General features: G+C 39.6%; 1 protein-coding gene across 7 annotated transcripts; it reads left to right on the top strand.

Moving 5' to 3' along the window:
- The first annotated feature begins 74,585 nt into the window (after window positions 1-74,585).
- Window positions 74,586-253,745, top strand: MPDZ (multiple PDZ domain crumbs cell polarity complex component). 7 transcript variants are annotated; one of them, XM_079790089.1, is made up of 47 exons: window positions 74,586-74,900; window positions 106,492-106,558; window positions 108,747-108,913; window positions 140,029-140,238; window positions 140,638-140,777; window positions 141,427-141,640; window positions 142,399-142,527; window positions 144,096-144,305; window positions 147,623-147,737; window positions 148,094-148,182; window positions 159,417-159,600; window positions 160,399-160,470; window positions 162,980-163,089; window positions 165,852-165,998; window positions 167,099-167,263; window positions 169,847-170,032; window positions 171,186-171,395; window positions 173,538-173,654; window positions 177,791-177,958; window positions 185,229-185,498; window positions 185,748-185,871; window positions 192,291-192,489; window positions 199,625-199,729; window positions 204,456-204,548; window positions 210,021-210,198; window positions 212,910-213,020; window positions 217,964-218,062; window positions 221,067-221,229; window positions 223,613-223,809; window positions 225,456-225,547; window positions 225,765-225,855; window positions 228,597-228,677; window positions 234,341-234,433; window positions 234,522-234,596; window positions 235,817-235,991; window positions 238,326-238,471; window positions 239,425-239,508; window positions 239,721-239,914; window positions 241,940-242,087; window positions 244,292-244,378; window positions 245,262-245,352; window positions 246,226-246,269; window positions 247,066-247,188; window positions 248,591-248,695; window positions 249,249-249,361; window positions 250,755-250,878; window positions 252,724-253,745. In XM_079790089.1, exons 2-47 carry the CDS (start codon window positions 106,543-106,545, stop codon window positions 252,868-252,870), a joined length of 6,201 nt encoding a protein of 2,066 aa, XP_079646215.1. In that variant the 5' UTR covers window positions 74,586-74,900; window positions 106,492-106,542; the 3' UTR covers window positions 252,871-253,745. The 7 variants fall into 7 exon arrangements, with proteins under 7 accessions (XP_079646215.1, XP_079646219.1, XP_079646218.1 ...); XM_079790090.1 differs by lacking the exon at window positions 74,586-74,900 and adding an exon at window positions 75,061-75,140; XM_079790091.1 differs by lacking the exon at window positions 74,586-74,900 and adding an exon at window positions 75,332-75,352.
- The last annotated feature ends 34,613 nt before the right edge of the window (window positions 253,746-288,358 follow it).

Genomic DNA, 288,358 nt, shown 5'->3' with positions numbered 1-288,358 from the left:
TAACTGCTCCCCTGCTGGCCTGATCACCCCAACTGCCCTCCCCTGAAGGCCTGGTCACCCCCAACTCCCCTCCTGTGCAGGCCTGGTCCCCCCCAATTACCCTCCCCTGCCAGCCATCTTGTGACAATGTGGGGACAGCCATCTTGTGATGACATGAGGGCAGCCATCTTGTGACAACATGGGGGTGGCCATCTTGTGATGATGTGGGGGTGGCCATCTTGTGGTGGCCATCATGTGATGACATGGGAGCAGCCATCTTGTAGCAGCCATCTAGTGATGACGTGGGGGCAGCCATCATGTGGCGGCCATCTTGTGATGACATGGGAGTGGCCATCTTGTGGTAGCCATCTTGTGATGATGTGGAGGTGACCATTTTGTGGTGGCCATCCTGTGATGACGTGGGAGTGGCCATCTTGTGATGACATGGGAGCAGCCATCTTGTGACGACGTGGGGGCGGCCATCATGTGGCAGCCATCTTGTGACAACATGGGTGTGGCCATCTTGTGGTAGCCATCTTGTGATGATGTGGAGGTGGCCATCTTGTGACAACGTGGGGGCGGCCATCTTGTGATGCGAGGGTGTGAGGGTCAATTTACATATTGCCTCTTTATTATATAGGATATTGCCTCTTTATTATATAGGATGGCAGTCTACTTGTGTGTATGTGTTTGTCCAAATTTCCCCTATTTATAAGGACGCTAGTCATATTGGATTTGGGCCCACCCTAATAACCTCATCTTTACTAATTATATCTGCAACAAATAAAGTTGCATTCTGAAGTACTGGTGGTTAGGACTTCAACATGCATATTGGGAAGATACAATTTAATGCATAATAGTCAATACCAACCATTCCCAAGTCACCAGCCCCTACCAAGCTCTTGCCTCTATTATAATTCAGGAAATTAGGGAAGCATGGGATGGGCCCTCCCACTGACTCATGCCTCTTTACACTTGTGTTTCTGGCAGGAATTCAGTATCTAGGTTCTATACTGCCCCCATCCACCCCATTAAAGGAGGTGCTGTGTAGACACCCACCTTGAGCTCATCTGCTTTATGATTCTAAGTGACTGAGCCTGTCATGCCTTGAAGTAGATATTCGGAAGTCTACTGGAGTCCCAAAACCCTAACTTTTCATAATTATTAACACCTTTTTCAAATCTGGTTGCTCCAAAATGATTTTCATGAAGTAAATATTTTACTGCCTCTCTCTAGAGATCATGTCTGTCTGAAAGGTAGGAGACGTGCACAGAAAGAGAACCAAAAACAACGAGGTAACTCAGTGATGCCTTGGTTAATTTCATCAAAGGCAAGTGCAGGCCTTCGTCTGCATGGTGACATACGGGACTTCTATGATTCATTCTGTGCAGACCCTACTGTGTTTGTTCATTTCTTCATTCTAAAATAAGTCTTCTTTTCCATAGATAGTCCCAGTATTCTTATCACTTAGAAAATTTGTCCAAGTATAATTAGTTGGCCAGCAAAGCACTGTGACAGGTTTGGGGGCAGAGGCTTGAGAGCCAGACTCACAACTCCACACCTCATAGGCCTGCCCAAAAGAATTGCTATCTTCAGGGAAAGGCACGACTGAGCATATAAGTTACATGTTTTAACTCAAAGAAGGCTAGAGAAGAACAAAGCCAATGGAAGTTGTGGGTTTTTTTTTCCCCCTCAGATCCTAGCAGAAATGATATGATAATCCTGGCTAACTTCAACTTTTCTCCAAAGCAGTGGTTCTCAAAACATATTCCCTAGATCACCTGGGAATTATTAGAAATGTATATTCCAGGCCCCACTCCAGACCTGCAGAATCAGAAACTCTGGGAGGGGGCCCGCCAGCTGTGCCCTGAGGCTCCCAGGTGATTGCCATGCACACTCAGGTTTGAAAAGCACTGCTCTAAAGCAGAGTTCTTAACCACGGCCGCACATTCAAACATCTGGGGCCCTGAACACACACACACACACACACACACACACACACACACACACACACACCAACGATTGTTCGGGCCCTAACCCCTCGCAGTTAGGTCACAATAGCCGGGGAGAGTTCCGAGCAGGGGTATTTTTATAAAGTTCCTCAGATGATCCTAGTGAATGACCGGAATTGAGAGCCACTGCTCTAAATCAACGACTGCACACCGCTCCGAAGAGCTCTTCTGGGCGGCTGTCAGGTGGGAATGGGCCCAGCTGCCGGGACGTTGGGTCCCCGCCCTCGTTCACCTGGAGCAACTGGACATTTAATCTGCTTTCCACTCTTGGCGTCCGTGTAATGTTTTGTTTGAACAAAGGTTTCTGCGGCTAAAAAGTACAAACATTAATTCTCTAAAGGATAATGAATTGTAAAAGCCAAGAGCCCCTTATTTCCTTCTCGTTCCACTTGATGGAAAAGGTGAGACAGTAAAATAAATATATGTGGAGCTTATCAGGGAAGACTAGCAGGGGGCTCCTCGTGAGGTTAGAGGAAATCGGAGGTTTTGGAACGGGCTAAAGTGCATGGAAACATTTGTGTGGGGAGGTCAGGAATGCGGTGTGCTGTTCCAACTGCTCAGGGCTGCTCTAGTCTGACCCTCTGAAACTCCTCGCTCATTAGAACATAAATTATACTATTGCAGATTGAAAACATGTCCACCTTTTGAAAAATAATTCATGGTATGACAGAAAGTAGAGATATTTTTCTCCCGATTTTAGTTATCCAGCATCACATCTATGGGCCAAAAATTGCTCTGGCCGGTGTGACTCAATTGGTTGGAGCATCATCTCCTACAGTAAAAGGCGGTGGGTTCGATTTCCAGTCAGATCACATACCCAGGTTGAGGGTTCCATCCCTGGTTGGGGTGCATATGGTAGGCAACTGATCTCTCTTTCTCTCTCTCTCTCTCTTTTTCCCTCTTTCCCTCCCTTCCTTCCATTCTCTCTAAATCAATTTTAAAAAAATACATAAGCAAACAATGAAATACAAAATACAGAGATGCTTAAAATAAGATGGCCAAAGAGGGCTACATAGGCACACACAGCCCACATTGGGATTTGTTGAGGGCAAATAAGATGCTGCCATTGAAACTATTTTAGAATTTTGGAATACCTATTTTAAGTATATTTATTTTAATTGAAACAGTTTTTGTATATAAAGACACCAAGAAGGAATAACTATAAATATAAAAGGTGAATAGCTTCATTGATCAAGGTAGATAGATATTTTAGAAGGCAATTTGACTCTTTCTCTCTCTCACACACACACAAACACACACACACACACACAACCAATTAAAGTCTTTGCCAACTTTCGTGATTAGGGACTTTCAAATATCCACTAGGTCCCTGGAAAAGGAAACCTAAATAAAGAAAAAGTCTAGCATGTTACACGCAGTGACGGTGCTGATGATGGACAAGAGTTCTGAGTAAGCACAAAAACAATGAACAATATTTAAATCTGGAGAGGTATGAACAGAAATGCCTGATGAGTGTCAGAGGTGGCAATTGAACAGATGGAGAGAAGAATAGGCCTGCAGGGTGGGGAGGCAGAGGTAGCTGTCAAAGGTGGCAAAAACAGGAAACTCCAGTTGGTAGGATGCATGGTAGAAGTATAATAATAACAGTGATCATCACAGGCACCTCCTTCCTCCTCTCCCCCCGCCCCATTGTATAAATAAGGAATTAGAGTCTGACAAACACTCCATAAAACACTCATAAAATCACTTTGTCCTTCCAGCTCTCTTTATGTGAAACCCTGGTCTAGAAGCTCAAAAAAAGGGGGCGGGGGGCAGAAATTCTCCTGGCCGAGAGGAGAGCTCAAGCAAGACTTCCTTTATCAGGGAATGGGGAGTCAAGACTGACAAACGGAAAAAGTGCAATACTTCTTTCATCCTGAATCTTTAATATTGGGAGGTCAGACACACTGTGGCTCGATTTGTGGGCCTTTTTTCATGGCCTTTAAACTATGTGAGGACAGGAACTTGATTCATTCGTGTACACAATATCCCACAACAAGCACAGGACCTTTCGTTTGAAGAGGAAAATAAACATGCATGGAATATGCCATTAATTCTTCAGTGGAAATTCCCAGGGACCCTATGTGTTGTTGTTTCCTAATGAAGCTTTAGGTCACACGTCATCTATGTATATCTTCCCACCATATTTTCAAACATTGTGAGCAGCGGAATGTGTTTACATATTAACTCTTGTGACCGAACCACAATTTATAAAGCAGATGGAAGTAGAACTGCAGTGGCCAATGCAGAGCAGGGAGCTCAGGCTGCTGGGCCCACATCCCTTCACCCCACACAGTGACGTGGGCACCCTGCGTGAGGCATTGGAGCTTAGCAGAGCATTTGAAAACCATTGTTCTAACCTTTATATGTCATATAGCATGAGTATACGTGGACTATATTTGTAAAATCATTACCAATTGATGGGTAGTTCATAATAGTAACTATTTACTATGTAAAGCAGTTCACATGTCTATGTACCCACTGTGAGACAATCCACTCCATTTACCTGTCTCTCACTGACCCAGGTAGCATCTACCAGAAATATTGTCCTCCCTAAACTTCCAGAACCTTCCCATTTTATTGTAGCTTTAGCATTTTTTTTTCCTCTGGATCTGTTTTCTCTATTTGTTCCCTCTGATGTTTGGTTCCTAATTTATTAAATGGCGAAATTATAAATATATGACAGCATCCACAGCCCAGGGTGAAGGACCACAAACAAACATAATCATGGTAAACATTTACATAGCATGATTCTAAGTGTTTTACTCATTTACTTATACCAATGCCCCTCTACTGTAGCTACTGTCATTGAGGACCCTATTTAACAGATGAGGAAACTGAGGCCCCAAAAAACTATCTCACCTGAGATCATACAGCTGGTTTGAATTTGAATTCATGGGTTCTGGCTATAGAGTCATTTGACCTTAACTGCCTCCCAAATATGAAGATGGTCTAGATTCAGAATGTGGGCAAAAATTAAAAGAAGACAACGTAAGACGTTTGAGATAAATTTTCAGGAAAAATTTGGAGAGGCTTTCAGGATGGACAACAACATAGCACACCTGGGAATGTAATGTGGCAAAACCACCTGGAAGGAAATGACAGCTGGGTAAAACGGAGAAGATTCCAAGGGACCGGAAATAGCTGTCTTCATGTAAAGACGGGAATAAATGAAACTGAGCATTCAAACCAGTGTGACAAGGGCAGATTGCTGATGAACATCATGGCTCAACTAAAGAAAGGCATAAAGTTTGGGGTTAGTCCAGAACAATTACTTACACCAAGTTGATTTTTATAGATTATGTAATGATGGCCTAAGTATTTTAAAAAATGAAAATGTTAGATCATTGCTTTCTATAATATTTCATCAAACTGAATGAACTAAATGAGCAAAATAATTGAATTGGGAGAAATTGAACCACATGTAGTTTCTTTAAGAACATAGACAGTGCTTAATTATTTCCATATCATCCATGGTGCCGAGAAAAGCATTTTCACATTTCCCATACCAGAATTTCTGTGTTCATATGGAATATATAGTGGGATTAATATAGTGATGGACAGTTGTACTCTATTAGGACAATAATAAATATGCAATATATATTCAATCCTTACTATGTGTTTGGCCTTGTTCTAAGTTCTCTATGCCATTCATCCTCAAAAATGTTTAATGGAAAGTACTATTTCTATTAGAAAATAAGGAAATTGTGACCAGAGAAAGTACTAGGTATACCAGTTAATAATGACGGATTTTGTAATCAAAGAAAACACGATAATTTCAAGAGAAACATCAAAAGTGCTTTATTCAAAATTACTTTGCCATACCTTCTGGAACATTCTGGTCATTTCACGATCAAAGCGTGGTTCAAATTGATTATTTGTTGTCAGTAGCGATCAGTATTAATAGTTTCACCTGGTTTTAGAAGCTCATAATACACCACACCTTCCTGATCCCACCAAACGCAGAGCATTGTCTTCTTTCCGAAGCAATTTGGCCTTGCAGTCGATGTTGATGGTTGACCTGGATCAACCCATGATTTTGTGCATTTGGGATTCTCAAAATAAATCCACTTTTCATCGCCAGTCACAATTCCATGCAAAAAAAGACTTTCTCTCCTGCTGTTGAAGCAACATTTTACTGATGACTTTTCGGTTTTCCATTTGTCTTTCGTTCAGTTGATGTGGCACCCATTTTCCTTCCTTTAAAATCTTTCCCATTGCATGTAAATGATTAGAAATTGTTTGCTGAGCAACGTTTAAATTTCCTGCAAGTTGTTTTTGAGTTTGACCACATATTCATCTAATAATGCTTGTAATTGTTGGTCTTCAAACTTTTTCAGTTGACCTGGAAGTTCTTTGTCTTTCACATCGAAATCATCACTTTTAAAGCATTTAAACCAGCATTCACAAGTATCTTGAGATGGAGCATGTTCACCATAAGCTACCCGAAGTATTCAGCAGCACTTTTCTTCAAAATAAAATAAGGAATTAAAACTTTCCGCAAATGCTCTTTTTTTGGCATGAAATTCGACATTTTTAAGCGTAAAAATATATATGTTGTTAACACCTTCAGCAAATTTGACAAATGAAATTTTGAAGCTTGTTGTCAATATAACAAAATAACATACATATCAAATCGCATATATATCAACATATGTGTAACTCCATCTATTGAAAAAAATCCACATTATTAACTGGTACAACTAGTATGTAATAGGCTCATGGTAGCACAATTAAGTGGTGAAGCTGGGACTCAAACTCAACCTGTTTGCCTCTAGAATTGAAGATAATATATTATCCATCATGCTTCAGCAATAGAAAATATGTGCCTATATATAGAAGCAATACTAATTTAATTGATGCAAATGAAGTGACAATACAGAGCTATGATACATTTCATTTGAGAATCTCAGAGCCTAATTCTGCTTTGTCACACACACACCTTCCCTTGTGAGGCTCAGGGTCTGCATGAATGGATCTTTGGTCAATGATTATGCTTATAACAAGTCCACTAGAAATGAATAATGCCAACTATAACTATTGTCATTTGTGCTTTGCAAACTACTTTATCTCATTTTATATTCACAATCATGAGATGTAGGACAGAGATCATTATTCAGAAACCTAGTAACAGGAGGGATTCATATCTTCTCTCTCACAGGTTCCTGAAGTAGAACCAAGATCTGCTGATCCTCAATCTCCAGCCAACGCTTGCTCCTCAGTTTCATTTAAATTGAATTCCATTTCTCATTGCATGCCAATATTTATTCAGCTCTGTGCCTGACCCAAGGAAGGTCAGCAGCAAATATAAATTGAAGGAACACAGCTGTTCTGCCTGAATATGCTGATGCTTTGCAGAATCATATATGAGTCTACCACCTAATGATGCCATCATTAATCTAAGTTTATAATTCTGAGAGTGCCATCTAGAAATTACAATACTTTCTAAATGCAGGCTTTTGCACAAAAGTGGACATGGATTGTTGTTTTTTTAAGTTGGTTCATTGTAACATTCTTAAAAGGATACCTGAATCCAAATGCTAACTTCCACACTTACAGTCGGTGGCATGGTCACATTAGACACAAAGTCACTATGTCTTAGTTTCCTCATCTGTAAATATTATCTAACAAATGTCTGGTTGGGGGGGGGGTATTTGTAACTATTTCATAAAGTATGTAACATGCTTCAAGCAGTACCTAAGATAGTGTAAACAGTAAGTAGTAGATATTATGTCATCATCATTATTCTATATTTTCTCTAAGATAGCATTGGTTGTAAAACTCCACATTATTTTTTTACTACAAAGAAAGAAAAACACCACAGAGTCAAGTATATCTTGCCATTGTTTATCATGTGCATCATATCTTAATTATATAAAATACAGTATACATGCATGTGTGTATATTCAAGTAGTTAAATTGCAGTCTCAATCAAGTTTAAGAGTGGAAAGTTTTAGCTAAATTTCCCCAAGGAAAGTTTAAAAGCAATTCTCTGTTTAACTAAGAAAAATTCTTTCAACAGTGCAATGAAAATGTTCTGAGGTGGAGAGAACTATGTATGCTTCTCTAGTTAGTATATTTTTTAACTTATGAATGTTTTTTTTAAATAATGTGCATGTATTCACAGATTTTTAAATAGGCTAGTAATATATATTGCAAATACAAATATATACTTCTACTGTTTCACTTGAAAAAGTAAAATGTATTTTTGTTCATAACCAGATAAATACACTTGCAGATGTTTTTCTGTGAGAAAAAGTGATATCTAGTGAATTTCAGGAACTTGATGGGAATGACAAAGTTCAAACTACTGCCAAAGCCAGCACATAGACAGAAGAGATTTCACTATGTTGGTGAGACTTTCATTTCTTGTTTCCCATTTTCCATTATCGCTTGGTCAATAGCCATGTACAATTCAGAGCGTTTTTGCTCAATACGTGTCTCAAGTCTTCCATCCTTCACTCCCAACTTTATTCAAAACCAAGCACACATCTTAGCAAAAATTAAATATCTAGAGAACCTAGGGAATCACTTGTGAGCTATACTAATATCTCTGTGTATATTTGAGGATAACCTAATGCTATCTTGGAGCAATGGCTTTAAGGATTAAGAATATCATGACTCCAGAATAACTAAATCAGTCGTGACAGTTGGTTCAGAATTTCAAACGCTTTCGTTCGTGCAGTAATTGATCAGATCGAATACATTGATCCAATTCAGGATGTGCTGTTTTGTTGGAAGTGGAGATTAATGATACATCAGCAGTTATGTGACTACTGTGGCTTACCATTTGCAAATGGAAAACTCATTTATTATGGGCACTTGAAGTGGGTTTAAACGAAATGGAGCTCTTAGAATAACAGCTCACAGTAAATGACAATACATTGAAATGTTTTATAAATATTTGTGCTTTTTATTAATTTGTTGTATTTTAAATTTTACTTCCAAATGTTCTTGCTTTGGAGAATAGAATACAGAGAGACCAGAGTTGTGATTCCTATTGCAATTCAGATTTGAAAGTCAGGAGCTTTTCAAAGGTACACTTAAAAAGGTGTATTGTAACTCATTGAATCTAAGTTGACTTTATAAAATACAATATTAATTTTATGTACCACTAAGAACAAAAAAACAATACTGGCAATCAAACTATGAGGCACCATTAACTTTAAGACACATTCCAATATCAGAGAAGTTGAAATGTGAAAATATGGATGACTTAGAAATGATAACATATGGTAGTTCCCCTGATAAAATATAACTATGTTATCTCAGGAGCTATTCAAAGAAAATCACATATTATGCTGCAGAGAAAACCAGGGAACTTGATAACTGAGGAGACATAATGGAGCCCCTCCATTACTCTGGATGCTTTGGAATTATCCAATGGAATAGATCCTTAATTCCATACTCCAGAAACCCAAGGGATCTTCACTCCCCATCCTCCCCTGACCTGCCAGTGCAAATCCCAGAGCAGAGAAATGAGAAATGCCACAGCTTGCAAGAGAGCTATTTTAATGTTCCTTGCCAGTTTTGTGCAAAGGAGAAGGTTCAGGATAGAATTCTAATCCTCCTTTAAAGTTAATTGCTGATAGAGGTATTGCAATGGGAGCCCTGAGGATGGAAAAATTGCTGGACAGTCAGAATGACCACCAGCCTATAGGCTCACATATTGTGAGACAGTGTGAGAGGTTTATTCCTCCAAGGCAACTTCACATCTCCCCTCTGCATACCAGCCCCATTTTAATTCATGAAGCGACGTTGTGACAAATATAGTGTATTACTGGGGACAGGGAGATGGAGGACAAATACCAGAAGCCATGTTCCAAGGGGGTGACTGAGGTAAAATCTGGACAGTTAGTCCCAATATTCCAGGGCTAGATTGACAACAGTGAAAAGCCTCCCAACAAACACAACAAACACGTCATATATATTTATTTATATATATATATATATATATATATATATATATATATATATATATATATATATATGATGTAATGGATACAGAAGAGTTAACAAGGAGTGGTAAAGGAAGCACGTTCAGTTATTTGAATGCATTTTAAAGATGCAGTGTGCATATCTGAGCTCCTCTCGGGTGCTTCTAGGGCATTTGGCAGGGGGTTGGCTCTGCTCTTTTACAGGGTGAGACAGGAAGCAATTCACATGATTGTCTTCTAGACTAGATTCTTCTTCTTCACTCCCATTTGTAAATGTGGTTTCCCAAGGCAAGGAAATCCCCAGGAGATACAAGAAAATAAATTATTCTACATTTTATAGACATTGGAGATGTGCTGTTTATGCCTAAACATTTTCATATCTGAATATCAAGAAGAAAAATACTAAAAAATGTAATCTAGTCTTTTATTTACACAGTCTGCTAAGCCTCCATAAGTCTGATTTTAGCAGGAAATCAAAAGGTTGTCCCACACTGTGCAGAATTCTTTGCTATTTATTTTTCTTTTTTTTAAACACTGTTCTTTCTCTTAAAAAAAAAAAAAGGAATCAATAGAAAAGGTGCAGGAATGGTGTGCCTAATTGTCGTGCACATAGCAGCAAATTATAATGAAACCCAACCATGAGTGTGCCAAACTACACCAAACTGTGAAACAACTGAAGCCAAACTGTGAGGCAAAAAAAGATTTAGGTTGCTGGTAAATTTAATCTTTAAGGAGTATGTGAATAGAGGAACAGGACAGAAGAAAGTTGCATGCAATTTACTTATTTTTTTTTCAATGTGCCTTTAAACTATTTTTTATTCCAAAACATATATATGTAGTTTATATGCATGGCTCTGCTATTTTTTGATAGATGTCAGAAAATTAATTAGGCTTTGGAGTGCGAGGATATCACATGGAAGTGGAGTGTCTGTCCTTTAACTCAGTGGGTGCTCCATAGAGCAGAACAGCTGCAACAACTTGAAAGGCATGTCTATTGTGCGGTGCTCACTGTGGTCCTGAGAACCGGAACTGAGGGAGGGGTACCAGTGCCCTCCCCGGCCTTTATGCTATGCGGGTGCACCTGCCTTTAAGGAAGGAGCATGCTCCATAAAAAAATAGAAAGCAGATTTCTGCTCATTGCCTTCAATTTCTTTTCATGAAATTAGTGCTACGCATTCATATAAAAATGTTTAGCGCTGGTATAAAAATTCCTCTTAAGATGGGAGCAATTCCTTTTTTTTTTTTAATCACCTGATGAAAGGGACAAGATTTCTTACAAGTCACTAGTGGTAATCCCCCTAAGAAACATTTGTACAGTCTAACATGAAACCGATGATTCTCTCTAAGAAATCGAGCCCTCCTGGGGCTTGTTCCACATAAAAGCAATTGCCTTGGCCTTTGCGTATAGAAAATATTCCTTTAAATACTTTGAACTCATTGCATTCCATGAGTGGCAGCGACTGTCTTCCCACCTTTAAATGTAACGGGTCTTCTGTGCAAGTTTCCTTAAGTTTGAAAGGAAACTTCCTGTCTTGGTTCAGGGTTTATTTGTTTGTTTCCTTGTCTTAAATTTATTGAGCACCTATTATGTGCCAGGTGCTTTTTCATAACTTGATTTTATTTGATCCTCTCAACCTGGAGATATATTTATTAATATCACCATTTTTAAAGACAATAATAAATAAATAAATGAATGAATGAATGAATGAATAAATAAATAAATAAATACAAGAAAACAAAGTTTCAGGCAGGTTCAATAATTGTTTAGAGACTCCACATGTAAGTGAGATCATATGGTAGTTGTCTTCCTCTTGCTGGCTTATTTTGCTTAACACAATCCTAGTACTCTCCAGGTCCATCCATACTGTTACGAGAGGTAAGAGTTCCTTCTTTTTTATAGCTGCGTAGTATTCCATTGTGTAATTGTAGCACAGCATTTTTATACACTGCTCTACTGATGGACACTTGGGCTATTTCCAGATTTTGGCTATTTTAAATAATGCTGCTATGAACATAGGGGTGCATATATTCTTTCTGATTGGTGTGTTGGGTTTCTTAGGATATACTCCTTAAAGTGAGATAGTTGAGAATTTAATGAACAAAATAAACTGATGAACAAAATTAGAACCAGAGGCATAGATACATGAAACAGACTGAGAGAGGTTAGAGGGGAGGGGTGTGGGAATGGGAGTGGATGAAAGAAGGTGGAGAGCTTAGCCAAAGAACGTATATGTGTAGCCCAAGGACACAGATAACAGTGTGATGCTAGCCAGAGGGAGAGGGGGTGGGGACTGGGTGGAAGTGGGTAAAAGGGGGGTGGGTAGTTGGGGACATCTGTAACAGCGTCAACAATAAATTTTTAAAAATTAAGTGAAAGAATTAGCATTTGGACCCAGTTTTTGTCCAATTTCATAACCTATTCTATTTTCACAAACTACTATCTTTATCAAGAAATGATTGAGTGTCATTTTGTTCCGAACCATAGGGCACAACCATCCTTGGGCAGTCCCGATTAAATTTTTCAGTGTACAAAATTAGGAATAAAAAATGAGAGTGAGAGAGGTATACAGAGAAAAATAGCAGGAAGATGGGGAGGGAGGGAGGGAGGGAGGGAGGGAGAGAGAGAGAGAGAGAGAGAGAGAGAGAGAGAGAGAGAGAGAGAGACCAAGGAGAGGAGAAAGGGAAAGAAAAAGGGAGAGGGAAAGATAGATCATGAATAGTAGTGATTGGTTCATTCTAGAGACAAACTAACAGCCAGCCCTGAGAGTTAGCCCCTAGCCAGTACATTTAACAAAGAAAGGCAGAGCCTAAAGTATTGAAGATCAACCTCACAGCACCCTGGGATACTTGAGGTCTCTAAAGCAATAAATGTCAGGCAAATGATTCTCTGCTGTTCTTTCACTTAGCAGAGGTTTCATTGGCTAGTAATGTGTTCTGCATCCCTTCTCAACTTTAATGTTCCTAAGAATCACCTAGGGTTCTTGTTCAACTGTTGATTCTGTCTCTATAAATCACCCCCAAGATTCTGCATTTCTAACAAGCTCCCAAGTGATACTGATGCTGCCGATTCAGGGACCACGTTTTGAGTAGCAGTGGTGTAGAGGAAACCATTAGCCAGGGCTTCCAACAGACCAGTCCTAGAAACCCAGCTCCACCAGTTAAGCATATGAATTAAGGCGGGTGTCTTTTCCCCTGAGCTTCCGTTTCCTCATCAGTAATGTAAAAATCATAGTGATATTTCATTAGTACTATATGCCAGGCACTGGCTGTAAATGCAATATATAAATTAATTTATTTTATGTTTACAACAATTTTATTGTACTACTAATGATGTTGAAAGCGTTAGCAAGGAAAGCTTAAATAATTCGCACCAAAGCCAGGTGTCTAGTAAGTGGCCAAGAGTGAATTTATATCCTCGGCAGCTTAGCTGAGGGGCCCACTCATTACAGCTACAGCACAGAGGAACACACTGCAGAAGTCTTACTATCATGCCTGTGAAATACCATAGTTAGCACACAAAGAATCTGAGTTCCACTTTGCTTCCTTCCCTACCTTCACCAAGGTTGATGGTCCTTAAGCAGAATCTACTGATAAAATTTAGAAATTGATACCACTTTCTGTGATGGGTTTTTCACAATAATCCTCTCATGCAGAATTTTCTTGAGCTGGAGAAAGCCTTTAGTGCTTAGAGATTTGCATGAATTGCTACTATTGACAAAAGGAATTGCTTTGATCTCTCTTGCATTATTACTTGATCCTTTTGTTTGTTTCCTTTCTAGAGGTGCCAAGAAGTCTTCAATAGATAGAAAACAGCATTTGCTACAACTATACCTTGCCTTTAGGAAAATAAAAATCTAGATTTATCCAATATAAAATAGTGGTAGTTCCATTAACCAAGAGATTTACCAAGGTCTCTTTTAAATAGTAAGCTCCCCTGATGTTTTTAAATTGTTTCATTAAAATTTTGTAATTAAAAGCAACCTTTTAAAAAAGTATAACTATTGAGTTAAAAATTGGAAGCAGAAAAGGCAAATCTATAGAGACAGAAAAACACATTAGTGGTTGCCCAGGGGGATTGGACATTGCCTGTAAATTGAGATGAGGAATCTTTCTGAGGTGATGGAAATACTCTAAATTTGGATAAATTACAATTCTGTAATTTACTAAAAATCTTTGACTTGTACACTTAAAACAGGTGAATTTTACTTATTTTGTAGAATGTTAAATATACTTCAGTTAAGATGTTTTAAAATGGAGTAAAACTGGCAGCAATAGAAAAAATACTTTATATACTCTGGTTTGCAGATAAACTATCATATGAGAAGAATTATATAGGAAAGATGAGTGAATGAAAACTATTTTGTATAGTTTCAAGAAGTAGCTTCACATATTTCATATTTAAACTTAATGATTAAGCCATGTCTAAGCATGAAATTTGTTTCTCTTTGTAATGCCTATGCTGAAGAATGATGAAGTACTTCTTATAGAGGGGACTTTCTAGAATCCAGACTTATATTTCTGGATATGCTTCTCTCATATGCTAGAATTGCTTTTCTTTTTTTTTCCACAATAGCTTTGTCTCCTGTCAGAGAAATTCCCATTTTTTAAAAATACATTTTTACTGATTTCAGAGAGAAAGGAGGAGGGAGATAGAGATAGAAACAATGATGAGAGAGTATCATTAATCGGCTGCCTCCTGCATGTTCCCTACTGGGGATTGAGCTTGCAACCCAGGCATGTGCCCTGATGGGAATCCAACCATGACTTCCTGGTTCATAGGTTGATGTTCAACCACTGAGCAACACCAGCTGGGCCCCATTTTTTACAGTTAATCCTGATATGGATGAGTTGGGCTATTGTATCATCTAATTGGCCCTATGGAAAAGATAAAAAATCATGAAGAATTTGTCTTAAGAGTATGGTATATGAGGATGAGCAAAGGACTAGCAATATCAGATTTTTAAAAATTAAATTGTTAGTGATCAAAACAGTGTGGTATTGGTAAATGGGTCAATAGACAAGTCAAGTATATACAATAAAGAATCCAGAAATAAATTTAAATACATAAAAGAATTTAGACTATAAAAGGGGGGAATCTCAATCCATTTGAGAAAATACATATTAGTCAATAAATGATATTAAGATAAATGAGTAGTCAAATGAAAAACATAAGTTGAACCTACCTTAATCAAGTGTAAATTTCCAATAAATCATAGACTTAACTGAAAAGATAAGCCATAAAAGTTAAGGAAAAAGCAAAAGTTAAGGAGAAATCACTAGAAACTTAGTATACATATAAGGTGTAGCAGCCTTGGAGATTTGTGAGAAAGGAGGAGATTACTCCTCTGTACACTCCCAGCCTCATCCCCACCAATGAGCCTATCTTATAGACTCTGAAGTCTTTTACTTCAATTGCAACTTTCCCTGCTTTTGGCCCACTCTTAACTAAGACAGAAGGCATGTTAACAATGCCTGCCCTTGCCCTGGCTGGTGTGGCCTAGATGGTTGGAGCAGTCACCCCATGCACCAGCACCAAAGGATCCTGGGTTTAATTCCAGTCAGGGCACATGCCATGTTGCAGGTTCAGTCTTTGGTTGGGTGTGTGTGGGAGGCAACTGATTGATGTTTCTCTCACTCCCTCTCTCTCTAAAAATCAATTAAAACACATCCTTTGGTGAGGATAAAAAAAAAAATTAAATGCCTGTCCCTGACTTAGTCTTCTGTTCTGTTCATATTTGGGGTAAATACTGATGCCCCTGTGCTCACCAGAACTTAGCAGTTCTTTTAATTTTGTTGTGTTTGATGACCTTGTATATTTCTTCTTCCACTCTTCCAAGGAAGAGTCTTTCCTTCGATTTTCGAAAATAAATGTAACCTAACATTCATCATCACCATCATTAGTACATGGAAACAAAATATGAATTTGAATACTGAGCTGATTTTCTAGGTCAATATCATTCTTATTCATCTTTGTTTCCAGAGAATTACCTTCTTACAACAACAACAAAATAATTGTCTATCGTAATAAATTGAATCAGAAGACCAGAAAGTGCATCTGGTTGTTCATGTGTTCATGCAAATAATATTTGTGCAACTATCTGGTTGATGACAACATAGCCTATTTGGTGATAAGATGTGAACAACTATAAGATGAGGTTGTACATAGAATTTTTCTACCTTTTTTATCTTCTGGAAAATAAAATCCCTGCCGGAATGAACACTGGTTCCCTTAATGAGTTCACTGAGAGTCACTCTGGCCTGCTGTTGTTTGATTAAAAGAGCATAAATTGGGATGTTTGAAGGTTCAGAGGCATTTCCTATTGTAATTTTAATGAAGCCGTCCTAGGGTAGTAGCCATTACTGATCAGTGCTTATAATGGGATTAGAAAGGTTTCATGAGTGAACCCAAATTGACCAAATTTCCGAAGTTTTTAAATATCGCTAAAACCACTGATAAAAAGGTACATTTTCAAAGAATAAACATATAGGAACTAGAGAGAGTTTGAAAATAAGAAAAGCAGGTGCAAAAATCAAAATTTTGCACATGGAGTAAAAGAAGTTATTGGCTTCAAAAGAAATTACCACACACATTAAAAAGCCCTACAGTTCACGGTAAATCTAAATTACAGTTGGAAGAGCGCCAGCTAGTTACAGAGCACAGAAAAGGTGAAAATCCCCCAAACTAGAGAACAATTATTGCTGCCTGAGCTCTCTGCAATCCTTTCCAAATGTATTTCCAAATAAAAGTACTCTGGTTCTCTATTGGATGCCAATAAATGGTAAAACTTAAACTTGGGAACTTACTGCCCAGCAATAGCCCAGAGCTCATTTACAAAGTGCCACAGAAGGGTACTTTTCTCATGTGACATGAGGGAGAAAGGTTCTCTTTCTTAAAAAAAAATGTCCTGCTTATTGGACATTCTGCCCTTTACTATCAACATTTTGTCTTTGCTCTGTTGGAAAGGAATAGTAATGACTAGTAGACAAGTTCGGTTATGAAACTACGTAACGAAGTTTCCACATTCCCTTATGACACCAGGTTTCTTCTTTGGTGGGTTGTGGGGTTTTTGTTCTCTCTCCAAACCACTGCCCTGTGCCCACTGGTCAGTGATAAGCAAGGCCAGAAATCACTGTTCTTTAAAGCTGTAAGGGAGCTTATAGATCCTAGCCCACCTCCCTCCTTCAACAGATGTGGGAAATGAAATTTTAGTGTCTTAGCCAGAAACACACAGCTAGCTAGTGGAAAGAAAGAAGGCTTTAATTTCCAATTAAGTTCTTAATAATAGCTAGCATTGTTAATTCGGTTCTTAATAATAACTCCCATTTATTGGACACTTTCTTTGAATAACACTGCCGTAAAATTCTCCACACAAATCTCCACATTTTATTTGTGCGCACACACACATGTACAACACTCGAGGCAATTATTAGCACGAGCCTTCCTAGACCAAGGAGGTAAAGGAGAGCAAGTAGCAGGCCCACGGTCACCCTAGTCCTGAGTAATGGATCAAGGATTTGAATCCAGGCCCTGTGAGAGACAGAGCAATCAAATGGGCAACATCCCAGGCATCAAGGAGAAATCTAGATAAAAATCCAAGATATGCTTACTAATAATTCTAGCATAAGTATGCAGGACTACATAGAGGACTATCCCCAATTGGGACTGTACCCACGACTTTCGCTTCATTAATATTATGCATACAATTCCAGAATCATACAGGTATGCTCTGTAGGCAAATGTAAAACCACACAGAATGCAAACTATTTTGCTGTATTGCCTGCCACAGCCAGATCATTCTTCAGTTAATATTTGAAAATTAGCTTCAGTGTCAATTATCTATAACTGAGAATCAGTTATCTTTGATGTAAAAGAGCAATAAGAATTTCTTCAAGCCTGAGTTACCTATGGAAGGTTTGGCGAACAACAGAAAGAATTTGGACTACCTAGAATTTACCTGAGAAATATTAAGTAGTACATAGAACTCATCTAAAATCACTTTCTTAAGAAACATTAAAAATTTTTCCATCATATCATTATGACGGTCTGTTCTTTTGAAGAAAAAATGTTTCTTACTTGGTTTTTAAAACTATGTATGGGTCCCCAACACTGTTGGTTACCTAACCAACAGTCACTTTCTTCCCCCCTCATTCCATATAAACATACAGTAGAATCTGAAAAGGCCAGTTATTCATTTTCCCAATCTTTGTAGCCAAGAGAAGCCATATGATTTCCGGATAATAATCTAGGTCAGACAACAAAGGACTGGTCAGTGTTAAAAGAATGGTGAGAATAATGATTTGAACTTGGTTCAAGGTTGTTTTCATTTTGGTTTACAACTGATCTAGCAAATAAGTGGTGTAAATGGCTTGCACCACTAAGTATACAGGAATGTGTGTGTGCAGCTTCCTGGAGCCTATCTGAAGTTCAGTGCTGTGTGAAACCCACATAGAATGAAAACCACCAGGTCTTAGAAGCCAAGACACCGAAGTTTCAAGTCCTTTAACAGGAACAGACAGGGAATAAGGATATGCTGGTTATAGAGGGTCTTCATACTACTTGATAAGGCACTTTCCTGTTGTGGTAAATCACGCTGCACTGAATATTGCATATATGTTTTTACATTAGAGTTTATATTTTCTTCACATAAATCCCTAGAAATGGAATTGCTGGGTTGTATGGTAGTTTTATTTTTTTGAAAAACTGCATACTGTATTCCATGATAGTTGCACCAATTTATACTTCCACCAACAGTGCACAAGGGTTCTCGTTTGTCTACATCCTTGGCCAATCCTTGTTATTTGTTGTCTTTGATAACAACCATTCTGACAGGATATCATTTGCAAATGTCATCTCCAATTCAGTACATTGCCTTTTCATTTTGTTGATGATTTCCTTTGAGTTTATTCTTCTGTAAAAAAAGTGGTCCAGTTTTATGTTTGTATTTCTCTGTAAAATTTTCCCAACATCATTTATTGAAGAGACTGTCTTTACCCCATTGTACATTCTTGACTTACTTGTAGTAGATTAATTGACCACTTACACATGGATTTATTTCTGGGCTCTCTATTCTGTTGTATTGATCTATGTGTATGTTTTTGTGATGGTACTATATTGTTTTGATTACTATAGTTTTCGAGTATATTTTGAAATCAGGGACCATGATACCTACAACTTTGTTCTTCTTAAGATTTCTTGCATTATTTCAGGTCTTTTTTGTTTTATATAAATTTCAAGATTATTTGTTTTAGTTCTGTGAAAAATGCAATTGGTATTTTGATAGGGATTGCATTAAGTCTGTAGATTGCTTTGGGTAGTATGGACATTTTAATGATAAATTCTCCCAATCTATGAACATGGTATATCCTTCCATTTATTTGTATCATCTTCAATTCCTTTCATCAATGTCTTATAGTTTTCAGAGTACAGAATTTTCTCCTACTTGGTTAAATTTATTGCTATGTACACTTGCCCATTTACCAACACAGAAGTTAGGGGCATTGTCCCCTGCTAAATCAAAATCTGCACATAGTTTTTGACACTGCCCCCAAACTTAACTAACCTCAGTATCTGCTTGATTTCAGGCATTTGTGTTTTTTCCAGTTTTATTCTTGTAAATTATTTCTAGTTTTATACTGTTACATTCAGAAAAGATGCTTGATATAACTTTAATCTTCTTGAATTTATTGAGACTTATTTTGTGATCTAATATATGATTTGTCCTGGAAAATGTTCCATGTACACTTAAAAAGAATGTGAATTCTGTAGTTTTTGTATTAAATATTCTATATATATGATATTCAGTCTTCTAATGTGTTGTTTAAAGCCCATGTTTCCTTATTGATTTTCTGTCTGGATAATATATCCATTGAAGTAAGTGGGGCCTTAAAATCCCCTACCATTGTCATAATACTGTCAATTTATCTCTTTATGTCTGTTAATGTTTGCATATATATATATATATATATATATATATATATATATGGACAAAAGTAGGTTTATAGTTATTATCAGTTTATTCATGCATTCTATTCTTATTTATTATTTTATTGTTTTCCAGAAAACAACTGTAAACCTACTGTTTCCCACCCCTGTATACTCAGGTGCTCCTATGTTAGATGCATAAATATTTATTAAAATTTTATCATCTACTTGAATTGTCCCTTTTATCATCATTTAATCCCCTTCTTTGTCCTTTGTCACAGTCTTTGTTTTAAAGTCTAGTTTGTCTGATATAAATGTTGCCAACCCAGTTTTATTTTTATTTCCACTTGAATGAGGTATCTTTTTTATACCTTCACTTATAGTCATATTTTTTAAATCCATTCAGCCACCCTCTATATTTTCATTGGAGCATTTAGTCCATTTACATTTAAAGTAATTATTGATAGGTATGTATTCATTGTTATTTTGCTTATTGTTTTCTATGGGCTTTTTTGTGTATGAGTGTGTGTGTGTGTGTGTGTGTGTGTGTGTGTGTGTGTGTGTGTGTGTTTTGTAGTTTTCTGTTCCTTTCTTCTTCTCTTAATATCTTCCATTGATGTTTGCTTATTTTCTTTGGTGTTATGTTTTGGTTCCTTTCTCTCCATTTTTTGTATACCTATTGTAGGATTTGGCTTGTGGTTGCAAATGTATATTGGCCCATATTAAGTGGATAGGCATTTAATTTTAAATATGTTCTGAAAATGCTACGTTTTTACTAACTCCGCCATGTTTTAGTTTTTGATCTTATATTTTAGATCTGTTTGTTTTGTGTATTCCCTAACTATATTTTTAGTTATAGTTGATTTTATTATTTTGTCTTTTAATTTTCATACTAGCTTTTTAGGTGGACCATCTATTGCATTTACTATGTATTTGTCTTTACCAGTAAGGATTTTACTTTCATATATTTTCTTATGTCTGGTTATTGTTGGTTTTTTCTACTTCTAAAAAAAAGGCTTTAACCTGTTTTTGTAAATGGTTTAGTAGTGATAAACTCCTTTAGTATTTGCTTGTCTAGGAATCTCTATCTCTTCTTCAATTCTACGTAAAACCTTGCCTGGTACAGTATTCTAGGTTTTATGTCTCTTCTTTATGGAGTAAATATATCCTGACAGTCCCTTCTGGCCTGCCAAGTTTCTGCTGAGGAATCAGCTGATGGGCTCATGGGGTTTCCCTTGTATGTGACTAGCTAGCTGTCTTTTTCTTGCTGTTTACAAGGTCCTCTCTCTAACTTTTGCCATTTCAATTGTATTGTTGCTTTGTACAGATCACCTTGGGTTCCTCTTAACTGAGACTCAGTATTTCCTGTAACTGGATGTCTTTCCTTTCACAAGTTAAAATATTTTTCAATTTTTATTTCTTCAAATCTGTTTTCTCCCTTTCTGTTTCTTCTCCTCATGGGGCAAATGTTAGTAAGCTTTATGTTTTCCCAGAGGTGCCATAAACTGTCCTCACTATTTTTTATTGTTTTTGCTTTTTGCTGTCTTGAATGTGTGATTTACACTATTCTGTCTTCCAGATTACTAATTTGTTCTTTTCTATCATCTTATCTACTGTTGATTTCCTCTAGTTTTTTTTTTAATTTCCATTATTATATTCCATTATTATGTAACTCGTTTTTGAAGTTCTCCTTGTGTTTTTCTAATCTCCAGAGTTCAGTGAGCACTTTATGACCATTACTTTGAATTCTTTATTGGACAAATTACATATTTCCATGTCCTTGGGGTTTTGTTCTTGGGTTTTATCTTGTTCTTTCATTTGGAACATGTTTCTTTGTCTTCTCATTTTGTTTGACTTTCTGGGTTTGTTTCTATGAAGTAGGCAAAGCAGTCAACTCTCCTGATGTTTAAAGAGCAGCCTTTTGTAGGAGCAACTCCTGTGCACACCGAGTGTTCTAGCAGCTTTGCCAGGCCGGTTCAAGCTGGAGCAGCATAGCTGAGGTGTCTCTGGCATGCAGCACTAAGGTCTCCATGGCAGAGTGGCTGGCCTGGAGCTGGTGTGGGCCAGATACTCTGGGGTGGCCTTGAAGACTGGCTAGAATGCTTGGACTGAGCTCCCTCTTATTATTCAGGTTGAGAGGAAATATTAAAAAAAATGGTGCTTGATGGTGCCTCTGAATCAAGAGAGTTTCAGCACTTCTCCATCCTTTTGGCAGATACTTTAGGGTAAGTGGATTTTCTTTACATATAACCTCAGTGGTCTTCTTTTGTTTTCTTTTGCTATGCCCCATGGCAGGCAAGTCTGCATGTCAGCCCTCAGTGATTTCCCTCAGTACTGTAAGTCACCACATTGGAGGTGGGTCTCCTTGGTATGATATCTGTGTCTCTTCTACTCTACTCTATGTGGTCCCTCTATTTTTGTGTGGATGTGTTCAATCAGCCTCAGTTCTTATTCAGGAGGAATTGCTCTATATGTAAGTGGATATTTGGTATGTCCATTGGAGGAGGTGAATTCAGGTACTTCCTACACTGCCATCTCGGTTCTGGCCCTTAAATGTAACATTTCTTAGAAAATCTATAATTTTTTTTTCTTTTTTATTATATTCATGACCTCATGAATAATTTTCATTTTGGGTTCCTGTGCAAAATGACTGGAGAATTGAGTTCCACCTAAGTAAAAATAAGAAATGAAGCCTTAGCAAGCATGTCAAACTCGCGGCCACTGGGCTGCAAGTTTGACATGCTTGTGAGGTATATCAATGTTAAGATTTTGCTGGAAGGCATATCAGGAGAGCTTTGAGAGTGAGGTGGGTGGGTGGTATAGGATATGGGGTAAATATATATAAAGAAAATATGTAATATATATATAAAGAAAAGAAGATGAAGTATCGGTAAACTGGCTAAGCAAGCACAATTCCAATTTCTAAAATTTAAGAGAAACATTAAATTTTAAGATTGTTCTTAAAAGCAATCTACATGTCGAGTAACGAAGCCCATATTAAAGATGTCTCTGCTGAAAAAAAGGTCACATGAATTAGATTTAGTTTACAAAAAATTAGTTTAACAAAGATGGAGGCCACTATGGCACCCCTTCTGTCTGGGACCATAGAATATGATATATCTTAGACTTCAGCTCTCTGGAATCTATTTATTCTGACATCCTGTGTCTTTCCTGACCTGATACTTCAGGGTTAACTTATCCAAAGTAAAGCTGGCCCAAGTCCTCTTTGTGAGCCTTGGCAAGTTTGTAGTCTGTTGGTGGTATGGCTGTAGGCCCAATTCTCTTATAGTGGATGTAGTCGATGACTCTATGTTTTTGGTATGCAGTCTTGTTTATGTGTACCAGAGAAAGAACTTCTGCATAAAGGAAAAAGCCTTGAAGGTATCTGAGCCTTGCACCTACTGTTAAGTGTGAGGTGGACTACCTTCTTATTACTGCCCAGGTTTCTCTCATTTTGTTAATAAAAGCCAGACTCCCATTTCTATAGTTACTTATGGCAATGATGAGTAAGAGGTAGAGAGAACAGATGTGCAGAACTATAACACCGAATAATAATACTTATCCTTTGGTAATAGTTTTAAATGTTTGCTATTAAAAGATAATGAAAAAAGGGCTGGAATCTTTTCTGAGGTGTTAATTCTTTGTGGCTCAGGTAAGGTGTTTTCCTTAGAGAGCAGTTTAACACTACCATTCTACCATTCTGGAATTAAATCAGAAACTCAGATGCAGAGATTATCTTCTAAAAATTAAACACGTTTAACAACTGAAAAATTGAGTCCCATATCCAGATGTTTGACCATATGGTGTCAAACATCTGCATATTCATTCTACATTGATTCAGCAAGTTTTTATTGAAGTTTTTGGAAAACTATGTATAAGTGAACTAACACATTGAGAATATCAGACATGGAAGGAGACCTAGAGATCATCTAGTTGGTATATTTTAGAGCTGACAGTAGAGCGAAGATAGCACTGTCCAGGGGTGGATGGATATAAAGATAAAGTTGGGGACAATGATTAGGGCCCCAAGAGATAAAGTAACTTATTGAATTTCATTCTAGTCATGTTTGTTTTTAAGTAGATATAGCCATGATGTTTTTAATTTTTAGTAGTTTATTGGCTAAGTCTTTGGGGGTGAAAAATAAAATACCCTGACCTAAGTTCTCAGAGTCATTAGTTTGCCTCAAAAGGAAGAAATGAAGACCTTTTTTATTTACCACTAAAACTCTACCACTTTCCAAGGACTAACATTCATTCTTGTGGTATACATATGAAAACGATTTAGAGTGCCTAGCCATGGAAAATGTATTAGCTCAGTTCCTTGGACTTGAATTAATGGGAGAACTTTAAGATTAATGGGACTAGAAATATTGTTGCTTCCCTTGGCATGATCTTTGCAGCATCTTCATATTCTTAAAATATAATATGTTGCTATGAATGCACTGTGTCTTATCCCTTCAAATGATTTTGCAAATTCTTAAGATGATTAAAACAACAAAAAATAAGGAATGATCCTTTTCCTGTGCCACACAAATCAAATGATATCTAATGTTGTTCATGTAGATTCTCTTAGAGACTTGTAGTGCACAGTATATGGAAGTTATATATAGTGATGTTCTTTAAAATTCCAAGACTGAATCAAATAATCTAGGGAAATGGAGTCTACTGTTCTGAAAATACTATCAGCTATAATGCTATTCTTTCAATAGTAAGATCTTAATTATTAATGTTTTCATACAATCAGTCATCAAGTATATATTGAGGATAAAACTGTAAGTCTAGGAATGTAGACCTCTTTGAAGCATGTTACTTTTTCTAACTTAACAGTTTAGAGACAGTAAATTCATATTAAAATGATGGAAAGCAATAAAAAGCCGAATAAGTTCTAAAGTGTACATTTTGAACTTCAAATTTTTAGATTTTGAAGTAAATTAAAACCCATGTTGGCAGATTTTTAGATTCCAAGTTTATGTGTGCGTCTCTTAACGTAGAGTGCTGTTTATACACAGTATGAAGAATGGCAACGTAGCCGTCTAGGTTAGACTGCTAACGCTTCTACCTGCATCAATATAATTTTACGTAAATGATGAGTCTCAAGTAAAAAGGGTAGGGTTTGTTGTGGCAACTGTAATTGGCAAAGGAACAAGAAAGGGATTGCCATGTGTTTAGCATTGAAAATTGCCAGACATTTCCCGTAAGTTTTCTCATTTGGTTTTCATAATACACTTATTGAGACATTACTAAAATTCATAGAAATAAAGTAATTTTCCCAAGATTACATATCTAGTAATTGGAGGGTTAAAATTCAAATCCAGATCCAATTACAGTTTCAGTATTTTATTACAGCTAACTCATAGTAAATTTTCACGTATTATGCTGTTTACACATGAGTATTTAAAAACATAATTATCCCATAGTTGAAATGATATTGTGGGACCAAAAGAGATGAGATGAACACAAGCTTAACTTTGCCATTGAATCAGGGATAATTGTCTCTCGGTCACTTAAATAGAGTGGTCCCTGCTTTGGCATTTATGAAAACAGCTAAGCAGAAAATTTAAGTTGGTCATTTGGAAAATGCATAGCTTCCAAATCAAATGATTGCTTACTTCTCTTCTGAGATGACAAATTGTAATGTCTAAACCTATCCATATGCCAAAGGGCTAAAACATATTTTAAGCCAAAACCCAAATTCAAAATAATATATTTCTCCTGTATCCATTTGATCATATATAAGTCTGAATAACAAATATGTGCTTTTTGTCCCATTTTGTATCACATTTACAAAGTTAGAGAAGTAGGGACATATTGTTTCAGAAGAAATTCTCAAATCTTCACATATGATACTCTTCTTCTTACTATTTTAGACGTTAAAATTTTTAAGGTGCCATTTTAAAAAAAAGTTTTAGTTCTTTAATTCTAACGAAACCTATGTAAGTTGGGTTGAAAAAAACTTCAGGAATTTGTAAAATAAAGACAAGAAGAATAAAAATTGATCATATAAGGTTAAGATTGAGAGAATAAGATCTTTAAATGTAGCTATCCTTTCCTAGATGAATGCCCCGTCAACCAGTTGTTCAATGTGTCAATATAACAATAAATATTTACTAGAGAATTCATTATCAAGAGTGCTTATCCACCCCTCATTCTTAGTACTCATTCTATTATTAAAGTAAAATATTTACTTCTGTTTTGACAATATCTTTCCCATTTTCAAAACCATTTAAATGCTTTATAAATGAATACTAATTTCCTGTCTCCGCTTTAGCAAATTTTACCAGAATACCTTGAGTCTAAAATCAAGTAACAAAATCATTATGCAAAAAGGGACCTTAATGAGTCACTTTCCCTTACCTTAGCCTATATCTCCTCATTTTCCTTCACCCAGACCAGCCTTCATCTCCTTTATTCAGCTGGTTATCCTATTCCTCCAAGCCATATTCTGAGCCTAGAAAGGCAATGCATTTCTGACTCAATACAGTTGTTTGCTTTGCTAATTCAAAGATGCCTCAAATTTCAGTCTTACACATTCTTTCTGCTCATTGGTCTTAAAATAATATAAGATATCTATGCCTACATCTTAAACGCCAACAATGGACTACTATTTCTAATCTCAAGAGCTCCCTTTCTAGTTTAACAGATATTTTTGCTTTGAATCGAGGAAAGTCCTAACACTGTACTTTCAAAACTACCTGGAAACATAATTACTATGTGAGTTCTACCCTAACACAGACCTACAGACTCAATTCTTGCAATGTTATGCAGCATAAAGAATTGAGTATTGTGGTAGGCTCCCAGGGTTGTTTCCATCTCCTTCTAGCTGTGGGTGGTAGTCCCTCATACTTTCATTGTGAAATCTAGTGGGTAGGGTATGGTTACCTATGTGAATTTTAAATGTAATATAGGTCCATTCTGAAGACACGTTCTATTTATTTTGATGCATTTTATTTATACTCTACCTCACTTACTCCCCAGAGTGCCAGAGCCTACAAGGATATATATCCTATAGCAATACAAGAGTAAAAGTTAGTACGAAAGGTGAAAACAAACCAAGAGTGCTTAGGAGTGAAGTTATGATAAAAATGTAAACCATAATAACTATTATACTTGCTCCAGGACCATAATTTTGGTTCCATGCTTTTTTATGAGCCAAATTTGGGGGAGAGAGAGGAATCTGGTTATTTTAAAAAGAATATATTGTGTTAAAAATTAAATTAAAAGTATTATAAAGAGCTTAAAAGAAGCAAGCCATCACTGACACAAAGATTAAAAGTGGGAACCCCATGAAACATAACAATCAGCGTTCTCAACAACATCCTTACTCCTAACACATTAAGTTGCAAAAAAAACCTGTTTCCGATGCTGGCCCTCAATAAAAGCCAAAGGCATCCCAGCAGAATGAATTAAAGTAAAAAGAATGACAGTAGGTGCCACAGTAGTATGATTGAAGTATATTGAACTCTGAAGTCCATTTTATACCGGTGTACTTTTTAGACTACATAAGGCAGATTGGCCTTTGACTGCAACAGGCTTCACATCAGAGTGCTTCTCCAAACACTAGAAGCTCAGTGATTTGTGTGTCCTGCAGTTGATTGACATGATTTTGTCTCTTTGTTTTGTCCCCCATATAAGATCTATAATGTAGGTTCAGAATGTAGGCTTCGTAGAGAGCAGTGTCTACATCTTCTATGGAACACAGTTATATTATGTGTTAAGAAGACACGTCCTTGACATTGTTAAGTGTTTTCCAAAGGTCTAGCTTTTTAGTCCATAATGTTATGTCTTTCAGAGACGGTCTAGTATTCTAATGGGTCAAAAATATTGTCATCTGACAGGCAAAGGCAAGAGGCTCCCAAAGTTCTTATTAGTATACACAGAGAAAAAGGCAATGTGATGTTCCTAAAATACTTTAGATGTTACTAGGACATGTTAAAACACAGGGTGTCTGGGAATGTCTCATTTTTCCTGATGAAATCAACAGAGGTAGGCCAGGATAGGAGAATCCTTATGGCCTGCAGATATGTAATTTGCACAGTTTCTAATTTGAAAACTAGAATAGATTTTTAATTTATGATTGAAAAGATTGCGTTCACCTTTGAACAGTTTAGGTAAATTAGATTGCCCCCAAGTCACACTTGAAAAGCACCACAACCACCACCATCAGTTTCAATTTGTAAAATGGAGCCAGTGAAATAGACGCTAGGGGCACATTCACACACCTAGCCCTTAAATTATGCATAAATAAGAACCACCAACACCTCCAGCAGGCAAATTAATTTCAAAGTGTGAGGATTTCTATTGAGAATACCGTGTTCAAAAGTTCAACTCAGCAATACCAGCAGGGCTGTACTAATGAATCGACTCTAAAGCCACGACAGAAATGGAAGAGAGATCAGTGTTTTGTTATGGCCAATATTTCTCTGTGTCAGATGCCTGGAATCCACTAAAGTATGCTTGTCTAAAAAAGCTTGGTGAATTTAACTTCCTAATATTAGAAACTATATGTTTAAAGGGTCAAAGAAACCCAAAAGAAGGTAACTAATATAATTTAAATTCTTAATTTCCTCTCCTTCTCTAAGAAAACGTATAAGAACGTTATAAGGGTGAAAATGTCAATTGCACAAAGATTTAGAAGGCAGCAATGGGTCTATGAATTCTCATTAAGTTAGTTCTATAAATCAGACTCTATAGAATAACTGTAAAAAGCAAACCTTGTCTTATCCAGGAACCCCACGGTATGTATTTAAGACCTCATAAGATTCTATTACTGATGCTGTATATTGTGCTAAGTAAGCCCATTTAAAGTATACACTTTAGCTTCCTTAAGCCAATGATTTTACAAGTTCATGACCATGACAAAATATATTGCTTTTTAGAATAAATATCCTTTATGCCTATCATAAGTACATTCTACCAATTTAATTACACCAACATTTGTGGGACAAAGTTCTCAGAAACAAAGATTGTGTTTAATGCCTTCAGTGACACCTACTGGTTATGAAGTACACCAAATTCTTGAAGATATTTGAAAATAATAATATCATAGGTCTTGATATAATATCACCCCCAGGTCTTGAAATCACCATCCACCACAAATTCTTTCTTTTCATCAGCTAACTCATTTCAGTAGCTTTTTGGTAATATAAAATATATACAAATAACCTTTTCTTTTTGAGATGAAGGATTTGGCACGCAGTAGTTCCTGTTATCTTTGCTGAGTATGACGAATAAATGCCCTTTTTGTGGATAACAGATTGTCACAAATCATTTCATTTATGCTTATGCAAAACCAGATGTCTGTTCTTAGCCAAGATGTTCAAGAGAGATGGTGCTTCTGACAAACTGAGGAGAATATGAAGGGCAAGGAAGGCTTCTGCATGAATTGCAGAGTTACAGGATGGTCCAACCACTGCTTTCCCTGCTTTTAAGTTCTCATTATTCTCTAGTCTATGTTATACCATTAAGACGTTGTTCACATGCTCTTCTTTAGTCACTGCTAATATTATATATAATAGAATCCATTTGGGGATCATCCTCAAAAAGCTGGAAATATGGCAAACTGGATGTAATGACTTTAATCCTCATAATGACCCTTCAAGTTAGGTACTATTTTTTTTATATATATATATTTTATTGATTTTTTACAGAGAGGAAAAGAGAGGGATAGAGAGTTAGAAACATCGATCAGCTGCCTCTTGCACACCCCCTAATGGGGATGTGCCCGCAACCAAGGTACATGCCCTTGACCGGAATCGAAACCGGGACCTTTCAGTCCGCAGGCCGACGCTCTATCCACTGAGCCAAACCGGTTTCGGCAAGTTAGGTACTATTATCTCCATTCCTCAGATAAAGAAACTGACACTCAGAGAAGTCAGATGCCTTGTTCAAAGTAATACATCTTGACAATGTTAGGATTCTAATTTCAATCTGTCTTGAGTCCAAACATCTTCTTCCATGATGACACGTGAATTTGTTATCAGAAATTTCTTTCTATCTAAACTCTAGCCTTAGTGGCTGTTGGGAATATTCTGTCCTCTGTAGGCTGCTCCCATCCCTTCCCACAAACTGACAACTCTAGCAAGTGATGCTCCTTCTACTTGTCAGCACAGTTTCAGAAACATTGTTCTGCATTTTGCCTAAAGGTTAAAGCTACTGGAAGGTGATGGGCCTATTGTAATGTTGTTGACAGTATCATACTGCCTGGACATCAAGCCTGTCTTTGTGGCTCCTTACTGCTAGAGCAGTGGTTTACCAAGAGAGCCTTTAAAAACTGCCAGTCTGTAAGATCCTCCAGTGATAGACACATGTCACCATATGTCTGTCAAATCCCAGTGCAACACCAGGAATGAGCCCTACCCTAAGGACTTGAGAGATAATGACCTGTCAGTGTGTTCGTCATCGATTATAAGGAACGTAAAGAAATGTATCTGTGTGGTGTGAGATCTTGCTGAAGGGGGAAAATGTGCCTGTGTGGGGGCAGGAGGTATATGAGAAATTGCTGTACTTTATGCTCAATTTTGCTGTGAACCCAAAACTGCTAAAAAAAAAAAAAGTTTATTAATCAGAATTAAAAAACTGGCAATACCTGGCCCCATCCCAGGCAATTAACTCAGAATCTCTGGGAGTGGACCCTTAAAGTTCCCCAGGTGATTGTAATGCGCAGCCAGGTTTGAAAACTGCTGTGCTGTGTCTCCTGTGTGTCTGGAGGGTCTCTGCCCTCAGGGTCTGAGTTTGTCCTATTCACCAACACTCTGGAGTCATTGCCATGGAGATTCCTCAGCTTCCGTCTCCCTTGAATTATGATGATACCTAGGTTGGTTATATTGTTACTTATAATATATGTAACAATAAATTCATGTCACTGGTAAGTAACCAGGTGTGCAGCTAACATAGCATATAACCACCCATCTCACTTCTGAGTCACTGCCCCAGAGCCCCAGACCCCCTAACACAGGACATTCTTGTGTGCCTTCTGAGACTTAGATTAGAGTTGCCAGCCACTCCACTGTGGCTCCAGATTTGGCACTGGATGCCTCTAGCTCTTGCCATCATCCTTCTTCAAGTCTATATCCACCTTTGTTTATAGAGATCGAGCACTTCCTCCAGTGTTTCTGTCCTGACCATTGGAGTCCTAGCTATGCTGCTTCCTCTACTGTTAACCTGGTAAAGGTTAATTCCAGCTTTAGCTTTCATGAAAATGTCCATAGAACTCAGTACTAGAGGCATCCCATGACCTCTAAGCACACTCACCATCCATGTACACCAGCTCCTACGTATGAGTGAGCATACTTAAGTTCCACTTCATTTTACTGGACTACAAGCCATCTGAGGGCAGAAAACACACCTATTCATCTTTACCACCTGGTACTGTGCCTGATAAACCTAGCTAGATATTTACATATTGTAAATGAATGAATTAGTCTTTCCTTTCTGAGATTCTTGAAATAAGTTTAGAAAATTAACACTACCTACTGCCATCTCTATCATGGGTTTGGGCTGCTTTTTCAATTGTGCCAGTAAAAGTTTCTACTAAGTCAGTCCACTGCTTCACTTAAACACTCTTTTGACCATGTCAAATTATGGAAAGTTCCACTAGCTATTTAGTTGCATAAATTATTTGATGTTGTCTAAGCAATCAAACGATTCACCAGAGGGCCATAATATGTCATTTTATTAAGCACTTCATTTAATTTTGGAATAAGGGATAAACTAATCCCAAATAGGAAAAGAGATTCTTAAGGCAGAACATGGCATCTGCCATTAAGGCCCAACTCTACCATTACTTAGCTATCTGAACACCTCCACGTTACTTAATGATCTCAACTACTTTATGGGGTTTATTATTATGTGTTTCTTGTAATAAGATTTATGTGCCACTTACATGTCACATCACAATAATGGCAATTATTTTGGTCATTATTATCATTGGCATTTTCTTTACTTCTCCATAAAAAAAAATTAAATCATTATTTTTCCTACAATTCATCCATCTACATTGTTTTTGGAAAGGTTTGCAACTTGCTGAATTAGCCAATAGTCTTAAAATATAGTTTTTCATTCCCAAGAATACATTGTTTAAAAGTAAGTTGGCCACTAAAGCTCAGAAAATATATTGGCAATGTAAGGAAAGCTTTCATAAAGCAAATTGTGTATATTTATCATCTGTGTCAATCAACTAGTATCCAAAAAGCACCGTTATGTTCTACAGATGTTTTATGAGGAATGGACGATCTTAGGTTAGCTTAACCACCAGGTCTCTATAATTTACTCCGACATCCTAATTCTCAGAGAATTTTGCCTCAGCAGTAGAAAAGAAAGATCAAGTCAGCTCTATGTGATATACAAGAGTTAGACATTGGGCCAGATACTCGCCAATTTAATCTGCCTGCGATTGTTTTGCTGCCCTGTAAGTAGAAGATGGATATGTTGGAATAGGAATGCTGCAGCCAGACAGACTAGATGTTTGTTTCTGTCTGTTTGGGCTGCAATTGTTTAAATACAATAAGACAAGGTCTAATGAATACTTGCTGTGGTGATGATAGTCCCTGCAGTGCTTCCAAGGTTGCATTATTTCATCTGAATTTCAGCCTGATGTCAGGGTGCTGGTCCCATTATGCCATTTTATAAAACATTTTTTTGTTGCCTAATTTGGTATACATTTAAATGTATATATGTACACACATAAATGTTTGTGCTTGTTATTTGAGGTATTTCAAGTAAGCTTTAAAACATTGAAACCATCTGATTTGCATTTTTCAACAAGAACCAACATTTGTATTTATTTATGGAAACATTTTTGGCATAAGACTTTCTATTAAATTATAATAAGAAGCTTTCTCTATCACCCTGGGGTATCTGGCAACCAGCCTACCTCCTACCCAGATCAGTCTTCCCTACCTACCCCTGCTTTCGCACCCAAAATATGCATAACTTGTAGCTGTAGCCTTGCCTAAAGCTGGTGTTGAGGAGAAATGGAAAGTTGAATAAGGCAATTATGTATGAACATGGCTGTAATTCCCATGATTTCCCAGGTCCCACAGGAATGGACAGATTGACCATCTGTAATTTTCTGTAAAATGGACACAAAAGTATTTTATATTTTAAATCTTAAAATGTATATTTTATATCTTAAAATAACAGCCAAGAAAATAATTGAGTACAATTATTCATATGCCCTAAGGCTTGGACAGCCACACTCCCTGTCAATCTTTAAATTTCCTAATTTTATCTAATTTATTTTACCAGTCTAAACTGGATCCATTACTGGTCCCCCAAATAAAAACTATTATTTGAAAATTGTAATTATCATTAATTACTACCACTAAGGCAATAATAATAATAATAATAATAATAATAAGTGCTTATTTTCTTTCAAGCAATACCATCTACACACTCTGTACTTTCATGATTTCATTAATTACCAAAATTCTACTAGTAAGTTATGATAATGCCCATTTTGTAGATGGTGAAGCTGCAAATTCAAGAGATTAAAGTTACTTGTTCAAGATTATACAATTAAGAAGTGGCAAAATAGGATATCTCTTTGAATTGTCATATATGTATTTTAGTATAGGCATAAATGAGTCAAATATTTTATATTTATCAATGGCTAGTAAAGGTGAAAAACAAATTCCCCATGACCCAGCAATTTGGCTTTTACATAAATATGCTCCAGAAGCAATAAAATACATCCAGGAATGTTTATCGCAACATTTATGTTTTTAATTGCATTTATTGAGTTGACATTGGTTAATAAAATTATATAGGTTTCAATGTACAATTCTATGGTACATCATCTGTATGTTGCATTGTGTACCCACCACCCAAAGTCAAATCTTCCATCACTATATGCTTGACCCCCCTCTACCCTTCACTACCTCAACCCCCTTTCTTTCTAATAACCACCATACTGGTGTCTCTGTCTAAAAAACTCATAGCATTTCTTATAATAGTAAATTTGGAAATCACTCAAATTTCTAATATTATAAGCCAGGATATAGAAATTTAATCTCAAATAAAAGGAATAAGCAATTAAAGATATATTTTAAAATGTATATTTAATTAAAAGAACAAGTTGCATGCCCTAACCGATTTGGCTCAGTGGAGAGAGCATCGGCCTGCAGACTGAAGGGTCCCAGGTTCGATTCTGGTCAAGGGCATGTACCTTGGTTGTGGGCACATCCCCAGTAGGGGGTGTGCAGGAGGCAGCTGATCGATGTTTCTCTCTCATCAATGTTTCTAACTCTCTATCCCTCTCCCTTCCTCTCTGTAAAAACTCAATAAAATATACTTTAAAAAATAAAAGAACAAGTTGCAGAATGAAATATATGTGAATATATGCAAACAGAGCCTGTATGCTCTAAATTCATGGCAGGGTTACCTTGGAGCAGGACAAGCGTTTTCTCCACAGATGGGTGAAAAATGATTTCACCTTTATAATGTTGAATCACTTAGGCATGTAAAAAGTTGCCAAAACAAATATGACAAAACTATCATCCTTTGTTAATTCTGGATACAGAAGTACTAGACTACACCCTTTAAAAATAAGGATAAAAGTATCTTCCTGTGAATTTCATATTTAAATTTTTATTTTCTTTTGCAGTAGGTTCTGCTACTCCTGATGAATGATTTTAGCTTTTTTTTTAATCAATAAATTTAACTTAATTTTGTTGAGACTCAGTAGCTAAACCTAGAGATAGCTGTAGAACTAGTGAAAACTCATCAGCTTAGAAATTAATACTAATCTTTTTATTCTAGTTTTTGGAAGTTTAATACAATAGGAAAATGAAACATTCTAAACTTATTTTTAGGATCTGTTCTTTTATATTTATAGTGATAAAGTTTTTCCTGTCTCCTTGTTCATAAAACAATAATAATGTATACTGAATTATGATTAAACATTGTGCTAATTTTTTACATGCAGTTTATCATTTAATTCCCATAACAATTTATAAAAAGGCACTTTCATCTCAATCTAAGAGATGAGGAAATTATTTGTCACCTCTGTGAAAGAAGGTGCTAATAGCTACTTTATAGATTGGTTGTAAAGGCTGAATTGATGTATATAACGTACTTACCCATAATAAGCTACTATTATTGATTTGAAAACAAGGAGAGTGAAGCTTAGAGAGGTAAAATAACTGGACTGGAAGCATAGAGCCAATAGGGATGGCTGTCCCAGGAATCAGGAGGACATAGTGACCGTGCTTAGCTGCTGTCAGGAAGATCAGTTTACCTGTTTGCTCTCTTAGTGCATAACAACGAAATAGCAGTTATCATGTATTTGTTTCACAAAGATCCAAATATTTTATTTAAAAGTACATGGAATTGGTGAGCTTGAGAGAAGCTAGGCACTCATGGTTGTAAGGAGTTTACATAAATTGTTATGATTTGTTAAGGGGGAAGTTTAACAATCTCTATCAAAATTTATGCCACAACTCTTCTAGTGGCATCACTTCTACTTCTCTGCTGTTATCGTATAGACAAGTACACAAGGAGACTCACTTCATCATTGCTGCAGCAAAAAGACTGAACAGCATCAGTGATCATCAATGGGGATTGTCTTTAAAATAGGATGCGCTCGTATAACAAAATGCTCTGTAACCATTAAAAAGAATAAGGCAGACCTGTGACACTGTATTAAATTATCTCTATTATATTTCACTAACTTTAAAAAGAAGGATGAAAAAGAGAACATATAGCATGCTAGCATTTGTATAAAAACAATCATAAATATGTATGCTTATCTGACTCTAGAAATATACATGGCAAGCTAAGAACAGGGGTTTCCTCTGAGGTGAAGAGCCACATAAATAGGAATCATGGGTTGGTGGGAAATGTATATTTAATTCTACTGGCTTGGCACTTTCGATTTTTACTGTGTGTATGCATTAGTTTTGTAAAATATTTTTAAACTAAAAAACAAACAAAACAAAAAACCCACAAAAGTGTTTATACATAGCATCACCTATTTAAATGCAACATAGAAATACTCTGTATTTAAAGTGAGCCTGACTCGAATACTTCCTTTCCCAGAATAAGGTACAGACTGGGGAAACCTTGGCAAGGAAAGCAGTTTGTCTAGAAGGAGGCTGGGGGAAGCTGGGGGAATCTGGAGCTCGGGTGACAGAGGAAGGAGGAGCAAAAGGGGACTTAGCTTTTCCTGGGCAAGAGAAGATATCAGTGGGGGGGAACATGAACTCTCCCAGAAGTTCAATCTCAATCCCAGCCCAGAGTCTGGATCCTAAAAATGGCAACACATACAACAACGTTGCAACTTACACCTGGAGAGGCAGGGGGCATGGAAGCAGCCTCTGGGGGAAGGGAAGGCAGCGGAAGTGCCCTCCTGGAGAGCTGCCTCTCACAGGTTTGAAGCAGGTCATGGCATTTAGTTTTACAGGTGGTTTCCACAAAAATACCAGACATACTTGATAAGCCTGTCGCTGGGGGCTCACAAATCAGATGGCTTGCAAGTGGGCAGCACAGAGCCTTCTTTGCAGCATCGGATACCCTGGAGAACAAATAAAAGGTCAGTGAGCATTTTGTGAGCGTCCCTCCATCCTTGAAGTGGAAGTACAGTGACGGGGGTGCAGTGGGTGTGGCGCTGATGCTTCAGGATCCCAGATGGTGTGGGCCAGCCCTGCAGGTGCACTTGATGCCATGGACACCCAGGCTGCAGGGCTTAGGGAAGCTATGGTTTCAGTGGTGAAATAGTCCCTAACATAAAGCATGCAAGACCGATCAGGACTTTTTTTTTTCTTACTGCTTTTACATTTCTGACGATATGGAAAAGTTTAAGAATTTCTGGGGTAGAGGCAGAATAAATCACACCTTAATTTGGAAGCTATAGAGAGAACAGTGTTACATAATTATGGTAGGAGCAATAGGAATTTGGCTATTCCTGGATAGGAGGGGTCCAATGTGCTGTTTACAGCAGCACTGGAATATGCAGTGCTTTGTGCATGTGCATGATGTGCAGTCTACAGAAGCCTGTGTGATAAATCCTACAAACATTTCATTTTGCCACTGTGAGAACAAGCCAATTCTAAACATACTGAGAGAGAGAGAGAGAGAGACACAGAGAGACAGAGACAGAGACAGAGACCGAGAGAGAAACTGAATAATGTCTATACTTAGTATGTGTAGGCACTTTGTAAAAAAAAAGTGAGCTTAAGTAAATAACTTTAACTTTCCTAATAACAAAGTATTTGCTGATGAAATACATGTCAGTTGACTCTTCTTTCTTTTCTTTACAAATAATCTAGTTGTTCTTATAGTCATTTGCCATCCATTCTTGCACTTTTGGTAAATGCAATTCCTCAGTTTCACTTTATTGTTACTTGGGAATTTTGTTGATTTATATTATGTCTCAACTGATGAAAACTTCCCAAGAATTATCCCACATTCTAGCTTATTGAACCACTTGCCAAATTAATTTTACTTATCAAGCTTCTTTGTTTATTCTTTTAAGAAGCTATAATGAGAGTCGATCAGATTTAGTCTTTTTCTCAAAGAAATACAGATTGAGTTTTAACAGATGTTCAGATGTTTTAATTTCCAGAGTTTGCAATTCCCACTTGGCTTTAATGAGTTCATTCAGCAATACTGGCTTTTACTAGACACTGTATGTTCTCACGCTTGGTATTTCAGCTCTAAACCACAATGGAGTACTAGAAAGGAGAGGCAGTGCGACAAGTTTATGGTGAGAATGGAATTCTCACATGCCTGTGGGTTCAGATGCAGGAATAGCCTTAGCTGAGGTGTGGGAGATGAGGTGCAATGATAAATAAGAAAACACCTCAAAAGGTGAACTCTCCACTATGAAATTTAGCAACTTGCCTCTTATCAAACAAATGCTAAATCTTCTTAGATATTTGTAACTCTTTTTTATTACAAATAACTATAGGCCTGGTGCACGAAATTCGTGCAAGGGGGTGTGTGTCCCTCAGCCCAGCCTGCACCCTCTCCAATCTGGGACCCCTCGAGGGATATCCGACTGCCCAGTGGGATGGCGCCTAAATGGGCAGTTGGACATCCTTCTCACAATACAGGACTGCTGGCTCCCAACCGCTCACCTACCTGCCTGCCTGATTGCCCCAACTGCTTCTGCCTGCCAGGCTGATCACCCCTAGCCACTCCCCTGCCAGACTGATCGACGCCTAACTGCTCCCCTGCAAGACAATTGCCCCTAACTGCCCTCCCCTGCAGGCGTGGTCACCCCCAACTGCCCTCCCCTCCTGACCCGGTCACCCCTAACTGCCCTCCCTTGCCAGCCTGGTTGCCCCCAACTGCCCTCCCCTGCAGGCCAGGTCATCCCTCACTGCCCTCCCCTGCAGGCCTGGTCCCCCCAAACTACCCTCCCCTGCCGGCCTGGTTGCCCCCAACTGCCCTCCTGTACAGGCCTGGTCCCCCACAACTGCCCTCCCCTGCAGTCCTGGGTCCCCCCCAACTGCCCTCCCCTGCAGGCCTGGTCCCTCCCAACTGCCCTCCCCTGCTGGCCTCATCACCCACAACTGCCCTCCCCTGCTGGCCATCTTGTGGTGGCCATCTTGTGTCCACATGGTAATGGCCATCTTTGACCTCATGGGGGCAGCCATCTTCTGTTGGAGTGACGGTCAATTTTCATATTACTCTTTTATTAGATAGGATGACAGTTTTTCTTTACTAGGTATTTGCCTGACAAAATTTTAAATGAAAATAAATGGTTCAATATTTGTAGATTCTATTCTTAGACTTAAGTCAGATCAGATCAATTAGAATCTAATTTAAAAGTTCGATACAATCTTTGTAGTTGTCTATTTCCAAAGCTAAGCTCTCCAGGAATAGAATTAATAGTGTTGGCTTCCATATGTCAATGACTCAGCAATTATATCAGTTACTCTAATGTTTCAAGTGCTTGGCACCAAATACATAATCATTCATACAAATCCTATCTAATAAAAGAGTAATATGCAAATTAACCATCACTCCACTACACCCACAAGCCATACCCACCATCCAATCAGGAGCAAGTATGCAAATTAACCAAACCAAGATGGCTGCAGCCACAGAGTGAGCAGGAGGCTTGGGTTTCCCCAGCAATGGAGGAAGCCAAGTTTTCTGCACACCCTGGCAGGCCCAGGCCTCCACTCAAGGCTACAAAGTTTCAATTATAGAAGATAAATAAATCCCAACAAAAATGGCTGCAGCCACGGAGCAAGCAGGAGGCTTGGCTCCACTCAAGGCTACAAAGTTTCAATTATAGAAGATAAATAAACCCCAGATACCAGGGCCTCTGCTTGGGTCACCAGGGGGCATGGCCGGCCTGAAAACCACCACAGGCCCTTCGCCCAGGCTGCCCCATGCCCCAAGGGAACCCCCATCCTGATCCGGGACACCCTTAAGGGCAAACCAGCTGGCCCCCACCCATGCACCAGGCCTCTATCCTATCTAATAAAAGAGTAATATGCAAATTGACCATCACTCCAACACACAAGATGGCTGCCCCCATGTGGACACAAGATGGCCGCCACAAGATGGCCAGCAGGAGAGGGCAGTTGGGAGGGACCAGGTCTGCAAGGGAGGGCAGTTGTGGGCGATCAGGCCAGCAGGGGAGGGCAGTTGGCTGGTCTGGACTGAGCAAGAAGGGCCAGACAAGCCCTGGAGCCCTCCTGTGGTCCCTCCCTGGCTGGCCTACCTCCCACGTCTCTCCCCAGGCCCAGTTGTACACTGGTGGGATTCCTGGGCCTGGCCTGTGCCCTCTCACAATCCAGGACCCCTCAGGGGATGTTGGAGAGCCGGTTTCGGCCCCATCCCACAGGCCAGGCTGAGGGACCCAACTGGTGCACAACTTCGTGCACTGGGCCCTCTAGTATAGACATAAAATTGGGATTCCAATAAATTTTTATGAGAACAGCCTTAATATGATACAAAGTTAGAATACAGGCTACAGCACTGGTGACCCCTTTTGTCTACATATGTATGCTCATGTGACTGAAAAAATTGAAGCTACTAGTCCTTGAGCACATAGTATTAGATTCCAGGCACTGTTCTAAGTGTCTGACAAGATCTGCCAATTACTAATTTACTGTCTCTCAGCTCCAACTTCACCCTTTTTGTCTGCTCTAAGAAAATGGAACTAGGCCCTGTAAGTATCTTTCTTTTCCCACCTGGAGCACTGTTAAACTTTGTCAGTAGAGGCTGCTGGAGAGACACTGCAGGAGAAAAGGGTTTTACTTGCTGTTTTCCAGCTTTCCCCAGCACTGGTTCCTGCAATGCGTGGTGAGCAGTTGCTTCCCTTGGCACCTGTCCTTCCCCCACAGACAGATTTGTAGCAAAGGCTCCAATGAGACAATTCCCTATGAAAATCTCTTATGATCACAGGGCATCTTGGTTTTTCATTCCTTTATTTTTTTTTAATTTATCTTTATTGTTGAAAGTATTACAGATGTCTTTTTTGTTCTTTTTTTCCTTCACCCCATACCTGCCTCTCCCATGAATTCCCCACACTATTGTCTGTGTCCATGGGTTATGCATATATGCATGTAAGTTCCCTGGTTAATCTCTCCTCACCCAACCACCCCACCTTCCCTCTGGAATTAGTCAGTCTGTTTCATGCTTCTGTGTCTCTGAATCTATTTTGTTCATCGGATTCCACATATGAGTGAGATCATGTGATACATGTCTTTCTCTGACTGGCTGATTTTGCTCAGCATAATACTCTCCAGGTCCTTATTAATATTCCCCTGGTAACCTAGAGGGCAGTTTCCTGCCAAGTTCTGCCAATGTGTCCATGTGTCACCATAGCAAATACCCTTCCATTCGGTGCGCCGCAACCTGGCTCTTCTTAATAAAGTTTGGATGAAAAGAAAGGAAGGGTGCTCTATTGAGAATTATGTCATTGAGTGCCCATAAGAACTCTAGGTAATCGATTATCATCTCTATGTTATAAGTGAGAAAAGTGAGGCATCATATAAGAACATACAGATAAAAATCGATGAAAGCAGAATTTATTAATCCAAGCACTTTTGTTCCAAAGCATTTACTGGCAACCACGATGCTATACTGACATCTGAAATATTGAGGGTATTCACACAGATACACAGAAGATATTGGAAGGAAAAGCAGGTACATGTATATGGCAACTATCTCAAAGTGGGGACCATTGCAAGTGTCTTATTTTACTCTGTGCACTTTCCAAATTTCCTTCAATATACAAATATTAATTTTATCATCAGAACCGCATATGTAGGTTAAAAATGAAATTCTGAGGAACCCTCTCTGGAACAAAGATATTTCAGTCTTTACATGAAGCCATACCACCAATACTAGTACAAAAAGTACAAATTCTGAAAGTATTCAGACAACCAAACCCACTCTTATTTCTACAGCCTTTACCCTTTCCTGATGTACAGGTGCAATCAGTATCACTAAAACACAATTCCAAGCTTCCATGAGATCCATGCTTACAGTCCATTCAGCACCAAGGCAAGAATAACTATAGATAAGTTTTAATTTCATAACTACAATCCCACACAAATTAAAAAAAAATTCATTATGGTTATGCCTGGCCTGGCTCCAGTATGTATCATTCCCTATACTATACAGCTAATATTATTAACAGTGCAGAACAAATTTATAATAAGTTTTCAGGAAACTAAGCTATGAACATTATTTACCAATTTCACATTATGTACAGTTATCCATCATTTCCCAAGGAAGCTCCTTTTTAACAACAACAACAACAACAACAAATATATATATATATATATATATATATATATATATATATATATATATATATATATATATATTATTTGTCCTGAATTCTTTATATCACATGTGATAACTTACTCTCTACTTTTCCATTGACTGTACTACAATCTGTGACATTTTCCCCTTCTTATTCCTGAAATACACTTTCCTCATGGGGGTGCCTGCCATTCTGGGAGACTCAATCTCCTGATGTGCCTGATATTCTTACCCTGAAATGATTCAGTGTCCAACATCAAAGCAATTATTTTTTTTACTTATAAGAAAAAATGGAATCTATACTTTTCCTGTATGCTTCTACATACATTCTGGCAACATAGTTGAAATCAGTATCCCTATGTTAAAAACAAAATATAAGCAGACGTTTTAAGGAAATTTGTAATCACTTAAGAGAACTTCAGGTCAAAGCTCATTGTCTTAAAACAGTGGGGATTATTAAAGTTGTATATTAAGGATGTAAACACTGGGATTTTAGTTTTTTCTACTCACATTTAGAATACTGTTTTCAACTGTCCCATAGATTATAAAGTTTATTAGAATCTCATATGATCATAAAGAATCTTAATTATTCATTTTTATTAATTTTTTATTTTACTTTCATCATAAATTCAATTATTCAACAAATAAGTATTTATTGAGTCATAAATAATGTCTGTAGAAGAGAAATACATATTCAGTTACTAGATAGTTAATATAAGCATAATATGTATATATAACAAATATGAAGACAGCATAATATAACTTTTATAGTAATATTTTTATCCTCCATGCTAATAAAATGCTCAAATCACTTATTCATCTTGGGCTGAAAGGATTGGCTTATTTCTTGCTCTATCTGTATTTATTTTATTTTTTCATTGTTCAGGTTCTGCATCTTGTGTATTCCTTATTGCTCTTCTTTTTCACAATCTAAACTAGGAAGGATTTCATATGTAATGACCTTACTACTATTTGCAGGAAATTCTTATTCATTACATTTGCAATTACTTTATTTTATTTTTTTAGAATAAAAACTTTATTTCCAATAGATTTGGTGGTATGTGTGCTACAGCAAAAGCTGGTTATTGTAAATAGTTTCATTTCAAACCTGCATTAATATATAAATTAGGCATTATTGGGGAATGATTCATTTCTGGTAGATTCAATCTAACACTATGCCAATTCTTTTCATTTATTGTAGACTCTATTTTAGTACTAGAGGTTACATTTTCATCACCAGAAAAATGAAAATAACAGCTACTACTAAGACAATGAGCTGTGAAATTCATTCCTCAGTGTTGCTTTGAAGACATACGGATAGGTTGTTAAGAGAAAATCTGGCTTCATCCAAATGTACTATTTAACTGGAATCCTTCAGTCATCATCTATTGTTGCCTTGATTATTTCTCCTCTTTTTATTTGACCTCAACCGATTAAACACCAGCGTTTCTCAATTCTTCCACTAAGGGCGATTTTATTTCCTACTTCTGTGCACACAGGGTTAGTCAAAATGAGTTTGCCCAAATCGGCCTTGACTGCGCTGCCTCTTCCTCCAGTCGACAGGGGTCCCATGCTCTCTGCCCTCTTAGACAACTTTTGCACCTTTGCTGCTTTCTTGTCTCCTGCAGTGTGTGCACCTAGGAGCCTTCCAAGCAGGAAACAGGAGATTTCCAATTCTGTGAAGATCTCAGATAAATCTCCAACTGCACCAAGGACCTGCCCCAGCATTCTGGCAGCCCAGCACAAAGTAGGGTCAATTTTTGTTTCAACTCCCATAAGACCTGGGAGCAGCATACTAAAGATCATTATACTCAGTAAACAGTGAAACAATTACTTTTATAAGAAAAAAAAATTTAATCCTCACCCAAGGATATGTTTCTTTTATTGATTTTTTTAGGGAGTAGGGGATGGATAGAAACATCGATGTGAGAGAAAAACATAGATCAGTTGCACCCTGACCGGGAATCAAACTTACCACCTAAATATGTGCCCTGCCTGGGAATCAAACCCACTACTTTTAATATATTAAACAATACTCCAACCAACTGAGGCACCCGGCCAGGGTAACAGTGAAGCAATTTTGTAAAAGACTGAGTTTTCCTTCACTATCTTTGGAAACAAAATCAGGTCTAACGTCTATCTCCTGGCCCACCTTTAAAACTCCTTTTAGAATAATGCACCAGCTATACCCCCTAAGGTCATCGACTTCACAGCCAGCTTTGTTGACATCAATGCGATTACTTATTTTTAATGTATTTTTCAATCATATTAATACAGAGGTTTTGCTTCCTGTGATATGTTTTGTAAATGACTATACCAGGTCCTTGTGACCAATAAAGGCTTTGTTTTTTAATCGTTGAAGTTGTCTCTATTATAGGTGTCTGTGTATTTTGCTTTGCCTTCTTGATTGTTCTCTCTTCTAAGGATCTGAGTGTCATATTAGAAGAGTAACTTCTAGGTTGGTCCTCAGTAAGAAGGGATTTCTCAAACTCAGAAACACGAGTGTCATGATACTTTCTGGGGTAAAGGTGGCCCCAATTTGCATCTTCAGCCAGGTCTCCTGAAACATTCCTTCTTGGGAGCCCTGGACATTCAGGTTAAAAGCCCAGCTACCCTGAGATCATCATCCTGGCTGGTGAGTCCACAGGTATATGCTCTGGTCAATAGTCCCAGCCACGCTCAGCCTTCCAGTCATCCCTGCCAAGGTGCCAGGGCTTCATTTGAAGCCACCTTGGATCCGCCAGACCAGCTTACTCATTGGCTGAACTATACCATGTGACTTCCGTTCATGCCCTGTAGAACAGAATAATCACCCAGACCAGCTTGAATTCCTTACCTGCAAAATCATGAGATGTTAGAAAATGGTTGTTCTTTCAGCACATATGTTTTTGGATAGTTTGTTAGGCAGTAATTGGTAACTAAAACTTTCTTCCCCGAGTACAGCACTTTGGTGGTTTTATTCTTTAGACATTTCATACCCATTTCCATGTCAGCAACACTAATATGGTAGAGATTATAAAATATTATGCTTTTGCCCAGCCAATGTGGCTTAGTGGTTGAAGGTCAACCTATGAACCAGGAGGTCATGGTTTGACTCCAGGTCAGGGCACATGCCTGGATTGTGGGCTCAATCCTCAGTGAGGGGTCATGCAGGAGACAGCCAATCAATGATTCTCTCTCATCATTGATGTTTCTATCTCCCTCTTCCACTCCTTTCCTCTCTGACATCAATAAATATACATATTTAAAAATAATTATGCTTTCTACAGAATAAATTGGGATGCAGAATCATGTATTCATCAGGTGAAATAGGATTTAAAATGTCCAGTTGGCCATTTAATTAAGTGAGTTCACAGATTCAGTTCAACTAGAAAAATATTTCCTGGCCGAAGAATCAGATTCTTCATAGAATGGCATATGAAGGTGCTACCCTTGCTCAGCATTATTTATAAAGAATAAAACACTAAAACTTTTCTTCAGGGTTAGGGCAGGGGAGGTGAAAAACATTAGGGAGGCAGAAAAGCTCAAAGTACATTAGGCAATTTATGAGTTTATCAGATAACAAAATTCCTGATTTTTTCAAATCCTTTGTTTTTTGTGTGTTTTTCCCTAAGTAAGCAATGTGTTTCTTGCCACTGCCATCATCACTATTTCATACTTGCATATGTAAGATACAATCTTACCTCCTAAACTGAAGATAAGAAGAAATGTGAAGGGGTGTACTAGATCGTGAGCTATCATTTCTATCTGAATTTGAAAGATGAGAATCCTTATCAAAGAACACAGCTCACAAAGATCTTTGTTCTTCAAAGTAGTGATGCCCAAACCAGGCTATGCATCAGAATCGCTTAGAAAGTTTTTCAAAATGCTTTTCTCCAAAAATTATGATGTGGAATCTGTGAATATGTATGTCTGTATTGGACAAGACTCTAAGTGTTAAAAAAAAAAAGTAATTTAAAAAGATTAACTGAAACTGACAAGCAAAAGAGATAGTTTTATTAATTGACATTACTGAATAGTCGACTCTGTTAGATGTTTCTATTGGGGTATAGTTGCTACTTCTGAATAACCTGAGTAGTTTCAATTCTTTGTTTTTCAGTTATCTACTGATTGCCCACAGTGGAAGATGAGAGTATTACCAATCTGTCCCTTGAATGCCTCCCAACACCTCTTCTATACTTTCAAATATTGTTCAAAATTCAGGATTGTAAATTCTACAGTCATGTCGATGCTTATATATGAGCCATGTAAGTACATTTTAAAATTTATATGTAAACTCTCACTGCCTCTTAGAAGTATGAATCTTCTCTCAGTTTGTTCAAAGACATTGTCTTGAATGAATTTCATCGTCTTTCACCTGGCTGGCTGTTCGTGCTCTAAGGGATTTCCTTTTGCCTCTCTCTTCTAATCAAGTTCTTGCTTTCTGGCTCTCATATCTTGCTCTTTCTTGATTTACTCCCTTATTTTTGTAAATGGAAGATAATATTTTGAGACACAGTACAGTTGAAAAGTATTATTAGATACCCTTAGTTGTGATAGCTAACTGAATTTAGAATTATAAATTGAAAATCTTCTCTTGGAATTTGAAGGCAAATTGCCTTTGTCTTCTAGCTCCCAGAAGAGCTATTACTCAAGTTCAGTGCCATTGTGATCCTTGATCTTTTATATGAAACATGCTTTTCTCTTTAGAACCTTGTAGTCTCTTATCTTTTCTCCCAAATATATGAAATTTCAAAATGATGTGCCTTGGTTGGTTTAGATCTATTTTGATCCATTTTGCTGTCAGGGGACTTCATAATCTGAAAACTCATGACCTTTAGTTCTGGGAAATTTTCTTGAATTATTTGTTTGGTGATCTCTTCCCTCTGTTGCTTTTGTTCTCTATCTCTGCATCTCTGATTGATAAAAATTTGGACTTCCCAGACTGATCGTCTGATTTTTCTTATCTTTTCTCTATTATTTCCACTCTTTTTTTATTGTTGACAATATTACAGATGTCCCCCTATTTTCCACTTTTTGTCTTATGCCTTATCTCCTGGCAGATTTCAACTTAATCCAAAATTTTTAATGCAGTTTTTCATTTCCACCATTGTTTTTAAACTCCAAGACTCTTCTTTATTTTCCCCTTTTTAAAATGTTATTTTTTATGAATGAAATCTTTTATTTTTTTGTCTGAACTTTAACCGGGAGGGTGGGGGGGTAGGGGGAGGCTTTTTTGTTCTGTTTTTATTTTACATTTCCCTCTCCCTACATGGTTTCTACAAAGTTATCCTATGTATTTAGGTTTCTCTCTTTCATGTTTGAAGCTTTCCTCAAACTCCTGAGGTTCTTTAAGTCTCCAGTGGTAGATATCATCACCAACCACCAAAATCTTGTTTTCCCTCTCCATTAGAGTACAGCTGCCTACATCACTCCATCCCTGTCTACTTCCCCTCCCTTAAATATGAGATTAACAGAGTACAGCAGAAGTGGTACCAATCACAGGCATAGGCCTTACTTAATAAGCCTGACAACTTTCACTTTAATTCTCTTGTATGGTTCTCACTACCATATAAGGAAGCCCACCAGGATTACTGAATAATGAATTAGCCTATGAAGGAGAAACAAGGTGCTCTGATCAATAGCTGACATCAATGGTCATTTTGGGAAATAGATGATGTCTTGGCTATTTCAGCCCCTGATGATTTCTCGGTTGAATGCAGCTATCTTAGTGATTCTGGCTGACACCACAGAGAGCCAAAGAATCACCATATCAAGCTTAGCCCATCTTTAGAATCATGAAAAGGAATACTTTAATACATATTGTATTAGGTCACTAAGCTTGGGGGTGTAATAGATAATGGATGGAGGGGATATTATATATTCCCACTTTATGACATTAGGCTTAGCCTTATGACATGCTTTAGCCAATGACATGTTAGCAGAAGTGATGTCTGTCACGTCTGAACTTTAAAGTCAGTACATGGTTTGCCATGCTCCTTCCTTTCTGCAAAAAGCCAGCGATAGAGGCTGTTCTCCAGAAGCCTAGATCTCCAATTGAAGCTGACTTTGAGCAGAACGCGGCATTTCTATAAGCCACTGAGATTGGGAGGTCGTTTGTTATTCCAGCACAACCTGCAAGATAATCTCCCTTTCAGACTCTATTTCCTGGGGAAACTAACTTACAATAGTTTTTAAAATTTTTATTATTAAAAAATATTTTAGGGAGGACCTAATATCAATATCTTTAGGAATTTCTCTTGGATTGGTTGAATTCCTCAATAAAGAATTTTCTATTGTCATGCTCACGAGTATAAGTCAGGCTGTTAGAGCTCTGGGAGCAGAAATGAGAAGAAAACTGTTGGATATTGACAATTACTTTCTCAGCTTTCCCTTTAGCATCCCTGTTTTCAGTAGAGTATCCTGGCCCTCAACTGCACCCAATATTCTCCAGGCCAAAGACCTTTGGTTTTACTGTCCACAAAGAATAAACTGTCTTCTGCTGTGATGGGGAACCTATTTCTACTTAAAGGTACTTTTAGTCACTACAATTTTTTCACTATTCCTAAGTCTACAATGCAAATCAAGTAGTTTTTCAGCTTTCCACCTCTTTTCAACTTCCAGATTTTTGTTATTGTGATCTCTTGTCTTTGTGTATTCATGCTTCCAAAGATGGTGACAAACATCCCCTCCCACATCATCTGACCTTATGCCATGTGACTGCCACTCTTCACCAATGCCTATGCTATACCAGTTGTTAAACATTTTGAAAGACACTGACTCAATTTAGTCAACCTCAAGCAGTTGCTGATTCTGGACCATGGTGCTATGTCATTTTCCCTCACTGGAAGGAAATGGAGCCATTTGGAATGGTTCACAAAGGCATCCTTTCTGGTGGCGTCTAGATAAGAAATGACATTATTGCTACTGAAGGATTTACTAGACCAGCTTTTAGAAACACCACTGTGATTCTGAAAAACTTCTATTAACCAAAAGATACCTTGGTGCTTTCAACTCAAGACTAGCTGGTATATTGTGTAACTGCTTTTCACCTCTGATCATTGCATATTAGATCTGAATACAAAGGATATAGAGACGTGACTGAAAATAAAGTAGAACCAAATCATATTCCACATCAGATAGCTAGCATCTAAAAAATATTTTGTGTTTATTTGGCCCCCAATTTATTGTATCAGACGTTTTGCTGCGTTTACTGTGGTAAAGCTGGAGCAGTTGTAAGATTATTTTAGCACAATAGTAAAAGTATTTTAATGTGTTGTAATTGCAAAGTCCTCTTAGGGATTGTTTTAAAAAAAATCTCCAAAATGATAACATTATAATCCCCAGTTCTACATTAAGGACCATATTCTTCCCAAGATGCTAATGCATAAAGTAGAAGAGTAATAATAGGTACTTGAAAATGTGTACTCAGGGAAGAATAGAACCTTTTAAAATTACTTACAAATGGAAATCCATGTGCAAGGATTGCCAAAATACATTTCATCACAACTAAAACTAATTTTCTATTTTTGCAAATATAATTACACTAATGTCGAATGAATTCCAAGTGGTAAACTTAAGATAAACTTTCCTAATTCCACATTCACATAATACCGTGGATGGTGCTTCATGAACTATTTCTTTAACTCAGTAGTTTTCAAACTTTCTGAGAGAGGTGGAGCCTGTCTTCAAATAAAATCTTAGCCAAAAGACTAATTGATACAAAACCAATAAAAATTAAGCTTTCTCTAGTTGAAGTGATGAGGGAAGGGCCCAGAGTACTACCCAACAGATTCTCTGACTCCTAATTCTGCTAATCAGTTTTCTCAGAGAGGTTCATGAAGCACTTCTGAGAAATTACTAACACTTTTGAGATGCTTAATACCACTGATATCTCATTTATTAGGTGTTTATAATATATAGAGATGGGCACAATTAGGTTTAAAGTTGTGAGTACACAAAACACAGGGTTTATTTTGTATTATTATTTAATTATTGTATTATTATTATTATTATTATTATTAATCTACTTTTGCCCACCCCTGTATAAAATTATTTAATAATTCTGAAAGAAGGAGAGCCCTAAACCTTGTAATACAGACAAACAGTTTATTCTCTCACTTTGTATAACCATCTAGAGGCAGGCAAGCAGACCAAAATAAAAATGAGAACTCCACAAAGTTCAACAGCGACCTAAGCCTCTTCTATCTTTCTTCTCTGCCATCCTTGGTATAGGCTACCATCCTCGAGGTAACCACATGGTCCAAGATGGCTGCTACATATCCATCTATCTTACCTTTATTCCAACAATAGAAAGGAGGAATTGGGGGTGGGGGGGGAGTTCACACTGGCCACCTATCACCCTCTAAGAAGCCTTCCCACACATTCCTCCCAATAATTATAGATCCTTGGCCAGAATTTAGACACCTGGTCACAGTTAGCTGCAATATACTTTCCACATGTCAAGTATGGAGTTTGATTTTACCTAACTTTCACACTATTAAGTCATGCTGCCACTGTCTCATGGATGCTGACCAAAGAAAAGAGACTCCTGGGTCTTTCTTAATCATGGTACAGAATATTTGTGTTGATTGCCTTGCCCCTTAAGTTCCATGGAAATGATGCTCTGGACTGGATAAAAGCCTGCACATACAATGGGCTGCATTGCAAGAGAAGACCACTGAGTTTGAGGTAACCCAATATTTTATAGCAAGCAGTTAGCAAACCTGCTCTTGATCCTGATTGATGCAAAAAACAAAACAAAAAACAAACAACAACAAAAAAACAACCCTGACAAATGACCTGATTCAGGAGCATTCTTGGAATACCCAGCAAGGACATGTAGGCATGCTTAGGGCCCATGGTGGATTGCCTTTCCCAACATGCATAGTCACCCTGAAAAATTCAGGGTTCTGTCACTAAGGAAGAAGGAACGAATGAAATTGTATATAAAATAGTAGTATCTGTCACATAAGCTTTCTGTGAGTTCTGATATTTCTATTTTATATATTCATTTTAACAAAGCTTTAAATAACCCAGTATATGCTAAAGTGTTAAAATAGGTGCGTGATTGTAATCTAGCAATCTGGTTAGGTTGCAACTGGAACTTGGATACTTAGAGTAGGTATGTGGAAAATACTCCTTCCCTAAAGAGCATTTATTTGATTCATGAGGTCTATGATTTGGAGCAAGAAGAAGAAAATTTTGTTTGCTTATTTTTTTCTTTCTTTGTGGGAATGTATTTTTTTATTATGTGTTTGAGGTGAGCAGAGAATAAATGAGCATCCTTGAGAATTGGGATAGTACATCTTTCTGTACTCAGCCTCACTACTTGGTTGAAAATCGCTATTAGGGAGATAAAAGTAACCTTAAGGATTTGTGTTCCTCAAAGGTTTTCTTAGACAGTGGTAACCACCATACTTTACATCGTTGTTACACAGAATGGGATAATATTCTAACACTCTTGGAAAAGTGGATGAAACTGCTTATGACTAAGAAAACCAAACCAGGACCTCTTTAATGCCCCCAACCCTGCCCAGCCACCCAGAGTGCTGAAGCGATAAATCTCTCATCATATATGGTATAGCTTCAGGTGGGACGCTCCCTCTTAGGCCAAGTGCATTAACAGTACTGGGAAGAGGACCTAGGATGAAGACCATCTTTCCTTCCCACACAATGCAGCCAGGCAAGGCACCCTGAGTGCCACAGCAGAGACTGTGCCCAGCAGATCAGCATTCCCACAGACAGCACCAGGAGCCTGAGGTGTGCCTAGGAGCACTAAAAGAAGTACTAAATAAAGACTGTAATGATTGTGCTTCTGTACACAGAAAACTCACCAACAGACTGGCAACAATCCAAAATTATGAGAGGCTGCAGTCCTGCATAGGTAGATGGGTTCTAAGAGGCATTATAAATCTGATATTGCTGATTGTGTGGTAACATGCACTTGAAGACTGGTGAAGTATCAGAAACCTGTCACAGATCCATTACTTGGGTCACTGCAAGGACTGAATCAATAATATTTTACATTATATGTTAGAATTATGTGTGCTTAGGTTTTCATATGTCTGTGAAAACTGTGCAAGTTCTACTTACTTGCACTAACAGACATATATATGTGTGTACGTTCTAGGGGGAGTATTTTAGACTTCAAACCTAGCTCTTATTTAGACATCTTAGTAGGACTTTCTAATGAGAACTGAAGTACCTTGATAACCTGCCATAACTTGCAAAAGCTTAACTTAGAAGAACCATAGATTCAAACTCAATTTGCCTTTCACGTGAAATTTCTATAGAAACATTGGCTATGAAACAGATTTAAGACGTTGCAAAATGAAGAGTATGAACTTTATAAATGTCACTTTAGGGCTTATAATATTAAGTTGATCATTAAGAGTGAAATATGGTTATTCTATTCAACAAAGTGTGCTGCAAAGAACAATCTCTGATTTGCAAATTATTAAGTTGCCCATAAATACAACATACTATGCCCCCCAAATCATCAATGGTAGAGATTAGAAATTATACAAAGTCCTCTGAGAAAACATAAAGTCCACTTTTGCACATTGCAATTATACATTTTCATAAAGAAAATTATCTAGATTATTCCCATTATTTTAAATCAGTTTCTCAGCATTACTCAGTTTAAATGTATGTGAACTAAGAGGAGCAATTCCATTTCTTCAAATAGTTTTTTTTTAAATACATGATGTAGGTAATAATAAGTACATGTTAGATTTGTTGAAGAATTATAGATATCATCTATGATCTTCTGACTCCTTATTTTCTCAATAAGATTGGCTCAAATCCCCAATTTCATAATATATGAACGTGCAAAGCTCTCCTGAGAATTTCTGCAAATTCCTGAGTGGCATTTGATCCTGGGGTCACCCATTTTCCAGTTCCTGCTTATACTGTATGTACTTGTGACTCTTCCACTTCATGACAGTCCATCTGTAAAAACTGCCCTCTTTCACAGTCTGTAGACACACACAGAGCACACAACGTTCGTGGCTGTAGATGCACTAAAGTTCTGTAGTTAGGTGAGGATGGAGACGAAGATGTTATCACTGTAAGGCAAAAAAGCCAACAGGAACATTAGCCATCCTTGGAAATCCTACAACAGGGAAATTTCTGCTCTTTGCTACCCTGTATTTTCTTCTCATTTAATACCGTCAGATTGATTCTTTTTTTTCCCTTCTCTATTCTGACCTCTTCCCTTCCCCTCCCTCCCTGAAGTAATGGGGAGCTCTCAGAAAAGGAGGTCTTCGTGTCCTCTTGAAAACCTCAGTTGCTATCAGTCATCCCATCCCACACAGGCCTCTCTCTGTCCAAGTTCTGGAAACTTCTCCCTTCTCTCTCCTCTTCAGATCTAGGAGTTATGAAAGCTCCGTCGTTACTAACCCTTGAGTACTACACTCTCACCCAAGGCATCCCTACTCTTTGCCTACTGTTTCTTTTTTAATGCCATCTGCTTCCTGCTGGAACCATGACTGATACATATGTCAAACACATTGCAGTTCCAGGCCTTCCCTTTGGCTGGTCTCTCAACCTGGATATCCTTATGGTAGTCAGGCCTCTGCTCAATGTGACTTCATCCAGAATGTCTACCAGGCCACGCTATCAAAACGGAAACCTCTCGCACCCCTACATTTCCTGTCTTCTTGTTTTTCTTCAATCCACTTACTACCAACTGACTTTTTAAAAAATTATTTTCCTTTATCTATTTCCCCACACAACCATCCCAAACACCTCAATTTGCCTGGGATTTCTCCAGTGTTAAAATGGAAATTCCTGTGTCCAGAGAAACCTCCCATCCCCTTCAAAGGGGGCAGTTGCTTATCCTACCTAATAGTAGGATGAAAACTCTGTGAGAGTGAGGCTGATTTTTGGTTTCACTGCTGTATGTATCCTCAGCAGTTAGAACAGTGTCTAGCACTCGGAAGTAGCAAAATAAATATCTGTTGAATGAATGAATGTGTGTGCAAGATCACAGGAAAAGTGTGGTGGGGAGTAATCACCAATAGAAGAGGTGAAAAGCCCTTAGAAGCCAGCACAATCCTCATTTTGTACAAAGGGACACAAGTTAGTGGGTGTATCAGGGTCCAGGCAGAAAAACAGAACCTATGCCATCTAGTTTAGTGAAAGCAATTTAGTATGAGGAATGAGCTACAAAGGCATTAGAAAAGCATTAAAACCAAAGAGGGAATGGTGAGACTTTCATATATTAACTACATCCGTCTGCCTCTAGTGCCTTAAAATGAAGGGACAAAGGGTAAGGGCAGGTTCACCAGAGCTCAAGAGCAGTATGAATGGAGGTCTCTGTATTCATCCAGAGGGAGCAGGAATCTCCAAGGAGACAGGCACTGCCAGAGGCTGCCCAAAGCAAAGAGAAAGAGGGCAAAACTGGTTTCTTCCTGTCCTTCCATTGAGGAATTGAGCTGGACGCCAGCTGACCAAGGATCCTGGAAAATGTTGTTTGCAAAGATAGGTAAGAGATACATCTCTTGTGGTTCCATACAAATGTTAGGATTGTGTGTTCTATGTTCATGAAAAATTCCATTGTAATTTCAATAGGAATTAATTGCACTGAATGGGTAGGTTGCTCTGGATGGTCAGATATTTGAACAATATTAATTCTTCCAATCCATAAGCAAGGAATATCTTCCCACTTATGTTTGTCTGTCTTTCTTTCATTTATTTATTTATTTATTTATTTATTTATTTATTTATTTATTTATTTTGGTATAGGTCTTTTATCTCCTTGGTTAAATTTATTTCTATGTATTTTCTTCTTTTGCAATTATTGCAATTGCAGTTGGGTTTATTTTCTTAATTTCTTTTTCTGATAGTTCATATTTGTGCATAGAACCACAACTGATTTTTATATATGGATTTTTGTATCCTGAAACTTTACTAAGTTGATTAGTTCTAACAGATTTTTTGTGTGTGAAGTCTTTAGGGTTTTCTAAATATCATATCTTGTCATCTACAAATAGTGACAGTGTTACTTCTTCCTTTCTGATGTAGATGTCTTTTCTTATTCTTAACTAGTTGCTCTGGCTAAGACTTCCAATACCATGTTGAAAAAAGTGGTGAGAGCAGGTATCCTTGCCTTGTGTCTGATCTTAGAGGAAAAGCTTTCAGCTTTTCAACATCGAGTATTATGTTAACTATGGGCTTGTCATATATGGCCTTTATTATGTTGAGGTATTTTCCATTTATACCCACTTCAACGAGAGTTTTTATCATAAATAGATATTGAATTTTATTAAATGCTTTTTCTGCATGATCAGATGATTTTGATTTTTATGCTTCATTTTGTTAATGTGGTGTATCACACTGATTGACTTATAGATGTTGAACCAGTTTTAAATCACTGGATTAAATTACACTTGATCAAGGTATATGATCCTTTTGAGGTGTTGTTGAATTTGGTTTGCAAATATGTGTGTGTGTGTGTGTGTGTGTGTGTGTGTGTGTGTGTGTGTACACATATATATTAATCCTCACCCAAGGATATTTTTCCCATTGATTTTCAGACAGAGTGGAAAAGAGGAAGGTGGTGGTGGGCAGGGATGGAGGGAGAGAAACTTAGTCGTAAGAGAGACACATCAATTGGTTGCCTTCTGCATGGGATCGAATTCAGGACCCTTTGGTCAGCTGGCAACGCTCTAGCCATTGAGCAAAACTGGCAAGGGCTGGTTTGCTAAAATTTTGTTGAGGATTTTTTTGCATCTGTGTTCATCAGGGATATTGGTTTGCAGTTTTCTTTTCTTGTGGTGTCCTTTTCTGGTTTTGGTATCAGAGCAATACTGGCCTTGTAAAATGAGTTTAAAAATGCTGCCCCCTCTTCTATGTTTTGGAAGAGTTTGAGAAGGATTGGTATTAAGTCTTCTTTAAATGGTCAATAGAATTCACCAGAAAAGCCATCTGGTCCTGGGCTTTTGCTTATTGGGAGTTGTTATTTTGTTTTGTTTTCCTTACTATGTTACTGAATTATTATAAAAGGATGTAACTCAGGAACTGTTGGGAGGTTTTTTATTATTAATGTAATGTTCTTACTGGTAGTTAATCTGTTCATAATTTCTATTTCTTCATGACACAATCTTAGTCTATTTCTCTTTAAATAAACCCAAATATAAAAATGTCTCCTCTCTTTGTGTCATTTTAAGCTAGGGTAACAATTCCATTCACCACACATTCAGGACTAACTGACAGATAAATGCAAATTGTGGTCACTGGGTGCTATTTGTAGCCATTGGCTTTGTCTCTGACCTGCTCTTGCTCTGCTCCAGTTTCTTCGCCACTCCAATTTCTGTACTGATCCTGATACCCAACTATCTATCCTGTTTGTTACTTTGCTTCTGACTTTGGACTTGCTTTTCCAGGTTCGACTCAGTCACGCCTTCATTTCCTTCCACGTGGATGAGCTGACTGTGCCCTAATCTTGCTGTACTCTACTCAGCACTGAACTTTTTGCACTGCGTCATTTTATATGGAGAGAAGGGACAGTACACAAAACCTACTCAAAATATTTCAGTTTTACTTGAAAAAGAACTATAGAATTAAGAACATATCTGGAAAATTAATTTGTTTAAGCAAAGTCCACAAAGATATAGGCAAGGATGATGATGTTGGAACAGTCTTTTGAAAATTATGTCTAGAAAGTTAGGCAATTTTCATCCTATCTAATAATAGAGTAATATGCAAATCATCACTCTGCTACACTCACAAGCCACGCCCACCAGCCACGCCCACCAGCCAATCAGAAAGCGAATATGCAAATACACCCAACCAAGATGGCTGCAGCCTTGGAGAGTGGCCATGGTCGGAACTGGGCGATCAGAGCCAGTTGGGGTCCCCTGCAGGCAATTGGAGCCAGTTGGGGTCCCCTGCAGGCGACCAGAGCCAGCTGGGGGTCCATGCCCAGGGCCTGAGCCTCAAACAGAGGCTTGCGGCATTGGCTGGGGGAGGAGCTGGGCCATTGGAACCAGCTGGGGTCTCCTGCAGTGATCGGAGCCAGCTGGGGGTCCCTGACCAGAGCCCGAGCCTTGGCCAGAGGCTTGAGGCCTTGGCCAGGGGTGAGCCAGCTGGGGGATCCTGCCAAGGACTGGAGGCTTTAGGCCTTGGCAGGGGCGGAGCCGGAGATCTGAGGAGATAGGTGTGAACTACAGAGGAAACACCTTTTCTGACCGCTCATTGGCTAAGCTCCCTGTATGCCACTGGTAATATTCTTAGTAACTTGGGTATAAGAATCCAAAAAGGTGATCTAGGGCTTTTCCACCACATTCCTGGGGAAAAAAACGAAGGTCCGTGCTGGAGGGCTAAGAAATGTCATAACCTGCCCTACACGGTTTGGCTCAGTGGATAATGCCTAGGTTTGCCAACCGCAGAGTCCAGGTTAGATTCTGATCAAGGGCATGTACCTAAGTTGCAGGCTCCTTCCTGGCTGGGGCCCAGGTCAGGGCTCATGCAGGAGGCAACCAATCAAAGTATTCCTCTCACTTTGATGTTTCTCTCTGTCTTTCCCTTTCTCTTTCACATTCTCTAAAAGTCAATGGAAACATATACTCAGGTGAGGATAAAAAAAAAAGAAAGAAAGAAATGTCATATTCTATGAAAGACACATCTTGAAAATGCCTAAAGAAAGTTGTCATTTTTTCTTGGTGAAGGGACTGGAGTCCGTGTTGATGAAAACACCTTGGTGGCTGCGATGACTGGCAGTGGCTCCAGCAGCGGGGTGATGGGGCTGGTGCCTTTCCCTGATCAGCCCGGTTGTCTCTCACAAAGGGAGGCCAGACTGCGGCTTAGGCCCGCGCCCCATGGGGCGCGGGCCTAAGCCATCAGTAGGACATCCCCTGAGGGCTCCCAGTATGTGAGAGGGGGCAGGCTGGGCTGAGGAGCCCCCCGCTTCCCCAGTGCACGAATTTCGTGCACCGGGCCCCTAGTAGATCTATAAAAGGCCAGAACCATTTTTTTTTTTTTTTCTGGGACAGCTCTAAAGAGTCACCTTAGTTCCAGAGCACCCTGTAGGATCTGCAGAGGGCTTTGTCAAAGTACTGTAACATTCAACAACTTCCTTTGCCTAGTTATTCTTTCACAATCCCCTCACCCAGGTATTGACCCCAAGAGCATTCCCCAATAAACCTCAAACTTCCCAGGGAATCTGAGTGATGAAAAGTGTTGATAAAGTAAGTACAACAAAAAGTCAAGATATGAAGATACAATTATTTTTATAAAAGAAATAGCTTATTTCTGTGTGTAGGTTTTGACGAAACCTTCCTCTAAAAGAAAAAAAATAATCAATATCAAAGCAGAGAATAATAAAAAATTTTACCAAAAAAATTTTTTTACAGAAAGAAGGTTGGGAAGAAATAATCAGAGAAGAAGAATTACTTTAAGAGCAAATAAAATTTCAGGAAGAAAACATCTGAAACTGTTCATTGGATCGAATCTAGAGCAAAAGTTGGTTGGGTAAAATGGCCACAGAGCAATTAAATAAATGTAATTTTGATGGGTGGGTCAGGGTTAGGATTTTTCTATGATCACATATTACTCTGCTGAGAAGTTGGATGTGGAAGAAAAACACTGCATGCAAGATGTGAAAAAGAAGCAAAAAGATATCTAGAGAAACAAATCAATAGTACATCAAGTTGGAGGAATTAAGCAAAAGAAAAGAAACTACAGCCAATTTTACTAGTTCTCTCTGTTTTCAATGAGGGGGAAAATTGTTCCAGAATTTAATTCTGGGAGTGGATACAACAAGTTCACACCAAAATGTATGTATGCACAGAATGGTCTAGACCCATGGTCGGCAAACTGCGGCTCGTGGGTCACATGTGGCTCTTTGGCCCCTTGAGTGTGGCTCTTCCACAAAATACCATGGCCTGGGCGAGTCTATTTTGAAGAAGTGGCATTAGAAGAAGTTTAAGTTTAAAAAATTTGGCTCTCAAAAGAAATTTCAATCGTTGTACTGTTGATATTTGGCTCTGTTGACTAGACAATATTTAAATACTCCACGAAGGCACGTAGGATGCTGGTGATGGTTGGAGTGGCGTTGATGTGGGTCGTGGAGTAGTTGAGGTGATGGTGGAAATGCAGTTGTGGTGTTGGAAATATAGGAGCTGTAATGGGAAAGTCTTTACAGTCCTCTTTGAAAGTAGCAGTTATAGGCATTGAGAGATATGTCAGTGGGGACCCTATGAAGCCCTGAAATCAGAGATAATAGGGGATTGGAACTGGACAGTTTTATAAACTATATAGATTCCGAACACATGATAAGGGAAAACCAGACTTTGGGTTAAAACTGTTAGGAACATGGCCATAGAAAAGGGAATTATATTCCTGAACATTTTTATATTACCCCCATGTTTGTAATCAACTCTCTGTAGCATGCTCACTCCTTCCCCTTTTTGCCCCCAGATTCTAAGTTTTGGCCTGGATAAAGTCTTAAAACACATAGCCCTTGACCAAGGGAGAACGAAGACCTTGTCCTGAACACATCATTCCATCTGCCTTTTTGGTCCTTAAGATTTGTGAAATTGATCATTTTCTTCCCCACCTTAAAATTCCTCAGTAGCTCCTTAATGCCCTTAGAAAAACGTTACCGAGGGTCCTGTAATCACGGATTATCGCAGCAAATCCCCGTGGCTGTCATCATGCACGCCTGCCTCTCTTTGGAATGTGATTGCCCTGGGAGCAGGAGCTGCCTAGTCTTGTCTCAGTGAGGATCTCATACCAGGTACTTAATTATCCTTTATTAAAGAATGAGTGGCAGTCATTCTCTTATCCCTGCTGTGTTTAAGGTTATTAATTACATAGTAAAAGTGAAACACCAGAGTAGAGGGTGCAAATGTGCCTTAAATAAAATAAGGCACAGGACACTCCTTTTGATTTTAGTCACCTGGTAGCAGACTTTTCTGGGCTCTAAATTCGACTGGTCTTTGGAATGAATACAGAAAAGATCTTCCTCAGGATTGTTCCTCTTTCTCCCCTCCCATGTTTACCTGATGCGTCTATGTAAAAAAAATACTTAGCATTAATTCAGTGAATCTGCATGCTACATATATATAATTATCATATGGCATAAACCTTTTATACATCACTACATATACATCAAGTTAATCCCTTTTTAAATTTTATCTTATATTAAATATTATACTGAATATTATTTATGTAAGGTCAGTCTTCACATGTCATGTATATGTGATCTAACTGCAACATAGATAAAAGGAAAAAAAATCTCAAAATTTAATTAATATTAAATACAAACAAGCTCATACTTGTTGAATAAACCATAGCACGTTTTTTCAATAATTGAACTATTTCATAAAGACCAGGGCATGTATCACTGAGATAAAGAGCCAAAATTCAGAGAATATTATTGAGGCAAAGCCCTCTAAAGTAGAAACTCAAATATTCCCTTGAAATAATGTTACTGATTATGTAAGTTTGCTCTTGTCAAATTTTTTACTGTCCTTTTCAATTCTGCAATCTCATTATTGAACTAAGATTATTAATAATGTACCATGTTCATTCATTTTATATACTTTTAAAATAAAACATGTCTATGTTCACCTCATCCTCTTGCAGCAAAGATAAGACCTTTCAGAGGGTAATTATTCAATCTATGGATAATTTGAATCTTTCACTTTGAATATATATATATTCAATTTCAGCAATCATTATCACAATGGGAAGATTAATAACTAATAATAGGAAGGCATAGACTTTAAAAGGTTTGGATAATAACATAAAGCAGCATAAACTTTTGAAGTGTTTTATTTGCCTATTCTCTTCACTACTCCTTTTCATCCAGTCTCCAGCTTCCTCTAAGTAAGCAGCATTTTAAAAGTATAACTGGTAAAGCAGATCTGAGAATTCACGTAACACCCAATTATGACTTAACTTGCTAAGTGACCTCTGGCTGACTGATTATAATTTTAAAGAGAACTTTGGGAAAGAAACACATCTCAAAACCACTACTCTTAAGTATTCACTTCGAAATGATAGATTCCATAAAATCTGCAATTGTTGCTATGTGTAAGAAAAGATGCAAATAAATTCAGATTCTATTAAAAGAAAAACAACCTAAATATTCTGTTTGGATTATGTTTTGGATTATCTAATATTCTGGATTTTCATAAGTGAAAGTATATAATTAAGGAATTATTCTATTAGGTGACAAAAAAATAGTAGTGAGTGGGCATATTTATTTATTTTTACTTTTTACTTTTTTATTACAATTTGCATTCAGTAATATTTTATATTAGTTTCAGGTGTACTGTATAAAGTGTTCCTTCTGATATTTCAAGTGCTCACCTGGCACCATACATAGTTATTACAATCTTATTGACTATATTCCCTATGCTGTACTTTATAACCCTGTGATTATTTTGTAACTGTTAATCTGTTAATCCTGTCACCCTTTTCACCCAGACCCCAAGCCTATTCCCTCTGGTAACTAACAGTCTGTTCTTGCAACTATGAGTCTGTTTCTATTTTGTTTGCTCATTTATTTTGTTCTTTAAATTCCACATATAGGTGAAATACATATAGTATTTGTCTTTCTCAGTCTGACTTATTTCTCTTAGCACAATACTCTGTAGGTCCATTCATGCTCTCACAAATGGTAAGATGTCATTCTTTTTTATGGCCAAGTAATATACCATTGTATATATTACCACCACTCTTTTACCCACCTGTCTATTAATGGGTACTTGCGCTCTTCCACATCTTCACTATCTACACTAATAAAAGAGAAACATGCAAATTGACCGTACCTTCACTACACCCATAGCCAATCAGAGTGAATATGCATATTAATCCAAACAAAGATGGTGGTTAATTTGCATATGCAGGTGCTGAGCGGCCTGGGTCCCAGAAACATCCTCCGGACCCAGGCCGCTCCTAGCCTGTAGGCTCGTGCTTAGGTCCTGAGTGGCAGGGGTCCCAGAACGCCCCTTGGCCACTCAGAGCCTATGGGTGCAGGCGCCAAGTGGCCTGGCGGGGCAGGAACATCCCCACATCGCCATAGTGATGCGTGGATGTTCCCGCCCCACCCCCAGCCGCTTGGGAATGCTCAAGCACCAAGCGGCGGTTTGGGTCCATGCCCCAGCCTGGCGCCCTCGATGGAGGGCTGGCTGCTGGCCTCTGGGGTGTGTGGAGACCCCGGTGGCCACCACTGCATGCGGCCCAGGGGTCCCTGCAGGCCCCCCAGCCTGGCGCCCATGGTCAGGGCTCACGCAGGAGGCAACCAATCAAAGTGTCCCTCTCACATTGATGTTTCTCTCTGTCTCTCCCTCTCTCTTCCACACTCTCTAAAAATTAATGGAAACATATCCTCAGGTGAGGATAAAAAAAAAAAGAAATGTCATATCCTATGAAAGATACATCTTGAAAATGCCTAAAGAAAGTTGTCATTTTTTTCAGAGTGAAGGGATTAGAGTCCGTGTTGATGAAAATACCTTGGTGGCTGCAGTGGCTGGCAGTGGCTGCAGCAGCGGGGTAATGGGGCTGGTGACTTCCCTTGATCAGCCACGTCACCTGAAATCCTTCGAGGGGTCCCAGATTGGAGAGGGTGCAGGCTGGGCTGAGGGAATTTCGTGCACCGGGCCTCTAGTTATAAATAATGTTGCAATGAACATAGGGGTGCATATATTCTTTTGAACTTCTTTTCATGTGTTTATTGGCTATCTCTATGTCTTCTTTTGACAAGTGTCTAATCAGATTATCTGCCTACATTTTGATTGGATTGTTTGCTTTTTTATATTGAGTTGTATAAGTTCTTTTTAAAGTTTGGATATTAACCCTTATTGGATGTATCATTGGCAAATATATGTTTCTATTCAATAGGTTGTCTTTTCATTTTGTTGATGTTTTCCTTTATGCAACAACTTTTTAGTTTGATGTAGTCCCATTTGTTTATTTTTTATTTATTTATTGTTTTATCCCAGGAGATATATATCAGAAAAAAAATATTGCTGAGAAATATATCAAAAACCACTGCCTATGGTTTCTTCTAGAAGTTTTATAATTTCTAGTCTTACATTTAAGTTTTTAATGCATTTTGAGTTTATTCTTATATATGGTGTAGAGAGTTGGTTTAGTTCCCTTTTTTTTGCATATATCTGTCCAATTTTCCCAACACCATTTATTGGTGTTAGGAAAACACCATTTTCTCTGATGTATGTTCTTGCCTTCTTTGTAAAATATTGTTTGAACATTTTAGTGTGGGTTAATTTCTGGATTCTCTTTTCTGTTCCATTGATCTATGAGTCTGTTTTATGCCAGTAGTATGCTGTTTTGATTAGTCTAGCTTTGTAGTATAGTTTGACATCAGGTAGTGTGATACCTTAAACTTTGTTCTTCTTTCTTAAGATTGCTGTAGCTATTCAGGTTCTTTGTGGTTCCATAGAAATTTTGGATTATTAGTTCTACTTCTCATTTGACATTTGGATGTGAAATACTCATTTGACATTTTGATAGGACTTTTGTTGAATCCATAGGTTGCTTTGGGTAGTATGGACATTTTAATAATGTTAATTCTTCCTAGTACAGTATGTGCTTCCATTTATTTCTATTTTTTTTCAATTTCTTTCTTCAATCTATAATAATAAAAGCATAATATGCAAATCAGCCGAACACCAGGACCACCATCGGGACGCCCTTCCCTCCTCTGTGCGGCGATCAATCGTGGAGCCCCGGCCGGTGGGCAGGGCCTACCTCTTTGGGGCGATCGATCATGGGGCTCCTGGACTGTGAGAGGGCACAGGCTGGGCTGAAGGACCTCCCCCTGTGCACAAATTTCATGCACCAGGCCTCTAGTATCTTATAATTTTTCAGGTCTTTTACCTCATTGGTTAAATGTATTCCTAGGTGTTATTTTATGCAATTGTAAATGAGATTGTTTTCTTAGTTTCTCTTTCTGATAGTTTATTATTGGTGCATAAAAATGCAACTGATTTCTGAATATTTTTGTATTCTGCTACTTTGATGAATTCATTGATCTGTTTTAGTAGTTAATTTTTGGTGTGTGTTTGTGTGTGTGTAATATTTAGTGTTCTCTCTATATAGTATCATGTCATCTGCAAATAATGAGAGTTTTACTTCTTCCTTTCCAATTTTCACATCTTTTAATTCTTCTTCTTATCTGATTGCTGTGGCTAGGTCTTCCAATACTAAGCTGAATACGAGTAGTGAAAGTGCACATCCCTGTCTTGTTCCTGATCTTAAGGAAAGTGTTTTAGTTATAAAGCTATAATAATTATAACATGATACGGATGTAAGAGATGTAGGCACTATAATATGTGCTTTAATATAAGATAACAGAATCATTATCAGTGTCAATTTATTGTCCTGAAGCTTTGGTGAAATCCTACATCTCTGAACTCAGGGATATTTGATCCACATATTCTAAATAGGAGTACTAACCACATCCCCATGGCACTTACTAAGAAATGCAATGTTTATCCTCACCCCCATCACCTATCATCAACTTCCAGGCTACAATAAAAAAGAGTAGGAAATCAAAGAAGAGCTTTCAGAGTGAGGCTTTCTTTAAAGAAAACTACACACTTGGTAGAGAGTGTTTCTCCTTCACTCCTCAGCGTGGGCAGAGTCTTTCTCTTCACCATCTCCTCAGACAAGTGAGGGGAGCTTTTAAGAGAATCACTTACCAAATCTGATTTGTCTAACAGTGGATCAGCATTTCACTTCTCAGGCAGTGTGCTTGCTGAACTGTATGTAAAATCAAGCTCTTGCCTGGTGCCACTATTGAAACAGTGTGGTGAGAAAATCTTTATGGAAACTTGATCTGGGTCTTCTGGAGTTTAGGGAGCACAGAGATTACTGTCTGATGCTCCCCTTGAGAAGTTTGAATGTGAGGGCTGTTATAATACCTGTGACCACAGGTCCCAGACCATGCTGCAGATTTGGGAGGAGCTAAATGGCTGAGTTTCTCTGTAGTGCCATATAGGCAACTTGGAATGTAGTGAGTCTAGACTATTACCATTTTGAAAGGGATTCCCAAAAGAACTTACTGTCTGGATGAGTGAATGCTAGGAAGAGGTAATGTGGGGAACTCAGGAGTTGAAGTGGAATTTAGCAAGACTAGTAGGAATGAATCTTATCCCTATAATGGGCAGATGTCCAAGGAGCCAGCGTGGAGAAGATCTCCAAGCACACACTGAATTACCCCATGAGAGAAGGAGTTAGCCTTTGGCTATCTGCCATGGAAAACAGTTTTCAACATCCAGCCAAGTGAAAAGATAATTTTGTTCCTTTTCATCTCATTCCCAACTTCTTACCCTTAACTTGGTTGATCCAGAAAGAGCAGTGAGTGAATAGAGAGGAGGTAGTGAATAAATCCTACAATATCCAGCCAAGCCTGTGAGCAAACAGGAGCTCATTTAAATGGAATCCCAATTAAATTTTTAAAGTTTTGTTTGGATAGGAATTTTTCATACTTGAAAATGAGAGCTATTTGTACTCCAAATTCGCTATAAAAGCATTGGGGGCCATGGTAGCTTTAAAATACATCTGTGCCCTGGCCAGTGTGGCTCAGTTGGTTGAGCATTGTCCTGTGTACCACAAGGTTAGCATTACAATTCCAGATCAGGGCACATGCCCAGGTTGCAGGCTTGATCTCCAGTAGGTGGCGTGCAGGAGGCAGTTGATGATGTTTCACTCTCACATCCATGTTTCTCTCCCTCTCCCTCCATATCTTTCTCTAAAATAAATAAAATACATCTGCAAATTCTTCGATACTCCTTGAGTCAAGAGATAAACTCCTTGTATGTGGCGAGCATTTGTGATTGCCGTGATGAATGAAGTATAGCAGAAGTTGCACAAAGTGACTTCTAAGGTTGAGTCAGATGAGGAATGCAGCGGGCCTGCTGGCTTCTCTGGGGCACTTGGTCTGGGAACTATGTAAGAAGTTCAGCTAATCTGAGTCTGTCATGTGCAGAGACCACGGGCAGGATTCATTCTGAGAAACAGACAAAGAGACAGAGAGAGAGGGGCTCATGGACTATATGGCTGCAATGAGGGAGAGGCAAGTAAGGGGATTGTGGCATTCACCTTGGGTGTAAAATTTAAGGTGGGGGGGGGCACACAAAAAACACCCAATAATCAAGATAAATAATATTTTGGTGCAATGTTTTTAAAAAGATCTAAACAAATATAAATAATGAATAAAGCATTAGCATTGTAAATAAAGGCAGGATCAGTATTCCTGATTGTTCCTTTTGTTGCTAACTCCAGTATGGGTTGGCAAGACACTGTTACTCATCCGATTGACTGGAATGGATACAAGGCAACTTTCCGGGGTGATGGACATATTCTACACCTTGGTTTGTTTGATGTCTACCTGAACATATGTAATTGTCAAAAGTCATCGAACATTGAACTGTATACTTAAGATCTGTACACTTTATTGTTTGTAATTATACAATTCTCTATATGCGTATATGTTTTTAGAACAGACATGCGATCCAATTCAGTCTAAGGAATGTTGGAGGAATGTTGCAAGAGGTTCAGGGGATGGAAATTTACTTTTTAAAGGAGAGCAACTGCAAAGTTTGGTCTCTGGAAGAGCATTCTGTGTGGATGCCAGAGCTGGGACTCCCGTGGGTATCTATCTGTTTGCTGTCCTGAAAAGGAAGTTAACGCATGGAGATGGGCTGAGCTGAGAGATATGGGCAGAGCGGAGCCCTACCTGAACTATGCGTGATTCCCTGCGCTTACTCTGCGCCGTTTTAGTTACATACACCGGCATCCTTTTTTATGTTATAACTCAATTTGGGTTGATTTTTAATAACAAATTCAGAGAGACACACCGAGAAAGCAATAAGCAGAATCGGTGAGGCAATAGGACCTAGGAGTGAGCAGAAGCCATGAGATGAACAAATGGAGTGTAGACAGCCTTGCAGGCAGTTCCTCCCACCTACCAGGCAGGCATTTACAGGGTGAAGGACAGGAAATGACATCAGACAAGATCTCTGCTCTCCTGGAGCTCACCTTCTAGCTGGGGGTGGGGACAGGGAGAAGGACAGTACTCATTTTAGAAAGTGATAAATACAAGGTAAGGTGATGTGGAAGGGGCTACCGCTTTTGCTGGAGAGCCAGAGAAGCCTTCTCTACAGAGGTGACATTTGGGCGGTGACCCGGAGGAGGAGACGCTAACCATCTGAAGCTCTGAAGAAAAACTTTCTAGGTAGAGATATAGCAGCACAGTCCTGGAAGACAGGAAACAGAAGAAAGTGTGGAAACTCCCCAAAAACTTCACTGTGCATATAAATCATCTGGAGATCTGTTTAAAATGCAGATCCTGATTCAGGAGTCCAGGGTAAGGTCTGAAATTCTGCATTTCTAACAAGCTCCCAGCCAATGCTCATGCGTCTGGTTTGTGCACCATACTTGAGAACAAGGCATTGGAGACCTGCTCTTCCAAGTGTCGTCTCCAGCCTGGCCCACAAAGGAATTAAAAGTTACCGTAAAGATCTTTATAGCCATTTAACATTGATGCAACATCCAAACATGTAATTATCCTTCTAGTCATTCATTTTAAGTTCATTGGTCAGTGATACCTTGGAAATTAAAAACAAAAAAACCCTGACCCTCCTCAGTGTGAGAAGCACTGTCCTGGGTCCTAGAGTACCGCGGCTGGAGGGAGCTAATCTACCTACTAAAACTGCAAAGAAGCTGGGAACATTGGAATACCAGGTGCAATGGAGAGTGGAAATAAAAAACGTTAGGCACAAAACCTGGGGATTGGAACAATCGATATTACCATAGCAACCACTGTCACATACACCCATTCAGACAGACATATACATACATACACTCACACTCACACACACACACACACACACACACACACACACACACACAAAGAGGGAGAGGGAGGGAGAAAAAGAAGGGAGGGAGAGAGAGAGAGATTCTATTCAGAACTCCTAGAAACCAGGCATCTGTTTCTCAGACAAACACCCAAATATGTCCTCTCTAACTACATAAAATAGAAGTGAGCAAAGCCTTCCTCATTCTGAACTTTAGAGACTCCTGAGTGTAATGCTGCCCTCTCCACAGTAAAGCACATGAGTCAACAAGCCTTTCAGTGTGGACAGTCTAGAGCTGCTTATTTCCTCATTATTAAGAAGAAGAAAACATTAAGGATCATCAGACTTTCAAGGAACCAATGAAAACAAACACTGTTAGAGGCAGAAGGAAAGCGAGACAAATAGGGACAGGGCCGCACTGAGTCAGAGTTGTGGTAGAGTTTCAAAGACTCCAAGAAAGCCTGGCCTCTAGAGGTGCGTCCTCTGGAATGACCTTCCATTGCTCTCCGAGCGCTTGTGATAGAACAGATTTCTCTCTGTGTTTCACCTATGGAAACCATTGCTAACTGTTCTTTCACAAACTCCCGCTAACTGAGGTCATCTCAGTGTGTTCCTTGGAATTTAAAAGCACCTGTCTAGCTAGCTCACTGTGGATGGCTTAACATGTATATTGTATGAGTTTGAATTATTTTAGTTGCATATAACAGAAAACCCAATTCAATCTAGTTTAAGAACTAAAGGAGATTTATTGGCTCATGGAAATGGAAATACAAGGGGTGGGGTGGACTTCAGGTAATCTGTGATCCAGTGACACAGAGGTGATCTCAAACACTCAGTTTTTTCCCTCTATTATCTTTCTCATCTCAAAGTAGGGGTATTACCAAAAAGATACTATACAACTGGAGCAAGTTTATATATATTTCAAAGAGGAAGGGAGAGGGAGAGAGAGATAGAAACATCAATGATGAGAATCATTGATTGGCAGCTTCCTGCACGCCCCCTAATGGGGATCAAGCCCACAACCCAGGCATGTTCCCTGACTGGAAATTGAACTGGGACCTCCTGGTTCATAGGTAGATGCTCAACCACTGAGCCATGTTGGCCGGGCTAGAGCAAGTTCTTTCCATTATCATCACTGCTGATTTTTCTTGACTTTTGTTTGGACAACTGACTTATACCTTCATAGCATGAATGACCCCAAAGAAAAATTTTGTAGGAGAGAGATTCCAAAATGTCATTCTAGCTAGCTTACATTAACTTGAGCCAGAGAGTCTGGAACAGTGTTTGGATGTGTTCCAGCCAAAAGGTAACCTGGTCCCAATGCACTCTCCCACGATTTCCTCACTGCACTAGAATTCTGTGTGTACAAAAGCTAAGGAATTCAAGGTCAGATGGTCATGACCTCCCAGTGCCTTATCTTTCTCCCTTAGAGAGATGAGACCCAATCAGACACAAGGAAGGTTTCAGTGCTTCTATTCTTCTATAAACAGTTTGTTATATGAATAGAGACAGATAGCTCTACATGTTCTCAAGTGAGATATAATTTTGCATTTTTCTCATGCCTGAGATTTTTTTTAGCCATTCCCTCCTCCTAATAGCTTTCTGCTAGACACACATATTCATTATCCTAACGTTCTACTCTTTATTCTTCATCTTCTTTTTTTAAATCTTGTCTGTTTTCAGTAGAGAAAAAAACAAAGTTAAAGATTGTTTAAAATGGTCCATTTTCCTAACATTGAACAAACTGAAAAAAAGAAAAACTATCCTAACTCCTTTCTTTAATTTGATAAACTAGAGGCCAATTGGAACAAGCAGGCAGAATATAAAAATATTTTTGCAAATTATAATAAAGTAGACTGCATGTTTGTTATAAATATGCAGTTTATAACAAACATGCCGTCTAGCTTGCACTTAAAAGAAGCATTCATAAGAAGAGTCAGGGCTGGTGAAATGTATGGAGATAGACCATTGCCCCATAATTAGAATCCCCCAAAGTCACTTAGTCCTTGGGAAAGGATTTGGCTTGTACTTTGCTGACCCTGGAGCCCTGCAGTGACATGACCCATGAGGGACTGCCTGTTGCCCACCTCTACGTCAGCCATTGTTAGAACAGAACAAAGGCTGTGTGCTTGTGGGGCAACTTAGAAGGGTTCTCTGTATCTTGATGGATCAAAATGGAATTTCCAGGATCTATCTTTCCAGCAGACATTAAAGTTTTGAGTAGACAACTTGGGCCTTTCACCAGTTTCAAAGCTGAAGAGGAGCTACAAATGCAAAGTAATATTATGTACTTGATTTATGTTTGTACTTGTTAAATCATAAAAAAAAAAATTTAAACCAATCCTGGAACTCCCCTCTACTCCCTCCCCCGACCTTTTTTTCCTTACAAAAATGGTCTGAGCATTATTCCAATTTAAGAAGGGGGAAAAAAAAAGAATTTTTATGGAGGACGCCTCACTAGAGATAAAGATGGAATGCAGACAACATTCCTAGTTCCTTCATCTTCAGATCCAGAGGCTATGATTGACACTTAATAGAAAGAATTGTTAATCTATATAAATGGGGTGAGTGTCAACAGAAAATAGCAGCCCTGCTTTATGTGCTTTAGACTCTGGCTTTCTCTATAAAATTTTACTTCTAGGAAATCTGAGACCCTCAGGGTTAGAACAAGCACAGGAGGACAGAGCACTAACTCTATGGGTTAACTTCAAAAGAGGAAGCTGATGCTTGGATGCATCCTCCAGGGCAGGATAATTTTATGGAGGAACTAATGTAAACAGAGTAGTTTATTGTCCTCCAATTCACTACTCTTCAAAGTAGGATTCCCTTTGCTAAAGGAGACCAAAACAATAATCTCATTTGTATACTTGCAGTAAACCAGGGGATTTCCTTAAACTTGCCTCTAATTCAACATTATGAGCACTTCCATGTGTCATTTTCCAAATCTGGTCCTTCTCAAATGCAAAAGAAAAAGGTGCATGAAGTGCTAGCTGCTAGGAGAAATATAGGGGGACAATTGCTTCAATGGCTATTAAAGGTATTCTCAGGGTCCTCAAAAGTAAAATGACATATATTTCTTCTAGCAGCTAGGACTTCATACTATTTCCTTTGCGTTTGAGAATGACCAGATTTGGAAAATGGACAAATGGAAGCGCTTTGCTATTCAAAGAATAGGAATGCATTGGAATTTCTAAGAATTAAGAGGATCCTCTCCAATGGGATGCCTTGAGATAACAACTGTATGGCAAGAACACAAAAGTTACACATAGACAAATTGTTTGTTATTGCAGGCATATATTCATCCCATGCCATTTAAAAACTAACTGGGTGTTAAATTGTCGAGTTTATGGTCTAGGGGGGAAAGAATTTATTGCATAAGTAATTATAACACTAAATACACAATTACAAAGGATGATGAATACTGTGAAGCAAAAGTATAGGATAAATGAGAATGTATCACAATGGGTCTAAGCTAGTTTGTGGGAGACATGGAGTAATGTCCATGGTAGTGCCATTCACTGAGACACTGAACTGTGAAAGATGAGAAGAAACATCTTGGTTCCTGAGATGGTTCCATTTTGGATAATCTAGGTTTGAGATAGGCAAATGGGGATGTCAAATAAACACTCAAATATGTGGTGAAGTCTTGATTGAAGATAAAAATTTTGGAATCTTTGACCAAGAGATGATAAGCTAGAGGTGAAAATAAAAAAGAGGGTTTATCACATAAGGAATTCCAGAACTTAAAGGTTAAGGAGCCCTGGCTGATGTGGCTCAATTGGTTGGAGGGTCTTCCCATGCACCAAAAGGTTGTGGGTTCGATTCCCCGTTGGGTGCCTACGGGATGTAATTTATCAATGTTTCTCTCTCACATCAGTGTTGTTTACCCCCCCCCCCCCACCTCACTCTCCCTTCCTCTCTCTCAAAAATCAATGAAAATAAACACATATCCTCAGGTGAGGACTAAAAAATAGTTATGTAGAGGAGGTTAGTTGGCAAAGAAGATTGAAGAGTGAATGACCTGATGACAGAGGCAGCTCTGCTGTGAAGCTAAGGAAGCTTAAGATCCTGGGTCCTTCTCTGGCCTCAGAGGAGCCCTACGCACATGTTTACATGGTCATATATTTTTGTAACATTTTCAAAAGAAAGATATCTTTCTTTCTTTTTTTCTCAAAGCAAAGCCCCAAATTTTATAAGCTTCAGGTCCCACACATCTGCTCCTGAGTAACAGGAAAGAGCAAAAATAAAAATGTGATTGCTTGGAACTGGGCTGGGGTCAGGACCTCTGAGGAGGATGTTCAACTAACCATTATGAGTACTTCTGAGAGGACAAGACATATGAGCAGAGACACATATCCATTGGATCTAGGTAGTGGGTGTTCATCACTGCAGTGATTTGGGTAGGAAGCCAGATGGAGTTAGGCGATTTCAAGAAACTGAACCATAAAGAAGAGGGGGGAAAGGCAGGTAGCAGGAGAGAAGTGGACTGGGGAGGAAGGCGCGCTCTCTCTCTCTCTCTCTCTCTCAAAATTTGATCTTAAGTGCTTTGCTATTTGAAGAGGAGGAATCATTTGGAATTTCTAAGCAAAACTGAACCCTCTCCAAATGCTCTGAGATAACTCCATGGCAAAAACACAAAAGTTATGTAGAGGAAAAGTGTTTAACATGGCAGGGGGAGCTTGGGAATTCTGATGGAAAGGATAGAGATGTGTTGAAGATACAAGGGAAGAGATAAGCTCAGATGAGTTTTCCCTTCATCCGAACATCACTTTCATTTGCAAAGGACCCAGAGGAGATGACTATCCATAGAGTATGAAGAAATCTAGTCAGTGTCTTATTTCCTCAGTGGGCGAATCTACACTGACCATGTTTGTTAAAGCACAAGGGGCTTTGGGCTGATGGCAGTCTCCACCCAGGGTACTGAGCTCACATTACTCAACTCTCAATCATTTGCAGGCAAACAACCTGTTTTGCAGCTTTCAGAAAATATCCAGTCAAAAGCCCAAAATCACCCTGGCCAGCATGGCTCAGTGGTTGAGTGTCGACCTATGAACCAGGAGGTTACGGTTCGATTCCTCATCAGGGCACATGCCTGGGTTGCTGGCTCAGTTCCCAGTAGGGGGCTTGCAGAAGGCAGCTGATCAATGATTCTCTCTCATCATTGATGTTTCTCTCTCTCTCCCTCTCCCTCCTTCTCTGAAATCAATATATATATATGTATATGTATATATATATATATATATATATATATATATACATATATATATATATATGTATATGTATATATATATACATGTATATATATTCTATTTAATAAATTTAATAAATATATATATATATCCTATTTAATAAAAGGGTAATATGCAAATTAACCATCACTCCGTCACAAAGATGGTGGCACCCAGTCCTCTCAGCCCCTCTGGAGTCCCCCAGTCCCGGGGTTGTGGCCACTGAGAGTGGGCAGCATGAGTGCCCTGGCGGAATGCTTGCTTCATCGCCACGGCGACGAGGCAAGCATTCCGCACCCAGTCACAGATGGGCCTCTGGGCCGCGGAGAGCCTCTGGGCAGTGGGCGCGGAGTAGCCAGGCCCCGCAGAGAGCTACTGGCTTTTTGTAGACAAACAACACATTTATATGTCTGCCAAGGAAAACAGAACTTTTATTCAGGATATTAAAGGGAATTCTTTTGTTGTTGTTGTTGTTTGTTTTTTAGAGAGAGAGAGGAAGGGAGAGAAATAGAAACGTGAATGAGACAGAAACATCATCACATTTTCCATTGATGCCTTCTGCACACTCCCTACTAGGGATCAAGCTCCCAACCCAGGCATGTGCCCTGACAGGGAATGGAATGTGGACCTCTTGGTGCATGGGTTGAGGCTTAACCACTCAACCACACCAGCTAGGCTAAAAGAATATTTAAATATTTTAAACTAGAATTCATGCACTGGGGAGGGGGGGGTCCCTCAGCTCTGCCTGTGCCCTTTCGCAGTCCAGGGGCTCTCAGGGGATGTCTGACTGATGGCTTAGGCCCGCTCCCTGCAGGATCCTTAGCGCTGCCGCGGAGGCGGGCTGCTGTGCTTGTCAGCTTACAGCCTGGCTTCTGGCTGAGTGGTGCTCCCCCTATGGGAGTGCACTAACCACCAGGGGGCAGCTCCTGCATTGAGCGTCTGCCCCCGGTGGTTAGTGCACATCATAGCGACTGGTTGTTCCTCTGTTTGGTTGATTTGCATATTACCCTTTTATTATATAGGATTGGACTTCTGAGTATTCGTTGATGTATACTCTAATATCAGGTTTATGTATTGAGAAAGGGAGCAATTTTCTTCCACAGAAAAGATTACTGGGATTCAGGAACAGAGGGTATTAAAAAAGACAATCTTTTTTTTTTATGCCTTTTAAAGAATTTACTTATTTATATAAATTTACTGGGGCCACATTGGTTAATAAAATTATATAGGTTTCAGGTGTACAATTCTATAATACATCATCTATACACCGTATTGTGTGTTCACCACCCCAAGTCACATCTCCCTCCATGAGCATTTATTCCCTCTTTAAGGAAAGACAAATCTCAAGTGGCACAAAATGGAAATAAATGCTTTTCCTAGCACCATGCAATTCTGAACTCTCCCTCCATGTTTATTGTTTCTGTCTTTTAATAGGAACATATGCCTAAGAATTCACATTGATTTGCTAAAAGGAACTTATAAAGTGAAATTATTAGCGCCCCTTCGCCCCATGCCTCCTCATTAAAGCGCTTCTCATCCCAGCCTACCGCTTTAATAAGCTTCCCATGCAGAGAGCATCCACAGGACAGTCCACATAGTAAAACTTTTTTTTAAGTCCCTAGAACTAGAAATAGAGGTTGCCAGTTCCGACAGATTGCGAGACTTACAAATGAAAATACAGGACTCCAGTTAAATTCGCATTTCGGTTAATCAACGAAAAATATGTTTTCTCTAAGTATGTCCCAAACGTTACGTGGGCCATACGTGTCTAAAATAACGATCCCTCTCTATCTGACACTCCCATTTCACCGTCTCCCCGGGCCACCTCGCAGGGCCCGTTCCCCACCTTCCAGGCCCAGTGCCCTGGAGGGAGCTGCTTTAAAACTCGGGACCGCGGGCCGGGCCGCGCCCCCTGATTGGCCGCGGCGCGCCCGCCCCGCCGCCCGCGGGCGTCACGCAGCCCGAGCCGCCGGGGCCCCGCCGCCACCGCAGTCGCCGCCGCCGCCGCCTCCGCAGCCTCGCTCGGCGCAAGTGCGGCGCGCGCTGGGGGAGGGGAGGGGGCGCGGCGCGGTTGGCGCGGGGCCCGGCGGGCGGCGGGATTAAGTTTCCCGGTCGCGCGTGACTGTGTCTGCGCGTTTCTCGAAGCTCCTCCCCGGGCCGTTACTTCGGAAGAGGGAGGACGTGGGCGAGGCGAGGCACTCGGCGTCCTCGGCGACCCGGCTCCCCAGCCCCTCCGCCCCTCTGCTTCCCCGCCGGGGGCGGCCGCCGCCAGCCGGGTAAGCGGCGCCGGGATGGGGCCGCGAGGGCGGAGCGCGCGCCCGCGCCTGGTGCGCGCGCGCCGGTCGGGGGTGCGCGGGTTCCGCGGGCTCCGGGCGCGGGGCGGGCGGGGCGGGCGGCGGGGGCTGCGCTAGCCCCACCCCGCGAGGCCCGGGAAGCCGCTGCTCCCGTGGCCCTTTAAAAGGATGAGGTCTGGAAGTTTCTTTCCTCTGCTCCTGGCCCCCGAACCACAGCCCCAGGTCCTCCATTCCTCCCTCCCCCACCCGCTGGTTTGGGTTACTTGAAGTGGTTTGGAAGTTTTTTCTTTTCCTGCGCCTGGAGGGGCACAGTGCCAAGAAGGGGGGCCCGGGCCTGGCGCGCGGGCCGGTCGCAGGAGCCTGTTGCTCTCCGCTGCTGTTGCTCTCCAGGCTGAACGCCCTGTCCGCCGTTCTGCGGTGCCGGGCCGTGCGGGGTGGGTAGAGGGGGGGGGGGAAATGTCCCCGCCCTGGGGTCTCACGGGGGACCCAGACCGCGCCTCTCATTGGTACCCCCTCCCCTTGGCGTCTGTGCCTTTTCGTCTGCTGCCCATGTTGGTACCAGCGTTTTGCTTCACATCTTCCTCTCCCCCACCCCCCTACCCCGTCCCCGGCGTGTTGGGTGTGTGGGGGGGTGCTGCTGCTGTTATCTGGGATGCCGGATGCTCCCTGGGAAGCGCTGTTAGGGAGCCGCTTTGTGTCTTCGGGAGTTGCGTGAGTGTAGGCGGTGGTGATGGTGTAAGTTGTGGCTGGCGTTCTTTGCAGAGGCACAAAGGCCAGTTGATTTCCTGCAGATCACTTGGAAATGGAAGCTGGGACTGCAGAGAAGAGGGGGGAATGCAGAGAAGAGGCGGGGGGCGGGGGGGGGGGCGGGCTGCGAAGGCGGGAGGTAGAGGCGGGTTGGGACCAGGAGACAGCTCGGTCCATCCCCGCGGGTGGGGCTGCTGAAGCTGCTCTGCTTGGGAGGAACCCGGGCGGGGCGCTGTGTGTGCCTCGGGTGGGGAGGGTTCGGGTGGCGACTAGGGTTTCACGGGTGTCATCAGGTAAGATGACCATGGCTTTGCCAGGCCAGAAGGAAACCCCTCCTTGTTGTTTTGATGGGAGAGGGGAAGGATGTGAAAAGTGGCCTATCATCCAGCTTTGATGGACAGCTGTGGTATAAACATCCTTCTGTGTTTGGGTAGACATTACTCATTTAGGATACATTTTACAGAATACAGAACACCTGATCTGAGCAACTAACCAGGTGATGGTTTGGGGCTTGGGAGTTTTTACATGTAGAACTTGGGTGCAGGTGTTTATAATGAACTTTTTTTTTTTAGGATTGAATCATCTACGTTTATAATAGATGCATTTAGTGCCTGGTAGAATTTAAGTAAACACTTGTATTTAAAAACCCAACAAAACTTTAAGTTCCTTGGCTTGAACTTCTAATACAGTGCAGAGCTCTGGATGGATGCACCTGTGCCTTGCCTGAGGGAGGGGTGGAGAGGGCTTAAGCTTGTCTGGGATGCCTAGATATGCTACTCCTAATGGAGTACTTAACAAATGCGCGTTTCTGTCTAAAGTGGGCTCTGTCCCTGCCCAGACTTCACATTAGGTTCAAACAAAAAAAAAGCAGAGGGTCTGTAGATTTAAGGGCCATAGGCCAAATTGGCCCGCTGCAGTGGTTTTTGTCCCTAAGGTTTAGGAGCTAGGGATGGTTTGTACACTTTTAAATGGTTGAAAGACAAAAATCAAAAGACTATTTCTCATGAGAAAATTATATGAAAATCAAATTTGTGTCCATATTTAAGTTTGGTTGGAGCACAGCCACACTTGATCCTATTGTCGGTGTCTCCTTCTTGCTCTGCATGGCTGCTTTCACAGCTAGTGGCAGAGTTGAGTGGTTGCATAGCAGAGACAGAGGTGTATAGCCTTCAGAGTCTGAAATATGTACTGTTACTCTGTAAGGAAAAGTACTGTTGAAATACTCCCTTTTGTGATAGGTGCGTTGTTTAATTTTATTGCCGCTCAGGCCCTGTTTCTGGTGCCCCTTGAACTGGCAGACTCCCCCCCCCCCCCCCCCCCAAAATAGACTAATTATAAATCATTGTGTTGGATTTTCTCATTTCCAAGTTTCATTCTCAACTTTTTGGTATCTTTCGCTGTTGGAATCTAGGATAAACTGGAGTTTCTGATGAGCAGAAATTGTGTATTTACATATTTTAACTTTAATATAGATGGCCATATTTCAAGGCATTCTGCAATGAGTTCTAGTAACTTCTAACTGTTCTGTTACCTGCGTAGGTTTGAGGACTATCGTTGTGTTTCTTTAGGTAAAGAGAGCAAGGGCTTCCAGCATGTCATGGGTTCTTTTCACAGGGCAAGGCAAAGCTAGTGTGAACTCTTCCCTACTCCTCTTTTCTACCTCACTTGCTAAAACTAACAAAAAACTGATGAAAAAACTGATGAAATTTATCTCCAACATATTAATAGGTCAATCAGATGGGTGCCATACCTCTTAGTTGTGTTCCTTTTCTTTCCTTGGCAGTATTTCTTCTCCTCTCTTTTGTTTCTGTTTTTTCTTCTCTCCTTTACACATCTCTTCCTTTTATCTCCTAGGCCTGACTGTTGTGGCTTGGGAAAAGAGAGATGTCAGTCAATTTTTATTGTGCTCCAAATTCCTATCATGTAGACCAGGGGTCCTCAAACTTTTTAAACAGGGGCCAGTTCACTGTCCCTCAGACCGTTGGAGGGCCGGACTATAGTTTAAAAAAAAACTATGAACAAATTCCTATGCACACTGCACATATCTTACCTTGAAGTAAAAAAACAAAACGGCAAAAACACCCGCACGTGGCCCGCGGGCCGTAGTTTGAGGACGCCTGATGTAGACATTGCTCTGTTTGGCCCGTAAAGATGTCTTTCCATTTTAGATACCTTTTTATTGCACATGTACTGTGAGGGCGTAGAGGCTTTTTCCAGAGTTTATTATATCTCAGCAAGGTGGGTGTGCTCAGGACACATTCATGGAAATCCTTGAAGTGTAATTTTGTCTTGATGCAGGACTTTAGTCTTGAGCTGCTGGCGGGGAGGCTGTGCTTTACAAATAAAGAAGGGAACCCATTGTCTGGAGCCGTCCGTGGTCGGCAAACTGCGGCTCGCGAGCCACATGCGGCTCTTTGGCCCCATGAGTGTGGCTCTTCCACACAATACCACGGCCTGGGCGAGTCTATTTTGAAGAAGTGGCGTTAGAAGAAGTTTAAGTTTAAAAAAATTTGGCTCTCAAAAGAAATTTCAATCGCTGTACTGTTGATATTTGGCTCTGTTGACTAATGAGTTTGCCGACCACTGGTCTAGAGTTAAGATGAAGGGATTTAGAAGCTGGCATGTGAAAATGAATTTACCTGGAAGATAACTGTCTGAGTTAAAGGCAGATTATTCTCTCCAGATTACCTCCCAAGTCTGACATCATAGACTTGACTCTTTTAGGTTGACTTGCAGATTGGCCCCATTTTGTATGTTGATAACATGCACAAAGAACTCTGTGACTTTCTCAAAACAGCCGATAACAGAGTTCCTAAAGTTGATGTGTTGGACTGGAAATGTCCCCATATATGCTAGAGCAAACAACACACCTGCCAGTGACAGATCCTGTACTTCACAGTAAAGAAGCAGAGAGCTTCCATAGATTCAGAACTGCTTGATGGTGCCTGTGGATGACTGTATCTTATATCATGATTGTATTTCCCAATCAGTTATATCTGCTCGAAAACCACATTTTGCCTAAAGTAGGCATTAGTTTGATAGAGTTACATTGTTACATACATTATTAACCCCATACTTGCGGAGAAGAAAGGTATTATTTTTTCTCTTGTAAATTAGTGTCATTCATAGGAGAGCATCCATATAAATACAGTTGGGAAATTATATTTAGTATGGTAAAGTTGGTATACTGAGATTGAATAACTATAGTGAAGTTCCATATGGGCAAGTAAGAATGAGATGAAAAACTACTTCTAGATAAAGGAAACTGATGTTGAGTAATCCATTGCCTTCCTGTGAAATATTTCCCATGAAGGTCTGAGGTAGTTACTCATTTAGTAGATCATAATAGATGGATTCGGAGGCATATTGTATTGGGCTAGAAATCAATATACTGCTATAGTTTATTATCTTAATCAGAAAAATACACAGAGAGAAGAGTAAAATGTTTTACATTTAATAAAAGTTACAGGGATTCAAATAAATTAGACATCAGCATGGGATTGCTTGCTGACTACTTGTAGATGGCCGCCTTCTCCCCTGTCTTCACACGGGCTCCCATCTGTGTATGCCTCTGTCCTAATCTCTTAAGAGGACACCAGTCATAGTGGGTTAGGGACCACCCCAGTGACCTCATCTAACCTTACTTCTTTAAAGACCCTATCTCCAAATACAGTCATATTCTGAGGTACTGGTTAGGATTTCAACATACAAGTTTGGGGACATAAGTCAGCCCAGGAAAGAGTTCTTAAAGAGATGGCAAGGCTCTCATAGACTGTAGGCTGTACACCGGTGAGACCTTGAAGAATGGACTGGTCCAGGGGAAGGGAGGGAGGTCATGTAGGGGCTGTTATGGTAGTATAACTAAGTATTATTGTGTAATTTGATGTTTGTGAATAAAGGGAAACTGCTATTTGAGGACAAGGTATTTTAGCTTTGGCCTGAGGCCACTTGTTTTCTTTATCCTGGTGTTTACTGGGAAATTGGCATTCATTTTTGTACATAGAGCCTTAATTTTCCTTTTAAATGTATCATAAAATATTTTCATGATAGTTTTGGAGTCTGATTAAACAGCATTTTTTATTCTTTAAATTACATTAATCTAAAAACTATGTATATATCCTGTGCATATTTTGTGGGAAAATATTTGGCATAATCTTTTTTCCCCAGAAATCTTCCCATTTTTGGAAAGATAAAAGATTTTAAAAGTAATAATATGTTTTCTATATCACAAAATAATGAAAATGTTTTTAAGTGTTGAAATTATAATTATTTATAATGTTAAAGCAATTCTTTAGACTAAAACTGTTAAAAACAATTCCTCCAAATTTGGCCAGCTGAGTTAAAAAAAAAAAAAAAGTAAAAGGAAACTTAAGTTCTTGCTCTTTTTTTTTTTTTTTTTTTTTGCCTGTGGTGGTGAAATTTGTTTGGTCTAGGGAATACATATTTTTATCCTCCTTTTAGTTTGATTTATATCTGTGAAAACAGCATTCATTGTAATTTCCTTGTAAACAACTCCACCTCCAGATCTAAGGTGATATAAATAAATGCATGAGGGGAACATGAAAAAGGAAACACTTGTAAGAAAGGAAAAAACAGAAATATTAGCAACACACACACCAAAGAGAGAGTGAGAGAGATAGATAGATCTTAAGGAAAAGTGTATTTAGATTGTGTTGATGACTTTATGTTGATCATTTGAATATGTTTTGATATAGTTTACTCATTAGTGCTTATATCTTAAAACTAGAATAAAATATGTAGGATAATTATTTCTTCTGGTAACTTTTTTTATGATAAAAAAGCATATTAAAAAACATGTATGTGGAAGTCATAGACTAGCTTAAAGAAGGAAAAAATTTACCTGTAATTCTATCACCTAGGTGCAACCTCCTTTCCCCCAAAGAAAACACATATTTGTGAACTGAGGATGCTAAATTATTTTGATATAACGAATGGGTAACTAGAGATGGTGATCAACAGATTTCATTGATTGCTCATTTTCTCAGTGAGGAAATGGGGCCTGAGATTATTAAACACCCGTATCTTCTTTAATAGCATCTATTTGAACCAATGTCTCTTGACTCTGAGGAGGTTAACTACCATGTGGCACACAGGACACCAGTGGAGAACACATGTTTAAATCTTGATTTCTGCTCAAAATCATTCGTTACCTGGACCTATAGTTAATCTTAGAATAGCTTTATCTTATGGAGTTGAGTGGGCCCCTGGCATGCCTTGCATCAGGGAACTGGATGTAGAAATGGTCAGGAAATCTGTCATTCTGTGCTCTCAGAACATCAGTGACCTAAGAAAACCGCGAGGATAGAATCATGAAGTTAAAATTTTTTTCCACGACTTAAAAGATGCTATCTGATCTATACCAGGTATGCCCAGCTTTTCTTAAATGTTGCTAGGCCTCCTTAGCAGGTCCTGTTTGTCTAAGCTATTACTGGATAAAGTTCACACAGCTTTAGGTTAGGTGCTCCCTCGCTGTGTCCCACCTCTCCCAGCCTCCCATGAGTATTTAATTTTAATTAGTCAAAGTGTGAAGTCTGCCTCTGGGAGACATTTATTTCCCACTGTAGGACCCAGGGAGGCCTCAACTCTAGGATTCAGTGGGGTTGGAATTCTGCCTTTCCTCCCACCCCACCCGCTTCCTTCCACATGCACGGTTTTGCTGTGAATTAGTTAACTAGATATTCTATTCCCACTTAGAAAAGTACAGCACAGAATGCCTCTTTGTTCTGATAGAATCTGCTGACTATATATGTTGGGTCAGGCTAAGTCACAGAGTACTTTTAGATCTGTTCTGAGGTAGGAAAACAAAAGAAGAAACACCCCTGGGCCTGGATTACTGGTCCCTAGCCAGCTCCATTAAGTTCAGGGGACATTAGTTGGGGCTGAACCAGGACATTCAGGCTCGACCCTTTCTCAAGTCAGAGGAAGGATTGTTTAATTGCTGCATACTTTACAATTGACATGGTGAACTGCATAAATTGAAAGTGTACCATCTGTTGAATTTTGGTCTATGAGAAACCATCCCCACAGTCAAGACAGTGGACATAAACTCTGCTCCTGCCCCCGAGTAATCCTTCCCAGCCTCCCCTTCTGCCTATCTCCCATCACCAAGTAAACACTGACTTGCTTTCTGTCCCTATAGATTAGTTCACATTCTCTAGAGCTTTATATAATTGGGATCTCACAGTATGTTCTTTTTGTTTGACTTCTTTTACTCTGTATTTTGGGATTTATCCAGGTTGCCTGTCTTAATAACTTATTATTATTTATTGCTGAGTACTAGGTCATTGTATAGATATACCAATCAGGAATATTAAAATAGTTTAGGATTCTTTTATGCTTTGTACGTTGTCTTGTAGAGTATTTGTTCTTGGTTTCAACTGTGTGTGTCAGACTTTTGTGTTTGACAGTATTTATAAACATAAAATTTAAGTGCCCTTATTTAATGTTACTTGAAGTTTGAAACTATGTAAGTCATACTTTTAAAAAAAATCTACCAGTAATTGTAAAATGAAGAGATTTAAAGGTTTCTAATTTTTAAAGATACCAAGTGATTTTTTTTTAAAGTCACATGAGTATTGAGACTTTCCACAGCTTTTGCATCCTATCTTGTAAAGAGTAGAAGCACAGCATGGTCAGTTTCCTAAGCGAGCCAAAGCTTTGCTGTCCAGACTGCTTGCCTAATGCTCTGACTTGCTAATTTTTGGCACTTCTTTATTTTTTATTGATTTATCTGTCACTGCTTGTGACAAATTTATGTGACAACCAGATAGTGAATTGGTTAACAAAGGAGTAATTTGGTGCCTAAATTATCCAAATAATTGTCATGCAGTATATGTTACAACTAAGACCATCAAACATAGTAAGAATTGAAGTGGGGGTAATCATTATAGTGTGCAAACACAGTATTCTGGAAGAAATTATTCAGACTTTTTGGGTCACTTTAAGCATTTATAGGTCTGTCTGTACTTTCTGATCAATTAATTGAAATTAAGTGGCAAAACCCAAAAACAACACCATTTTAGGCAGATGTGCTCTCTAGATTATCAAAAAAGTAAAAATTGATTTATAATCTTATTAACATTTAGTCTTTGGAGTAGCATAGTAAAATACAGTTAATGAATGTTGTTAAGTAGTGGATGAGTGAGAAGCAAATAGTCATGTTTATTGAAAGAGAATAAAACCTTTTAAAATGTTTTTAGAGGGAAAATACCAGTTTCCAGGATGGCTCTAGTGAGTCCTATAGAATTACATATGGTAACTAAATAGTGTAGCCTATTATATTTATCTGTGAATCAGTAATTAGGGAATTGAATTGGGCCATGCTAATTTATCTTTTATGACTAGGATGCTAGGGCTCATGTTCAGGTAGGTTCATATTAATTTGTTTTTTTTAATATGTATTTTTTGTATCTGAACTATTTGGAATCTTGCCAGCATGCTGTAAACTGTGTAAACTGTCATTCCTTTTGCTGACTATTTTTTCTTTGCCTTTGCACCAAAGGTGGTCCAGGCTTTATTATATTGTTTCCTGTTTGTGAATGTGTGCTCTTCGTTCCAATCTTTCAGGTGAATTCATTCTTGTCACAAACACAAATGGAATATCAGGCAAAAACAGACAAAGAAGGATTTTAATTTCAATAAATTTCTCATGTTATTGCAGCAAAATAGCTATACATCAGTTCCTCTTCTCCTCTCCTCCCCTTCTATCATCTCCTCAGTTACAAGAATAATCAACCACAGAAATACAGAATCACCAGTCAAATATGTAATGCATTGCATAACATTAAGAGACAGATATTGTCATTGCAAGTATAATAAGCCATCAAGTTCTTCCTAAAAATAACAACTTAGAAGTTTGCCTAGACCAGTGGTTGGCAAACTCATTAGTCAACAGAGCCAAATATCAACAGTACAATGATTGAAATTTCTTTTGAGAGCCAAGTTTTTTAAACTTAAACTTCTTTTAACGCCACTTCTTCAAAATAGACTCGCCCGGGCCTTGGTATTTTGTGGAAGAGCCACACTCAAGGGGCCAAAGAGCCACATGTGGCTCGCGAGTCGCAGTTTGCCGACCACGGGCCTAGACTCTGGATTCATCAGTTTGCATATGGTTGGACCTGGCCTGTAATTTCTCATGTATATTTCACATTTTATTTATTTATTTTTACTGTTGGCTATTACAGATGTCCCCATTCCCTCCTCTTTTGCCTCAGTTGTATTCTCAGCAATGTAGACTCTCACTGACTAACAAGATTATCAGTTGATTCAGACAGTGACACCTCTTCACTGACAGAGGAATACAAGGTTTTTTCTCGTAATTCTTTAGTACAGATTATGGAAAACTAATTTTATTACTGTGGACATTTTTTTTTAGTATATGCGTATTATCCAAAGATTCTGATAGAGTATGGAAGTGAGAGAGGATTATGTACAGTTTTATATTTTTTATAGTATTCCCCTCCATATACAGAGAGAGACTTTATTTTATCTTTAAACTTGCTGGTATGTTTTTTTATTCTACTATGATTTTTAACTTACCTTACAGATAATTGTGTGAAGTCTGTTTAAGATATTTTATCTTCTCTTATATTTAATTTGACCTTATTAAGGTTATTTTCCATAAGTAATTTGTTTTCATGTTGGTATAGGAAGCAAAGTGATGTCAAGTAAGCCTTATTTAGTATCAGCTAAATTAACATGATTCCTGGCCTAGTATTTTGAGTGCTTGTGAGTGTGATATTTAGTGTGATCAAGCATGAAGGGTCTTTATTTCTTATTGATTCTACCACTGAGATAATTCTAAAATATAATATATATTTTTAATGTTCATGTTGACCAGTGTTCCATCCTCCCTCCGTTCTCCCCTCTTGTTCATCTCTACGACTTCTTACTGATAAATCTGCTTTAACTTCAGCAATACCTGGAGGCTAGTGATTTCCTTCTTTTCTATTTCTGAATTATTTTTGCCTTAGATTCACAGATATAATTGATTCACTTACTCTTTCAACAAATATTTATCAAGTGTCTACTCTGGGCCAGCCAATATTACTGGTTCTGGGGATATAACCTTGTGAGGGAAAAAAAAAAGAACCACCACCAACAAAACAACAAAAATCACTGTCCTCGTGGCACTTAAATTCTGGTAATTCCTATTTTACAGAGGTATTTCTAGATCAATATGTCGGAAAGGAAATACATTTCCACTCCTTCCTCTAAAAACAGATGACATTCCTATTTCTGCAGTTTTTCTTTAACCTAAGGATGTCTCAATGTTTCTAGTTTCCCAGATTAAAAACTTTGAGAGTTGATCTCTGTTGCTGTCTCTCACTCATTCCACTTGCCCCCAATATACTTCTAGTGGTCCTTGAATCTTTTTATTCCCTCTAATGAGTTTATCTCCTTTCTTTTTCCTTGCCACTGCCTTATGCTAAGCTTGCCTTATCTTTGATAGGGCTGTTTTAACAGTCTAACATGTGGTTGTATTATCACCTAGTTCTTTTCTCTCTTAGGTGAACTATTTGTCCTTTGGCCAGAATTGTTTTTCCAGAAAATAAATTTTAGTAATCTCTCCTCCACTCCCCATTGTACCTACTCGCTGTGCCTGCCTGCAGGGCAAAGTCCTAAGGAGACTATGGAAACATTGCTTTTCTAGCTCCTGTCTAGTTTGGTGGCCTCGTACCGTGGTCGGCAAACTGCGGCTCGCGAGCCACATGCGGCTCTTTGGCCCCTGGAGTGTGGCTCTTCCACAAAATACCACGGCCTGGGCAAGTCTATTTTGAAAAAGTGGCATTAGAAGAAGTTTAAGTTTAAAAAACTTGGCTCTCAAAAGAAATTTCAATCGTTGTACTGTTGATATTTGGCTCTGTTGACTAATGAGTTTGCCGACCACTGGCCTAGTACTATAGAACCACGGTCATTAAATTCTCTGTGTTCGTTATGGTTTCATCGCCTTCGCAGACAGCCTTCCCTTAGCAAGAGATGCTTTTACTATTCATCGTTCTGATTGTTCATCCGTCAGGATGATTCACATGTCACATTTCCTCCAAATTCTTTCTGCCTCATGGTGCCAGCATCGGATTCCTCTGTCCTCGCACAGAATTTAGTGCTCATGTTGCAGTGTAATTACTGTTTTCCACTAAGTCGAGAACTCAGAAGTTAGGTGCTGTCCTTATTCTGCTTTTGCCATATGCTTCAGATATAGATACAGCTTTGGAGCGGGTGGAGTTTATAGAATTTGGGATGGTCCTCTTACATAAAAAGTAACAAAATTGTGAATTCAAAATTAGATTAAAAGTGCATGTTTATTAAAATGAGTGTGGAAGGATCCTGTGCCCCAATGCCTAGGGAAATGTAAGTGCTTAGTTAAAACTTGCGGAAGTAACACAGTGGGGTTTTTTAATATGTTATAGAAATAGCATATTTATGTCATTTTTTTGGCTGTTGGTTTTCTTTTTAAAAAAAATGTTTTTCATTGATTATTAGAGAGGAAGGGAGAAGGATAGAGAAATAGAAACATCCATGAGAGAGGAACATCATCAATCAGCTCCTCCTGAACACCCCCCACTGGTGATCAGGCCTGGAACCTAGGCATGTGACCTCTTGGTTCCTGAGTTTAAGCTCACCCACTGAGCCACAGGGGCAGGGCGGCTATTGATTTTTTTAAAGTTAGGAAACAATGGTTAGCCATTCTGTTGCTAATACTGTTGTTAATAATAATGCCCAGAGCTTCAACAGCATTTCTCATTTTCTGAGCAGATCAGATTTTACTTGGGTGGGAAATGATTCAGTCCTTCCTGTGCCTCTAACCTCAGCTGACACCCTGCTCCAGCGCCCGTTAGCCTGGTGAATGCTAAGGAATTTTCTGAGTGCTTTCTAAGTTATCTTGCTGCCACTCCATCTTTCTATCTCTTCTCTCTCTTTGCTTCCTCACCTCATTATTTCTTTTTCCTTTCCTCCCCTATATGTTTATCTGGGTCTTGCTGTACAGCAAACTTATTCCCTCCCCATCTGTCTTTTCTGGTAGATAACACTTTTAAATAAGTGTCAGTTCTTTGGCAAACTGAGTTTTGGAGTTTGCAGTTATTGACTTCATTTCTACCTCTTTGAAGTATTGTAGGGGGTGATTTTGAAGTTCCTCAGTAGAACAAAAAGTGTGTATGGTTTTCAGCAATGGGAAAGGAGATGTCCTAAAGCCACATGCTTTATTTACAGCATAGGGAAAACATGGTGCAATTTACAAGTAAGTCCCAGTCCAGAAATGATTGGATTTTATGTGTTTTAAGGGGTTACTTATTTAATAAACATGGTTAATCTGATAGCAAATTGGAAATGGCAAAACAGAGATATTAGTGTCCAGAGATTAATAGAAGTCAAAATGATGATAGCAATGGCTTTTGTATGCTCTCCTCCCTGGAAGCACTTAGTTCTTTACTTGATTCTGAATTACCTTATAATTGACTATTGTAGTATAATAAACCTTTATTTTTTTGTCATAAAGTCTTTAAAAATTGAAAACTATATAATGCACTTCACTTCATAGATGAGTGATAAATTGATAATATTGAATGTATGAATTTAATATTTTTAAAACTATCAAAGTCATACATACATTATAAAAATTTTAGACATCACCTCAAAGAGACGATAAGAGATTTGCAAGTCCCACCACAGAGGTGACCATAATAAGTGGCTTGATGGCTATCTCTCAGGCTCTGCCTCTCTCATTCTGTTTGTTTCTGTCACAGGCAGACTCATTCTCACATATGCGATTTTGCCTGTTGACATCACATCTATGGGGTCTAACAGGTAGGATTCTGGATGCAGACAGTGGGTCCACGTGTCTCACATGAGAGGACCCATGAGGTCTTTATCTCCAGGTACATAGAGACCCCTGCACCCACTTTAGCAGCTGCTCAGCTTCCCTCATCCATGTGGACCAGGATTGGTGGATCCCATCCCCTTCCCATGGACATTAGTGTTTTTTCCAATTCCCAGCTATTTCATCAGTGCTCTGATGGGTAGTCTCAAAAATACATCTTTGAACAATTGTGCAAGAGTTTCTGTGGGGTAACCTCCTGGGGGAGCCCTGCCAGTTGCAGGTGTGCCCCTGTGGGACGTTGGCAGGTCCTGCACACTTTTCTCCCAGAGGAGGGGCCTTTCCCCTTGTCCCCAGGGGATCTGCTGGGGCCCCTGCTGCCTCACATTGTCCCCAGGGCTGGTCCCCACCAGACCAGAAGCCTGCCAGTCTGAAGGTGACAGTGCCCTCCCCCCAGTGTTGACAGTGGGTGTGTCCCCATCGGGGAGGGGGGCATCTCTGACATGTACTGGTGGGTGCACTGCCTCTCATTGGAAGTGCATGTGTTTGCCCTTTGTCCCTTTAGAAAACGACTTTCCAGCGTTTTCTGCACCACAGGGCTGTGACACCTCTCTCTGCCCTGGGTTGTGAGGAATATTTTCCAGCCGGCCCTGATGCATTTTCCACAGGCTGCTCCTCCTCGGCAGGTTCCGGAGAGCATTCTTCAGCCGGGATGGTGGGTCCTCAGTTAGGTCAGGTGCTGCTGCACAGGCCGGCTCCAGCTCCAGAGCTGCAGCTGGAGGGGCTGCTGGAGGTGGCAGGACCACTGAGGTGACACCCCTCCAGGTCTGCCCCTGCATCAGGCTCCTGGGACTGGACAGCAAGTGTTACACAGGAGTCTGCTCTGCCTCCTGGGCTCTGACGAGGAGAAACATTTCGAGAAGAGAAAAGATCACCCATATGCCTGCATTTCCATGTGCCTCCTAAACACAGTACAGCCACAGCCCACAGCCCGGGACCCACCACAGGACGTCCTCCCCGCCCGCAGTCCAGCAGATGGGTGATCTGAGGCTGGTCTTTGCTCCTGGCCAGTCTCTGGGGTGCTCCCTGTATGTCTGGCACCAATGCTTCCCCATAAGCTCGCATGGACCTCCATCCCCCATCCCACCCCAACCTTCTCACCATTGGTCTCTCCCTCCTTGGACTCTAGGTCATCTTGCCTGGTTTGATTAACATGGGCACAGGTCTCTAGGTTGGATTTGGAAATCGTGAGCTGCCTTGGGAAACTGGATGGCTTCATGGAAGGAGTCCTCGAGCCATCCATGGGCACTGGTTCCCAAGATGATCCCTCCCTTACCCCCCGCCCCACCAGTGGCCACACTCACTTTGGGCCTGCTCTGGCTCTTGGTTGTGTGGCTCACTTGCCTCTCACTGGTGGAGACAGGATGGGGGTCTTCATAGACCAGTTGATGCTCCTCCATGTCCTAGGCTGAGCTCTGCAATGACAGTGATCAGCAGTGGGTCAGGAGGCCTCAAGCCCTACTCAGTGCTGCTTCTGCCCACTGGACCCTCTGCTCCTAGGTCAGGCCTAGCCCTGTGTCTGTACAGACCTCCTCCCAGGGCAAATGAGATTCATCTCCAGGGCTTAGGATAGACAACCGGCAAAGGGCACTGCCCACACTTCCTATCCACCCAGCCAGCCTTGACCTGGGGTGTGGACATGACTGGTCCACCCGCATCTGACCTGCCCTCAACCTGTTCCTGCTCTGGGTAGACCCTTCCCACATGAATCTCCCTTTTACACCCCCTTCCCCAACCTTCCCCCACTCCATGCACACATGCAGGGGGGGACATAGGGTTGTTCAGGTGGGATCAGAGTGGTAGCCTGGCCCGAACAAAATCTCCCTGGGTCTCTGTGTTACCTCTGGGTCCCACCTTGAAAAGGGCCACAGGCGTCTGGGCTGAGTTAGAACCCGTGCTGGTCATTGCTGCCTCTTTTGAGACCTAGGCCTCAGGACACTGGCAGACAACATGAAAACATGGTGTCCTCTCCAGTGTCTCTGGGTAGGGATGTTATAGACTGTGGCTGCCTGGTTACCAGGGTTCCAAGTTCTATTGGGGTCCATCGCCAGGAAGTGAGGTCACTGCTAGTGTCTGAGGTGACGCTTGGGATAGAGGACCCAGGCAGTGACCTCATTTTTTTTTTAATAGAAGTTATTGGGGTTTCATTGGTTTGCAAAGCCATACTGGTTTCAAGTGTACAACTCAGACATCATCTGCACACTGCATCGTATGCCTCTGGTCCCAAGCAAAGTTACTTTCCTCCCCCATTTTCCCTCCCTTTGCCCACCTCCACCTACCCCGCCCTCCTTTCCCTTTGACTATCACCACACTGTTGTCTATGTCTGTGTGTTATGTATATGTCTTTGGCTTATCTCTTCACTTCCTTTCATCAAGTTCCCACACCACCCTCCCCTCTTACAGTTGTCAGTCTGTTCCATGCATCCATGCCTTTGTGTCTATTTTGTTCATCAGTTTATTGTGTTCATTAGATTCCACATATAAGTGAGATCATATGATATTTGTCTTTCTCTGATCGGCTTATTTCACTTAGCATAATAATCTCCAGGTCCATCCATGCTGTTGCAAAATATAAGATTTCCTTTCTTATGACTGAATAGTATTCCATTTATTAAATGTACCACAACTTTTCCATCCACTCACATACTGATGGGCATTTAGGCTGTTTCCGGATCTTGGCTATTGTAAGTAACATTGTAGTGAGTAGGGGTGCATATATTTTTTTTCACATCAGTGTTTCGAGATTCTTAGGATATATTCCCAGAAGTGGGATCGCTGGATCAAAATGCAGTTCCATTTTTAATTTTTTAGAAACTCCATATGTTCTCCACAGTGGCTGCACCAGTCTGCATTCCCACCAGCAGTGCACGAGGGTTTCCTTTTCTCCACATCCTCGCTAGCACTTGCTTATTGATTTATTGATGATAATCATTCTGTCAGGAGTGAGATGGTACCTAATTTGCATCTCTCTGATGATTAGTGAAGTTGAGTATCTTTTCATATATCTGTGGCCATCTGTGTGTCCTCTTTGGAGAAGTGTCTCTTCAGATCCTTTGCCCATTTTTTAATTGGACTGTTTGTCTTCTTGGTGTTGACTTCTTTATATATTTTGGAACTTAACCCCTTATCAGATGTATCATTGGCAAATATGTTCCCCCATTCAGTGGGCTCCCTTTTTATTTTGTTGGTGGTTTCTTTTGCTGTGCAAAAGCTTTTTAGTTTGATGTAGTCCCATTTGTTAATTTTTTCTTTTGTTTCCCTTGCCCGAGGAGATATATCAGCAAAAATATTGCTAAGAGAGATGTCTGAGATTTTACTGCCTATATTTCCTTTTAGAATGATTATGGTTTCAAGACTTACATTTACGTCTTTTATCCATTTTGAGTTTATTCTTGTGTATGGTGTAAGTTGGTGGTCTAGTTTCTTTTCTTGCCTGTACCTGTCCAATTCTTACCACAGCATTTATTGAAGAAACTGTCTATACTCCGTTGTATGCTCTTGCCTCCTTTGTCAAATATTGATTGACCATAAAGGCGTGGGCTTATTTCTAGGCTCTCTGTTCTGTTTTATTGATCTACGTGCCGTTCTTATGCAGAACCAGACTATTTTGAATATAATGGCTTTGTGGTATAGTTTGATATTCGATATTGTGATACCTCCAACTTCGTTGTTCTTTCTTAAACTTGCTGAGGCTATTTGGTGTTGTTAGGTGTGTGGTTTTTTTTATTTTACATAAGTTTTTGGAATTTTTTTTTTCTAAATCTGTGAAATATGTTATTGGTATTTTAGAAGGAATTGCATTAAATCTATAGATTGCTTTGGGTAGTATGAATATTTTAATGATATTAATTTTTTCACTCCATGAACACAGTATATGCTTTCCTTCATTTGTGTCTTCCTTAATTTCTTCCCTCAGTGTCCTATAATATTTTGAGTACAGACCTTTTACCTTCTTGGTTAAATTTATTCCAAGGTACCTTATTTTTTATTGCAGTAGTAAATGGGATTGTTTTCTTAATTTCTCTTTCTGATAGTTCATTTTTGGTTTATGAAAATTCCACTAATTTCTGAATATTAATTTTGTATCCTGCTAATTTTAGGTAATGACTGAATTTCTTTTTTTTAAAAAATGTTTTTATTGATTTCAGAGAGGAGGGGAGAAGGGAGAGAGATAGAAACATAAGTTATGAGAGAGAATCATTAATTGCCTGGCTCCTGCACTGGAGATCAAGCCTGAAACTGGGGCATATGCCCGGACCGAGAATGGCACCATGACCTCCTGTTTCATGGGTCGATGCTCAACCAGTGAGCCACACCGGTCAGGCGTGACCTCATTTCTTAATATTGTTTCACTCAGGTCGGTATAGAGAATTGAAGTTACATTTTGGTGGACAGTTAAATTTCATTGGTGGAAAGAGGAGTTTCAAGGACAGGTGCTAAATGTTAGAGATGTTCAGAATAGAGAAAATGGAGAAAGGGAATTTTTAAATTAAAAAAAATTAAATACTCATTTGAGGATATGTTTTTATTGATTTTAGAGAGAGAGAAAGGGAGAAGGAGAGTGAGGGAGAGAAACATAAATTGGTTGCCTCCCATACACACCCCAACGGGGTATTGAACACGAAACCTGGGTATGTGCCCTGACCAAGAATCAAACCCGTGACCTTTTGGTGCATAGAACAATGCTCAACCAACTGAGTTACACCGGCCAGAGCAGAAAGGGAATTTTTAAAAGTATCACTTGAGGTTATAATTTGGATCTCTATCACCCCACTTGGACTGCTATACTGCAGTGTCAATCTCCAAATCTTCGTGGCTTGAAGCAACATTGCTTTTCAGTCACATGACATGTTAACTGTGGGCCACCTCTGTCTCAGCTCTGCATCCTCTTCCTGGCTGAGCCCAGGCCGAAGGGCCCGTCCTAAGTGCTCTGTGACAGGCAGAGGGAAGACAAAGAGGGTAGAAGCACTACTTGAGGGCGCTTAAAGCTTCTGCTGGCAAGTGGCATTTGTCACTTTCTCACCTTGCTGTGCTAAAGTGACATGGCCTAGCCTGACATCAGCAGGTATGGAGATGTAATGCTCCCTCAGTGGGAAAGCCATGCATTTGCAAATAATTTATCATGCCATAGTCAGTCCTTTAGGAAACAGGTTCTTTGAAGGAGATATGCTTGCAGGAATTTTATTGAGGGTGCTCTTAGAATATAGCACCTGTGAGGGAGTGAGGGAAATGGGTTGGAGCAGAGGGGAAGGGTGAACTATGAGGATTGACCCAAACACAGTGTATGACAGGCTCTGTGAGGCTGACCCCATTAAGTGGAATTTGCTCCAGCAGGGTTTGGTGCTTGCCAAAATCTGGTGGTGTGCTCTTTTAAGAGCATTTCATAAAGCAGTCTGGGAACTGTGAAAGCATAGCTGCCTAGGACTAGTTAATCTGAAGGTAGTAAATACCTTTTTGCTCTTCTGGTGTGGTGTTTTTTTAAAATCCTCACAGGAAGATATTTTTTTCCATTGATTTCTAGAGAAAGTGGAAGGGAGGGAGGAGACTGAGAAAGAGAGAGGGAGGGAGAGAGAAAAAGAAAGAGAGAAACATCGATGTGAGAGAGATACATCAATTGCAGGCCTTCTGCACAACACATGCTTGGTCTTGACTGGGAATTGAACCCTTGACCCTTCGTCCCATTGGCTGATGCTCTAACCACTTAGCAAACCAACCAGAGCTTGCTTTTCTTTAATATTATTATTAGAGCCTAGAGCTATTTGGTGGAAGGGACTTGCTTTGATGTCCGTCAGAATTGGGTAGGCTTTAAACGTTCGCTCTGTTACAGGCTTCTTGAATGTAAGGGAAAACACTTTATCTCTCTGAGCCTCAATATTCTCACTTGAAATTGGGTGTAGCTAATACAAAGCTGTTGTTAGGTTGCAGGGAAATGCATGTGTGCAAACCACATGCTCTGTTTAAGGAGATATGAAAGCTTTTTCAAACAATAAAATGAATGGTGGTTGATTGTCTAAAAATCTCACAGAAACTATTTTATACTCTGGAGAAGTCATTATTACAGTAGATGCAATAGCAATCAATTCTTAAATGCAGTGTTATCATTAATTGTTATTGAATAGCAGTTTGTAAAAGTGTCAAATAAATGACTGCTGCCATTTGTGTTCCAACCAGGCCTACATTTTAGACATCCAAGGGTGCATATATATTTGAAAACTGTTACCTCTTGAAGGGAGTATTTGGTGATAAATTTGTAACTGAGGAATAAAATTGTTGTTGGTTCTTATTTGTTTGTTTTTAATCAGCGAAGTGGCATGGAAATTTAAACAGTTTATTACTTAGGGAATCTACTCAGGATACACACCCAATCTGATTGAGTAAGGCTTTTAAGTGTATAATTTTTTCTTTATTCTCTGCCTGCAAATTTTCTTGGAGCTGAATTAGATTATTTTTGGCTGAAACGTTCAGATACTTGTTGATGTTTTATTACATAGACTTTCAGTACCCCCACATAATAATGGCTGCAGAAATATGGTTGCTTAATAAAATGCCCAAATTACGTGACCTTGAGAAAGTTAGTCATCTCTTCGACCTTGTATTTCCACATCTGTGAAATGTCGTGTTAGCAAGTTATGCTTTAAAATGAGTAAAAGCTCACAAAATTTTATGTCTTCAGATAAGAAGTTTGAAATTATTAAGCATTAACAATTTGTTAAGCATTAATACTTTATTAAGCATTAATAATTTCAGATAAATTTGAAATGACTTCTTCTGGATGAATTTAAGAGTTCTAAATTTCTCCATGAAAATTATTGGGTGCGGGGAAGAGAGAGAGAGAGAGAGAGAGAGATCATTCATGAGCCCTTCTCAGTACACGTGTGGTGCTTCTCAGAGCAAAGAGCTAACTAAACCCACTGGGGGTGCAGACCACTGGTCCCCACAGGCATGGTACAGGAAAGAAAGAGCCACGTTAGATGTCACTCCAATATGCTGTTTTCTTCCCAGAGGATTTCCTGTCAGAAATTTGAGCCTGTCTTTTTCGAAGTAAGGTTTGAAACTTGATCTTTTTTCCTGTCCAAATTCAGCAAAGGGAAATTATGAAAGGCACAAACTGAATTTAGGAGGCACTGATTGATGGGGAAGGATAAAAATATCTAATTATGTGTGGTTCTTACAGCTCGGTTGATACTAAGTAGGCGACATGACAGACGGCTCTCTTCATAATTTTTGTAGAAAAGATTCCAGAATGGGAGAAACAATTTGGAGCAGTATTAGGGAAATGGGGAGGGGGGTAGTAGAGTTACTTTAAAAGCTATGGGGAAAAGCCCCAGGAAGTGATCTTTGGTGAAGGGCATGAATGTGAGGTAGTTGGGTGGGGAAATAAGTTGAAGCAACAAGGTTATAATATTTTGTTCTACCTTCCCACCTCCCATTTCCACAGGTTTGTCTGGATTAGAAAAGTGGTTCCTGTTCAGTACACTTTAGGAGAGTGATTTTCATCCGGTGTGATGCAAGAATTTTAGAAACACTCAATACTGACTATTTAGTCATGGCACTGAGCTCTTTTCCCTTAGATTGTAAAAAAAAAAAAAAAAATGACAACAGCCAACACAACAATAGTTGTTTGGTATGAATGAATCAAAATTATACCTAGTTGTTGTTTTTGTTTTTGTCAGATCAGCAAAAAATATAAAATATTTTATTTTAGTGCTGTAGAATTTTAGTAATTAGTTTATGTGTGCCATGAGATAAAAAAAAAAAAGGTTGGAAATCGCTGTTTTAGGACTTAACCCTGAGGAATCATTCAGTCACAACTGACAAATCCACATATTGTTCTGCCCCACTGTCAACATTGAGACCTCACAAATTGGGTGAGAATCCTGTCCCTGGGAGGGGGCTGAGAAATGACAGGCCTTCTGTACTGTTACCTCCTTCAGCAACTGACAAGCCCTACCACAGGGCAGCTGCCCGCCTTGTGGTCTCATGGGGACACTTGGAGTATCCCTGCTTTTTCTAAGCACCATGGGCATGGCCTCCCTGGGCCCACTGAAGAACTGCCTCATTCCAGGCGGCAAAAGGGCAGGAGGCAGGGACCCAAAGCAGTTTCTCCGGAGAATTTGTTGACAGTGGAGGAATTGCACCTGGGAATTCTGTGGCGCAGAGTTAATCCCTGTGCGCAGTTTTTGTTTCCTCAAGAATAGAATGTGACTGGAGTGAGTGCTTTAGCAGCCTCCTGTGGTTTGCCTGCAAGGACAGCCCTGGAAGGCATCCTCTGCATGATTCTGCCTAAGAAGCTTGCTGGCCTGTTGCACCTTGGTCTTTAGCACCGAAAACGGGGTAACAACAGGGGCAAACTGCCCCAAAACCCAAATTCCCTGAGTTTAACTCGGGAGTGAGAGAGCACAGGAGTCTAAATCTTCATCCCCAGAGGCATCTAAATCTTTTCTCTGAGTCATCATGTTTAGTGTGAATTAGCCATTGAGGTCCCCTGTCCTATAAAGCTGTATTAAGAGCGAACATTATAGATAGAAAATATGTAAAAGGGTGTCCAGAGAGAAAATACTGGAATCCATAGTTATCTAACATGTATCTATGTATTCATTTTGCTTATTTAAAAAAAAAAATCCTAGATGAGGGTGGAGGAAGAAGGAAATAAATACAATAGATCATAGAATAGATTTGTGTAATATATTAAAAAAATGAAAGTTCAGTCTTTCAAATAGGCAGCTGATTAATAATAGCAGCCAAGAGAGTACATACAACTAATTTGTCATCTAACCATACCTCAGTGAGCTTTAGCTTGTCTGTGAGCTACATGTTTTGGGGGACTAATTCTAAACTTGACTTCATAGTTGGGTGTGAGCAATAAATAAGGGAGCCTAACTCAAAAGCATCCCAAAATATAATTAGTTATCCCGGAAGTGACTGTGAATCTGGTAAAATGTCTTCATAAAGCTAGTTTGTGCTTTAAGGAATCTGCAATTAAGGTAAGAACATGTATACCTTTAAAAAGACAATGAACCTTTCATCTCAGGCCGACAATCTTAAAAATGAAAGGAAGTAACTTTCAAAACCGAAATAATATAGTGAACATGTTTGTTAGTATACATACATTTGTTGTGTAAGTATGGCTATAATGAAATATTTTCACTTCTGTGTTACATATATTTTTCTTTGCAACAGGTTTGTTTTTTCTTGTCCCTGTTAGGAAATTCCTAAGAAAGGAATGAGATAATATTATTTTTACCAAAATGTGGTTAGAGTATGTGGATTCTTGGTCAAAGTAATGATTTTGATTTATGTATGTCTGCATACTGTGCATTAATATGCCGCTTTTTCATATTAGAGCAGTGATTTTCAACCTATGTGTCTCAAGGGGCATACTCGTATGCCACAAGAATTTTTAAAACATGTAGTACCTGACTATTATAGTCAGGGGCACTGACCTCTTTTCTCTTAGATTGTGAAATAAAAAAATAAAAAAATGACAACAGCTAACACAGCAATAGCCATCCAGTGTCAATGAATCAAAAGTATACCATGTGTTGTTTTTTGTCAGATTGGTAAAAAATATATTTTTTGGTATGCTGCAGAATTTTAGTAATTAGTTTATATGTGCCATGAGATAAAAAAAGGTTGAAAATCTCTAATAATTTTCCTAATTTTTATTATGAAAAATGTCAAATGTAGATTTTAATATGTACATATTTATCTGTAGCATATATTTTATACACTTTGCAAATATATATAAATGATATCAAACTATACTTATTCTGCAAATCTCAGTTTCGTTTTTAAACAATTTTTTAAAAGATGGAGTCTTTTTTAAATATATTTTTATTGATTTCAGAGAGGAAGGGAGAGGAGAGAGAGAGATAGAAGGATCAATGATGAGAGAATCATTGATCTGCTGCCTCCTGCATGCTCCCCACTGGGGATTGAGCCTGCAACTCAAGCATGTGCCCTTAACCGGAATCGAACCAGGGACCCTTCAGTCCGCAGGCCAATGTTCTGTCCACTGAGCCAAACCAGCCGGGGCTCAGTTTCCTTTCTGACATCTGCATTATGAATCTGTTCTTTAATAAGTGAGTCTGGCCCATTAGTATTTATTATGAGTACAGAAATCTATATTTCAGTTGCCTTGTTTTTGTGTTTACTGTTTTTTTGTTTGTTTGTTTTGTTTTGTTTTTTTCTCTGTTCCCCACCTCTTGTAGATTGTTTTAGTCTTTATTTCATCTTTTTCCCTCCTGGTTTATAAATTACAGATTCCATATCTTTTTTTTTAGTGTTTTTTAAATTTTTGACATACATATTTGACTTCTATTTCTAGTGGAGCTTGCAGTGAAACTGTTACTTCTAGCCTCCCATGTCTGGAATATTGTTGCTAAAAATACCATTATTTAAAATATTGTTCTCAGTTACTGTGGTTTCATTTATAGAATGAAACCTTATCAATCGGATCTAGCCTTGCTATTTCAACAGTGGATGAATGCTTTGTTTAGTTGAAACCTGATGGCTTTTCTCAGGCACTGATCAAACGGAATACTTCATAGCATTTTATTCATCTGCCATAATAGCAGCAACCCCATCCCTTGTTTTTCTGATAAAATTAAGGATGCTTAATTATCTCAGTGGTCCTATCATAGTTATCTTTGCTGGTAGCTCCTTTTATTGGAAGTAGAGTGTTCACATGGAGGAATGGTACTTCTTAAGCGGGAATGCTTGAGGGGATTGCTTTGTTTGGGATGTGATGGTATGCTGGTGTACCAAAGCAGGTTGTTTGAATGGAAGAAAGAGCCTTACACTAATTACCTGTTGCCAGATGGAGTTCATTGTAAGAATGGGTGCCAGTGACTGCATCTTAGGGACCGTTCAGTCCGTTTCCATCCCATTGACTGTGTTGGGTCTCCCAAGCTGTGTTCTTCTGTCTCTTATCAACTGACTTGTTCTGTTCTCTCATAACTCAGGCTCGCATGTGCCTCTTCCTCCTTTGCTCATCCTCCTTCCATCTTTTCAACTCTGGCTCCACCACTAGTTAGTTTATTCTCTGAATGTTTCTCTTCTTAAGCTCTCAGTAGAGACTCTAGCCCATTCTACTTTTCAGATCAGCACTTAGATCGTCTTCCTTTGGGTAAGGAGCCCAAATCCTTGTTCCACTGGTTCTGGTTGGAGGAGAGGGGCATAGCATAGTGTGTAATAATGTATTTCTTGGAGCAGGAGCTGTGGGAAAGTTGAAATCTACAGGGTAGGGGCAAAAGCAGGTTTATAGTTGTCCACGGGACAATACAATAACTAATAATACAAGAATAAACTTTGTGTGTTGCATATTCACAATTGTAAACCTACTTTTGCCCCGACCTGTTCAATTTGGGTTGCCATAGCAAATACCATAGATTGGGTGGCTTAAATAACAGAAATTGATTTCCTCGTGGTTCTGGAGGTTGGGAAGTCTGCCATGCGATCTGGCAGGGTTTGGTTTCTGAGAGAACTGTCTTCCTGCCTTGTGGATGGTCACTGTGTCCTCACTTGGCCTATCTTTGGTGTTTGCATGTGGAGAGACAGGGGAGGCGGGAGGGAGGGAGCGGGAGGGGCTTATCTCTTTCTTTCCTTGTAAGGTCTTAGAAGTCTTATCTCCAAATACAATCACATGGAAGGTTACAGCTTCAACATGTGAGTTTTGGGGGCATACAGTTCAATTCATAGCAGCATTATAAGGTACAATAATTCAGCCTTTGAAACTCTTGATAAGGACAGATTTTATTTCTAGAACAGTCATGCCACTGACCTGCTAGTCTTTATATATTCTTTATCTAGGCGATTGGTATTACCATTCAATTAGCAACTCAAGCAGGAAAGCTGGAATTCATGTTGGACTCATCTTCATTACATCCACATTGCCAGGTCCTGTTACTTATAGCTCTTAATTAATTCTTAAATTTGTTTCCCATTATTATTTACTTTTCACTTTCATCTCCATTTAAAAAAATTATCTCTTCTCTAACTTTCTCTTTTGTCAGTTTCTCTTGCTTCTTACAAGTCTTCCACACCATTATCAGAGCAGCCTTCCTGAAACAAAATAACTTACTGTAACAAAAAAAAACTTCAAAATTAAATATTTGAGCTGGTAAAGCATGGTATGCAGGGCCCTCAGTGATTGAGTCTGTACCCACCTCTCCAGCCTCATCACCTCTGCCTCTGTCCTTCCTTTTCCTTCAGCCCCAATCCAGGTGTACGAAACTCCTTGCAGTTCTCAGAAGGTACAGTGCACCCTGGCCTACAGGAGGGAGCTCTTTCGTTATTCCTTCTGTCCCAAGTCCTGCCTGTCCTTCAGGACCCTGGGCAGGGGTCTCAGAAGCTTTTTCTTTCTGGGTTTGGTGTCCTTGTTTTCTTGTTTTGTAAGTGTCTGTTTACTAGTTTTTTCCTTTAGTCACTTGGCCTGTGAGTTCCCAGACTGTGTCCTCCTCATTTCTCTAATTCTGCCACCCACAACATGTCATTCATGTAGGTAGCCCATGTGTTGTTGAATCAGTAAGTAACAGAATTTGAGTTCTTTTTTAACCCTGGAACCCCTGTACCCCCTTCCGCATTTTCACTTTGGACAAGTGATTTATCTTTCCATTTTATAAAGGAGGGCAAGGCTATTAAACAGTATTTAAAGTGTGTTGTAAAGGTAAGGTTCCTTTATACCTGCTTGTCTTTGGTGAGAGTGTGGGGCGGGGGGTGGTAGTGTAACATAGAGTTAATAAATTCTGTTATTGAAGGAATTAAAAATTCATAAATGTCAACTTGAAAATAAAAATATTGTTCGTGAATGTTTTTCCAATCAAGCCTATAAGAACAAGGGAGAAGTTCAGAACAGATGCTAAATGGCTGAGTGTTTTCTGTTGGAGACTGCTTGATACTGGTGGGTAGTGGGTCATTTCCATGTTTTTGGAGCAATAGTTCATTCAGTCACATTATACTAGAATATGAATTTTGACTGAAAGTGTAAGTTTTGTTGTCATGGCCAATTGACTTTATGACAAACTGCCTGCAAATGACTACAGCCTTGCCTTTGCCTGCTAACTTCAGGTGGTACCCGTGCAGCTATGAATGGGACAAATGCTGGATTTAAATGCAGTAACAGGTGCTGAGCAACTTTGACAAGCTGCAAACCGTTGCAGCAAGCTTTGAATGTTGTGCTCCTTTTACAGTCAGAATTGTTTAAGAAAACTAGAAAATTGTATGCATTTGGGACAGTTTCTCTTAGTAGAGTTATTTTCAGCCTAAAACATATTTTCACTTGTTAGTTGCCATATAATCTGCATTGGGCAGAATGGTTTGTTTTATGTCTCAAGCACTGATTGTCTACTACATAAAAGCTGTGCCTACACATTACCAGTACAGTTTGTTGAAAAGTAAAATGATTAGTCAGTTATTAAGTTTCCGTTTATCAGTAAAACCAAATATCCTATTTGATTTTTATCCTCTGCTGAAACTGGTGTTACCGGCCCATCGTTGGAGAATCCTATGGTATCACAGCTAAAGTCTTTAGAGATTTCTAAAGGATTTGGCAACTCTGTCATTATGTTAAAGTTTTGCAGGAATCATAAAGGCCTTAAAAATGATTATGAAAATTTGAGGTTTATTCTAAGGTAATCTATATATATAAAAGGCTAAGCGACCTTCACATCCAAAACAACCGAACGGACAACCAAATAGGCTGTGTGGGGTGACCAGGCCAGCAGGGGAGTTAGTGAGGGGCGACCAAACAACTGAACAGCAGGCTGCGTGGGGCGACCAGGCCCGCAGGAGGGGCAGTTGGGGGCGACCAGGCTGGCAGAGGGGGTTCAGTGAGGGATGACCAGGCCGGCAGAGGGGGGCAGTGAGGGGCGACTAGGCTGGTGGGGGGGGGTTTGGGGGTGACCATGCTGGCATGGGGGGCATTAAGGGGTGACCAGGCCAGTGGGGGGCAGTTAGGGACAACCAGGCCAGTGGGGGGTCAGTTGGGGGTGACCAGGCCGGCAGGGGGGCACTAACGGGCAACCAGGCTGGCAGGGGGGGCAGTTAGGGGCAACCAGGCCTGTGGAGGGGGCAGTTGGGGGTGACCAGGCCAGCAGGGGGGGCAGTTAGGGGTGATCAGGCAGGCAGACAGGTGAACAGTTAGGAGCCAGTGGTCCCGGATTGGAGAGGGTGCAGCCTGGGCTGAGGGGACTACCCCCACCCCCCAGTGCACGAATTTTGTGAACCAGGCCTCTAGTATATAGATAAGTAGGGTTCTAGGTAAAATAATGGATGCCCAGTTAAATTTGCATTTTATTTTTTTAATTTATTTAAATTTGAGTCGTTTGTTTTTATTTTTTTTCAAATATATTTTATTGATTTCAGAGAGAAAGGGAGAAGGGGGGAGAGAGAGAGTTACAAACATCAATGATGAGAGAGAATCATTTATCAGCTGCCTCCTGCACGCAACCCAGGCATGTACCCTTGACTGGAATTGAACCCGGGACCCTTCAGTCTGCAGGCCAATGCTCTATCCACTGAGCCAAACAAGCTCGGGTTAAATTTGTATTTTAGATAATCAGTAACTTAGTGTTTAGTATAAATATGTCCCAAGTATTGCATGGGATATACTTATACTGCAGTTTTTTTAATGTATCTGAAATTCAAATTTAACTAGGAAAGAGGAATGAGAATGGTAAGGGGAATTTTCTTCCTGGCAAGAGGCAGGATATTGGGGAAGTTAAATTGTTAGTTAATTCTGGAGCCAAACTCCCTGGGCTGAAATCCTGGCTCCATCACTTACCAGTGGTATGAACTTGGGCAAGTTAATTAACCTTTCTGTGCTTCAGTTTCCTCAAAGTGGGTGGAAGAGGTGAGGGCTAAAGGACTTAATTGTGTAATGTGCTTTGAACAGGGCCCAGCTTGTGGTTGGTGCTGTGTTTGCTACTATTATTACTTCTTCTACTTTAGCATTAGTGTTAACTACTTTGTTATTGTATCCACTTCTCATTTCTTCTCTTTACTGCCCTTGATTCATCATCCTCACTGGTCACACGAATTGCCCTGAAAAAACCCCTCAGAACTTGGCATTCTTCTGACATGTATTGCATCTTTTTAAAGTCTTATCCACTGACTATGACCCACTGTTATCACTCAGATACCCTTCTACTTCCATAGAGTGCTGAGATGGGTAATGGGGGAAGGGCGATGGTGGGCTGGTGAAAGGGTGAGCAGGAGGAGTCCTGTCTGCAGTTTGATGGGAGTAGACTCCAGCTCTGCATCTCAAAAATTCTGTGATTACAAATGAGTTTTTTTTATATTTAGAACTGAATCATTGGGATAGGGGTATAGGACATAGAAAGGAACACATTTTTTAAAATCTCTTGTCTCTGCCATGGTTAAATAATGGTGAAATCTGGAAAACCACCAAAAAAAAAAAAAAAAAAAAAGTCACACATTTACTTTAGGGACACCAGAACAGATCAGACAAACTGAAATTAATTTTCTATCCCTGAAATCCAGAGGAGTGGCACTCTCATCTGAGCACTAATATCAGTGACTTGCAGCTTGAGCCTTTAAAAAAAGAACGATGAAAATAAAAATTTATCTGAAAAAGTAATTTATTTTTTCACATAACTGACTTGTAGATGAACTCTTGGATGGCAGTGCTTTTCTCAGTTGGGAGCTGACTACTCTTTCTCTGTAGACTCCTTCTAAATCAGTGGGCCTCTAAATTCATGGAGCGCCTCCCCCTACACCTGCCCATACTGCCTATCTTTCTGAAGTTAATATTTTATAAGGGAAATAGAACCAAATGTTATTGTGTATACTAAGATGTGGATATAATAATAAATTAATACCTATGCATATAATTTTACCCTTTCCAAACTTTATGAATACCATTCATGTGAATTAGAGATTTTCAAGTTCAGAAAAGATAGATAAGCAACTTAAACACATGTAGTAAGTGGTCAGGCTGAAATCATCAGACTCCCTAAGCCATGCTCTTTCATTGCTACCATGTTTCCTATGGGCAAGTTAATTAAATATACCTGTGTAGACCTGGGCTTCTTTATATTGAAATATCTGTATTTATACTTTTTTTAAAAATATATTTTATTGATTTTTTTACAGAGAGGAAGAGAGCTAGAAACATCGATGAGAGAGAAACATCGATCAGCTGCCTCCTGCACACCCCCCACCGGGGATGTGCCCGCAACCAAGGCACATGCCCTTGACCGGAATCGAACCCGGGACCCATGAGTCCGCAGGCCGACGCTCTATCCACTGAGCCAAACCGGTCTCGGCTGTATTTATACTTTTTAATTGTCAGACATTAATAACTTTTTTTGAGGGGTGGGGAACTTAATTGTATGCTACCGTATTTTCCGGCCTATAAGATGACTTTTTAACCCAGGAAAATCTTCTATACGCCCAGTAGTCTTATACGCCAGAAAATACGGTATTTTATGAAGGAATGTTATAGTCTCCTTGTCAGTAAGAATAAAAAATATGACTAGTGTGTTTTTAAGATCTTGATGCATTTTTCCATGAAATCATGTAATCGGAGCCTGATATTGTACTGCTCATCTATATGGGCTCAGCATTAATCCTGAATATATATTTCATAGTTACGATTTATGTAGTGATCTGGAAATTGGTATATTTTATTTATCTCATTTATCATAGTACTACAGGCCTGGCACACAAAATTCGTGCATGGGTACGGTCCCTAGGCCTGGCCTGCAATCAGGGCCATCTTCCCTGGCTGCCGAGAGCTAACCCCCCCCCCCCCCCCCCGCCCCACCGCCACCCACCCGCCAGTTCCCCATTCGCCATTGGGATATCGGAGCCTGCCGGCCAGGGGAGGGATCAAGAGGTTGGCCATTCCTGCCCGCCCGCTGTCCCTGTCCCCAATGCCAGTTGCCCTCTGTGTGGGGCCACCGGCGGGGCGGGGGCCTTCGCCTGGCATCACCCGCCATCCACCCCTGGTTCCCCGTTCCCCATCAGGCGATCAGAGCCTGCCCAATCAGGGCTGTGGGCTGGGGCAGCTCCTGCGTTGAGCATCTGCCCCTGGTGGTCAGGGCGTCATAGCGACTGGTCGTTCCACCGTTTGATCGATTTGCATATTACCTTTTTATTATATAGGATACCCAGTGAGTAAATGTGTTTTCTATGAAACTAAGGTTCGGATGCTAGGCTCCTTGCTCAAGGCCACACCACTATTCAATTCCAGGCTAGAGCTAATGCCCTCTTGTTGTGGCACTTTTTATTTTATTTTTGTCCTTGCCCAAGGATATTTTCTCCATTGATTTTTAGACAAAGTGAAATTAAATGAAAGGGAGGGAGGGAGGATGGAAGGAGAGAGAGAGAGAGAGAGAGAGAGAGAGAGAGAGAGAGAGAGAAACATTGATGTGAGAGAGACACATTGATTGGTTGCCTTCTGCACGTGCTCTGACTGGGGCCAGGGTTTGAACCTGCAACTGAGGTACATGCCCTAGACCAGGAATTGAACCCAAGACCCTTCAGTCTGCAGGCCAACACTCTAACCACTGAGAAAAACTTGCCAGGGTGAGGGCACGTTTTAAAACAGGTGGCAGTGGTTAGCTATTTGTTTGAAATGAAGTTGATGTTTTAAATAGTATATTCTAAATTGAGGTAAGGAAAGTAAGTATTGTTCTCTGTTATTACACAGCTAATTGCAGGCATTGATGGTCTATGCATGTGTTCATATACATCACATACTTCTATTCCTTCTAAATGCATTTTCTCTTAAAGAAATAATAAACTTGTTTCTTCTCAAGGAGATTCATTTTCTCCATTGAAGGAATTACTGACTCAGTTTCCTATAAGACAGAGGGTAGCTGTAACTATGGAGACATTGTGCAAGATTGTTGGACAGCAAAGATTAAAGATGGGTTAGTGATGTGGGCATTGTCAGTGGAGATATGCTTTAAACTGTCCAGATAAGTATTGTCAGAGAAAGATGAGATCTGTGTTAATTGAAGGAGTTGAGAAGTTTTTATCTTTTTTTAATGGGAAGGAAGAGAATATTATAGTCAGGAGGGTATTTTGAAAACCTTTGAAGAATCTTCTTTTATTTAACACTCTTGTACCCAGTTTTTCATCTCTGCTTTCATGTATTATATTCCAGTGACTCACATTCTGCTTGAGTATCACAGTTCATTTCTACTTGGGATATATCATATCCCAGGTTAAGTATTATATAATACTTGCCAGTTAAGACTGAGTATTCAAGGCCAGGGCCTCCTCTACTTTGTATGTTGTCATTTTTTTGCCCACAGAATTTCTCATGCAGAGTCTAGTAAGCTTACTCTGCAGGTAAGGATATTTAAAGGAATCCAAGATTTTAGTGCACTGTGTTGAGGAGCTCTTAAGGAAAGATTTGTATATGTCTGTCATCTTCTTTAAAAGATGCATTTTGCCTTATTTTGCAAGTATTACCTGCAAATAAAAGGTAATTTTGAATTAGTCCTAAAATGAATACTTTTTTGGCCTATTAGGAAACTGTCTTATAAGTCAACAAGATTTTAATGGTCAAAGGAATTAGAATAGCATCAAGTGCTTTTTATAATATACTAGAGGCCCGGTGCACGAGTTCATGCACGGGTGGGGTCCCTCGGCCTGACTGGCGATCAGGGCCGATTGGGGCTGTCTCACCCAGTCCCACTCAGGGCCAGCAAGGGGGGAGGGACCGCGGGAGGTTGGCCGGCTGGGGGAGGTTGGATGTGGGAGTGCACTGACCACCAGGGGGCAGCTCCTGCCTTGAGCATCTGCCCCCTGGTGGTCAGTGCGCGTCATAGCGACCGGTCAATTGGTTGACTGATCATAACGGTCACTTAGGCTTTTATATATATAGATAGTTTCAGACTATAACCTTAAAGTTTTGATAAAACATAACCATTTCATTCTATTTCTTTTTTTCCCTAGAGTTCTATTTTGGTTGCTGTGTAGAGAAGAACAGTGAACTTTGAAAAGAAAATGTTAGAAACTATAGGTAAGATCTATTCCTTTCTGACTATTTTTTATAAAAATTGAATCTCATTCCACTGAGATCTTTGAAAAACAGTATATTCTATATAACAGAATTATATCTATCATAACTTAGTTTTTAAAAGTCTATCTTCGAGCATTATAGTAGATGATGTGTTTTTACATTTGGACAATTTCATTTGAAGCGTTATAAAACACATAAGCAAAAGTTAAAAGCACATGAGATGTTTTACTGATTATGGGTTTTATGCTTAATGTAAACCCAATTCTCAATTGGCTCATGTTTATTTCTGAATAGCACCAGAAAGTTTAACAGTATTTTTAATAACTGAAAAAGGTAATTTCCAATGCCATATTTTTACTTTATAGCAGGTAAAATACTACTGAGTGCTTGCTTTTAAGTTGCTAAAGATAACAGTAACAAAATGTAGGCTGACAAGCTTCAGTGATGATGTAAGGCAGTTTAATTTCTACATGAGATCATTTAAGTTGAAATATTCAGATTTCCCCAGATCATGTGTTAATTTTTTTATCCTGTTGTTTAGCTTTAGAGAAACTGGTTTGTGGAACTAGTTTTGGGTGTGTCAGGTATGGTAAACTCAGTGGCTATTGTCCTTCATCTGACACCACAGTCCTCACCTACTGCAGGGAACCCCTCAGGTGTGAATGTGGAAAGGTATCCGGATTTCTGTCTGGCACCTTGATGCGTGCAGCTGGTGTCCTGGCAGCTGTGTGTGTTGAGGGGTAGGGTGGGAGTGGGTGGGAGGAAAAGGCGAAGGAACTGTTTTCTGATTATGGGAAACATTACTGTGACTTTTGTTCCTGGTGCTGTGCCAGTAATGAAAATGCATGGAGCACAGTGCACGGTACACATCCCTTATCATAAAAAAAGAAAATGCATGGTGGTACACTTCCTTCAGCACCCATTTGACACTAAAGTCCCACATGATAAGGACTGCTCTCCACATAGGAAACTTCCTCACAGGAAAATGGAAAGCAAAGGGGAAATTTTAAGTTATTTAAATTATTTCTTTCTAATTTTTATTCTGCAAGTTATTACTGAGTTGCACACCTTCCAAGAAGTGATGGGAATTAGTACTAGATTTTTATTCAGAGATACCATAGGAAATATGACCAAGAATGAAGTTCTCATGTGTCTCTTTTTTTTTTAAAACATTTTACTTATTTATTTATTTTAATATATTTTATTGATTTTTTACAGAGAGGAAGAGAGAGGGATAGAGAGCTAGAAACATCGATGAGAGAGAAACATCGATCAGCTGCCTCTTGCACACCCCCCACTGGGGATGTGCCCACAACCAAGGCACATGCCCTTGACCGGAATCGAACCCGGGACCCTTGAGTCCACAGGCCAACGCTCTATCCACTGAGCCAAACCGGTTTCGGCTCATGTGTCTCTTTTATCATTATTTGCTTTTAAAATTCTGCATCTGAATAAATATGGTTTGTTTAAATTTGTATATGTTTGTGAACTCACAGTCAATATTAATTCATGCTTTAATTTCCAGTTTCTGTATAATTCCACCTTTAATGTTATAAAAAGTGTCTCTGGTGATAATGTGCATATAATAATGCAATAATGTATATGTAAATTTGCTATTTAAATTTTTGAAAAAAAACAGTTGAAGTATTAAAAAGTGGTGCTCTTGAAGAGATATGCATTATTGTGATATATTTTCAAGTAAATTCTCAAGTATAGAATGCTTGGCTCTTAATATATGAAATTGTCATATTTTGGATGTTATAACATTATCCACATTCACTTATTTATGAGTTAGTTATATTTCTGTTTTTTTCTTATGTGTAAATAAAATTTTTAAAAGGTAAAAATATCAGCATTTGCAAGATCCCAGAGCATTTAGTCTTCAGTAGTTTTTATTAAAAAGTTCAAATAGCTGGCTTTAGAATGCAAATATACTTTATCTGACTTAGTTTCTGTACTTTACAATTAGCTGCTTGTAGCCTACACTCTTAACTTCTGCTTCCAAACAGACTCTTAGGAGAGACCTCAAGGTTTGAGGGACATGTTTATAGTGACACATTTCAGTCCCTCTTTTTTTTCAGAGTCACTTCTATGCTCTCCGAAGGAATAGTTTTAGGACGTCTATGAGCATGGGTTGTTGTGTGTGTGTTTGAATCCTGTTACTGACTGATGCTGCTCTTTGGTGCAGACAAAAACCGGGCCCTGCAGGCAGCGGAGCGCTTGCAAGCCAAGCTGCGAGAGCGTGGGGATGTGGCAAACGAAGACAAGCTGAACCTTCTGAAGTCAGTCTTGCAAAGCCCACTCTTCAGTCAGATTCTGAACCTCCAGACCTCTGTGCAGCAGCTGAAAGACCAGGTAGGACATCCTTCACCCAAAGCAGGCGTCCACGGTATGGCACAGATCTTGGGAAAGGCTGGTGTGGTTCCGAAAAGCTGATTTTTATATGTGTTAATGAATAGTTAATGAAGTCATTTAAACCTCCAAACGAGACACTCAGATTCACTGTGGCTTTTTCCCCCCTAGTTATTTTTGTAAAGGCTGTTGCTATATACTGTAGATGATATGACATTGTGTTGAAAGCTGTGTGAATGCTAAAGAATGAGCCCCTACAGGAGGAGGGGGTAATAGAATATGTTTAGGGCGGATGGCTGTAGACTTGGTTTCCATCATCACCACAGCTCATTGTTCCTGTGGTCTTGCTCTTTCAGATTCAGACATTCAGTACCCTCACAAGATTTCAGATAAGCCTGGATTTGCATGTGTAATCGTGTGTGAGGAAGGGAAATCACCTCTATTTTGACAGTAAAAGGAATAATTACATTGTCATCAGTTAGAGGAATTGCAGTTCTCACTTCTTAAAGAAGTGTAAGTAGCAATTCCTCCCGTGACAGCATCAGATGGTGACAAACACTAGAACTTCTAAATGTAATAACACAGTGTTTTTTCTGTAAAAATCGTGAGCATTAAAAAGTCCTAGCATTTATATTAAAACCGAAACATATCGCAATGACAGAATGAAAATTGAAGTCAGCTGTTCTTTGGATTTACTTATTTTAATCGCCATTTCTCAGGGTTTAAAGAATATATTTTTAAAATGGTTGTTATCCTCACAAGGCTTAAAGTCAGTCGATGCCTCCATTCCAAGCTAACTCCCATTCTAATATTTTTCACATCACTTTAATCATAATGGATGACTTGCTAGCAATCATTCTGCTTCTGCCTTAAAAGTTTAAAAATGAAACTTGGACTAGTTTTATAATTCAGTTGACAGTACAGCTCCAATGAAAAACACACACACACAAAAACCCCTAAAAAATGTGCCAAATGCAAAAAGAACCAATAGTAGCGATAGAGAAGGAATTTTTTTAATGTCATGAAACTTCTTAATCTATATATGTTGGTAACCAAAAAAATTATCAGGAAGAATCTTAAAATTTTTTTTCTCTAGTTAGTTTCTATGTAGTGATTTTTAAAGTCATCATCATGAATTAAGAAGATACGTTTTTGTTATATGCAGTCATGTTTGTCCCCTTTGCAAGTTATTGAAAAGATTGATTTTAAGGTACTCATTTTCCAAATGGATGGGCGAGGTTTTGGAGAACCAGTATCCTGAATGTAGGTGTGATTATGATGTGGAAAACTAGAGTGTGAGAAGTTGAGCAGATGTCTTCTCCCCTTATTGTAGTTGTGAAGATATGATTAGAATGAGAGGAAAAGTTGAAACAAAAAGTACTAGTAAGTATGTCAGGAAATACTACAAGTCCAATGAGATAACTGTCAAAATACCCCTTCTAGTCAGCCTCATGAAAGCGGAATAGTGTTTGTACTTCCCAGGTCTGCGGAAGGGAGGGAGAAAGAGGCCTCCGTGTTGTGGAGCTCGCTTTACCTTTTCCAGGTAGAAGTAGGATATGGGCCCCACATGATTCAGCTGCACCCTCCTTGGGAATGTATGTCGCACAATAATATCATCAAGTCTCCTCGTCTGTGACTATGTACAGGGTGATGTTATGTTAACGATAGACGCTGACATATTTCAGGACTAAGTCAGCTGTGAGGTTGGTGAATTCTACAGGCATGTCTTAAGTGCCTTTGGAGTTTTGGCTCTTGGGTCACCTGTCCAAGTTCTGTAAGGGACCAAGGAAACTATGTGGCCGACACCCTGCTTATCACAACAGCTTAGAGAGATTGAGTGACTAGAACTAGAACTCGGTTTCCTTGGCCTCCCAAGCCATAGCCCTTGTCCTTTTTTAACTCTGCAGCCTGTCTGGCATCATCCACCCTCCCCCAAACGCAGGTACTTAGCTGATAAAAGTTTAACTTCTGTTAAAACCACTGGTAGCTTCTTGGTTGTATTGAATTGTCACTTTAGTCTCCATTCTTTACTAATTCAATTTCATTTGTTTATTGAACCAGATTTATTTTTCTTGTATGACTAGAGTAACATTTCAAAAATTTGTATTTTTTGTTTCACAGTTTAAACAAAAATATTCTAAACTTTATGTTAGATTTAAATTTTCCATATAGTTTTCCAACTGGTAATTTGTTAATATTTGTAGCTTAATATTTAATCAGTGCATCAAAGGAATGAAGTTTTTTTGTGCTTTGAAACCAGTAGGTACACAGATCTGATCAATGGCTAGCTTTTGTTTAGGCTGTCCCTAAATTATCTTTTCAGGTGTATCATTTTATATGCACACTAGAAGCCCGGTGCACGAAATTCGTGCACGGCGGGGGGTTGTCCCTCAACCCAGCCTGTACCCTCTCCAATCTGGGACTCCTGGAGGGATGTCCGACTGCCCGTTTAGGCCCAATCCTGGTGGGATCGGGCCTAAACGGGCAGTCGGACATCCCTCTCACAATCCAGGACTGCTGGCTCCCAACTGCTTGCCTGCCTGCCTTCCTGATTGCCCCTAACCGCTTCTGCCTGCCAGCCTGATCACCCCCTAACCACTCCGCTGCCAGCCTGGTTGATGCTTAACTGCTCCCCTGCCAGCCTGTTTGCCCCCAACTTCCCTCCTCTGCCAGCCTGGTCACCCCTAACTGCCCTCTCCTGCAGGGTTGATCACCTCCAACTGCCCTCCCTTGCAAGCCTGGTCCCTCACAACTGCCCTCCCTTGCAGGCCGGGTGCCTCCCAACTGCCCTCTCCTGCTGGCCATCTTGTGGTGGCCATCTTGTGTCCACATGGGGGCAGGATCTTTGACCACATGGGGGCAGCTATATTGTGTGTTGCAGTGATGATCAATCTGTATATTACTCTTTTATTAGATAGGATAGAGGCCTGGTGCACGGGTGGGGACCAGCTGGTTTGCCCTGAAGGGTGTCACAGATAAGGGTGGGGGTTCCCTTGGGGTGTGGGGCGGCCTGAGCGAGGGGCCTGTGGTGGTTTGCAGGCCAGCCACGCCCCCTGGCAACCCAAGTGGAGGCCCTGGTATCTGGAATTTATTTTCCTTCTACAATTGAAACTTTGTAGCCTGCGGCGGCAGCCATTTCTGGGGCGGCAGCCATTTCTGTGGCAGTTAATTCACCTTCTACAATTGAAACTTTGTAGCCTTAAGCGGGTGAGCCCGGCCAGGGTGTTCAGAAAGCTTTGCTTCCCCTGTTGCCGGCGGCAACCCTGGCCTGCTCTCTCAAGCTCCATTCTGCAGCCATTTGTTTGAATTTGTTTACCTTCTATAATTGAAACGTTGTAGCTTGAGTGGAGGCTTAGGCCTGCAACGGCTATGGAAAGCTTGGCTTGCTCTGTTACCTGGGAAACCTTGCTCTCTGTGGCTGTAGCCATCTTGGATTGGGGTTAATTTGCATACTCGCCCTGATTGGCTGGTGGGCGTGGCTTGGCTGGTGGGCGTGGCTTATGTAGTGGAGTGATGGTTAATTTGCATATTACCATTTTATTAGAGAGGATTTTATAGGTGTAAGTGGCTATCACCATCTTTTTTAGTATTGGTATATTTGACCCCTCTGATTTTTCTCCACCATAATTCTCCTGTCTTTTCACAATCAAAGGGAGTGAATAATTCAAAAGCTTAAGGTAAATGCAGCATATTGGAGAACATGATCATATTGTTGCTTTACCGACAGATGCTGACATGCCATGTTGAATTAAGCCTACTATTTCTTCCCCTCAGATCCTCCTCATTACTTCTATTCAATAATGTTTAATTTTTCTAATTTGCTCTTCAGTATTAAGACTGCCCTTAGATATCAAACTGTTTCCCTTTGGCAAATTAAGCACTTGACAGGTGTGTAACTGAGAGGGCAAAGAAAGCCATGCCCTGAAGGGATGTGCTATTTAAATATTGTCAAAAATATTAACAGGTCTGAGAGTATAATTGATGCCTCTGTTTAACTCTGCCACATTGTGTATTGTTCTAACCGCCAGCTAAAAGGATGTGTGCTATTAAACCTGAATAATCGCTAATGGCTCCAGTTTATTTCCTACTGCATGATTCCTGTTAAGTGAAGAGAAGGAAAAAAGAGAAATGGGACTGTGTGTCAATGATCTGTCAAGTACAAATTCTCCAGTAGTGTCCTCCCTGTCACCTAGCCATCACAGCTAATAACTGCAGAGCTCAATGTGTATTCATGACAAAAATCCAGCCATTGAGGGGCAAATAAACACGTTAGCAGTTTGATAATAGGAACTTGTCAGCCATGAGAAAATTGGATTTGCATATTTATTCTTTGATGTTTCTCCAGTCTGGTATAGGTGCATGCTACTTTCCTGATGAATTAATTGCTTTGCCTTATGAATTGACCACAGGCACTAAATCAAACATCTTTTACCCTGAATTATTTGTAGGAAAACTGTGGATTAAAATTATTAATTTTTTAAAAAAATTATTAAATTGATTGGGATGACATTGGTCAACATGAACATATAGGTTTCAGGTGTGGGTTTCTGTGTTACAAGATCTGTATATAGCACCATGTGCCCACCACCCAAAGTCAGATCTTCTCCTGTCACCTCCTATTAGGACCCCTTCTCCCTCCACCCACTTCCCTCTGGCAACCACCACACTGCGGTGTGTGTTCATGAGTTTCAGTTTTATATCCCACATATGAGTGAAATATATGGTCTTAGCTTTTTTTGACCAACTCATTTCACTTAGCATAACGTTCTCAAGGTCCATCCATGTTAATAGAAATTTGGGACTAATTTTTAAAAATTTATATTGCTGAGTTTTTCTTTTTTAAGTTATGGCAACAGAGACCAATGGTGACATTGAAGAAATGATGTGGGTAATTCAGGTTACAAGAGCTGCTGATGTGGGAACCAAGCTCCGAGGCTCTGAATATTCTAGAGGACTCTCCTTGTAATGATTTCCAGGGTTTTTTTTTAGAATAACACTCTCTTATTTTGTTTTTGTTCTTGTTGTTTGATAGGCCTGGGCTCCTGGTTCATTCAGCTTTCTCCCAGAAAAGTCTTGGCTCCTATACATATCATCTACTAGTAGATGCATAATGTATATATACACAAAATTAAGCCAGATTTTTCTAAAATTTTCCTTGAAAATTTTGACATCACTTGAAAAAGCTGGAGAGATACTGACTTAACATAAAATCAAGTTGGAAATTACTCTTTTGTGTTAGTGAACATTATTATATTCTTTTTCATTTTTATGCCTTTAAAATATAATTTTATTTACTTCAGAGAGGAAGGGGGAGAGAGAGAGAGAGAGAGAGAGAGAGAGGCAGAGAGGCAGAGAGCGAGAGAGAAAGGGGGGGGAGAGAGAGAAAGAGAGAGAGAGAGAGAGAGAGAGAGAGAGAGAGAGAGAGAGACACACATCAATGATGAGAGAATTGGTTGGCTGCCTCCTGCATACCCCTACTGGGGATCAAGCTCACAACCCAGCCATGTGCCCTAACCAGGAATCGAACTGTGACCTCCTGGTTCATAGGTTGACACTCAACCACTGAACCACACCGGATAGGCTCATTTTTATTCTTGAAATATGGTCTTAATGGTATAAATTTTTGGTTTGTATTTCTATGTTTCTAAGTTTTCCCTTAGTTTGGTTTCTAAGTTTTACCTGCTTGGTTTATATTTCTTTGTTTCCAAGTTTTACTGTTCACATTCCAATAACAAATTTGACAAAACCTCTGATGGCAACACATGTTGCCTAACAGGTGATTCAAAGATAAATCTAAACAAAGATCAATTAAAAATATCAGAGAACTAGATATTTCCAGGACCTTGGGTTACTAAAATTGAGTATGTCATCTAATTTCCATTTCCCAGGGGCAAAGACAAAACAAAATAAAACAAAAAAAGCTGGAGAATTATATATTGCTTGGTGTGAGACCTCATTCAGTAAACCAAATTTTCCCTTGACAATGGGAGGGTTATCTCATAGATGCTTTTATAAAAGAAGGCTCATAATTATTTATTAATAAACCTTTACTGAACACCAAAAATAAATAAACTATAGTGAATAAATAAGGTGGAGGTTCTCATTATCTAGAAAGGAAAACAGAACATATATATTCTTATGGAATCAAATAGAAAAACAAGGAGGTAGGTGGAATGAGTGGAACGGGTTGCAACTTTGACTTGAAGTTCACACTGGAGATAGCATGTAGGATGGATTTTGAACAGAGAGGGAGTTTTCTGCAGAGATGGGGGAATTATTTCAGGTGGTGGGAACAATGTTTACATGGGTATAGAGCAGTTCTCAGCTGGGTGTGATTTTACATTCTCCCTTGCTAGGGGACATTTGGCCATGTCTGGAGACATATTTGATTGTCCTAATTTGGGGATGAGGATGGCATGCCGCTGGCATGTAATGGGCATGCTGAACACCCTCGCTGCACATAATAGCCCTCCTATGCAGAATGTTTGAGTCTATCAAGTGTGCAGGGCTGAGGTTGCCAAACTGTGGAATAGTCACATACAGACCTGTATTATCAGAAAAATAGAATATACGCAGGCTATTGCCAAGAGAGGAAACTTTCCAGCCAGATTGTGAAGGATTCTGCAATTTAAGGTTTTGTTTTTTAAACCATCTTTGCTCTTTTGCATTCAGCTTTCTGTGTCAAACTTCATTGTATCAAGTTGAAATTGTATTAATCCTATCTTCTGACCGTTCCATTAGATACAATATTTTAACAATCATTGTTTTTTTTTTATTTCTCCAAATTTTAAAAATTGTAGAAAAAGACACATAATATAAAGTTAAGGTCAGAGTTTTAATAACAGTTTGATAGATAAGAGTTTCAGTTATAATTGTAAAATACATCAATTGGTCTCCTAAGAGATGCTTCTTTCATCTTGCTAAGAATGAAATACTCTTAAGAACACACACTAAGATTACATCACATTCTAATTTATAAAAGCGATGGCTTTTCTGCCAGAGTGTGCATGAGGGAATGTATACCCTGTTTTATTTTCTCTGATACTTTGTCTTCAAACAGGAGCAACTTTTAGAGAACATAGAGAAATAGGTAGTCAGTGTGTATTTCGGAGAATCACTTTCAGATATGTGATACCAGCTGGGGTGCTGGATAGAACTCCACTATTCTGGGGCATGCCTGCAGGGCCACCATTCTGTAGGTAAATGTGTGTAAGACTTCTAAATCAAGCTCATGGCCAGAGTGTTGTGGAATATGCTACATTTAAGCAGTAGCATCTGTGATTCTGATATTTTCTTAAATTTAGATTTTTACAATTGATAGAAAGATGAGAATTTTGATAGCTGAGCCTTTTGTGGCTCTGTTTTGACTTTGGTAATCACAGCGATACTGTTTTTTGCCATTCATGCCTCCAAGAGCAGAAATGCCTGTTTCCTCAGCTTTATTTTACTCCTATGTAAATGACAAAAACATGACCCCTCTCTCTATGATTTCTAATTGGAGACTGAAATGAAGCTGATTCATCTGTAGGCTTGCAGTGATTCCTGTCTCTCAAAAATGTGTAAGTTAAATTATGACTTGGTGTCGGTAAGGGGAGGGGGACAGAAAGAAAATATGGCCCTAGCTCCTTTGGCTTAGTGGATAGAGCCGCCGGCCTTCGGACTGAAGGGTCCTGGGTTTGATTCTAGTAAAGGGCACATGCCTGGGTTGTGGGCCTGATCCCCAGTAGAGGGCGTGCAGGAGGCAGCCAATCAGTGATTCTCTCTCTCATCATTGACATTTCTATCTCTCTCCCTCTCCCTTCCTCTCTGAAATCAATAAAAATATATTTTTTTAAAAAGAAAGAAAATAAGCCTTGACCCCATTAACAGGAATTATCTAAAAACTGGTGTAGAATTCTTCCCAGTTCATATTGCTTGTGAGAATGAAAAGAGGTTTTTCTTAGCCCTGAAATGGTTTTATTTTTATGAGAGAGTATTGCAGCCAGGTACCAGAAAAGTGTCTGGGTCTTGAGATTCTGAAGTACATGGTCTAAGAGAAGTTTAAAGAAAAGAAGTGATTCTTATGTTTCTACATTTACCATAAAGTTTATTTACTGTAGGAATTTCAAATACTTTATTTTTGGTACAATAACAGCTTTTAAATGTTTGTTCCTTTAACTAAAAGTTTGTAAATATAGAGCCTTTGAGCGGACTGAAATTCTTGTTTTATCCTGGGCGAGAAGGCACTGTTCAAGCTTTTTATACAGTGCTGGATTAAAATGCAGCACCATCTTGCCATTGGGTATGCATGTGTGTCTAAAACAGCAAATGGTGTTAATTGTGTGGTGTTTTTGTGACAAAGTTAAATGCTCTTTGGAGGGAAAAAATGTGAAATTCACTGGGTATAACCTAAATGAGTTTTTTAACCCAAGAATTTAAGAACAGTCAGCTTACCTTTGAAGCTACTGCAACGACAACAATTACCTTTATGAAGACCTCATGTACTGTGGACTTGGTCTCATTTAACCAGTCCATCAGCTCAGCAGTAGGTGGGGGTTATCTCTATTTTGTCCAGTGAGGAAATGGGGTTTAAAGATGTTATGTATTACAGTCCCACGACTATTTGTAATGATCAGTTTGTACATCTTAATTCTTTCACTTTTTTCACCATCTCACCAACCACCCTCACATCTAGCAACCATTAAAATGTTCTCTGCATCAAAAAAAAAAAGAAAGAAAGAAAAGAAAAGAAAAGAAAAAAGAAGGAAGGAAGGAAGGAAGGAAGAAAGAAAGAAAGAAAAAGGAAAGAAAGAAAGAAAGATGTTATGTAACTTAATCTGGACCACAAAATTATTCATTGATTGATTTAGGAGAAGAATATAAGTCTGTCTGATCCTGAAGCCAATGCTTTTTACTTTTAATTACATTATTTCTAAACTCTTACTTCTCTAATATAAAGGAACGAATAAGTTGGGGGGAAAACAGTTAATAGCATTCCTAAAGAAAATTGCACTTAAGCGAAACATTTTATAAGCTCAAATTTATTAAGATTGTCATTTCTCTTAAATTCTGCCCCCACATTTTAACCAGAGGGCCTTTAAAATATAAACTAAAACTTTCATTCTGGTTTTATTTATAATTATGCTCAATTTTAAAGTAAATGAAGATAGTGGAATGGAGAGGCAAATGGCAAAGTAATATTAGTATTCATGTGTTCATTTTCATTTACAGGGGTTTACAATGGCAATTACACAAAACAGAATGAATGAAACTGTTGTAATTATCACAACGCGCGTGTCTTTTTCGATATGAACTGTAAACCTATTTTTGCCCACCCTTGTATTTATACTTGCCTGTAAGGTTTTGTTTTATTTTTATTTTTCTCTAAGCAGATTGTGAACAGTGAATCCATTTTGTCTTCTGAAAATGTGGAACTGGTAGGAAAAACACTGCAAAAATTCTAACATGTCGTTTGCCTAAATTTTCATTTTCTGAATTACTGTTTGTCTTGACATTTAAATTAGATTAACTTCATTTTGATATCTTCTCCCCTTTGATGTAGAAATTTTCTATGTCAGCATTTTTTGATAAGAACATTATTTTTGCTTAAGCTATGTTCTTTACATTTTTTTCCCTTGGCAGTTTTACTAAGAAAGCACAGAAGTGTTGAGATTTAAATAAAGAAAAGACATTCTGCAAATACCCGTCAACACACATGCCTAGGCTGGGTGTCTGTGCTGTGCTCCACTTGCCATTTGTTCTTCACAAGCATGCACAGCAGTGAGGAATGAATTGTAGTTCAGGTTTGTGTGGAGTCCACTTACTGGGAATGAAAACCATGCCATTTTCATCTTTGAATACCTTCTACCTAACATGATACTTGATTCACACTCAGCAAATGACTGCTTAATTAATGAATACATGAATATTTTTAAATATCCAGAACTGTTGTACATTAATAATTTATCTTTCCTTATTAGAGAACTAATTTTTAACATAAATAAATTAGCCAAATAAATGAAGTTGCATTGAAAATTCAGAGTTTTTTCTCATAGTAACCATATTGATAAGATGTTCCTCTTTCTCCTCCTCTTCCTCCTCCTCCTCATAGCAATTAGCAGGTATTAAGTTCTTATTGTGAACTATTCTGTGCAGTTACCTGTTTCATCATTACAAAAATATTATGAAGTATATAATGTTATTTTCCTCATTTTACAGATGGGGAAACAGGCACAGAGAAGTTTAAGTGGTCAAGCTAGTATTTGAAGGCAGGCAGGCTGGCTCAAGAACCCAGGTCTTAATCATGAAGCTGTGTCATGTTCTGTTTCGCTGTCCTCATAAACATCTCAATGAACATATTTTAATTATATCCTTGATAAGCAAGGGTTTATTTCTTAAAATGAAAATGCACATGTAGTGTGTGTGTGTGTGTGTGTGTGTGTGTGTGTGTGTGTGTCTGTCTTCATTGACCCTCTTTTTTTCCTTCTTTAGTTGTAAAATGGGAACTAAATAACATGGATCTAGCAACTAAGGACCACAATGCACTTTTATTTATGTGGTTTTTATACATAAGTATTTATGAGGTTAGAAACTAAAATTGAGAAATATTTAATAATTTTAAACTAGCTGTAATAAACCCATGATATTTAAAAACGAATGGCCTGGTGCATGGATTCGTGCACCCACGGCAGAAGGTGGAATTGCGTAGCCCGCGAGGATCGGGCTCTCCCCTCTCTGGTTCTGGGGTCCGTCACCTGAGAACTGCAGCTGCCAAGTCACCACAGCTCGGCAGCTCCTGCGTCAAGCGTCTGCCCCCTGGTTGTCAGTGTGTGTCATATGTACCGGCTAGTCAGGCAGTCGGATGGTCAGATGGTCACTTAGCCTTTTATATATATAGATTAGTGAGAAGGGTGGCATTGCTTTACATGTTTGCACATCTCTTTAATGTAACTTAATAGAAGACAACTGGATTCTCATATCTGCTTATACAGTTGATCTGTTTGGATTTGTGATATTACTTAGTTGATACATTTAGAGAAAATCTGATGTCACACAGATATTTAACTCAGAAAAGTTGTAATGTAGCCTTTTTAGATACTTGTGGATATTTTTCTTTGATAGGGCTACCAAGCTCTTCTTGGGAGTTTCTCGAAATTTTTTGTTTTTTTTTTCCCCCACTGATTTCCTTTTTTTTTCATTTTAATTTCTTTATTGATTGAGGTATTACATATTTGTCTTCATCCCCCCATTACCTTCACAACACCCCCCCACTCATGCCCTCACCCCCCTGTTGTCTTTGTCCACTGGTTAGGCTTATATGCATGCATACAAGTCCTTTGGTTGATTTCTCAAAGTTTAGTTACAATGTAGAATCTGAAACCAAATCAGTGAAAATTTTGTATTTTATTAAAGTCTGTTTCTCTTGCTCTTTGAATATTTTATTTGAAATATATTTTTATTGATTTCAGAGAGGAAGAGAGAGATAGAAACATCAATGCTGAGAGTCATTGATCAGCTGCCTCCTGCACGCCCCCCATGGGGATCAAGCTGGCAACCAGGGCATTTGCCCTGACCACGAATAGAACTGTGACCTCCTGGTTCATATGTCGATGCTCAGTCACTGAACAATACTGGCCGGGCTGAATATTTCAAACCTATGCATATTTTGTATCATATTGGTCATCTGGAAAATGCAAAAAGTGGAAAAATTATGTTTCATTGTATAATACAAAAAAATTACACTTGGAGCTTCTCATCTTATCAACAGAGTCTTTAAATTACGGAAAGTTGTCATGCTTAAGGTGGCAAATACAAGTTTTCCAAAATTCTAATTATTGCTTGAAAGATCAAATTTTATTATGGCAACAATTGCTGTCAGTTGTTTTCCTTGAAGTGACAGGCTTACTTCCTTCATTTTCAAGAAATTATCTGCCATATATCTAAGTAATCACTTTTTGATATTTAGTAATTTTTTTTTAAGTAATATGGTGCTCATGAAAAAAGTATAGCTAGTTCAGGTTGCAACTCAAACAATAGTGGTTTTCCTCTAGACAATAATTGTATTTTTTATGCAGCACAAGTACTTTAAAAAGACATACTGTACACCAAGCATGTCAAACTCGCGGCCTGCAGGCCGCATACCTCGTTTATTTGGCCTGGGTTAGCCTTTGAGTTTGACATGCTTGCTGTACACACTTGAGTCAAGATATTAAAAGATTAATAATTTCACTATTCCATCAAGAACTTTTTCTAGTGATTCGGTGGGTGGGGGAATAGACTGTTGCTCCTGATGAGAGGAGATGAGAAAAATTTGCTGTCATTTTCCTTTCTCATCCTACCACATATACCTCCCCCAACAGCGATGCAAATAAAAAAAAAGGTATTATTAAAATAATCAAATAGTGTGACAAAGAAACCACTGTTTTTGAAATTAGGGGAATCTAATTGGAATCTTAGTAGAAAGTCGGGATAGATTAAAGAATCTTGTTATATTTTACTTCGTTATTGGACCTAACTTTTTTTAAGTGGTAACAATGCATAATGAAAATAGTTTAAAACAAAACTGTGACTGTTTTAATTTCAAGTTATTTTCTAGTCTTTATCAAAGTGTTCATATATGTTTTAGAAAATTGGTGGTGGGGTGTCTGATCCTTTTATGTAGAGTATTTCTAAATAGTTTAGTTAAATTTAGACCTTCTTTAAAATTATTTTACAAAATATACATGGAGTACTCTGCATTATGCTGTCTGAGGCCAACACTTCAGTGAGTATGCATTTTAATCAATATGTTTTATGATCTAATTTTAAGAATGAATAAAGTCTTTATATATGCAGTTTTGTGTGAAAACTAAAACATAAAATAGCATAATCTGCTACTTGGCCTTTCATTTAAGTTGATGACATTGTATAAAAGTACAAAGTCTTGTACTTGATTTTGTCACTTAATAAGCTAATTCAATCAGCATTGGCTTTGGTAGGTTGGTAATCATCCATATATAGTTGTCTAAATACCGAAACAAAGAAGACAAGAATCTTACTTACTCTTTAATACATTTTCTTCCTGAGGTTTAAGTGTTCTTGGCTTTCCATCTTAAGTTTCATGGTTCATAGTTTATCCTTTTTAGCACAGGGAGGTTTTAAGACAAATATGGCACTAAAACTGTGTATTTTATACATAGGGACAGGAGCAGAAAATTTTCATTTTGATTACTTAGAATGACTCCTTAAATATTCATTTTAAAACAGTTTTTATTTAGCTAAACATTCTTGGGTTAAGGAATTATTCTCTAAATTCAATCTCCTTACCTTTTAAATTGATCAGCTAATGATGGTCAACAGCTACTTTAGAATATCTGCAAATTATAATGGCTAGTAAAAGAAAAGTGGGTGAATTGATTCTGGTGGAGTAATTTTATAGGGTATTTAACATATTAGTGATTATAGAAAGCATTTATTTGCCTCTTTCTCTTCAAAGTATTTAAATGAATGAAAGGAAGGTCTCATAGAAAATGTAAAATTATGCTTATTTCATTTGAAAATGTCCCTCACCCCTTTATAACTTGCTGCTACATTTTGTATCTTGTTTAGTTCAGGAGCTGTGAGCGACTTTATGTCCAAAATAGTCTCATCACATTAAGCTAATCCCCTTTGAACATGCAACTCAATTTCTTTGATTAGCTTTGAAAATAAAGATCATTAAATCAAAGTGCCACCATCAATTATTGTGCTAGAGTTTTTGCCTGTTCAATAATGCATCAGAGTTGTGCTCTAATCAGTATTTCACTGAAAGATTTATGTAAAAGGAGGACTCCTTTGGTTGCAAACTTGAAATGCAGTTCTATTATGTATAAAAAATATTTTTCCTGCGATTGCTACGATTTGAGGTGCTGTATTTCATTGAATACCCTCAACATCCTATCCATCTTTGCATTTTATATTTGGGATCAGTTCCAGAGAGTGTTTCATAGCATTTTTGTAAATTCACTTTTTTTTGGTTTGTTTTGCAAAAAAAAAAAAAAAGGACAAGGTGCAGATTTTAAAAAGTCTCCATTTCTGTGAGGTACATCTGTTTTGTCAGATTCCCCAGAGAGTGCCTATTTCTTATTTCTCATTATATTAAGGAATTACAAACAAAAAATGGGAAATCGAACTAGCAATATAAGTTTATAAATCTTTTTTGAAGTCTGTGAAATTAGGGTTGCAAAAGAAGTGGTCATTTTTCTTGCTTACTTCAAAATAATATACATTTGGCTTTCAAATGATAGAAATGTAATACCCATCAAATGTCCATAGTGCTTGTATCATTTTATTCTATTGCTATACTGAGCATTCAAAGTTGCAGTAACAGAACCACAAGTAAATTCTGTTTGATCCTAAGCAGTCATCTTTGTAGACAGTACTTTGGAGAGATTGATGTTAGCCATTAAAATAGAACTAAACACATTAACTTCCTTTTCAATTAACAACCCAGGAAGGATAGATGAAACTTAAGAAGACAATATTTCAATATTTTGTAGCAGATTTAGTTACGTGACTCTGCATATTTGAAGAATTTGGTTAAGCTTAAGTACTTCGATCATATTAATATAATCAAAATGTTTAAGTCATTGATTTTTGGAATGACATTAATTTTATAGAATAGGTATTATTATTGAAGAAAAAAAACATATAAAGCAGTTTATAATTTTGAAATATCTCAATTATGTCAGCCTAGTACCAGTGTGTACAAGTATAAGATAACATAATGGTTATTTTTTCTTCTTGTAATTTGATCTGCAGATAAATGATTACAAGTTTCAAAAATGTATAATTGTTGGGGGTAAAACGCATTTGCTGACAATTCATGTTGACTTGAGTACCTGTTAAAGGATTTATTCTGGGAATGGAAATCAGCCCCTTAAATTCATAAGCAGCCTGAGGAGGGTCATCCATCACAGTAATAGAGTAAGCTCCATCTTCAGATAGACATGTACTCTCTATTGCCCCCTTTACTTAGGGTGAATGCCTGGTAATTGAACTGTAAATTCAGTGTCATTAAAGGTTTAGCTTGATATGTAGAGGCTATTTCTACTTTTTTTTAAAAGGGAAGTAGTTTTATGTCATCCATTGTGGTGTCTAGGTTCTGTGTTCTGGTTGTATCAGTTATTTTACAAACTTTTAAAAAAATGTTTAAAAATAGTTTACAGTAAAGGGCAAAATTATACAGCTCAAGGATTTTTTACAAATCAAGTTTACACATATAACCCTTCACCGAAATCAAAATATAGACAGTTACCACCACTCCGTAAGACTCTCGGTGTTCCCTCAGTCAGTCCTAACCTTCTGCCTAAAAGGAATCACTATGTTTTGTGTATCCTATTTGAGATATAATGAATATATAACATCGTGTAAGTTTAAGATACAGAACATATTTGACATACGTACATATTGTGAAATGAATGCCACAATTGGGTAAGTTATCCATGAACTTACATAATTACCTTTGTGTGTGTGTGTGTGTGTGTGTGTGTGTGTGGTGAAAACATCTAAGATCTCCTCTCTTAGCAGTTTTCAAGTGTGCAATACCGTATCGTTAACTGTAGTCACCATGATGTATAGATCTCTGTAACTTATTCATCCTATAACTGGAGGTTTGTACCTTTGACCACCATCTCTCCATTTCTCCCTGCCCCAAACCTCTGGCAACCCCCAATCTTCTCTCTATTTCTATGAGTTTAGCTTTTTTAGATTCCACGTAAAAGTCAGATAATACACTGTTTTGACTTTTATCCCATAAATAAGTATTTGAATTTTATATAAATGCAGTCTGAGTGTGTGTGTGTGTATGTATATATATCTATATATATAAAGAGGTGATATGCAAATTAGCTGGGACACCTTAAGGCGTCAAGACCGGCTCAGGAGGAGGCTGCATCACAACTGGCTCAGGAGGAGCTGCACACGCAAATGGGCGGGAGGCGACTGTGTGCCGCCGCCAGCCACAGCGGCCGCAGGGAGGCGGGGGCTGGGGGCGGGCTGGAGCAGACACACAACACACAGGGGCGCCTGCTCTGAGCCATCGCAGCCAGACTGTGCAGGACATCCCCTGAGGGCTCCCGGACTGTAAGAGGGGGCAGGCTGTGCTGAGGGACCCCCCCCCCCATCCAGTGCACGAATTTCGTGCACCGGGCCTCTAGTCCTATCTAATAAAACAGTACTATGCAAATCATCACTCTGCTACACTCACAAGCCATGCCCACCACCCACGCCCACCAGCCAATCAGAAAGCAAATATGCAAATACACCTAACCAAGATGGCTGCAGCCTCGGAGATCGTTGGTTGTTAGAACAGGGCTATTAGAGCCGAAGATCAGAGGGGAAGATCGGAGCCAGCGGGAGTCCCCCACAGGTGATCAGAGCCAGCTGGGGTCCTACAGGCGATCAGAGCCACCTGGGGGTCTCTGCCCAGGGCCCGAGCCTCAGCCAGAGGCTTGCGGCATTGGCTGGGGGCGGAGTGGGGCTATCAGAACCAGCTGGGGTCCTGCCCAGAGCCCAAGCCTTGGCCAGAGACTTGCAGCCTTGGCCATTGGGGCGGAGCCTGGCGATCTGAGCCAGCTGGGGTCCCCTGAGGGCGATTGGAGCCAGCTGGGGTTCCCTGCCCAGAGCCCAAGCCTCGACCAGAGGCTTGCGGCCTTGGCCTTGGATGGAGCTGGGCGATAGAGCCAGCTGGGGGTCCCTGCTGGCGATCGGAGCCAGCTGGGGGTCCCTGCCCAGAGCCCAAGCCTCGACCAGAGGCTTGCGGCCTTGGCCTTGGATGGAGCTGGGCGATAGAGCCAGCTGGGGGTCCCTGCCCAGAGCCCAAGCCTCTGCCAGAGGCTTTAGGCCTTGGCGGGGGGTGGAGCCCGTGAGCGGAGCCAGCTAGGGGTCCCTGCAGGCGATTGGAGCCAGCTGGGGGAGCCAGCTAGGGGTCCCTGCAGGCGATTGGAGCCAGCTGGGGGTCCCTGCCCAGAGCCCAAGCCTCTGCCAGAGGCTTTAGGCCTTGGCGGGGGGTGGAGCCCGTGAGCGGAGCCAGCTAGGGGTCCCTGCAGGCGATTGGAGCCAGCTGGGGGAGCCAGCTAGGGGTCCCTGCAGGCGATTGGAGCCAGCTGGGGGTCCCTGCCCAGGGCCCAAGCCTCAGCCAGAGGCTTGCAGCCTTGGCTGGGGGTGAAGCCAGCTGGGGGTCCCTGCCCAGGGCCCGAGCCTCAAACAGAGGCTTGAGGCCTTGGCCAGGGGCAGAGCCTGGCAATTGAGCCAGCTGGGGGTCCCCTGCCAAGGGCTGGAGGCTTTAGGCCTTGGCAGGGGCGGAGCCAGAGATCACAGGAGATAGGTGTGAACTACAGAGGAAATACCTTTTCTGACCGCTCATTGGGTAAGCTCCCTGTATGCCACTGGTAATATTCTTAGTAACTTGGGTATAAGAATCCAAAAAGGTGATCTAGGGCTTTTCCACCACACTCCTGGAGAAAAAAATGAAGGTCTGCTGCTGGAGGGCTAAGAAATGTCATATCCTGCCCTAGCCGGTTTGGCTCAGTGGATAATGCCTAGGTTTGCCAATCGTGGAGTCCAGGTTAGATTCTGATCAAGGGCATGTACCTAAGTTGCAGGCTCCTCCCTGGCTGGGGCCCAGGTCAGGGCTCATGAAGGAGGCAAGCAATCTAAGTATTCCTCTCACTTTGATGTTTCTCTCTGTCTTTCCCTTTCACCTGCTCTAAAAGTCAAACTCAACATATACTCAGGTGAGGATAAAAAAAAAAAAAAAAGAAAGAAATGTCATATTCTATGAAAGACACATCTTGAAAATGCCTAAAGAAAGTTGTCATTTTTTCTTGGTGAAGGGACTGGAGTCCGTGTTGATGAAAACACCTTGGTGGCTGCAGTGGCTTCAGCAGCGGGGTGATGGGGCTGGTGCCTTTCCCTGATCAGCCTGGTTGTCTCTCACAAAGGGAGGCCAGACTGCGGCTTAGGCCCGCTCTTTATGGGGAGCGGGCCTAAGCCGTCAGTAGGACATCCCCTGAGGGCTCCCAGTCTGTGAGAGGGGGCAGGCTGGGCTGAGGAGACACCCCCCCCAGTGCACGAATTTCGTGCACCGGGCCCCTAGTGTATATATATTGTGCCTGGCTTACTTTTCTTACCTTTTTGTCTGTGACATTCACTTACATTGTATATAGCTGAAGTTCTTTTCCATTTTTCATTGTATGAATATAATAGAATATATTTGTCCTTTCTTTTGTTGATTGTAATTTTGTTTTCTCCAGTTTGGGGCTATTGTAAATGAAACTGCCATGCACATGTCATTTGATGCTCATAAGTGTTCATTTCTCTTGGGTATTTACGTAAGAGTAAAATTTCTATCTCCTAAGGCCGTGGTCGGCAAACTGCGGCTCACAAGCCACATGTGTCTCTTTGGCCCCTTGAGTGTGGCTCTTCCACAAAATACCACAGCCTGGGCAAGTCTATTTTGAAGAAGTGGCGTTAGAAGAAGTTTTCAATCGTACTGTTGATATTTGACTCTGTTGTCTGAGTTTGCCGACCACTATCCTAAGGTATACATTCAGCATTTGTAGATTCTGTCAAAACTGTTTTTCCAGGTTGTTGTAGGTCTATGCTCTCACTCTAATTATGAAAATCTCATTGTTGCACATCATTACTTACACTTGGCACACTGGTTTTAAATTCCTTTCCCCCCAATTTTAGCCACTCTGGACTTAAGTTGTAATATCATACTGTTTTAATTAGCATTTTCCTGAAAACTCATTATGTTGAGTACCTTTTCATATGCTTTTTGGTCATTTGGATATCCTTTGTGGAGTTCCTGGTTTTTTTTTGCCTACTTTTCTATTGGTTCTTTTTTTGTATTGATCTACCAGTTTTTACGTATAGGTTATCCCCAAAAGTATATATACACACTTTGAATGATTATAAAATCAGTATTTATTAACATACAGTTCATTTTCAAAATTTAAAAGAATCTACAGAAATGTTTTTTTGTGTGTTTTTTTGTCAACCCCTGTTTTCAAACTGATGACCATTCTGGTCCAGGCACTGCTAATAACATGAAGCGATGGAATTGCAAAAATCACGAATCATTTTATTCCGTTTTTTTGTGCCATCAATTTGTCAATTGTTCCCAGTTTTGTACCATAAACTTGATCTTTTATGTATACCAACAAAAAAGTCTAGTGGATAGCCCTGGTCGGTTTGGCTCAGTGAATGGAGCGTAGGCCTGCGGACTGAAGGGTCCCAGGTTCGATTCTGGTCAAGGGCGCATCCCCAGTGGGGGGTGTGCAGGAGGCAGCTGATCGATGTTTCTCTCTCATCGATGTTTCTGACTCTCTGTAAAAAATCAATAAAATATATATATTTTAAAAAAGTCTAGTGGATAAATTTTCTTTGTTCAAAGTTTAGTCTGGCTTCACCCATGATTTCAAATCAGTTAACCCTGAAAAGGAGTGAAAATTTAAGTGTGTTATCCACTGTTAAAGTGTGTATTTTTGGGGGGACACCTTACATTTCTGGCATTGCCCTTTTAGTTGTAATCATTGTCTTCTTAATGTATCTTGGATTTAGTGTGTTAACATTCTTGTTAACATTCTTGTTCAGTATTTTTGTATCTATAATTTTCCTGTCTAGTAATGTCCTTCTTAGGTTTTTGTCAAGGTTAAATTGGTCTCAAAAGTTTAGAGCAGTTACTTTTTCTTGCCAATGAAAGAGTTCAGAAAATTGGTGTTAATTTTTTAAGTATGTGTGGGAAGATTTTTAATAATGGCCTCAATTTTGTTAATAGATACAAAATTATTGACATTCTTTTAAAATATAATTTTATTGATTTCAGAGAAGGGAGAGGGGAAGAGAGGTTAGAAACATCAATGATGACAGTCATTGATTGGCTGCCTCCTGCAGGCCCCACAATGGGGATCGAGCTCATAACCCAGGCATGTGCCCTAACGGAATAAAACCCATGACCTCCTGGTTCATAGGTCGATGCTGAACCACTGAGCTAAGATGGCTGGGCAAAAATTATTGACATTTTGCTAAATTTGTTTTTTAAGGTATTAGTTTATTTCATATCTTTTTTTTTTTCCAGAAATTTTGCTATAGATTGTATCTTTGGTAAGCAGCATGTACTAGTATTTGGTTTTTATTGTGTATACCTATAGAGTCTAATTGGGTCCCTCTTTTTATTCCCAGTGTTGAAAATTTATGCCTTGTGCAGTTTTATTTTTTTTCTTTTGGATCAATGTTGCTAGGAATTGAACAATTTTATTAATCTTTTCTTCTTTCTAAAGACCAAATTTTGACTTTGTGGAATTTATTTAATGTACTCTCTATTTTCTTGAATTTTGGTCTAACATATGTTATTTTCTTTTTCGTGTTTGATATACTGTTTTGTTTTAGCTTTTTGATAAACATGCTCAGCTCACTGATTTTTTAAAATCTTTCATTTCTTCTAATAACCTATTTATTTTATAAGTCCATAAATTTCTTTCTAAGCATTTCTTTAACCGTACCCCATAATTTTGATGTGTTGTATCTTTATTATTATCATTCAGTTTCAAATGTTTAAATTTTTATTATAATTTCTTAAAATATATTATCCAATTGACTAAGATTTTTTTTCTTATTTGTTTTTTATTTCTAGCTTAATTCTCTGTAATCAGAGAACTTCTGTATGCTGTCAGTTCATTGAGATTTGATGATACGTACTTTAGAAATACCTATAGTCTACTTAGATAAATATTTATTTTGTATTTGAAAAGAATGTGTATTTAGCAGTTGTTGAGTGCAATGTTCTATATTGGTCAATAGGTCAATTTTATTTAGAATGTTGTTCATATCTTCTAGACCCTTACTAATTTTTTCTATTCCATTAGTTACTGAGAGAGATGTGTTTAACCTCTACTTTATGATTGTGATTTTGGCTATTTCTCATTTGGATTCTGAGTCCTTTTGACCTATGTGTTTTGAGGTTATATTTTTAGATTACTAAGGTTGTTTTATCATCTTACTGAATTGAACCTTTATCTCTATGATTTGTCCCTCTTAATTTCCATGCTTACTAGAGGCCTGGTGTACAAAATTCGTGCACGGGGAGGGGGTGTGTCCCTCAGCCCAGCCTGCACCCTCTCCAATCTGGGACCCCTCGAGCGATGTCCAACTGTCCATTTAGGCCCGATTCCAGTAGGATTGGGCCTAAACAGGCAGTTGGACATCCCTCTCACAATCCAGGACTGCTGGCTCCCAACTGCTCGCCTGCCTGCCTTCCTGATTGCCCCTAACCACTTCTGCCTGCCAGCCTGATCACCCCCTAACCACTCCCCTGCCAGCTGGATTGATGCCTAACTGCATTCCCTGCAGGCCTGGTCACCCCCAACTGCCCTCCCCTGCAGGCCTGGGTCCCCCCCAACTGCCCTTCCCTGCAGGCCCGGTCGCCCCCAACTTTCCTTCCCTGCAGGCTTGATCACCCCCAACTGCCCTCCCTTGCAGGCCTGGTCCTTCCCAAGTGCCCTTCCCTGCTGGCCATCTCGTGGCGGCCATCTTGTGTCCACATGGGGGCAGCCATCTTGTGTGTTGGAGTGACAGTCAATTTGAATATTACTCTTTTATTAGATAGGATGGCCTTAAACCAGTGATGGCGAACCTATGACACGCGTGTCAGCACTGACACGCGTAGCCATTTCTGATGACATGCGGTCGCATGCCGAGAATGAAACATTTGCTGCTCCTGAGGATGAAACATTTGCGACTAGAGTCTTGGAGTTAGTTTTTTCCTCAAAGTGACACACTACCTGAGTTATGCTCAGTTTTTTGGCGAAGTTTGACACACCAAGCTCAAAAGGTTGCCCATCACTGCCTTAAACTCTGCTTGTCTGATATTAGTTTAGCTTTACCAGACTTATTCTGGTTAATGTATGTATGGTATATCTTTTCTCTGTCTTTCTATTGTTCTCATCATCTTTTTTCTTTATTATTAACTTATATCTTTGGTAAGCAGCATGTATTTGGCTTTTATAGTATTCTATAATTTGACAGTTTGTCTTTTACTTTATAGTTAACCCCTTTACACTTAATATAATTATTGATAAATTTTTATTTTATTTGCCATTTTTTTGTTTTCTTTGTGTTTTATTCCTTCGGTTTTGTCTTCTTTTGTGTTACCTTTTTATTTCATCTTCTTTCTATATTGGTATGTTATTTTTCCTTAATTCTATTATTCTCTTAGTAGTTACTCTAAAGATTACAGTAAATATACTTGACCTATTTGAGTCAACTTTTAAAAAATATTTTTATTTTGCAATAATTCTATATTCACAGGAAGTTTTTAATATAGTATAGAGAGGTTCTGTATGTATGTCTCCACGTTTCTTCCAGTGGTTACATCTTAATAATTATAGTAAAGTATCAAAAGCAGGAAACTGATATTGGTATAATGTGCAGTAATGTTTTCCATTTGTGTCATTTTTATTACTTGCATAGGTTGGGTGGCCACCACCACAATCTAGGTATCAATCTATTCCGTCACCACAAAGATCTTCCTTATGCTACCCTGTGATAGTCATACCCAGCTCCCTCCCCACACCATCCCTATTCGTTGTAGAGCGTTTCTGTCCCTGTAATTTAATAATTTCAAGAATGTTATACAAATATTAAAGGCCCAATGCACGAAATTCGTGGAAGAGTACGCCTTCCATCCCCTGGCTGCTTGCACTGGCTTCCTTCTGGCACCGGGACCTGGGCTTCCCTCCGGCCGCAGTCAGGCACCCAGGACCGGGACCCAGGCTTCCCTCACAGCCCTGGCTTTTTCTGGAAGGTCGCCCGGAAGCCCATCTGCTCTAATTAGCATATTATGCTTTTATTATTATAGATAATCATAATGTATATGACCTTTTGAGATTACCCAAGTTGTTGTGTATATTAATAGTTTTTCTTTTTATTGCTGAGTATAATTCCATATTATTCAATAGTTTGGATGTACCTATGGAGGGACATTTTGTTTGTTTCCACTTTTTTACTATTATAGATAAAGCCTGTTTTTTCATGGACATAATTTTTTAATCTCTCTACAGTAAATGTCCAGGAGTATAATTACTATGCTACATGGTAAATGCATGTTTAGTACTTTTTTTAGAAACTGACAAACTGTTTTTCAGAGGGGCTCTAACATTTTACCTTTCTACCAGCAACATCTGAGCAATCCATTTTCTCCACATCCTCTTCAGCATTTGGTGTTGCCACTGTTTTTTATTTAATCATTTTGATAGGTATATAGAGATACTAGAGGCCCAGTACACAAATTTGTGCACAGGTGTGGGTCCCTCAGCCTGTCCGGCAATCAGGGCCGATCTGGGGGGCCAGCCAGCCGGGCGGAGGGACTGCGGGAGGTTGGCCAATAGCGGGGAGGGGCCACGGGAGGTTGGCTGGCCGAGGGATGTTGGCTGTGGGAGCGCACTGAACACCAGGGAGCAGCTCCTGCATTGAGCGTCTGCCCCCTGGTGGTCAGTGCACGTCAAAGCAACCAGTTGACAGGTCGACCTGTCTGGTTGTTTGGTGGCTTAGGCTTATATATATATAGATTCTTTATACTCTCATTTGCATTTATCTAACGCGTAATGATGCTGAACATTTTTTATATTCTTATTTGAAATCCATTTTTCCACATTGCTGAAAAGTTTTTATTGATTTTCTAATTGGAAATATGTACTTAACTATTAGGTTTTGAGTTTTCTTTATATAGGCCAGATATGAGTCGTTTGTCAGATACCTGTGCCCTTAATTTGTTTATTTTTTACTTTAATTAATACTTTCACTACTTCCTGGAAATTGCAATGAACTTAATGCACTTAAGCCCCATTGACACTACTCCTGTGTTTTGTGTGATTATCCTGCAGTACTTTAAGTCTACATATATTTAAACCTCAGCCCTAGCCAGTTTGGCTCAGTGGATAGAGCATTGGCCTGCAGACTGAAGGGTTTCAGGTTTGATTCTGCCCAAGGGTACATGCCTGGGTTGCAAGCTAGATCCCCAGTAGCGGGAGTGCAGGAGGCAGCCGATCAATGATTCTCTCTTAGCATTGATGCTTCTCTCTCTCTCTCCCTTTTCTTTCCTCTCTGAAATCAATAAAAAAATATATTTAAAAAATCTCAATAAGTTTAGATTGTTTATTGTTTTGAGCAATTTCTATTGATTTAGTCCCATTTTTAAATTCTTCTTTGTGCTCTTCAGTCTTTTCTGCATTAGAGAAATTGCACCAGGGATCATTTTCTTCCTGCCTAATCTTTTTTGTTGTTGTTTGTTTTTGATTTTGTACAAATATGAGACAACACAATACTTTGTTTGTGAGGTGTGGGGGGAGGAGGTGTTTTGAAAGCGCTAGGACAGTTGTCAAGTATTTTTGTTCTTATCCTTAATTGTTAAATTCTATTATCTTCTTCCATAGATTCACTTAACACATTGGGCACCAGTAGTTTTATTGCTAACTTTACCCAGTGGCAGATAAGTTTCTATTGAACCAGTACAAAAAACGTTTTACAAAGTATCATACTTTAAAGAGATATTAGCTTGTAAGAACATGTAATAAATAACTTCAAAATGCAGTGGGTATTTAATTTTAAGGCGTGCCTTTAACATTTTTGTAAAACACTGTGTAATATGAATACAAGAGAATGCTTGTGATCCGCCCGCAATGTGTTAAGTCAGTTGTCACTTTTACTTTTCTTGGAAGATAAAATGCTTTTTGCTGTGGTGGCTCTTAAGATTTTTCCTCTGTTTCGGCTTTCAGCTGTTTTGCTGTGATAGCTGTGTTAGCTTTTAAGATCATCTCTGCCTTGTGAGATCTCTTCATGCTCTTGTGTGATCTCTTCTCTGGAGTGTGGGCTGGGCTTATTGAGTTGCTTTTAATGCATAGAATATAGCAGGAGTGATGTATTCTTTTTTATATATTTAAAGCTTTTTAACATTTTTTTAAATCCTTACCTGAGGTTATGTTTAAGGAGAGAAAGGAAGAGAAAGAGACACCTCCATGTGAGAGAGAAACATCAATTCGTTACTTTCACCATTTGCGTGTCCCGACCAGGGATTGATCCTGCAAATTTTGATGTACAGGATGATGCTCTAACTAACAGAGCGACCTGGCCAGGGCTAAAACTAATTTTTAAAAAGAGAATTCTTTATATAAATCTTTTAATTGCTCATAGTGGAAGGGTTACTCTGGTAGAGCTATTCCCACAGGGTGAGCTTAAATGTATATAGAACTAAAGGTGATTTTTGTTTTCTTGGGATGCTACTAGAGCAGAAGGAAGTCTCTTAGCACACATGCTCCAAATAAGTGACAACGTGGGTGAAAGGATACGGTCCATTTCTTCTGTATGACATACTGACTTTTGTCCAGAGCATTGAACACTTGTTTATTCAGGTATTTTCTTGTTTGTGCTTCTGCAGCACTTATCAAGTAAGTGTATATTTATCAGAAACTATACCTTTTTATGTTAGTTATAAATATTTTTACAATCCTGTGGCTTTATTATCTATACTGGTGGCCCAGTGCATGAATTCGTGCACCTTGAAAGGAACTGTGGGCCACAGGGCTGTGGTGGGCACAGGGGCGGGTCTCAGCCCATCCTCCACGCCCTCCCCCCCGGCCCCTCCTGCCACGGCCCTCGGTCCCCTGTCTGCCAGCAGCCCCACTCCCGCTGCGGCCACCGCTCCCATGTGCTGACAGGCGCTGGCCCCGCTCGCACCCACAGATGGCACCGAGCGATTGGGACTGGCACCGGGCATTGGCAGTGGGTGTGAGCAGTGGCTCAGGTGCCGGCTCCAGGTGCAAGTGGAGCTGGCGCCGGCAGTGGATGCAAGCGGGGCTGGCGCTGGCAGCAGGTGTGAGCACTGGGTGGGACTGTGGCATGCGGGAGCAAAGAATTTTCAGTAACCACCAGAGGCTCGCCTGATGACAGCGGCTGGTGCCCCGCCTTGGTCTGGTGCCCCCACTCACCTGCTCCACCATTCTGTCGCTACCGACGCCCATCGTGTTCCACCCTCTGCTGCCTGCTGCCAATGCCTGCCATGTTCCATGAGTGCCCCTGGTGGTCAGCACACGTCATAGCAACTATTTGTTCAGTTGTTCTGATGTTCAATCAATTTGCATATTAGCCTTTTATTATATAGGATATATAAAAGCCTAAGCAACCGTTAGGACGGAACGACCAGTCGACCAGTCACTATGATGTGCTCTGACCACCAGGGGCAGATGCTCAATGCAGGAGCTTCCCCCTGATGGTCAGTGCACTCCCACAGCCAACCTCCCGCAGCCGGCCAACTTCCCGTGGTCCCTCCCTGATTGACCTGATCACAACCACCTGTGGCCCCTCCCCCCAGCCAGCCAACCTCCCTCAGCCCCTCCCCCTGACTGGCTGGCACCAATCGCCCCAATCAGAACCTCCTGTGGCCTCCCATCCCTTGTCAGCCCCGATTGGCTATGATCTGGACTAGATGAGACCAGCCCAATCGGCCCAGATCACCGGCCAGGCCGAGGGATCCCACCCGTGCATGGATTTGTGCACCAGGGCTCTAGTCTATATACCGAAAGCCTAAGCGACCGTTATGGAAGAACAACCAGAACGACTGGTTGCTATGATGCGCACTGATCACCAGGGGCAGATGCTTAATGCAGGAGCTGCCCCCTGGTGGTCAGTGAGCTCCCACAAGGGAAGTGCCGCTTAGCCAGAAGCCGGGTTCACTGCTGGCGAGCACAGAGGCAGTGGCTGGAGCCTCTCCCGCCTCTGTGGCAGTGCTAAGGAAGGAGCAGCAAGCCGAGTGGTAAGGAGCAGCACGCAGGCGAGTGGTAAGGAGTGAGAGGTCCCAGACTGCAAGAAGGGTGTCCGACTGCCGGCTTCTGGACATCCCCCGAAGGGTCCCGGCCTGCGAGAGGGTGCAGGCCAGGCTGAGGTACACGCACCTCTAGTACATGAATTTCATGCACCAGGCCTCTAGTATAATATATAAACTTATGAGAAAAGTTTATGAAAATTTATTTAAATTGTTTTGAAAAACTACATAGATTAATGGATAAAACTATTCCTGGTGAATTGGTTGTATTTGACTAAACTATAAAACATTGAGTAAAAGAGCTCATAAAAATTTAAGTTTCTTTAATGAAATTGTTTCCCAAGTGTTCAAATTCTTGCTCTGTGTTTAGAGGCTGAATTTGAAAATAATGCCTTATTATATGAATTTGATTTATGCAAGAAAGAAGGTGGAGCCCTCCCTTTATTAAGATATTTGTGAATGAATATACATATGTTTTAAGTTAAAATAAAGTGTTAAGTTATATATTTCTCCTTTGTTATTATTTCTGCTTTATCTCACCTTTTAGAATAACAACCAAGTACTGGTTTTAACTGCATCTTACAAGAGGGCTTCTCCTAGACTTCTAAATACTGAGAAGGTATTTCATTTAGGAAGAATTTGACAACTTTTTAATCAAATACTTTACATAATCTTTATTTGAATTATGTTTTAGTTATTTGAACTAATTAAAACCCATTAATTAATTTATATATTTATTTACTAAGAACATAAAAGGCCTTTTTAGATTGAAATATTCAGCCAGACGTTAAATATTGAACACATAGTTATTTGGTAACTATTGCTCATTTACTAGCAACTTCCATAAATTATACAGATTGTTTATCTATATGTAAAAACCACCATAGTTGTGTTTCCTTCTGTTTATTTAATATTCTAAAAAGCAAGATGTGAGTCAGGTTATTTTTATTAAACATTTCTACTGTCTGCTATGAACAAGCTTACCAAGGAAAATAAAGTTCATTCTCGTTTCTCAAGGAGAGTAGTTCAGAAAGCTGTTTTAATAGAGTCATAGCAAAATCTGAAGGGGACTTTGTGCTTTTTTTATGGACATAAACTTGAAAATTTAAAAACAAGCCTTTTGTATGATAACATAATTAAATTATAGTTTTTACATGTGTGATCCCTTTAATTTTTGCTTTTTTTTTTTTTATTCACAAGATTTATTATTTATTTTGTGTTAATCCTCACCCGAGGAAATTTTTCCATTGATTTTTCAAATTAACTCTTTATTATATTACATATGTCTCCTGCCCCCCAATTGAGCCCTTCTAGCCTACCCCTACTCCCCACCGCACCCTAATAGGGCCTTCACCCTATTATCTGTGTCCATGGGTTATGCATATATGCATACAAGGTATTTGGTAGATCTCTTCCCACCCACCCACCCACCTCTGCCTTCTCTCTGAGATTCCACAGTGTGTTCCATGCTTCTGTGTCTCTGGAACTGTTTTGTTCATCAGTTTATTTTGTTCATTAGATTCCATGAACATATGAGTGAGATCCTGTGATACTTGTCTTTCTCTGACTGGTTTATTTCACTTAGTGTAATACTCCATTTATGTGAACCTCAAGGGCCAGGAGGAGACAGGAGGAGTCATTGACATTGGCTAAACCGCTCTCATATTTGGAGAAAACACTGATATTTAACACTTTTATACATTTTTATATAATAATATACTTGCTCTGGTCCTATAGTTTTACCCTTGGGATGCCCTCCCATTTTATCTTACATGTATCAGAGCTTATACCTCATCAGTTAACTTCATATGGATACACTCTGTTCTTGGAATGTGATTTTTCATCTGGCTTACCATAGTAGAAATCCAAATATTTTTCCTATGAAATACCCCATAGGCCCTAGGTCCGTGTGTGTGGGATCTTCAGAATGTCAAAAACTTCATTATGCCATCTGCTTCAACCTGAGCAGTGTATCTTCTGCTGGCAGGCTTTATTGAAGTGCTGTGGCTCAGGATAAAAAAATAAGCAGGTTTGGCATAAGAAGCTTGCTTTTGAAAAAATAATAATTGATCATGTGCCTGCTCTAGATTTAAAATACCCATTTGAAAGGATTCCCTGAAGCCTCTTCTAAGCATATTGATCTCTTTTTCATCTGTGGTTGAAGATAGCAATTATTATGGTTGAATAATTGGTAACTTTGGTAAGTTGTTGAGTTTTCTGTTTTATTTTTAAGGATATGTAACTCTTAGGCACAGATTGGTGATACATTGTGAAATATTTTGATTACTTCTGTTAATGGAAGCTCTTTACCTAATATTTTATTTGCAGAAATGATATCTTAAATGACTTTTTTCTATATATAATACAAAGATGATAAGAATGCCATGATGAAAAAAAAAAGCTAGCTAACTTATACTGTGTCTGCTATATACTGTGTGTGACTTTGCTAATTATGTCACCTGTAAAATGAAAATAAAGTTATTTGGAAGCTTGTTGGGGAGATGATATCCGAGTAGGTCCTTACAAAATGAATAGACATTTATTCTGCAAATGTTTGTTGAATGTCAACTCTGTGCTAGGCACTCTTCTAGATAATGAGGATGTAATTCAGAATAAAGTAGTCAGATTCCTCCACTGGAGAATTCCGCAGTCTAGTCTGTCTTGACAGATCGGGATGAAAGCTCCATGGCCACAGGGTGCATGCTGGGTGGCAATAAGCACCATGAAGGAAAATGGGGCCGGGCAAGCTCCTGGAGTGCAGCGGTGCGATGCTTTCTTCAATGGGGGTGTCAGGGAGGACTTCCGTGGGGTGGCATTGAGCACACTTGAATGGAAGAAGTAAGCGTGTAGATACTTGGCGGAAGGATGTACCTGACTGGTAAAGGGGACAACTTGGCAGTTTGAGGAAAGGTGAAGTGGTCAGTATAGCTGGAGCTGTGGGGACACAGTGCAAAGGGATGAGTTCAGAGGGTGGTCCCGAAACACAATTGGTATCGCCTTGCTGATAAATAGTTATAGGTATAAAGTTAGATTCCGACACCCTATAGAAGGATTGGCTGTTTGCACTCTTCTGTCAGTTATTTAGCTTTAACTTGGGGCTCCATATAACAGGCACACAAAAGTAAGTATAGAACACTTTTCCAAAATGGAATTATTTTTTGTTGTTGTTTACTTTATATCATTGTATCTGGAATTTGCCAGTTTGTGAAGTTTGAAGGTACAGTCCTCCAGATTGGCAACGCTGTCCAAGACTTTTGAGAGCAACAGCAAAGGAGTTAAACTCCAAATACAGAGTTAGAGGGAAGAATCTCCACAAGACAGAACCAATTGCAAGTTTAGGAGGTTTGTTCCCAAAACCACCCTCCAACATTTAACTAGAAGGACCAAAGAACTTACTGAGCTATTAAATTCATGGGTGTGGTCTATTTTACGGAAAGGATACAGGTCAGATATTAGCTAAAGGAAGAGACACATAGCTCAGTCTGGTAGGATTTCAAATCAAAGCTTTTATTTTTCTTAGGAAGTATCTTCCCCCATATCTATGCATGGCAGTATGCATGGAGTATTGCCAACCAGCAAGCTCACCTGAGCTCTGTGTTCAGAGTTTTTATTTGAACATTATTTCATAAGTATGATTCATTGATTGATTGCCCAGGTGGCTGAACTTAGTCTCAGAGTTGGACCTCATATCTTGTGACCTTGAGGCCTACCATGAAAAACAAAGACACTCCTGTCGTCTGGGAAATCCCAAGGGTTTAGGATTTACTTCCCAGGAGCCACAGACAAAAGGCAGACTGCTCTTGGGGAAGACCAAATTCTTGCTAGATACATTGTTATAAAAATTCACACAATATGGAAAGGAAATGGCCCCCTGGAGTCCCATCTCTCTGGAATAACTAGTGTTAGTATTGCTTGTTTGTTTTATATTGTTCCAATGTTTAATAAAGTTCACTGAATTATACATATTGTTCTACAACTAGCTTTTTTTTACTTTAAAGTGTATACTGGTGTGTATGTTTTTGCATGTATTTTAACGAGTAACCTGAAGTTGAACACTGGATATAATTAGTTTAAAAATATTTTGTTATCTAATAAATAGTGATGCATTGCACATCTACACAGTTCCTTGCATGTTATTCTAATTTTTCTCATCAAAATAAATTTCTGAAATAGAATTGCTTAATTAAAAGGCATGGCCAGTTTGAAATTTGGTATGTACTTCATTATTACCCCTCTTGGGATGTTTTCTATTTAATAGTTTATGGAATGTTAAAATTGTTAATGATTTTCATATTACTCTTAGGTAAACATTGCAACTTCAGCAATTTCAAATGTTGAATGTACCCATATTCCACATCTCAGCCCGGCTGTAATTACTACTCTGCAAAATGAATCATTTTTATCGTCTCAAAACAATGGGAATCTGGAAATACTTACAGCTTCAGGTACTCCAACCATCAATGGGAAAACTACTTGTGATGAATTTGATCAACTGATCAAAAATATGGCCCAGGCAAGATCATTTTTATCTTATATAACATGTTAAATATACATTAAATATATGTATTAAATGTAGTGTTAAATATGTTATTTATTAAGACATTTATAAAATCTGAAAAAAAATTGGAATGAAAATGAAGTAGATTTTGTGTGTTTGGATGGCTCAGAGATTTTTTCTATTCCATTTCTTTAAATTATCACATTTTCAACTGAGTATTATATTTTATGTTCTAGAAATATTCTGCAGGATAAATAAAATGTCTCATTCTAGGTGATGAGGGAATCAAGGTTATTTTAGGGAAAAAAATTAATTTGTTGTGTGTTTTTTTAAACCAAGTAATGCCACTAATAAGATGACTATAAGTGCAAGGATTAACTTTTAGTTTTATTTCTTGTTTTGCTTCCTGGACAGGGTCGCCATGTAGAAGTTTTTGAGCTCCTCAAACCTCCCTGTGGGGGCCTCGGGTTCAGTGTTGTGGGACTGAGGAGTGACCACCGGGGAGAGCTGGGAATATTTGTGCAAGAGATCCAAGAGGGCAGTGTGGCTCACAGGTGAGACTGGCGGGCTGCTGGTCTGGGTTTGATACCACATTCGGGAGGTGTTGATCACCCTGGGGAATATAGAGAAGCAAAATGAATGAAAACAAACAAGAATCCAAAAATAATGATATTAACCAGTTTTTTTAGACATCATTGGCATTGCTATGATAAAAAGTAAGTCCTTTTGAAAGAAGAGTAGCTATTCAATGTAGTCATGACTTAATCACTTTTTAATAAGGAAAGAAAAATTTGATGAGGATATGTTCTCAATGTTAATAAATGGACTCTTCTGATTAGATTTTAAAATTACTTTTTAGAAAACTAGACATGTAACCCATGATAATTTAAAAGAAATTTTATTAATATACTCAAAGCAACAAGTAAATATATGCCTCCTTGCTTTTATTTGTAGAAGATAGGAACATCCAAGATATAATGCAAAGGTTGGGTAGCTGAAAGAAGAGGGCTCTAAAATGGGGGGAGTTCATTAGATCCAATGGAGCCAGAGTATATGCTTTTAAAAGTGGAAGTCCTAGAAAAAGCTACTTAATTGTGGACATTAGAACATAGAATTAAAATAATCTGATACTATATGCCAGGAAAGCTGTCATTGTCTTGGGAGCCATCAGATATCTTTTACCTCCTTTCTCATTCTTGATAGAGATGGAAGATTGAAGGAAACTGATCAAATCCTTGCTATCAATGGACAGGCACTTGATCAGACGATCACACATCAGCAGGCCATCAGCATCCTGCAGAAAGCCAAAGATACTGTGCAGCTCATTATTGCCAGAGGCTCGTTGCCTCAGATTATCAGTCCTATAGTTTCCCGCTCCCCATCCGCGGCCAGCACAATTTCTGCTCACTCTAATCCGGTGCGTATGTAAGATTTTCACAAGGAATAGAACCCATTTTTCTACTTCTTTTTTTATTTTTTTACAGGTTTCTAGATGACTATTTTACATTTTCCTTAGGTTCTTGATATTTCTTGAGTTTTTGCCTTTTTATTATTTTATCTCTCCCTCGCCCGGAATAGTTATTATTTAATTTTGATAAGTTTCTGGCTTCTAAAACAATTTTTACCATCTTTTGTATAGTTTCTTTTTTATTTGGTAACATCTCTCAAATGAAAAAAAAATTAGACCTTTTACAAAATTGACTCTATCTGCCGACAGATATTATCTTGAGTTTGCTTTGTAATTTGCCAATTATACTCTGTATTATTGTTACAGTTAGCTGTCTATGATGACTTTAAGAAGTAATCTAATTTGGAATCTTGCAAGGCAGGATTATGCAGAAAACATTTTTAATACGTAAAAGTTTTTTTTCTTGATCTTTCCTTTTTTAAAGAAAAAGTTCTACAAAGGATCTCCCAAACCAGTGCCTATCTTTACCTGGTTAAATGTGGTCACTATGACGATGAATTGATAATTTCAAGATTGATTATGCAGTAACAAACTTTTGAAAGGGAAGTGTAACTAAACAAAAGAGACATGTCTTATGACTCATTTTTATGTTTGAACTCAATTATTTAATACTACTCATAAAATAATTTTCACAAAAATCTCAACTGTAATGAAAATTTTAGTTTTTCCTAAATATGTGCAGATTCTTATAGGAGCTTTGTTTTCAGGTTCACTGGCAGCATGTGGAAACTATTGAATTGGTGAATGATGGATCTGGTCTGGGATTTGGCATTGTCGGAGGAAAAGCAACTGGCGTAATAGTAAAGACCATTCTGCCTGGAGGAGTGGCTGATCAAGTAAGCTACTCCCAACAGGTGTTCATGCTGTTTTATTAAATAAAATGGCTTCATCTTTTACATTATCTGCCAGAAATAAGAAGCTGTGGCCTTAGGTAATATCAAAGAATCGAGTTAGACTCTTCTGTTTTGCTGGGCTGTCCCTAAATTGTTTTTTTAGACTTGGGGAGAAATACCATTGAAAGGGGAAGATTGATCTTAAGTTAAAGGAATAGACCCCCAGACTATAAAGCCCAAGTTATGGTTTTGATCATTGTAGAGGTAGCAGTTCTTTATTTTATGATCGTAAATCAAATTTATAAACCTAGTCAACTGTTTTATGGCCACAAGATATTATTGAAAAAAGAATAGTTTGCTGTAGTAGGAAAAAACACAAGATTCATCTTGTCCTTTTAGTGCTGCGTCACTGGTGTCGTCTTTGTCCATGAGACCCGGTCTATTTTTGTCGCTGAGAGTTGTACATCAAAGAATTGCCATTTATGCTGGAAGTGCCATGTTGCATTATATGTGACAAAATTTTAGTTGCTTATTATAATTTATATTTTACTTAGACAAGTTCAGCTAATGTAAGTATTATTTGTGCTTTGATTATAACATTTCATAATGATGTTTGCTTTTACAGGTATATTTGAACTTAGGAGTCATGTTCATCAAATATTTGTCATATTCATACGTGAAAGTCAGGTTTATTGGCAGAGATACTGACAGTAACACAATAGTTTGACATTTTAAAAAAATATTAGCCAATATCTAGCAGTATCTGGTGAAATCCCCTTCATTGACAGACTTGTAATAAATAAGTTTTATCTTCAGTATAGAGCCACACTGTTCAATACTGTGGGTAATTGCCACATGTCACTTTTTAAATTCAAATTTAAATTAATTAAAATAAATAAAGTTACAAGTTTAGTTCCTCAGTTGGTCTGGCTACATTTCATGTGCTCTATAGATGCATGTTGCTTGTAGCTGCCGTATTGGACAATACAGAACATTTTCATCCTTGCACACAATCGTAGTAGCCACTGTAGAGAGGCTTATAAGACTGCTTGCCACTCCCCATCTATATGAATTTTTACCTCACCATGATATCATCTGAAGATGAATTCTTTAGAGATATTTATAATTTAAATGGCAAGGCAGAAAATTGTGGTGTTAATTCATTGCTTTCTTGTGGTTGATACTGTATTTTGTGTAATATATATTTGTATAGTGACTTATACTATATCTTTGTTTAATGGCATTTTCTTCCTCTGTCCCTCAAAAAATTCACAAAAAGGCTTAATATTTTCTTGTATCTAGTAGGTAGAAATCAAATTGAAAAGCTTATATCGACTATCAATTTAAGGAATATTTGTGAATTTTAGTTACTTATATCACATTGAGTGATATTAGGCTGCTTCAAAAATGTAGTTAAAAAAACACAACAGTTAAAACCACAGCCACATGTCTAGTGTCCTATGATTGATATTTCATATCACTGATTTTTTTTATTCCCTTTCCCTCATTTAGGACTTCTCTGAGGAAGGTAATAAAAACAAAGCCTGATAAACCAATCTCTCTTTATTCAGCATGGGCGATTGTGCAGTGGAGACCACATTCTAAAGATCGGAGACACAGATCTGGCAGGGATGAGCAGTGAGCAAGTAGCACAAGTCCTCAGGCAGTGTGGAAACAGAGTCAAACTGGTGATTGCAAGAGGTGCCCTAGAAGAACCGGCAGCACCCACCTCTCTGGGCATCACTGTGTCCTCATCGCCATCCTCTACACCAGAGATGCGGGTAAGTAGGTGAAAGTTAATGGGTAGGTCATAGACAATAGCACCTAAATGATAGGATGTTTGTTTTGAAACCAGATTTATTAATGTTCGTATATTAGTGATAGATGCACAACCGATTGACACAGACACTAGTGTGGTGAAGGCCTCAGGGTGGGGCGGCGGGTGTGGGCTAAAAGGGGTCAGTGGGGAGACAGAGGGGGACATTTTTATTTTTATTTTATTTATTTTTATTTTATTTATTTATTTTTTAAAATATATTTTATTGCTTTTTTTCCAGAGAGGAAGGGAGATGGATAGAGAGTTAGAAACATCGATGAGAGAGAAACATCAATCAGCTGCCTCCTGCACACCTCCTACTGGGGATGTGCCCGCAACCAAGGTACACGCCCTTGACCGGAATCGAACCCGGGACCTTTCAGTCCATAGGCCGATGCTCTATCCACTGAGCCAAACCAGTTAGGGCAGAGGGGGACATTTTTAATACTTTGAACAGTAAAGATACATTTTTTTTAAATGAAACAAAATTCAAATAGATGTTTTGGCACAATATGTTATTAATTAGGAATAATATGTAAAGATGAAAAATCGATTGCTTAAAAAATTCTAGATGACTGTTTTGCATTTTTCTCTAAGCAGTACATTTATGAGGATAATGTTATGTAGTACAGAAAAGTTTTAAGGAATTATTTGCTAATACCTAAAATGTTGGATACTTTCTCTTACATTGAAGGCCCTCAATAGGGTGTGGTAAATAAAGCTTACTAAAACCTTTTAATATTGTTTTATTGTATATCATACAACTGTTATCAGATTTATAATGAGAAGTCATTATCCTTCACCCAGTTATTATAAATTTTTAAATAAAAGTTATGTTTTTGAGATTGTAACAAAAGCTTTACCCATATGCATAGCCTCCCATCTATGTTTGTAACGATATAACAAGAACTAGAAAATTTCAGAATTATTCAAATGTGGTGGTTATCACAAATATTTCAGATCACAATATGACTGTAGTGCATAAAAAAATCAACAAAACCATTTTATCTAGAAATCATATATTTAAGGAGAGAATTACACTCAATTTTTAGATTAGCTTTATAGCAAATGTAAGTTCTACATTTTTCTCCAATAGTTCTAAAAACATCTGATTCTTTTCTATTGAAGTATTTTTCTAACCAGTTGCTTTGAATTCTTTTTTTAGTATCCTAACCTCCTCCACAAACCCTTTTAAACTTTATTAGAACACTTGAAATTTCCATGATTCTCTTGTTTTCAGGATTGAGTTTGGTTGCTATTTTTTGCAGAAAGAAAGAAAGCTTGTTTATGAAAGTATTTAAGTGGCATTCTTTTGTGGTAAACAAAAACATTTTATTCAGCATATATAAATGAATGCAATACCGAGACCCACTTGATGTAATTGAAAGCTTAGAAAAATATCTATTCTGTGCATATCATCATTTCTGAAGCTTGTGCCCCTTTTAAAACCATTCGATAGTCAAATTGCCACCCTCTAAAATAGCACTCGCATAAGTCTTATTAAAAATAGAAAACACATTTGTTTCCATTGAAGCAGATTTCATCCTGTCATTTTCATGTAATTATCTAAACTTTAAACTTTTTGCTAAGTTTGCACAGATAATTATGTGCAGTGAGAAAAACTAAATGAAACTTTACAATAAAATTATATCTCATTTAGGTGGATTATCAGTGAGATACAATCAGAGTTTACTTAAAAAAATCAGAAAACATTACCAGCTAGCCCCAACCAGCATGTCTATTCAAACCCATAGCCTGAATTCTGTCCTGATCTTCTTAGGGTTATCTGTAAAATGCTGACACCCCTTTAGTATATAATGCCAATAGCTTAACAAGAACTTATTGCACTAATCCACTAATGCTTAATTCAGGGACTCTTGCCCTTTAGGCCCATATAGAATTAATAGCAATGCTGCATGTTAGAGAAACTTGCTTTCATCTATCATTGCAGGAAGTAAGGAAGTCATAGCAGAAAGGCATACTTTCCTTACAAATAGCTTTTACAATTAAAGTATGAATTTACAAAACAAATACAGAGACCATTTTAAATGGTTCATGGGTGCATTTCACTGATTTTTTAAAGAAATAATCATCAGTCCTAGCCGGTTTGGCTCAGTGGATAAAGTGTTGGCCTGTGGACTGAAGGGTCCTGGGTTCCAGTCTGGTTAAGGGCACATGCCTGGGTTGCGGGCTCCATCACCAGTAGGGGGCGTGCAGGAGGCAGCCAATCAATGATTCTCTCTCATCATTGATGTTTCTATATCTCTCTCTCCCTCTCCCTTCCTCTCTGAAATCAATAAAAATATATTTTAAAAAATAATCAGTCTATTAAGAATATTTCTGAAGGATAGATGAAGTCATACTTAGAATCAACTATTGACTTGGGATAGTGACAGTAGCAAAGTGTCCCGAGAGAACACAGGGGCCCCTGCATTCCCCTGGGGCTTTACATTCTGCAGAGCATTCAAGAGCCGGGGTTCTGCAGCCAGCCTGTCTGCACTGAATTCTGCCTCTGCTAGGATGCTTCCTGTTTGTCCTTGGAAAGGTGTATGTTCCTCCGTTTCCCCAGAGAAAAGTGGACAGTAATTGTGCCCACCTCAGTAAATGTTAGCTGCACTTGTTATTCTTATTCCTGATAGACAGTTGAAAATTAGAAAAATTCAGTAGCAAAGCCAGATTTGAACTTGATCTGAATTCAAAATGTGAGTTCTTTCAACCTCCTAAATCCTTAACAAATGCAGATGAGCATCTTGGAGAATAGAATTTGATAATAAGAAACTATTTGATTTCTGAAGTTTTGTATACACAAACAGTATTGTATTCCTGTGATGGGGGTGTGTTTCCTGCTGACATTCCCTTGTAGCACAAAGGAACGATGCTCAGTGCACGTTAACAAGACTGAAGTAGTAATCTCACAGTGACCCTCCAGCAGAGTTCTCTGACACCTAATTACACCTTATTCCAAAATAAAGAGGTGGCTTTTTTTAAAAAATATTTTTTATTGATATTTTTTACAGAGAGGAAGGGAGAAGGATAGAGAGCTAGAAACATCGACGAGAGAGAAACATCGATCAGCTGCCTCCTGCACACGCCCCACTGGGTATGTGCCCGCAACCAAGGTACATGCCCTTCACTGGAATCGAACCTGGGACCCTTCAGTCCGCAGGCCGACGCTCCATCCACTGAGCCAAACCAGTTAGGGCTAAAGATGTGGCTTTTTGAGTTATCTTGTTTATTTACCTGTTTATTTTTCTGTGTATTTACTTATCTATTTTATTTTAGGTTGATGCTTCCACTCAGAAAAGTGAAGACAGTGAGACATTTGATGTAGAGCTCACTAAAAATGTCCAAGGATTAGGAATTACCATTGCTGGTTACATTGGAGATAAAAAACTAGGTAGTTTTAAACATTAATATTTTTTTAACTTGACAGTTGCCTCTAATGTAATTATCTTATGAGTTATTGAATCATATTTGTATATTTTTATATTATTAGATAAACAGATTGAAAACTTTTCTAGGAACAACTTAATGTATGTGAATGTATGTGATTGTGATTTTGTATTTATGAGACAAAACCAATGTCTCATCCTCTGGCCTGTTTCTACTACTGGTTTTATTTGTGTGGATTGCTGATTAAATTTCCTCAAAATTAGGACTTTATATCTGGATATTAGAGGATGGATATGATGGATATTATTTATTTGAGTGATTTTCATAAATAGTAAAAAAAAAAACTATTTCCAATCTTAGAACCTTCAGGAATCTTTGTAAAGAGTATTACAAAGAGCAGTGCTGTGGAACATGATGGCAGAATCCAAATCGGAGACCAAATTATAGCAGTAAGTAGCACATTTAATTTTGCTGTTAATTGTCATCATTGAGAAGTGCATTCTCTTCCTTTACTCAGTTTTGAGAACTACATTTAGCTTGATACTAATTTAAGCTTGCTTTGTTAATTTGACTCTCATTACATTGACCAGTTTTATTTTTATTTTTTTGGAATTAAGAGCATTCAATAGAAGCTTTACCGATTTCACTTCTAAAGGTGGGACTTCATTTGTGAATAATTTGTGATATATCTGATTTCTGATTATAACATGAATGTAATAGCTATACATTAGTTACATTCATGTCATAGTTAGACTTTAGTTGCAGACACCAAGGTAAAGACCAGTTGTCATAACCTCTGGTTTGCTTGAATCTGAATTTGGGAAGTGTGCGTTTTCTTCCTTAGGTTAGCAGAACGACACTGTTATTGTTGACTCCATCACCAAGGCTACTTTTAGCTGTAAGACTATACAAGAATAAAGAAAAGATCCAGCCTCTCTAATCAACCCATCATTCTTATTGTGGTAACATCACTAGGCTTTGAGCACATGGCTATTCAAGGCAGCGTACAAAAGAATCTAACTTCCAGTTCAGTGTTCACTGGAAATGGGACTACCTAACTCCTTCTTAGAACATAAACCCAAAAGACCCTGCAAAAGGGGCTTCCTGGTTAAAAACTTCAAGAAAAACTGTAGGTGATATATTCTCTTAGGGATTCAAAATACACATGGAAAAATCAAAGACTGAGAAGTTCTACAATAGAGAAACTTGTTTAAATCTTTTACATCAGTGTTTCCTAAACTTCTTTAATAATGGGTTCTTTCTATCTTCAAACACATGTTAATATCCTTTGGAAGACATTTTGAGGAATGCCAGTTTAGTTTAATACTAGAGGCCCGGTGCATGGATTTGTGCACATTGAAAGGAAATTAATTAGAAATGGCCGGTGGGGCGGGACTGGGAGAGACAACCTGGACACGCCCTGGAGCCAACCTCCTGTGGTCCCTTCCCGGCTGGCTGCACCTGGAGTGGCACTGGGGCTCGAACGGTGTCTGTGGAGTGAGCGGGGTCTCTCTGGCAGGTGGGGTCCCTCAGCCTGGCCTGCGGGGATCAGGCCAAACCTGGCAGTCTGACATCCCCTGGGGGGTCCCAGAGTGTGAGAGGGCACTCTGTAAAAATGCTGTTGCTGGGCAACTCCTGAGTTGAGCATCTGCCCCCTGGTGGTCAGTGCGTGTAAGACCTACCGGCAGTCCCTTAGCCTTTTATATATATATATATATAGACTAGAGGCCTGGTGCACAAAATTTGTGCACTTGGGGGGTGTCCCTCAGCCCGGCCTGCACCCTCTTGCAGTCTGGGACCCCTCGCTCCTTTCTGCCCGCCTGCTCGCTGCTCCTTTCCACTCTGCTCGAATGCTCCTTAGTGCTGCCTCGGAGGCGGGAGAGGCTCCCGCCACTGTGCTCACCAGCCATGAGCCTGGCTTCTGGCTGAGCAGCGCTCCGCCTGTGGGAGTGCACTGACCACCAGGGGATAGCTCATGCGTTGAGCAGCTGCCCCCTGATGGTCAGTGCGCATCATCGTGACTGGTCGTTCTGCTGGTTCCGCCGAACGGTCGCTTAGGCTTTTATTATATACAGTAGATTTGTTTGTTTAAGCTTAATTAAGTTTCTGTGGTTTCCTTGGGATTATAAGAAAGTAGAATGTTAGAATAGAAGAGTTCTTGGTCATAGCAGCATTATTCACAGTAGCTAAGATAAGGAAGTGTCATTGATGTCCATCGATGGATGAATGGATAAACAAAATGTGATGTATCTACAATGGAAAATTAATGATACAAAGAAGGAAATTCTGCCACATCCTACAACATGGATGAACTTTGAGGACATTATGCTAAGTAAAATAAGCCAGTCACAAAAGGGTAAGTACTATTTGATTCCACTTATAAGAAGTGCCTAGAGTCATCAAAGTCATAGAAGCAGAAGGCAGAATGGTTGTTCTGAGGGGGTGGGTGGAGGGGGAAATGGGGAGCTGCTGTTTAATGGGTACAGAGTTTCACCTTGCAGGATGAAAACATCTGGAGATCTATTGTATGACAGTGTGAATATCCTTAACACTCCTGAACTGTATGTATGGTTAGAAAAGGTTAATATGGTAAGTTTTATGTTACGTGTTTTCTACCATAATGTAACAGGAAAGGTAGAAATGTCCTTTATCTCTGACATTTGCTCCTGCATTCAACTCCCTGAGTTCTGGGGCTTAGTTCTGTACAGCTCCCAACTGCACCTGTTCACCTCTTAATCGACGATAAAGATCAGATTGTGCTTGCCCCTGAACTGACTGGTTCCTGTAAGGGGCCTTCCCGCTGTATCTCCACTTCAACGTACAATGAAAATTAACTACTTGAAGTTTTTTTATTTGGAGGAAAGGAAAGGAGAATGAATAGATACAGACTCTAAATACATATTTCATACTGAATTAAAAATTGAAAACACAGCTACGTATTTTTCCCTAAGCTGTATAATTTAACTCATTAGAAAGCTTTTTAAAATTCTCTTGAGATATAATTCACATGACATCCAGTTTAAAATTCAGTAGCTTTTGGGTACTCACAATTGTGTATCAATTATCACAATCAATTTTAGTGTATTTTCATTATCCTAAAAAGAACCCCCATATACATTAGCAGTTACTCCCTAATTCCCCCATCATCTCAATGCTAGACAACTGCTGATCTAATTTCTGTGTAGATTTTCCTGTTCTGGACATTTCATGTGAATGGAATCATACAGTAAGTGGTCATTTGTGATTGGCTTCTTTTGCTTAGCATAATGTTTTCAAGGTTCATCCGAGTTACAGCATATAAAGAAATCCGTCATTTCTGAATGATAATCCACTGTATGGGTAGATCACACTTTATTTATCCATTCATCAATTGATGAGCATTTAGGTTGCTTCCTCTTTTGGAGGGAAAATGCTTGTATGAACCTACATGTATGAATTTTGTGTAGATGTAAGTTTTCATTTCTTGGGTATATACTTAGTGCAGTGGTCGGCAAACCGCGGCTCGCGAGCCACATGCGGCTCTTTGGCCCCTTGAGTGTGGCTCTTCCCCAAAATACCACGTGTGGACGCGCACGTACAGTGCGATTGAAACTTCGTGGCCCGTGCACAGAAGTCAGTTTTCGGCCTGGGCAAATCTATTTTGAAGAAGTGGCGTTAGAGCACTCAAGGGGCCAAAGAGCCGCATGTGGCTCGCGAGCTGCAGTTTGCCGACCACTGATGTAGTGGAATTGCTGAATCATATACCTTTATGTTTAAGTTTTAGTAAGCTCCTTTCACCTACAAAATTGCAATAAGGAAACATCTCTTGTATAGTTTTTAGGAAAGCCATATGAGTCATTTATTTTAAATACCTAGTGTAATACTTTGCACCTAAGTGCAATTTGATAAATTAAGCAGATATTTATTAAGGGCCTGAAATGAGGCTCTTACACATTTGAAAGAGTCTCGTAGTAGCTTCCCTCCTTCTTGTCATTCTTTTCATTTTTATATAAGTGGAACATTAAATATCATTTTGCTTAGGCAAGGTCAGTGATAAAGGAAATTATTGACCCAAAAGTGGAAGCAGCCTTCTTGTGAAATTTTTTTCTTTCAATAAAATCACTTGTATTCATCATCATCAATGTTCTGATTTTTAACTTTTAGCAACATTTTTAGAAGCACCTTAAATGCTTAGGGAGCATCATGAAATGCTTTGATTATGCCTTAATTTAGTGCAAAATATCACCATCTTGTGGACTTTTGAGATACTGGTAGTCAAGTTCTTCACACCAGTTGTGTTTTCACAACTGCGTTTGTTTTTCTCAGTCTCTGTTTTGGTAACAGCTATTTTGAGCTATACATTATTTTCATTTTATAATTGTTGAGGTGGTGAGAAGATTAAGAAATTATTTCTTACTATTTTGAGGAATTATTATTTTATAACATTAAATTTTTTTTGTAGGATTCCTGTTTCACAGATTGTGCTCTGTGGACCCCTAGGGTTTCCTATAGACCTTACAGGGGAAAAGAATAGAATAAATGAACACAGTTTCCCCCACTTTATTAATCAGTATGTAAGAATTATATGATAAAAGGACTCTATTTTTAAAGTTGGCCAAACTTGTCATTAAATAAAAATACATACTCATCCTTTTTAGATGATATACAGAGAACTTGGCTAAAAGCAATATGAGGTTATGATTAATTAAAATATTATTAAACAAGCATGTGAATATGGAAAGATGTCAGATGTTGCCTATGATGTTCTGTGACTTTTTATACATACTAGAGGCCCGTTGCATGAAGATATTTGTGCAATAGGCCTTCCTTCCCTTGGCTTCCAGCACTGGTTTTCCTCCAGCACCCAGGACCCAGGCCTTCACTCCGGCCGGAGTCTGCCTTCTTCGTCTTTGCTGCAGACTCCAGCTGGAGTCTGCCATCTTCATCTTCGCTGCAAACTCAGGAGTCTGCAGTCTTGTCTTCGCTATGGCACTCCGCTCTTGTAGATCCCTTCTCCCCTGCCCTACCTCTCATAGCAGGCGTCCTGCCCCGCCTGGCCACTCCACCCCTGGAGCAGCTGGGTGGCCGCCATCTTTGGCCTTCTAATTGGCATACTCACTCTGATTGGCTGTAGGCATAGCGGAGGTACGGTCAATTTACATGTTTGTCTATTATTAGGTAAGATAGGTATAGGCTGTGTTGGAGGAGGGCTTGGCCAGCTAATTGAGTGTGCTAAGAAGCTGGGATTTTTGAATTGTTCCAGCTAGTTTTTCTCCCTATAACTGTTCCTGTTAATTGATACATCTGTACTGTGCACTGTGAGAATGTTAGATCTCTTCTTGAGATAGCACAAAGGCAATTTTCTGACACTGCAGTCTTGTCTGTGGCACCATTGGATGGGAAGCCACGGCTTAACTCTTCCTTCTATAATGAGGGAGCAGAGCTGGCCTGGGGCCTGGTTTAGGCTTTGGTGACCTTGTCTCCTAGGTATGATGGGTCTAATTATATGGAACAGAAACTGCTCCCATGAAAGCTTGAGATTTTCATGTATATTAATCACTTCTTCACTCTGTACTTATAATATCAGCTGATGAGTATCTTCCCGGTCCAAAGTGCCATGCACTGTAATTTTGGGAAGTACCATTATTCCCATATTACAGATGGAGATACTGAGTAATTTGAACTGAAGTCTGGAATTAAAAGTCCATGATTATTCCATTATAGCAATTTCTTTGGTGCTACTACCATCTCTGAAATTTGTTTTCTTGGGAGATCCTCGTAGAGATATTTGACTTAACTTTACATAGCAAATGGTGGATTTTTCATCCAACTTACTCTTCCCTTTGGCCCCTTGTTTCTCAGCAGTTTATCCATAGTTTCTTTCTTTTGGGTACCATTGTTCCCGAGGGGTACTGGGTGCTCTTAATGGGTTTCAACATGGCCCGAGCCTGGCTTTCCATGGCAGTGGCATTCCTCTGGTCTATTTTCCAACAAAGTCAGGTTGTTGAGCAGTTCCCAACATAACAGCAATTTTCTCTTGCTTCACAGTCAAAGCCTTTTTCTTATTCTTATACACAGTCCCCTGCCTCCTTCCCTCCTTGAGGTGACACAGCTCTCTGACTTGGGGTCAAGGAAGAACCATCTAAGTGGGTGTGGTGGGGACTCAGCACTCTTCTCTCTTTAAAACAAAAACAGGCCTCTTAAATTTTCCCTTACTGTAACAACCCAGCTCTTTCATGTCCCAAATGTACACAACGTTGAGTTCTTAACCACTTAATGTAAATTTCTTCTTGGTGGCCCCTCTCACAACTTAGTTTAGCACAGGATATAGGTAAGAGTAGCATCTCAACCATAATTTCATTTTCACATACATTACACTGAGTATAAAGCTCTCAGTTTATCATTTCTTCATCACAAATTCTATGGATAGCCTGCTTACTCTGACTCCTAGATGCTGGTGGATTCTTAATTTTCTTTTAATCTTTGAGATCCAAAAATTATACCAGGATATGTACAGATGTTAGGTGTTTTCATTTTTCATTTTGTTTTCTGGTTTTTCATGTACCTCTATGATTTGTAGACTCAGGTAAATTTCCCTACCTCCTAATCTGATTTTCCCCCCTCACTTATTCTCTTCTTGTGAATTCTTTTCATAATTATGTTGATTTATTAGGATTAGCCTATATTATTATTCTTATTCCTCTGATGATTTTTATTTATTTAATCTTTTCCTCTGAAATATGGGAAAATGTCTTCCATTTCCTGTCAATTCTATTGACTGCCATCACTATAAGAGTTACGTTTTTCATTTTAGGTAGATATATTTTTGTAACTATAATCCCTACTTCCATAAAAACAAGGAAATATGAATCTCTTTGAAGGGAAGTTTCAGGAAATATATTTTTTTCCTTTTCACTGCAATAATGATTTCATTGGAAGGCGCTTGCACTGATGCTTCAGTGCACACACCCTCTTTTGGACTGGGCCATCTAATTCCACATTTTGTGACCTTTAGTCATTGTCAGTAAGAAATATGCTTGTATAAATGGGAGCTGAGATGGGTCCTGGTGAAGACTGTGTAGGTTTTATCCAGATGGTTCAGGAATTGGCAAATCAAGAAGGAAGGGGAAAGTTTAGATTTACTGTTTCACTTAAGATTAATAAAATAGAGAGAAAGCCAGTGCTAGAGCATCATGATGGGGCCTTTGCCCTATGTCCTGGGCGATTGTCTTCTGTGTTTGTTGTGTGGCCAGGAGGTGGTTGGAATTGTGTATATACGCACATTGTGTATGATGTGATTTTATAACATATATGTAATTCTGTGCTGCTGCATGCTCCTAGCTTGGTGTGGCCTCCTGCATTTATTGTATATTTTGGAATTACTGGTTAGGGTCTTTTTATAAAAAAAAACCTTTATTATTTAAAGTATCACAGATACCTTCTCCCCCCAACCCCCATTGCTCCCTGCCTCCCCACTCCTGCTCCCTCCCCAGGCCTTCACTGCACTATTGTCTGTGTCCATGGGTTATGCATATATGCATGCAAGTTCTTAAGCTATTCCCTCACATAGGGAGATTCAGCTGGCCTGCCTTCAATTTGGTTATGTCCAGATTATTCCTAGAAGAAGTTTCTTCTCCAAGTTTCTGGTTTGGGACTTTTTGTTCTCCTTTGACTTCCAATTTTGTGGGAGTGTTTTCTGTTATTACATATATATAATGTATTACACATTATATGTTACATATTGCATAGTACATGTTACATATTGCATATTATATACTATACATATAATATACAATATATAGCCTATATAATAAAGAGGGAATATGCAAATTGACCATCACTACATCTTAAAGATGGTGGCGCCCACAATGGAGGCAGGGGTTTCCATAACACAAGATGGCTGCACCCACAGCAAAGTCCGAGTTCCCATAATGAGCCTTAAGGAGGAATCAGCAGGGCCCCCCGTAGGGCTTGACAGGGGACCTCAGGCAGTGCCCCCTGCCCTGGCGCCAGGCGGGGGAACCTCAGGCTGCTTCTCCTGCCCTGGGCCGGGGGACCTCAGGCCACGGCCCCCGCCTGGCGGGGCTTGACGGGGGACCTTAGGCCATGCCCCCAACCCGGCAGGGCTTGATGGGGGACCTCAAGGCGCGCCCCCCACCCGGCGCTGGGCCAGGGAACCCGAGGCTGCGCCCCCTGCCCGCCGGGGCTTGACAAGGGTGGGACCGGCCGGGTCTGGATATAGCCCAATGGGGGTGGGGCCGGCCAGGTCTGGGTCTTGTGCGATTTCAAGGCACACGTGGGTGGGTGGGGACTTGATTCTGGGTTTCGTGGTGTGCCTCAGACTCTGACAGGAGGAAGATTTTCATATACATTTTACTAATTTTCTTTCATCTCTGACACTTCTATTATAGAGAAAGGGCAAATAACAATATTAAAATATCTCCTCTAATTAATCCCCCTTTAATGTGCACGTATTTCATGCACCAGGCCACTAGTGTGTGTGTATATATATATATATATATATATATATATATATATATATATGAGGCTAATATGCTAAATGTCCCTCCGACTGTCCGGCTGGTTGCTATGATGTGCACTGACGACCAGGGGGCAGATGCTCAATGCAGGAGCTGCTGTGAAGGGCACTGGCCATGTACAAAGAAACTGCACTGTGGATCTGGCACTGACAAAGCAACATTCAGCTTCCCCCAGGTGGGACACAGGCCCTGCCACCACCCTGGAGCGACAGGCCACAAAATCGTAGCCAATGCTGCCAAGACCCCATGGCACAAAACATGGCCCACAGCCCAGCCCAGAAATGGTCACTGTGGGTGCTGGGTAATGATGTCATGTAGCAATGCCCGGCTTCCTCTCCCTAGCGACTAGCCTCCTTGGAGTTTATTTAGCCCAGGAACACAACTTGCCTTATAGCCAGGTGCAAACATTTCACAGTTTAACCAAATGTCTGTGAAGCATTTTCCTGTGCCTCATCTCATTTGATCCTCACAGATGTCCTGGAGTAGGTATATAGAAGACTTGGTAGAATCCTATTTTCTTTTTATTAGCTGGAAAATGGAGATTTAGAAACTTGACCCAACTGAAAAGAAGTAAGCAATGGTGGAACTTGAAAATGACTTCAGATTTTCTCCCTATGCAGAATATAGTCAAACACTGCTGCAGTTACATATTTTACCCTTTGTTCTCCCTGCATGATCTACAATAATAATGTGCTTCATGTTGATATATACTGCTGTGTTGCTGACAGTTATCTGAAGGAGAAGTTGGGATGCTTCACTGGGCTGGAAAAAGTTTAGCTAAGTCAGAAGCAGGTCTAATTAAACAAGTTTATTCTATATATATAAAAGGCTAAGTTGCACGATACATACAAAGCTCTCGCTGGCACCAATTGCTCGTGTGTGTTTCAATCTGTCCTTGTCGATCGTGAATTTGGTTGATACTTCTGTTATAGAGAAAGGGCGAATAGCAATATTAAAATATTTCTTCTAATTAATTTTCTTTCAATGTGCACGAATCCGTGCACCAGGCCACTAGTATATTATATATATACTAGAGGTCCGGTGCACGACATTCGTGCACTGGGCGGCGGGATCCCTCAGCCCAGCCTGCACCCTCTTGCAGTCCGGGAAACCTCGGGGGATGTCCGCCTGCTGGCTTAAGTGTAATAGAACTTAGGGGAGTGGGCCTAAGCCGGCAGGCGGACATCCCCCAAGGCGTTCTTAGCGCTGCCATGGAGGTGAGAAAGGCTCCCGCCACCACCACTGTGCTCACCAGCCGTGAGCCCAGCTTCTGGCTGAGCAGTGCTCCCCTTGTGGGAGTGCAATGACCACCAGGGGGCAGCTCCTGCATTGAGCGTCTGCCCCTGGTGGTCAGTGCGCGTCATAGCAACTAGTCATTCTGCCATTGGGTCAATTTGCATATTAGCCTTTTATTATATAGGATCTTTCTAAATGGGAATCAACAGGATGGAGGTAGGAGGAAAGAGGAGAGAGTTAGACATTTGTTCAAGTTTTCATGTAGCTCAAAAGTATCATACAAAGTTTAACTTGCAAGTATTAAAATTATGCCTTCCTTCTCTTTTCTCCCCTCTCTGTGTATATATGATATACATTGTTTTATATGTGTACTATTTATTGTTTTATATATAAATAATATGTACATTATATGTGTGTGTGTAAAACAAATGGGATTTTTAAATGTTTAATTAAAAGTTTTATTACCTTCTTCTTGGAACCTCTGCTGTAAGGGAACTTCATCTTGGAGACTGCTGATTTATGTCTTACTGTGATTCTCATTCGTTTAGTAAATATTTGAGTGTCGGATGTGACCAGCATTGTGCTTAGAAAAGCTTGACACCTACACAGCCATTTTATGTCCATTTCACAATTCAAAACAAGTGTCAGCGACTTCAAATTTCAACATCGAATGTATTGTTCCTCTTTTCCTAATTGTTTTCAATGTGACTGTACAAATATTTAGAAATAAGGTATTATAATCTGCTTTTATTTATTCCAAAAGGCAATTTGCTTTACAAATCAATATTTGACACCAGTCAGTGGCTCTGCCTGCCCAGGGGTGAATATCTGCTGCAGACGGCGCTGTGTTTGGTGACACACAGAGCCTGTCCTCTTGGAGCATGCAGTCAGAACCAAATAGTAACTGACATTTAAAATTAAAATTCTGTGCTATGAAGGAGAGATGCTGATGGGGGGCTTTAACTATGGTCTGGGACAACAAGATAGGTTAATTGTGGAATAACCATTGGATTGAGACCTAGGACATGGTAGGCGTTTTCTAAGTGAGCAGGTAAGAGAGACCATGCATGGAGCGGGCTGCCCAGAGAGCCTGGACTGAGGAGCAGAGCGTGCAGAGGCCTCGTGGCTGAGGGCAGCCCCGTGTGTCAGCGGAAAGGAAATGAGGTCTTGGTGGCTGGAGGGCAGAGCAGCAGGCACATCGTTCAGGATGAGGATAGGGGTGGGATGTGAGGACAGTGACACAGGCCATTCTGAGAGAGAGATGGGAGCACTGATTGTCCTAAGGAGTTTTCTGTGAAAGGCAAATAGGTTCATATGATTATATCTTCAGTTTGGAAAGCTCACAGGGGCCTCTTCAAATGTCTTGTCATTTGTGAACTAGAAAAAAATCACATACATTTTTGAAGAGGCAAAGAAATTAAAAGGAGTGCAGTTTTGCTTTTTCCTTTTTTAAAGGGTGTGTGTGTGTGTGTGTGTGTGTGTGTGTGTGTGTGTGTGTGTATGTGTGTATGTATGTAATGATTTTGGAAAACATTAGCACTCCAAGTGACCACTTTTGTCACTGTCTCCTCTGCTTTTCTATCCTGCATAAAGCTGGGTCCCAGACTTGACTGTGCATCCCGATCACCTGAGGAGTGGAAACAAAATATTTTAATGGTATAGAATCCTGGGGCCCATGCTAGAACTGTTAGCTCATAATTTCTAGAAATGAGACCCCATAATCTGTAGTAAGCAAAACAAACAAAACCCTACTGAGTGATTCTAGTGAATGTAAACTAGTACTGGTCCCCAAACAGGCATCAGCCCATTCCCTTCTAGGGGAATCCTCACTCCCCATTCTTCTCACACGAACAGGCAAGTAACTCCACATTTGGTGAACCGGTAATACAAATATCCATTCAACTTTTAACATGCCTCGTTCTTACCAGGTGGATGGTACCAACCTCCAAGGTTTTACCAACCAACAAGCAGTAGAGGTACTGCGGCACACGGGACAGACCGTGCACCTGACACTGATGCGTAGAGGAACGAAGCAGGAAGCTGAGCTCACGGCAAGGGAGGACGTCACAAAAGATGTGGTTTTGTCTCCTGCCAATGCCAGCATCAGCAAAGGTAATGCCGTGTTACCTGGTTTTCGGTTACACCCTTACAGCATCTCAATGTTTTTCCAATTCTAAAATCATTTAAAGAATAGTTTTTAGTCTTCACTATTTAGTATGAACCAAGTAAAAAGGAACTTTAATAACGTTGGGATGAACTGGAACAACGATGTGTTCATTAACTATAGAACCGACTTCAGAATAAAGCAGATTACTTCCCGTCCTATTTATTCAGTCACCATTTCCGAGTTGGAAACATACACAGTCATTGACCTTGCTGTCCCTGCCTTACTTTTTCGATGTCCTCATCATGTTTTCTCTTTAGGCGGAACCTGTCTGCCTGGATTATGCATTTGAGCCCCAGGATGTTTCTGACTCCTCAGCCTTTCCTTGAAGGAATGGATTTTAATTTCCCTTTTAGAAATGTCATTCATAACCTGCTTATACATGAGTATTTCTGGGAAACACTGACATCCCTATGTAGCTCACCGGGCTCAAGGTTTACTGGTAGAAGTCAGGCTGTTGATTGGAAAGTGCTGCTTCATTTCTCAAACTGCTAACCATTCTGGTACTTATGTCATAAACTGCCTATTACAGTACGAGGAGAAAGGGAGGCAAATCACAGGAGAAATTTATCACTTCTTTGTTCCATTAACATGAGAACATTCCTTTAAGAATAAGTATTTATTGAAGAGTTTCCTTACAAAAACAACTTCTCATTTAGGCATTCAAATATATACAGTAGAGTTTGAAAAATTCAAATGTGTGATTCTGTAACAGATATAACTACTAAAATATTCTTTTCTTTAAGAAAACTATGAAAAAGATGAAGATTCTTTATGTTTGAGGAGAAACACCAGCATATTACCCATTGAAGAAGAAGGTAAACACCTGGAGCCAGGTTGTTTTGTTCTTTATATACTTTATAGATAAATGACTTTTATAAATGTGCATAAGCCTCTATGGACATATTGTAAATTACAGAAAAACACTTTCAAAAAGATGTTTGTAAATCCTTATTTATATATGTAATTAATTGCTCTAGTAGATTAAAATAGTTTGTTTATAGCTGGCATATTTTCTTACTTGATCTTTTCTTCTACATTTTTTAAAACTAGAACCCTTTGGGACTCAATCAGTAAATACGTGGTTTTTATTTCAACCCCAGTGTTTCTGTACAGCCAAAATATGTCTATCTTAATGAACAAGCACACATAAAATTATAAAGCATATTTAAAATAAATACAACGGAATCTGTAAAGCATAAGCTACTAGTAAATAAACTTTCCAATTTGGGGAGGCTTTTTCATCTCCATTTTAAAAAAAGTTCTAAACTTTAATATTGGGAAATTGGTTCTGAAAGGAATATTAGAGAGAAATTAAGCCTTTCTGAGATTTCTTTCACTTATAAACCAGGTTTCCATGAAGCTGTTTAAACATTTTTTAGAGCAGCATTGTTTTAATATGTAATTATGCCAGAATGTTGTGGTGATCTTTTTAGACTGGGTGCTATGTGCCTCCCTTCTCTGTCAGGCTGCTCTCGGTAGTTTAGTAGCTTAAATCCACTGAACAAAGAACAAGACTACGAAATAATTTTATTGAAGCTTTGTAGTTCTTTAAAATATCTACTACTCCATTATTAAATTATTTTTTGCTGAAATTTTTATTTACCTTTATTATTTTAAAGGAGTATTTGTGTTTACAAAGATATACCTGGAGTGAGATGTGTAAGATCCACTGGTGTTAATTGCACTCTGCCATTTTTACACTAATAGGTGAAGAAATTATTTAGGCTAAAGTGTAAGTGAGTATCAGGAGTAGGGAGAAAGGATAAAAATGAGATAGTAAGTGGGGATGGGTGCGGGCATTGTCTGGCAGCTCAGACCACCTAGTTGGCTTTGTGTGCAAGGATAGACGGGTGAGACTCTAGACTGAGAATCAAGGCTCCCAAATTCCTTTGGAAAAACTTGTGTTCTAATGCATCCATCGACGCTAGTGCTTGGTCCCTAGACAAGGGAGTAAGTTGCCACCTCCACAGAAATTTGACTCTTTGTGTGAGCCCGGACAAGTCATTTGGCTTCTCAGTAAGATCAGAGGACTGGACTTCATGATTTTTAAAATCTGTCTGAAATTTTGACTTGGGGCAGTTGGGGAAGGAGGAGAATGGAGGATTGTGCATGTGGGTTGTATGAAGACAGATCTCAGATTTGTTAGCAGCAGCATACAGATTCCCCACTTTCTGCACTCAGAAGCCCACCTGTTTGAGTCACTGCCCGGCTCTGTATGGGCAGCAGAGTCAGAGAAAGAGGGTGAGTGAGGAGGTAGGGCTCTGAGCTGACTCCTCTTTCTAACCCCAATCAAGTTGAAAGAATCTGTGTTCACCCCTGCGGGCTGATGCCTCTCTGGACTGAATTTAATTTTGAAAAGAAAACACTCATTTGGGTGGGCTAGTCTCCAAATTAAAAAATATATATATATAGTTTATTGTTTTCAGTTTTTCAAAGAGAAACCAAATCGTTTTATTAATTTAAGGCATAGGATGTGCAGAATAGACCTAGAGTGAAAGCTCATTAATTCCATTAAATAGGAGGCAGTTAAGAAATCTGAATTTTACAACACTCTTTACATTTGAAATTTGAATGCTAAAAAAGGATATTAAAGTTTTAACTTAGAGTGTGCCTTGTAGAGATTTTTTAAAAGACAACCTTCATGAGGAAGAACTATGATGAAATATGGAAATATTTGAATATGACTTGCAAATGCTTTTCAACCAGTTTCTTACTTTAGCTAAATATTTTAACTCAATATTGTTTACATAATTTGTTTAGTGAATTTCTTTCCAATTTTTTTTCTTTTTTACCAATTAGTGCAATTCCAATTATGGGGTTTTATTTTAATGTGCATTCTGTTTCTCAAGTTTTTTCTTATTTTTATACTCATTGTACATGAGTTGCATATATTATTTGTTAATTTCTTCTGTCTGTTTTTGTTAAAGTGTGGCATGGTTCTTCTTTACTCTGTAGAACCAAATGAAAATGAAATAGATAAACTAACATAAAAGGTAGCATGGTTTTTTACTATAGAGACACCAAAAGACCACCAAGTGAAACCTGGAGGGACTCAGGGTCCTGGTTCTTTTAAATAAATGTCAGATAATATATGGATACTTTAATGGAAATGTGTTCAAGATTTAAAAGACTTCTCAGAAAAGAAAATAGTGTTTGAACATGCAGATGTTAGGGTTCTAAATATGTAGAGAAGTAGAGTACCTCATCTATTGGGTGATGAGTCAGACTTTGTATGATAGACAGGTTCTGATCTCCCCTGGTACAGAATGTTAAAATAATAATTTTTGTGGTTTGTCACTAACTTAATTGTGTTGACTGTTTCAGGGTATCCCTTACTGTTAGCTGAAATAGAAGAAATGGAAGATGCACAGCAACAGGAAGCTGCCCTGCTGAAAAAGTGGCAAAGGATTATGGGAATTAATTATGAGATAGTGGTATGTTACCTTACCCTCCCTAACTTCCTCATTTGTAACTGTATTTGATCAAGAAGTTCATGAGAGCAATAAAAGTGTTGGTCATAAAGAGTCTTTGAGAAGTAGCAAATGCCCAGCGTTTTTTTCAGATATCTAAATGTGCTGACTCAGGTATTTTAAAAGTTCAGTTTGGAGAAAGTTTGATAGTAACCAGGAAACTGAAATAAATGGCATTGAAGTTTTAGAACTCATAAGTCAATGTTTTAATATTCCTGGTGGTAGTATATCTTATATAAATACTAGGAAGGTTGTTTTTCTGATTATTAAACTTGGGATTCATAGAAAGAATCAGAAAAGAATGACAATATTTACTTAAAGATAAAACAAAAATGAATCATGACCTATATACAAAATTGTAAAAATACTTTTCCTCTTACCACTCTCATGTATTTATTTTACTTAAGAGGTATGTACTTCTATCTGCTTTTTTCATATCACTAATGCCATATTGAATGTTTTATGTTTATTAATAGTTTTCATAGCTAGGATAGCAATTGTTATTTGCTTCCTAAAAAAGAGGTTTAATAAAGATGACACACATTATCAGCCTTTAGATGTGCACCAGCAAATTTTAGGGATTTCAAAAGGAAAAATGTAATACTAGATTAGGTTGAATTTATGTTATTGCTAATAATATCCAAGTAACTCTAGATTAGAAGAGATAAAAGACAACAGATTTCATATATTATTAATAACTAACATTTATTGAGCACTGCGTGCCAAGCAGTATTCATTGAATACTCATGACAATGATCTTTTTTTTTTTTTAAACACTCAAGTTGTTTAACAGTCAGTTAAGAAATGAGTAAGTACAGCTGTTACTACCATTCTAAATTGCATTGAGGAAAAAATACAATAAAGCCCAGCTTCACTGTGGTTAATTTAACATGAAAAGAAAGTTGAGATGTTCCGTCTACGAGGAGGCTGGTTTGCATAACTGAGACTGCACCTCTTCTGCTGGTAACTGAATAGTGAAGGGAACCTTTTGACTAGCCAAGTGTTGACTAGTCAGATGTCAGACCTGAGACTGGGAACTTTTAATGGCCTTTGTGCACATGGCACTCCCAATCTGTCAAGGGCAGAAGTGTGCTGTAAGTAAAAAAGAATTAAGCTATTTACTGGCTCTCAACAAAAGTAAATTAGACATAGATCTGACTTTAAGTTGTTGGCTATGTAGTTATACAGCATACATGTAATCATAGGGGCGAGTGGTGCAGTAGAAAGGAGGGTTGATGGGCATTGTGATGGGGTACTGGAAGACTTCTCAGGGGAGGTGGTATATAAAATGGGATTTAACGAGTGAGAAGGATTTCATTCAGCATTAAATTTCAGAGTCAGGTGATGTAGCTTCTGATACTAACCCTGCATATGTTATCATTAGGATGTGAGAGCTTTGTAAATCAGTATTTTTCTCAGGCCGTCTGCCCCCCAGTTTCCTTAAGTATAAAACACATGGGATTAAGTAGATCATCTTTAGTATACCCTCCGATTTTAATATTATAGTGAATGGATTCTTTATGAAAGTGGGTGACTTTCTAATATTCTTCATTATTTTGTAAAATAGTATGAAATAGTAAGTTCATTTTCTTGTTTTAAGCTTTCATTCACTTTTAAAGACCACTGTTGTCCCTCAAAACAGCACAAGTGAGAGGTGTGGGCTCTAGGTTCAGACAGCTTAGGTTCAAAGCTCTTTTCTAGGTGTGTGACTGTGGTTAAGGTAACCTCTCTGGGAAACGAGGATAGAAACTATATCTATTCCTGAGAAGAAAATGAGATATTCTGTGTAGTGGAGTTAGCATAGTCCCTGGCACATAGTAAGCGCTAAGTGGGTATCTTTCCTATGCTGTTGTTTGAGCTCAGGTGTTTGTTTTATCTGTGGTAGTTTAGACTACCTTCCATCCTTATCAGTGTCTATAGGCACATCAAAGTATCTGAGGTTCTTGCATCTCGCTGCTTCCTTTTGGTTTCTGTTGGTTCATGAAACTGATAATCAGTACTCTTTCAAAGGCAAAGCTTTGCCACTTTACAATACGGTTTTTGAACTTCTGTGAGAAAGTTGACCTGCTTTGAGCAAACATCTATATATATAAAAGGCTGAGCGACCATCTGACCAGCTGGTAGGTATGACATGCACTGACCACCAGGGAGCAGACACTCAAAGCAGGAGCTGCTGAGCTGCGGTGACTTGGCAGCGGCGGTTCTGGGGTGATGCACCCCGGAACCAGAGGGAAGGGAGCCCAATTCTTCACAGGCCCACACGATTTTGCACCTTTGGCCGAAGGTTATATTGTTGCTGGGGCACTGTCAGCCCCGAATCTGGTTTACTGCACACTTGCATTTGCGTTCCACACCCTGTAGGACAGCAACTTTGCTGAGTGCCCTCTGGTACTCCAGGACCCCTCAGGGGATGTCGGAGAGCCGGTTTTGGCCCAATCCCCGCAGGCCAGGCCGAGGGACCCCACCTGCCAAAAGGACCCCGCTCACTCAGTAGAAGCCCTTCGAGCCCCAGCACCGCCTCAGGTGCGGCCTGCAGGGGAGGAACCGAGGAAGGTTGGCTCCAAGGCGTGTCTGGTCCATCTCGCCCAGTCCTGCCCTGCCAGCCACCTTCTAATGAATTTCCTTTCAATGTGCATGAATCCATGCACTGGGCCACTAGTAAAATACATATGTGAGAATTAAAAAATGAAAGAATATTAGAATTGTGATGATTTTTCTTTTTTTAGGTGGCCCATGTGAGCAAGTTCAGTGAGAACAGTGGTTTGGGGATAAGTCTGGAAGCAACAGTGGGACATCATTTTATCCGATCTGTTCTACCGGAAGGTCCTGTTGGACATAGTGGGAAGCTTTTCAGTGGAGATGAGCTATTGGAGGTAAGGAGCTATGCCATTTTACTCTCCCTCCCCAAATAGGATTCTTAAAAGACTGCAGGAGGTTTCATGGTGAATAAGTAAGTTCTTATTTAAATTTCCCCTCTAAAGGATACTCAAGAGAGATCTACACATAAAATTCTACCCAAAGCAGAAATTTCAAATCTAGATTTGAACTGATTTTCAGACCTAATTCCATGCTGAGTTTGTTTGTTTTCATTACAGAAAACTATAAAAACTTGTTTAAAATTTTTAAAACATTTATTCAATTTTTAGAATATGTAATACATTTACATATTTCAAAATCACAAAGAATGCAAAAGCTTTATAATAAAAAGCCTTTTTCCTATTCCAATTCACCCAGTTCCTATCTGCTTTCCTTAGGTAACTAATTACATTTGTTTCTATGCAACCTTCTGGATATTTTTAATTCATAAATACTAAAGTTTGAATGTATTATTTTGCCTCACTTTTTTTTAAAATATATATTTTATTGATTTTTTACAGAGAGGAAGAGAGAGGGATAGAGAGTTAGAAACATCGATGAGAGAGAAACATCGATCAGCTGCCTCTTGCACACCCCCTAGTGGGGATGTGCCCGCAACCAAGGTACATGCCCTTGACCGAATCGAACCTGGGACCCTTGAGTCCGCAGGCCGATGCTCTATCCACTGAGCCAAACCGGTTTCGGCTATTTTGCCTCACTTTTATAAAAAGCATGCTAGTGCATAATATGTGCCATTTTCCATTTTGACATTTTCACTTAATAATAATATAAAATTAAATTTTAAAAATAATCCATTTTCCCATTCATCCTTTGCGGAAGTTTTTATTAACTCTTCCTTCCAAACTACTACTGTGGGAGATCATACATGGATGCAAGCTAGTGATCTTTCTGAGTGCTGTAGAAGGTCCAATTCCAACAGACTCTAACCTTGTGTGTAAAACGTTTTCCATAGTATTGTTACAAGTCTAACTACAGTTCTGAGCACAGGAGAACTGTGGTAATAGTAAAATTTATATTTACTTAATGAAAAATTGTTCTCTAAAGAATATTCATGCTATGAAAAGTTCTTTGTTGGACAACTTCTCTTTTTCCTCAGGTGAATGGCATAACATTGCTTGGGGAAAATCACCAAGATGTGGTGAACATTTTAAAAGAGCTGCCTATAGAAGTGACCATGGTGTGCTGTCGTCGCACTGTGCCACCCACCACCCAGTCAGAATTGGATGGCCTGGACCTATGTGACATTGAACTAACAGAAAAGGTATTGGATAACTGATATGAGACTAATCTGAATATACTGTATAATGGAAAGGATAAATGGTGTTTGAAATTGTTTTTAGGCCTCTTTTCTTTTATTTGGTGTTTGGTTTCCTTATATTGTGCCATGGCTTATAAAGGTAGACCTCGGAGTCAGACAGACCTGGGTTTGAATCAGGCTTGGCACTTCCTAGCTCTGGGACCTTGGGCAAGTCACTTCACTTTTCTGAATCTCCGTTTTTTCCTCTGTGCAATGTAAGTCATGTTGCCTGTCTTGGAGCACTACTCTGCAACTAAAATAAGGTCATGTAGGGATATTTTATTTCATTGCCCACTTCATGCTTATATAATTTATTCATACTACCAGTATGAAGTCAATACTTATATTGTCCCCATTCATGGAGCAGAAAATCGAAATATGTAAATAGTGAGTATGTACTATCTTTGTGGTGAGTGATATTTTTATGTAACCTACTGAGCTCAGGGCCTAGCACACATTACTGCTCAGGGAATGGTTAAAATATGGATGGACACATCATTTTTGCATATATTGGTCTTATTTGCACACTATCGATACTTTAAAAAATGAGAAATTTGAGCTCGTAACATTACATGTCAGATAATACTCTGTGACATTCAGAAACTCCCCCTTTTCTGTTTGCTCATTCTTTTCCATTCAGATCAAAATGTCAAGGAATGGAGCTCATTAGTTTTTCTGAAGACTCACAGTAGATATCTGAAGTTATGATTTGGACTTTGTATATTTGCAATCTAAGTGAAATCCCATTTAAGATACAGTGAGAGATGATGTTAGGATTTGATTTACATTATACTGAAGGAATCAGTAAAATGAGATAATTTTGAAAACTTTGAAGAATAAAGTGTATAGTTTAATATTCACATGGGTGATTAGAATAGGGTAGAATAATAAACATAAGTCCAAATTGTGTAGTACCCCACATAACCATACACATTTTTATGTGATATAAATGCGATTATTATAATAAAACAGGTGGACAGATTTGCATCCATGGTCCTAGGCTGTGCAATAATTGAATAAAAGCAAAGAGAGTGTACAAACTAGAATTTAATGTATTTTTCTAGATTAACAGCTGAATTAATCTAGAGTCACTTTAATGTATTTTTATCAAAGAAGCTAACAGTTTGAGCCTCTGTTTCTGTGCCAGATGATTTATCATTGTTACCTCATTTAATCTTCAAAAATCTATGAGATGGGTAGTTACGAAGCCAAGGTTAAGAATATTGTTCAAGGCAGCACATGAGAAATCCTAGAGACAATTTTCAAGCCCAGGCCCTTCTGACTTCAAATCTTGTCTGGCCACTGTGCACGTCAATTTATTAATGAGATAATCTTGTGTAAAAGACAGAGATGCTTAGAACCTTTGTTTGCATAAAACATGGAACTTTTACATTGAGAGATTTCTTCTTAATTTGTTATTTATCATAATAATTATTTTTTATTATCAAAATAGCTTACTGTTTTTCTTCTGACTACAGAGGTGATTCAGACACTGATGAAAAAAGTGAAAATCACCCACAATCATGCTCTGATATGTAACTGTTGTGTGTGTGTGTGTGTGTGTGTGTATACACACACACACACACACACACATATATATATATATATATATATATATATATATATATATATATATATATATATATATATTGTTAATCCTCACAGGAGGATATTTTTCCATTGATTTTTTTAGGGGGAGTGGGAGTCAGAGAGGGATAGAGAGAGAGAAGCATCTATGTGAGAGAGACACATTGATTAGGTGCCTCCTGCATCTGCCCCGACTGGAGCTGGAGATCAAACTTGTGACCTGGGTACATGCCCTTGATCAGGAATTGAACCTGAGACACTTCCATGAACAGGCTGTGTTCTAACCACTTAACAACACTGGCCTGGGCCCTTTGAATATTTATATATGAGATCTTCGAACCATAATTTTTTTAAATATATTTTTATTGATTTCAGAGGAAAGGAGAGGGAGAGAGATGTAGAAACATCAATGATGAGAGAGAATCATTGATCGGCTGCCTCTGGCAATGCAGGCATGTGCCCTGACTGGGAATCCAACCATGACCTCCTGGTTCATAGGTCTATGCTCAATCACTGAGCCATGCCGGCCTGGTGCATACTTTTTTTTTTTTTTTAATTTCAGAGTGAAGGGGGTGTAGGTGATTAAACAAATAACATATATGCATAACCCATGGACACATACAATATTGCAGTAGGCCCTGGGGGGTAGAGTGGGTGTGGGGCGGAGGGGTTCAATGGGGGAAAGGGGGAGATCTCCAATACTTTCAAAAATAAATATAAATTTACAAAAAGAACCATGTAATTTTAATGCCTGTTATAAGTTAGGCATTTCTTCTTGTCTAATAACTTTCAGTAATTATAACCTTAATTCCTAAGGGTTTCCTAATAAGTTGTTGCTGCCCTTAGTTGAGAGTATTTTTTTCTGGAAAGACACTAAGAATCTCCCTTTTTCTTGGAGTGCTGTTATGTGTATTGCTCATCCAGTGCCTCTGAAATAAGAGCTGTCTGGTCTGTCACCAGCCTCATGTAGATCTCGGCGAGTTCATCGGGTCTTCGGAGACCGAGGAGCCTGCGCTGGAGATGCCCGATGTGGGTCCGGACGCCGGGAAGGTTCACGGGCCTTTGGCCATGTGGGAGGCAGATGTGCAGCACATCGAGCTGGAGAAAGGCAGCAAAGGACTTGGCTTTAGCATTTTAGATTATCAGGTAAATCTGTCCGACTTTTAACAGTTTTTAAAATAAAAGATGATATATACAAAGGCATGTTGTTGATAGCAGAGAAAAGGCAGATACTATTTTAGTCATCAAAGGCATTTTTCTTGTTCCTAGTAAAACCTTCAAATAGTAATTTATGTGCTTCATTGATTATCATAAAGGATTTTTTTAAACATTGAATTCCTTGAGCTCTTTTATATTGTAACTCTTGAGGATTTGAAGAATATGCAGAATACATTTTAGGAATTTTGTAGAATACCGTGTTTTTTGTTTGTTTGTTTGTTGTTTTTTTGGACATTGGGGAGTATGTCCAAGCTATTTTTATTGCCATGCACTTAATTGGTGGTTCATATTTTAATGGTAAGACAGAAAGTATTAGATATTTATTGTGTCTGAAGTGAATAATAGATTTATAATTGGCTATATTATAAATTCCAGTATTCTTATCATTTGACTAAATTCATGAATAAGCTTAAATTGGTCAAATGTGACCTGCAGCCTTGCCTTGCATTGTGCTCTGTAGTGTGAGTAGCTGAGGGAATGCTGCGGCCCGTTGGGTAGACACAGCTGTTGCTCCTCATTAATAAATACTGAGCCGGTCACCGTCTCCGATGTCTCCCCCGGGATGTGTTGTTCACGGGACCTGATTCTGGAGCCTTGTGCGAATACTAACGTTGCTGTATATCTTACACTGCATCGGCAAATTCTGTACGGTCTCTCCTTATGCTTCCTTATTTCAAGAGAGAGGCCCTACCTTCAGTATACTCACAACTACTGATGCTCCAGAGCAGTTATTTCCTATTCAACAAATGCTGGTGTTAATAATTCATATATCTGACATCTGTCTACCCTCAGATGATAGTTATAAAATTTGACAAAAGTTAAAATTATTTTAAACTTATCTGTACAGTTTGAAAGGTCAACTCAGGACTGATGCCAAGAGAGGGAGCCTTGTTTAGGGTGAATTCTTCCTAAACTCTAGAGTGAATGGAACTTTTGCCCAGATAATTCATTAGAAGGGTTAACGAAAATTTTTAAAGACAGCAGAAACAGTTACCCATCCATTACAGTTCAGGGGGAGCAGCCTGTAAACATATTTCCCAGAAAATGAAGCTGCCTGCTCTGTCCTTTTGCCTTCTGTCAGGACCCCGTAGATCCAGCGAGCACTGTGATCGTGATTCGTTCTTTGGTTCCTGGCGGTGTCGCTGAAAAGGATGGACGCCTTCTTCCTGGGGATCGCCTCATGTTTGTCAACGACGTGAACCTGGAGAACAGCAGTCTCGAGGAAGCTGTGCAGGCCCTGAAGGGGGCCCCGGCAGGAACGGTGAAAATAGGAGTTGCCAAGCCTTTACCCGTAAGAATTTGGATTTTACTGATTGTTTTCAATATTTGCAAACAAAATGGCTTGTGCGCTTATTCACGTGTTCTTATGATGAATCATGACTTTTGGTACTTTTTTATCAACACAATTGTTACTGGCTTTTGAGAGTAAAGATTTAATGTTGAATAATGTTTTTTAAATATAAAGGAAATAAAACAGGAAGTTCAGAAATAAATCTGTAACATTGCTTTGTGCTTCACTTTTGACCTTTTGTATTTGATGATAATGTCATGATAATACAGAATTGAAATATTTTCAAAGAAATAATGCCTTAAAATATCTATACCAATATAGTAGAGTGTTAGAGAAATTAACAGCATTAACAACTAGCAGCAGGATCTTTAATTTGGGTGGGATAAAGTTGAATCTCTGTAAAGTGGCTTGAGGTCCTGCATTCTGTCAATTTCAACACATCTGTTGTCTAATTACTGGAAAATAAGAAAATGAACTTTCCAAAGTGGATTCATCAGCAGGTGGCTTCCTGAGGGAGGGAAGAGCCCTCATGTCATTAATTATTGCAATATTAAAAATAACTAATGACATGCTTACATAATGTCAATACTTTAGTAGGTATAGTGATTGCAACACAGCACTTTAGACTGAATTGCAGTGAAATCTGAGAGACATTCTCTGGGAGATTTTTTTTTTAGTATATAAATATATTCTTAAATGAAAGGGCAAATATACCTTCTCCTAAGAAACCACAAACACATGGATATATTTGCATAAACATCAAGGAAAAATTGTTGACTGTGAAGTAGTAAGCTTTGTTAGTATGTTTTAAATGTTAATTACATTTTTTGTGCCTCACTTTTTACTCCACAAAGAATTGGTAACCTATGAAAATATATTTATAAAAAAAGAAAGGGAGGGAGGGAGAATATGTTAATCTAACCTGAAATCAAACCAGAATTGTAGAAATCACAACAGAAGATCAATATGAAGGTGGATGTAAGAATGAAGATAGGCCATTGGGACTCTGCATATACAGGGTGCGGCAAAAGTGGGCTTACAGTTCCTCATGTGGAAAATAATATAATCAATAAATAATAATACAAGAAGAAACTCTGTGTTTCATGTGCTCATGTCTGTAAACCTACTTTTGCCCCACCCTGTATGTTAAGATTGACCATATATTTGGTTCTGGTCTTTTTGTTCAACAAAGAAAATGGCAAACATTAATTCCATATATGTTTTTACTGCCCTCAGAAGAATCCATGCCAGTTATTAAGAAGCAGACTGTTTTTTCCTAGCTAGTTCCAAAATAAATTTATTTCATGAGAATGTTCACTATTTCAAATTTCATATGCATTGCAATAATATGAAAAATAGCTTTTATATAAAGTGAGGTTTACTATCTACTAACTCATATTTGTGGAACAAGAAGAGAAACTTTTTTTCCTAAAATACTTTGGTATGTAATTGATGATACAGGGTGATGTAGGCATGACAGTTATCTATAATAATCTATAATAATAAAAGCATAATATGTTAATTAGAATGACGTCCTTCTGGACGACCTTCCAGATGAAGCTGGGGCTGCGAGGGAAGCCCAGGTCCCGGGTGCCAGAGGGAAGCCAGTGCCGGCAGCCGGGGGAAGGAAGGCCTACTCTTGCATGAATTTTGTGCATCAGGCCTCTAGTCTAACTGTGTTAGCCTATTTTCTCTGAGGTTGGAATACAGATGTTAGGCTTCCTGTCAGTGTGATAAAAGTTGCCTTATTTCTATATGAAGAACTTGTTTAGCCAGAATATTTGTCAGATAAAAATGACCAGACGATTACTTTAATATAAAATATTATGTTGTTATATTGTTGATTTTGATCATCTTTTATGAGAAGAATGAAAAAACTTAGTTGAAAGGGATTCTTATCTAATAGATGATGTTGGTATTCAAATAAATATCCTCATTGTATCTTAAATACAAATGTTAAATATGAATATCATATTTTATGTTCTATGTTAAAGTCATGTGGTATCATTTAAACACTTTCCCATTTTTTTCTCTCCTCCTCTGACTTTTTCTCTCTGTTCCCTCTCTCCTCTTCCCTCCCTTTCCGTTCTCTTTCCTTTTCATGATCTCATCCTCACTCGCTGGACTTCATTCTCCATGCAGCTTTCTCCAGAAGAAGGTTATGTTTCTGCCAAGGAGGATTCCTTCCTCTACCCCCCACACTCCTGCCAGGAGGAAGGGCTGGCTGACAAGGCCCTCTTCAGGGCTGACTTGGCTCTGGTTAGTGGCCACAGCTTTTCAAGCTTTCTTTCAAAAATCTTATGTCTTATTTTATCTTGCAAAATATTCTAAAGTCTTACTGTATTCTTTGTTCATTATTTTTGTGAAACGAAACATTTTCTCATCAACTCCAATAGTTCTAATTCAAAATGTGAAGAAAAACAAACCTATGTGAAAACTATTTGTTGGATTCGTGGAAAATTTATTTAACAAGGCATTATGTCAACAGGTAGAATTAATCTTTACATTATACCAAATATTTGTCGGAGTACTTGTTTGCACTCATTTCATACTGAGTCTTCCTAGGCATTCTTTTACTATTTTAGCATTTAGCCAGAAATCAGCATTTTGCCTACCTTTTAAGGAGATAACAGGTCTCCATGGACATTATGCTAATACTAGAGGCTTGGTGCATGAAACCCGTGCACTTGGGGAGGGGGGTTCCTCAACCTGGCCTGCGCCCTCTTGCAGTCTGGAAGCCCTCAGGGGATGTCCGACTGCCACAGAGGCGGGAGTGGCTCTCCACACTGCTGCTGTGCTCGCCAGCCATGAGCCCGGCCAAGAGCTTCTGTCTGAGCGGTGCTCTCCCTGTGGGAGTGCAGTGACCACCACAGGGCAGCTCCTGCATTGAGCATCTGCCCCCTGGTGGTCAGTGAGTGTCATAGCAACTGGTTGTTCCACTGTTTGGTCGATTTGCATATTAGCTTTTTACCAGGTGTACCAGTGAATAATGCAGATTTTATAATCAAAGAAAACATGATAATTTCAAAAGAAATATCAAAAGTGCTTTATTCAAAGTAATGTCCATCGCTAGCTACACATTTCCCCCATCTTTCAGGTAATTTGTGGATATTGTCCCAATAGAACTTTTCTTGTTTTGAGGCAAACCATTCAGAGACCCAATTTTCCACTTCTTCATATGTTTTGAAGTGCTGCTCAGAAAGTGCATGTGCCATCTATCAGAACAAGTGGTAATCTGAAGGAGCAAGGTCTGGTGAATACGGTGGGTGGGTTAATACTTCCCAGGCAAGATCTTTTAACGTGTCTTTAACTGGTTTTGAAGTATGTGATGGTGCGTTATCATTAAGCAAAATTACTTTGCCGTGTCTTCTGGTCCATTCTGGTGGTTTCATGATCAAAGCGTGGTTCGTTTTGGTTATTTGTTGTCGGTAGCAATCAGTATTAACAGTTTCACCTGGTTTTAGAAGCTCATAATATACCACACATTCCTGATCCCACCAAACGCAGAGCATTGTCTTCTTTCTGAAGTGATTTGGCCTTGCAGTCGATGTTAATGGTTGACCTGGATCAACCCATGATTTTGTGCATTTTGGATTCTCAAAATCCACTTTTCATCACTAGTCACAATTCGATGCAAAAATTACTTTCTTTTGTGCCATTGAAGCAACATTTTTCTGATGACTTTTCTGTTTTCCATTTGTCTTTCGTTCAGTTGATGTGGCACCCATTTTCCTTCCTTTAAAATCTTTCCCATTGCTTGTAAATGATCGGAAATTGTTTGCTGAGCAATGTTTAATCTTTCTGCAAGTTGTTTTTGAGTTTGACATGTACCTTCATCCAATAATGCTTGTAATTGTTGGTCTTCAAATTTTTTCGGTTGACCTGGACGTTCTTTATCTTTCACATCAAAATCATCACTTTTAAAGCATGTAAACCAGCGTTCACAAGTATCTTGAGATGGAGCATGTTCACCATAAGCTTTCCAAAGTATACAATAACTTTCTGCAGCACTTTTCTTCAAAATAATGAATTAAAACTTTCCACAAATGCTCTTTTTTGGCACGAAATTTGACATTTTTAAGCATAAAAATATCTGTGATGTTAACACCTTCAGAAAATTTGACATATGAAATTTTGAAGCTTGCTGTCAATACAACAAAACAGCATACATATCAAATCGCATATATATATCAACATATGTGTAACTCTATCTATTGAAAAAAAATACGCATTACTAACCGGTACACCTGGTATTATGTAGGATTATGTTAACACTTCAAAACTAGATAGTTTAGAACTCTATGAATTACATAAAGTACTCTGGTATAAATATGTAAAACTAGAGGCCCAGCGCACGTTTCAATCGTGCGGGTAGGGTCCCTAGGCCTAGCCTCCTGCGATCAGGGCCATCTTCTGCCTGTTCGCCAGTCCCCAGGCCCAATGCTGCCTCCGCCGCCGCCACTGAGCTGCCAGGCTGTTGGGATCACCAGCTCATCCCCAGCCGCTGCCGCTGCTGCTGGGGCTTGAGGCGCTGACGAAGGGGAGCATGGCAGGGGATCCGGGTGCGGACAACCGGCTCCCCGCCTCCGATGGCAGCGGAGCTGGGCAGGGGATCCGGGTGCGGACAACCGGCTCCCCGCCTCCGATGGCAGCGGAGCTGGGTGTCCAGGGTGTCCGAGGCAGCCCCCCTCAGCGGCCGCCAATCCAGCCGTTGAGAGGCAGGGGGGGGGCGGGCGGGAGTCCCGCGCCTCTCAACGGCCGGATATGCCACCCCGAGTCCCGCCCCCCAGCCTCCCACCGCCCAATCGTGGGCGTTGTGGAATGATGGTTATTTGCATATTGCCTTTTTATTATGAAGGATAGTCTCCAGCCATAGAAAATTCTTTTGAAATGTTGCAGGTCACAAATGTATCATTGTCTCTAAAAGTGCCCAGAGAAATACAGTTTTTTCTAGAGTTGACACAGCTTCCTTGAATCTCCTTAAATGAATACCAGTCAAAGAGAAGATTAGTTCCACTTTTCTGTGAGCTCAACATCTTATGGTAGGAAATGTCCTGGGTCTTCTCCCTAACTAGCTACATAATCTTCTATTGGTCACTCAACACTGGTGTTTTTATCTCGACAATAATTAGATGAATTGATTGTAGGATCTCTTTTAAGATTATGAGGCATCAACTAAAGGTATACAAATTATTTTGAGACATTTTTTAATCTTACTTAAAACAAATATTTTTCTATTATAATATATGGCCCAAGGCTTAGTTAATACTATCTATTTAGATAGCAGATGTTAAATATTTAATGTTTGGATTATGGTACATAATGTACATTCATAAAGGATAAATATCCACATAGATACTCACTAGTGAATTTGAGCATATATTGAAAAAATGTTATTAGAGAAGTTCATTTTGAAATTGTCCATCTGTATTCCTCTCATGTTTTTTGCAAGAATATGACCTGGTGTAATGTTTTAGTGCAACTTCTCCTGGCTAAATGTGTAAGTTGGAATCACAAAGATAGACAACATATCAGGTTTTGCCATTAAAGCAGAAAATGCTGATAGTATTGTATAAGGGTAGTATTTATGTCGGCTCTACCTATTCTGAGATGTAACAGTGAGTGAATTGTAAGGAGAGTTTCAAGCTTATCCTGCTTTGAATCTTTCACTTGGTTCTGCCACAGAAGATAGTAATAGATTTTTTAGATAATACGTAGTGAAATTTGCTACCTCACTCTATGTGAGTTTTCCAACAATAGCTGTTTATAACTAATAGTTTTACCATAACTAGATCATAATTAGGCACCTTGTTTGCTAGTGTAATTTCAGCATGAAATGCCAGATTTTTCGCTTTGGTTTCTGATGATCACCATTAAGTTTTGGGTCTGCAACTTGAATGGTTTTTAATTCTATTTAAAGGCATTTTAAACAAAATATATCATCTCGGTGTGGTTTACGAATAGAGGATTGTCTGGCAGTCCTGTTGAAGAAGTTTATGTTAGTTGAATAGGAAAAAAGCTGACCTCATTCATTTTATTATGAAATTCTAAGATTTGAGCAGGTATTATTTTAAAATAAGTGAACTGGGAAAAAGGCAAATATTTCCCTTAATTTATGACATTTCTAAACTTAGAATTTATCCAGGTCCTTTATTGATTGTTACCTTTAGCCCTTTATTGATGGGATAAAATAGCCTTTGATGCCAGCGGGCTCGGCTACAGGTGAGCAGTTCATCCTTGTACTCTTGCATTAGCCTCTGAAGTGTTGAAGAGGGTGAAGAGGTCATGTAGAAAATAGCATAGACAAAGGAATGACACTAGGGACCTTTTGGTCTCAAGTGGAGACTTTGCAATAGAACAGAATTTCCAACTGACATTATTGTTTTTATCCCTAGGTGGACACAAACGATGCTGACTTAGCTGATGAGTCTGCATTTGAGTCTCACTACTCTCCCGACAATGACAGTATCTACTCTACTCCAGCCTCTGTTTTATCTCTTCACAGCAGTGCTTGTAGTGATGGCCTGAACTATGGTCCCTCCCTTCCATCTTCTCCTCCCAAGGTACAGAGGGAATGCCATCTCGTTTATGGGAGAACCTTGTGTGTACTTTTCCAGAGGGCACTGTTTATGCAGGGTTGAGGTGTAGGAGTAGCAAGTCAGAGACATTATGTTTCCCAAGTCATGGATTCAATTATTGGATTAAAGTTCAGTTTCATTTAGGTGATGTTGATTGGGTCATTTTTAGACTCCCAGGGACTGTTTAATTCTAGGGTCTGTTATGCAGAGTGATGGACACAGAGGTTCAAAGCTGTAATTAGGATTTTCTTATTAAAATGAAAAAAATTTAATGAAACTTATTTCTCAAATTGTGTTTTTAACTGTGTCTCCTTTGGAAAAAATTAGATTTTGTGCATGCAAAGTTGGATAGTAAAATATTTCTTGCATTTATTTAATATTTACTAGCTAAGTTAAACTTAATGCTGTCATATGATTTTATATAAAATGAGACCAAAGAATACATAGAAATCATCGTGAATAGCAAAATATGTTTAAGTCACTGGATATGAATGAAGAATTTGGTTGCTATTTGACATATCTGTGCCATTTCTATATTAGAAATAGATTATTGGTATAAATGCTCCAACTTTGTTCATTTTCATAGTGACATGATCTATAATGTTTAATAAGTAATCATTTAAAACCTACCCAATCTTTTGGGTGTTAAATGGTACCTTACTATTTAATTTGTGGTTCCCGATTACTAGTGAGGTTGAACACTTTTTCATATATCGGCCATTCGGGTTTCACTTCTATCAGTGGCCTCTATGTTTATAATGGGTTGCTTATCTTTCCATTGATTTGTTGGCATTGTTTGTATTTTCTAGACCTTGATACACAAAGCAATTCAGTGTATTTTTATGAGTGTGTGTATGTGTGCAATGTGTTAAAAAAAACTAAACGTGTGTAGGAATCGTACCTTTCAACTTCAGGAAAGTAGTTATTCTTGAAGATAAAAGGAATCATGAAATTTAGCTTAATACATTTTATTGTTGTAAGTAGAGAGATTGAAGAAAGTATGGCAAAATGTTAGGATCTGTTAAATCTTGGCAAAGCTTTTATATGTGGATATATATGTGTCTTTAATTTTCTGTGTTGGAAATATACCACCAATAACAGTTAAGATAAAAAGACTGGACAATAATTTTTTCTTAAATATGTGAAATATATATTTTCCACATAAATTCAGTGGGAAGGGAATTTGAACCTATGAATAAGTTGGAAAGTAGAATTTTCCTAGGTCTAGCACAGTTTTCCTGAATTAACAAGTATTTTTGGCCAGAACAATCAAAGCATTTTCTTTTATGTTCGAGGTACACCTGTTATCCTTGCAAATGATGCTGGGCAGTCTCTTTGAATTGGTTTGCAAGGTATAATCTTGAATGGAGCATCTGCTCCTCTCTCACCACACCTGAGCCTGCCTCTGTGACTGCGTCCTGTCTGGACCCTGTTCAGCCTTTCCTGGCCTCAGGGCTGGAAGCTGAGTTCATCTCCTAATGGAATCTCCTAATCCACAGCATAGCACAATTCTTGCCAGTGGGACAGATTGCATTGTTTAACTTTGTAATTGTTACTTAAAGGGATTACACAATCTGCATACTGAGAAGCATATATTTTACAGGGCAAATGCTGGCTGTATGCAGCACAACATATTGGCTTACTGAAGTCTGTTTGCCTCCTATTTTTTTTTTTCATTTCCCAAGCAGTTTACTCTTTTGTTGAAGCAAATTTTGGCAAGCTGGCTTATCAACTGAAATATTTAAACTGCAAAACAACAAAGAAAGCATTAATGAGGGTGTTTTAAAACAAATTGTGAAACTCCTGTGTGCTTTTAGTTTTCTTTGAGAGTAGCACTGTTCCTAGGAAGTGGTGAATCTGCACCGTTTTTGTTTTGTTTTGATTTTGTTTTCTGTGGCATCTTTTTAGCATGTAGATATTTACTAGAAAATTGTGTGTAAATAAATAAAAATTAGATGATGCACTCATCTATTTGTCTCTTTGCACTAAATTTATTTTCAAAAGACAGAATAGTAATTTGTTATGAAATTTCAAATTGACTGTTTTTCTTAAAGAAAGTGAGCTCAGATTGCGACTTTTTAATTGATAAAATAAGATTGTATAGCATATGATAACTGATGTGAAGAAGGATGAAATAGATTGTGAGGATCTCAGTGATTCCTCAAGTTTTTGACTTTGCTAAATATGTAATCCTACCTAATAAAAGAGTAATATGTAAATTGACCATCACTCCAACACACAAGATGGCTGCCCCATGTGGTCAAAGATGGCTGCCCCCATGTGGACCCGAGATGGACACCACAAGAGGGACCAGGCCTGTAAGGGAGGGCAGTTGTGGGCAATCAGGCCAGCAGGGGAGGGCAGTTGGGAGGGACTAGGCCTGCAAGGGAGGCCAATTGGGGGTGATCAAGCCTGCAGGGGAGGGCAGTTAGGGGTGACAAGGCCGGCCGAGGAGGGAAGTTGGGGGTGACCAGGCCTACAGGGGAGGGCAGTTAGGGGTGACCAGGCCTGCAGGGGAGGCCAGTTAGAGGTGACCAGGCCTGCAGGGGAGGCCAGGTAGGGGCAAACAGGCTGGCAGGGGAGCAGTTAGGCATCAATCAGGCTGGCAGGGGAGTGGTTAGGGGGTGATCAGGCTGGCAGGCAGAAGCGGTTATGGGTAATCAGGCAGGCAGGCAGGCGAGCGGTTGGGAGCCAGCAGTCCTGGATTGTGAGAGGGATGTCCAACTGGCCATAAACAGGCAGTCGGACATCCCTCGAGGGGTCCCAGATTGGAGAGGGTGCAGGCTGGGCTGAGGGACACACACCCTTGTGCACGAATTTCGTGCACCGGGCCTCTAGTAAGTCTTAAATAGCCTTAAATCGTGTCTGGAAGCACACATGGAATTTTACCTGTGTCCTTACATTGGTGAGGGGTCTCATCACTGTGGTCAGGTGTGCTGGAAGGGGTAAGACCTGGTCCCCCAGAGCAGGGACCCACCCTGAAGGGAGGACTTCCCCAGTGCAGAGCCTAGGTCCTGCAGCAGCTCAGACCCCCACAGGACCTCAGCCCCAGGCAAGTGAGCTCCTCTGTACAAACTCTGTCATCAGAGAACCTGTTCTGCTGTCTTTTCCTTTTAAAGGAGTGGTGTCTCCTTACTTTGATTAATTATCATATCAGGATTTAAGGGAAATAACCATCACTCACAAATCTGAAAGATATATCTGCTTCCAGGGCATTTGGATTAATAGAAGCAGGCCATTGAAATGTGGATTTTAAAGACAGAAAGCCAGTGGGATTTTTCCTTTTTTACTGTTCTAGGTTTTAATTTTTTGATTAATCTTTTTTATCCCCTTTTCCTTCACAGACATAACAAATGCAGAGATAATTGTTTTCAAACTTAAATGCTTCTAGACTTTTGTTTAAAAGCTCAACATATTTTTGGGGAGAGGATGCTTTCATTTATTTTTTTCCTATTTGGGCTTAAAAATAACACCCAATAAAAATGTAATTGCTGTGTAATGAGTCTCCCCTTCTCCAATCCTCACCTCAGGCTCCACCCTCACTCTTGCTGCAGGCATGAAATGATTACTAGTTGTACATGTCCTCCATTTCTGAGCATCAGTCCCCTAGGATATGCTGTTGATTCTAGTGCAGTGAACTTGGTGTTTGTCAAGATAGAAACTCCTTTTTGCACCTCCTACACCAAACACATATCATGGATTCTGTGATATTTAAAAAAATTCCCAAATCTTCACTTATTGTTATTCTATAGCCTAGAATATCTTTACATCCCTGTTTAAAATATGTGTAAGTTTTGGAGAGGGTTCGTGTCAAAAACTAAATCACTCTAGTCATTTTCAAGATGATGAAAATGGTTGTGGAAATCCTAGTGACAGAACTGCACGTTTTCAAAATATAAAAGATGTTGCCTTTCTGCAGAGGAGGGCCAGTGCATAAACAATAAAGGACGTATACCCTATCTCAGAAACAGTGGGGAGCAAGGTAAGTTGGAATAGCTGTGCTTATGACATATTTTCCAAAAGTCTTAAGAAGCCTTCAGTGGTGGACTGCTTGTTAGAGAAAAGCAGGTTGTATCCAGTGAATGTTTAAATTTAGCCAGCCTATGTAAAAATATATTACCTGGGTAAATACTGTGCCCAAGTATAATCTTAGCTTATTCATTACACTTAAGAAATAGACCTGTTTCAAGTAAATTTGACATTTTTATTTACCCTCTCCCCCATTCCGCGCCCCCCCCCCCCCCCCCCAGAAAACAAGACTATATCAAGTGGAGGCACATGTTAGATGGATTTTTGGTATCAGCTTCATTTAGATACCAGGTTGCAGTTATTTTTGGACTTATATGGGGGAAGAACGGTTTTTCTTTTAGATCCATAAGACTTTTAAAAATAAAACTCAGTTGGTTGTTCAGCAACCAGAAACATTTCTTAAGTAGGCTTATGTTGTCTGCTGTGTTGATTAGCTCTTTCTTTTTGTGTGTCTCTGTTAACTCCTTCATGAATAATGCATGGAAATTTGTTACTGGATTTACAGTAAACCCCAGCTAAGGAGGGCAGCTTGAACTCTTTTTCTGATGAAAAGTGGTTTTTGTTGTTATGTTTATTTAGGGAGTGGGAGAGATGACTTACTGCTAGTTATCATGATGAATTTAGAATACAGAAGCTAACCAATTGCCTTAGTAAGTACACTGCTATTTTTAATAAGACTGAAATAATCAAAGTTGTGTGGATGAGCTAACAGGTTATTGATGAGGTTCTCCGAGTGCAGAGGAGGATATTTTTCTATCATTTTTTACCCGATGATTCTAAAGATGTTATTTGCTTATTTGGTATTTCCATTTTTCTCAGTTCTTTGTACCATGAACATGTTAATTCCAGAGAGATGAAAACTTTTTTGAGGGAGAGGAAAGATAATTGTGTTGGAGCAATTGATTACCCGCTTAGAAAATATGAAGAGACTCCATATCTCACACCACACCCTGAAATAAATTTTAGGTGGTTTAAAACTGAATCTGAAAACAAATCAATCATAAAATAGAAGAAATATACTATAAAGAATTTTGTTTACTTTGTGCAGAGGAAGGACTTATTAAGCAACATTAAGTAAAACCCAAAAGCACACAAAAAAATTGACAAATTTAATTGTGTAAAGAATTTCGTTAAAAAATACATAAAGAATTCTTGATTACATATAGAATTTAACTCCTGCATGTATAGACCCTACAAACTTAGAAATAACAAGCTGGGGAAAGATTTGTAGTGTATATCACAAAGACTTCATATTCAGAGTATGTCAATGGCCACAGTAAGTGAATACCATGTGATAGAATCGTTGGTAACGTATACCAGTATAAAGAGAGAGTTCACAGGAAGCATACTATTGGCATGTGCTCACCCATTGTCAGGGGTGCACGTAGTAAAGCACTGAACCACTAATTGGAAGCCCATTTGATATGCACAGCATTGCAAGCATGCATTTCATTTGAACAGCAGCTCTAATTGTAGGAGTTTATACTAAATAAATTTTCACAGGTCCACAGAGATGTGCAGTAAAAATAATAGCAATGACTAATAGTTATCAGGCACTTTCTAGTAAGTCAGGCATGTTTTTAGTACTTTGTAATTTTAACTTTCTGTCCTCCCACCATTCCTGTACTAGGTCCTATTATTTTCCCTAATTGATAGAGGAGGGAACCAATGCACAGAGTACATGTGAGTAACTTGTCTAAGCTGAAAGAGGTACTTCCTGGTGGAGCCAACATCTCAACTGAGGCAGCTGGGCACCAAAGTCTGCACACTAGGCCTTTCCAGGCATCGGGATATTTTGTAGCCTTAAGAAGATTGAAGTTGACTTTTATTCATTGACATGCGAATCTCTCATGTCAGGGTATAAGTTTACTTCAAAAGAGCAAGTAGCGCCCTGGCCAGGTATTTCAGTTGGTTAGGGCATTGTCCTGTACACCAAAAGGTTGAAGGTTCAATTCCTGTCAGGGCACTTACCTAGGTTGCAGGTTCGATCCCCAATTGGGTGTGCACGGGAGGCAATTGGTCTGTTTGTCTCCTACATTGATGTTTCTCTCCCTCTCTCACCCTCTCCTACTCTTCCTTCCTTTCTCTCTAAAATCAATAAACAAATCCTTGGGTGAGGAAAACCTGTGTAGTGTATTGTTCTTTTTAGGTTTTAAAATGTATATATGTGCTTGGATGTGTGAGTGTGTACATTTGGGGATACAAATGAATTTTATAGCAAATGAATTTTAAAATCTGATTCATAAACACACAACTGAAGCCAACCAGTTTTACTGGGGAGAGGACCAGAAGTAGGAGCCACACAGGAAGACTTTAATATAGTGTGCATACACACTATGCACCTGTATGGCTTGAATCTTTTCCAGTGACAATATATTTATATACTACTTTTATACTTTCAAAACATCCATGAAAGAATTGAAAATTGATAAGTTTATTCAACAGCAGCAGTTCATGGAGCTACTGCTTGCCCAAAGCACATAAGCGATACAGTATATCTGTTGTAAGTACATATATATGTTTATGTAGAACTATAGAATTTTATTAGAGTTTAGGGAATTTTAGAAATTAATATAAAGCCAAGAGAGGTTCGGTAATGTACAGATTGTTAATGAGAGAGCCTGAATTAGAACCTACATCTTATAATACCCCATTTTAGTGTTTCTTCTGTTATATCTTGCACAATATTTATGAAAAATTTCCCTACAATGATATGAATTGTGTGGCTTTCTGTTCTTCTCCATAAATACCTATAAATATCTGTTGAAATAATTTTCCCTCGAAGGTTCTTGTGAATATAAATCAATTAATGCCATTCTCTGTATGCATTTGATCTTATAATACTTAGAAACTCAGGCTGCTCTTTAAATAAGATTTGGAAATATGTTACTTGCTTTCCCATTTAAATTGAACTCCGAATGATTTTATTTGTGAATAGAACATACCAATGTATCTAAATGATCTCATATACAGTATAGTGTACAAGTATAACATGAGATGTATGATTGCAGTAAATGTATTGAAAAGCATTTATAAAAATAAAGGTATACAGAATATCAGTTAAGTGATGAATTTGTATGTTTGCTAATGCTTTTTAACTAATGAATAATTACGTTGTGGTTAGGTTTCTTCCCCACTAAGTAGTCAGTCATTAAGAAAGGATCCTACAAAATACATCGAAGTAATTCTGGCCATAATTTTTTCTTTTTTATTCTCTCATCATCAGGATGTTACTGACAATTCTTCAGATCCAATACTTGATCTGCACGTGCCCTTAGTAGAACTCTACACCCAGAACCTCCTGCAAAGACAGGATGACAGCCCACCTTCCATAGACTTGAGCATGGGACCTGCTTCTGGGTTTATTGTAGATGATTATACACCTGAACAGCAATACGGATGTGAAAACACAGGCGTGTGGGCTGAGTCTCACCTACCCAGTGAAGTTATATCCAGTGCAGAGCTTACTTCTCTGCTGCCGGATTCAACGGGACAGGTACTATTTTAAAGATACGGTGTGTGTGTGAGGATGAGGGACAGGGAAGTATTCTGGCTCGGCTCCCCACACGGAGCTGGTGCTCTCCTGACGCTGAGGTGTTCCAGAAGCCAACCTATGAACTTGTCTTGGTTATGGATCCTTGTGGAATCAAGCACAACCAATGAGAGAACATGTGTGATGTTGAAATCATATTCCAAAGTCTAGTTTCCCTTTCCATGTGACTCTTTTTGTTTTTCTTTCCATCAGGGCTCTGAGTTCCTAAATCAACAGAGCTCTCTGGCCTCTACTGCTGAGCGTGCCATGCTTCAGAATATATCCAGAGAAGTTTTTGAGAAGACGATTACCATAGCAAAAGGCAATTCTAGTCTAGGTAAGTTCCTTATTTTCCACACATACCTCCCCAACCAACCCCCTCACAAAGAGGAAAAATTGAACTGGTTTTGATATTTTTGGCTATAGATAAGAAAATAGATGTTCTAAATTTTACTGTAGTTTTTATGATTTCTCTTTTTATGTACTCATTATTTTTCCTGAAATGGTTAACAGGTTTGTTTAGTTCAGACTAGCTTAAATCTCTTACTCAATTACTTAAAAGTATGCAGTGGCCTCATTTACATTCAAGTAAAAGATACACAGAATTGTTTGTGTATGAAACAGCAAATCAGAAAAGGAATTCTTAGAAAATGAAAAGTCAGCAATTTGGAATTCTAAATTCTTTGGAAAAGCAAATTATTAGCTTTTTTGAATGTTACCAGTTATGCATTAAGTCAGTTTGTATTTAATTTCTTTCATTCACTGAAAGAAAGACTAAAAAGACAGCCAGGTGTGCCACTACCAAAATATAAATGCGAGTTATAATAGTCCTTCCCAGGTGGCAGGAGTTTTGTGTCCTTTCTTAGCCAGAAGGGGTTGTGGCTAGTTAATAATCATACAGCCTTCAGAGTTGGGCAAAGGAAACTTTCCGTAAAAATGAAATCCTAATTTTAATAACTAAAGCTCTGTTGAGGCAGAGCACATTTGTTCTTTTTTTTTTTTTTTCTTTCAAGTTAAGCTGTCATGTGACTCAGCTCTGTCCCTAGTGCTCTCCGATGGAAAGGGGGATGTAGGCTGTTAGAACAGGTGCTCTGAATGCAGAGTGTTGTCCAGGACTCTGGTCAGCCCTGTATCAGAGATGTCGCTCCTTCTGGGGTGTGACCAACCAGTGCCCTTTACATGGATATCTCACGCAGGGTCTTGTTTCCTTGTTAAATCTGAGACTTGGCAAAGGAGTCCAGCAGGGCTTACGTGGTGAGTGGGATTCTAGTCTATGTCTCAGGCTTGATTTTGTTCCATTTGGTGGTGGCTGGGTTCTACCAACAGCAGCTAAATGGAGAATTATAGTAGAGAATGTTTACTTAGTTATAACATTTCGTATATATTTACATTTAATAGAATGGTATAAAATGTAAACTACAGAACTTCCTGTAATTCACTAATTTGAGATAGATATTATAAATATCAAAGCATGTCAGAAATAGTTCATCTGCTAATGCAGTATTTCTGGAAGCATGTTACTTAGAACACGGTTCTGCGGGATGTAAGTAGGAGTTATACGTGGGTTCCACGTTTAAGAGTTTGAAATGTGATGAATTTAAGGAGATGGGCTTCTTTTTGTGCTATATCTCAGCATCTTTAATACTCAGATGTGCATGTGCCTCTTTAAGAAGAAGTTATAGAGTGCAGCATTTCTCTCATTTATTTTGCCATAAAACCCATTTTTTTTACCAACTCATAAAACAGAGATTTTGTAAAAATCTCTATTGTTTTGAGAAACTCTATTCTATTATTTTCACCCAACTATCGAACGTTCATTTTTTTTCTTTATTATAGCCACTGTCTAGAGACACCATGAAGCAGTTACTTTTCTCAAGGAACATGAGTTTAAGAAATTAGCTAATTGACACATAAAGTTCTAAATGCATTGCATACTGTGATAGACACTCATACATAGAACATTGAAGGCTTAAAAGGGAATAACTGATTCCTGCTCTCCAAGTGTGTGCAGTTTAGAAAGGTTTCAAAGAGGAGAAGATATTTGATTTAGTGCTTTAAAGAGGAGGAGTAGAGTTTTACCACATAGTTGAGGAGTTAGGAAAAGTTGGAAGTGATTAGAACTAAGGCAGAGAAATGTGAAGCATTACTGAGTTTTGTTTGGTATGGACGAAGTATGGTGCAATGGTGAGCAATGTAAGAATTGAAGTTAAAGGTAGAGTAGATGGAAGACAGCTGTGGGGTGGGTTCGTGGGCAGGACACAGGACTTCTGCTGTAACACCCTCCTGGCTTAAACTCCTACATACAGTGGGAGCTAAGGGCAGAAGAGTGACATGATGGGGTTTGTGTTTTAGGAAGATCATGCTGGCTTAGTTTGGAGAGTTAGATTGGAAACAGTTGGGACACTCTTGTAAGAGCCATGGTTTGAGTACATCTGATTTTACAATCTGAACCCTTTAGCTTGCTTGCTTATTTTTAGTTTGCTGAGAGAATGAATTTTTCAAATCTTTTTCTTCATCTGTTCAGAAAAATCACCTGGATTTTTAATATATTCTATTAAATCATCAGGATATTATTATTATTTTTAAAATATGTTTTAATTGATTTTTATGGAGAGAAAGGGAGAGGGATAGAGAGATAGAAACATTGATAAGAGAGAAACATAATCAATGGGCTGTCTCCTGCATTCCCTCACTGGAGATTGAGCCGGCAACTCGGGCATGTGCCCTGAGCGGGAATCGAACTGGTGACCTCTTGGTTCCTGGGTCGATGCTCAACTGCTGAGCCACACTGGCCAGGCCAGACATCTTACTTTTTAAGTGTGGTACAAGATACCTAACATAAAACTTACCATTTTAACCATTTTTAAGTGTACATTTCTGTGACATTAGATACATTCACATTGTGGTACAACCATCACTACCATCCATCTCCAGACCTTTTCATCTTCTCCGATTGAAACTCTACCTATCTATCCTACCTAATAAAAGAGTAATATGCAAATTGACCCTAACTCTGCTACACCCACCAGCCAATCAGGAGCAAATATGCAAATAAACCCAACCAAGATGGCTACAGCCACAGAGAGCAAGGTTTCCCAGGCAACGGAGGAAGCCAAGCTTTCCGCCTGCCCTTGCCAGGCCTAAGCCTCCACTCAAGCTACAAAGTTTCAATTATAGAAGGTAAACAAATCCAAACAGAAATGGCAGCAGCCACGGAGCTGGAGAGACCAGGCTAGGGTTGCCCCCGGCAACGGAGGAAGCAAAGCTTTCCACACACCCTGGCCGGGCCCAGGCCTCCGCTTAAGGCTACAAAATTTCAATTATAGAAGGTGAATTAACTCAAACAGAAATGGCTGCCGGCCGCAGAGCGAGCAGGAGGCTTGGCTCCGCTCAAGGCTACAAAGTTTCAATTGTAGAAGGTAAATAAATTCAAGATACCAGGGACTCTGCTTGGGTCGCCAGGGGACATGGCTGGCCTGCAAACCACCACAGGCCCCTTGCTCAGGCCACCCCACGCCCCAAGGGAACCCCCATCCTGATCTGGGACACCCTTCAGGGCAAACCAGCTGGCCCCCACCCCTGCACCAGGCCTCTATCCTATCTAATAAAAGAGTAACATGCAGATTGACCATCATTCCAACACACAATATGGCTGCCCCCATGTGGTCAAAGATCCTGCCCCCGTGTGGACACAAGATGGCCACCACAAGATGGCCAGCAGGAGAGGGCAGTTGGGAGGCACCCGGCCTGCAAGGGAGGGCAGTTGAGAGGGACCAGGCCTGCAAGGGAGGGCAGTTGGAGGTGATCAACCCTGCAGGGGAGGGCAGTTAGGGGTGACCAGGCTGGCAGAGGAGGGGAGTTGGGGGCAAACAGGCTGGCAGGGGAGCAGTTAGGCATCAATCAGGCTGGCAGTGGAGTGGTTAGGGGGTGATCAGGCTGGCAGGCAGAAGCGGTTAGGGGCAATCGGGAAGGCAGGCAGGCGAGCAGTTGGGAGCCAGCAGTCCTGGATTGTGAGAGGGATGTCTGACTGCCCGTTTAGGCCCGATCCTGGACAACACTCTGCATTCAGAGCACCTGTTCTAACATCCTACATCCTACTTTCCATCGGAGAGCACTAGGGACAGAGCTGAGTCACATGATAGCTTAACTTGAAAGAAAAAAAAGAACAAATGTGCTCTGCCTCAATAGAGCTTTAGTTATTAAAATTAGGATTTCATTTTTACGGAAAGTTTCCTTTGCCCAACTCTGAAGGCTGTACTTTGTTGGGCACTTTGGGCCGGGCACTTTGAAAGGTATTCTACATAAGTTTTTATTATGTATTTATTTTCTCATTTAATACAACCCTAAGAATAGGCATTATCCCCATTTTACAGATGAGTAAAATGATACAATGAGGCCTAGTGTGAGGTTAAGTCAGTGGCCCGAGGCCACACTGACTAGAAGTGGTGGAACTCAGATTTGGAACCCGTTCTCTAGTTCTACAGTATGTGATTTAGGCTATTCCTACTATACTCCCTCCCAGAAGAAATTGGGAGATCTTATAACTTACAATCAAAATCTAGTTAGTGGATATTACCTTGAAGTTGTTGAACCCTGAAAATGATCATTTGGTGAAAGGAAAATACAAGCTGAGATAACTGATGTCTATCTCTTGGTTTATGACAGCCTTAATAGCCGTTGGAGTTGGAAGTTAAAGATGCTATTAAAAATGAAGTTAGAGGTCATGTTGACCATAACTCATGATGTTTGCCCCAAATTTGTGGCTTGCTCTGTTGTAGAGTGTGTGGTGCTAGTGAGAACAAGATGATGCGTTGGGGCCCCAGTACGGGCCACTGAGTGAAATTTTGTTTTATAGCCACACATTTCGATGTCACTGTAGTACTTCGGTGGAGCTTAGTGGGAAGGGTGGCAGCATCAGAGCAAACTAGAGAACCTGTTGAAACATTTCAAAGCCAGCCTCTTTGCTCATAAGAGACCCACTTGGGATGAAACAGCGTCTAAACATGTTTGTTGGCTTATGATCAACAGCGATGTTTCCTTCATGACAATGCATTTAAAAATCATTATTGTGAGTCTTAAAAGAATATTTTTGAATTCAGAAAATGATATCTAATAGCCTGGGTTCCCCATATCCAGGCATGAAATCTCAGGCTATAAGCAAATTGTAGTCAGGGTTGTTCTTTCAAAATATTTAAAAAATATATCTAATTTGGTATAATTAGAATTAATCTTTAGACAGAAAGTATTACTTTGTTTTTTTGTGGGTTTTTTCCAAAATAAATAATTAAAGAGGGAATTTGTGACTTCCCTCAGAAAAAAAAGTTTTTATAAGTACTCTTCTTACCTGGCTTAGTTACATTATCTTGTTTTGGAAGGAACTTTTAGCACTTGATTGAAGTGAATTAACATTATTTTATGTAATGTGTTAACGTAATTTAAAAGGTTTTATATTTTTGAAGGAGTAGAGTGAGTGTAGGATGACAAGGGATTATAAATTCGGGTGAGGCTTGTTGTGAATGTCATTTTTGAGGAAGTGATAGTGAAGTGAGGAGTTAGCTGTGCAGGAGCTGCTGAGAGAGGCTGGCAGTCCCTCTGAAATGGGGACAGACCAGGTGAATTTCTGAAGCGTAGTTGCTGGAACACAGGGAGGCAAGGAGGACATTGAACAAGGAAGGGTGCATGTTCAGAGGGTCAGGCCACTAGACCCAAAGACTGTGCAAGTAGGCTGTATGTTAGCATTACAGTAGGTTATTAAAGGGTTGTTACCAAGGGAGTGGTGTGATTTGTCATCTCTGTCTGCTGAGAAAAATGCACTCGAAGCCAGGAGACCAAACAGAAGGCTGTTTTGAAAAGTGAGGCAAGAGAAAGTGCTAGCCTCGTCTAGAGTTAGTAAGGAAATGGAGAAAGATGAATGGATTCAGGATAAGTTCTCGAGTCAGAAATAACAGGACTTGGTGATGGATTAAGTATAAAGGGAGAGAAAGAGGTAGGAATCAAGATTGATTTCAACATGTCTGCTTTAAGCAATGGAGAGCAGTATTGTGGTATCAACCTCAAAAAGGGGAAGACATGGAGAAAGAAGGGGAGGTCGAAGCTTGGGAATTCAACTGGATGCATACTAAGGTTGCATTTCCTGTTATGCATCCAGGGAGCATGTCAGGAGGGCAATTAAATATCTAGATCTGGAGCTTACAGAAATTCAGATTTGGAGATAAAATGGGAGTAGATTAGTATTAAGTTCACATCAGCTTAGTTCAACAGGCACTATGATAGGCACTGAGGATAGGATTTAATACAACCTTCTTGATGTTAGGAATTCTGTTACACTTTTTAATCTCAAGCCACCAACATAGTATTTGGCACATAGTAAGCATATAAGAAGTCTATACTGAATGAACAAATGATTTGGGAATAAAGTAGTAGCACAGAGTTTCTTGATGTATTGAACTAATTTTCCATTCATGGTCCTGTTTTTTATTCTCTTATACATATAAGATGGACTCCCATTGTGAAATTGATTTGATATTGTGAAATCATGCCCCCTGGGAGAGCTTTCTACATTAGGGGTAACACACAACACGTCAGTTCGCCTAAAATACATTCCCTCCAGTGTAGGCCTGTGTATCTTTAATTTTGATTATTTTTTATTGGCTTGAAAAACTAGTGCTAATTCATAGGGATTTATGTGACTTTCAAATTAAAGTGAATTTGAAAGTCACAAATTTAATCCACGTCTGTGTTCCTCCATTACCATAGGGATGACAGTAAGCGCTAACAAAGATGGCTTGGGGGTGATTGTCCGAAGCATTATTCATGGAGGTGCCATTAGTAGAGATGGCCGGATTGCCGTTGGGGACTGCATCTTGTCTATTAATGAAGAATCTACTATCAGTTTAACCAACGCCCAGGCACGAGCCATGTTGAGAAGACATTCCCTCATTGGGCCTGACATTAAGTAAGTATCATTGGGACCCCACTTTGGCTTGGGAAATTCAGGAATTTCAGTTCATTAATCAGAGGTGTTTTTTTTTTCCCTCCAAATATATTTCTGTTAGATATACAAAAACTACATAATTACTTAATATAAATCACTTACGGATTTGACTATTCCTGAATAGTTCTTGATTTTCGATCGTTTTTAAGATAACGGTGTTGAAATATTTTAGGACTGCGCATGCATGCCCCGCACTCCCAGCTCCTGGATGGGTGGCTGTTTGCAGGAGGACGCTGCCCCTTCCTGTGGGGGCAGCTGTGGGCATGAGGACACAGCGCTATGTGTGAGGGCTGCAGGCCATAATGGACAGCAAAAGTTTAAAGGCCGCCCGCCAGGGGCTGCGGTTCAGACCCAGGTGGAGATTCCAGAGAGGATGTGCAGTGGTCTTAATGAAAGACAGACAGGAGTAGCACCCGGGAGCCGTGGGAGGGCGGCGCCCAGGGCAGCCACATGCTGCTCGTGTTCCGCGGTTCCATGGGGCAGCTGCAGCGAGGATGCATGTGCCTGTTCCAGCACATTCCCATGTCTGAGAGCAACTTCGTCCAGGTCAGCAAGAGAGAAGGAGTGATCGATGTGCACACAGTGTGCGAATGGTCACTGTGGGCACCGCATGTACCAGCCTCAGCTCCCAGTGCTGATGTCCTGCTGCTGGCACCACCTGGTGTCAGCTGTGCAGTTGTGCCAAACATGGCCACAACCAGGGAAGGGGACTCAAGTTAGCCAAGAGCTTGGAGCCGACCAGGCTGCCTCCTTTGAAGTCTGTAAAGATGTCCATCTGCCATCATGAAGGAAAACAGCTCCTTGTACTGGCCGCTCTTTTTACCTATAATTATGCCCCCTTCAGATGCAAAGGAAGAATCAGTTTGCACACTGGGAAGACTTGGTGTTCTTTCTGAGACCCCCAGTGGAGGCTTACAGTGGTACTCATGCCCTCCCAGCTTGTGATATGATGCACATACCTGTGTTGGAGGCAGAAGACAGGAAGAGTCCAGTGACCATGACCTGGTCAGTGTCTGGAGCCTTCCCGTGGTCGCTGAGGTGTCTGGGGCCATCTCTCTCGCTTATGCTAGTGGGGAAGGAGTCCAACAATATGCTTCATGCGAACACTCTGTGCTCAGGGACTCGCTGTCTTTCCTAACCCTGCACCGGCAGGGCCTGACCAGGGTGCAGTACCAGGGGCAGCAGCAGTAACACCCTGCACAGTGTGAGTGTGGTTGTAGGAGGGAGATGACTAGCGTACCTATTGCAGAGACCTTAGAAAGTCCAAGAGCTGGACCCTGCATCTCAGCCTGGCTGAGTAAAGACAGTGGAAGTGAACAGAATGGAGGCCAGAGAGTCTGCCAGCACCGAGCTGAAGCCCTTAGGAAGAGATAGGAAACGGAGAACACTCCCACCCGAAAGGCTCTCCCATTCTGGTAGGATATGAGAGGACAAGTCAATCCTAAGATCCCATGGAACCCCTCAGGGAGATCGAAAGGAGACGGACCAGAACAGCCCAGCAGTACAGCAGCCTCAGCATCACCCAGAAGGGCTCTGATTTATCTCAAACAATTGGAGGGGAGCTGACCTACAACTAGTATTGGGGGCATACTCCAGAGATCCTTTCCCTAGTCCTCCCCCCGCCACCCTGCAGCTCCCCTAGAATAGGAGGGAGCACTCTTTCCATTCCTGGAAGTCCTGCCTATCAGCTGGAATGGGTCTCCAGTGTATGATCCACCCTCCTCTTTTAAGAAGGGGAAACTTAACTTTTCTCAAGTGAGTCACTTCTTTAATTTCTTGAAATAAATAAATACCTGCTATTAAAAAAATATTTTAAAACAATGTTGCTTTCTCTTTTTAATTTTACTTTTTAAATGATTTTTGCAAAAACCTTAGATAAGAGATATTTAAGACATCTCTCACAGAACAGGAGGGTCCACTCTTAAAATCTTATAAAGACGTTTTGATTGGCCCTCCATATAAGGAATTGTGCACTACCTATTTGACCTGTATGGATCCTAGAACTAAGCCGGTTGTTTGAAGGCCAGTAATGGGCAAGACCCTATAGAACAGTGCCAGTCGGAGCAGTAATTTACCTGTGCTGAACCTCATGAGCCAAGAGAATTCACCAATATGTTGATCGAGTCTGAATGTAGGTCATGTAGGATATTCTTTGAGGAAGTGCTTAAAATGTCCCATCATCCCATAATGTGCCCAATGCACGTTATATATGTAGTTTGGTTTTTAAGGCATTAAACATTTCCTGAACCAACATAAAATTAGTTCACGGTTTTATTGTCGTTCCTCTTCCATGTAACAGCTTGACTTTTCCCTGTAGCATTAACCATTGGATATTTGTATGTATTGTATAAGGGATAAACTAGTAAAATAAGATCTCAGGGAAAGATTGCTGACCTTAAATTAATGTAATTGTTACTGTTAGGGGAGACTTTTTTTGTATGAATGCTATTTTATTGACTTCATTCTGTATTATTCTTTTGCAAAGTACATATTGCTAGAGCTTAGGTAAGAAAAACAATATTTACAATATGGTTTTCATTATGCCTTCAATAAAAAGTAGAAAAATATATATTGTTTGGAGTAGATTCTTCTCTCATAAAAAATGTATTATTTTCAGGCAGAATTTCACTAATGGGCTTTCATATTTTTGTATGTCTTTTGATGTTTATTTTATGGAAGGAGATCCTGTGACTATTCCATAATTATCTTATTAATAGCATGAATGCAAGTAAACATCATTTAAAAATCAGTGTCTCTCTACTCAGAAAAAAAAGAGAAACAGTAGTACTTTTCTCATCATTTGTGGTCCAGTGTCCATTTCTCTTGTTTAAAAGATAAATGGTATGGACTCTATGGCAGAGGTTTAGCTTATACAGTTTATATGCAGCATCAAATGCAGATGGCCTGGTAACTGATCACTTGATTTATTGTGTGACAGTGCCCCGTTGAGCTTGGAGCACTGATGCAGAGCTCTTAGTGCCATAATTGGTGCTTGGTTCTAGCCTTTTCCTCCATTCTAATTTACTGAAGATCTTCAAAGGTAGCCCAAAAATGAGACCATTGTGACATTGATTGGGCATAAGTCATGCATTTATCCTGTTCCAGAAAAAGTATTCAGTACGTTTTCAACTCCAAAAGTCTTCTTTCTCCTTTTCTCATGTTTATTGCTGTTGTTTGTTTTGTTTGTGTGTGTGTGTGTATGTTTGTTTTCCCACCCTTTGACTCAACACCAGAATTTACTCTTTCATGTGGACAGCAGCATGATGATGACCTTGAGGGATGTCTAGAGAGCTAGCTTTATAAATACTTGCTTTGAGATTCCAGGAGGCAAAAATGTACTGTGGTATCTTATAATAAAAAACAAAAAATAAGAAAAATCCCACAGCCTTCCCTCCTCTGGAAATCAGTCAGTAAATCAACCAGTTAATTGATCCCTTTCTCACATACACACACACACACACTCTCCCAAATATACCAACATGAGACTTTGATTTCTTCTCGAGTGTCCTACTGTAGCTATGATTCAGATGGTCATGGTTTGACCATTGGGTGAATGGTGGAAAGAAATTAGAATCATATAATCCTTTTTCAGGAAAAACAAGTGCTAAATGATAAAACAAATCTCCCTTCAGTCTGGCCAGGGCTGAGCAGCATGTTCCATGCATTTTGCATGAAGTGTTTTTGGCCGTGTGCCTTCCAGATCTCTTGCTTTCATGAGCTAAGGGTTTAGAATTACCTTGAAAGCTATGAGTAATCCTCCCAAAAGGAAAGTCTAGGCCTCCATTACTCTGAATGGAACCATGCATTGCCTCTGGCTAATTACGCTTTGTAGTCTTTGCCTGGATTTAGGCTCCATTCCTGTTTCTTCCCCTTTACTTCTTGTTATGAATTTAGCTTAATCTGGGGTGGTGGTAGAGAAGTGTATTGGAGGGACTCAAAAAAAAAAAAAAAAGACTTACTGGTTCAGGTACATGTCTGATTGGTTTTAGGAAAAGCATTGCTTGTTGAGACAGTGCACCGGGTTTCTTTTTTACCTTTTACGATAGAGAGCTAGGAACATGGTGACTGTGCTTTCGTGCATGCCTGGGTAGCTAATTTGAGTTTCAAGAGTTCAAGAACAGCCAGTTTAAGTTCCAGGTTCCATTATTTTCTATGGAAAACCAGATGTGAAGCCTCACCAGAATGCATTCTGTTTCACTTCTCACTCCACCTTGCCAGGAGCTCTTATATTTCTGTAATAATAGCCAGGGTTTTGCGCCTAGCAGCAGCTGCTGGTAACATCTGCCAGATAATTACTGAGCGGAATCAGAATTCACCTGCCTTAACCTAAAGTGTGGGATGAATTCCTGATCAAGGAATAAAAGATTGATTGCAGTTACATTTTCCCATGCTTGTTAATAATCATTGCTATAGACACCAGTAGAGAGCAGATGCTTTTCTGGGGGAGGTGTAGATGGGGAGGGAGCTGGAAAGGGGAAAAACAACCAGGAGCACCCACTTTTAACTACATATGTATGCATCGCATATTCAGCACAAGACACTGACATTTGTTAACACCATTGTAAAAAGATGCCGCGGCGTATGCTTCACATTCTAGATTTTCTACAGCACCTGCTGACGATTGAGCCCCTTTTTATGTGTGAGTATTGGTGATTCAAAAAGCTCATTATGGCTGTGTGTTACAACTTGTCTGTGAAAACCGTTTCATGCTTTTGTACCATCCCGATGCAGGGATAGAGCCAGGCATAGATTCAGGGTATACATTTTGGCTTCTTTTTTCCTTCATTTTATATAAGGACATAAATTACAACAGAGCTATGGGTTTGTTACAGTTTCACATTGCACTGGTGCTTGTAAACCTATTTGAAAATCACATTTTCCAACTACTAAGATTTTAAGCTCCTTTGTCAGGGGTGATCCTGCTGCATGTGCAGGCACAGGCTCTGGGTTAAGAGCCGTATCACATTTCGGCATCACGAATGTTACTGTTTTTTCTTCCACTCCAGGTCTAACCAAAGATTAGTTTACATGTAGGAATTTTTAACATAACTCTCAAATTCGCAGTTTCTGTGTTATTTGCACAGTTCCTAATTTAGTTTCGGTGATTTGCTCTGTATGTGCCGTTGCATTATGGGATGCTTGTTCTGGTGGCCAGGCTGTGTTTATCAGGCTAAATATTCATGAAAACTGCCTTCTTTAACCTTTCTCACTGTTACCTAAAATATGAGAAAAATGTTTGTAAAGCTCCCCATCCCTCACCCTTTGAAAACCATCATCTTTGAACAAGTATAGAGGAAAAGTCATTTCAATATTGTTTAGTATAGGAATATATTTTTCTTCGCAAACCAGTTAAACATTAAATACTTTGTACTGATTATCATTATTTCACCATTGTGTTCTAACTCTGCCCCCTTCCTGGCTGTTTTTCTAAATGTTTTAGTTATATGTGATTGATTATATGGAATCTTCAGAAATAATACCAGTTTTCTTGAATAGACTTTGCGGGTTTGGGATTTTATGTTTATCTTTATTTTTTATGTAAACTACAATCAGGCTTCTTTTCCAGTACCAGGTGTTTTGAATTCCTAACTTATTGTTTTTTGAAGGGCTAAATGTAAATTTTACTGTTGAGTATATTTTAATCCACAGAGAAGGTGATTTTATAGATTAAGTTGGGTCAGAATTAGAGCACCTCTCTTTCACCCAGGCCAGTCCTCAACCCAGTGACGTGTGCTTTCTGCTCGAGTTTTTCATCCTCCAGGTAAAAGTGTCATGAGAGATTTCCAAGGGCCCCTGGATTGTGATCAGCTGTGACGAGGCTCACTGATGCCCTGCTAGAACGCTGCCTTACATGCATATTATGCCTCTAGTTTACAGGAGCCTCATAAAAAAGGGTGTCCTTTTTGTGATGGAGAATACGGGATTGAGTGGTATGATTTACGCTCCATCACGCTCCTGATGAGCAGCAGCACTGCGTCTCCTGACTCCAGATCTCGGTCACCTCACAGAGTGAGGTCACTTTTTATAGAATAACCGCTATGTCTGAAATTATATGCTTTCCTACTCAGTAATTATGACATTGATGTAATTCATCTTTTATTACAACATGAAAGACAGTGCTTTCATCCTGCGCTCTGGTGCTGAGATTTTATATGTACTGCCTTTATGGGTGGGTTATGGAGAGCTAGTTTAATCGTCTTTATGATTTTTATATATTCTTTTAGTTGTGCAAACATGCTGAACTGGCTTCAAATGCATTATTTCTCTTGCCTTTTCATTAATTTGAGGATCTTGGAACAGCCTACTTAAGGGTATCAACTACAAAACCTTCTAGGACAGCAGTCAACTTGAATTTTCAAACGTCATTTTCTGGACGTTATAGTTGTGGTCAGCGTCTGACTCAGTGCCTTCCACATCATGGGCTTTCACCCAGGACTTGTTGAACTAGGAAGTGATTGTTCAAGTGTACACACGAGGCTTTCCTCTGAAACCACAATGAGCTCATAAGGAGATGCTACAAATTAGTAAGAGCGTCTTTCCATAAAGCTACAATCTTAGCTTCAGACTGGGAGAGTTCATAACTTAACAGAGCTAAATGCTTGTTAATACCCATAATTAATTCTGTATTGTGTGAGACTATAAAGTTATTTACATAAAATAATATAAAAACTCGGTATTTTAATAGTGTATGGCTAATTTGTTTCTGCTGAGGATACCAAGAATCTTTGGATGAAATCAATGTTATTACTGACAATCATCTTCCTAAGAATTTATAGATCTTTCTAATTCCAAAAAGTTGTTTTAGCCTTCTCACTTGGGAATATTAATAATGTTGTTTTTTCCTCACCCATATGATTCTTGGAAAGCACCTAGTTTATCAGCAGAATTTGAGATTTAATTTCTGTTATTCTTACCTATAGGATTCATTGTCTTTTTTGATGTTTAGATTCTCTGCTGAGTAAGCTGATTAAATGAGTTGTGTGATAAAGCAGGAATAAAGGGGCAGTATAATTTATTTCTGTATTTTGGAAGCTTTTCCTAACAGTTAGCCAAAACTTTGCTTCCCTTTGCTTTCATGGGTTATGTTCTGTTGCAGAATTACTTACGTGCCTGCAGAACATTTGGAAGAGTTTAGAAGAAGCTTGGGACAACAATCTGGAGGAATAATGGCCCTGGATATTTTTTCTCCATACACTGGCAGGTAAATGAGACAGTAAATCTGCTACAATGATGAATGATGTAGGTGGTTATGGAATTTTGAATCTAGAGTCTGGGAGGGCTAGCAATGAAAGAGGATTCTTTTCCTTCTTCACCATTAAGACAATTTTTACCTTTCCCCCCAATTTTTACCTTCTCATTTCCACAACACTGTGGAAAACTTGGAAAATATGTGAAAATTCAAATCAAGAAATTAAAATAATCTCTAATTATTCCACTGAATATGGCACTTTTAACATATTGAGTTTAGAGATTTCACCTTGGTTATGAATATTGTTTCATCAGTTCCTTGGAAGCTACAATTTGTGTAGTATTTTATCATGCTTTTCTCTGTTTTGTATGTATTTTTAAACATCTTCAGACACTTTATTCCTTTTTTTTAACATTCATACAGATTGAGAAACACTTTTAATGGTTATTTTTTATTCTTGGAGAATGTTAAGCTGAACATCTTGGTATATATGCATGTTAGAAAACAGAGTGCATGCCTTTTATTTAGTTTTTCCTCCTCACCAGAGGATATATTTGTATTAATTTTAGAGAGCAAGGAAGGGAGAGTGAGAGAGAAACATTGATGTGAGAAAGAAACATCAATCAGTTGCCTTCCATATGTGCCCTGAGCAGGGATTGAACACACAACCTGGGTATGCTCCCCGGCAGGGAAGTGAATCCATGACCTACTGGTGCACGAGATGATGCTCTAACCAACTGAGCCACACCGGCCAGGGCAAATGTATGCCTTTTCAATGCTCTTGGGACACAATGTATTAAGAACTTCTAAATAATACAGGGAAATGGTGTTTTTTCTTCCCCCCGTAGGAAAGGTAGGAACTAGGTTTGATGCTGCTGCTGAGTTCAGCACAGGGAGAGAAAGAACGTTAATGCTTTTCCAGGAAGAATGTGCTATGTTACACTGTCAGCCGTGGACCCGTTTTTTCAGTTGCATTGGCAGCTGAATACCAGGTTTCTCTTTAAGCATGCTGCAGAGAAGAAATGGCTTTGTATGCATGCTGAGGTCTTCTCCAAAGAGTTCTGTGGTTTCTCTGGGAAGTCAGAACATCCCAGAACACTTGGGGGTGCAGTGACTCTGCAGGCATCACGATATGACATCATAATTTCCTCTGCAAATTGCGCATGACCACAGTAATAAAAGTGTTGAAGGGAAGATATGTGTTTAATAAAGGGAAGGAATGCCTGGCCCTTGGGACCTCAGGCATTTCATGGGAAAAGTGATATTTACTCCACCCTGTCTATACAGAGCTCAGCCACCCTCCACTCTGAATGTCCATCTCAGGGTTAAAGCTGTCTTCCTGATGCTTTTTGCCAGAATGCTACAAGCAGTCACTCCCATATCCCTCTGAAATATCATTTCAAATGGCTTAATTAAAGGATATGCCAAGGTAGCATCGTATTCCTTTAAACGCTGAGGCCTTAGATGCACTCAAATGCGTTAGAGAGCACCACGTTCAGCACTGCTTCCCCAGCACAGACCGGAGAGCGGCCTGCATTGTGCAGCGCGGCCATGGCTGCCTCACTGCAGAGGAAGTATATTTTCTATTAATATAAAGGTGCTCAAAACAAAATGGTCCGCATTTTACACAGTAGGAATCAGCACCAGAGGGAGGTGGAGTGACTTGGCCAAGTTTCACAGTTAATACGTGGCAGAGCCAAGGTTAGAATGTAAGTAGGTAGGCTCCATGTTTTGAACCACTGGATCCAAAGAAAGAATTGCCCAACCCGAGATAAAACTGTGGGCAGCATAGCACGGAGATTCGGAGCTCAGGTTTTATGGCAAAATGGCCTCCTTTACAGTGTGACCTTGTGCCAATTTCTGGCACCTAAATACACAGGTAAAGGGAGCCATCATAGCTGACAGAAATGCCATTAGTATTCAACACCACTCTGGGCTGAGCGAGTGCCGCAGGAGAATGGGTCGTTCTGCTCTTTGGAACACAGGACATGAGAGTCCCCTAGACCGCACTCTGGGCCGAGTGAAGAAGAATCGGCACAGTTACAGGAGCATGTCTGGGGCAGCGAAAGGATTCAAGACTATAGAATCGTTGGAAGAGAATGAGGCTTTTGTTCTGGGATTCAGGATACTAGTCTCCTCATGGCTAATGAGGCATGAGTATGTGAGGCACTGTGTCAGAGTGCTTCTGAGTAGTTCCCACAGCCTAGGTCCAGGGTGAGAAACCTCCCCACCCCCTGGCAGTCACTGAATATTTTAGGACCTCTTTCTAAATTCTTATTCTTGTCTGTCTTCCACAGCTGCTTTTCCTGTCGTATTCTCTCCAGTTATGTTTCCAGAGGGTTAGTCCTCGTTTCCATCTCTCTACCTTGTATCATCTGGATAAAAGCTTCACTCATACTGTCTCATTTTCAGTCAGCATCTTAGCATCATTTTAACCTCCGCCATCCCCAACAGTCCTGCCCGCTGTCAGGCTTAGACTCGCAGAACCCCCGCCTCATGCACAGCCTTGTTCCTCAGTGTGCACAGGAGGGGAATTCACACACACAACAAATGGGCAGGGCCTGTGGGCAGGTAGGCTTCCTTTTAACAGTTGAAAACTGAAAACTTAACATTCAGGTCAAAGAGAAAAATAAGAACTTTGAGTAAAGCCTGGACATTTACTTGCCAGACATGTTGTGAAACACATTCAAACAGAGGGGGATTGTTGGATTAGGCACTTCAGCTCTCACAGTCTAAAGCAGTGATGGCGAACCTATGACACGCGTGTCAGCACTGACACGCGTAGCCATTTCTGATGACACGCGGCTGCTGAGGCGGCCGCATGCTGAGGATGAAACATTTGCTGCTCCTGAGGATGAAACATTTGCGAAATAATCTTTTTTCCTCAAAGTGACACACTACCCGAGTTATGCTCAGTTTTTTGGCGAAGTTTGACACACCAAGCTCAAAAGGTTGCCCATCACTGCTCTAAAGATTCATCTGACAGAGGTCAGTAGTCCTGTCAATGGAGATGGATAAAATTTGAACATACACTGAGTGGCCAGATTATTATGATCTCTGAATGCATAATAATCTGGCAACTCAGTGTATATCCTATATAATAAAAGGCTAGTATGCAAATTGTCCTCTTGACCAGGAGTTCACCAGCAGGCAGGCCAGACAACCGTCCATGTCCCCTCCCCTGGCCAGGCTGGCTGGATCCCACCCATGCACAAATCCATGCACCGGGCCTCTAATATATATATACATACACACACACACACATACATACATATATACATACACACACACACACACACACACACACACACTCACACACACACACTGAATGCCCAGATTATTATGCGTTCAGAGATCATAATAATCTGGCCACTCAGTGTATACTTTCTTTCGATTTTTCCGTTTCTGTAAAAGCCAATTGAAAATCACTTTTGAATCAGAATGTTATAGCCTCTCCTTTCAACTAAACATGTGAGCATGTTTCTCTAAAAATCCAATTTTTACTAACAGTATAGGACACACCATCCTCTGTTGCTCTTACATGTTGCTTGTCTGGACATATTTTGTTATATGCCTGGCATTTGGCAAATCGGAACTCCCACAGAAAGTGAGAAGTGACCCTGAACTCAGGTGCATTGCAGGCTGCTTCCTATGTGAAGTGTTCTGGGTCTCACCCCTCTGATGGGCTGAAGCTGGACCATAAGCACTTCCATCTTTCTTCAACCATAGAAGGGAGCGAATCAGGCCATTCCTGGGAAGCAGAGGCGCTGAACTCCTGAGTGCTGACTGATAAGTTCTTTTAGGGCAGGAGTTGTCAACCAGGGCTGTGCAAGGTCATATAACCCATATGGTGCTTCAGTCTTCCTGCACGTGGTGTATAGTTAAGAAATACTTGTTGAATAGTTGTTTTCTTTAAATTCTGGATTTATCCCCTTCTCATTTTAGTCCTTTATTCTCCCATGTATCATCAGGAAAGAAAGTAGATAAGACTCTTAGTATTCAGCTGTATCTTCAGATTAAGTTATAGATTGTTTCTTTTTTTTTTTTTTACAGTTACTTTTTAATTGAATTTACTAGAGGCCTGGTGCACGAAATTTGTGCACTCAGGGGAGAGGGGTGGTCCCTGAGCCCGGCCTGCACCTTCTCACAGTCCAGGAGCCCTCAGGGGATGTCCGACTACCTAAGCCGGCAGTTGGACATCCTTATCGCTGCCGCAGAGGCGGGAGAGGCTCCCATCACCGCTGCTTGGCTCGGCAGCCATGAGCCCAGCTTCTGGCACTCTTACTACCAGAGGGCAGCTCCTGCATTGAGCATCTGCCCCCTGGTGGTCAGTGCGCGTCATAGCGACCAGTCCTTCAGCTGTTCGGTCGATTTGCATATTAGCCTTTTATTGTATAGGATGGAAGTGACATTGGTTATTAAAATTATACAGGTTTCAGGTATATAATCCTATAGTGCATCATTTTTGTATTATATTGTATGTTTACCACCCCAAGGCAAGTTTCCTTCCATCACTATATATAGATTGATTGTAATATAAAATGTTTTTTTTTTTTTGTGTGTGTGTGTGTGTTTAATTGGGTTTTATTTTCCCCTTAGTGTAAAAATATTGTATACTTATTGGCCAATTATGGTGAAAATAGAAAGCAGTTCTGCCTTTTTTAGCCAAATCAATAAAAGACAGTCTTGCATGGGGTTACTAGGATTTTTGGGTACTCACTGTATAATTCTTTAACAGAGACATTCCAGAATTACCAGAGCGAGAAGAAGGAGAGGGAGAAGAAAGTGAACTTCAAAATGCAGCGTACAGCAATTGGAATCAGCCCAGGCGGTAAGGACTGTTTCTGTCTTCAGCCTACTCAGTGTTTAAAAATAGGGAGGCGTGCTTTCAAGTGCTATATGATAACTTGATACTGTGACATTGGGCAAGTTGTTTAATATTCTTATGTATGTGTACAGTGGAGAAGAGAATATGTATCATGCAGGGTTAGAACTAACATGTATACAAGTGTTTGGCATATATTAGGGATTAAATAAAATTAACTAGAGAAAATTATTCATAGGTGGTTGGAATGGGTATTTTCTGTAGGGTTTAATCTTAAATATACCATCAAATGTTAATTTAAATTTCTCTTGCATTTGTACAAACTATATATTCAAAACGCGTGTGTCAGTAAGCATCTTGTTATCCCATGCTGCTGTTATTCAAACCCATGTTTTGTCTATAATCAAGTTAATGCATAACAGATAAGATGACTTTCCTAAATAGGATCGGATATAACACTATGCATCACTACGCCACATTTTTGTGTTCATGCTAAATCAAATTCAGTTTAATAGAAATTGATTGAGTTCTGATTATAGGCCCAGTCAAGAAGCATATGATTTTGTGACTGACAGGGAAGAATAAGACATATATCCTGCCTTCAGAGAGCTATGATTTTCTTAGGTAGGCAGCATATAGATACACACAAAGTAATGAAAGAAACATGTAAGGTATTTTGCACTAAGTGTAAAATATGGGTAATCATGGGACACTCCCTCTAAGCAGATGTAAAGGTGACCATCACATTGTGCCTTTCCCTTAGTAAATACTTAATCCATATTTTACAGTAGTAAATACTTAATATTTATTCTACAATAATAATACTTATTCTACAAGAGAGAATAATTTCTGCTCTTTAGAGATATAATACAGTTTCATCCTTTTCTTTATTCACAAATGAATATGAAGCAGCAGCCATCACGTTTAAACATTTTCTAGGTTGAGTCACATTTAAAATCTAAAAACACTTAGGTTGCTTTCACAAAAAAACTGTAAGCATTTCCAGCCATTCAAAATGAGTTCTTGATCTGAATTCTTGAAAAGCTGTTTAGCCCATTTAAAAAAAGTCATAGTCTCTCTACATTACCCATAATGAGAATAGAATATAAGTTCTAGATCTGTGGCAAAAATATGAATTATAAGATATTTAGTTTCTTATTTGAGGATGGAAGCAAAAGAAAGTAGATTAAATTATTTTGTAGTTGGTGACCATGATGACAAACTTGAATTTGGTTGGAGGACAATAATCACAGGGAAATAAAAAGTTCGGTTGGACAGTTTTAATAACATTGTGGGAGGAAACTTCGTTTTTAGAAGGCACTGTGCAAAATATTTGGAGTAATCAGAGCTATATTTGAATTCTAACTTTGTCACTTTCTAAGACAAGATTCTAAATCTCTGCTAGGTCTCAGTTACTTCATTTGTAAAATGGGATTAATAAGAGAACCTTTTACATTTTGGAGACAATTCAGTGTGATCATTCATTTAAAATTCTTAGAATGAGTTTCAGTGTTGGCCTTGTCAACAGTCACCATCATCATCATCACTGACAACTAAGCAAATAGAAAGTATTGAACACAGGAATCATTACAAAATATTCTTGTTTTTCTCATTATGAAATATTCTTATGAGAAAGAATTAATGTAACTTCTGGACAGGAATGTTTTTCAATTTTTGTCCTAAATTTTTAACCTTTACATCAGCCTAAGAGAAGTCTGTAAAAGTGGTAGCTACTTTATAGAGAATGTCTGGAGTTTCCATAATTCTTAAAGAAGATACTCTTCTATATTCTTTACAGAAGCATTAGGTACTTTGGGGGCTGGGGGGGAGAGTTCATCAAGTATTATGTTCATACACTACTATGAGGAAACTTACCAAAATAATCAGGACTTTTAGTAAATGAGGAATTAATGTTATGAATATGTTTTATAACATTGGAAACCTGCTGGGACATTTATTCATGCAATCAAAAATTTCCCTTTGTGTGGAAATAGAGAATACTATTTAGCAAAGTGTACATTTTAAAATTGCAAATAAGCTGTGTTCCTGTTTTATTTGGCATGTGATTTTCATTGTCTGTATCAGTTTCCAGCTTGTTTACTTCTCTCTCTCAATCCAGTGTTTTGGAGATCTTTCATGTTGATTCTTGAAGACCTAATTCATTCAGTTTAGTTGCCATGCATTTCAATATGACTATACCATGGTTCACTCCCAGATTGATATTTGAGTAGTTAATAGTTATTTACTACTATAATAATTCTGTGCAGTAAATATATCAATTTCCTTATAGAGGAATTTATCTAGGTATATACCCCAAAGTGGAATTGCTGGCTCATAGATTTAAATGTATTATATGCTTTCCTATAAATTGTCAACTTGTTTTACAAGATGGCTCTATCACATTTTCCTTCTTTTTCCCACTTAAGAGAGTTCCCTTTTCCTCACATCCTTAGTTACTTCATCTTATGGTCATTTAAAAAAAGTTTTTGTCAATCTGATGGGTAGAAAATGGTGCCTTGTCTTAATAAACATGTAAGTATAACAGGATTGAGGTTGTGGAGTTCACATTTACCCATGTGTCATAGGGATTGAATTTTATATATTGCTTAATTACATCATGTCAGGAATCGTAATCATAGTAAGAGAAATAGACTTACTGGTTGTTTAATGTGTGTCAAGCTTTGTTTCATACTTTATATGTTTTCATCAATTTAGTAATCACAGCAACAATCTCATGAAGAGACTCTTACTGGCTCCATTTCACAGATGAGGAAAGCAAGAGAGAGGCTAAGGAGGTTGCGGAGGGCCCACAGTTGTTAGTAGCAAAAAAGCAGGACTTGGACCCAGATAATAATGCTGAGCACATGATAAGCCCTCAATAAGTGTTTGCCGCTGCTGTTATTTTTATTATCAGGACATTATAAAAATCACTTTTTAATTTACACCCACCACAGAGAACCCTAGGAGATATTTTCTTTCATTCTTCCTTTTCTTTTCTCTGTTTCATTTTTTAAGAGAAGAGTTAAGGAAGCCCACGCATGTTCTGGATTCTTAGATATTAAATACAGTGACTAAATTTGCTGACCTCCCTACTTTGCCATTTTACTTTAGGAACCGCTTTAAAGAGACAAGGAAGTGTGTTGGTTTTTGTCTTTCACAGAATTCCTAGACTGAAAGGAGTGATGAAGAGCATGTTAAATAGTTTAAACTATTCCCACAGATTTTATGAGTCAAGGATCATGGCGAGAGCTTTGAAACTAAACAGGTAGAGTCTCTAGGATTATAGATTTCTAGTAAAGAAAAAAAAAGAAACAGAATAAAGCAGTGTCTCATCATCTGACTGACCAGTAGCCAGTCTCTCACTCCACCTGGGGCTCCATTATCCCCTGCCTTTTCTTACTGGGTCCTCTCCCATTCACTGGAGTCCTGGCTCCAACCTCTCCTCCCCCCTGGGAGCCCGTTTGGGCTGTGCGTTCTCCTACTTAATGTCCAGCATTGTCCCCTTTTGCAAGGGGCCGACTGCAGTCTCACTGCCTGTCTCAGAGTTCTCTGCCTGGTGACCGTTTCCTTCCACTTCCCTGAGCTGCTCCCTCATCTTGGCCAAACACCTCTCTGCAAATCAGCTTATTCTTATATCCCAACCTTTTCAGGAGATGTGTACTTTCAGCTCATTCACAGCTCTTAGAGATATTTGCAGTGATTATATATGAGGTCGTGTGTTTATTATGTGAGTAGGGGAAGTGTATTCAAGACAAAAGATGTAGCAAGTGTCAAGGCCCCAGGCAGGAGAGCCTGCCTGCTGAACTGAAGGCACTGCAAGATGCTGTGGTTGCTGGAATGGAGAGGAGGAAGGGAGAGTGGCGGGAGTTGCTTTTATGGAAATGGTAGTGATATCAGTCAGATCAGGTAGGATCTTGTCCGCCACTGTTAGTTACCAGATCTGCCCTGGAAAGAAAAACTTGTACGTACGTCAGCTTCCAACAGAGTGGGTGCAGGAATGTGCTTTCTCTTGATGGCGTTGCTAAGCTTAGAACTGTCTGTTCAGGGGTAGCTGAATTTCTTGATGACTAAATGTCTACAATAATAGACTCCTGAAACATGGTACCTTGGTCTGTGCTCCAGCCTGGAGTGTGTACGTTTGATATTTACTTTAAAAAAATCAGCTTCAGAAATGCATTAGTATTTATCAGACCCCATAAAACAAATAATTGGGAAAGTATTTTAAATGATCTTGTCTTACTACTGGCAAAAGTTTAATAAATTGAGCAAGTAATATTTGGAAAATTAATATATAAAGATATTTTATTCCATTGAATTTAAAAATAGTTATTTTTTTTAACCATTTGAATCATTTTTATAACTCTGCGGATTAGTGACATCAAGTATGTTCCTACTGCTGTGTAACCATTAACACCATCCATCTGTGGAACTATTTTCATCGTAAAATTCAAACTCTGTACCCATTTAATAATTCCCCATTTCCTTCTCCCCCAGCTTGTAGCAACCATCCTTCTTCTTAGGTCCCTAAGGATGTGGATATACTAGGTACATCGCATAAGTGAAATCATTTGTGCTTTATTTCACTTAGCTGGCTTATTTCACTTAGCATGATATGCTCAAGATTAATCTATGTTGTAGGATGTGTCAGAATTTCCTTCCTTTTAAAGACTGAAATAGTTGCAGTTATTTGTATAAACCATTTTTCTTATCTATTCATCTGTACATGGACACTTGGGTTGCTTCTACCTTTTCATTATTGTGAATAAAATTTCCATGAAAGTGGTTGTACAAATATTTCTTTAAGACCATGCTTTGAATTAATTTGGGTATATACCCAGAAGTGGAATTGCTGGATCATATGGTAACTTTATTTTTAATTTTTTGAGGAATGTCCTAGTGGCTACAAGCTTTTACATTGCTGCCAGCAGTGCACAAGGGTACCAATTTCTTCAGTTTCTCTATTTCCTTGTTAGCACAAATTTTCTTTGTTTTTCTTTATAGTAGTCTTACTAGTGGATGTGAGATGCTATCTCAATGTAGTTTTGATTTGCATTTTCCTAATGATTAGTAGTGTTAAGCATCTTTTCATGTACTTATGGGCCATTTGTATATCTTCTTTAGAGAAAGTCTATTCAAGTCCTTTGCCCATTTTTTAATCAGGTTATTTTTGTTCTTGAGTTTTCGGGGTTCTCTATATATTCTAGATATTAATCCCTTATCACATATGAAATTTGCAAATATTTTCTCCTGTTCTGTGGGTTGCCATTTTACTCTAAGTATCATTAGATAAACAAAAGTTTTTAATTTTGTTGAAGTCTGGTTTGGCTATTCTTTTTGTTGTCTTTGCTTTTGGTGTCATTTCTAAAAATTAAAAAAAAAAAAAATTGCCAAATCCAGTGTTATGAACTTGCCCCCTCTGTTTTCTTATTTTTATTTTATTTATTTTTTATATATTAACCTTTTATTTATTTTTTACAGGGTTGAACTTTGGAGAGAACCAAGCAAGTCCTTGGGCATCAGCATTGTTGGTGGACGAGGAATGGGGAGTCGACTAAGCAATGGTGAAGTGATGAGGGGCATTTTCATCAAACATGTTCTTGAAGATAGTCCAGCTGGAAAAAATGGAACCTTGAAACCTGGAGATAGAATAGTCGAGGTACCTTCCACTGAGCTTTCTGAGCTAAAATTGTCCCCCTCTTCCATGCCCTTTACCAAGGAAATCATCACCATTACACTGTTACTTGACCAAACATTAGAGAAAAATGTGTCCGCAGTTAATGCATTTCTTATTTGTTTCTTTCCACCCATAATTGCTCCCTTCAGAATATGGTGACAGACTGATGTTTGAAGGTACAACCTACCAATTTTAAAAACATTGGCCCTGAGATAAAATAAGTTCTGGTTAAAAGAGGAAAGCAAATTTCTTGGGGAAATAATTATTTAATAGTATATACACACACACAAAATATGTTCATCATAATTAAGTTTCCAATGAGATTTTATTCCTAAAAGTACTTTACAGTTATTTCATTCTAAACTTTATTGGATGAAATTTTTTTTCCAAGTGAGCCTTTTTTTGTGCTAAGACCCTGATTACCTTGCATATAAATGCCCCCACCTTAGTCTAAGCACAGATTTTCCTCCTTCTCAGTGCTTTCCATTCATCACTCAGGGCTATGTGTGTGCCCACGCATGTATGCGCCCACATGTTTGCACCCATGCATGTGTGCACAAATATAAGTGTATTTTGTTATATACGAGAGAGAAGCATTTGGTCAAATTGTACCTAATTCTTTAATTCAAATCAAAGTTTAATATTTTAAATACTCTTCCCTCAGGAGTCACTTACTCATTTGCTTAACAAAATATTCCTGGAACAGCTGTTGCATTCCAGGCGCTGTAGCAGGCTCTGGGCATCCCACAGTACACAGGGCACTGTGCCTGCCTGCCTGCCAGGTGGGACAGGCCTGGCAATCAAGTCACTGCAGAGCAGTGTGATAAATGTTTTGATCAGGAAAAGCATGGTTTTAGTGAAGAGGGTAGAGGAAGAGATTCCTGCCCCAGATTTGCTGAGTTGTTAGGATTTACAGAGTAAACTAAAAGAGACAATTTCCAAATGGAAACCGATTGCTTTGCTCTTATAATGACCATTATATTTACTTTATGCAAATGATTGACCCTCATTTTCTAAGTCCATATAGCTTACACATTAAAATGCCTTAATTGTTTAAAAGAAGGTTATACATTAACCATTATTTTAAAATTAGCATTTGGGGGACTTTTTTGTTTATTCCTTGATTGATTGATTATTACTGGGAGAAAGCAAGGGCTATGTATGGTTTTTTTTCCCCTCCTATGACCACTTACAAGGAAGAATGGTGGGTTTTCTCTCTCTTCCTGTGTACTTACTTTCATTAGATGGCATCTTAGCCTTCTTCTAAAGAACTCTTTTTTAGTTGGAATACTACCTAAATTTCCATTTTTAGATTATCACAAGGCAGTTTATATTATGAATACTTCATTATTAAATATCTTTCACCTAAGTAAAAAAGTAAGAAATATTTATAATTATTTCTAGAAAGGATTGATCATAGTTTGCACCAAAATATCGTTTAAATGTATTAAGAATGTTAAAGTATCCCTTTAGAATTGAAAAGGATTTTTGTGTGCGTGGGAAAATACTGAATGCTATTTAGCAGTGGTTTGTTGAGGGCTGTTATGTTTTAGGGCTTTTCTCATAAATAAGATAGCCTTAGGCTTCTGAAATCCTAGGGATTCTATAACATGTTTCTGCTAAGAGTTTCTGAAAATGTATGTAGATTAGATGAGTAGAGACCTGCAAATGATTTCTAAGTAGAGTTCTTTGAACATGAGCAAAGATACTAAATGTCCTGTTAAACTTTCCCACTAATGAGATGTATAGTACTCACAAATACTAACTTTTATTCTATAGAAAGTTAGAAGTCATTTTCAATACCCACTGAAAAAGATGTTAAGTATCATCTAAGTATTAATCTGAGGGAGGTTTTCAATTAAATATATGTATGTGTGTTTTAAATATGATAATGTTCTATGCAGAGATCTAATAATTTTCTTTTTCAGAATTGTGTCCACTCTGATTTTGCTATTTTGTTGTATATACCATATTGTGGTCATTGGAAATGATAAAACTATATAGTATCATAGTTTTCTAACAGGATTAGCATTTGGCCTTTCAAACTGTTTTCCTCCCTCACAAACCATGGTCAACAAAAGGTTAGAAAATAACTTTCATTTCCAAGCTATTTGTATAAGAATGACTAACAAGTAAGCACAATCTCTTGGCTTCTAGCTCCTGTCGTGTCTACTGCAAAGGTTCTTTTGCAAAACTAACCTCACCATAACCTGTAACTTCTGAACGCCAGAATTTTGTTTTTAACTTCAAGCATCCCTGTACAGAGAAAAATACACAATGCATCAGCCACCCTCTTCCCAAACCACTCTGTAATGAATTTGGAAAATATTTGTACAGTGACTTTCATGATGAAGTTAGTACTACTAGGCAGTTCCCTTGTATTATTTCTTTAATTATGCTGATTTATTAAAGGAGCAGCCGAGCAGTGTAAGGAAAGCAGAAGCAGAGCCTGGATTCTAATTCATGATTATTTCAGTTGATTATTGAAGACAGAAATCTGTGTCCAAAGCAAGGGCCCACATGTCTGCTGAACAGATGAAAAGTTCGGAAGCCTCACAGACAGCCTCAATTATTTTTTATTCTGACACTGATTTTCCAGGAGCCTCCCCCAGGGTCCTCAGAACTCCAGACCCACAAACTGTTCTCTTGTTCTGTAGCTTCTTGAAATGTTAAGCTGAGGCCTTCCATTGCAGGTGGATGGGCTGGACCTCAGAGATGCAAGCCATGAGCAAGCTGTGGAAGCCATTCGGAAAGCAGGCAACCCTGTAGTCTTTATGGTACAGAGCATTATAAACAGACCAAGGGTAAGCAAACGCAGAGGGCAAGGGAGGCACATCCCAGCAGTGCTCAACTTGGAATCTAAGGTGTCAAGGGCCAAGTTGTCTCAGGAAGCAAAGAAACCGAGTCTTGAAATCTTAGGAAACTTGTTAAAAGATTGTTTTGCTTGTCTTTTTAATTGAGTTGTTGTGGAAATTTCTTCTACCTTGTTTACTAAGCACTTGAAGTCTGTTTTCAACACACAGGAAGTAGGATTCATTGGTGGCCAATGATATCTAGGTGGACAATTTCATTATAGTCACAGAGTATTTATAAGAGGAAGTGGTGGAGTCTTTTTCAGGTTAGTAGTCTGGGACCTCTCGGGAAGTCCCTTAGAAGCCAGCGAGATTACATTTTCTTTATAAATTTATTTTCTTAGACAGAATTTTTAGTTTATGCGATCCCATGATCACCTGTGAATGATCTTTACTGTATTTGTCTATCCCACTGAACATTAAATTTCCACATGGTGGATGTTTAAACTGTATGTTTCTATACCAGTGACTTCGTAACTACTACCTCCCAGCCCCAATCACTGTATAGCTCTTCATTGCTGTATGGTGGACAGAAACGTACCAACTCACTTTACCATCAGTCATCACAGGTAAAATGGCTTCAAAAATATCTTTTAAAAGCATAAGTGCATTTAGTGAAAGTTGTTGATGGAGACGATACTATGTGAGGCTTTGTGTATTTGATACGCCCTAATGTTGCTGAAGAGGAAAATCATGCCAAGCGTTTAAAACTATTTTTTAATAGTTTTATGCCTTCTTTATGCCTCAGTAAAAAGAAAACTATTTTAAAGTGCAGCGGTTCTTAAATATATTTGGACCGCAACCCCCTTAGAAAGTTCTTCAGAAACATACATGTTCACTGAAGGGCTTGCACACCAATTACTGGAGTTGCCTAGATGTAAGGAAGAATCCCTGACAGGCTGGTTCTCTTTGAGTTACTTTTATTAGCTTTTGGGGTTGGCTGTCTTTAAAAGGAAAATGTCAATATGTGTGAGGGGCGGTAAAAGAATGATCTAAAACTTAAAAAGGGGAATTTTTATAGAAAATACATTGAACTTTTAAAATTCAGGATTTAAGTTATCAATGCCCAGATGACGGTAGAGACGTAGCACACAGCTCTGTGGGTGAGCTTTGTTAGTCCTCTGAGCCGTGGAATAAAGTGACTAGATCTGTCCCACGGTCCCTCCCTTTGTTGCCGAGACAGGTGTAGCGCTGCTCTGGGTGTACTGTAAGGAGTGAGTTTAGTAGTTCTTCATGGAAGCCTTTATCTTCACATCTGCAGTTTTTAATCACTCAGTTGTTTATTGTTCGGTAATAATTATTCATTCAGATAAGAAAATCTGCCAAATGGAGGGCTGCATCATACCGCATTCTTTTCACATGCTATTCAGTTTGTTTAAATAACTATAAATCTTTCTACATTTGTTTCCATTTGTTGTGTTAAACATAGACACAGCATGGTAATGTTGGTAAATGGCTGTTTAAGTTAAAGCTATTTTTTGTGTGGGTGGGTTTTATTCCTTTTTTTTTTGGTTTCACTTTTAATTTCAAACTTCTATGTCATTTAGGACAATACTATAAACTGCTGAATAGGATTCTCCATATTACTTTTTTAAAACTTAAACTACAAACATTTCTTTCAATGCCAGTCACATTTGCTAATGAGCTGGGAAGTGTTTTTTTCTTTCATGCACCTGGAAAATATTCCTGTTTCATTATATGTGGTATAATGATGCCTGATTTTATAGCAATTATTCCAGAATAAATCTTGGGTAGAATGACATATTTACTCAAAAAGGGTTCGGGACATGCTACCCCAAAATATGGCATGTTGGCTCTTGAATATTTTAAGCTAAAGGAATTGGAGAAAAGGCGGTTGCTGGAATGACTGGTTTCCCTTCTCCCCCTGAAGCAGCTTGTAAGGTCCTCAGTGGGAGGTGCCCTTCCTGCCCTGAGAAAGGAGCATCCTTGTCTCCAAGGTGGAGGGATGCTGAGAGGAACCGGAAGGAACTGACGTTGCTGACCTCCCCGCTCCCCCAGTTCACCCCACTTAGCTCTTATTCTTTTGTCCGATGACACTTTCCCTGACCACCCACTCTTCATCCGTCCTAGTACAAGGACACTCGGGTTTACCCTTTCTCGGGTCTTTATTTCCTTCTGAAGGTCCGTGTCCCTTAAAACTTATAATAAATCAGTATGTGTATACTTTTCTCTTGTGATCTTAGGTTCCCAGAGATCCAGCTGGGAACCTAAGCAGGGTACAGGCATCTTTTTTTGCCTTCTCTACATGTGCATTTTGCTTTGGGAAATTAGTTAACTTTGTATTTGAAATGAGGTATACTTTGTATTCAGTGATTTACTTCCCTATGGAAAGAGATCGAGTTTCCCATAATCTCAAGGAAAAAAATCACAAATACCTAAGAGTCTCTTCAACAGTACATGTTGTATTTGTGGATGGACTAGAGCTTTAAGGAAATCTTACCCAGAGGCTGAAAAGCCAGTCTGTGGCTCTCAGACTGTTCAAGAACAAGACTTCCCAGCCCCAGCCCTGCTCATCCCTCCAGCGTGCACTTCACAGAATTCCGTCCGGCTACACCGTCACAGGAAAGGGTGGGCCCGTGAACATGGGCCAGAGAACGGTTCAGTCTTCCCCATGCCGCTTCTTAGTTAATAACATTCCTATTTTTATCAGCCCTTGGAGCTATAAACAGAAGTTTCATCATCGATTTATTAATAAAAAATATAGTCTATTTCTATAAATCTTTCCTTAATAGCAGACTCATCCACTTCCTTTGCTGTGCTCATTCTGTACTTTTATATTCTAATCTGGGGGCCAAATTCTAATCCTATAAGAACTACATATGAAAAGAAAAAAAAAAGAAGAAGAAGAAGAAGAAGAAGAAGAAGAAGAAAGAAACCAAAACAACACAAAGAACTGGAGCTCTCTTTGCATACTGTATTTCTTGCCGTTACGGTTTCATTTTACGTTATTCTACAGAATTATAAAGGAAATACACAACCAAGTAATTCTGTGTGTGAGGATTGCAAATAAACCCGACCTTCCGCAGCATTGGGTTTTCTGCCTAGGAAGCGTTTCTGATCTCTGCCTAGTCCTTTCTCCCACCGTGACATGCGGTCACGTTCCTAGGCGTTTGTGATCTTCTCTTTGGTAAAGCAGGAGTTGGCATTTTCAGCTGAAAAGCAGAGCACAAGTTGAGATGAGCAGAAATGTCATGGTGCCCGTTTCCTTTTCCTGTCTCCTCTCTGTAGGAAAAACATTGCTGGAGAGCAGATTGGAGGGTGAGGTGGCACAAACGTTAGCACAGGCGCTGAGGGCGCGCAGTCTCCCCAGAGAGTGCTCCCAGGCAGGGTGGTGTCACGTGACTGCCTCTCCGACTCTCCATGCTTGCCAGGAGAGCTTTTTTTATAGAGAGAAGCAACACAAACATTTCACTGGAGCCAGAATGAATTTTAAATGTCTGCTGTTTCTCCTGAAAGATGTAGTCAATAAAAGAAAAAGATAGTGGGTATGAAGAGAAGAATTTATTGTGTTAAGGAAATTACTTTTTTTTTTAAACTATGAAAATGCTAAATTCTATCTGGCAGTCATCCTGCCTATAATGTGTATATTCAAAGGCAATAGTCCTAGCTTGGTATATCGCAGGCAAGCGACAAAACCTAGGAGAAACGCTCTAAGGCCGCTCTTGCAATGTTACTCAGAGCCTCATAAATGCCCCAGGAATGTGGGAACTTTTATAGGGAATTTTAAAAATATATATCAATGTTTCTACCTTCACAAAAAAAGTAGGCAGAAATAGAGAACACCACCATATGTTGGTTCATTTAAAAAAATGTTGATTTCAGTTTTTAATTAAAAAATACTATTGATCTTAAGCAAACTTAACATCTAGTTAAAGTATGAAAATTTTCCTTATTGGGAAATGAGATAAAAGATTAATGAAGTTTACCCCTGAACTAGCAGACAAATGTTTAATTTGCATTCTGGAAAAGATAAACTATTTGCTTTACCAAAAAAAGCATAATTTGCTTTTAAATGTAAATTTTGAAAACTGATATGATTTCAATTTTGAAAGATAGTTACTGATACACTAGGACATATTACTATACTAGAGGCCCGATGCACGAAGATCCATGCAAGAATGGGCCTTCCTTCCCCTGGCTGCCCGCACCGCCTTTGCTCCGGCCAGAGCCGCCTTTTCACTGCCCAGGGGCCCGGAGCGGCTGGAGCGGTGCGGAACGCCCCTGGCTGCTTGGCACCTGTGTATGCAAATTAACCCACCATCTTTGTTGGGTTAATTTGCATACTCCTGATTGGCTGGTGGGCATTGTGAAGGTACAGTCAATTTGCATCTTTCTCTTTTATTAGTGTAGATAAAGTGGGAAAATATATATGTATCTGTCTGGTAGTGAAGTCATTCAGTGAAAACAAAAGAAATTTGGGATCCATTGGACCAGTGGTCGGCAAACTAATTAGTCAACAGAGCCAAATATCAACAGTACAACGATTGAAATTTCTTTTGAGAGCCAAATTTTTTAAACAACTTCTTCTAATGCCACTTCTTCTAAATAGACTCGTCCAGGCCGTGGTATTTTGTCAAGAGCCACACTGAAGGGGCCAAAGAGCCGCATGTGGCTCGCGAACCGCAGTTTGCCGACCACAGCATTGGACAGACTCATTTCCCACATGGTTTGTGGCCACTTTGAGATCAAAGTGTAGATTCTGATCACTAGAGATAAACCTTTTGTTCCAGACTGTTTCATAAGGTGTTATTAATACTAGATCTGACAGGAACTAGTTTTACACAGTTATTTAAATCAATAAGTACTTTGTTCTTAAAACTGAGTTGTTTGGGATCCATTTCCTTGGGCTCAGCGCCTCTTATGTTTCCTTTTAGAAATCCCCCTTGCCTTCCTTGACGCACAGCCTTTACCCTCAGTACAACTTCAGCAGCACTAACCCATTTGCTGATTCTCTGCAGTTCATCGCTGACAAGGTTGGATAATGCCCATTGTCTTGCCCTTCCTTGCCTTTTGCACATGTTTTGTTCTGTGTTACTGCTGTGCCTTTGTCCCAGTTCACTGTTTACTAGATTTGGGCAGGGGGGAAAAACAAAACACGACAACTGTGTGTTTGGAGTGGGCATGTAAATCCTTTCTTAAGCGCATTTTCTCGCCAAAACATTTTTATAGCTGAATTAGATGGTCCTTCTGAAGAGTAAGGGGTAATTGTGAGTTCAGTGCCTTTTCTGTATTTTGCTGTGCATTAAATTTTCTGATACTTAAATCTTGGTTAGTTGTCAGATGTATGGACGACTGCCACATAATTTCTTTAAAACTGTGTATTGGTTTAAATGTTTAACAGACCTAAACAAGGTGGTCCTAAAAGCTCTCCTAGGAGTTGACCACTCCACGGAAAGTCGTGTACGTATAGGAGTCCGTGGAATAGTCATACAGTGCTTCCATGTCACTGCCTGACTCAGGAAATGCGTAGCTGTTGCAATGCTTGTAAATCTGTACTTGGGATATTCTCATAACTGATGGAATTATAAATCCAAAACTGAAACAAAAAATTGCAAGGCTAAAGATACTGTAATGCGATTGTGAAAAGGAAGAAAGCTGTGAACAATTTCTCTCAGGAAGCATTTTATGAATATTCATTGGAATTTCATGGTATGGTAACGAGGAAAACCAAAGGCTATGTCTCTGAAGGAATATGTTTTCTGTTACTGTAGGAATTGCAGAATTCAAGTAGAGTTGCCTTCCATTGTTCCCCAACTAACCCTTTTGCTCCCACACCATTTAAGGTTTGTCCTAGTGTGAAGTTTTCATGAGTACGTGGTGTGCTGTCGTGTGCTGTGTGTGTACATTACACTGTGGGCGTACATGGCATGGAGTGATTTCAAGTGCCGTTGCATGTTTACCAATGAAAACTAATCCATCTTTGTTAAACAGCTACATTTTTATTAACAGATTTTTAAGAAGTGTCAGCGACAAGCTACTATACTATCTCAGTGAGAATGAATGTGTTAGGGGCAGGGAAATAGAACACCTGGTTGCCTTTAGTAAACACAGGCATGGATTCGTTTTATGATTCCTCAGCTATGGTAGGGCACCCTTTCAATTTATACTCAAGCATAGAAATATGCCTAAGATCCTGAACAGTTTGTAGGCAAACAGGCTTTGTTTATTTTGTTTTTAAGGAAAATAACAACTCAGAACAAGTATGCAATAAGTAATACCTATAAAATGTATACCATCAATTTATTAAAATATGGGAAAGTTAAATTGATTTCATTCTAATTGTAATAGTTAAATGAGCTTAATTCATGTTTGCTAACATTTTCCACTGTTACAAAGAAGTAATTTTTTTATTTTAATTAGCAAAATTTTAAATTACATATTCCCCACCAACTTGGTATGTTTAATGAACCTTTATTGGGTCACATTAGGTTTTTTGTTTGTTCACTTTTTATTTGTACATTGTTAATTTGAGAGTTTTGTGGCCCAGCATTTGGGAAGGTAACAAGGGGGTTGTTTGTACTAGTGATTCTTGTCTGTTTGGGCAATTGTGTGTAAACTGAATATTTTAATACAGCACATTCTGTAATTTGAAAAATCAATTGCCCTGTAAGTCTCTATCAATAAGTTTTGCCAGAAAAGCAGTAGTAATTTGTGTTTATTATGATCATTGTGTGGTAGCTTAGAATCCTGAAGGGCTTTATGAATCATTAAAGAAAGATTACATTCAGTGCCATATAATTTTATTATTAGGTATATTTTGTGGTATTCTGATTCTGACACCAATTAATAATCCCTAAGTATTTGTGCCTATCATTTTGTGTGTTCTGTAAGAAGTTTTTTATTTTTAAATCACAGCCTTTTTTCCAAATATACACATGTAAAATAAAATAAGGCATATTAGAGGGATTTTTGTGTAGAATAAAAGGTAAAATAAAGAAGGATAGGAAAATAGAGATTCAAGGCATCAGGGATAGTGCCATACCAGGGTTAGAACGTTAGCCAGGTATCTCTGAGCCTTGAATTAGGTACTTAACTGTCTTACGGTGGAAATTGGATGAGACAGCCTGCATGATGGAAAGTACATTGGGTTGGGTTAAAAATTAAGCAAAAAGATCTCTAGTGCTACTGTGTGATTTCAATCAAAACATTTCACTTTTCATGGTCTCAGGTTATTAATCCACAAAATGAATTCATTGAGTTAAGGTCCTTCTAAACTCTAATATTTTGTTTGATTATCTGCAACTTGGTGATACCAAATCCTTTCTTTGGATTAGGACCTCTGTGGGCAGCAAGTGTATTCTTTGGGTTTATATGCAGTTTTTCCCCATGATTTCTCATTTACCTTTTGAGCTACTTTGGCAAGGGAATGACAGTGCTGTCCCTCAAAGCCATCCCTCAGACCCAAGTCTGTGTCCTCCATACTGACAAGCTGGCTCCCTGGGAGATGAACCTGCATGAGTAACATTTTCAGGGATGCATTGAGTCATTTGGAGAGAGGATTCGGGTAGCAATAAAAAATTATTTATATGTAGTCTCACTAACAGGCTTTGAACGTCTTTTTTTTTTAATTAATTTGTGGCTATTTTTTTCTAGTTTCTTGAAAGACTTTTCTAGACCCCCCAGATCTTGCCCAGACCCCTGGACATTTATGATTAACTTTTGAATGAAAGTTCTTTTCCAGAAGGGGAAGTTGTATAATTTTTCATCTTAAGTTATTTAAGTTATTGAATAGTTTATCACCTTAAAATACCAAATAACAATTTAATGAATTGTTTTCTGAACATACCGCTTTGTTTGTATGAAGTTTACCTGAATCCTGTCTACCAATTTGTAAATATATCTATTTTTCCCCCATTATTTATGTATCATATCTTTTAAAGCCAGTTTTTTGTTTTTTACATTATTTTCTTATTTCTTTTCCTTCGCTTTTTTTCCTTTGATGTGCGCATACCCACAGCATTCCTCTTGTTCCTACAGGCACCCAGTCAGTCAGAAATGGAGCCAGAGAAGGCTCTATTGTGCCCTGTGCCTCTGCCCCCTCCTTCAGCATTTGCAGAAATGAGCGGCGATCATGCCCAGTCATCTGCAAGCAGGGTCTCAGAAGAAGGGGACAAAGAGGATGAGTTTGGTTACAGCTGGAGTAAGTTGTCTTTTTGTAATGCATTTAATTGTCAGAGGTATTAAAATAGTCTGTGTTTCTCAAGGCTGATGCCCTGGATGAATAAGGATGTTTCAGCTTTGGTTATAAATACTGCAGTTTTGTGTAAGGGGAAAAAAAGCACTGTTTGTTTTTGCTTGAATACAGCATGCATTCCCCGGGCATGAAATCATTTTCTTCCCTTCCTTCCAGTCTGCATTCCTGTGAAAGCCCACTTTGCCATTTACAGGAGAACTAAGGAAGGCAGGCGGGGCACTCTCTCCGAAGCTAGTACTGGGCCAGCTTCCTGTGGTCCTGAACTAGTAGTCTCCCCTCTCTAGGTCTCAGAGTCCTCCCATTGTTGCTATTCTGCCTTGAATTTTGGTATTTTCTCTACTAGGGTGGTAATACTGTGTAATTATTGAGATAACAACTTTGGGCATTTGGCAGTTGTTTAACCACCTGTAAGTATTAGCTTAGTGGTTTGTCCCTCTTTTTAAAATACAGTGTTTACCTCCAGTTGCTAACGTTAAATTAGATAATGTCTGAGGAATGCTGACCACAATTCCTGATGCACAGGAAGCATCCAAAGGCAGCTGTTGTTAGGATCATGGGGTGTCTCTTGTTTCCTAAGGAGATAAACCATTTTACAGGGCAATACTAAAAATTCAGCCAAAAGTTATAACTGTGTCAGTACTTTAAAAAGTTTCATTTAAAAAGTATAATTATTTCCTTTAAGATAAATGGCATGCTTTTCAGAAGGAAAGAATGTAAAGGGTGTGTTGCTAGATTCTAGGATTCAGGAAATGGTAGTTTATGAAATTGATCCAATTAAGAATCAATATAGAATACATGTCATCAGCGATGTAGTAACATTTTCTAAAGTTTACAGTTCTCAGTTTATTTTCAATGAAATTAGAGTATATTACTAATCCACCAGAATATATTCTGAGGAAAACATTAAATAGAATATTTCAGTTACCTGTTGTCATGTTACAAGCTACCCAAAACTTCATGGCTTAAGACAGCAGCTTCTTACTAATCTGTCAAGGAGCTGTGGTTGAGTGGATTCCCTTGGACGGGGCCTCTAGCATGGCTCCCTCACAGCCTGACAATTACTGCTGCTACTGGCTGATTCCTCCACTGCGCCTGTGGCTGGGGCCCTACACTTGGCCTTGCCTTCTCAGTTTAAAGAATAAATTCTAACTATTGAACATGTGGGATGGGAGATATGGATGGTCTAATCTGCTTAGGAAAAGTGTCCAAAAGCTGGGACAGGTACATCGAATTGTCCTGACCTGATGGCTCTGTGCAATAATGAACCCATTCCCTTTATTCTGGATATATGGACCAAGCAACTGTGCAGCATGATGTGACACACAGTGCAGATTTTCCTGTGGGAGAAAAGCTTCCACTGACCAATCAAGATGAGTACTCCCGCCCTGGACGGGTAGCTCAGTTGGTTAGAGCCGTGGTCGGCAAACTGCGGCTTGCGAGCCACATGCGGCTCTTTGGCCCCTTGAGTGTGGCTCTTCCACAAAATACCACGGCCTGAGAGAGTCTATTTTGAAGAAGTGACATTAGAAGAAGTTTAAGTTTAAAAAATTTTACTCTCAAAAGAAATTTCAATCGTTGTACTGTTGATATTTGGCTCTGTTGACTAATGAGTTTGCCGACCACTGGGTTAGAGCATTGTCCCGATACATCAAGGTTGCGGGTTTGATCTCTGGTCAGGGCACAGGAAGCAAACCAAAGAATGCTTATATAGTGCAACAACAAATCTTTCTCTTCCTCTCTCTCTCTAAAAATCAATAAAAATATAAATTAAAAATAAATGGCCTGGCCAGCATGGTTCAGTGGTTGAGCGTCAACCTATGAACCAAGAGGTTACAGTTCAAATCCTGGTCAGGGCACATGCCTGGGTTATGGGCTTGATCCCCAGTGTGCAGCATGCAGGCGGCAGCCAATCAATGATTCACTCTCATTGATGTTTCTATCTCTCTCTCCCTCTCCCTTCTCAGAAATCAGTAAAAAAAAAAAAAAATTGTTTTTAAAAAGATGAATACTCAGTGTTCAGTTCTCCTCTGAAAATGATAAATTATATTTCTGTTTTAATCACAAGCTGAGAGTTTGTTAATGTGATCACTCTTGCACCTGATCACCCAGGTACACTGATTAATCAGACATTATACTCTCTGCACCGTCGATGCAAAGAAATTCCTTAAAGTTTGGGTAGTCCAGGAAACCCAGGTAGCCAGTCTACTTCACTTTTCTTAACTACAAAGCATTATTTTGGTACAAATAATGCCCTTTTGAGGCTATTCTAAGTAGCATTTGACTATGAATTAACTCTCAATACCTATACTCTTATTGTTGTTACGTGTAGAAAATATCAGAGAACGTTATGGGACTCTGACCGGCGAGCTGCATATGATTGAACTGGAGAAAGGTCGGAGTGGTTTGGGTCTAAGTCTTGCTGGGAACAAAGACCGATCCAGGATGAGTGTCTTTATAGTGGGGATTGATCCAAATGGAGCAGCTGGGAAAGATGGTCGGTTGCAGATTGCAGATGAGCTTCTAGAGGTAATTTCTTGTGGAAAATGCTGAATTTACTTTTGCAGAATCGGTACAGAGGAATCATTAGTTTCTAGAAAATTCACCTGGGCCTCATAGAGTGACGGAGAAAACTATTGCTTGCCTAATAAAATAGATGCATTACAGCAAATTTGGCACTAAAGCAAATCTCTACTAAGTAGCGTCCATGTTCCCATTAACTTTAATTTAAAGGTCATGACTATGTAGCACCAGAAACAATTTTTGCCCCAAGACAGTAATAAAGATTACACTTCAAAAACTTTTTTTGTGTGTGCTGCATTTTTATTAAGAGCTTTTGAAAAGCCAAATGACCAATCACTCCCCATGATGAGATTGGCCCACTGGACATTCTGAAAGTTGTATTGCTAATAGTACAAGTGACAGATGTTGGGTGCCTTGGGGTCAAGGTTAAGTCTAAATAACTAAAACAGTAACTCAGCCCTCCAAACAAAATAAACTTGTGGACCATACTTGATAGTTTTAGAACTGTATCTGCTTGTTTTGTTTGCCCTTGCCTCCTATAGGCTGGGATCCATGTTTTTATGTTGCCTTAATGCTCTTCCCGTACTTGTGTATTTCTCTATTGGTTAGAAAGGCTCAGTCAGCAATGGCTAAATGACTAGAACAGCAGTCACCAACCGGTGGTCTGTGGACCACTGGTTGTCTGTGAGGTCCGAAAGTTGGTGACCGCTGGATTAGAAGACCAGCAGTTTTCATCAGGTGCTGTGCTGCATAGACACAATGTACTGCCAAATCCTGCTTCTATCAGCATTGCTTCTCCCAGTGGCCCATGCCCAAGCCTTGAGTTTTGAGACAAATTAGAAAATATGACAGTATAGGGCTTCTCTGAATGCTCTGTGCAGGTCACATGTGCTCCCACAGAGCCCTGCTTTGTACAAAGTGCACTGAAGCCCAGTGCCCGCCAGGAAATTCACTGTCTGCTCTCCTTCATCAGTCCAAATGCTGCCTCCTTAGCTCTTGGAGCTCAGACCATATGACACCATTTTAATGTTGGCTTCTAAATGAGCTTTTCTTTATTCACCATCAAAGTCAGGTTCATGTTCTGGAAAGGATGGAGATTTTATATATGTATATTAGAGGCCCGATGCATGAAATTCATGCAAGGGCCTTGGCCCCGGCCCGTACCCACTGCCACCATGGACCCCGCCCACTGGGGCTTTGTCCGGAAGGAAGCATGCCCGATTTAATTAGTATATTATGCTTTTATTTTATATATATATATATATATATATATATATATATATATATATATATGAAATATTATTTTAAAATAAGAATAACAGAATAACAGCCCTAACCGGTTTGGCTCAGTGGTAGAGTGTCGGCCTGGGGACTGAAGGATCCCAGGTTCGATTCCAGTCAAGGGCATATACCTTGGTTGTGGGCACATCCCCAGTGTGGGGTGTGCAGGAGGCAGCTGATCGATGTTTCTCTCTCATCAATGTTTCTAACTCTCTATCCTTCTCCTTTCCTCTCTGTAAAAAAAATCAATAAAATATCTTTTAAAAAACAAAATAAAATAGGGAAAACATATAGTTCATTAGCTAGATAGGATGCTAAAAATTTTAAAAATTAAAATTCCAGGCTCAATTAATGATATTTATTTCCCATAGATCAATGGGCAAATTTTATATGGAAGAAGTCATCAGAATGCTTCCTCAATCATTAAATGTGCCCCTTCTAAAGTGAAAATAATCTTTATCAGGTGAGCATTTCCTTTTTCTGGTTTACTAAATAATGTTCGTTAGCCTTTCAGTTCTGTTATTTTGAATGAAAATAAAGCATTTATAAATGTTTTAGTGTTGCAGTTCCAGGTCTTTGGGGTTACAGAATTTTCTCTATTAATCCTTCTGAGTCTTAAAGTAAAATGTTGAAATAATATGAAGCATTATGATGTGATAGGTCAGTGCATTTCCTTTTAGGAATAAAGATGCAGCGTGTCAGATGGCTGTGTGTCCTGGAAATACAGTAGAATCTTTGCCTTCTACCTCAGAGAATCTTCAAAATAAGGAGGTATGTAGCTCATGTTTGTGTCTCCGGGAAGATTTGATTGATATGCCACTTAATTCAGCTCACAATTATAGAACCCTTACAAGGCTGTCAAAGATAAATAAGTCATAGCCTTGGCCCCCATGGAGGTTATAGCCCAGTACAAGAAGCACTCGAGTAAGTAAGCTCACCACTAACATGAAGGCTATTAATAAAGTTCACTTAGGGAATAATGAAGGTAGAAGAGGAGGTGCCGATTCCACCTCTAGAGAGAGAGAATAGGATTTTATAGAGGAGGTAACGTGTAGGTTGGAAGTAGAAGACTTGGGGGCACAAAGAAGCAAAGGGTTGAGGAATGGTGTGGAAGATCTGGCAAATGCAGACAATTGGAAATTGCAGAGCATACTGAACAGTGTGAGGCAGGGAATGGGGAGCTGGTGAGGCAGGGTCACTGGCAAGGGAAGGAGGAGGGTCAGATCATAGGAATATGATGGAGACTTTGTCTTGGAGGCCATGTTGTTGGGAACTCAAAGAATCAGAACTAATTTTTGAAGACATCTCTGGAAATGGTGCAGAGAAAAATCAGAGGTTGCTGGGAAGAAAGTCAAGTAAAGGGGAATAAGAAAATTATCAGAGTAGTTCAGGAGAAAGATAGTTAAGGTCCTAACTGATGTAAAAAATAAAAAATGGAAATGGTGACATCAGATGTTTAGGACCCAAATTGACATTACTTCATCCCCAACTAAATGTACTCATTAAGGAAAAAATGAGTGGTTGAGAATTTATTTATCCAACAAATAGTTATTGGGTGTCTGCCTGATTGTATCAGGTACTGTACTTTGAGCAGGGAATAGACTGGCGGGTGAAACAGATAAGATACAAGGCTTCCAGATGTCTGACTTGGTGACTTGATGGATGGGTGACTTTTACCAAAATATGTAAATAAATAAAAAGAGGAATAAATATTTGTAAAACTAGAAGACATGTATTTAGGCAGCCTAAGAGTGAAGTATAGTTTACATTGGGACATTTGGTCTAGAGTTTAGAGATGAATTATCTTAGATGCAGATTTGGTGTGAAAGCTGAGGCACATGACTACAGAGAACATTTATAGAGAACAGGGCCAAGGTCGGGATTATGTAATAACAATCAGGAAGAAGGCTGATACATATGCTCAGAGATGATGAAGTAGAGCCAGGTGGACATGCTGCATAGCAGCTGATGAGACCACATTTCAAGAAGAATGGGCCCTGGCCAGTGTGGCTCATTTGGTTGGGCATTGACCTGTGTACCAAAAGGTTGCTGGTTCAACTCCAGATCAGGGCCCATGCCCCTGTTTGCAAGCTCCTAGTGCATGAGGCAGCTGATGTTGCGCTCTCACATGGATGTTTCTCTTTCTTTTCCTCTCTCTCTAAAAATCAATTTAAAAATATTTTTTAAAAATCCATGATCATCATTGTCCCTATAGTTAAAGCTGATATATCTATATATATAAAAGCCTAATATGCTAAGTGTCTGACCGGTCGGTCGACTGTTTGGTCAACTGCGCAACCAGTCACTATGATGTGCACTGACCACCAGGGGGCAGACGCTCCGACTGCTAGGTTAGCTTGCTGCTCGGGTCCGGCTGATGGGGACAGGGCGAGACGGGCTGGACACACCCTGGAGCGCCCCCCCCTCCACGGTCCCTCCCTGGCCAGCCAACCTCCCGTGGTCCCTCCTAGGCCGGCCTGCTGGCCCCAATCAGCCCCAATCAGGACTGGGCAAGACAGGCTGGACACTTCCTGGAGCCCTCCCATGGACCCTCACCAGCCTCTAAAATATTTCTTCTAATTACTTTCCTTTCAGTGTGCACAAATTCATGCACTGGGCCTCTAGTATATAAATAACAACCCACCCAAACATTAAAAAAAAATAGAAGGGTATGTTCTACAACCTTGAATACTGCAAAGAGGTAAGAAAATGATTAAAGAATGTCCATTGGAGTTGACAATTAGGAGATTATTAGTGATTTCTGAGAAAGCAAATAATGGGCAAGAAGTTAAGACAAAGAAGGCAGTGGCTAGAAGGTGACAAAAGAGTTTTTGGTGGAAGTTTTGTTTTTATTTGGAAAAGCTTTGGCTGCATGTTTCAGATGAATAGAAGGAAGTAATAGAAAAAATAGAGAGAAAATTAGAGGATCCATGAGGGTCATCAGTGAGAAAAGGTGTAGGAAAGGAAACACTGTTCCCTCAGTAAACACATAAGCATTGGGATTTATCTGTACGTAAGACAAGCGGACTATTGTCTCCTTCTGGTGAACTGAATCAAGTGGTTTTCCATTATTATAAAGGGAACATTTTATTTTCTATGGGCTGTACCAAGCATGTCTCTTAGTGAAATGGAGTATTTTAACAATTTTCAGGTAGAACATTTAATAGCTCTTAAATTCACTTGATGGCTAACACAGTAAAGAATAGTGAATGATACCTCTGCTGGTGTTCTGTGTTTCAATGAGTTTCACTGTTTTGTAGCTGGGTTGCTACTAGATTTCACTATAGTGTAAATCAAGGCAGCTTGGAAAACCACATTGTGTCTCTGCTCTAAAATAACTGCTGTCTAAACACACCTCAGTAGTATTTTGGAGAGAATATACTGTTTTCTCCAAATAGTAATAATAAATTGCAATATATAAAATAATTTTTGTCTAAGTGGCTCTTAAATTTGAACAAATAAAAATACATGACACCCCATTGCCCATTTTGCCGTTTCTTTCTCTCTATCAGGCTGAGCCAAGTGTTGCCACTTCAGATGCAGCTGTGGACTTCAGTTCATTTACAAATGTGCAACATCTGGAGCTTCCCAAGGTAAATCTGCTTTGAATTGGATTGAAATGATATTCACATTGCTGTCCTCATCCACTGGTTCTCAAAAGTGTGGTCTCCACCAGCAACATCCGTCAGCATTACCTAGGATCTTGTTAGAAATGCAGGTGCTTGGGGCCACTCAGACCTGCTGAGTAACGGGGTGGTCCGCAGTCTGTGTTCAGTAAGCCTCCTCAGTGATTGCAATGAATGCTGAAGGGGGAGAACCACTGTGCTAATTGATATTTTAGTAGGGACCCTCCTTTCCCTCCTTTATGGCACCCCAAGGTATGAGATTTTGTGGTCCCTCCTTTGATCTATTTACCAGGGATCTGCCAAGAGGGAAATTAAAGAATAAAGAAACAGAAATGATGGTTTCTTTTCCTTCATAAAACTGAAAGCTCAGCCGAAGCCGGTTGGGCTCAGTGGATGGAGCGTCGGTCTGCGGACTGGAAGGTCCCAGGTTCGATTCCGGTCAAGGGCATGTACATTGGTTGCGGGCACATCCCCCGGTGGGGGGTGTGCAGGAGGCAGCTGGTCGATGTTTCTCTATCATCGATGTTTCTAGCTCTCTATCCCTCTTCCTTCCTCTCTGTGAAAAATCAATAAAATATATATTAAAAAAAACTGAAAGCTCAAATTCTAGAAGTTTTGTTAATAGACATCGATGAGGAATTTGCTTTTGAGAAGATCAGAACCTTCAGTTCAAATGACCACTTTAAAGAAGTAGTTTGCTGACTAGAAACCTGTACAGGCTGTTAGGTGCTGCAGGGCCATGCTGGTCTGCAGGTGGACAGTGGATGAACGAGAGTACAGGCAGAAAGAGCATTGGAGAGCTGAGGGAGAAGAGGAAGGAGGGAGGAGGAGTGGGGGACAGGAGGGTACTTACATGAGATGCTGCCACGCTCCAGGTGTGAGGCAGTGCAGCACGATGCTGAGGCTGAGCGTTAGAAGCAGTGCCTCAGGGTTGAGTCCCCACTTCAGCAGGTATACACTTGACACATTGTGTGACCTTCCTTGGCCTCAGTCTTCTCGCCTGTAAATTGGAGAGGACAATATGATCTTTGATGTAGGTAATTGTAAAGATTAAATGAGTTGTTTATCAAGTGGTTGGCATAATGCCTGGCACATGGTCAGACCCTGTTAAGCATTTAGGAGAAAAAAATACTGTGACTTTATTGGTTGCTTTTCTACAATAGATAAGTCTGCATATACATGTAAGAGAAGTCCTTCTTAATGGGCAATTCGTGTTGTAGGTTAGAGAGAAAAGAACAGAAGTCATTAAGGCCTTTTCCTCTTCTACCAAGAAGTCTATACACTTTAAGAATCCCTAATTCTATTTCCATGTAAGAGAGCTAATACCTTCCTCTTTCCCCTGCTGATTTCAGGGTTATGTTACTTTTCCCAGGTTCCAAATATGTTCCTTGTAAGAATCCTCTACTTCATCAAACTGACTTGAATCAAGAGCCCATGGTGATTAGTTTAAGAATTCATCTCTCCTTGCCTTTGCTTATATCAGGATGTCCTTCTGCTTTTTTTAAAGCTTATCCAAATCCTACATAACTCAAGACCTAGCATAATCTCACCTCTGTTTATTTAGAAATATTGCTTCAATATTCTGGCCTATATAATGCTTACTATTAATGTCTTCATTTAGTTGTCATGTAATCAAGAACGTATCTCTTATGCTAAACTTTCAGGTGAGTGTATTATCTATACATTTAAATTGCATATTGAGAGAAGTAATAACTCTTACACTTTTTCTCCCATTATCTTATGTGGAATTGTGTACCATAGTTCATACTAAGCATTAGGGAGGGAAGAGTGAATGCATGCTTACACATAGTATGTGCACAGGGGAAGATGTTAAGATCGGGAGAGTCAGGAAGGAGAGAATAGTTGTTGTATGAAAATTTGAACTCATGTAACAGGTCATTTTGAGTTCTGTTTTGACTCCTTAGAAACTCTCTTGACAGGTCTATTATCTTTTTCTTTTTAATTCTTTTTTTAAGTGGGAAAATAAAAGTATAAACAAAAAGCTCATAATGTGTATGTGGTTTATAAATGAACACCCAGTGGCTGCCTGAAATGCTAATTCAGTTTAACAGACATATTTTTTGTTAAAGATTTCTTTTTAGCACATTTTGCTGTAGGGAAATACATATACATCAAAGCAGGTAACAACATTACATGATTGCCAGAGATCTGTTTCATTTCCACTTAATTTTATACTATAACTGGAAGCTCAGTGCACAAAATTTGTGCATGGGTGGGGTCCCTAGTGGCTGCCGGCTGCCAGCCAGGTCCTTCCTTCCCCAGGCTGCCTGCCTCCGCTGCCGGCCGGGGCCTCCTTTCCCCCTGGTCGAACTCCTGGTCAAACTCCTGGTCGAGGGGACAATTTGCATATTAGGCTTCTATTATATAGGATGACAGTCTTCAAATACAATTAAGAGTTTTTCTTCTAAATTTTCGGGTCTCTTCCAACTTTAAAACAGTCCTCCTGATAATAAGAGTAGTTTGTTTGGTTTATTTCTACTTTTAATTCCTGTTTACTTTTTTTTAGCTCTTTAATTGTACAACTGTTCCTCCATAAATACGTTTCCTTAATTTGTTTCACATTCCCCTTATGGTGATGTTTTCATTTTTTATTTTTTGGTGATGTTTTAATAACTAGCTCAAAACAAAGTTTCTAAGATCTATTTTTATTAAGGATGCTCTGTGCTGTGGCTGAAGTGAGGTGGAAAGTTGAGCAATTAGAAAAGAAATTGCACACTCACACCCCATTGTCCTTACTTACCTGACAATCCATTATTGTCTATAGATGTGTATGTATTTGTTTTTGTAGTATATTCTAAGTGGAATTGCAGCATATTTATACAAAAACAGGCTCCATCAGTCTTAAGGAATGGATTTGTGGCCTCAGGACAGTTGACCTTGTGGCTCAGCAATGTCATCAGAGCCCATTCCTCCTGCTCCTGCACAGCTATACACAGTGGCAGCTTGACCCCAAGACTGGTCGTGTTCATAGTTTTAGAGTGACTGCGAACCATAATAGGGGTCAAGGGCTACTTCTTTCTCATATAGTGGGGGTTGGGAGATAGAGTGACTGTCTCAAAATTCTAAGCAAAACTCCTGAAATTCATCCTAACTGAACCAGTTCAGATCATATACCTTCTCCTGAGCCATGGAATAGAATTGTGCAACTAACTTCAATCATTCAGACTCTAACTGTGGAGCTACTTCTCTATTGCTACATAGGAAATTCCCTCCAAAGTTAACGATTAAAACAGTAGACATTTATTATTCTCACCGTTTCTGTGGGTCAGGAATTCGGGAGCAGTTTAGCTGGGTGGTCTGGTTCAGACTCACTTGTACAGTTGCCAGAAAACTGCCAGCTAGGGCTGCAACTCGTCTGAAGATTTGGTTGGGGCTGGAGGAGCCACAGCCAGCCAAGACGGTTTACTTACAGGACCGCCAGCAAGACACCTTACTTCCTCTGCATGGAGCTGCTTTAGTGCCCTCATGGCACGGCCCCTGGCATGGCAAATGACCCAAGAAAAAGAGCACGGAGGAAGCTCAGGTGCCCTTTCTGACAAAGTTGTGGAATTGCACATCATCACTTCTCCTTTATTTTGTTTATTACCATCACGTCACCAAGTCCAGCCCCGCTCAAGAATCCCTTCTTGAAGGGAAGAGTATCAAAGGGTTTGTGTACATATTTGAACACCATCACTGAAAACATAGGCAGAGAGAGGTGGGGGAGAGCATGTGTGTTATTTGAGGCAACAAAGGGAGGGGGACTGGATAGTCTAATGAAAATGAGTTTGTATATGAGTTTGTGCAAAGGAGTAAGATGAGAATGAGTGTTAGATAAACAGCCAGCAAATGCCTGCTGTAATAGTAAAGAACTTGCCCGAGTACAATAGAGAATAATAGAACAAATACTCTATGTCTCACTATAGAGTATATCTACTGTATATCTCACTATAGATATAGAGTATTACTTATTCAAACAAATGTTTCTTTGTAATAATAGGAAAGACCGTTACCATGGAAAATCCCAAATAGAGGGTAACCAAATGGTTTACGCTATGCATTGGCATTGGGATTTGCCAGTGTGGTAGCACACCGGCCTTCCTACTTCTCAATCCTGATTCTTTGACTGCTGGATCAGAGTTTGGGGTTTCAGAATACTGGCATGTTTAAAGAATTCAATTCTTTAAATTTTGAAGTAACTTTGGTTTTGTCCTGTAGAGTTATTAGCAGAAGGAATATGTGTCAGAACAACACTTGTATAATGCATCAAGCTTTCAAGCCCTTTCTTACTGCACTTGATCCTCACAGCAGCCTTGTTGTTGGGCAAATGTTATTATTCCTTTTTTGTTTGTTCTTAGATAAGAAAGTTGAGGTTTAGAGATATTAAGTGGCATATCCAGATTTCTACAGCTAGGCAGGAAGTAAATTAGGACCGAGTTCTGTTCACCCTAAAAGTGCAGTTTTGTCTTCTATACATGACCGATTGCCTGAAGGAGAGCAGTAGTGGGCAGATGCTCAGGGAGAGCCTGCAGGTTGGCAGGCGTTGAGTATCTCCCTCCTAAAAGCCACATGCTGGCGATCTCTAAAGTTAGGGAACCTTGCCTGGATGTCATGGTCATGATCCGAAAGGCCTGATAGCGGGCTTGGGCTCTTGTATACCTTTCAGAAGAAACATGGCGAGATTCCCTTTTCTCTTTTTTGCTTTACATTTTCCTGGATGGAGACTGTAGTGGAAGAGGAGCCCAGCTCAAACCAGAATGAAAATGTTAAATCCTGTTTTAGTTTTGTGAGCATTTATATTAAAGGTAAACAGTATTACGGAACATTTGGTTTTGATAAGAGCAAAAGTGGAAAATACAAAGTAGGTGTGGCTGTCTAGCCTTGCCAGGTGTTCAGGGCAGGTCCTTGGGCTCAGAGTTGAGAGCATTTTCACTCTGCACCAGATCAAAACACAAGTCCCTAGAGAAACCGCGCTGGGCCGGAGCCCCCGAAGGGACACAGCTGGCAGCAGTCATTGCGGCCTACCTGCTCAAGAAAGAGGCGCAGAGGGGGCGAAGGAGCCAGGCTCAGGTGTTATTTGGAAGCCTAGGCCAGAACAAGGAAGCAGGGGGACACTGATTCAGCCAGCCAGTTACAAGAAAATTCTCAAACATCATATACTCATTGAATTATTGAATACATTTTTGTTCCCAGGATATTTTGCTAAGTTACTAGAGATATGTTGCTGTATACATATGCTAAAGATACTAGAGGTAGTAGACATTTGGGAGAAGTGAAAATACTGGGTTAGGCCAAAGTAGGTTTACAGTTGTGGGTATGGAAAAGAGTTTATTCCTGTATTATTATGGATTAATTATTGTATTATTTTTCATAGGAACAACTGTAAACCTACTTTTGCTCCACTCTGTATTTGAATATTTGATGGAGGAGAAATTATTCCCATTTAAAAAAACTTGAAAGGTTGCTTAAGAGAAGAAGAAATTTCTAGTAGTAGATGTTAGAACAGTTTGAGTTCCTTTTTTTAGCCCCTGGGCAGATGATGATGTTCAGAAATTATGGCCGCATACCTTTCCATTTGAATAAAGTTGATGTTTCAGATTTTCTGAGTGGTCTTGTTTGTGTTTCTCTAGGATCAAGGGGGTTTGGGCATTGCTATCAGTGAAGAAGACACACTCAGAGGAGTCATCATAAAGAGTCTGACGGAGCACGGGGTCGCGGCCAAGGTGAGGCCTCCCCCTTTCCACATCAGAAAGTGGTGGAGGAGAAAGTTACTTCTGCAGAATCATTCAAACCTGCCATGCTTCCATTTAGGATGGGCGGCTCAAAGTTGGAGATCAGATCTTGGCTATCGATGATGAAGTTGTTGTTGGCTATCCTGTTGAAAAGGTATTTTTTTTCTTAAACAAAAAACGAATGTGCTGTGAACCCATCCTTAAGCATGGCCACGGTATGTGTGTGTGCATGGGGCCCTGTGTTTGTCTGTGTGGTTGGCCATAGGAAATCAGAGCTATGTGGCTATAATAGATGGATAGCCTTAAGGAAGAGAAAAGATTATTTGGAAGTTCTTCAATTTTTGTTTTCTATTTTTCAGTGAAGGCAATGTTGAGCTATTTTCTGTTGCCTGGTAAATTCAGTAGTTAGTGAACATTTTTTATAAATACCATTTCCATTGTCTCTGAGGAAAAGTTTAGACTTCTAAACAAGGGTCAACTTAGTGTTAAGACCAAAGGAACATTTTTTAATGAATGTTAGGTCCCATAACTAGTCACTAAGCATATTGCTTTATGAGCAGATTTTAGGACTCAGCCATTAAATATGAGATAAAGCCAGCTGAAGTTAGTCCAAAAGGTATGTATAACTTTTATTGGGATTAACATTTATTTGTACCTGTGTTTCCTCTTCCTCAGAAGTGTTCGTAATCCTTAGGAATCTCATACAGAAGTGCTAGGAGCAGGACTCGAGAGTCGGTGTGCGAGTGTTTCCATTTCTACATTGGCCAGCAAGAAGCTGGAATCGCTTGTTCCATTTTGTTTTAATTGTAGAGGTTGATCCCTTTACTCACATAACTCCATTTGACTTGATTTTTCTGTTGCATAGTTTTCCTTATCCTGCTTTTTGTTTTCAAATCTTAATTGAGAGTATTATAGATGGTCCCCCCCTTCCCCTCATTCCTTCCCTCCACCTAGTTCCCACCCCAATTCCATTTTTTAAATGTTTGTGTAGGCTGCTTCAGATTCTCTGTAGAGTCAGCAGTGGTAAAATACCCCAAATATAGTCCAGGGTTGTAGTGATCCAAAGAAATGGACATACCTAATTGGAAATATACAAAGTTGAAAGCCCTATACTTACATAAGGAAGAGTAGAGTCAGAACTGGACTTACAGTAGAAGGTACCTGTGGCCTTAATATTAGACAATTAAGGAAACTAGAATGAAACTATAGCCATTCTTTCTTGGCCCCCCAAATCCTGACAGGGAAAGAATTTGCCTCTGACTTTTCTCTCCACCATAGATGGTTTTAGAGTCCAGCTATAATAGTGACTTAATTGTATACGTCTACTAATTTGTCTTTGAATTTTGTTCCCCCTTCACACCAACCCCCTGCCAGTTTATTAGCCTTTTGAAAACAACCAAGACGACAGTGAAACTTACCATTCGGGCCGAGAATCCAGATTCCCAGGCTGTTGCTTCAGCAGCTGGTACAACCAATGGCGAAAAAAAGAACAGTTCCCAGTCTCCGATGGTCCCGTCACCTGGCTCCCCAGAACCGGAGCCCGTCCGAAGTAAGGGCTGGTCTCGTGAGTCCTGCACACCTGGCACCCTCGGCACACTCAGGCTCAGCAGCCGTCTCCACGTGGGAGCCAGCGGCCTGCCTGGAGATCAGTGTTGAAAGGCTGTAGTTAGGACACCCAGTACCCTTTGGTGAAAGCTGTATAAAGGGCAGGAGTACTGACCATTAGATGGGTGATGTGTGTGCTGTATGTTAACCGGCCTTAGGAAACCCATCCACCGCTCTGAGTGTCAGCCTCTTCATCTCTGAAACAAAGGAGTGGCACCCTTTGTTCCCAAGGACCTTTTGCTAAGGGTACCTTGACTCTGGGTATCTGACTAATGAATTAAAAACATCGTTTCGTACATTTCCTTTTTTAATCCTCACCCGAAGAGTGAGGATATTTTTTCCATTGATTTTTAGAAAGCGTGGAAGAGAGGAGGGGTAAGAGAGAGAAACATCAACATAAGAAAGATACATCGATTGGTTGCCTCTCACTCGTTCCCAGACCAGATGTGATACGTGCCCTTGACCAGGAATTGAACCTGCGACTCAGTCCTTGGGCTGACGAATTAACCGATCTAACCGTTGAGCAAAACAAGCCAGGGCTGTACATTGTCTTTTTTATACTGAGCAGTAATTTAACTTCTCTAAGCCTCAGTGTTTGAAATGGATACACTGTAAAATGGATACAGTGATGCCACGTCATCAGAGGAATCAGAGTTGCCTGGCACTATGGGAAACTCTTAAAAATGCTAGTCATTGCCACAGGTGTTTGTAGTCAACCCAAGCTCTGTCATTTGGGTCTAACAGTCGATCCTGTCAAATGAAATGGTTGTATGTGGCCTATGGGACAACACTTTTCTCATTAAAATGCCAGTTTAGTATATTGGGACAAACAATTCCTTCCAGTTATCTTTTTAAGAAAAATTACACTGGCGTTTACTAAAACAATAAGTTTCAAGTTTTGCAGCATTAAAAAAACACATTGACTTTTTCTGCAATTGGTGAAAAAAAATTTCTTTTGGCTTCTAAATTGCAATATTCAGTCCTTTGGACAGTTTTTTAAGGAAATAGCAGTTTAAGTTATACATATCTAATGAAAGTGATTATTTAGAAAGACAGGGTATTTCAATGAATTATTTAAAGATTGAATGGAAGTTTTCTCATTTTTTATTTTATGTTGATCCCTAAATAGCATTGTCTATAAAAATATGAACTGCTAAATTAAAACATAACTAAAAGAAAACATCTTACACCTGCTCGTACCATTTCAGGAGCAAGAAAATAGTCTGTCTCCGATTTCCTAAAAAGAGCATCTTGTCTATAAAGCTGCTTTACCAAGTGTCCCAGCTTTCCCCAAATATGCTGTTTGCTGGCTGCTCTTTGGTGTATCATTAAACATAGGCAATGAAGACTAGAATAAAATGAGGTGTGAACGTATGTTCACCTTGGTTTTTCATGATCTATTCTTGTCTATCCAATTATGAGCATACTAGCAGCCCTGTGCACGAATCCGTGCGCCAGTAGCTCGCCAGTAGCTCACTGCCACCCTCCAGTAGCTCTCCACCTGCTGCCCCGCTCTCCTGTAGCTCCCCCCATCCCCCCTCATAGCTTGCTGCCCTGCCCCCTCCTGTAGCTCTCTGCCCACTGCCCCACCCTCCTGTAGCTCCCTCCGCCCCCCCGCCCCCCCTCATAGTTTGCTGCTCTGCCCCACCTTGTAGCTCTCCACCGCCCACTTGTAGCTCGCTGCCCCACCTTCCTGCTGATCCGTGATCCGGTCGTTATGCAGTCGGTCTTTACATTTCACGGCATAATGACCATTACATCTTTGCATATTACATCTTTATTACATCTTTATTATATAGGATATGTAGCAGTATGTAATATATGAGTTTATAAAACATCAAGTGAGATGCAGGAAAGATACTGTGAGTGCGTCTCACTTGACATTTTATAAACTCAGGTATTAATTAAGTTCGGTTGTGTAATGCTCAGACTGGTTGCAGAAGAAGAGAGACTCTGGGTTAAGAAGAAAAGGAATCAAAGACAGAGAAGCCCTGAAAAACAGGCGCCATGACCAAAATTGTTCACGTTCCTTGTGCTCTGTGGCCTTCCCGGACTGTGTTTTGGGTCCTGCCACACACCTCATTTCTGAGCTCTACCAACCATGATTTCATAGGAAGTTTGTTTGGCTCCAGTGGAATGTGAAATATTGGAGTGAATTTGAAGTCTTCTTTGTCCCCAGTCTTGGGTCCACTTTTCTGCTCATTCTCCCAAAGACAACCAATGTGGTGAGTGTACTGCATATGCCTTCTAATCAATCTGTATTTCATTTCATGTTTAGGTACAAGCAGGTCGTCAACACCAGCAATCTTTGCTTCTGATCCTGCGACCTGCCCCATCATCCCGGGCTGCGAAACAACAATCGAGATTTCCAAAGGGCGAACAGGGCTGGGCCTGAGCATCGTCGGGGGGGCCGACACACTGCTGGTGAGGACACACCCGGAGGTGCTGTGAGACACAGGCAGCCCTTCAGCCAGCCCTGAGAGCACTATGAGGGAGCTCTCTATCAGTTTTATTAAATTACATATAAAGGCTTAGAAAATGTATCATTCCTTGTTATTTTCATTTGTAGGGAAAATATTTAATTGGGTGGGGATTGGGGTTTTTATTTTGAGTAGGCCAGTCTGACTGAGTGAGATTCTGTTATGCTTGTGGTTGTGACCTTCAGGTTCAAAATATTTCTGTGAGCTCACCAGTCCTTGCTGTATTTTCACTTACTTTTTACTGGACATGGTTGGGTTAGACACATACTGAGAGGAATCTATGCATTATTCATAAGCACATTTTTCTTTTTTCTTTTACTTATTTAAATCCTCACCTGAGGATATGCCTTTTTTTATTGATTTTAGTAGGAGAAGAAGGGAGAGAGAGACATAGATGTGAGAGAGAAACATCAATTGGTTGCCTCCCATACACTCCCCAACTTGGGATCGAAACTGCTACATTAGGTATATGCCCTGACCAGGAATCGAACCCAGAACACTGTTGATATACGAGACAATGCCCAACCAACTGAGCCACCTGGCCAGGGCTAGGCAAATTTTTCTAAATGCCAGAAATGCTTGGGAAATCGAATCATTGCATGTGTGGATAGGAAAAATGATGTATATCTATTATATATGTGTGTGTGTGATTTATATATTTAACCATTTTTTCTTTAAGCCTCCCAATCATTAGAAGTTTAATCTTCTTTGAGCCTTTTTAGCAAAAATGTTGTTATACTTTTCTTTGAATTTTGATGTGTGACTCACATATGGACCCAGTGAGTGTGTAACCCTTATCACTGTCTGTAAAAATGCAGTGTGTCTTGACCCCATTTCTGCTCACCATCCCTAGGGAAAATGGGATGAAACATGGGTGTGTCTTGTCTGGGTCCTTAGGGTGCCATTATTATCCATGAAGTGTATGAGGAAGGAGCAGCATGTAAAGATGGAAGACTGTGGGCTGGAGATCAGATTTTAGAGGTACAGATGCTGTGTGTTTGACCTTTACAGTTAACAAGGAAAAGGCTACTCTGGGGAGGGTGGTCTTTGTGCGTCTGTTTCTCTTTTCCTTCCTCCCTTTCCCCCCTCACTTCCCCTCTACGCCTTTTCCTCCCTGCTCTCCTCTTCCCCCTCTTCCTTAATTTTCCTTAACTCAGTGAGTTCCTCAGAGACCATGTCCCATTTATGTACAGGTGAATGGCATTGACTTGAGAAAGGCCACACATGATGAAGCAATAAATGTCCTGAGACAGACGCCACAAAGAGTGCGCCTGACACTCTACAGAGATGAGGCCCCATACAAAGAGGAGGACGTGTGTGACACGCTCACCATTGAGCTGCAGAAGAAGCCAGGCAAAGGCCTGGGATTAAGTATTGTTGGTAAAAGGTGAGAGAAGGGCAAACATAGTAGACCTTTCAGAAATGATGCAATCTAAGGTATTTTAAAGAGAACTAACAGTATTAGCCTCTTTATCAACAGCTGGTGTTCTGTAAGTGTGGAACATCCAAAGACATTGGTTTTGAACTTTTTCAGTGAGTATTTTGAGGGCTTTTGAAAGTACCCAACAAAAAGCTATTTGTTACTTTTGAGTACCTGCTATGTGCTGGGAAATATATTAGATTATGGAGAACAGAGTTAAGTAAGACATGGTACCTAACCTCAGAAAACTCACAGTTTGGTAAGTGAGAATTAAATACATTCTTGCAACAAAGAAATCTATTGATGAGATACAGAAATGCATTGTGGGGATCCATGGAAGCAAAGGCGAAATGAACCAAATGACTCTATTTAAGGGAAGTAGATTAGGAAACTTCTTTAGAAAGAGGTGCCTGAGCTGAAGCTAGAAGTAAATGATAGTTGGTTTCTGAAAGGGAATGGAGGATATTCCAGGGAGAGGATCAGCATGAACAAGAGCATGCCATCAAAAGGGAACAGATAGTAGCTTTAGAGGCTATGGTGGTAGATTGGTGCATATACATAAATTCAGTACCAAATTTATTTAAATATTTATATATAAGAAATATTAACAAATATATAGGACAGTAAGTTCCAACACCTTTATTCTGAAGATGGGAAAGGAGCAGACGATCAGATGGTGAAATGGCTTGAGGCCAAGACCTTGGCAAGAGCAAGTGGTGCAATTCACCTTTCAGTTGCCTTTGCATCTCAACAAGAAGTTGTTGGTTTATTTATAGTTTTTTTAATGAAATATTGGAATAGGTTAGTATTTGTTCATTTTTTATAAATCTCTCTTGATTGGAAGTTAGATCTATAATGATTTAAAATAAAAGGCAGCACAGCAGGGGTACTTAAGTTTGGAGTAACAAATGGTCTTAGTTTGAGATACACAATTGTTTTTCATTTTTAATAACGTTAATGATGATAACAGCAGTATATTTTTATAGGCACAGGTCTACATCTGTTTAAAGCTTCATTATGGTGTAGAAAGAATAATAGATTTCGTACCCAAGGACTAACTCTTACATCTTATATTTTGCCATTTGGTAGCTGTGTGACCCATACAATGAGTATTGTAGTAGCCACTTCTACACATAGTATATAGTTGTTGAATAAATATGTTTATGCAAGACATATTTAATCTATGAAATCTATATATATATAAAAGCCTAAGCGACCAAATGACCAGTCAACCGGTTGCTATGACGCACACTGACCACCAGGGGGACAGATGCTCAATGCAGGAGCTTCCCCCTGGTGGTAAGTGTGCTCCCACAGCCAACCTCCCACAGCTGACCAACCTCCCTCAGTACCTCCCCCCGGCCGGCCAACTTCTTGTGGTCCCTCATCCCACCGTCCAGCCAACCCTCCACGGTCCCTTCCCCCTACCTTCAACCTCCCGCAGTCCCTCCCCCCAGCCGGCCGGCCACCCCCCCCCCAATTGGCCCTCATCTCCAGCCAGGCCAAGGGACCCCACCCGTGCACGAATTTGTGCACCAGGCCTCTAGTATATAGTATATATTATAAGACATCAACTATTATTTATCATAAAAATTAATTCTAATATTGCCTCAGTGTTGATTTGAGAAGAGAAAAAAAACTTGTAAAAAGTAAATTTTTCAGTTAAAAGATTTCAGCCTTTTATTAAATAAGCATTGCAGCCGAAACCGGTTTGGCTCAGTGGATAGAGCGTCGGCCTGCGGACTGAAGGGTCCCAGGTTCGATTCCGGTCAGGGGCATGTACCTTGGTTGTGGGCACATCCCCAGTAGGGGTTGTGCAAGAGGCAGCTGATCGATGTCTCTCTATCATTGATGTTTCTAACTCTCTATCCCTCTCTCTTCCTCTCTGTAAAAAAATCAATAAAATATATTTAAAAAATAAATAAATAAATAAATAAGCATTGCATTACAGTTGAGAAAAAGTAATGTTAAAAATAAAAATTATGTTTGCAGAAATGACACTGGCGTCTTTGTATCAGACATTGTCAAAGGAGGAATTGCAGATGCTGATGGAAGACTGATGCAGGGAGACCAGATACTGATGGTGAACGGAGAGGATGTCCGTAATGCCACTCAGGAAGCTGTTGCCGCTTTGCTAAAGGTAAAAATCAAATGCCCAGAATAATTGTGTGCCATGATATAGAAGAAGGGGGATTTAACCTTGAGCTAGCTCAGTACAACAAGTACTGACTCCTCTTTATTTAAAATGTTCTCACAAATAAGAGATAAATAAGGAACTATATTTCCATAACAAATAATCTTCAATGCACAGAATCTTCATGCACATGAGGTTTGTTGCAGTGTTATTGGTAATAATAGAAAAACTGGAAGCTATACAGTTGACAAAACTATGGCAAGGGTGCACGGCAAACATATCTGTTTAAATTCATATTCAGGATAACTGTATTAACATGAAAAAAAAAACATAGTAGAGGCCCTGACTGGTTTGGCTCAGTGAATAGAGCGTCGGCCTGCGGACGCAAGGGTCCCAGGTTCGATTCCGGTCAAGGGCATTTACCTTGGTTGCAGGCACATACCTAGTAGGGAGTGTGCAGGAGGCAGCTGATCGATGTTTCTCTCTCATCGATGTTTCTAGCTCTCTGTCCCTCTCCCTTCCTCTCTGTAAAAAATCAATAAAATCCTATATAATAAAGAGCTAATATGCTAATTAGACCAAACAGCCGAATGACCATCCAGACGACATTCTGGATGACCGTCCGGATGACCTTCGGATAAAGCCAGGGCTGCGAGGGCCGAGCCCCTTGCACAAATTTTGTGCATCGGGCCTCTAGTATATTAATTAAAAAAAACACATAGTAGAGAAGGTGAAACAAAATTTTATTTACAGTGTAGAAACATCTATGTGAAATAAAATCTTATAAGTCTTTTAACAATAATTATGAGGTGATTATTGGAACTATGGAATCCTTGGTTCTTTTCTTCATTTTCAAAATTTTCTATAGAAGATGAATTGCTTTTATAATAGAAAATTTGACTTAAACATTTATTTTAAATTTCTTTATTGATTTCAGAGAGGAAGGGAGAGGGAGAAAGAGAGAGAAACATCAATGATAAGAGAGAATCATTGATTGGCTGCTTCCTGCATGCCCCCTACTGGGGATCGAGCCTGCAACCTGGGCATGTGCCCTTGGCTGGAATCGAACCTGGGACCCTTCAGTCTGCAGGCCAGTCCTCTATCCACTGAGCAAAATCGGCTAGGGCTAAAACATTTTTATAATAATAGATTCCCTTGACATTTAAATGAGATAAGTTGCAAGTAGATGAAAGAGGTATAATTTCTCACATTGAATAATTAATGCATGGAATTTGTTAACCCCTTCAGCTATATAAGCTGGAAATATAAGTAGGTTCAAGAAGTGTTTGATAAGTTCCTGCCCCTCCCCCCAAAATACCAAACAAACAGAAAAACAACTTATGAATAGTGCAGGTCAGGTTTTGACTTTTCAAAATTTGATTTGTGATCAATACTTTTATGAATAAAACATCTCTTGTAACCCTTGTCATAGAAGCAGCATGATAATACCTATGGAAGTACTAATTTGTGCTAGACACTGTCCTAAGTTATCCTATCACAACAATCTAGAATGGTCTCCATTTTTAAAATGTAGAATAGAGACTTATCAAGCTAGACATCTATTAAGGTCTCACAGCCAGTAAATCACATAGTCTGATTTAAAACTGTGTCTGACTGCAAAAGCCCAGCAGCCCAACACCCGCTTGTGCTGCTTCCACACCAGAGACTGTGGAGCATTTCTTGCAGCCTGTGATGTAATGCTTTCCCGTAAAGGGCCACAGGGAAATGGTCTTCAGTCCTTGTTTTGTGTTTATGGTAACATGGCTAATTTAAGCATTGTTTATTCAGGAACAGTGGAACAATAAAGAGTTCAGCCATTTATCTGAGTATCTCGGCTATTAAGAGCAAAACAAGTTGCTTTATTGTTTGTTTTGTTTTTAGGACCTGAGTTATTTAGTTCATTTAGGCTATCTAAATCAGTGTGTTTCCTGAGATAATTGCCCAGTTCTCAGTGTAAATTATGAGTCTCCATGTAAATTATGAGGTCATAAGACAGACATTTGGTGTGGCTGTTGCTGCTTGTTGTTACTACTTTGACTAATTCTATTTTTTTTAAAGTGTCTTTCTACAGAGCATTGAAGGTATCCTTGCCTATGGAAATTCCAAAAGGAACATGCCTTTAGAAACTTAGTCTTAAAGAATAAAAAGTGCTCCTAAAGGTGACTGTAGCACTTTATTTAAACATTTCCATTAACCCCCTGCTCCCCCAGTGTTCCCTAGGCACAGTGACCTTGGAAGTGGGAAGGATCAAAGCTGGACCGTTCCATTCAGAGAGGAGGCCCTCTCAGAGCAGCCAGGTAGGTAGCTCTGGGATGCACCTGGGCAATGCAGGCCACACGCCAAAAGGAACTCAAAGATGGTCTTGCCTGTGGGCTGGTTCAGGGTCGTGGACACAGGCCTGGCTCTCCGCAGCTGGGCACAGTGAGGCACAGAGTTTGAGGTAGAGAAGAACAAGAGCTGAAGCACAGTTAAACAAGGTATAGCTCTTGAGTAGTGTGTAAGTATTCTAAGGAACTTAATTTATTTTCTGACATGATTCTTTTTTCCATAATCTCAAAAGTTAACCAGTTAATGTAGGAAAGCCTACCAAGGTAATATGTTTTTAAAGTATTTTATAATTAACATTGATCCATCAGTACTCAGCTGAAAAGAATCCCAGGTAAGTGAACTGCAGATGCACCTCGCACATGTAAAATACGGTGTTCCACAGGTCAGGTCTCCTGTCAGGCCCCTCTCCTCAGTCCTGTCCTCTCATGATAGAAGCCCATTTTTGTCAACGTGTCCATGCAGACCCCTTGTTCACCCCTCACTGACTACCATCAGTTTCCTGTTGACTGGTTCCAATTCTGTCTTTAAGCCGCATCTGTGTACAGCATCAGTTTAAATTTAGAGGATTAGCTTGAATGAGATTATGAAAATCCACTAAAACTTTAGGTAGACTGGAATCTTTTTCATCCATCTTTTTAGCTTCAATTTATTTAGGTCAGTACTCAAAGTCTTCCTTAAAAAGAATGTAAAATCAGTAGAAACTGCTTAAATGCCCATCCAGTTATCAAATGCCAGTGTTACTTAACAGGTGTTTCTCTCTAGATGCATTAAAAGAATGGATTCTGAAATAAGTGGCGTGGAGGGGCTATTGTTCTTTCACACTCTCTAAGATAACTGTTTTTGCGTGTGTAGATGAGCGAATGCAGCCTGTCGTCCTTCACTTTCCCGCTGTCTGGGTCCAGTGCCTCCGAGTCGCTGGAAAGTAGCTCAAAGAAGAACGCATGTAAGATTGGTTACATGTTTAAGCATGACTTACTGGTTTGAATTTGACAGATTGTCCTTCCTGCTTTAATTTACCTCTGAGCTCTCTTTCCCCCAAATCTTTCCACGTACTATTCCAGGTGGAAAGATGTGTGTTGGCAAAAGCTCAGAACAACGTGAAGTTATGCCTACAGCAGCTTTTCCCGTTTTATGTTTACCCTACAAGACATACCAAACATTAGAATCGCATTCTGTATTTTTTTTCCTACTGATCCTATTGGTATGTTGGATCTTTATTTCCGTCCCCTGTTTTATGTAACACCGATTAATCAGAAGATGCCATTAAGAGAAGCCTTCTTTTTCCATGAGGACTGCAAAATTTTTGATTGAGAAAATTAATGTGATCCTCCTGTGTTTTAATTACATGAAATCATGATGCAGAGGGGTTTTGGCTTGGAGCATCGGTTGAAAGTTGTTCAAATTGAAGAAAATAACCATATGGCATTCTCTGTTTGCAATATGACTAATATTCTAGAAACTTAGGCATTTCCGCCCGTGAATTCTTTTTAATGTACCCATGACTTTATTCCTCTCAGCTGTGCACATGTGTCTTTCTGTCCAAAACACATTCTGTCCTTGTCTCACTCAAAGGGGATTATTCAGTTATATCACTCATGCTTGAAATAAAAAGGAAGAAATGGGACGGTGTGTGCATTTTTCCAACTGGAGGAATAAAGAGTTCTCGTGTGAGACAGACTTAATCATGGTTTCTAGCAACTTCAGAGCCCTTAAAAAAAAAAATAAGGGTGTGTCATTTAGTCCCATCCAGCTCCAGACATTGACTGAATTTTAAAAATGCTTTAATAACCATATTTTGTCTTTTTCACCTTTATAGTGGCATCAGAAATACAGGGATTAAGAACAGTTGAAATAAAAAAGGTAATGCGGGGGTTTGTGGGGGGAAGAAAACAGTGCAAACCCTGTTGACTTCACAGACACCTGCATAGGTGTTTTCCTAGAAGCTACCTTACTTTTTATCCGGCTGAAAGTTACGTACGACACACAGGAGAAATAGCTCAGTCAGTCTTTGCTGAATTTTCTCATTATAGTTCCTTGTTTGAAAAGTCATTGTTGGCACATGCTGTATTGTCAGGAACGGCATCAGCGCAGCCCCGACCTCACACTGATGAGCAGGCCGTTGCCTTCAGCAGATAGTTCCTATTTCCAGAAACAGATTCCCTTGACAGCCGTGCACCAGAGAGAAGATAAAAGCAGCCACAATTTATTGAGCCTTTTCTGTGTGCTGAACACGCTTGTAGACGCTCTGTGCCTCCCGTCACCCTCTCCTTTAATGTGCACTGCAGCGCTTTGTGAGTGAATGTCTAGTATTCATTGAGAGGAGTGGACTTGTTCCAGGTCCCAGTGTCTGTAACTGGGGGTTCCTGGCTTTGAACACAGATCTCTCTGGTTGGAAAACACTTCATCAGCTTACCTACTCTTTGTCAGTTCACGACATGATTTTCACTGCTCAAGTATGATTTCTTTCGCAGATGCTTATTTCCCTAACTAAATCACACTAAGGACCTGTGTCAAATAAAGTAATGCAATTTTTTTGAGCTTCATTTTTCACCCTTACACCTAGAGGATCAGTTAACTATAGAATATTGTGCCAAAGAAATCAAAAGTCAATTAAAAATATTATATTGACCAAAATACTCTCTCTATTCCATGGCAGGGGCCTACTGATTCACTGGGAATCAGCATTGCTGGAGGAGTGGGCAGCCCACTTGGTGACGTTCCTATATTTATTGCAATGATGCACCCGAATGGGGTGGCAGCTCAGACCCAGAAACTCAGAGTAAGTTGAACTAATGGCCTTGGTCGCCTTTGCAAATTTGGCCAAAGTTTTGATAAACCTTTTGAATCTGCCACCGGTTGCAGGAAGTTTTAAATGTCTGTATCTGCTTTTAAATCCGCAAATCCAACCACAGCAGGGCTTGCTTTGAGTAAAAGATGCAGAAAAGTAAAAGAAAGGAGAATTTGCTATTGTATGCAAATTTGCAAGCAAAGTAAATGAGAAGATTTACTGTTGTCTCTTAAATTTTTTACTTGCTTGAAACTGTAGAAGAAGTTAAAAGAAAACAGGGAGTGTTTCAGAATACCAGTATGAGGTGAAAATGTTTTCCTTACACATTTCATTGTTTAAGTGCTGATTTAACTTTATGAAGTTGAAAATGATCATTCATGTTGCATTGGATTATCAGTTTTGCAAAAGTTCAATATACAAGCATGGACAAAAGTAGGTTTACTGTTGTAATAAAAATGCATAATACAATAATTCAGAAATAATAATACCAGAATATACTCTTGTGTTTCAAGAAGTCACAAACTGCAAGCCTCCTGTAAACGTGACATAAATTGTCAAACTGTACAAAACTTGCTTCAAAGTTGAGGGATTATCCAAACGTAGAGCACTATGATGGAATTTATGCAAACTGTTCAGTTGTGAAATCACTTGAATATTCCATTCATGTCTATAAAGTAAAATCTGTGTGGCCTCGTGTCAAAATGGTCTCGAAACATAGCCACCTCTGAGTTTAAATAATGTCTAAATGGGGGGTGGTCCAGTCTCCTTTGATATCTAAATATATGAACGACACTTAAAAATTGATTGTTACATGCAGCATAAGGGTCAGAAAACCCTTCTGTAATGGGCCAGTGACCCTTTTAGGGCTTGTGGACATGAGGGTCTGTTACAACTGCTTAGCTCTGCCCCATGAGTGCACCCAGGTAAGTATAGCAGACTTAGTTCACCAAAATAAGCAGTGGGTCAGACGTGGCCTTTGGGTCATAGTTTGCCCACCCCTGACTTATATAGTCGTGTGCAATGTGTATAATAATAATGTCCGGAGAAATTCTGGTTTCCAAAGAGCATCAGATATCTTCTTTTTTCTTTAATAGGAAGCAATGTCTTACCCAGGAGAAACAAAGAGAAGAGTGATTTTCCCCCTCCCCCCTGGAGACTATAGCACTCAGTCATCATGTGTAACTTTGTCTTATGGTTACAGCTGCTTGGAATTAGCGGTTTCTTTGGGTAGATTCCCATTGCTGATAGCAGTGTGTGTGTGTGTGTGTGTGTGTGTGTGTGTGTGTGTGTGTGTGTGTGTGTGTAGGGTAGGGAAGGAGAGGATTGCTCAGGCCTCGGTGTCCCTCTCTCCGTGGCTGCTTTTGCAGATGGCTGTTTCTTTCTCTCCCTGCAGGTTGGGGATAGGATTGTCACCATTGGTGGCACTTCCACTGAGGGGATGACTCACACCCAAGCAGTTAACTTACTGAAAAACGCTTCCGGCTCCATTGAAATGCAGGTAAGATGTTTCTCCCAAACACGACTCAGAATACAGGGAGCGTGAGGACACATGAGCTTTCATGTTAAACCAGTAAAAACGCTTAAATCTCCTGTTCTTATTCCATTCACCATTTCCCTTGACCATAAATGATTACATTGAGAGTTCTAAGAGAGTAGGTTGGAAATACATTCTGTCACATTTATCCTGATGCATTTGTTGTTTCACACATTATATCCAAGGGGGAAAAATGCAAGGTCTTAGCAGTAAATGGTCAATTGCCAGAATGGTGTAGGTGGCTTATAATCTAAAGATCTTTAAAAATTAATTGCATGTGATAGCATGTTTGAAACCATCAAAGATCTTGATAGAATTGAAGTAGTAAAATATTTTTATTGTTCATGAAAGAGGCCTCTGGACCTTGTGAAATTTCTTTCTCTTTGGCTTTATATTATATTAACAAATGATTAAGTATACAGTAAAATACATGTTTTAGTCCAAATGCTGCTTTTGAAGAAAGATTGCTGATCCTTCGCCACATGAACTTGTGTTTTTCTCCTTCTCCTCTGCTCAGGTGGTGGCTGGCGGAGATGTGAGTGTGGTCACAGGGCACCAGCAGGAGCCTGCCAGTTCCAGTCTTCCTTTGACTGGGTTGACATCAAGCAGTATATTTCAGGATGATCTAGGGTGAGCTCATATATTATGGTCTGTATGTCCCTACCGCTCACATAAGGGTGAAATAAAAGGAGATGAGGGATAAAATATAAAAATCAAGTGTTTCTAAAATTTTAAGTAATTATGGCATGGATTTATTTTATCAAAGATAGATAGATAGGTAGATAGATAGATAGACAGACAGACAGATAGACATGTCACTGTGCATCTTACATTGTCAGCTCTGAGTTTTTGGGGAGTACATTTTAGTCTTGATGTCACTACCCTGTGTGACATGGAACAAGCCAGACCTGTCCTTTTAAAAAAATCCGACATTGTCTACTCAATCATCTTTTTGATAAAAAAAATTCAGTTATTCACCACCTGAGGACAAAAGAATTAGAACATAGAGAGAGGAGAAGAGAGGAGCATATTAGCATCTATACTAATAAAAGAGAAAGATGCAAATTGACTGTACCTCCGTGACGCCCACCAGCCAATCAAGAGTGAGTATGCAAATTAACCCAACAAAGATGGCAGGTTAATCTGCATACACAGGCACCTAGCGGCAGGGGCAGGATGCTCTGGGCCTCTGGGCAGCATGGGAAGGCGGAAAGGCAGCTCCGGGTTGGAGCAAAGGCAGAAAGGCGGCTCCGGGCTGGAGCGAAGGCGGAAAGGCGGCTCTGGCTGGAGCAAAGGTGGTGCCGGCAGCCAGGGGAAGGAAGGCCCATTCTTGCATAAATCTTCGTGCATCGGGCCTCTAGCTTTTAATTAATTTGATTCAGCTTTTACATTATTGATCATTGATTTTTCTCTCCGAGCTTGGGAATACTGGTGTTTATGACTTATTCCAAGATGGTCCTCTACACTTTAGCCCTCTCATTTTATTTTATTTTATATATTTTTATTGATTTTAGAGAGGAAGGGAAAGGGAGAGAGCAATAGAAACATCAATGATGAGAATCATTGATCGGTTGCCTCCTGCACGCCCCCTACTGGGGATCGAGCCTGTGACCCAGGCATGTGCCCTTGACTGGAATCGAACCTGTGACCCTTCAGTCCACAGGCCAATGCTCTATCCACTGAGCCAAACGGGCTAGGGCAGCTCTCTCACTTTAACTAAACTGGAAAAAGAATGAGCTTCTCCATGCAATGAGCACCTGCTGTGAATATGTTAGTTTAAGAGAACTGATAATGAGTAATAGAGTTAGGGTGTTAAATAGAATTTCATTGGATTATGTAAATTTAAAGTGCTGAGCCCAGCACAGACTGACTGATAATTGAAGCATGCCCAAAACACCCGTAATGTACTCACCATCAGTAACACAGAGAATGATGCTAGTTTTTGATAATCCTTAACTTGCAGGTGCACAGTAATATGTAAATTCTTTGAATCCAAACACTTTTTTCCTTCCTTTTACTATAGACCTCCTCAGTGCAAGTCTATTACACTGGACCGAGGACCAGATGGCTTGGGCTTCAGTATAGTAGGAGGGTACGGCAGCCCTCACGGAGACTTACCCATTTACGTTAAAACAGTATTTGCGAAGGTAAGATTGCAAATTTTAACCACCCTCTCCCCCCACTAAACATGCATTAATTGTGGTCAGCAGCTGGCTTATTAGTTTATGGCCTGAGGTAACGCCAAATGGTTAGCAGTTGATCATTTTCTTTTGGAACTCCCTACAGGAATGGATCATTAAATATTTTTGTACAATTTGAGGTTTAGTTATGTTTTAAGGAAAATAGGCTCAAACTGAAATTCCATGGGAATTCTTGACAATATACATGAAAATACTAATGACCATTAGACAGTAACACCTGATTTTTTTCTTTTGAAAACAAGTGGCATATGATTGAATGTCTTTGGAAAATAGGGCACTTTAAATATGTATGCTCTAATATGCTGGCATTTTTCTTTTTTGGGCATTTTTTTGTTGTGAAATATAAAACAGGAACAGAGAAGTATATAATATTGATATGCAGATTAATTGGGCATTCATTTTGCAGTTTAATGTAATTGAATAAAATGGAAAAATAATAAGTAAAATATTTTGAAGAGTATCCAGAAGCTCTGTCACCTGCAATAAATCAGAATTTGCAATTAAGGGATTTAATTTTTTTAAAAGAAAAACCATTAGTATATAGTTGTAAGTATATAGAAATCTGTTCTCTGTTAATGATGTTTAGACTAAGAAAGAATAAAGTTACTGGGGCATCAGTGAAGTATTAAAATAATTTAAACCCATATAATTATTTGTTAATATGTTGTTAAGGCATTTCTGAGGAGCTACAAAATTGGAACAAAATTTCCTATAGGAGAAAATCTAGAATCTGAAGGTTTTACACAGCAAAGGAACACCACTTTTATCAAACCTATGGAATGATTTGCGACAGGGGCTTGAGATTAGTGCTGTGGTCTATAAAGTGCCTACCAATGGAGGTTTCATTCTGTTATTTTGGAAAAAAATTATTATTTTAACTAGTTTAAAGTGCTGTATATACGGCAATCAAGCCATAGACTTAATTTATGAGATTTTTTAAAAGCCACCGGTAAGTCCAAGAATACAAACATCTTTGCCAGTGAATAGAAGAGTCACGCAGTCCTTTTCCTCAGCCTGGGAGCAGTTTATTTAAGGCATGCTAGTTAGAACATATTTTAAGAATTTCATCATTATGGATTCTCATTAACTTCTCAGTATTTTAATCTTACATTTAATTGCATAAATGCCTCCCATAAGCATGCCTTCAGATGTGGTTCTTTTTTAAACAGCAATGTCTGTGTTTAGTCTTAATCATTAGGGCCCACAAAGAATATGAGCACTCCACCTCCCCTTGGGAAGTAAAGAACCAGCGAGCATGAGCTGCCTTTTTAAAACCACAGAGAGAATTTATGTTAGAATTGGCAGGATTTGTGCCTTGCCCTGCCCTTGGACTTTATGCTTCTGCAAACCTTTGGGTTTCACAGCCCTCATGCCCTTGTCCTATTTTAAAAACTGCTCTTGTCCCCACCTAATCCTTTGTTTTCTTTCTGCAGGGTAAAAAAAAAAAAAAAATCCTAGATTCTGTGAAATCATTTCTACTAGGCAAATTCCCCAATACTCTTTATTAATTTGGGTTCCTGCCTGCTATGCTGAAGAGCCAAACCAACCATTCAGCCAATCTATTGACTGCTAAATTCTCTCTCAAATAGGAATTTCATTGCTAGAACCATTTAGGAGAAAGGTCTCCTTTGTGTATGTTCATGTTTGCTGAGGGGCTGTGGAGTGCCCCAGGAGCTCGGAGAGCCGGGGGGACCTGCAGGTCCACTTATGTTCTTGCCCAGGTCTTGTTCTGTTGTAAGCCTGTGGGGCAGCATTTTTTGAGAAGTCAACAAGCCTACTTTACATCTGCAGGGAGCAGCCTCCGAAGATGGGCGTCTGAAAAGGGGTGATCAGATCATCGCCGTCAACGGGCAGAGTCTGGAAGGGGTGACCCACGAAGAAGCCGTGGCCATCCTGAAGCGGACGAAAGGCACGGTCACCCTGACGGTTCTCTCCTGAAGCGGCCGCCAGAATTGAGCCAACGCAACCCCTCGCTCCCATCCCACCCTGCGGGGAGAACAGGACTGGCCCTGCGGGTGCCCTTCCCACGCTGTGTTCCTCTCCTCGTGCTCTTCCAGGCTGTAGGGAAGGCGCCATTTACGTGTGTCACTCGCACGTGCCAGTGATTTTCTCACTGACAGCCTAGCCTCATGTTTCCCTCCCTCCTTACCTATGGTGACCGTAAGCTCAAAGGTAGGACGATTTGCATAGTGAAATCATTCTTTCTTCCTGAAGACACCTGACATTGTATAGTGACACGGGCAAGAATTACTACATGCTACACTGGTTAGTAGAGGAAGAAAAAAAATAATTCTAAAGCTAACCATGAGAAATGGCTTTAGTCAAGGTGAAAGTGAAAATATAAAATAAAGAAGGAAATGTCAAGTTTTGTAAAAACGCCTCGTTTTGTCAATCTACCCCTCTCCCTATTACTAAATAAAAAATAAATCAGTTTTTTTCTATTAAAATGTAAAAAAAAACTCAGGATTTAAGATATTTGAATATTATAAAAAATTGCATCTCCCACCTTTAATATACACATATATTGCTCCCTCTGAAAGTGGGTTTCTGAGATGGAGGAAAGAGCAAATGTCTAAAGCAGTGTCCCCAAGTTTGTAAAGAAAACATTTGAGGCACATCTCCGTGGTCGTTTTCATTTCCGACCTGTTATAAAACGTTCCTGTGATTCCACAAGTGAGAGGAGGATGCCGCCCCGCACTGACTGTCATTTCTCTTGAAAGCAGCTGTGCTAACTGTGGAGGAACATCGAAGGCGCTCAGCACCTCAGCGCTGGCTCTAACGGATGCAACACTAAAAACATGTTCGCGCACTCTGCAGTTGCTTTTCAGTTCGTATCATCTTAATGAGAGAGAAGAAAGCAATGTGTTCGTAATTATTTTGGTTGTATGCCATTAGAAAATCGATAGAAAAATTAAAGGGGATTAACATAACTTTACCCCATTGCTTTATATTAACATCTTATAATACAATGGTTTCAGACTAAGGAAACAGATGGAGCTGTTTATTGAGACAACTGGTGAGGAGTTATCATGTGTTCATTCCCATTTTAGAGCGTGAAACTCCTACATTAGAATATATAAAGTCACTTTAAATATTATCTATATTTGTAACAGAGGTAGTGTACAGATATTTTATTGCAGCACTTTGGTGTGAATGCAGAATTGAAGTGAATAAAGAAGAAGCTTCATGGTGCACGAATAAAGAAGCAGGCATATTTTTTTGTTTGTTCTTTTTACTGGGGAAAAGTTTTATGTTGTTTAAGGTTTATAATTTAAAATTGCTTTTTATCATGTCTAAGTGAACATGTGGCATCCATAGTTACGATTAGGGGAACTTTGGATGGCGGTATTATGAAAAGCTCAATATTCTTTACCTCTAGAATTGGTACTGATGTGAAGACGGACTCCTCATGGAGCAGAGGAAGATAAGCAGCGTTACAGAAAGAGAAGCGTCTGCCTGTGCGTGGGTTTCAGAGACGCTAGTAATGCAGTCATATTGTAAGTTCTCTAGGGGAGTCCAAGCTGAAGTGTGTCCAGGTGGAAAAGTCATAATGAAAATTATTTATATTAATAAGCATGAAATGTCTGCTTTGAACACTGAGCAAGGATGGGGAACTTGTGTTGTATTGATTCTGCCCTTAATTAGCTAATGAACATGTGCATTTCCTCTGATTCATCTCATCTGTAAAATGATAGCCTATTTTATCTCAAAACGTGTATCTAGTTCTAAAATATAAGAATTCTGCGATTCTTAGTTACATTAAATGAATGGACAACTCTACACATGGGCACTTTGGGAGCTATTCTCCTTATTAACCAATCGTTGTAAACGGAGGTACTTGATGGGACAAAATTCATTTTAGTGTCTCAGTGACACATCTAGCTCCTTAGTCGTCCCTTAATGGTCCTCCGTCATGAAAGTATGTCAGGTGGGCCACTGGAGGCTGAGCTACCCTCCTTTGTAAGTTTTAACTAGCAAAGATTTTTATGAAGGACACTATGTCAGATTCTAGGGAGACAAGTTAACAAACCAAAGCAAAGTGTGAGTAAATGTGTGGGAGTATCCTAAGGAGAACAGTTCAGTGGGTATCTGCACCAGCCTGATACCTACCCCCAAATTCATGCTCACCGGGAACCTCGGACTGTGACCTTACCTGGAAATAGAGTCTTTGCAGATGTAATAGTTAAATTAAGGTGAAGTCATACTGGATTACAATGGGCCTTAAGTCCTTTGCAGCAGACCATGTAAAGATGAGGGGGAAAGAGAACTCCTGGGACCACAGTGGGTGGAGAAACGGGAGGATCTTTCTCCAGGGTCTTCAGAGGGAGCTTTTCACCTTGATTTCAGACTTCTGGCCTCCAGCACCGTGAAAGAATGCACTTGTGCTGTTTTACGTTGTCTAGTTGGTGGTGGTTTGTTATGGAAGCCCTGGGAAACTAGTACAGTATTTTAAATATTTTAAAATCCTCAGCTACTGTCTGTGTCTGTTTAGTAGGAGAGGCTCTATACATTTTTGTTGGACATATGAATGACTGAATTACAGATCATTTCACAGTATTACCTTGTTTTAGTTAGCTAGCTCCAACCTGCATACTAAATGCAAAAAGAAAAAGGGAAAAAAAGAAGCAGTGAGAATGCTACTGTAGGGATATAAAAACACTTGGGAAAAACTCCCCTTCTGAATTTCCGTTAATTAACAAATTGAAGCACATGAAAGGAAGCACGGGAGGGAAGGAAGGAAGAAAGGGAGAAAGAAAAATAATAAGAGGAAAATAAGGTAGATTCATCAGCTTTGGAAAGAAGTGGCAAAGGCTTATGCTTTCTATATCATTTTTTTTCTGGAAACGTAAGAGTTCTGTGTAGTGAAGGAAGAAAGTGCGTGAAGAGATTGAAGGCATGAATTTTATAGTGTTAATGCCATGCACAACTCAAGACAGTGGATTGAGCGTAATTTCTTCAATATAAATCACAGTGGAGAATACCCCACATTTCTGGTGTTCTTTGTGACCCCTCCACTTGGCTGGTGGTGGTGGTGGTGGTGGTGGTGGTGGTGGTGGTGGTGGTGATGATGATGATGATGATGGGTTCACCTTCAGCACTGGCCGATATGGAACAGCAGGAGTAGCAATGAGGTGTAGCCAGTCAGTGGAATTCATACATCAGAACAATGATTGAGATGGAAGCATAAAAACATAAAAATTCATGAAAGATGAAACAAGCTCATGGAGAGGTATTTGTTATTGTTTCCTTGCTTGGTTGGTTGGTTTTTATGAATCTCGATCAGGCAGATTTTGATAGATTTGAAGAAGCAAAGGGACCTTTCCCTGCTGCCTCTGATCTGGTCCACGAACTTGTTGTCTGAGCATGAATGTTTCCCAGGGATTGAGAGCCTTTCTTCAGATCTCTTGTGGGAGTGAATGGGCGAGTTGGAAGGGTGCCTGCAGGGAGATGGGAGTGAATAGGCTTTCTTCTTTTTCCTTTTTTTGGGTCTAGGTGTGGGAATGTCAAAACCATCATCACCTGCTTTCAGCAGCCCTGGTGTGTTGTTTCATGTCAGCCACCACTATTCTGGAATGCATTTGATTTGTGCAGAGATGTTCCTCAACATTGTCTGCTAGGAATGAATGTTTAAGGGAATATTTTTGTAAGCTTGGATTGGCCTCTTTTATCTAAAGAGGGAAAAAAGAAATGGTGGGGGGAAGAAAATTTCTAAATGAAAGAGCATGAAAATTGAGCATAGCAAATGTTCTTAGAGTGATTTTTAAAATATATATATATATATTTTTTAATGATTTCAGAGTGGGAGAGATAGAAACATCAGTGATGAGAGAAAATAATTGATCGGCTGCCTCCTCCAAGCCCCCACTTGGGGATCGAGCCCGCAACCCGGGCATGTGCCCTGACTGGGAATCGAACCATGACCTCCTGGTTCATAGGTCGACACTCCACTCAACCATTGAGCCACATTGGCGGGCCCTTAGAGTGATTTTTATATACTTGGCACTGCAGCTTCTTTCTCCCTTCAAGATACAGGTATTCCATAATTGTCCATTTTGATGTAAATTAGAAAGTAATTACTTGTCTAAGAATTGTACGTATCCATCCAGCAAAGAGAGTTCAGTCGTAGGCCCGTTACAAGAATTCTGTCTAGAAGGAGGAACATCTGTGATTGTGAGCTCGGGATCTCTCACTGAAAATGTTTCTTGAAGTTTCCAGAAGTGCTACCATCCTGCGTGCTCAGGCCGCCTCGGGAGGGAGCTTCCGTGCTCCTTTAGCACCGGAGTTTGTTCAGAAGGTTGTGTCCTTTGTGAGTACCATGTGACCCTTCTCTGCTCCCCCATTCTCCACCTTCTGTGCGGATTTTCAGAAATAAAGTTACCCTTGGTAAACATCCTTTTTCTCTCTCCCTTTGTTATCAATGTACTAGAAATTAAGATTTTTCACTTGCATCTACCTTGAAATATTTGGCATTCAAAGTTCCACTCTCTTAAATTTAATTAGCTGAAAGGTACATTATTCCATGCAGTAGAACTTACAGAGTTACCTTGCTGTGGAAAATTAGGTGACTGTCTATTAAACATTAATACCAAGCACAAGATAAGCTATCGAGAAATGGTTGTAGTTGTGGTACGTATTATATCCTGGAAGACATAGAATAATATAAATTCAATAATTTTATTTCATAGCCTTCAATTTTCATTATTATATGACCATGTTTTTTTCTTCTGAAGTTGGATGCAGATCAACTTATACCAGAATTTGATTTGTAATCCTTCATAGTGCTTCCCATGTCCTCATATAATGCTACTGTTAATTATTAAATATTTTCCTTTAAAGCAGACTTATTTTTAACTTAAATGTGCTTCAAAGAGGAATTGTATCTCACTATCTTGAATGAGAAAGCAATACATTTGACAGAAATCAATACATTTGCATAAATAGAAAATAACTGTGAGCAAAAGCCATGTTCTTAAATTCTACGAAGAGACTGTTGCCTCTCAAGGACCAGAACTTGTTAGAAAGGGAGAGGGGCACATGTTAGAATGGTGGTGGTGACCCAATAGAGATTCTCGCCTGGACTTCAGGAACTGCAGTAACACACCTTCTTCAGTATGTGATTCAGTCTTTTCAAGTTGCCTTGTCAGTGCCACTTAAAATGATCATCGCATGATTTACTCTCTTTGGAAAGACTCTACTGTACTCAAATCAAAAAAGGTCTTGTTTATAGACGCTTTAAAAATATGAATCCAAGCCAGTCAATTTCTGTTCTTGAAAGTGTTCTTAGTTAATGAGCTTGTTTAAGATTTTGTTTATCAGGCTTTCACTAAGACCAGAATTGGGTCATCACCTTCAGTGCTTTAGTGTTGGCAATCCGAGTTTGAAATAAAGGACACATGACATAAATTAATGGCGTAAAATTAATGTTGTGGTAATATTAAATAAAGCTAATTCCTCTTGCACCTGGAGGGCTATGCAGATGGCAGGCATACCTAATTATGCTCCCTGCTGCCTTTAAGTGTACTGATAAAAATCTCTCAACTGAGTCTAAAATATGTTCATCCACTGGCTCCAGACAAGTTTGCGTAAGGCAGCGATTTTCGGCCTTTTTTCATCTCATGACACAAGCTAATTAATAAAATTCTGAGTCACACCACAAAACATTTTTTGCCAACCTGACCAAAAAATTGGTATAATTTTTATTCATTCCTATTAAACGGGTATTGTTGTGTTAGTTGTCATTTTTTATTTTATTTGACAATCTAAGGGAAAAGAGGTCAGTGCCCCAGACTAAATAGTCAGGTATTGCATGTTTTAAAAATTCTTGCTGCACACAGGTTGAAAATCGCTGTTGTAAGGCAACACAGTACACAAAAACACAGCCTAGCATGCTTACTTTTTAAAGGAGGAAACCACGATTCTATAAGTTAAGTGAAATAAATGTTTACCTAATTTTAAAAACAAGTCATTATTATAATCATGTTCTTTGTCCTTTCTGTAAATATAATAAAGTATGTTGGTCCCATTAGAAAAAGTTTTTTTATCAAACCAGTAAGAAAGTACTTAAGTTTACACTTTTACTTTTTAATTTCTTCATATTAGTTTAAATGATAAGTTTACTGATAGAGTCATAAATAAGTTAATTTGGTTTTTTACTCTAGGTACAAACTGGATGGGCCAATTACCGAACAGGTATTTAAAAACTTGTTCAATTCTTTTAAGAAGTAGCTACTCCAGAAAAATATGTTGCTGAAATTAAGCAAATATGTTTTTGCTACAGATCCTTCAGAGATGTCACTGGTCTTTTTAAAACTCACTATGCATTGTCTTCATGTCAGGAGTGGATTTCTGTGACCTTCATTTTGTTGCAGTTGAATACCTGTGCTGGTAAAAGCACAGCCAGCAATCTCTCATTTTAGCCTGAGAGTGACTTTAAATGCTTTTATAATATTTGCTCCACAAAACTCTTATTTTTCTTAGGTTTATATTTGTTACTTACCTTTTAAAAACAAAGGAAAAGTAAAATACTCTTTTTCAGACAGTTTCTATCAAAAATATCTGGTGCAGTGTTCATTTTGTGATAAAAGATGCTGGTTCATTTTTGGAAAGTTATTTGTTTTAAAGGGTAAGGAGCATATAATGTCTTCATCCGTTACGCTTTAATCTCAGGGTTAAGAAAGGAAGTATATGTTCAAGATTTTTATTGTCATTTGGAGAACTAATGAATAGGAATTATATCATATCCATTTACATTTATTTGTAAGGGCCTAACTATTATTCCTTCTGTTCAGTAGTTGATTTTTTTCTAAAGCTTTTCCTTTGTGTACATTACAGGTAACTATGTAATGAAATCCCGAATGTCTGAGCTCCCACTTTGACGGCCTTGCATGAATGTAAGTCAGAGCTGATGAGTGTCTTATGCAGAAGGAACTCTAGACTTTCCTGAGATGTGGTGTAAACAGCATGAGCTCCCGGGTTCTCAGGGCCAGGTGCTACCCTGGCTTGGCTGTTGACTAGAGGTAGCTGACCTCTCTGAGCCTCTACCACCTGGACTGTAAAATAGGATTGAGAACATCTCTCTCGAAGCTCTACTAGGATAAAATGAGATGAAGTATCTGCACACAATGGCACTTGATAAACAGCACAAATACTGTTAATACTAGAGGCCCGGTGCATGAATTCGTGCATTGGTGGGGTCCCTAAAGGGGTGTGGGGGGGGAGACACGATCTGCTCTCCAGGTGGGTGGTGGGATGCCCTTGCTGGCCCGGGATCCAGATCTGTCCCACTCACATTTGCACCGGTTGTTGGGAGCTACCTGGCAGCTGCTTTTATATTGTTTCTTCCTTGCGGAGCGTCTGGGGAGGGAAAGCGGCCGCAGTGCCCAAGTCCTACTTCCAGGAGGCCAGCCGTGCTTTCGGGATCAGGCCAGTGGCACTGGTCTGACGGTGCCTGGCCCATTCTCCGGAGATTGGACCTGCAAGAGTACTGAGGGAGCGAGTGGCTGCTGGCGGGCTGCTGGGCTGCCGGTACAGGTCTCAGCTGAACGGCACTCCCACTGTGGGAGTACACTGACCACCAGGGGGCAGCTCCTGTGTTGAGCGTCTGCCCCCTGATGGTCAGACGCTCAACACAGGAGCTGCCCCCTGGTGGTCAGTGCACATCATAGCGACCGGTCATTTAGGTCATTTGGTCACTTAGGCTTTTATATATATAGATAGTACAGTCAGTGTAATTTAAGGGCTGTGTGGTCCATATAGTGGAATTGTGGAGGTCAGTCATCTGGAATACCATCCCTAGTATTAATTCACATACCAGTTTTAAGAATAACTTGTAAAGTGCCCTCTTTCTTTCTCATTCTGTAAATTTTCTCATAATTTCTACTAGAACGGGAAGCAGAAATGATTCCAGGAGAACTGCAAACTGCAGAGTCTTATTGGTTGGTGAAGTGAATGTGCCATTTCTTAATTTTTTAAATAATATACATTTGGAATGAGGGTTATTAAACCTAGTAACAGATTTCTTAGTCAATCTAAAACCCCCATTGCTTGAATAATAAGCTAATTATCTAGCTTTAAAAGTAAACAGGAAATTGTACAATATTCATCACTCATATCATCTCTCTTCCCCAGTCCTCTGTGTTAAATTAGGATAAATTTTATTTTCATTCTTCGTTGTTGTTGTTTTTTGGTTTGTTTGTTTGTTTTGTTTGTTTGTTTTTGGTTAATCCTCACCTGAGGATATTTTTCCATTGATTTTTAGAGATGTTGCTACTCAGGTTACCTATTTTTCAACATTCAAATGGAAAAAAGAAAAATTTACTGATAATAGGACCTTAACTTTTCATATGGGGATTCGGAATACTGGAAAGACTAGAAATTTTGTCACTAAAAAATTTGAATGGGATTACAGAAAATGTTCCAAATTTAAAGGAGGGGGGGACAGGGCGGCGGGGGGGGGGCGGGATACGTGATTGGAGCCATGAACCTTTCCTTTCCTGGACTAAGGCCAGGTATTTAGTTTCTCTAAACATAATTCTTCATGGAGATAATATCCCACATTTTTAAAAGTTGAAATACTAGATGGATGGGAATGTTCTTAACATTTTAAAGCATAGAACCTTATTATAAACTAGAGGCCCGGTGCATGAAAATTCATGCACTGGAGGGGGGTGTCCCTCAGCCCGGCCTGCCCCCTCTCACAGTCCAGGAGCCCTTAGGGGCGGGAGGTGACCCGGTGATCTGGGGAAGGTGGCACCCCCATCACACCTCTGCTGCTGCCTCTGCTGGCAGTGCAAGCCTTGGCCGGCCCTGGTTACCTGAGCCTCAGGTGGCCCTGGGCAGCTGGGCAGCCACCATCTGAGGCTTGCCTGTGCCTCGGGCCGGCCCTGGGCAGCTGGGGGGCTGAGGGGACTGGGGGCGGGCCCAGCCATGCCGCACGCCTGCCGCTCCGGTGGGGCTGAGGGGACTGAGCACCGCCATCTTGTGGTTGTAGGCGCCGCCATCTTTGAGGGCATGGCAGTCAATTAGCATATTCCCTCCTTATTGGCTGTGGGCACTGCCATCTTTGTGAGGGTGTGACAGTCAATTAGCATATTCTCTCTTTATTAGCTAGTACTAGAGGCCTGATGCACGAAATTCGTGCAAGAATAGGCCTTCCTTCCCTGGCTGCCAGCACCGGCTTCCCTCTGGCACCCGGGACCCAGGCTTCCTTCCGGCTGCTGACAGCCCCAGCTTTGTCCAGAAGGTCATCTAAAAGGACGTCTGGTCTAATTAGCATATTGCACTTTTATTATTATAGATTGCAGCTAACCCACATGTTTATGTTTATGGCTCTTTTGATTAAGTTATCAAATTGACCAATGATATCTAAACATATATTATGTTACTTTCCTGTTATATAGTCCTATGCTTTATTAATGAATAACATATATCCAAAAGCATGAGATGGTGCATAATTTCTTCTTTGAGGCATTTAATTTTAAAATATACACACTAGATACATTAAAGATTAAACTCACACTCATTCCCAAGTATGATCTTCCCACCGTTTTTATCATAATTGTCTCTGGGAACTACCCATTTTATAATAGATGTGGCGCTGTGTTGTTTTATTTTGTTTACATTATGGGTTCTGTGACTACACTGAAAATAACACTTGCTCAGCAGTGTAGAAGGAAAGCAAAAGGAAAGGATGAAGAAGGGGAAAAAAAAGTTAGTTTAGAATAAGAGGGAAAATCATTACCCTCAAGCCTATTCTGATAAAATTTCTACCATTGTATATGGAAGCTAAATATGGACTTCTTTAGAGTCAATGGGAAATGAAAAGGCAGGGTTAATTTTAATTCTAGTTTGGGAACAAAAGGAAGATTTGACAAGGATCTCTTATGTTGCATGTAATTACTAAGAGCTTCATAAGTATTTGGTGATTATAAATGAATGATAGAATCATTTTTGGACAGATGAAGGAAAAAGAGACCAAGAATAACATCAATAGGGGCCAATGCTAGTTTGCATCTTCTGTCTCTTTTTTTCTTTTCAAACGCTTTGTTCAACTTTGAGAAAATTAGACTAAGAGAATGATGATTCTTAGAATATGTGTTTACAGCAGATAACGTGTCTCAGGGGCACAAAGGGCAGAATGCATCTGCTGCTCGTGTCCACAGTTGTCCCCAAAAGCTAGGTCCGGCGGGTGGTGTCTGTGAGCACCTGGCACCTAGGTAGATGCTGGCTCTATGGTTCTAACTTTGCTGGAATGTGAATTCTTCTTAATCACTTAGAGTTGCTCCCCAAGATAGATTTTTATTATTAAAAAAAAAGAAAGTATATGATGTGAATGTTATTTTATCAAACACACTTTCCACAACATATCACACTGGGTGCAGCATCAGTTGGGCAAACAGTTTGAGACGTGTTAGATGTCAGTGTTTGGGGAAACTCGGCTTCGTCAGAGGAGGAGGAGTGTACTACTTCTGTGGAGATTTTGAAGAAAACAATTAGACATGTTCAAGAGCTCTGAAGAGGAAGATGCTGTTCTTTGAGTCCTGGCGGTGCCTTCTCTTTTCTTTGGTCTGTGTGCACCAGTGACAGTGTTCTCTCTGCTCAGCTGTCTCTTAGGCTTCCCGCTGCATAGGAAAAGGCGGCCATAGTTGTTGAGGCATCCTCAACTTTGCCCAGATTTGCCCGTCTAATTCCACAGTTTTGTTCCCGTGAAGTCCTAGTCCAGTCATTCTTTTTATGCTTTTCCAACATGATTGCCATATATACTGCCCTCTGTGTTTCTATGTGTACATACCTTTTCCTGGGATGGCCTTTTCTTCAACATGTCCCTAGGTTTTTCATCTTTCAAGACCGCAAGTAAATCCTTTATTCTTCACAAAATTGTCTGTTTCAGGAGCTGTGTGTTAGAGTGCTTCTCATGGACAATACCTAAAACACTCAGAAAAGAGTAACTATTTTTAAATCAGAACTCATCTTTCTTCGAATACCTGTAAATTTTTATCTCTGGCACAGCATTTTCCAAACATTATACATTACTTATTAACAAAAATCTTCTGTGGTCCAAAAATAAGTTGTTGGAACATTGGTTAAACTCAAAGTGATTCATTATATGTCAGACTTCATCACAGTATATTATAACTCTTCACTGGGTATAGAATACTCTTTTCCAAACCCAGTCTCACTAGACTCAAGTTTCAAGGAATAGATTTTTAGAAAACACACCTGTACTACACCACATTTTGATCTGAGAGAGTTATTTAGCTACATATTTTCTTCCCAACAGAGTTTGAGTTTTTGGACAGAAGGATTGAGCCTTGTTCAGCTTTTTAAACCCACAGAATATAAAAGATATCACATAGAAGGCCATAATATGTTTTACTTTTTTTTTTTTAGGGAAAAAGTTTTGGAGTTCTTTTTTCATATAAAGGAACTGGACAGGAGTTAAAAGCAAGGAAGGTAAAGAGGAACTGACTTGTGAGTGGTAAAAGGATTTCTCTGTGCACCATCCACTATGCAGAAAGCATGGGCCTGGAGAGGGAAAGATTGGGTCAGCTTTTGGCATACCCACTAAGTTGCAGCAAAATAAGTTAGTTGATATTGGAAGGTTAGGGGGTAGAGTAGAAGCCAGACCTTTAATGGTCAAGTTTGTTTCCAAGTTGGCTGTTCTCACTTGGAAAGTTCTTGTACATGAATATAGTTTAGTATTCCAATGACCTGCCATCTCTCTAGCTTGTTAAATTTGATCAAATCCTGATCATCTGTGGGTGTGTGAGTTGGAGTTGGTGTATGTTTTATCTGCCCTCCTCATGGCATTATAAGGCAAATCTCCTGTCAGTTTATTGTCATCCCAGGTACTAAGTCTTGGGACAGTTAATGAAGACAAACTAACCAGAATTGTGTTTTGACTACTATTGTGGTTGCTCTTTATTTTAAAGTATTTTTTTATATTTTCAATTACAGTTGATGTATAATATCAGTTCCAGGTGTACTACCCAGTGGTTAGACATTTGTATAACTTACAGAGTGATCATCCTTATACGTCTAGTACCCATCTGGCACCATACATAGTTATTACAGTATTATTGACTATTTTTCCTGTGCTGTTCCTTACATCCCATGAACATTTTGTAACTACCAATTCGTGATAGTTAATCCCCTTACCTTTTTCACCCATCTCCCCAAACCGTCTCCCCTCTGGCAACTGTCAAAATGTTCTCCATATCTACGAGTCTGTTTCTATTTCATTTTGTCACTTATTTTGTTCTTTAGATACTACTGCATCTCCTAGTCTTGGTAGAGTGGCCGTATGTGTTAAGTGTCCTGTAGGGCCCAGTGCTGCAACCTTTCAGGTGCACACCCCGCCCCCCCCCCCCCCCGTGGGCTATGTGCACCCTCCTGTTGTAGTTGTGCCTTGATTGCTGTTGGCATGTCAATGGAAGGAATTGCCCCCCCCCCCACCAGGTTGATCGGCTGTGGAGTTTGGCTGCAACAACAATGGAGGGGGTGATGTGCAGGGGCCCACTCAATGGAGCAGGACTCACTTCATCAGGGCTCTGGTGCCTAATGCGTTTGCCCTTGAGTATGTCCTTTGTGGATGCTTTGGCATGGTCTGAACCTGTCTCCTGGGGCCTCTCAGATAGTTCAAGCCAAGATCAGCCGCTGCCTTTACCCTGCCTAGGTCTACCTGGTAAGAACTTCTAAGTGATCTGCAGATGGTTTGCCACCTGTGCTGGGCTTGGAGGTGCCCGGAAGAGACCAAGCTGTAAGCCAAGGCCAGCTGTCACTAGTGCTGGGCATGGGGCTGCTTAGCAACAGGTTCAGGGCACACTGAGGCCAGATGCTCTCTGTATGGGATTTGTGGACCTTTGAAAGATTTTAAGAAATTCTGTAGCATGAGCCAAGACTGTCCTTTTGTATAGAAAAGCCACTTGGAATGGATTGTATGGGCCTCACAAGTTGGGTGGTGCCAGGTCTCATGGAATCTCCAGATTTTGTTCATCAGTTTATGTTGTTCATTATATCCCACAAATGAGTGAGATCATGTGATATTTATCTTTCTCTGACTGGCTTATTTTGCTTAGCATAATGCTCTCTAGTTCCATCCATGCTGTTGCAAATAGTAAGAATTCCTTCCTTTTTTACCTCAGTGTAGTGTTCCATTGTGTAGATGTACCACAGTTTTCTAATCCACTCATCAGCTGATGGGCACTTAGGCCAGTGGTCGGCAAACTCATTAGTCAACAGAGCCAAATATCAACAGTACAATGATTGAAATTTCTTTTGAGAGCCAAATTTTTTAAACTTAAACTATATAGGTAAGTACATTGTTATTAACTTAATTAGGGTACTCCTAAGCTGGTCTTTGCTAAAAACTCAAGGGGCCAAAGAGCCGCATGTGGCTCGCGAGCGGCAGTTTTCCGACCACTGAGTTAGGCTGTTTCCAAATCTTAGCTATGGTGAATTATGCTGCTATGAACATAGGGGTGCATATATCCTTTCTGATTGTTGTTACTAGTTTCTTGGGATATATTCCTAGAAGTGGGATCACTGGGTCAAATGGGAATTCCATTTTTAGTTTTTTGGGGAAACTCCATACTGTTCTCCACAGTGGCTGCACCAGTCTGAATACAGACTGGTTCAACAACTGATATTGATTCACTTGTGCACGTATAGGACAATAGTGACACCACTGGGCCAGGTTTGTCTTACCTCTTGAGCTTCAAGGTCTAAAAAGAAAGTTAGATATTCATGTGAAATAGAAGCAATTGGGGAGAATATGTATGTGGTTATGAAACTGGGCTATTGAACCTGGGGAGCTGGGAGGACAATTTTCAGCAATGCCTTCATCATGCTGAAGCTGTATTTGGTTTGCTTCCATAATGACCTGAAAAAAATAAAGGACCAAATGATAAGTATGAATGATGAAGTAAAATATGACTGTTCCTGAAACTTTAGGAAATACCATTATTTGGTTAAAGACCTTTCCCTTCAGTTTAAATTCTAAAAGGGAAAATAAACCCACTATGGAATAAAGGAGATCCATGAGTTTAATTTTTCCCAGAGTACAACCACTAGAGGGCAGTAGAGCCCATGCTACTTCAGCTTTATTCTGCATTACCCACCCCTAAGTTCCTCACGCTGCCCATCCCTCTCATTCTCAATGGCTAAATGGACTCTTCAGAAAGGGGGCTGTATTTCTTTCTAAAATATGAAGCAGGAGAATGTGAGATATATTCTTTTCCAGATATGATGATGTGATTATATTCTTTTTCTTTTTACTAAAGTTAGCTCTTTTTGAAGTAAATGCTTAGGGCATAGACAAGGGTATATCCACAAGCTTTCCTGTGGTTATTGAAAAGTAATAATACCGAGCACTACAACAATTAATTCTGAAGTCAATTTTTAAGAAAATCTTCCTTTCCTTAAAATCTAACTTTAAGTAAGAAAATACAAAAGTGATAAACCCAAGCTATTTGTATTCTGAATAATAAATTTACATGATGAAACAGAAAATAAAATAACTTAATACTTAGAAGCCTGGCTTTCCATTGATGTTATTATTGCATATAATTATTAGAATTTAGAAGAAAAACATGACTTTTTATTTCTGGTAAAATTAAAGATTTGGTTGAAATTTTTCTTTGACTTAAGTTGAAAATAGATTTTGTGAGTGCTTCTTTTGTGTTTTAGCCAATAAAGAGGTTATGTTGTGACACATGACTGATAAAAGTAAAATCATTTCCTGGTTTCTACTTCCAGTTCTATCAGTGATATCACTGCATCTTCAGCATTTTGTGCATAAAATTTCCTCTGCAGGAAAAAGAGAAAAAAAAAAGTAAACTTAGCTGGGATCTTTGGCCTTGAAATACCTAGAATTAAATTTTTTATAAACATACTTGAAAAAGTGGTCATTTTACTTGATAAAGAATAGAATACTATAGAGAAACACTTGAAGAAATATCACATTCCTTAGAAAACTTGATTAGACATAGTTAATCACCTATGATTTTGAATATTTATTCCCCCAAACAGTGCTGGGCATAGAGTAGATACTTAAGTTGTTCAATAAACATTAGCATCTATGAGATGTACCTAAATTCCAAACACTATGCTGGGAACTCTTATGCCTTCCTTATAGGAGCTAAATTTTCTAAATTAATAAACGTTTACTATTGCTCATTGTAAGGTAAATTAATTTTAACACTCGTATTTGCTAATTCTTGTTAAAGTTTTCATTTCTTCACCAAAGCGTCCCATGACACACATTGTTTTCCAGTTTAAGTGAACTGAATTATTTCGGTGGAGAATTTTTAAACAAAGTTTGAAGTCATTGCAAGCAAACAGAGTGCCTTAAAGTGTGTTATCAGTTACTGGTGTGAGTGATTTTAATTTTCTCTGAATTCCCTATATGTTGTCACCAAAATTTCCTTTTGTAACGCCTACAAATAGTTTGGCAAGCTGCCCTTCCTGCACAAATTCACTTTGGAGATTTGCAAGGGATTTAATTCTGGATGTGGCCGAGGGCTTGACAAGCAACTTCCTGGAAAGGCTCTGCAATAAGAGCTTTGTGGACAAAATCATCCTGGCTCAGTTTAACCTCTCCCCTGTGTGTAAGTCTGTTATTGCTCATACGATGGTTCAGTTTGCATGGGACCTTCATAGGGAACTATAAGGACATGATCTTAAAGAGACAGTGGCCCTCCTATCAAGAGAATCCTATCTACTAAAGACGGAATATGCAAATTGACTGTCACTCCACGGCAGATGGTGGCACCCACAGCCAATAAGGAGGGAATATGCAAATTGATGCGACAAAGATGGCAGCAGCTGGGCTGGGACACTTGTGTCATTGCCATGGTGACGACACAGGCATTTCACCCCACCCTGGCCACTCTGGGCCTCTGGGTAGCACACGTGGGCAGGCGCGGATCACCCTGGGTGGGGCGGGACACCTGCTGGGGGAGGAGGCGGAGGGTGGAGGGAGCTACAGGAGGGCGGCAGGGCCGGAGCGAAGGCAGAAGTCAGAAGGGAGCTCCGGCCGGAGCAAAGGCGAAAGGCGGCAGCCAGAGCGAAGGCCCGGTCCTGGGTGCCAGAGGGAAGCCGGAGCTGGAGGGAAGCCGGTGCTGGCAGTCAGGGGAAGGAAGGCCTATTCTTGCACAAATCTTCGTGCATTGGGTCTCTAATCCAGTAATAATATTTTAAAAAGAGACTCCTTGAGAGACAGCCACAGATGATGCTAGCACTTCTTTAAAAAAAAAAAGAGAGATCCAAGTTAATCTCAAATATGTCACCTTCATCTGCTTAGAGCAGCAGAGAAATCCTTAGACCTTAAAGAGAGCATTGGTTTTTCAGGGAAAGTGATTTTTCCAGAAGTGGAAATCTGTCAGAACTCCTATTTATCTCATGAATATTGCCCTATTTGATAAAACATATTTTTATTTGGCAAGTTTTACTAAGGAAGTATTTTTGTGTGTGTTTTTGTGTGTGTGTGTGCATGGGGTGTGTGTCTTCCTTTCTACTGATAAGATAATGCTTAAATGAGATACTTGATTACATTAAGCTGGAAAGAAGATGGCGTTAGTTAAGCCAGGGTTAATCCAGTTTAATGGTCCAACTTGAACCACTTTGCCAAGATTCCTTCGGTTGAACTTGAGGGCCAGCTCCCCCTGGAGAGTATCAGACAATGACTCTTCTGCTGGTGTGGCACAGTGTAGCCCTCCTCTCACACGCTGCTAACTGTAGCATTACTTCTGGGTGGTCTCCAACTTGTTAGCATTTTGTACAGGACTCTCTTTCCTATTCAGCCATTACCACTGAGGGCTTATGATGACTTGATTCATTCATACAGTATAAAACTGGATAATGGCCACAATGATGCCCATTTTACAGATGAGGAAAATAAAGATCAGACAGGCAAATCATTGTTTTAGGTCTCAGTTTAAATAGGGGCAGAGTGAGACTCACAAAGCCAAATTAAAGGGTCTTTGTTACTGATGGGAAAATTGCACAGCCTTCTTGCACCTACAGCCTGTACCTTGCCCTCAACCGCATCATTAAAGCTCAGAATGCAGCTGTTATACTCAAGTCTTTAAACAGGAGGGTTGAGCCGAGATTTACGCCTAATAAGTGCCAGTGATATTGAAGCTATTTAATAGAGTGGCAAAACAAGTTTCAGCAGCCCAGATCTTTATCTGCCTCAGCTGAAAAGGCCAGTTACATTTTAATCCCAGTTATAAAATGATTGTTCTGAAAGCAAGCTCACACATCTCTAGAAAGACTTTTTATTCTTTCTTTGATGCCCATTCTTTTTTTATTTTTTTTTAAGTAAAGGACAAATTGAGCTACATTAAGTATAGAAAATTGTGTAGCTCTCACTAATGAATGGGTTCTGTGGTCAGGAGAACCAACTGTAACCAAACTAATCTTTAATAAGGCATAATTTATAAATACAATGTACCAGATTTATCTGTAGGAAATCAAAATGTTCTGCCTAATCTGTATGTCACTTATTTCCACTATTCCCCAAAATTTGATAGTGTGTTTTCTCAAGTTCCCCTCCCCTCAGTTACCCATACTCATCACAGGCAGTCCCTGGCCTGCTTTCTGTCACTGCGGATTAGTTTTTCTGTATTAAAATTTCATATGAATAAAATCACGTAAAGTATGTATTTTCTTTGTATTGGCGTCTTTTGCTCAGCCTGGTTGTGAGGTCATCTGTGTTGCATTGAGCAATAGTTCATTTCTGAGCAGTATTCCATCTGTAAGATACCCACAGTTTGTTCATTCATACTACTGTGATAGATGTTCATTTCCAGTTTTCAACTGTTATGAATAAAGACACTAAGAAAATTCATGACAAAGTTTTTGTATACATATAACATTTTTATTTCTCTTGGTTAAAACCTACAGTAGAATTGCTATATATATATATATATATATATATATATATATATATATATATATATATAATCTTTATCTAAAACTTCCAAACTGTACCACTATCAAATATGAGTTTCACTATCAAATACTAGAGGCCCGGTGCACGACATTACAACACTGGGTCAGGGGGGTTCCCTCAGCCCAGCCTGCGCCCTCTCGCAGTCCAGGACTCCTCAGGGATGTCTGCCTGCCAGCTCAGGCCCTCTCCCCACCGACTTCTGGCTGAGCAGAACTCACCCTGTTAGAGTGCACTGACCACCAGGGGGCAGTTCCTGCGTTGAGCATCTGCCCCCTGGTGGTCAGTGTGTGTCATAGTGACGGGTCATTCCGCCATTCGGTCGATTTGCATATTAGCCTTTTATTATATAGGATGAGTTTCACTTTCTTCATATCCTCACCAACACTGCATATGGTCACTCTTTTTATTATAGTTATTCTAATAGGTATTAGGTGTGTAGTGGTTTTACTTTGTCTTACTTTGTATTTCTCTAATGAATAATCATGTTAAGCAACATTTCATGTGCTTTAGACCTGTTTTAGATCGATATTTCTATCTAGTATCAGTTTTATCCTGGTTGAAGAACATTTCAACATTTCTTGTAAATGTGGATTTTATGATGATTAATTCAGCTTTTGTAATTAAAATAAAAGTGTTTTTTTTTTTGTCTTTACCTTTGAAAGATATTTTAACTGGATATAAAATTCTGAGTTTGCAGGGTTTTTTCCCCCCCTTTTACTGTTTTAAAGAATTTATCCTACTCTTTTCTCATGTACATCGGTTTTGATAAGATATCTGCTGTAATCTTTATCTTTGTTCCTGTGTACAGAATGTGCTTTTTTTCTTCGACTGCTTGTTAGATGTTTTTCTTTACTACTGGTGTTGAGAAATATTGTTAATGTTTCTTATACTAGGGGTTCATGGATCTGTACGTTTATAATTTTAAACAAATTTAAATAATGTTTTAGCTGTTGCTTATTCAAAAATGCTTTCTCACTTGTCCTCTCTTTCAGGGACTCCAGCTAGACCATTGGCATGAGGTGCTCTAACTTGTCCCTTAGTTTACCGTGCTCTTTTAATATTTAAAAATTCTCTCTTCTCTGTGTCAATTCTGAGCAGTGTTTATAGATTAATCAATCTCATTATAGGTCATGTTTTCCTACCCTTCAGTTTGGGTTGGATGTCAAACATTGTGAACATTATTTTGTGGAGGTGCTGGATAGTTTTTGTATTTATACGAATATTTTTTAAGTTTTATTCTGAAACACAATTAATTTACTTGGAAACAATTAGGTCCTTCCAGGTCTTGCTTTTTAGGATTTGTTAGGTGATAATGGAACAGTGCTCCGTTCAGAGCTAATTATTCTTTCTGTGTACTTTATTCAGTGCCTCGTGAATCATGAGGGTTTTCGCATGTGGCTGGTGGGAATAAGAATTCTTCCCATCCTTGTGGGAGTCCCAGGCATTATTACCTAATTGTTTTAAGTGATTCTTTCTACAGCCTCAAGTAGTTTTCCCACCTGTATACACCAATCAGTACTCAGCTACATACTTGAAGGTGACTCTCTGCAGATTCCAGAGTTTTCTCTGTGTAGCTCTCTCAGATATTCTGTCCTGAAAATTCTAGCTACTTTGGTCTCGCTAGACTCTCACCTCTATCTCCTTAAGTCAGAGGATTCCTGAGCTCTGCCTGTCTTTCCCCTTCCTACACTACAGCATGGAAACTCACCTCATTGATTCCTGCCTCTCAGGGTCATTGACCTTTATTACCTCACGTACAATGTCTCCTAATTTCTTATTTTATATATTTTTTCTGCTTCATATAGTTTCATGTAGGAAGATAAATCTGATCTTTTACTGCATCTTTGCCGGAAGCGGAAGTTCTTAATTTTGTGTATCTGAATTTTTATTTGTTGTTGCTTTCTTTGCACTTGAAGAACTTGTGGCCCAATGAATTCTCCTAGCTTCAATTTTGTATGAAATGTTCTTATTCTCCCTTTATTTTTGAATGACGTTTTCACTGGTCTTATAATTATAGAGTAAAAGTTTTCATTGTCATCTACCATTTCAAAAATGTCATTTCGTTATTTGGCATTGTGAGCTGAATTGTGCCCTCCCAAAATTCGCTTGTTGAAGTCCTAGCCCCCAGTACCTCAGAATGCGACTGTATTTGGATATAGGGCCGAATAGAAAGAAGACTTTGTAAATGCACCAGAAGAAGATGGCCATCCACGAGTCCAGGAGAGAAGCCTCAGAAGATAACCAACCTGCAACACCTTGATCGGGGACCACTAGACTCCGGAACTGTGAGGGAATAAATGGCTGTTGTTTAAGCCACACCGTCTGTGGCACTTTGTCATGGCAGCAATAGCAAACTAATACATCTGGCTTGCACATTCTCTGTCAAGAAATATGACACTATTTTCATCTTTATTGCTTAACATGTAGTATGCCCACTTTCTTCCTTGTTGCACTTAAGAATTTATCCCTATGGCTGTTTTCCTGCAAGTTGATTATGGTTTTCCTGGATATCGTTTTGTTTTATGTGCTTGGTATGTGCTACGAAAATAGATTTCACCAGTTTGATTTAAAAAAAAAAGCCATCATTACTGAAATATTTTTATTACCACCCTTCTTCTGGGACTTCAATTATATGTACATTAGGCCACTTAATCCACAGGTTCTTCCGTCTCAGTTCATTTTCCCTGTGTGTTTTTTGTTCCTATTTTTTTCTCCCATTTGTCAGTTTCTGTTGATGTGCCTTTAATTTTAGTGGCCTTTTCTTCTATAGTGAATTGTTAAATTTCGGATATTTTTGAATTCTAAAAGCAATGTTTTTATAATGCCCTTTTCTTTCTTTATGAGATTACATCTTCTTTTAAGTCCTGAGTAGATTTATAAAAATTCATATAATGTCTTTGCTAATTCTTTTATTTTTGTTTCTTCATTTGTTTTCTCCTGGATAATGGCTATATTGTTTTGTTTCTTTTTGTGTTTACTAAATTTTGATATATGCTAGCCTTCTCAACATTGTTGTTTTCATTCCTAGACATTTGATATAGATTATTTTTACACATAATTGGATGTTTTATTTTGGTGTCTTTTTTAAAAACTCCAGTGAAGGTGGTTCTGACAGATAGTTATATAACTTACACATCAGCTTGATACCTTAGAGTCTTGCTTTCAAGCACTATTAAGGCAGGTCTAGAATAGCTTTTACTCTATAGCTAGTTTAACTCTATGACTAAGGCATACATTTTTAAGTGCCCATATTGAATACCCTGCATTTTCAACAAGGACTCTACTCTGGCAGACTGTAAATACATGCCCAGCCCTGTGGGAGCTCTGGGAACTCTTCATTTTACAGGTCTCCAGTGTAGATTTTTATCCTATGTGTGTGCAATGTTATGTTCAGGAACAGATTTGAAAAGACCCCTATTCAGATTTCTGGAGATATTTTCTCCATAGTCCTGTGTCTCTGCATGAAAATTCCAGTTTTTTCTAGCTTCCCCAAACTCCGAATTTGTTGTGGGAGCTCTGCTTGAGTTCTGTTTACCTGCACTATGGTCCATTAAAAAAATCTTAAGACTTTGGCCAGAGTAGCTCAGTTGGTTGAATATCGCCCCATGCACTGAATGGTTGCAAGTTCAATACTAAATCAGGGCACATGCCTGGATTGTGGGTTTGATCCACAGTCAGGAAGCATACAGAAGGCAACCAATCAATGTTTCTCTCTCACATCAATGTTTCTCCCTCTCCCTCTCCCTCTCCCTCTCTCTCTCCCTGTCCCTCTCCTCTCCCTCTCTCCCCTCTCCCTCACCCTCTCCCTCCCTCTCCCTCTCTCCCTTTCCCTCTCCCTCTCCCTCTCCCTTTCTCCTCTCTCTCTCTCTCTCTCTGCATGTCCTCAGCTGAGGATTTGAAAAACAAATCTTCAGGCTGTTATCAAACAAATCTTCATGAGTATAGGAATCATCCCAATTGTTTTCTCCTCCTGGATCACTGTCTGGTACTGCCTGTGTTTCACCATGTGAATACAGTTTTCTCTGATATTTTGACCAGTTTGCAGGTTATTTTCCTTGAACAGCAAGATGACAAGTCTAACCCCACTTACATTAACATGGCCGGAAGTTGAAAGCCTGCAACGAGGATTTCATTTTCATCAATTTCTGTGTAAGTTGTACTGTGGAAAAGCAATGGTTCTATCAAAAGTCTGTTTTATGTCTTGGTCAGATTTTGTTTTATTTCTAGATATATTCACACATATGTCAAAATATGAATCAATGCTGAAAAAAAAGTACACCTAAGTATTCATGTAGACAGAGTCTAGAGAAATTCTAAAAATCCACATGCTCATCTATACTAATAAAAGGGTAATATGCTAATTAGACTGGGAGACCTTCTGGGAGACCTTCTGGACACAGCCATGGTGGCAGAGGTGGTTAGGGATGATCAGGCCAGCAGGGGAGGGCAGTTGGGGGCGAGCAGGCTGGCGGAGGGGGTCAGTTGGGGATGAGCAGGCCAGTTGGTGGGGGGGGCAGTTGGATGGTTAGGAGCCAGCAGTCCCAGATTGTGAGAGGCATGTCTGACTGCTATGGGATCAGGCCTAAACTGGCAGTCGGACATCCCCCGAGGGGTCCTAGATTGGAGAGGGTGCAGGCCGGGCTGAGGGAAACTCCCCCTCCCCCCGTGCATGAATTTCGTGCACTGGGCCACTAGTGTATTATAATAACTATCTTCACACATCCCTGAGCTTGTAGGTGAGTGTACAGTGATAGCACGTGACATTAATCTGAGAGGATTTGCGATAACCTTGGAGAAAATAAAAATGAAAGGCAGTTACGTTTATTTCAATATATACTTTTGAAATTGATTTTAGGATAAGAATAATCCTTTCAAGAAGGAAAGGGAGAAGCACAACAAATTTACATCCTGTACCACATATGCTTTTGAATATATTTACTGAGGTGTGAATGGAATCTATGTGAAACTTTTAAAAAATTTAATTAAACATTTCTTCAGCACACCCTATGTTTCAATTAAGTGTGGTGTTAGGAGCCAAAAATAGAAGACACATATTTCCCAACTTTAAGAAATATACCATTTAGTTGGGGAAATATGATAGGAAAAGAAATCAGGTAGAGCCAAGTGAGTATAAGTGTTAGTAGTATACTTAGGTCTCTGTAGTCTGTAAAGAATTCAGAATTGTTGATACACATTATATCCGCAAGAATATGATGGGATCCCATTGTGTTAAGGTACTTTGTTGGGATCGAAAGCAACACAAGGCATTATGCCCTGCAACTTGCATGGCCAAATGCCATTTTCCTTCCTCAAAAGGGGTATGGCTCTCAGTGGCATCCTTCCCACTATTCCTGGGCAAGGAGAGACTTAAGTTGCTCAGACGGAAGCTGCATTCGAAGCTCCCTGTTCCAGCTGTGCTTCTGACAGCCATGGCATGCACTGGAAACCAATATTCTTTGTTTACTTGATCCATTTCTAAATCACTTACCTGGAGGTTTTCTGTGTCAAGTCTTAAGAGGCACGCTGGGGCAACTTAAAGTGCAGCGGGTGTGGCTGTGTGTGAGAAGAATCTCCGAGAAAGAAGAGCTTGGTGGACAAAGGAGAGGTGCGCTTGGACTTCAGGCCATGCTGAGCAGTAGAGGGGATCACCCCAAAATTGTTTCACAAAATGTAACTTATAGCAGAGTGTCATTTGTGTTCTATAAGGAAATAATGTGAGCATGAATATTACAAATTTAATGTTGACCTAGTTCTAACACTATGTATTTCACCAGAAATTAGATGCCTTACAAATCAACAGGAGTTTCTTCCCTTTTCCTTACTCCCACTGAGGGCCCATGCATTTCTTCTCTGTTCACCCATGTCTCCTGTCAGGTTCCTGTTTCCCGGCCCTCGTCTCTCTTAACCATTGTTTCCTTATCTTTGTGTGTGTGCATGAGAGAGTGGATTAATAGTTCTGAAAGATTTTATTAAAATCAGTATTTGGACATCTAAATGAAGGCAGTCTTCCACATCAATATCTTGGGAAACGATGCAATATGCTAATAACACTGTCATTGCTCATAACCTTTCTGGAATCCATCTTTCACAAATAGGCCATGCCATAAACATATTTAATTTCGGTTTTTAAAACTGAAATTCTATTTATAAACAAAAATTTAGAAAGGTGTCTAAATACATTTTTCACTTAATGTTACCTTCTAATGACTTGATTATTTCAGAAACTCTAAGAAAAAATAACTTTTGCTCACCACAGTTTGTTAAGGTGATCTGAAAAAGGAGTTTCCCAAGGATTTCATAAATGATATCATCACACCCAAAGTTCTGGCCTCTTAAAATAAATGTGATGTTTAAAGTTTTTCAATTTGAGTGCATAGTACAGAGTTCCCATATATCCCTCCTCCCAACCTAACACAATTGTCCTTATTAATATCTTGCACTGATGTGCTGCATTTGCTATGATTAATGAACCAATATTGATACGTTATCAGTAACTAAAGTCCGACTTTACATTAAAGTTCACACTTGACATAGGACAGCTTATGGGTTTTGACAAAGGCATAATGCCGTTTATCTGCCAGTACAGCACCATAAAAACAGTTTCATCATCCTAACCCCCGTGCTTCCCCTGTTCATCTCTCCCCCGCTCCCTGGCAACTGCTGACCTTTGTACTGTTTTGATGGTTTCACCTTTTCTAGAATGTCATATAATTTCCTATCTATCTAAAGAGAATAGGTTCCTTCATGGTTTTGGTGTCTCAATAGCTTAGTTATTTTATCACGGAATAATAGTCCATTATATGAATGTACCAGTTTATTTGTCATTCACATATTGAGGGGCTTCTCGGTTTCTTCTAGTTTTTGGTAATTATGAACGAAGCTGCCTAACATGTGCAAGCTTGTATGTGGGCATTAAGTGGCATTAAGTTTTTAACTCAAATGGGTATGAATGCTGGGTCATGTTTTCTTTTTTTAATATATATATTTTTATTGATTTTAAAGAGGAAAGGAGAGGGAGCGAGAAATAGAAACATCAATGATGAGAGAGAATCATTGATTGGCTGCCTCTTGCACGCTCCCTACTGGGGATCGAGTACGCAACCTGGGCATGTGCCCTTGGCCAGAATCGAACCTGGGACCCTTCAGTCCGCAGGCTGACGCTCTATCCACTGAGCCAAACTGGCTAGGGCTAAGAGTAAGTTTAGTTTTGTAAGAAACTGCCAGACTTTCTTGCACAATACCTGTGGCGGTTTGTGTCCCCACCAGGAGTGGAGGAGAGTTCCAGTGGCTCTGCACCCTCGCCAGCATTTGGTGGTGTCAGTGTTTTGGATTTTAGCCATTCTGGTAAGTGTGTAGTAGTATCTCATTGTTGATTTAATTTACAATTTCTCTTATGCGATATGATGTTTAGAGTATTTTTACATGCTTATTTCCCATATGTATATCTTCTTAGGTGATATATCTATTCAGGCATTTTTTGCCCATTTTTAAATTGGGTTGTTTTCTTATTGTGGAATTTTTAAAGGTTCTGTGTCTATTGTACACAAGTAACTCTTCAGATAAGTATTTTGCAAATACTTCCTCCAAGTATATGTATGCCTTGTCTTTCGTTCACTTGACAATATCTTCCAGAAAACAGACGTTTTTAATTTTAGTAAAATCCAACTTATTTTTCTTATATTTTGGCATATTTTTAGTGTTACATCTAAAAACTCATCCCCAAACTCAAGATCACCTAGAAGTTCTCCTATGTTATCTTCTAGGAATTTTATAGTTTTGCATTTTTCACTTAGGATTATGATCCATGTTGAGTTATTTTTTGTGGAAGATGCAGGGTCTGTGTTTGGATTCATATCTTTGCATATGAGTGTCCCGTTGTTCCAGCTATTTGTTGAAAGACTATCCTATTTCTATTAAATTCCCTTAGTTTGTTTTTCCTAAAGATCAGTTGGCTACATTTGAGTGGTTCTGGTGTTTTTTCTGTATTTAAAAAGTAACACTTACTAGATTTTAAAAAATGAAATGAAATATAAGAAAAACACGAGTGATTTATAAAAGAGAAGGCCGCCATTTTGTAGATGATTGAATGAAGTTGGTTTTGCTCCCTTTTTTCAGAAATCTCTCCAAAGCAACAGTGGTAATGGCAGATGCAAACACAGGTTATAACTTTGATGACAGTAGGAGATTTTTCTTTCTACGTTAAATCACAGTATCTAAGAAAAGGATTGCCAGGTGTAGTGCTGATTAAATGAGGATGCCAGGAGACACCTAGATTTTTTATGTGGGGCTGTGAATCTCTAAGCAGCTGGAATTCCCCAGAGTTTGCACAACCTCCTAGGAACAATGCATTCTTTGGAAGGGGAGGAATGGGTAATTGGGCTAGTGGCAGAAGCTTTGCTGATAGCTGTTTTATACCACAAAGTACACACACACTCACACACACACACACACACACACACAAACACACACACACACACACACAATCCTGTGCCATACCCAGTATAAACCAGAAAGAATTTCTCCTATTTTGTAATGGTGGCCTCCCATGTATGAACTTTTTTAACTGGTAGAGGATACACTTATTTCGTTCAAAGATGACTAATTTTTTTTTAGAGAAAGCAGCAGCCAAAGAATAGTAATAAAAATATTACCTGAAACATAAGAAAATTGTGATCAAACATAGGTATGCATTTTAAAATTTTAATAAAACACTTTCCTCTTTATATCAAAGTGGATCCAAGCTGGAATTTGAAGACTCAGATAGCTTGCCAGTTTCACAATTTTCATCTAAAGAGCCCCAAGGAGATGGAAATACTAGGAGCCACTGACAATGCAAGTACCTCCCAACTCCTTCATGGATTAGGTGCAGTTATCATGAGGTGAATATGATTTAAGAAGGGTCATAATCCAAGCCATCCCTCTCCAGTTCCTTCTCCACGTGCCCACCTTGGCATCGGCCTTTCCTTCCCCTAAGATGTGAGAAAGAATGATACGCCTCTAGGTTGGCTGGGCACCTGTGTGCCAGCATGACTAGGACCGCCTGGAAATGGCTGCTCTGGTGACCTGGCCTAAGCCCCTGTCCGTTTCTCAGTTGAGGTTTGTTGAATTGCAGAAAGCCTGGCTGTGAAGACGATGGTCAGATGAACTGCAGTGCCTGGGAGTCGCAAGTCGCAAAACTGTACTCGCCTGGGGAGAGCAGACACAGCACCAGGGCCTCCGAGAACCGGAGTAAGTACTCTTAGTCCACTTTGGAGGGAGGACGTCAAGAACACGAACGTTTTCCTGGGAAGGCAATACCTTTTGCTCCAGTAAGTCCAAGTCTGAGGATTAGACTCCACGAGGAATCATCGGTGTGACGCAGGCACGTTGACCTCTGAGAGCTGCTTTCCCTCTCGGTGGAGGGCAAGGGGTGATGTTGGCACCACCAGGGTTTAGCAGTGTGAATGCTGGGAAAGTACTTAGGCACAGTACCTTGCACGTAGTGGGCAGCATCCGGGCCAGGATGCGCAGTTCCACGGGGCACGGTTCCCAGTGTGGGTGGCGCTGGAAGCTGTGGAACGTGGAGGCCCTAGGCAGCCAATTAGGACAACTACTCTTAGCATTCCTGGCTTCCCCGTTAGACACAGGACAGGAAATACACTCTTTGCTCTTTCTGTTTAGTTATTGTCACTTTATAGCCTCTATAGGCAGCAGGGTTCATTTTAAAAGGACCTAAGCTGATAAAAGAGGTTGCCTGGTCACAGTCCCCAGTTTTCTTAACTAATTTGGGAAAGTGAATGAATTAAGGGACTTGAATCCCCAGTTTCCTCACCATTCAAATGAGAGCGTTAGACCGGATAATCTAATGCTCTTTCCAGAATTCTCTGATGTACAGCCTGGGTTCCATGTGATCCTTTTATCCCGCCCAATACAGTTGCCCACAGGGCTCTTGTTCTCAAAATGGCAATGAAATGCATTGAACGTGAACTCCCAGAGGACAGGGGAAATGGGCCAGACTTCTACAAATACGTGGCATCTAGGAGTTGGCAAGAAAAGGAAGCTGTCAGACTAAGCTTAAAATATCCTTCTTCCCTGATAAAGTACCAGTTCAATCTGCTTAATCATTACTGCAAGTGTTTCTCAGGGAGAAGGTCGGGAGAGAGAGCTCAGGGAGCAAGCAGGTGATGGGAAAGAATTAAAAACCGTGCTTATAATTAGAGCAGACCCTCCTGTCCTCTGTTTCATCCTCCTCCTCGCCTTCCTCCTCCTCTTTGTAATTTGAAGGAGTTGAACAGTTGGCTCAGAGACCTCGGGAGGGGCTGGAGTTGTGTCCAGCGGGATCACACCTCTGTCCCCATCTCCCGTAGTTACCCACGGTAATGAATGCAGGATGAGGACACACATAAGCCCCTTAGGAAGGAAAACCATCACATCTACTCCCACTTTCCTAACAGGTTTTCTAAATCTTCAGTAAGTTTTTTGTTAGCTGGGAATGAATGTCTGAATTTAGGCTTCAAAAATGTTCCTCCTCCCCCCCCCCCCACCCCAATCTGTATAATTACTGTTGTTTTCCTGAAGCCTTTCAAAATACTATAATTAACAGATTGGCAGATAACCCATATAACTGCAGTTAAGGCAAATATAGTATGCAGCTGTCTTTGCATTAAGTGATTAAATCAAATAGCATAGTTTTGAAGTGCATTTATAAAGCATAAATTTACCTCCTGGCAAAACTGTCTTAAGTAACACACCCTACACCATCTGTTCACTCAGTATTAATACCATATTTCCCAGGACTATAGCTATGGAGAGCAGAGCTACCAGCTGTGCAGAACCAAGAGGTGCTGAGGGATCCTTTCGAATACTCAGCAAGTTTTGGATCCTCTTAAGAATGCTTGCAGTGATGGTGCATCTGAAATACGACATGCATATAGACACACATGCATGCACGTACACCCATGTACATGCACACACGTGCACATGTATGCCCATGCACACACACACACACACACACACACACACACACACACCACTTCACGATACAGATGACTGTATACTCCCTTTCCATGAACAAGTCAATACACTGGTATGAATTTAAATGCATTTATTCAAGCACTTATTCCTGCATTCAGTTATTCATTCAGTGGTGATTTATTCAATGCCTTCCTTGGTCTGACTAGGTAGTAAGTGATAGGGATTACAAAGGTGAATGGTGGTGGCCCTGCTCTCATGGAGCTCACAGTCCAGCACAGACATCTCATTAATAGACTAACTACAATAAATTGTGGTGGTTTTGAGACAGGATCGAAACCCAAGCAAACCTAACCTCATGTAGGGTTTATAAATCAACAGTTACACCTATTTTGCAATTCAAGAACATGGACAATAAAAAGGTTCAGTCTTCAGAAATATTTCCAGAACCGGCCGTGAGCAGCGGTAGACTCAGTGATCAACACAGAAAAAGACGTTAACAATCTGGGAAGGAAAACCAAAGCTAGCTGGGAAAAGGAATGCTAAATTGGATGATTCAGATGATTGCACAGGATGTTAGAGATTCTGAGCAAGTGCTGAGAAATGGGAGGCCGGAGCTGGTTCGTGGGAGTCCTCAAACTATCCAGGACCCGATCCCACCCTGTATAAATTAGATTACGAAATCTGGGGAGGGGGCTTGGGCATGTCTCTCTTATTTCTACATTCCTGAAGTCATTTTAACGAGCCTTGGATGTGCAAGGATAGAGCTTACGAAGTCATAATTTACAGTTAGGAGGGAGTGTGCAGGTCACCAAGGCCAGGTCCTCATGTCATAAATGAAAACGTGGAGGTGCAGAGACAAGAAGTGGATTTCCACAGTCTCACAGCTAACTCAAGGCAGATAGGGAACCAGCTTTCCAGTTTCAAAACTGGGGGTCTTTTTATTTCATGTCACTTTCCCGATTTTCAGCATATAGTGAACATCAAAGCCAACCCCAAAACGTTCATTTTTTCATCAGTTTTCAAAATGAGAGTACTTTTGGGGATGAAAGCAAAGAGCAAGCATATAAATTAATCAGGTGGAAATAAAATATCAGATACTATTTTGTGAAGGAAAGTGGCAGTAGGCAAATATTGTGGTCTACATAAAACACCATGAATGCAAGCATCTAAGCTCATCTTTTCTTGCTGTTATTATATGCTAGTTCTTCAACAGTACCACTTACTTGACCTTGTGAGGGACTATTACACAAAATCTTTTCTCCCCAAGAATCCATTTCCCTCATTGGAACTGTAATGCCTTCTCGTTAGATAGACCCTGAGCGTTCTGTTCTTGCTGTTTCATCTAAAAAGATAAAGACTTGCCTGGCCAGAGTGGCTCAGTGGTTGAGTGTTGACCTAATGAACTAGGAGTTCACAGTTGGATAACTGGTCAGGGCACATGCCCAGGTTGCAGGCTTGATCCCCAGTGTGGGGCATGCAGGAGGCAGACAATCAATGATTCTCATCGTTAATGTTTCTCTCTCTCTCTCCCTCTCCCTCTCTGAAGTAAATATGTTCATATATATATATATATATATATATATATATATATATATATATATATACATATATATATATATATATATACTTTCCCCTGATTAAGTCTGAGTGACACAGCTGCCAGGCTGGGCTGCAGGTTGCAGGCTGCCAAAGCAGATCTTCTGAGTTTTGTTTTACATCAACATTTATTACTGTATCAGCAGCTACATTTGATGTGCGTGTAATTTATTAGCACTCTTTATCTGGAGGAAGATCCAGATTCCATACTTCTTATGAATCACATACCCTCCGGGCATCTTTTTAATCTAACTTTTGTTTACTATCACTTGTAAAGAACATTTCGCCTTGCCAATTCATAAAGAAAACGAGTATCTGGCCTACCCCAGTATTTTTCACTTTATTAGTCAATGGGAGTTGGCTTTAAACTCCCCAGCTTATAATTTATAACCGGAACAGGCAATTAAATCATTTTAGGATGTGTTCAAGCACAGCGCAAAGTTTTAACGAGGCAGCTCCCTTCTCTCGGCGCCCCTCCCTGTCGAAAAGGCTCTCACGTTTTAACGAAGCAACAGTCCTCCTTGTCTGTTTTCCCTTGGGGTCACATGTGCATTGAAACACTTTATCAGAACAGTCTTGTGGGAAGTGCAGTAAATCTCCAGGAAGGAAAAAACAAAACAAAACAACAACAACAAAAAAACAGGGAGTCCCTTGAGGTCGTATAAAAATTAAGTGAAAGGATGGCACAATTATTTTGACAGCAGGTGGGATCTCTAAGCTGTTAATTAAGAGACTAACCATGAAGAACATGAAGACTCAAGTTTCCAGAGGTTTGCTGATTCTCTGCTGGCATTTTGAAGAGATTTGATTGTACGGTACTATTTTTAAATCTCATTTTATAGCTTTAAAAAACGACAGAGGAAGCACCTGAACAACATGGTCATCCCTGAGGGGACAGGGGTAAAAACCACTGTGTGCCAGGTTTCCGTTGTACATCACGCAGAGCTATGTACCCTGTGGACAAAAGGAGGCTCATTGTGAGAATTAGGTGATAAAATTAAACATGCCCGTGCTAGGCCAACTACTACATCAGGCGATTTGCTGCCCTAGGCAGCAGGCTGATGGAATACATAGTTGGATGGACAGACTTAAGAATAAAGAGACGGGCAGGCAATATTAGTACTCAGGTGAACACATACAACCCAATATTAGCTCGCTAGGCCATGTCCATGCCAACTAGGAAAGAGCGAGAAGAACCAAGAGAATTGCAAAAGTGGTGGATGGGTTATACCCTCACTAGTGACGATGAAAGTAGCACAAGCAGCACTCTGGGTCCTTTCTGGCAGGGACTTTGTCTACCCTCAGCATCTATCCCAGTTCTTGTCAGTCAGTAGTGGGAGTTCAATAACGTTGGAAAAATAGAGGTGAAAGGAAAGGAATAAGGAAGGACTCTTAGATGCAAAGGCTATCAAATTCCATATCCGTGAACAAGAATGGGATTTTCCATTAGAGTTGAAAAAAAATCTTAATCTAGCAGAAGGAATACAACTAAATTAGAAATAAGTACATGGATATTACTCTAGAAAGCCCGGAAGAGGCCTTCATGAAGGGCAGGCAAATTAGAGACAAGGCTGAGGCGTGGGTGAAATGTGCAGGGCTGTGTGGTCCATGACAAACCTGTGGGGCCCAGTTTCTTATATAAAATGGAGAGTTGAACTAATGCTCTCCTTAGATCCTTTCCAAGTTCTGAGGTGCATTTTTCAGTGCCTGTGCTCCATTCTTATCTGATTCCCTGGAAATAAACGTGATGATTTTCTCTGCAGGAGAAGGTAGGCAGAGAGCAGAAATATTGGTCATTATATTATTTTCCAGTTACGTTGTGATTTGAAACATTTTTCTTGTTTCCCAATGTGATTTTTTGTTATAAGCAACTCTAACATGCTAAGTCTCTGCAGGATTTCTTAAAAGTAACACCTGGAAAAATGGATTTGAGACAAAAATTGCTTTTAAAAAAGTCTCCAAAAACACAGCTATATGTTGATATGTTTTTGTGACTACCTGTGTCAGGTGCCAAAACCTTTGTATTCTTTCTTTTTGAATGATAATCATTCAGTAATATTTAGTACAAGAGGCCCAGTGTACAAATTTGTGCACCAGTGGCCCTAGCCTGCGGGATCAGGCTGAAACTGGCTCTCCAACATCCCCCGAGGGGTCTGGGATTGCGAAAGGGCGCAGGCCAGGCTGAGGGACCCCACCGGTGCATGATTGGGGCCGGGGAGGGACCATGGGAGGGCTCCAGGGAGTGTCCAGCCCTTGTCGCTCAGTCCCCATTGGCCAGACCCCAGCAGCAAGCTAACCTATTGGTCGGAGTGTTTGTCCCCTGGTGGTAGAGAGTAACCATGAAGAACATGAAGACTCAAGTTTCCAGAGGTTTGCTGATGTCATTTATCTGCCCCTTGGTGGTCAGTGCATGTCATAGTGAGCGGTTGAGTGGCCTTAGCATATCATTAGCATATTATGCTTTGATTGGTTGATTGGACAACCGGACTACCAGACACTTAGCATATTAAGCTTTTATATAGGATGGGGCTGTATGATAGAGCCTTATTCATTGTCTTACACTTTCAAGTCAGGAATTTTCATCTCCTCAGTCAAGAATCTGCTGAGGTCCATTCTTCATCCCCAGACTGGACCATCTGCACTTTCCAAATGTAATTCAGCCTTTCATGCAGCCCATAGATGTCCTCCTACACGTCTACACTGATGGACTCACAGAGTGCAGAGTGGGGGATACCTGTGCCCGCATTACTTGTTTCTATTCTGCAGAAGGCTGGCAACAGAATGTCCCTGTTAGAAAATGACAATTATATATTGATTTTTCAGAGAGGAAATGACAAATAAGGGAGACACACAAAAAGTCAACAAAAGGCATGGTAAAGCAAAACAGGGCAGGTTTATCCCAATGGAGAAATGCTTGGAAGAGAAAAAGAACTTCAGTGGCATCTGCTCACCCAACACTGGGAGGGGCTCAAAGTCAGAGTAAGGGCTGAGGTTAAAGGACTCGCTAGCAGTGGTTCTCAACCTTTCTAATGCCGCGACCCTTTAATACAGTTCCTCATGTTGTGCTCTACAGCAGCGGTTCTCAACCTGGGGTCGCGACCCACAGGTTGAGAACCCTAGCAGGGTCCCCTAAGACCATCGGAAAACACAGATATTTACTTTATGATTCATAACAGTAGCAAAATTACAGTTATGAAGTAGCAACGAAAATAATTTTATGGTTGGGGGTCACCACAACATGAGGAACAGTATTAAAGGGTGGTGGCATTAGAAAGGTTGAGAACCACTGCGCTAGAGGGTCACCAGGTGAAGGTTGAAATGGGGTAGGGCCGCCTTCGAGTTGGTTCTCAGCAGGTCAGTATTTTGGGGCAGTGATGTTAACTTGCAGAAATAAGAAAAATGGAACTCTATCTTGGTTAGGAGAATCAAGCGATAGGCTTGCAAGACTGTGTCCCATGGATTATTGAGCTTGGAGCTGGCTAGATGCACTCAGAAAATAAATGGAACCTTCTGAATAAAGACATTTCAGGTCCTGTAAAGCTCCTATTGATTCTGTTAGTATTTTTAATAATAACCACTATTTATCAAGTGAAGAGGGATTTTTACCTCTGCTTTCCAGATAAAGAAACTGAAAAAGTAATAAGTAAAATGACATTTCCGAAATTATGCAGCTGGTATGTTGCAAGGTAAGAGTTTGAAATCATGATATTAATGTGATTCTTTTTTTTTTTCTTCTTATCCTCACTGGAGGTTATGTGTGTGTATTTTTTTTAATTGATGTTTTAGAGAAGGGAGAGAGAGGAAGAGAGAAACACCGATATGAGAGAGAAACATCGATCGGTTGCCTCCCGTATGCACCCCAACCAGAGATTGAACCTGCAACCTAGGTATGTGACTGGGAATGGAACCTCAACCTTTTGGTGTACTGGACGATGCTCCAACCAACTGAGCCACCTGGCCAGGACTGATTCTTTTAGTTTTTGTATTTTTAAATGCAGTGTGCATTTTTATTTCCTTGGATTTTTCCCAATATTATTTAAAACCCATGACATTGTTAGAACCACAGTTATAATATGAAGATCCCAGTGGTTTTGTCTAAGGCAGAACTTAATAAAACTGTTGTAAAGTTGAAATTTTTCACTTTGAGGAGGTGAGTGTGATGGTGACAGTCGTGGACACCCAAATCTGTTACTCTCCAAGGGATTTCAACTCAGTGGGACTGATAGATGGGCCATTTCTTAAACTATTTTTATTAGAAAACAATTTGAAACTTATAGAAAAGTTGCAAGAATGGTAAAGGCTCCCCCAATACCCTTCACCCAGCTTTACTTAGTGTTTATCATTTGTCCAATTTGCTCTCTTTCTATCTCTATGACCATAATTCTTGTTCCAAACTTTTGAAATGCAGTTGCATCCATCATGACCCTTTGCTTCTAAATTCTTCAGTGTGGATTTCCTAAGAAAAAGTATATTCCAGTACAGTTATCAACTTGCATAACTTTAACATGGACTCTACTTTTAACTGATCTCTATCTCAATTTTGTCCCTTAACCCACCCAGACATTCCCTTACAGCATGTTTTTCCTCCAGTGCGGGATCCATCGAGAATAACCTATGGTGCTACTTATTGTGCTCCTTTAGTGTACTTTACATTGTGTCCCTTTAGTCTCCTGATGTCTGTCTTTTAGGATGTTGACATTTTTGAATAATGCAGTCAATGAACCATTATTAGAGCTTCTTCTTCTTCTCACCTGGAAATAATTTTCCTGGAGTTCATTTTTGCTTAAACTTTAAAGGATATTTTTAATATGGGAGTCCTTTGGCCTTTAAAATCCATCAGGGAGCCCACTGGTGTGGCTTAGTGGTTGAGGTCGACCTATGAACCAGGAGGTCATGGTTCGATTCCTGCTCAGGGCACATGCC

The sequence above is a fragment of the Cnephaeus nilssonii genome, assembly GCF_951640355.1.
Source record: "Cnephaeus nilssonii genome assembly, chromosome: 14".
Lineage (NCBI taxonomy): Eukaryota > Metazoa > Chordata > Mammalia > Chiroptera > Vespertilionidae > Cnephaeus > Cnephaeus nilssonii.
The sequence above is the reverse complement of the archived record's forward strand: the minus strand, read 5'-3'. Positions and strand labels throughout refer to the sequence as shown.

Coding starts and splice junctions, on each gene's coding strand:
- MPDZ (XM_079790089.1), top strand. Junction 144,306..147,622: donor CCTCTACACCAGAGATGCGG/GTAAGTAGGTGA, acceptor ATTTTATTTTAG/GTTGATGCTTCCACTCAGAA. Junction 192,490..199,624: donor CTCATTGGGCCTGACATTAA/GTAAGTATCATT, acceptor GTTCTGTTGCAG/AATTACTTACGTGCCTGCAG.